This window comes from Cetorhinus maximus, chromosome 15 (genome assembly GCF_964194155.1).
Source record: "Cetorhinus maximus chromosome 15, sCetMax3.hap1.1, whole genome shotgun sequence".
In the NCBI taxonomy this organism is placed as follows: Eukaryota; Metazoa; Chordata; class Chondrichthyes; order Lamniformes; family Cetorhinidae; genus Cetorhinus; species Cetorhinus maximus.
The window spans coordinates 93,431,139-93,685,562 of record NC_135893.1 but is presented as its reverse complement, the minus strand read 5'-3'; the positions used below and the strand labels follow the sequence as shown (position 1 = coordinate 93,685,562).

The window sequence follows — 254,424 nt, the reverse complement described above, 5'->3', positions numbered from 1 at the left end:
ACCGATACACTCATATACACACTCACACACACACACACCGATACACTCATATACACACTCACACACACACACACCCATACACTCATATACACACTCACACACACCGATACACTCATATACACACTCATATACACACCCATACACTCATATACACACTCACACACACCGATACACTCATATACACACTCATATACACACCCATACACTCATATACACACTCATATACACACTCACACACACCGATACACTCATATACACACTCACACACACCCATACACTCATATACACACTCACACACACCCATACACTCATATACACACTCACACACACCGATACACTCATATACACACTCATATACACACCCATACACTCATATACACACTCACACACACCGATACACTCATATACACACTCACACACACCGATACACTCATATACACACTCATATACACACTCACACTCACCGACACACTCATATACACACTCACACACACCGATACACTCATATACACACTCACACACACCGATACACTCATATACACACTCATATACACCGATACACTCATATACACACTCACACACACCGATACACTCATATACACACTCACACACACCGATACACTCATATACACACTCACACACACACTCACATACACCGATACACTCATATACACACTCACACACACCGATACACTCATATACACACTCACACACACCGATACACTCATATACACACTCACACACACCGATACACTCATATACACACTCACACACACCGATACACTCATATACACACTCACACACACCGATACACTCATATACACACTCACACACACCGATACACTCATATACACACTCATATACACACTCACACACACCGATACACTCATATACACACTCACACACACCGATACACTCATATACACACTCATATACACACTCACACACACCGATACACTCATATACACACTCATATACACACTCACACACACCGATACACTCATATACACACTCATATACACACTCACACACACCGATACACTCATATACACACTCATACACACTCACACACACCGATACACTCATATACACACTCATATACACACTCACACACACCGATACACTCATATACACACTCATATACACACTCACACACACCGATACACTCATATACACACACACACACCCATACACTCATATACACACTCACACACACCCATACACTCATATACACACTCATATACACACTCACACACACCGATACACTCAGATACACACTCATATACACACTCACACACACCGATACACTCATATACACACTCACACACACCGATACACTCATATACACACTCATATACACACTCACACACACCGATACACTCATATACACACTCACACACACCCATACACTCATATACACACTCATATACAAACTCACACACACCGATACACTCATATACACACTCATATACACACTCACACACACCGATACACTCATATACACACTCACACACACCCATACACTCATATACACACTCACACACACCCATACACTCATATACACACTCATATACACACACACACACCGATACACTCATATACACACTCATATACACACTCACACACACCGATACACTCATATACACACTCACACACACCGATACACTCATATACACACTCATATACACACTCACACACACCGATACACTCATATACACACTCACACACACCGATACACTAATATACACACTCACACACACCGATACACTCATATACACACTCACACACACCGATACACTCATATACACACTCACACACACCGATACACTCATATACACACTCACACACACCGATACACTCATATACACACACACACACCGATACACTCATATACACACTCACACACACCGATACACTCATATACACACTCACACACACCGATACACTCATATACACACTCACACACACCGATACACTCATATACACACTCACACACACCGACACACTCATATACACACTCACACACACCGACACACTCATATACACACTCACACACACCGATACACTCATATACACACTCACACACACCGACACACTCATATACACACTCACACTCACCGACACACTCATATACACACTCACACACACCGATACACTCATATACACACTCACACACACCGATACACTCATATACACACTCACACACACCGACACACTCATATACACACTCACACTCACCGATACACTCATATACACACACACACACACCGATACACTCATATACACACTCACACTCACCCATATACACACACACCGATACACTCATATACACACTCACACACACCCATACACTCATATACACACTCACACACACCGATACACTCATATACACACACACACACCGACACACTCATATACACACTCATATACACACTCACACACACCGATACACTCATATACACACTCACACACACCGATACACTCATATACACACTCACACACACCGACACACTCATATACACACTCACACACACCGATACACTCATATACACACTCACACTCACCGACACACTCATATACACACTCACACACACCGATACACTCATATACACACACACACACACCGATACACTCATATACACACACACACACCGACACACTCATATACACACTCATATACACACTCACACACACCGATACACTCATATACACACTCACACACACCGATACACTCATATACACACTCACACACACCGATACACTCATATACACACTCACACTCACCGATACACTCATATACACACTCACACACACCGATACACTCATATACACACTCACACACACCGATACACTCATATACACACTCACACACACCGATACACTCATACACACACTCACACACACCGATACACTCATATACACACTCACACACACCGATACACTCATACACACACTCACACACACCGATACACTCATATACACACTCACACACACCGATACACTCATACACACACTCACACACACCGATACACTCATACACACACTCACACACACCGATACACTCATATACACACTCACACACACCGATACACTCATACACACACTCACACACACCGATACACTCATACACACACTCACACACACCGATACACTCATATACACACTCACACACACCGATACACTCATATACACACTCACACACACCGATACACTCATACACACACTCACACACACCGATACACTCATACACACACTCACACACACCGATACACTCATACACACACTCACACACACCGATACACTCATATACACACTCACACACACCGATACACTCATATACACACTCACACACCGATACACTCATATACACACTCACACACCGATACACTCATATACACACTCACACACACCGATACACTCATATACACACTCACACACACCGATACACTCATATACACACTCACACACACCGATACTCATATACACACTCACACACACCCATACACTCATATACACTCATATACACACTCACACACACCGATACACTCATATACACACTCACACTCACCGATACACTCATATACACACTCACACACACCGATACACTCATATACACACTCACACTCACCCATACACTCATATACACACTCATATACACACTCACACACACCGATACACTCATATACACACTCATATACACACTCACACTCACCCACACACTCACACACACCGACACACTCACTCACACACACCGATACACTCATATACACACTCATATACACACTCACACACACCGATACACTCATATACACACTCACACACACCGATACACTCATATACACACTCACACACACACTCACACTCACCCACACACTCACACACACCGACACACACACTCACACACACCGATACACTCATATACATACTCACACACACCGATACACTCATATACACACTCACACACACCGATACACTCATATACACACTCACACACACCGATACACTCATATACACACTCACACACACCGATACACTCATATACACACTCACACACACCGATACACTCATATACACACTCACACACACCGACACACACTCACACTCACCCATACACACTCACACACACCGATACACTCATATACACACTCACACACACCGATACACTCATATACACACTCACACACACCCATACACTCATATACACACACACACACACACACACCGATACACTCACCGTCACACTCACTCACACCGATACACTCATATACACACACACTCACCGATACACTCACCGTCACACTCACTCACACCGATACACTCATATACACACTCACACTCACCCATACACTCATATACACACTCACACTCACCCATACACTCATACACACACTCACACACACCGATACACTCATATACACACTCACACACACCGATACACTCATACACACACTCACACACACACACACACCGATACACTCATACACACACTCATATACACACTCACACACACCGATACACTCATATACACACTCACACACACCGATACACTCATATACACACTCACACACACCGATACACTCATATACACACTCACACACACCGATACACTCATATACACACTCACCGACACACACATATACACACTCACACACACCGATACACTCATATACACACTCACACACACCGATACACTCATATACACACTCACACACACCGATACACTCATATACACACTCACACTCACCGATACACTCATATACACACTCACACACACCGATACACTCATATACACACTCACACTCACACACCGATACACTCATATACACACTCACACACACCAATACACTCATATACACACTCACACACACCGATACACTCATATACACACTCACACACACCGATACACTCATATACACACTCACACACACCGATACACTCATATACACACTCACACACACCGATACACTCATATACACACTCACACACACCGATACACTCATATACACACTCACACTCACACACACTCACACACACCGATACACTCATATACACACTCACACACACCGATACACTCATATACACACTCACACACCGATACACTCATATACACACTCACACACACCGATACACTCATATACACACTCACACACACCGATACACTCATACACACTCACACACACCGATACACTCATATACACACTCACACACACCGATACACTCATATACACACTCACACACACCGATACACTCATATACACACACACACCGATACACTCATACACACTCACACACACCGATACACTCATATACACACTCACACACACCCACACACACCGATACACTCATATACACACTCACACACACCCACACACTCATATACACACTCACACACACCGATACACTCATATACACACTCACACACACCCACACACTCATATACACACTCACACACACCGATACACTCATATACACACTCACACACACCGATACACTCATATACACACTCACACACACCGATACACTCATATACACACTCACACACACCGATACACTCATATACACACTCACACACACCGATACACTCATATACACACTCATATACACACTCACACACACCGATACACTCATATACACACTCACCGACACACACACTCACACTCACCCACACACACACACACACACCGATACACTCATACACACTCACCGACACACACACTCACACTCACCCACACACACCGATACACTCATATACACACTCACACACACCGATACACACACTCACACACACCGATACACTCATATACACACTCACACACACCGATACACTCATATACACACTCACACACACCGATACACACACTCACACACACCGATACACTCATATACACACTCACACACACCGATACACTCATATACACACTCACACACCGATACACTCATACAGACACTCACACACACCGATACACTCATACACACCGATACACTCATACACACACTCACACTCACCGATACACTCACACACACCGATACACTCATACACACACTCACACACACCGATACACTCATATACACACTCACACACACCGACACATTCATATACACACTCACACACACACTCACACTCACCCATACACACTCACACACACCGATACACTCATATACACACTCACACACACCGATACACTCATATACACACTCACACTCACCGATACACTCATATACACACTCACACACACCGATACACACACACCGATACACTCATATACACACTCACACACACCGATACACACACACCGATACACTCATATACACACTCACACACACCGATACACTCATATACACACTCACACACACCGATACACTCATATACACACTCACACACACCGATACACACACACCGATACACTCATATACACACTCACACACACCGATACACACACACCGATACACTCATATACACACTCACACACACCGATACACTCATATACACACTCACACACACCGATACACACACACCGATACACTCATATACACACTCACACACACCGATACACTCATATACACACTCACACACACCGATACACTCATATACACACTCACACACACCGATACACTCATATACACACTCACACACACCGATACACTCATATACACACTCACACACACCGATACACTCACCCATACACACTCACACACACCGATACACTCATATACACACTCACACACACCGATACACTCATATACACACACTCACACTCACCGACACACACACTCACACACACCGATACACTCATACACACACTCACACTCACCGTCACACACACTCACACACACCGATACACTCATACACACACTCACACTCACCGTCACACACACTCACACACACCGATACACTCATACACACACTCACACACACCGATACACTCATATACACACTCACACACACCGATACACTCATATACACACTCACACACACCGATACACTCATATACACACTCACACTCACCGATACACTCATATACACACTCACACACACCGATACACACACACCGATACACTCATATACACACTCACACACACCGATACACACACACCGATACACTCATATACACACTCACACACACCGATACACTCATATACACACTCACACACACCGATACACACACACCGATACACTCATATACACACTCACACACACCGATACACTCATATACACACTCACACACACCGATACACTCATATACACACTCACACACACCGATACACTCATATACACACTCACACACACCGATACACTCACCCATACACACTCACACACACCGATACACTCATATACACACTCACACACACCGATACACTCATATACACACACTCACACTCACCGACACACACACTCACACACACCGATACACTCATACACACACTCACACTCACCGTCACACACACTCACACACACCGATACACTCATACACACACTCACACTCACCGTCACACACACTCACACACACCGATACACTCATACACACACTCACACACACCGATACACTCATATACACACTCACACACACCGATACACTCATATACACACTCACACACACCGATACACTCATATACACACTCACACACACCGATACACTCATATATACACTCACACACACCGATACACTCATATACACACTCACACTCACCGATACACTCATATACACACTCACACTCACCGATACACTCATATACACACTCACACTCACCGATACACTCATATACACACTCACACTCACCGATACACTCATATACACACTCACACACACACTCACACACACCGATACACTCATATACACACTCACACACACCGATACACTCATATACACACTCACACACACCGATACACTCATATACACACTCACACACACCGATACACTCATATACACACTCACACACACCGATACACTCATATACACACTCACACACACCGATACACTCATATACACACTCACACACAGCGATACACTCATATACACACTCACACACAGCGATACACTCATATACACACTCACACTCACCGATACACTCATATACACACTCACACACACCGATACACTCATATACACACTCATACACACCGATACACTCATATACACACTCACACTCACCGACACACACTCACACTCACCCATACACACTCACACACACCGATACACTCATATACACACTCACACTCACCGACACACACTCACACTCACCCATACACACTCACACACACCGATACACTCATATACACACTCACACTCACCGACACACACTCACACTCACCCATACACACTCACACACACCGATACACTCATATACACACTCACACTCACTGACACACACTCACACTCACCCATACACACTCACACACACCGATACACTCATATACACACTCACACTCACCGACACACACTCACACTCACCCATACACACTCACACACACCGATACACTCATATACACACTCACACTCACCGACACACACTCACACTCACCCATACACACTCACACACACCGATACACTCATATACACACTCACACTCACCGACACACACTCACACTCACCCATACACACTCACACACACCGATACACTCATATACACACTCACACACACCGATACACTCATATACACACTCACACTCACCGACACACACTCACACTCACCCATACACACTCACACACACCGATACACTCATATACACACTCACACACACCGATACACTCATATACACTCACACTCACCGTCACACACACTCACACTCACCCACACACTCACCCACACACTCACACTCACCCATACACTCATATACACTCACACTCACCGACACACACACTCACACTCACCCACACACACACTTACACTCACCCACACACACCGTCACACACACTAATTGTGCACACACACCGATACACTCATATACACTCACACTCACCCACACACACCGATACACTCATATACACACTCACGCTCACCCACACACACCGATACACTCATATACACACTCACACTCACCCACACTCACCGTCACACACACTAATTGTGCACACACACCGATACACTCATATACACACTCACACACACCGATACACTCATATACACACTCACACACACCGATACACTCATATACACACTCACACACACCGATACACTCATATACACTCACACTCACCCACACACACACTCACACTCACCGATACACACACTCACACACACCGATACACTCATATACACACGCACACACACCGATACACATACACACACTCACTGACACACACACTCACACACACCGATACACTCATACACACTCACACTCACCGACACACACACTCACACACACCGATACACTCATACACACACTCACCGACACACACACTCACACACACCGATACACTCATACACACTCACACTCACCAACACACACACTCACACACACCGATACACTCATACACACACTCACCGACACACACACTCACACACACCGATACACTCATACACACACACCGATACACTCATACACACACTCACCGACACACACACTCACACACACCGATACACTCATATACACACTCACACACACCGATACACTCATATACACACTCACACACACCGATACACTCATATACACACTCACCGTCACACACACTCACACACACCGATACACTCATATACACACTCACCGTCACACACACTCACACTCACCCACACACTCACCCATACACACTCACACACACTGATACACTCATATACACACTCACCGTCACACACACTCACACACACCGATACACTCATATACACACTCACACTCACCGATACACTCATACACACTCACCGTCACACACACTCACACACACCGATACACTCATATACACACTCACCGTCACACACACTCACACACACCGATACACTCATATACACACTCACACTCACCGATACACTCATATACACACTCACACTCACCGATACACTCATATACACACTCACCGTCACACACACTCACACACACCGATACACACTCACACACACCGATACACTCATATACACACTCACCGTCACACACACTCACACACACCGATACACTCATATACACACTCACACTCACCGATACACTCATATACACACTCACCGTCACACACACTCACACACACCGATACACACTCACACACACCGATACACTCATATACACACTCACCGTCACACACACTCACACACACCGATACACTCATATACACTCACACTCACCGACACACACTCACATACACCGATACACTCATATACACACTCACACTCACCGACACACACACTCACACTCACCCATACACTCATATACACACTCACACTCACCCACACACTCACCCACACCGATACACTCATATACACACTCACACACACCGATACACTCATATACACACTCACACACACCGATACACTCATATACACACTCACCGTCACACACACTCACACACACCGATACACTCATATACACACTCACCGTCACACACACTCACACTCACCCACACACTCACCCATACACACTCACACACACCGATACACTCATATACACACTCACCGTCACACACACTCACACACACCGATACACTCATATACACACTCACACTCACCGATACACTCATACACACTCACCGTCACACACACTCACACACACCGATACACTCATATACACACTCACCGTCACACACACTCACACACACCGATACACTCATATACACACTCACACTCACCGATACACTCATATACACACTCACCGTCACACACACTCACACACACCGATACACACTCACACACACCGATACACTCATATACACACTCACCGTCACACACACTCACACACACCGATACACTCATATACACACTCACACTCACCGATACACTCATATACACACTCACCGTCACACACACTCACACACACCGATACACACTCACACACACCGATACACTCATATACACACTCACCGTCACACACACTCACACACACCGATACACTCATATACACTCACACTCACCGACACACACTCACACACACCGATACACTCATATACACACTCACACTCACCGACACACACACTCACACTCACCCATACACTCATATACACACTCACACTCACACTCACCCACACACACACTCACCCACACACTCACCCACACCGATACACTCATATACACACTCACACTCACTGACACACACTCACACTCACCGATACACTCATATACACACTCACACTCACACTCACCCACACACTCACACTCACCCACACACTCACCCACACCGATACACTCATATACACACTCACACTCACCGACACACACTCACACTCACCGATACACTCATATACACACTCACACTCACCGACACACTCATATACACACTCACACTCACCGACACACACTCACACTCACCCATACACACTCACACACACCCATACACACACTCACACTCACCCATACACACTCACACTCACCGACACACACACTCATACTCACCGACACACACTCACACTCACCCATACACACTCACACACACCGATACACTCATATACACACTTACACTCACCGACACACACTCACACTCACCCATACACACTCACACACACCGATACACTCATATACACACTCACACTCACCGACACACACACACTCACCCATACACCCTCACACTCACCAATACACTCATATACACACTCATACTCACCGACACACACTCACCCATACACACTCACACACACCGATACACTCATATACACACTCACACTCACCGACACACACACTCACACTCACCGACACACACTCACCCATACACACACACACACCGATACACTCATATACACACTCACACTCACCGACACACACACACTCACCCATACACACTCACACTCACCGATACACTCATATACACACTCATACTCACCGACACACACTCACCCATACACACTCACACACACCGATACACTCATATACACACTCACACTCACTGACACACACACTCACACTCACCGACACACACTCACCCATACACACTCACACACACCGATACACTCATATACACACTCACACTCACCGACACACACTCACCCATACACACTCACACACACCGATACACTCATATACACACTCACACTCACCGACACACACACTCACACTCACCGACACACACTCACACTCACCCATACACACTCACACACACCGATACACTCATATACACACTCACACTCACCGACACACACACACTCACCCATACACACTCACACACACCGATACACTCATATACACACTCACACTCACCGACACACACTCACCCATACACACTCACACACACCGATACACTCATATACACACTCACACTCACCGACACACACACTCACACTCACCGACACACACACACTCACCCATACACACTCACACTCACCGATACACTCATATACACACTCACACTCACCGACACACACACTCACACTCACCGACACACACACTCACACTCACCGACACACACACTCACACTCACCGACACACACTCACACTCACCCATACACACTCACACACACCGATACACTCATATACACACTCACACTCACCGACACACACTCACCCATACACACTCATACTCACCGACACACACTCACCCATACACACTCACACACACCGATACACTCATATACACACTCATACTCACCGACACACACTCACCCATACACACTCACACACACCGATACACTCATATACACACTCACACTCACCGACACACACACTCACACTCACCGACACACACACACTCACCCATACACACTCACACTCACCGATACACTCATATACACACTCACACTCACCGACACACACACTCATACTCACCGACACACACTCACACTCACCCATACACACTCACACTCACCCATACACACTCACACTCACCCATACACACTCACACACACCGATACACTCATATACACACTCACACTCACCGACACACACATTCACACTCACCGACACACACTCACACTCACCCATACACACTCACACACACCGATACACTCATATACACACACACACTCACACTCACCCACACACTCACACTTACCCATACACACTCACACTCACCGACACACACACTCACACTCACCGACACACACACTCACACTCACCGACACACACTCACACTTACCCATACACACTCACACTCACCCATACACACTCACACACACCGATACACTCATATACACACACACTCACCGACACACACACTCACACTTACCCATACACACTCACACACACCGATACACTCATATACACAGTCACACTCACCGACACACACACTCATACTCACACTTACCCATATACACACTCACACTTACCCATACACACTCACCGACACACACACTCATATACACACACACTCACCGACACACACACACTCATATACACACACACTCATATACACACACACTCACCCATTCACCCTCACCCTCACACTCATACACACACTCATACACCCATACACACACTCATACACCCATATACACACTCACACACCCATATACACACTCACCCATATACACACTCACACTCACCCATATACACACACTCACACTCACCCATATACACAGACTCAGTCATATACACACACACACACTCACCCATACACACACACACCCATATACACACTCATACACACTCACACATAGACACTCGCACCCATAGACACACTCACACCCATAGACACACTCACTCATATACACACCCATATACACACACACATATACACACTCACACTCATAGACACACTCATATACACACCCATATACACACTCACACCCATAGACACACTCACTCATATACACACCCATATACACACTCACACCCATATACACACTCACACCCATATACACACTCACACCCATATACACACTCACACTCATAGACATACTCACACTCATAGACACACACACTCACACTCATATACACTCACTCATAGACACACTCACACTTATATACACACTCAGTCACACTCAGACACACACACATATATACACTCACTCATAGACACACTCACACTCAGACACACACACATAGACACACTCACACCCATATACACACTCACACATATACACACACACATATACACACACACACTCATATACACACTCACCCATAGACACACACACTCATATACACACTCACACCCATATACACACTCACACCCATATACACACTCACACTCATAGACATACTCACACTCATAGACACACACACTCACACTCATATACACTCACTCATAGACACACTCACACTTATATACACACTCAGTCACACTCAGACACACACACTCATATATACACTCACTCATAGACACACTCACACTCAGACACACACACATAGACACACTCACACCCATATACACACTCACACATATACACACTCACACTCATATACACACTCACCCATAGACACACACACTCATATACACACTCACACTCATATACACACTCATACACACATTCACTCACACACACTCATATACACACTCACTCATGTACACACACACTCATGTACACACTCACTCATGTACACACTCACTCATGTACACACTCACTCATGTACACACTCACTCATGTACACACTCACACTCATACACACACTCACTCATACACACACTCACACTCATAGACACACTCACACTCATATACACACACACTCATATACACACACACACTCATAGACACACTCACTCAGACACACACACACTCATATATGCACACACCCAGACACACTCATAGACACACACCCATATTCACAGTCACACTCATAGACACACTCACACTCAGACACAATTATACACACTCATACACACACTCACTCAGACACACCCATATACACACTCACTCTCATATACACACACCCATAGACACACTCACACCCATAGACACGCTCACATCCATAAACACACTCACATCCATAAACAGACACACTCATAAACAGACACACTCGTATACACACACACACTCACATACACACTCTCACTCATAGATACACACAAAATCATATACACAATTATACACACTCACTCATAAACAGACACACTCACTCACTCATATGCACACATTCACACTCAATCACACTCATTTACACACACTCACTCACTCATATACACACATTCACACTCAAACAGACACACTCATAGACACACGCTCAAATGCACACACTCACTCATACACAAACATATACGCACGAACACTCTTCTACACATGCACAAACACTCATACATATGCAAACACTCATTTACACACTTATACATACACTCATATACACATTTATGCACACGCATATACACACACACATATATACACAAACACTCATATGCACACTTATACACACACACACAAACACTCATATGCATACTTATACACATGCACACTCATGTACATGCAAACACTCATTTACACACTTATACACACACACATTTATGCACACACACACAAACATTCATATACACACTTCTACACACACAAACACCCATATGCATACACTCATACACACACACTCATATACACAATTATATATACACACTCATACACACAATTATACACACACGCTCATATACACAATTATATATACACACTCATACACACAATTATACACACACGCTCATATACACAATTATACACACACGCTCATATACACAATTATACACACACGCTCATATACACAATTATACACACACGCTCATATACACAATTGTGCACACACTTATAAACACACGGTTTGCATATGTCTGTTTGTTTATAAGTGTCTATAAGTGTGTGTGCATATAAGTGTGTATATGAATGTGTGTGTGTAAGTGTGCATATGATCTCTTAAACACACACACTCAAACACATCCACACAATTGTATACACACACATACACTTAAATACAAACACTATACACACTTTTAAACACACACACTTATAAACACACACATACACTTTACACATAAATCACACACACGTGCACACACAAACATATACACACATAAACTTATACACATACACACACACTTACCTGCACACTTATGCACACCAGCAACCAGGTAAAGTGTGGCTTGGTTAATTCATTTCTCCTTAAGGTGCAGTAAAAGCCAATTCCTCATGACTATTATAATCATCACCTCTCTTGTGAAGTAGAGCACCGTTCAAAATTGGCAGCAAACATTCAAAATGGCAGTTGGATAATTGAATTATCAGCATGTCGCACACACAGGACTCAGCGGTTCTAACCTGACCACTGATGCTAGATTCATTGCAAATTTTAAAGCAGTCTTGGATAACACAGTTTAGTTAACATTTTCTATATAATAAAAGGGACTGACAAAATGTAATTCTTACAAAATCTAGGATTGAAAAAGCATGAGCTGGAAATATGCAGCAGATTTGTCCCCAGATAGGAAGTTTCCATTTCCAATCTGCAGCATTTTCAATTTGTCTTCTTTTTATTAAAAAAGGAGTAATCTAGGCAGCTGGACTGGAGTGTTTCACCCAAAGCTTATGAGTATGAAGTAAGTTATCTGGGAAAGTCTTAGAAACAAACTCTCTTTTGCAAATGGCAATTGAATTAATTTTTAATCTGTGATTAATAAAATAATTATCCGAAGGTTTTATGGGATATGGGCCCAAGGCAAACATATGGGTCGCAGCTCTCTCTGATCACCACCACCTCTCTTGACTCAGCTCTGAAGAAGAGTCATATTGGACTCAAAACGTTAACTCTGTTTCTCTCTCCACAGATGCTGCCAGACCTGCTGAGTTTTTCCAGCATTTTCTGTTTTTATTTCAGATCCCCAGAATCTGCAGTATTTTGCTTTTACCTCTCTTGACTCCTTCATTGTTGCTAAATTATCGGACCGCTTATCCGACATTAGCAGAAAGTTGCTCCAATTAAATATTGAGCAGACTGGAGCCATTGTTTTCAGTCCAAAAACAAAAATACCTGGAAAAACTCAGCAGGTCTGACAGCATCTGCGGAGAGAGATACAGTTAACGTTTCGAGTCCGAATGACTCATCAGAACCGATGAAGTTCTGATGAAGAGTCATTCGGACTCGAAACGCTAACTGTATCTCTCTCCGCAGATGCTGTCAGACCTGCTGAGTTTTTCCAGGTATTTTTGTTTTTGTTCTAGATTTCCAGCATCCGCAGTATTTTGCTTTTATCTTATTGTTTTCGGTCCCCTCTCTATTTCCATTTGCTAGCTACCAACTCTATCCCTCCACCTGGCAACCATTTGAGATTTAGCCAGTCTGTTTGCAACAATTGGTGATTTGATCACCAAGATGAAATTTCAACCTCACGTTCGTGCCAACACCAAGACCGCCTTTTTTGTACCTCTGTCACATCATCCAACTTTGCTCCATCTCAGCCCATCCGTTGCTGACATGTTTTCATTACCTTCCGTCTCGATTATTTCAATGCACTCCTGGCTGGTCTCCCACATCCAAACCTCTACTGCTTGTATCTTAACTCACGCCCAGTCTCATTCTGCTATCACCCCTGTGCTCTTTGACCTACATTGGTCAAGAAACGGCTTGATCTTAAAATTGTTTTCAAATCCTTCCATGGACTCATTCCTCCCTATCTCTGTAATCTCCTCCAGCCCCGCAGCCCTCTGAGATATTTACGCTCTTCTAATTCCTATTTCTTGTGCTTCCATGATTTTAATCGCTCTACCAGTGGCCTTCATGTCCGTAGGCCTCAAGCTCTGGAATACTCTCTTTCCACCACACTTTCTTGCTTTAAGACACTCCTTAAAACCTACCTCTTTGAGCAAGACCTTTGGTCATCTGACTAATATCTCCCTGTCTTGGTGTTATTCGTCATTTTATAATGCTCCTGTGAAGCGGCTTGGGACCTTTCATCATGTCAAAGGGTGATATATAAATAAAAGTTGTTGTTGCAGCAGATCAGCCATGATCCCATTGAATGGCAGGAAAATTGAGGGGCCGAAAAGTCTATTCCTACAATCCTAATTCTGGTCTATACTTATTTCAGCCAAGGCATCAATTGATGCTAAAGATAGGGTTACCAACCCTCCAGGATCGCCCAGGAATTAAAAGTTCGTTTCCAAGTCACTGCTGTGTGCAAACCAAAAGAGAAAAAAAAATGTTTAAAAAGAAAATTCTTTAGCGTTTTTGTTTATTAGTTGCAAAAATATCAGACATAGGGGGAAAAGGCTGTTTGCCTGACCTTGAAGAATCATCCAGTTGAGTAATGAAGGGTACATCCACTTTCTGGTTGTGAAGATGGATATCCAGGAACGTGAGATGGTTGGCAGCAGGAGGATCTTGTGATGAAACTTTTAGGAGTATGTCCAACCAGACAGAGGGTTGGAGGAGGTGCCACATTGATCTTAACACCTGGGCTCTGAGCTAAGAGGAGGTACAATCACACAAGGCTCTCACTCTTGATTGCACCGCTGTGGATTTTGCTGCAAGTACATGTGTATGGTTGTCATATTCAAGAACGCCACAATGAGTGCTGGGAGCAATGAAATGGGAATGGTTTAAAAACAGTACTTGCATATTGGGAATGTGACAGCACTGCAGGTTCAGTGGTAAGACAGGATAATTAGTACAAAACATCGTTTATGCTTTTTTAAAAAAAAGTTCACTCTTGGGATGTAGGCAAGGCCAGCACTGATTGCCCATTCGATCTGCACTGATACAGTAGTGGTGGGCCGCGTTCTTGAACTGTTGGTAACTTTGATACAACTGGGTGGCTTGCTTGGCCACTGTAAAAGACAGTTAAAAGTCAACCACTAGGTGGGGCAGGAATCACATACTCATATGCAACAGGATTACTTCATTCGTGAGTCTGTTGAGTTTTTGCAATAATTCGACCACTTCATTGTCACTTTTACTGATACCAGCTTTCCAGATTTATAAATATTGATGATAGGAGGGGACAGAGAAAATAACAGCAATCCAAAAATCTAATGTAGGAATTGATGACTAGGTGAGAAATTCAGCTTTCACGCTGGGAACATACTGGACCTTCATTTAATATGTTTGCTCAACATTTATCACTTTGTGTGTCTATTACAGACAGAGTCAGGAGAGAACGGAAACCCCCACATCCTTCCCCTTACTGTCTGTAATCAGTGCGCTTTTTGTAGAGAAAGATATGTGTTTCTTAGCCTCTGGAGTGCGTGGTAAGTTTAAATAACAGCAGCAAGCTTTTGTCAGTTTAAATAGGATTATCTATTCACACATTCACCTCAAGAATCTAAATACTGCATCACTCACTTGAATGTTTTTATATCAACCATTTTTCCATCAAAAAGTTAACCTCAAACCTCACCACATTGTGGTCGCTGTTGTTCAGGTATATTCAAACTTTACATGCTCCATCATCTCCTTGCGGTTATAAATAAGTAGAGCCCCAAATAAAGTTGCCAAGCCCCCACGATTGCCAGTAGCCTCCAGGAATTAAAGCCTAGCCTTCTGAACACTGCTATGAACAATCCAGCAGAAAAATCATACAGGCGTTAAAAAATACATTTTAAGAACAACTATTCTAACACTTTGGTTATTAGCGACAAAAATGTGAGATGACATAAAAGGACTGTTGACCTACGGCCAAAAACCATTCAATCGGGCAACAAGTTGTCTGCCTGCTTTCCAACTGGCCTGGGAAGGCCATACCCAATGAGCATGGCTAGGTTGTGTGGTCAATGGCAGGAGTGCAGGAGCAAGGCAGTTGGAGGCAGGGGGCCATGTGCTGATACCTTCCAGAATATATCCAACCAGAGTTGGCAACATAGGCCCTTTCACCAACTGTTCTACGTAACAATCAAATAGCACATCCAGGACAATGTTTTCACTCCCATTGCACTCTTTCATTGATTTCTCTTAGAATGAAATCACCTGCATTGTAGTGAATATCACTGAAACTAATTGTACTTCTTATTGCAAAGGATAAAAGATTTAATAGTCAATGTATATTGCAATCGCAACAGAGCAATCATTAACTAAAGTGATTTTTAAAAAAATGTTCGGGGAACTCATTGTTCTGCTTAAAGGAATCATCTGATAAAGGAATCAAGAACCCCCTAACCCCAAAGCAATTCCTTTAAGAGATTACTTCAATGTGTGTCTGGGCATCACCTGAAAATATAGCGACATATAGTGGCAAATATCATGTACTGCAATTAATTGTGGTTCGATTCTCCAACTCCATCGATTTGTTAAACCATTTCAGTCCAGTTTTGGGCATTCAAATAGTTCCCCTTGACTGTCTCTCAGCATTTGGGGTACATTATTACTTCAAAGTAGGTGACTGAAAATCATACTTTTGTCCAGTCATTCCAGACCAGCAATCAATAGAGCAAACAGAATGCCACACTATTCTGTAAAATCAGTTAAAGATATTATTTCTGAAGTTACAAAGTTTTATAATGCACTTGTTAGGCCACACCTTGAATACATATTAGTTCTGGTCAGTGAAGCACAGGAGTAATATCTAAGTTCTAAATGTACTTCTTTCAATTTAGTCTAATGTATTTGCTGCGCACTATGTGGTCTCCTATACATTGGGGAGACAAAACACAAGACTGATCACTTTGCAGAACACCTCCATTCAGTCCACAAGCATGACCCTGACCTTCCCGTCACTTGCCATTTTAATTCACCACATTGCTCTCATGCTCACATTTATGTCCTTGGCCTGCTGCAATGTTCCAGTGAAGCTCAATGCAAGTTTGACAAATAGCATCTCATCTTCCGATTAGGCACTTTACAACCTTCTGGATTCAACATTGGGTTCTACAACTTCAGACCGTGAACTCCATTTTGATTTTTTTTTTGCCAAGTGCCAGTACGTATCTTGTTTTCATGTTTTTGCTTTCAGACAGAGCTGTTCATTCGGGAAAATATTAATAACGCAATATATTTTCCCTTGGAAAATTTCCCTATTTTCCACATGGAGAAGCTCAGCAGGTCTGGCAACATCTGTGGAGGGAGAAACAGAGTTAATGTTTCGAGTCAAATGACTCTTCTTTGGAACTGAAGAGGTGTAGAAATGTGACGGGTTTTATGCTGTTGAAAGGGAAGGGGGGGGAAAGATAGAAAAAAATGTAGAAAAACGGAATCATTAGGAGTACAAGAGCACACAGATTGGTGTAGCTCAGTTATGTGGAAAGGAGGAATGATTTTGAGAGTATGCCTTGATCCACGATGTTTAAATGTAGCTTTGAAACATTGCCCTTACAATTAGAAGAGTTAAATCCAAGATTTGCAGGTGCAAAATTCTTCTCGAAGCCTGGTACCAAGCATGAGTACTGGTCAGTACATCTTGTGGAGTAGTCCCAAGAGCTTACTACATTTTGTACTCCATTTGGACGATACTGTTTTCAACAACTTCTTTTCAGACTTGATGGTCACATTGGATCCACTGAGCCGATTGCTTAACCCAGCAAAAACAGAAGATATATCCTTAGGTCTGCAAGTTGAATTCATTGACATTGAACTTGAAGATGTTCTCCAAATTGATCTGGCACATTTGCGCGACGTGAACACCAGCAGCTGTAAGGAGAAATCGCGAAACATTCTACACTACAGAAACTGTGGAAAACCATCATTGAAGAATGGCCTGATTCAATTCGGCATGTCCACAAACATGAGACACCATTTTGGCCTTATCAGGACAAGCTAGGCATCTCCCAGGAAGTCATTTTTAAAGGCAGGCAGGCCATCATACCAGAACCTGTGCGACCTGATATTCTTCAACAACTTCACTCATGGGCATAGATCGGACAAGACGACTCACAAGAGAGGCTGTCCATTGGCTGGGTATGAACAACGACACTGAAGTTGTCATCAAGAAATGTGAGGCATGTCAAGAGCATATGCCAAATCAGCACAAAACACCAGTGATTCCACATGAAGTTCCTACCCATCCTTGATCCAAAATTGCATCCGATCCCTTTCATGTCTATGGCACTGACTTTTCATTGTCACCTACTTTACAGAATTCCCCATTATTCGACAATTGTACAATATGTCAAGCACAACGGTTGCATACACTCAAGTGCTATTTTCAGTTTATTTGGTGTGCTCGAAAGATGGTTACAGATAACAGTCCACAATTTATTGATAAGTCATTTCAGGATACAAGAGAAAGAGAAATGGAATATTGATCACACTACTTCTTCTCATTCCCCTAGATCCAATGGCCTCACTGAACGAATGATTTGCACAGTGAAATCCCTATTTCTCAAATGTAGGCAAACTAAGCAAGAACTACACATTGCAGTGTTACACCCGAGAGCGACACCTTTAAGTGCAACTATTCCATCACTGGCAGAGGCCATGGTTGGCAGGCCTGTGCATATTAATTTACCTACTCTTACCCATTCTACTCTCTCATAAACTAGAGTGCAACTTTTAAAACTACTAGAGATGACGACCAACTTGCATGATAAAAATGCAGGTACAGAATCGCTATGTTTACAATTGGAATAGCAAATTCGCATCCAGGATCCCACAGAAGGTATGTAGTAATCAGTCGAGGTGACAAGGATTTGTTCAGAACAAAGGTCCTATGAAGTCATTACCACAAAGGCGTAACCGAGGACAAATCAGATCAATTCCAGCTCTTCAACCACCGTACAGTCCTATTGCATCTAGGACAAGATCCCAAATGCAACCAGGAACAACATCCAACAATGACAATCCCAGATCATCGTGAGCTGTTAAAGACACCTCCAGACAAGGTTACCATTACAAGATCTGGGCGTACCAGCAGATTACTTCTATGCTTTAGAGACTCAGGTTCATCAGTTCTATACACTTATGTAATGGTAACTAAACATCAATATGTATTGTGCATAGTTATACTTCTTTGGAAGGAGGGAATTATCTTTAAAAAGAAAGTGTGATGTTGTTATATGCCTTTAAGGGATAGAAGCATGGCATCACTGGAAGGGAAATGTCATGCAATCCAGTCTTAGTTTCACTTTTCCTTTGAGCAGAGCACACAGCACAGCTCTGATGTCTTCAAGCTTTTGACCTATGTATAACTGCTCTCATGTGCCTAGTCTCAATAAATGAATATACATGTTTGCCCAATCCCTTGAGTGATTAGGTATTATATCTTTATATGACACAGCTGGTCATAATTTCATTCTGGACATATTTTTTCTTTACTTGATTCATGACCACTGCCTTTGGCTTTGCACCATCAACTCTTTTGTCATTTATTCTCTCTCGCCTTCCAACCTCACTCGTAGAATCATAGAAAGTTTACAACACAGTGAGAGGCCACTTGGCCCATCATGTCTGCTCCAGCTGAAAAATAAGCCACCTACTTTCCAGCATTTGGTCCATAGACCTTCAGGATATAGCACTTGCTATAACCTTTTAAATGAATTGAGGGTTTCTGCCTCTACTACCCTTTCAGGTAGCCAGTTCCAGATCCTTACAACCCTCTGGGTGAAAAAATTTTCCTCATCTTCCCTCTAATCTTTCTACCAATTACTTTGAATCTATGCCCTCAAGTCACTGACCTCTCTGCTAAAGTAAATCGGCCCTTCCCATCCACTCTATCCAGGCCCCCCACAATTTTGTATATCTCAATCCCTCAGCCTCTGCAGTTCCAAGGAGCACAACCCCAGCCTAGCCAATCTTTCCTCATGGCTGCAATTTTCCAGTCCTAACAGGAGGACTGGAAATCTCCTCTGCACCCTCTCTAATGCAATTACATTCTTTCTGTAACGAGGTGACCAAAACTGATCTTCCCTATGTTTTCTCTCACTGATCATCACCCCACCCTACTTCACTTGCTTAAAACCTATTACACCTCCTAACATTTCTCAGTTTTGATGGAAGGTCAGCAACCTGAAATGTTAACTCACAGATGTTGCCAGGCCCGCTGAATATTTCCAGCATTTCCTGTTTTTTATATGCTGTTTATTGATCCAACTTCATGAATAACACATTGGTCATAGACTAATTTATTGCTGGCATAGCAGTCCTGTTTCCATATTTCAGTGCTTTACTGGGCTACCTTGGAGTCAGTGACTGCAGTTTGTTGGATAAGTGATAAGGTTCATTTTGAAGTATGTTATTCTGTTAAGTAAATTCTGAGGTAACTCAGTCCAAACTTTATATGAAAATATAAGCGGGTTTCTAGGTACGTCCTAACATATTGTCATGGGAAAGGTACACAAAAAAACCCCCACTTCCTTTTCAGAGAAAGTTATAGAATTTAAAAAATATATATATTTAGTTCAGGGCTCAGTCTAGCAATTTCAAAAGTCTATCACTAAACACATTATCAGTTTCCACCCCAAAACCTGTGTCACCCTTTCCAAGATCATAATTACATTGGAACACATTCCGTGTCATAGAAATGAGAAAATTCTGAACGTTGATGATCACTTCCAACATATTAATGCATCCAACAGCATCCATATTCCACCCGCAGTAGTAGGATCCGAATTTCCATTCCCCAGCAATTATACCCCTCATCACAATAAATGCCAGCAACTAAAATAAATCAAGAGATCAATTATAGAAAGCATGCTAAAAATGGAACCGGTGCATTTTGAGAAGCTATAGTGGCAAGTGAATATATAAATTCCAGAACCCATTATTACTTGATTCATCTTTTGCAGTCCATTATGGCATTTTCAGTATTTTATAGGTTTGCTATTGTTAGTGTAGCCACTGGCTTAATGTAATTATATATTAAATTCTGCACCAAGGTAAATGGCAAAACTGGAAAAGTCTTCTACTGGTAAACAATTTGTGCTATTCTAACTTGGTAAGAAGTATCACTCCTTCATTGCAGCAAAAAGGGATCTATTTCACATGTCTATTACATAATTTCTTTACAACACAGAAACAGTACATTTGGCCCAACAGGTCTATGCTGGCAGTTATGCTCCATTTGCATGTCCTCCCTTAATCTCAACAAATACTGTTTAACTATGTTTCGGTCTATTATATTGAGTTCAGTAGGCTCACAGCCAGACATGAATTACATACTGATATCTGGTTTCTCTGAGACATAACATTTAATCAAGAGCTCAATGTATTCAAAATATAAAATAACTACTTTTGTACCATTAAAAAAGTAAGCTTATGGTAACTTTAGACTTGAAAACATGCATGTTTTCTGACATGTGCATTGAGTGACATCAAAACTAGCTAATTACAGTAAGTCCCTGTTTAACCTCGACTCAGTTAACATTGTTTTGCTTTAACACCGTTAACAAAATAGGGTCAATTTATCCGTTTAACATCACGAGGTTCACTATAATGTCATTTGCCACAGATTTCCTGTTCTGTGGCCTGCATGAGGCCATGACATTTTCTCCATTGCTCCGCTCCTGCCCTCCATCCTGAAGTCTCTCTTTTTCCCGGCTCCCATTCCCAACCTCCATTCCTCCTTTTAAGTTCCCGGTGCTCGTTGCCACCAGCAGGGACACCCTTCAACTGCTCCTCTTCCCCCTGCTCCCACCCTTGCCCTTAAATCCCTCTACCCCGGCCACCATTCCTGCCTTATATTCCTGCATTTAAAGTCCCCGGCGTCTGTTGCCACCAATGGGGATTCCTTCAGCTGGCTCCTCTTCCCCTTGATCCCGTTCCTAGCTTGTGTTGAAGTCCTGGGACTTCTTCAGTTATTGCCTGCACTGGCCAACTTCTGCCACTAGATGGAGACTGGTCAATCTGAAACCAGGGCCAGAATTTTCGGCTTGGCGAGTGGGGGGTGGGGCTCGATCGCCGAGGCGTAAAATAACACTGGGTGACATCGGGCGTGTCTCAACGTCACCGCGCATCATTTAGATTTTCAGTTTGACTTGGCTGCATGCCCAAACTGTCAAAGGCCTATACAAGTACAGTATTTCAATCTGTGCATTGGTTTTCCAGACAAGAAAAGCCAACTCCGGCTTTAACATTGATTCCTATGGGAACCCATGATTTACCTACAGTCAAGTCGCAATTTTCAGGAATGCCATTGCAACTTTAAGTGAGGACTTACTGAATTTAATAATTCCCCATATAACAGAACTGGAAAGCAATCACCAGAACAGATTGCATGGAGATTGAATAGCACTAAAGTCAGTTTAAAAAAAAATTCTTATAAAGTTATATAATTTCGTATTAAAAACTAGGTTATTCTTCCAATTACTAGAAAGTGGCTCTTATTGGGAAATGTGTGATCATCAGATGTGGATAGGATCAATTCTGCTGAATGCCCAGCTTCTACACATTTAGGCAGCCGAATGGCAGTAAACAAAACTGTGGGAAGAACAACGCCATCAGAATGGAGGTTGGGTGGGCAATGGGGCAGCGGCATGACAGTTTGATTGTTTACGTTAATAGATTGGGGAGGCGGTGGCATTGTCACTGGGCTAGTGTTCCAGAGACCCAGGGGATGCAGGTTTGAATCCCACCACGGCAGACGGCAATAAAAATCTAGAATTATAAGTCTAATGATGACCACGAAACCATTGCCGATTCACTAGTGTCCTTTAGGGAAGGGAATCTGCCATCCCTACCTGGTCTGGCCTACATGTGACTGTAGACCCACAGCAATGTGGTTGACTTTTAAATACCCTTGGAACAAGGGCAATTAGAGATGGGCAATAAATGCTGGCCTAGCCAGCGACGCTCACAACCCACGAACGAATTTTTTAAAAATGCTAAAGCCCATTGACATTCACCATTAGGATCCCACACTAAGAATGGCTACTTCAGCTAATTACCAAAAAGCTGCTACCTTCTCCAAGAGTTGACATCTTTAGGAAAGCACAAGGGAAACAAAAAAACCATGTGGTATTAAAATTTAACCTGCAGCAAAATTCAGTCCCATAACTGCAGTACGACTTGTTTGTCTAAAATCAGTCATTGGAAAAACCAAATACGACAAAGGGTGAAATCCAAGAAACTGCCCATCAGTCCTGCAGTATTAAATCATATCATACATCATTACAATTTAGAAGCTGCTGAAAAGAATTGTGTTGATTATTCAGGCTCATTTGAACATAAAATGAGTCAAAGTATATAGAGCCATGCAGAATTGATATAAACTTTCAATCTTATAAAGACCGGAAAACTTATAAAGACTGTACATCCAACTAGATGTGGGAAGCTTTCCGCTTTGATTAATTGCTTAGGTATTCTCAGCGCTCAATGATGCACATAATAAACTGATCTACTCACTTCAACTACTCAAATATGTGTTAGAAAAGTTGTCGTTTTGTTGTTTAAAATATCAAAATGAAGGTGCCAATCAACAAACAGAATTGGAGATATGAATGCTCCCAAATATGGTTAAAGTCTAAATAGTATCAATCTAACTTAGAAAAATAAAATTTAGTTCTGTAATGTACTTCAGATACATTATTGTCCTTTAACGGTGGAAGCCATGCTTTCCTGGTCTGACCAATGTGTGATTCCAGTCCCACATCAACTTGATTGACTCAACTGTTCTCTGAAGTAGCCTAGCAAGGTTCAAAAGAAAAGCCCATCGTCACATTATCAGAGAAACTAGATCAGCAATAAATGCAGGCCTTGTCAGTGACACCCACATTTTGAGAATGAGTATTGAAGGGGCCAAAAAAAAACTTCAGATGCAGTGTCTTTTTTTAATTACTTAACCCTGTGCTTTAGTTAACTAGATATATAATCTGTCAGTATACGCAATGAAATCAGCCAGGATGTTTGAACAGAAAGGATGTGTTTTGCTGTATTTACTATATGTCAATTATAGCGCACTATTTCTGTGCAATGTAAAGCTGACATTTTTGCTTTCTTTAAAATGAAGTAGATGGCCCCTGCCATCAATTCCTTCTGTAATTTCTTTACAGGAGTAAAAATATTTTTCTTCCATGTAGCAGGGTAGCAAAAATATATAGAAACATTACCATTCATTGGTGGCATTCCCCAAATGAAAGAAGAAATGTTTCCTCTGTATTTTGTGATAGGAAATGCATATTAGACAAAGTTAATTTCTAACAGCAGAATGATTAAGAACATGAGCTGAACAGATACAGAAGGTATAGCATACACAGAATTCACTTTATTTTTTTTTCTTTATTGTCCAAGTACCTTTTAAAAGATAATTGTACAAGTCAGCACACAAAGATGACTGAAACCAGGTAACTAAATCTTTTGACGTGCTGCTACTTGAAGACATCATCTTTAGAAAATGTACATATTTACAATGGAAACCCTTAGAAAAAAGGGAAATGCAAAACCCGTGAATGCAGGGCCACATAAAAATCCCGCTGGACACCAAATGCAGGAGGAGAAACCATACTGCAGATCCCTGGATGAGGAGAGCTATTCCTCAGTCATGGGGGTCACATAGCGTCGGACAGGTAACAGCATTGAATATAAAAGGCACTCTGTGATGTACTTTTATTTACACAATACCTTTCTGAAACAAATATGTTTTAGGCTGTTCCTTGGACTGCCAGATTTTGGGAAAATTTGTAACTAATTATCCTTTCTGTGTAACAGACTGAAGACCCGTCATTAGTTTTAAACCCAGCTTCTACACATTTAGGCAGCCGAATGGCAGTAAACAGAACTGTGGGAGGAACAATGCCATCAGAATGGAGGTTGGGTGGGCAGCAATGGGACAGCGGCACGATAGTTTGAATGTTCACGTTAATAAATTGGCAGAGCGATGAAAGCCCAACTTGCAGTGTGAAGTTTTAAAACCAGAATCAATGCCCTTTTGACATCAAGGACACCTGTTATAAATAAACCAGCAATGAAATTTGACAGATGAAAATATGGTTTTTCTCTGGCAATTCCCAGACTCAATATCCTGATTAAAATCTTACCAACAGTAACTTTTACTGTATAGGCCTTTTCTCCCCCATGAGAAAGTTTGTTGCAGGAAGTGAATTTACTTATGTAGTTTTTACTTATGCACCATTAAAATTGAAGCTGAATACCAATAACTGTAGCAGATTGATTAATGAAAAAATGCTCAAACACCAAATGTTATAAAATGACAGTGATTACTGAGCATTTAGATTGAATAGTTTGGCCAGCAGAGGATTTGTTTCTGTTACCAAGAGCGGTATCTTAAAATTTGGCTGAGGGCAGGTTCAATCCTGCAGAAGACAGAATATTTTAAGTATGTTGCCAGTTCAAAGACACGGTTATTTATGATTTATTAAACTAGTTGTAAGATGTTGTGTACACCATGAAGAATAAACTGAATGGAGGAGAAACGTGATGAGAATGGCTTCTGGGTCTCCTTGTTAGACCTACACCAAATTTTGACAAATATTCAAATTTATGATTGCTCCAAAACTATTCCGGAGCCAATAAACTGAAGTGAACTTAACCAAAGTTTCAGTTTTCAGGAAATTAGATGTGAATTTGTGTCTAATACAGATCAATGTTAACACTGCATGCACCTGTATATTAGTTTGGCAATAGCAACAGAAGTGCCACATGTCACTTACATTGTAAGCTGTAACCTGCGATAACCTGAATGGAGGTTTCCAAAAAAAAACTCAAGTGCTGTTGGCTGCCATGTTGTGATATCAGCTTCATGCTGGACACAAAGTTTAGGGATTGTTAAGTGTAAAATATTGTAACCAATTTGAGTTTGAATCTGATTCTAGGATGCTGACTGACAAAACTTGCACAAGCTTCGGGAGCTGCTAGAGTTAGCAAACTGCTTCAACAGCACAAGTACAGTATGTACTATTGCAAAGCGGTAATCTAACTCATCCAAGTTTTTCAATGGTTTGGGATTCACTAACTAGGGTTAATCAGTTTTTGTTTTCAAACTGGAGCAGGAACGTGCAGAAACTGAAAAGCAGCATCGGCATTATAAGTGCTAGGTACCAAAAAAATTGGTAGGGGTTGGGGAATAGGGACCAGTCAATCACTCCTCAACATACACATTCCTATAATATTAGATCTTAACAAAACTGTGCAACTTTTTCATATGAAAAGACCTATACAGCAGTATTTGCAAGGGTGGCCTATGTAAACTTTCTTGATGGACATTTTGTCCTGATAAGACAACGGAATCAGTGATAATCATCCAACCTACAAGTGGAGAAACAACTATCAATGGTTTGAAATAGGGACCAAATAGCTATTATTACAGATGGCTGTACACATTTGGTGAGCTCAAGTACCTGTATGTATGTTTAAAATAACATAAGAGCACTGTTACATTAAAAATGCTATTTTCCTCAGATTACATTATATCAAAAATATGCAGCTTTAGTAAACAGTTTCATATTACAATTTCTAATACAATTTTACAATGCTACATTACACTTAGTGTTTGAAGTATACTGATAAAGAGAAGATAATGCTGCAAACATTCCCATCGAAGGACTGCAATGGCAGACCTTGGTGTTGAAAGCACCATTTTTTCTGCTGTAACGAGCAGTTGTAAAATATCCCTGTGGAGAGTTGGAAGCCTTAATATGTCAGCAAGATGCATTTTCCACAGTTCACTACCGTGACCCCCAGTAATGTAGTTTGAAGTACTCCAAGCAGCTGAAACATCTCTTGTACCATTACATACTCCTCTTCATGGCCGTCTTGCATTTAGTCAATTTTTTCCACTTTTCCAATAATTTTCTCCTCAAAAATTGGCAGAATTGCTTCCTCATCACGCACCTCTTCAAATACTACCCCACAGTCAAACTCATCACTTACTTTCTTGAAATAATACCTGCAAAACAAAAAAGTTGTTTTCTCAGTATACCATTAAATGTCACTACTAGCTGTTTAATTTCTGTGCTGACAATTTTAAAATCAAAACCTTTTATACAAAAGACAGCCCTTGAAAGATAATCACAGGGTTCAATAATGTTTTGCAACTATTTCTTAGTTTCTTCCTTTAATTGAAGTATTTCTGTTCCATGCACTGTATCCAGCCAGAAAACAGGTAGACAACTTGCCTTTGCGATTACCCAATAGTAAAGCAGATCTGAAGCCCAACCTTTGGAGATTGCAGACCCTGTAAAACATTGTACTTCTCTCATCCAGTTTATTAAAATTCTGCAGTGATGGAACAGACTTACTTCCAAGTTTCTAACAAATTAAGTCGAATTATAGCAACCAACCAACTCAAGCCAAGCCTCAGATTGATTCATGCACCACTTCTTGGCTGATTTAATCCATCCTGTGAGATTTACCCATGTACACTACGATTCATCTTAGTGAAACCTTTGAATGCTGAAATGAATCAAGTCATCTCCATTTTTCGAGATTCTCTCTCACGCATCACAAACTTTTAATTCTTTTGATGTCACAGAATATTAAAATTTAACAGCCACAAGAACACTAAGATTTGCAGATCCAAATCTGCAGAAATTAATCAGTTGAGTAGGTATAACTGGCTATTTTGTTTGTTAATCCTGTAGTAACTAATTATCTTATACTGTAGTAACGTTAGTTAATCAGGAGTATCCAAACTTTTCATCTTGTAGGGCCACTTGGGCCATAGCTGAGAGCCTCATGGACATATTCAAAGTTAAGTCACTGTTCCCATTAATCAAACTACAGATAAACAGGTTTTAGTGTTCTTATTCAAAGTTTATCTACGATTGAGGCAACTGCATTAAAATCAACCTTCTCAAAATATGTGGGTACATGAAGTTCAAGCACAATAGACCAGCGTGTAAGAAACAGAAGGACGAATATAACTGAGCTGCTGAGTAATTGGGGCTCCTGAGCCCATGGCCCACAAGTTTGGGCAGTCCAGCATTAAATTGTAGTAAGAGTATCATTTCATTTAAATAAAAAATCTATAACATATGCATCGTTCTGAAAAATGCTCTGAAAGGTTGTTTCAAAGCACCCAAGCTCTTTTAGGTATAGGGCTGGATTTTATTTATTTTTTATTCATGGGATGTGGGAATCACTGGCTAGGCCAGTATTTATTGTCCATCCCTAATTGCCCTTGTTCAGGGGGTATTTAAGAGTGGGTCTGGAGTCACATGTGGGCCAGACCAGGCAAGGGCAGCAGATTTCCTTCCCTAAAGGAAAGAAAACCAGATGGGTTTTTACAACAATCAGCAATGGCTTCATGATCATCATCAGACTTTTAGTTCCAGATTTTTACTGAATTCAAATTTCACCATCTGCCGTGGTGGGATTCGAACCTGGCTCCCCACAGCATTACCCTAGGTCTCTGGAATACCAGTCCAGTGACAATAACACTATGCCACCGCCTCCCCATGGCAGGAGCCATGGTAGCCGGGCCCACTTAATCGTGGTGGAGTCCACACATCAGTCTGCCGGCTGCAGGAAAACCTCCCTCAATTAAATCAGAGGGTGTATAGGACTGACACAGGGTTCCTGGCTGACGGTGGTGGCAAGATGTCAATTAGGCTCATTAATGAGCTAATTGATACCCACTATCCTTTGGCCTACCACAATTTGGTGGTGGTTCAGGTCAGAGATAAAATGGAGCAGACTCCCGGGGAGTGAGTCCCTGGTTATCAGGCGCTCAGTACCCAATCGAGGAACCTGAGATCAGACAGAGGGTGGGTGCTGAAAGCCACTCCCCCACCCTTCCCACCGATCCCTCTCACCACCCTACCCCCCATGACCTCTGCCCTGCAACCCCCACCCCACCTTCATTCACCTGTGATCTGGGGTCCCTCTGCAATTCTGGGTCTCAGGTGGGTGCAGTTCCACCAGTAGCCTCCACTCCCGCTGGCGGCAATGACAAGCATTGGCCTCTGAATGGCTGGCAACTCTCGGCAGACAGGACTACCACAGCCGGGATGGGAGGCCAATTAAGTACCTGAAGGGCACTTGATTCCATTGGCCTCCTCCCCCCCACCCCTATCCCCAGAATTAACAGGGGTTCCCCGTCGGTTCCCCAATTGGTAGATAAGACCCCCAACAAAATCCCAGCTATGATGTCTGATGCACTTCTGCATATTGACATTGCTTTTTTAAAAAAAAAATTGGTAATTTAATATCTTCCCCCTTCCCAAGCAGCCATTCATTTTCTAACACCCCTTTCAACTGATATTGGTTTGGACCCTTCCATTGGGGTGATTAGTCATAATTTCTGCTGCAGTGAAGATAAATTTAAGTTTGGACATACATACCTGTAATTCCCTTTCTTAGTCAACAGCTCCTTGAACTGTCCCAATGTGACGACACGCCCTTTAACAGATGTCCTGTATGGAATTGGCTCCCCACAGAAGTAGTAGGCCACCACAATGTTATCACCAGACTGAGACACACCATTTGCTGACTTCTTTTGAGGTTTATGCCTGTAGTGGAAAAAGATCATAGTGAGCTTCCTTTCATTTCATCACACAACTAAAAATTGGTAGAATATCTGCAGAAATAAGACTGAGTTGAGGAAATGAATCATCATATTTTTGCTAGTTTTTACTGAGGAAACAAAAAAGAATGTATAAAGCCAATTAATAAAACTATGACTGACACCCAAACAGTGTTAACAAAAATCACTGGCTGCATCGGACTATCTGGTTTCTAACACCTTTCAAGTTCGCTGTTTCCTTTGGGTTCAAGCGCTAAGCAACTAAGTTGATAGAGACAGTGTCATGCATTTGGGAGTATTTTAACTCAATCATGTCATACACTATTAGATATTGTTTTAAATTTGAATTGCTGCAAAATGATTCCGGGCTGTAAAATAACAGGTTTGTGATTACCAGAGTGTATTTTCACGATTAAACCAGTGTGTGCTCTCAATCGGTAAACTACTTTATGAAGACATCATGTATTAAAAGAAGGCAATTTGAATTTCTTAAAAAGTAATGAAAAGACAGAGGTATTACTATAATGTTTAAACAATTAATGCCCTTTCTCAAAGCTGGATAATCCCCACTAAAAACTTACTGCATTGGAACAGGCACGAGGGGCCAAAAGGCCTCCTTTGGTGCTGTAAGATTTTATGATTCAATGAGGCCCTCGAGCATTAATCCTCACGCAAATTGGCATCTTAATCTTACTTTAGCAATGCTGAAACTTAATCACAGAATCTTTCTGAAGTGCACCATCTTGTTTCATTATCCTTTCGTTCAATGTTGACTTAACGCCCCCTTCCAATATGACTCTTTCCATCAGCCAAGCTGCACTTGACTGCTCCATAACCCCTTAGGTACAGCAATTTGGCATTAAGAAAGCATCTACTACTCCAATGGAACATTAAACTGTACACCAATCAAATGCACTATACACCTGTGAAAGTACGATCAAAGTTATTGGTAACTGAGCTAATGACAACTATCTAATCTTTATTGTTGACATTTCAATTCCACTTGTTTTCAACTGTAATCATTATTTCCAAATGGTAGCTAAACCTTATTAAACCCAATAGCAAGCAGCAGCACATAAGCATAAAAATAAGGGGAATAAATAGTATTCCTCCCAGCAACAGGAGTCCTGTAAGGAGAAAAAATAAGTTTATTTTGCCCTCTTGAGTTTCCCTTGTGGACTGATGCACAGCAGTTTTAAACTAGGTACAAAAATCCACTCCATCCATTGGAATGAAAAATTGATTTGAGGCAGGAAACCTCAATGGAGATGAAAGTGGAGCTTAAATTATCAAATCAAAATATTTTAAATTACTAGAATACCTACATAAACCTTTTCAATGATAAGATATTTTGTGAACATTCAAAAATGTTAACAATTGTCATTATACTTTTAACATGAAATTGAAACTTCTCTAATTAGATCTGAGGGATTATCAAGAAACTGATTGCATTAAGATAACTGTGTGGAAAGCAAGATCTTAAAATTACAACTTCAATCATTTTTAATCTGTCATGTCAATAAAAAAAGTCCAGATCACAAAGAAGTTCCTGACACCAATTATATAACTTTACAACCAACTGACATTAAGATATCGTGCATGTGTTTGTTACTACTTCTAGTAAACAACTGATGTAATAGTTCTGCATTATATGTTTTGGTACACATCTTAGCAGCCATATTAAAAAAGGCCCAGGTATTCTGCCAACAAATGGAAGTATCAAGTGGCAGTGATCGAAAAGCAAAACTGTTAATAGTTTGTTTCATACTTCCAAAATATCTATGAAAATTAGTTTTTGCAAGAGATGGAATCTCCAGCATAGGGAATATCTCAACACTTACCTTCTTTGATCTTATTTAGTTCTTTGATCTTATTTAGTTCCTTTCAAGCAATTATGTAAATGTTGCTAAATGCAGTTTAAAACTCATACTCCTGCTTTTTCTTTAATCATAATCACTAAACTTAACTTTCAAGTGCCTTCCCATTGCCTCAGCAGACTTAATTTACAGGTAAGATGCAGTACTAATCTGTTTTTATAAGATGGGGATACAGGCAAAACAGGTTGTCTAAACTGCACTGAAAGGATACTACACAATGTATCATTCTCATTTAGTTCCCTCATAAGCAGCTACAAGATCCAGAGATAATAGCTCCTGATGACATTTTACAGCAATAAATTCAATGTCAGTCCAATGTGCATGGAGTTAGTACAAAGCATTTATGTTAAAAATATATTGCAATATCAAGAACAAGTTTGTGTTAATATGAAAAATATACTTATATTTAATTAACTAAAATTCAGTGCTATTAAAATGTAGGCCTATGTACAAACTAATATCTAAACCTAGGATGACAGAGAATGCATCAACAGCAGTGGGACGTACTCTGACTCAGAGAGATCCATGTCGGAGACGGCTGGTACCACATTCAGCACTGGAATACATGCAGGCCTGATAGAAGTGCGACCCCGTTGGATAACCTCTTGCACATACCTGCAGTGTCATGGAGAATAATCCTCGGAATTAGAATGCTCTACTCCAGCTACCTGTCTGCTTTCTCCTCTCTCAAAAACAGCCATTACTACAATCATGGCGCATACTTTGCCCATTTGCTGCCTTATTCAGAGGTAGCACCCCTGTTTCATTTTAAGTTATGGATTATCTTCTTGTCTATATGATACTACTTTCTGGCTAAGTGTAGATTCCAAAATTTCTACTTAAAGAACCATCAAACTGGGCACTTGGAGGTGCAAGAGAACAGCAAGGGGCAACGCATTAATCATTTCCATAATCATAACCTTGTGCATGGAAACATCATGCATAATCTCTGTAGATCAATGCAATAATTCTAGATACACTTGAGAAGACACTACACATCCACAGATCTATCATAAATTAGAACTTAAAGTTCTAACCTTAATAACCTAGTAGAATCTAACAGTGTCTAAATACTACATTTAATGGACATGGCCACTAATAATTAAAATTAAACATCTTATTTTGGCCTTAAATTTGGTCCAGTAATAGGTATTAACTTACAAAAAATATATTCTGTTGAACTAAATTTCTAAATTCTGCTGTAACCAACTTCAATCTGTACCTGATGAAAATGACAAATTATGCAAATTCCAATATTTACCTAAAATGAAACAAGTGAGCACAAAAACAATTAGAATTGAAAAAGCTTTGAGTTAGCAGTTGTCTTCTTTAAAAGAATTGATCTAACTGCACATTTTGGCACTTTGGTGAATCAAGAAGTTTGTGCCTTAGGTGATCCACCACATAGCAAGCTTTAAATTTCAGTGATGCCATCAAGGGGAAGAGGGTTAGAGCTGCTCACACAAATCCAATAGAATACCAGGGTTGCAGAGCAACTGACATCAGGGTTTGCTAGGAAATAATGATTGGCATTTAATCGGGGGGAGGTGGTGAGAGAGCGGGGAAGAATAAAACAGCAATTTTATTGCGCTAGATGGCCAATTTAGTCAAAATATTTGTGGTTAAACTTCTGGGCTGCAAATTCACACAGCAGTTTCTAAACTCTGAAAGCAGACACTTAACTCTTACCTTACGATTGAACAATCTGATAATTATCTGCTCTGACCTCTAAAATATAAAACATGCCTCAATACGTCATCAAGTCTGTCACAATGCCAATTTAACAAAATACCTATTTGATCAATATTTTCAATTCTAATTTAGGTGAATTTTCATATTAAAAAGCAAATAGAATTACAAATGTGCATTATTTATGTAGATATTAAGAGGTATTGTGCAGCACCATTATTTTCTAATGCTTTGTTTGAAGGATTAATTGTAATTTGAAGTTCAATTAGCTTGTAAGATACCTTTTTGGTCAGCCTCATCACACTAACAAAATTTGCATTGCCAAATAATTAGATAAAGTATACATTAAACAAGAGGCTGATTACAAAGAAACATGGTTTAGAATTATTCACAGAGGCTAGAAGAACTGAACTGTTCTGATGTGATTGCATATCTAAGGCCATTAAATATTTTGGCAGATCATCACACTTAAAAGTATCTTATCTGACAATCTGAGAGAATATAATTGAAAGATATTAGGACACAAGCTGGGTACAATGGTGCTTAGTCCAAAACAAAGGAAAATGACAAGTTTTGGTAATCAGTTTAAAAAGGTTTTGCAAAACTCATTTTGTGGCTTGCAGCATATTAGAAGTCTCACTTTCAGGATTCTCGTCCATTGGCAAGGAGTCAATGGTAGAACAGAGTGTCGAAAGCTCACAAACCCAATCACCTGAGAAATCTTCAGTGCAAACCTTATCCTAATTTAAGATTTTATGGAGTTTTAGGAAGAATATTTTCCACAAGGCAGGCACGAAGTGCCCAGTAGAGGCCAGGCTCTTCTTAACAAAGGAAACAATATTTGGACTCCACGAGTTGAGTCAGCATGGGCTATTCATGTGACTCTACTGACGACATTGGAAATAACAGCCCCACAAAATTAAGAGGGAATCAAACACTTTTTTTTTACTATAAGATGTAATTTCCTGAATGTAGCCAATAATACTTTTCAGCATTCAATTCAAAACAAATAGTCAGATCAAATGTGTACTTTATGTTTTAACAGTGTAGTATTTGTAAATGCATAGAAAATACCATGTCTCTTTTTAAATGGATGGCAAATAATGTCTAGGTCATTTGTAGACTGCCAACTTTATCATTATCCAGCACATATATTAAACAACATTTATAAAGGTTGAATTTTTGACCTTTTAATTTCAAAGTGCACTACCTCTGACAAAGCAAAAGTGGAATACAGCTGATTCTTCTCACCTTTGCTTGGACTGTAGTTTGCCACTCTTCTTTTCCTCCTCTTCAAGCCGTCTGCGTGCCTCTTCCAATTGAGTCAGAGGGTTGGGTGCTGGGTTGGGTGGCATGGTTGGATCCTGAATGAATGGGTGTGACGGTTGGACAGGATTTCGCAGCTGTGCACTGACCCATGGATGAACAGCTCCTGGCCTCTCAATTGAACTTGGTCTAGAAGTATCATGACTAGGTTGTTTCTTAGCCCCTATCAAGCTGTAACAAAAAGGGTGCGTGTTATTAGTTCATCTTTGCAAAAATCTTTTTATTGACATGAAATCAGAAACTGAACATTACACACTTAGGAGGACACAATGATCATTAACATTGGTTTTGCTGATTTAATAATGCAAGATTGTGGGTTCATTTTTTGTGATGATTGAGCTCCTCTGTTGACCACTAAAGCTTTGGTTAATTAAAATTAAGAAACTTTGAATGGAGTAGGTGTAGTCTTTAAAAAGACCTTCTTAAAAAAGTAAAAAAGTTTAAATTATGATGAATCCAACATGCTTGTCGGTTTTCTTCTTCTGGGCAGGCACAAGTTTGAGGCGTAGCTTACATATGTATATTAAATGTTTTTCAATAGAATGAAGAGTATTGGTCCATTAATAAGTTATTTTATAATAATAAAAGCAAACTATTGTAGATGCTGGAAATCGGAAATAAAAACAGGAAATACTGAAAAAAACTCAGCAGGTCTGGCAACAGCTGTGGAGAAACAGACTTAATATTTCAGGTCCGTATGACTCTTCTTCAGAGCTCTGGGCATATGGATCTGAAACTTTAACACTGTTTCTCTCTCCACAGGTGCTGCCAGACCTGCTGAGTTTTTCCAGCATTTCCTATTTTATAATAATGTCTGGGATTTTTAAACTTGAAATAGTGCTATATATTTGTCAATCAAGTTATAGTGATTGTTACTTCTGTTACAACAATGAGAAAAAAAACTTTCATATCTGTTCTTTTGGGGAATCTCTTTTTCTATGGAAGTTTTGGAAGGACAATTAGGGAAAATGCAAATTTTGAAAAAGGATTCACATGCAGTATTAGGCTGTGACACAATATTAGGTAATGCACAATATTACGGTTTCATATATATATATAAAAAAAGCATGCATAAGAGCAACAGTATATATTCAAATCAAAGGAGGTTCTCTTACTTATGTGGAGCCTTTTTGTGCCTGTGAATTTCCTTCTCTCCTTCAATTATCCATTGCATAATCTTCTGATTCCGCTCCATGTCCTCTGGAGGAGCAGGGTTTTCGTAGCTCCCAGCATCTGTTTTTCCCGGCTCAGTCTTCTTGGTATTTCGTTTCGACAGTGTGTTGACTTTACCACTGCACCATAATATTCAAATCAGTCAGTATTTTAAAAGCTTTATGGTATCACAACTATTCATCTTAGAAAGTTCAAGTCCAAACATCAGGTGATTCTCTACTCAGATTATTACAGCTATTTTATGCCATTTTGACATAAATTCAGTTAACCTTTTCCAATTTTTTTCAAATATTCATCATCAAGTATATCTAGACATTATTCATTGCACTAAGTAGTTCAGTGGTTTAAGACACTACTTGTGTTTCACTCGGTGCCTGGGCTCATCTTGATAAAATGCAAGGAACCAGTATGAGACAAGTTTGGATAGTTTTAATCCAGTAACACAAAATTGTCCTTAATTTAGCATTAATTGGCAATTTCTTTCAGAGAACCCAAGTGGGTGATATGGGATGTCACACTGGTGCAGTAGTGCGTACTCTTTATAGGTTGGGCTGAAGGACCTTTACTGTACCTTAACTGGTTTGAGAGTGCTTATGACCAACGTAAATATGAAATAGGCAGAGTTCCATTTCTTTAACACCCCTCATCAGGTTTTTTGTTACTCAATGTTAAATATTGACAGAATTAGAACACTCGAGTACAAATGCTTACATTTTTTTAAAAATTAAAACTGGCCAGGGATATAGGTGAACGTGACAAGTCTGATATATTTCCCAAACTTAGTTGCCCACAGAAAGTAGATGAGTGCCTTCTCCTTGGAACTGTTGCAGTTGTCCCTCTTCTTCAGTATTGTTCCACTCCTTTTCGAAACTGCCATCAACCCTTGCTCAAAAAACATTTCAGCCCCAGTGCACTTCAAAATTACTGCCCTATTTTGGTCTTCTCCAAAATCCTTAAAATTGTCACTGACTGTTTCTTATTCACCAGATAAATAAATTCTTTAAAGGGATTCCAAAGAATTTCTCAGGTATCTCTACTCATTTACAAAGTCATGCTGTAATATTATTCCCTCCTTCAGGTGTCCAAGTTGTCTTACCATTGCATATACCTGGTTCGCTGAATTCTCAGATCTGTTCATCTTTTCCACAACCCCGTTTGAATCTCTCCAATTAGGTTTCTGCTCCTACCAAAGCATTAAGCAGTCACAGATGACCTCTGCAATTGACTGTGGTCCATGTTCCTTTCTTGGCCTCTCTGGACTTAGCATTCTCCCTTCTTTGGTTCCACTTTTCTCTTTCGTGGAAACCAGATCTCCAGCAATTACCATTCTCACACTTCAGCCTCCTATTAGGGTCAATTAGGGGGCAGACGATCTATGTTCACTCCATCACAAAGACCATCTTCTTCCAACACCGTAATATTGTCCATGTTTGCCCCTACCTCAGGTGATCTACAGTTGAATCCCTCATCTAGGCCCTCCCTCAGCTCCAGATTCAAATATTCCAATGTTGTCCTTGGCAACCTCCCAATTTCCATAAATTTCAAACTCAATCAAACTTTTTAGCCCATATCCTATCTGTCTTTAAATCACTGCATAGCCACGCCTCTCCCTATCTCTTATTTGCTCCAATACTACAACCCTAACCTCCTCCCATCTTTAGCCTGTTCTGTATCCACCCTCTCATCACTGACAGCTGTGACCTCAAATGCCAAAACCTCAATTTCTGTGATTTGATCCTTAAAACCCCTTCTCACTCCATCTTTTTGACAACATTTTTGGACGCCCCCTCCTAACATCACCTCCTTTTGTCCAACATCCATTTTTCTGATTCCATTTCGTGAGTCACCATTTAAACATCATCTATGTTAAAAGCACAATATTTTAAGTGAAAGTTGTTGTTTTCGCGTTGAGGTAGGTAAGAAATTAAGTGTATTATTTTCTGGTAGATAGCTTTAATGACTCATTTGAATCAGAAGGTAAGTATTCTCATTTTTAAAAATTGATGTAAAAAGATAGCCCTTGAAACACACCAGTGAATCACGTGTACATAACATTTTGGCACTCAAGGGAATGTTTGTTAGAATGATTGTTAAAGAAGCTATACCTGAGAAATATATTGGAATTCCTTAAAGACAATGAATCTGCTGAATAAGAAATACTTAGAAACATATAACATACAACAAATCCAGTGAAATTTAAACCGATAAGAAAGTTGGCTGACAAGTGGCAGGTGTTGTTTAATGTGAATAATACAGATTATTCCGATCAGGCATGAGGAAAAAACTGTTAAGTGTAAGCTAAATGTTTGCAGTACATAAGGGATCTTTATGAATAGTTCCTGTAACCATCAGCCAAGGAGCAGCAAACAGAAAACAGATTTTCGGGTGTGTAGCCACAAAAATAAGTTCAAGGAACCGATAACGAACTTCAACAAAACACTGGTGTAGCTCTGAAGAGTCACGTGGACTCAAAATGTTAACATTTGTTTCTCTCTCCATAGACGCTGCCAGACCTGCTGAGATTTTCCAGCATTTTCTGTTCTCATTTATTATACTGGTGTAGCCTTACATGGTGTAATTGTAATATATCATGACATTAGAAAGGGGACAACAAAAGGTAATCAAATTAACACCTTAGAATGAGAAAAGGACACAGAACTGGAATTTTCACACCATGGAAAAGGAGGATTCTGGAAATATTACTGAGATGTTCAAAGGGTACCAATAAATACAAACATTTAGAAGTTCAATTTTTGTTAAACTTTAAAAGATTCAAGCTCAGAACATGAAATGTGAACAAGCAGTTTAGATTTATTATTCTACACAGAGTGTTTTATATGTGGAATATACTACCTGGATAGGCACATCAATTAGCAAATACAAGGAGGAACTGGATAGATATTAGCCAGGGAAAAAGATTGTGACATGAGACACAGATTAATGCAAGGTCTTTTCAAAATTTGTGGTGGGCCAGATGGATTCCAATGGTCTTTTTGAATTATGTAAATCCCCGAGTTCCAAGGGGCAGCCTGAAAATTTTCTTGACATAGATTATTAAAATATTAACAGACCTTTGAAAGTGTGATGCCAACACTAATGCTGGCCATGTAATGTACGTGACCAAAATAAAACAGGATTAAAATTCAGTAAAAAAAAAATTATCAGGATGCTCGAATTTCAATCTTCAATTTACTGAAATCTTTTTACAACCTGAATTTATGCCCCTCTGCGATCGTCCCTCCTGCTTGGTTATGGAAAGCATTCAAAGTCTTTCATATTCTCAGGGCATCCCAAAGCACTTCACAGTCAATGGATTAATTCTGAAGCGTAGTTACTGTCTGGGAAACGTGGCTGTCAATTTCCACACAGCAAGTTTTTTTCAACTATTTATTCTTTCACGGGATGTGGGCGACCCTGGTTAGGCCAGCATTATTGCCCATCCCTAATTGCCCTAGGGAAGATGGCGGTGAGCTGCCTTCTTGAACTGGTGCAGTCCATGTGGGGTAGGTACTTCCATAGTGCTGTTAGAGTGTTCCAGGGTTTTGACACAGCAACAGGGAAGGAATGGCGATATAGTTCCAATTCAGGATGGTGTGTGACTTGGAGGTGAACTTGCAGTTGGTGGTGCTCCCATACATCCGTTACCCTTGTCCTTCTAGACGGCAGTGGTCACTGGTTTGGAAGGTCTGTCAAAGGAGCCTCAGCGAGTTCCTGCAGTGCATCTTGTAGATGGTATTCACTGCTGCCACTGTGCGCTGGTGCTAGAGGGAGTGAATATTTAAGGTGGTGGACGGAGTTCCAATCATGTGGGCTGCTTTGTCCTGGATGGTGTTGAGCTTTGTGTGTTTTTGAAGCTTCACTGATCCAGGCAAGCGGAGGGCATTTTATCATGCCACTGACTTGTGCCTTGTAGATGGTGGACAGGCTGAGGGGATTCAGATGAGTTACTCTGCAGAATTCCCAACCTCTGACCTGCTCTTGTAGCCACAGTACTTACTGGTTAGTTCAGTTCAGTTTCTGGTCAATGGCAACCTTCGGGATATTGATAGCGGGAGATTCAAAGATGGTAATGCCACTGAATGTCAAGGGAAGGCGGTTAGATTCTCTCTTGTTGGAGGTGGCATTGACTGGCTGTTGTGTGCTGTGAATGTTACTTGCCACTTATCCACCCAATTCTCAATGTTGTACAGGTCTGGCTGCATATGGACACAGGCTGCTTCAGTATCTGAGGAATTGCAAATGGTGCTGAACACCGTGCAATTATCAATGAACACCCCCACATCTGACCTTATGATGGAGGGATGGTCATTGACGAAGCAGCTGAAGATGGTTGGGCCTAGGACACTACCCGAAGGAACTCCTGCAGTGATATCCTGGGGCTGAGAGGATTGACCTCCAACAACCACAACCATCTTCCTTTGTGCTAGGTATGACTCCAACCAGCGGGAGAGTTACCCCCCCGATTCCATCGATTCCAGTTTTGCTAGGGCTCCTTGATGCCAAGGGCAGTCACTCCCACTTCATCTCTGGAGTTCAGCTCTTTTGTCCATGTTTGGGCAAAGGCTGTAATGAGGTCAGGAACCCAAACTCAGTGAGCAGGCTATTGCTGAGTAAGTGCCACTTGTAGCACTCTTGACAACCTTCTGTCACTTTGCTGAAGATAGAGAGTAGACTGATAGCACAGTAATTGGCTGGATTTGATTGTCCTGCTTTGTGAGGGCAGGACATACCTTGGCAATTTTTCACACTGCCAGTGTTGTAGCTGTAATGGAAGAGCTTGGCTAGGGGTGCAGCTAGTTCTGGAGCACAAGTCTTCAGTATTGCAGGAATGCTATCAGGACCCATGATCTTTGTAGTATTCAGTGCCTTCAGCAGTTTGAAATCACATGGGGTGAATCAAATTGGCTGAAAACTGGCATCTGTGACAATGGGGGCCTCTGCAGGAGGCCAAGATAGATCATCCACTCGGCACTTCTGACTGAAGATGTTTGCAAATGCTTCATCTTCTGCACTGATGTGCTAGGCTCCTCCATCATTGAGGATGGGGATACTTGTGGAGCCCCCTCCTCCAGTGAGTTGTTTAATTGTTCACCACCATTCACAACTGGATGTGGCATGATTGCAGAGCTTAGATCTGATCTCTTGGTTGTGGGATCACTTAGTTCTGTCTATCGCATGTTGCTTCTGCTGTTTGGGATGTAAGTAGTCTTGAGCTGTAGCTTCACCAGGTTAACACCTCATTTTTAGCTATGTCTAGTATTATTTCTGGCATGCTAGGTATGCTACACTCTTCACTGAACCAGGGTTGATCCCCTGGATAGATGGCAATGGTAGATTGGGGAATATGCCAGGCCATAAGGTTACAGATTGTGGTTGAATACAATTCTGCTGCTGCTGATGGCCCACAGTGCCTCATGGATGCCCAGTTCCAAGTTGTTAGAATCTGTTCGAAATCTATCCCATTTAACACAGTGGTAATGCCACACATCATGATGGAGGGTATCCTCAATGTGAAGGTGGGACTTTGGCCATTTATTCATTTGGTGAGAATTTGTGGAGACAGAGAACCACTTTCTGGTGATACTGGCTGAGGGACGAATATTGACCAGGGTACCATGAGAATTCACAGCTCTTCTTCATATAGCATGAGATCTGCAATGTCCAAACAAGCCGGTAAACAGGGCTTCCTCTGAAAATTGCTGTAGTAATAAAGTTCTACCATTTTGTGATCTATGCAAATAATAGAATTCCCTTGTGAGGCAAAAATGAGTATCAGTTTTACAGTTTACAGATATCACTGACTTCTTCTGCAATTTTTGACTTAAAAGTTGTCCCTGAATTTTAGATGTGAAATTTTCTGCTTGGTTCTCACGTTGAGCTCTTAAAAGCCCAAGTGTAATGTTTTCTAGGAATGCTTGTATCTTCAATTCTGAAGCTGTGGTGGCTGCAAGTGTTTTTGGGGCAGAGCCAGAGACAGACACACACAAATAGAAAAAAATCTTGCTGCCAACAGTCCTAATATTGGGCCTGAACTTCCTCGAGTGGCAGTGTCAGATTGCCACTTCGTGCCCAATTTCTTACTTAATTTTTCTTCGGTCCTATCTCATCCGACCTTTCGACTCAGGCTGGGTGAGATCCAAGTGGTGCAGCGCATCCCTGGGGCCGAAGAGTAGTGGTCCACACCCCTTTTTTTTAAAACAGCACTAGCTGCTGTAAACCAGATAAGTTTAAAGGTCCAGTGAAACTTAAAAAGGTCCTTGACATGTCAGGCAGAAAGCAAGTGTCTAAGTTAAGTGGATAGGATTTGGGGTTTGGGAGGGGAAAGTGGGGGCTGGGGAGGGGAAATCAGAGGAGGTGGCGGGGGGCAGGTCCAGTGGGGGCGTTGGTCTGGGTTTGTACAATTGTTATCCAGAAGTTAGAAGTGGTTTTAATCCTTCTAACTTTTTATGGGTAACTATTGGTGTAACCCAGTTGGAACCATCTAAAATTTGCAGGGCAATTGCCCAGTGGAAGTTTGCACTTCTGGGCAATTGCCATGCAAACCTTACCTGGGAACCTCCGAAGGGAATTTCCCAGCGCATCTTTGGGGTGACCCCCCAAATACGATGTTGGGGAGCTTGGAAGTTACAGCCTACTGTATTTTTTCTGGTTCCAAATTGAACTGTTACATCTTATTTGTATGGTTTGATCTGAAGTAATATGCCATTTCTACCTTTTATTATCTTATAATACTTATGAGGTTCTCCACTCATCCACTTTATTTCAAGTGCAAATAAATTCAAGTTTCTTAATTCAGCCTCACAGTATTAGGGATTAGTGGCACATTGGTTTATAGAGAGAATCACTCGACCAATCCATTCTCCAGGCTTCATTGTTCCCTTGTATTTTGGCAATCCGGTTCTGACAGTACTCACAATCCTATATGACCACAACACTTATAGTTTAACAACTTCTGACTTTTCCTTATTTTGAACATATACAGCAATTTGGCATTGCTTCTCTTGTTGACTGCTGCTGCAATGATTGTATCCATGAAACAAGACTACAAATACTTCTGGATCTCATACAATCTGAACCCTTCAAAATATTTCAGTAGCATTATGTTGTTCAGTTCTTCTTCCCATGGGCAATATTTTGCACTTACCTATTGAAATGTACTTGTCACAGTTATAACACCACATTTTATTAACAAATTTTGTAGACCCATGTCTGCTTCAAATTCAACACTCTCTCTAATTTGGTATAGTCTGTAAAATGTAAACTGTTTGTACTATGCTTCTGAATCCAAACCATTAGTGTAAAGCAAGAACATTATAGGAAAGGGTGTGGTCTCAGCACCAATGCGTGTGTCCCATACTCAGCATTTCACCCTATCCTGACATCACAATCCTAGAATGTAGACATTGTTTCAGGCATCAAAGGACTGTCTTATTTCCAAACCTCTAACATGCATCATTTTGGAGTTATTGTAAATCCAAATGTGCTCCACTTGTCCCTTACCGCACGCCCTCCCTGTCCCTAAGGATGACTAGTACTATTGTTGCACCCATTCTTTGGCCAAAATTGATTGTCACTCTAGTCATCATGGAAACAACTCCGAATTTCTCCTCTGCACCAAAAATCCCTCCTGCTCCAATACCTACATACTCACCTTGAACTCCAACACCATGATAAATACAGTAATTTTTGTGTCCAAATCCGAATAATGCATCGGCTCCTCTGGCTGCCCCTCACCTGCCAACTGTCCAACCAACGGAGCTCTCACCCATTCTGTTCTCTGCTGCTTTACGATTTCCTCCTCACTCCATCTGTAAAATTTACTACCTGCTCCCTCAAACCCAGGATGACAAGCGAAGTTCACCTCTGTGCCATGTCTGCAGTCATCAACTGTCCCTATCACCAACTTGTATCAAGGCCTTCCAAGGAAAACCAATAACCTCTGCAATTACCACCATATCTACAATCCTCTTTTTTTTACACTAATTAAAGTCACAAGCAGCAGTGTTTAACTGCGACTGTGCCTCACTATATCTTGGCCTGCTTGAGCTCTTTGCTGCTTTTGACATCATTGATCATTCTATCACCTCAAAACCTCTCTGTGCTCCACTTTCATGACTCTCTCCTAGGTCCACAGAGTTACTACAGCAGACAATCTTTGGTTCCTCTTCCCTATTCATCATTTACATGGAGATGCCATCCAGAATCTTGGAGCAGCTTTCACCCCAATGCAGGCAGCACCTAGCTCTGTATCATTGTTTTCTATTAGTCCAGTCTATTGGTACACTTTCTTCCCAATCAACGAACACCTCAGCCAAAATTTCTTCCACCTTAAAGTTGGTAAGACCATGACCATAGTTTTAAGCTCTTGTGTATCTCAGTTAGTGACTCCTTCAGTTGTCCCCAGCCATCACTCAGGCTGAGTCAGAAAATGCAGAACCTTGTAATGCTCATGCCTAAGCTTATCCATAATGTATACTTCCACTTCAGGTATTCATAAATGTGCACTTCAACTAGGGTGACTGAATATTTATTGGAAACAAAGTCCTTAGCTGCATTTCCCTACTTGCCTCTAGCCAGATTTGACACTAACTGTAGCACTCCCACTACTTCCCTAATCAAGGTCAGTAAACACAGCTTCGAGCAGGCACCAAACCTGGGCGATCTACATGGCTTCACAATCACATTACATGATGCAATTACATACTGAATCATTAGACGAACTTTCAAAAGAAGTCTTTGTAATATTCATCACAAAATGCCACAGGAAAGCAATGAAACTCTGCTCATGGTTTCACTTACCCATAATTCAAAGACTCCACTGGATTAGGTGCCATACCCATGCTTTCAGCATAATTCCGTGACTTTGATGCATAGTGGTGTGAATCAGCATTCCAGAAGTTACTCTGGACCCTCTGCGTGGCTTCTGCCTCAATTTGTTCTTTTGGTTTCATCCCGTTGTGATGGTGGATGTGATGATAAACATGTTTGTGATGGTACATGTTGGAAGCCTCTACTTTCACACCAGTCTTGGACACATGTTTATGCCCTGAAGGCAGCACCGTTCCCATTAAACTTGATGCCTTCCCACTGGATAAGCCGTCAGGAGACCGTGACTTTGGAGAGTGCCTTCCAGGTCCTGGAGACTGGCAACCAGGAGTCTTCATTACACGCTGGACATGCTCATCAAGAATAGATTCTGGATTCTCCTCATGAGCATCGCGCACTTGTAATCCACCACAGCCCATCTCAGAATAACGAGAGTTAAAATGGTGCATAGCCTGGGCAGGTGGCAGTTTGTGACTAACTGCAGAGGGACCTGATGAAACATCTGCATCATCACCTTCTTCCTCCTGCAAGAGAAATCTGAGGATTAGTTTAAATAATTTAGAAGTCTGCGCACAATTCGTGTTAAATGACTGTTCCAACAGCTGGATCCATCTGTTACGGTTGTCTCCTAATAGAAGTTTAGTATTTTCCAATCATATAATAGTGTAGAACTGGTTTTGATCTATCTTAAGAATCCAAGTTTAATGATGCCAAACTGCCATAAAGAATATGCAATAAAAAAGTGAAAAGTGCTCAACATAACAGCTGTTTTGCTAACTCCTAGCAACAAGTAAAGTCCAAGAGGTTTCTACACAGCATAAAGGTTTAGTAAATGTGGAATACGGATAAATGCTGAACCTAACATGTGCCTAAAATTACAAATTCACCATTCCTGCTCACTGCATTTACATCAGAATCCTGATTCAAATACAAAAAACAAATACAAAATGTTTACCAAAAATAATTGTGGAGCTGGCATTCTAACTTATAATTAGTTTCATTTCTTAGAGTATTTACTGCATATATCTTGAGCTCTTGCACTACAGTTGCCACTTCATATGAATAATATATATTTACTAGCACTGGCCTTCTATATTATCCAGAACACCCATAATTGTAGAAAATTAAATTCTGCTTAAAAAAAATCATGTAGCAATCAATTAAAATATTGCAGAACTAAAAGTGCTACATTCTAATTTGGAATAGGGGTGTTATTTTAACTGTTGGAAGTCATAGTGGCTTTGCAGAATAATATTAATGCCTTTATTCAAGCCTACCCTCTTGGTCTCATTTTTTTATCATCTCTTTGACCTTTGAGAAGCTCTTAACATGATAAGTAACTCATTACTAAAAGTTAAAGCGGCAACATGGTTATAGTCTTCTTTAAGTATGTAACAAACTTCTACAAAATAACCCATAATTCATTTTAATGTTATGATCTAAAAATGATTTAGTTTCAACTAAACCATGTGACGTTGTCTTAATTGAATTTTTTCATTGTTAGGTCCAGATATGTAATCTAATTCTCACCTCAATTGCTGTTCATTTTGAATATTTAGATACTGCAACAGTGATACCACATTTGAAGTCTAAGGTCCTACTCGAAAGTTACTATAATAACTGAGTAATAAACTAATAGCTACGTATGGATCAAGAATGGTAAACCGTGGAAGCAATTGTAAGACTATATGGTTGAGTAAATTGTACTAAATTATGTTATCGGCCTGCAGGTGGCACTATTGAATCAGTTTACAAACAATACACTTTGCATCTTTTCCCCTGTTATTGACTACATATGTTGCCATTTTATAAATAAGTTGTTCTATAAAATAGATGAACATGAACAATTTTAGTTCTTTCCAGATCAAAAAAAACTCAAACCAGTAAAACTGTGTTTTATCTGACACTCTACCAACTGGAATTCTCTAACTGGAATTTCTGTTGGATCTGTTTTTTGACTAGAGATGTCTCTCATCCCTCAGAAGCTGGCTTGAACATCTTGTTCCCCGTCAGCCCCACCTTCACACAACCACTAAAAATTGTCAAACTTACGGATAGTTGTAATCGGTGGCCTGCCCTTGCTCCAGTCTCAACCTTCCACCGTTCTGCAGTACCACTTTCCCTCGGTGTCACTCACTAGATTTGCACACTCTGGCACTTCTTGCGTGACCTCAACACCCGCATCACCAAAAGATCAGTCAGGAGCTTTCAGATTGGTTGGAAACGTAGAACACTTGGGAAACCAACATTTTTGATTAACTGGCACCACCTATTCCACGTGTATGCCAGATAATAGGAATTTGCTATAATAGTGTTTCTCAAATGTGTTGTGCACTACAAAAAACTGTGCAACAGGTTTGTAAGCTTCACAAATGGCTTTAAAAATGCTAATGAAAAATTTCCATTACGCATTTTGCTTCCCATCTTCCTCCTTTCTCCACTCCCATCTCATTGACATTTAATATCTACTTCACAATACAGACTGTTACCACCAATAGCTTCTCACTTCATTATTAGAAATATCAGCATTTGATTCAAAGAATGGTTTCTTGATACTTTAAAATGAGGTTATATTAGTCTTGAAGGCATAAAACATCTGTTGACAACTAAAAAAAAATCTTTAAAAACAAAGTAATTTGATAATGAACACTGCATGTGTTTAGTGATATCACTAGGCTTGCATTTACTGACCATAACATAGGTGCCAGGAACACATTAACCTGCAGCAGTAATTTCAGACCAGTTGTTCAAGAGACAACCTCCTGATCAAGAGAAAACAGACAGGAATCTTGCTCACCCTTATTTTTTCACAAGTATATACACGTCTACCAGCAATATGTGGGGTATAGAGGAGCTTACATGTTAACCTGCCCACTCTACTGCATTCATTATAAGGAGACCAACTATGAAAAGGGAATGAATTAAGGTGGAAAAAAACATCAACTAGGCAAAGAGTAAAGCAACTTTATGGTATAAAATTTCATAATACAAACATAAAACTCTGAAAATTGGATTCTGTAAACTTAGCTTGAATATATAGAATTTAAAAATAAATCCATATATTCATGAGATGGCTGCTGAACTTTCCCAAGAGGGTGATGTTATGCATTGATAAAAGATGCTAAAACCATTTAAACTGCTGAAAGATACATTGCCATTCAATAGCCTGAATTACTTTGTGCAAGACTACTTCATAGAGGTCTCTTGGTTGTACTATTCTTGGTTTTCAGCTGCCTCTGTAGCCGCTTTTCATAAAAAGCAAAAATTAAAAGAATACATTACAACAAATGAGAGGAGAGAAAGAGGAAAAAAATACTGCCTTAAATTTACAGTTAAAGGCACAATTTTGTTCTGATGGGTTAGGATGTATGTTATGGTCTAAATTATCATGAAACCTACCGCTCTCACACGTTTAAGCCTTTCTTCCAACTTCTCCTCTGCCTCTCGTTCTCGCAGCACACTCTCAAGCCGACTAATGAGTTCTGCAGCAAACTTTTCTGGTTCAACGTGGATATCCTTTGGCATCCGATATGTGCGCTAGGTAGAGCAAGAGATCACAAGTCAAAAAAGCACAATCCGTGTCAATGTCAATAAAGATTTCTGGAATAACTGTTTTCTGTTCTCTCAGCAAATCATTACAATATTAAAATAGCCCAATACCACTTCACCCTTATTTTGAAAAAGCATGAAAACGAGGAAAGGTCTAGCATTACAAGAGTTACAAAAGCGACAGTTTATTTTATTGATCCAAAAAATATCACTTGGAGGTTAGTTTAGACCAAAGTGATGCCAAACTGGGAGGATCAGTGGGTCTGGAGGATGTAAATTAGAGATTACAGAATGAGTTAGACACAAAAAAATGGTAAATGAAATTTAATGTAGAACAAATGTAAAGTACTGCACATAAGAAGAAAAGACAAGACATGAAAAGAAAAGCCATGAGCTTCACAACTAATGTTGAACTGAATAATGATGATGATATGCAGAGGTACATCAACAAAACCAACAGAATGTTAATCTACATAGTTAAAGGACTAGAATACAAATCAAAATAAAATTATAATAAAACTGTATCATTGACTGGTCAGATTACACCTTGTGTGCTGCATCCAACTTTAGTTAGTTAGACAATCAAGTGCTGGAGGCAGTGCAAAAAGGAGACATTAGTCTGATTCCCTGGTGTCAGAATTATGCAAAAAGGCAGGAGAAACTTCAGAGTCCATAGGAGAAATTTACCTAATGCCACTCCCCTGTCTTCTCCCCACAGCCCTGCAAATTCTTCCATTTCAGATAACTCCTTCTTGAATGCCTTGATTGAACCTGCCTCCAGCACACACTCAGGCACCACGCTCCAGATCCTAACCACTCGCTGTGAGAATGTTTTTCCTCATGTTGTCATTGCTTCTTATGCCAATTACATTAAATCTGTGCCCTCTTGTTCTCGATTCTTCCACCAATATAAACAGTTTTCCCCAATCTACACTGTCCAGATCCCTCATGATTTTGAATACCTCCATCAGATCTCCTCTCAACTTCTCCAAGGAAAACGGTCCCAACTTCTCCAATCTATCTACATAACTGGAGCTCCTCATCCCTGGGAGCGTTTCTGTGAATCTTTTCTGTATTGTCTCTAATGCTACACATCTTTCCTAAAGTGTGCCGCCCAGAACTCAGCACAATACTCCAGCTGAGACCCGAACCAGTGTTCTACATAAGCTGAACATAGCTTCCTTGCTTTTATGCTCTTATGCTCCTATTAATCAAGTCTAGGGTGTTGTATGCTTTATTGACCACTGTCTCATTCTGTCCTGCCACCTTCAATGATTTATGCACCCATACACCCAGGTTCCTCTATTCCTGCACCCCCTTTAGAATTGTATCTTTTATTTTATATTGTCTCTCTCTGCATTCTTTCTACCAAAATGAATCACTTCACACTTCTCTGTACTAAAGTTCATCTGCCACACATCTGCCCATTCCACCAACCTGTTTACATCCTTTTGAAGTTCTACGTTATCCTCCTCTCAGTTCACAATAATTCCAAGTTTTGCATCATCTGAAATTTTGAACTGTGCCCTGTACACCAAGGTCTAGGTCATTAATACACACCAGGAAGAGCAAGGATCCCATCACCGACCCTTGGGCAACTCCAGTACAAACATTCCTCCAGTCCGAAAAACATCTATTAATCACTACTCTGTTTACTATCACTCAGCCAATTCCGCATCCATATTGCTACTGTCCTTTTTATTCCACGAACTTGGACTCAACCCACAAAGGAAGTGTTCGAGAGCAGATCTTGTTAGGTTTCTAAGGTTGTAAAAGGAATGGAGCAGTTTAACCTGAATCTTACTTGAAATGAAATAGCTGGTGGGACAGAGATATAGATTCAAACTAGTAAATTTAGGACTAACAAAGTGAAATGGAGCAGCCGGAGGATCTGGGGTGGATGAATTAAGATGGATTTCCTCATTTGTAACTATCTTGTGAATTGAATTTCAGAAAACTTTGGTTAATTCAGGGCTTAATGCCAGATTAACAGTCAGAAAAAAAATGTGGCAGCCAGTGGGTCCAAGTTCCACCATGGACAGGAAAATTGGAGCACATTGCTCACTGGTACCTGAATGTCAGTTAAATTCTGATATTAAACATCTTACAGAGCAATTGCTTTTGTTAACAAAATAAAGTTAACAAAATTCCAATGGTTTTTACCAAACTTTGGTTCCTAACTGTTAGATTGAGAGACTATCCTCAAGAGTCTTATTCCTACTGCCTAAATTCTTTTCAAGTAATTTTATATGCCAATTACATCGTATTCGGGTTGGTGCAAAATTCAGATTTCTTTGCATTGACATGAACAGTGGTCTAAAACCAGGTCAATGTACAATGCATTTCTTCTTGGAAAGGGCATCCATGATACATTTTATAAAGATGCCTCAGCTTTATATTTCTGAACTCAGTCTTTCCAACAAAATGATAAAAATGTAGGCTTTGAACCAATATTGTTTAACAATTTACTAAAATTAAGTTTTGTTCCTTTCTTCAAAGGATAAAATATTATTTAAGATCTTTTAACTGAAAGAAAAAGTATCAACTTAGAATAGACATAATGGAAATGTTTTCAAATGTGCAACCTTCCAGACTTCACTTTTTAAATCTAGAACTTACATTTTGATCTTTCAATTGTAATGCCAAGAACCATTACTTGCATTTTCAAACTATCTTTAACTTAGATAATGACAATTTGATTACATTACTCAATGTCTCTCCAGAAAGGTACAGAAAAATGATTTTTAATAGAGGGTAAGTGTGGAGGGAGGGGGTGTGTACACAGAGGGGGAAGCAAAGATGTGCACTTGATAATGCAAAGGACCAGTGCCATGCAGGGTAAACAGTCACGTTGAAGCACTAATGTGTTGTATCACAAGTTTGATCCATCATTTGGCCATAACTCCATACTCAGTGATGCTGCTGTGACAGGTATTAAATGTAAACTTGATGTCTCGCCACAGAGGACAGGACTAGCTATCACTGGGCTGTGGCCAAGGTGGAGCTTGGGAAGCAACTGTTGTAGAAGGTGGGTAGCTTTGTAGGTTGTCTTTGCAACTAGATTGGATTCGTGCCATGCTAAAATGGTTAAAGAGGAATCTTCATTTACATTCCAAAAAGTAACTCAGAACAGCATTAAAAAAATACAATTTCAACTCTGCAGCTAAATGTCTGATTTACCATGAATGCATTTTAACTATGTGCATTTTTATAACTGCACTAATTTAATGTAATTGTTAATAGGCTTTTATGCAAATATTATTTCTGCATATCTGCTATAAATCTGATACCAAGGTGGTTAAGCTTGGAAATATAGTCAGACCAATTTCATCTGCACACAAGAATCTGATTCAATTTGTTTTGTAGCTGTACTGTGGTCACTAAATTGTAACAGGTTTTCACAAGGAAGGACCACAACAGGTCCGTTTTAATGTGTACGAATTGTAATAATTAGACATTTGGAGATAAAGCTTTCTACAGCTGGATGGCAGTTTCAGTTGAATTACAAGAATGAAAGTTAACAAACGGGACTCCAGACGTAGCTGTGAATGAAAAAAAATCAATCCACTCAGCCAGACCAGTTAAAAATATGCTGGAAAAACTACATAAATTTTTCCGGAAAATTAGTTTGCCCAAAAATGGTTAAGATTGTTGCAGCAACTTTAGGTATTGTGAATTTATCCTGTGAAATATGTGCACTGGTTAACAGCTGCATGTGAGACAAATTGAACTGGACAGCAGAATTACTTCTTTCAAAACATATTGGGGTTAATTTTAACCTAATCCATCTGGTAGGAAAATGATAGAATGACTGTCCATTGAATTTGTTGAACACTGAACTCAAAAGTGCACTGCCTAAAGTCAAGGCAAAGTAAAATTAGATGGGGCATAAAGTGGGCATCCAATCCAATCCAGTCAAAGAGTATGACAACAATTACCACTGAGGATGATTTTCTGAGTGTTATGTAACAAAACTGTAATGCTATATTTCATAAATTAAGTTTATTATTTCATTACACATAGTGAAATCTTCTTCTTTCTCCCCTCACACCCTCACCTAGCAATGTTACATCTTACTTTGATGCTGAAAGCATTTTTCGTTACTTGGTGTTTATTCTTCACTTTTATTGAGCCACACTGCCATTTGAAAGGGAGATCTTAATTGTGAGGATAAAAGCCAGGAATTTACTAGTATGTTGTGCTCTTCTTTTCAAAACTGACATTTATTTTTCCCCTGCTCCAAGTTCAGCTTTTATGCCAATGTTTCAAAATATCTCATTGCTACACTTAAAATACCAAATAGATTTGCAGCTCAAATGATTCAGTCCTTTGAAGTTAGATTAAGGACATCACCGATTTGGTGCAAACTGTGACATTTTATTGTTAAACAATAAAAAACCATAAAAAAAACAAGCTAAGGTAACCTGCTCAGATATAACTTTTATTGCAGATCTAACTTGTGGCAAAGCCAACCAATTTTCTCCTATTCAGTTTCATCTTTTTAGAAGAGATGAATAAAGCAGAATCACATCCGGATAAGGCTGATCAGTCAAGGCTTCTCTACAGCAACCACGCAGTGAAAGCAGCAATGTGAATGAACAGAGTGCTGTGCAGCTGGGAATAGCCACTGCCCAATCGTTCAGCTATTCACAACCAAATGATCAAAGCTGAAGACTAGGTCTTCTGCAGCTTAAGGATGAAAATAATTTAATTTAAAGCCGAAGCCAACTGAACTCCCTTAATAAGATTAGTTTGATGGTGGATTTGCTTTTGCCATATTGAATGTGAACAAACAGAATGGAGACTGTGAGAACCCAAGCTGTTTCTGGTGAAGAACCTCGGACTGTACTGATGGAATTAAACCCAATCTGATTACCCCGGTGCAAAGCTATTTTAAGTCAGAACAGTTAGAAACCAACTCTCTATTATGCCATTAGCAGAGATTTCTTCCTTTGGCAAAGAACTGGTGCAGTGACATTTGACAGGTTTAGGAACATAAGAAGCAAGATTTTGGCTATACCTAAACATTACAGCAAATAAAACTGTTACATGCTCCTCAAGTTGTCCTAACAATTGAGCCACAAAGTTGCATGCACTGAATTCAAAGGTGGACTGCATAAGCACCAACCATACACTACAACCAAATTTTTTTTTCCCACTTTGGTTACAGATTCACAATTGTATAGAAATAGTTCTTCATGGTTTAGTCCATTTGCAGCACAGAGCAACAATCTGCATTCCGTGGGATCTGCTCAGAACTTGGCTCCAGAACTGGAACTTCACATAAATAGCTAATGCAAATTGTTTGTAGCTTCTGCAAAACATAAAGACTCAGTGGGATAGTAATGTAGAACTGTTCCGGCTAAACTGAAATGTGACAATTCTAAACTTTCAATTTAATCTACCACAGGAATGTTGCAGAAATGAGCAGAACTTGCCAGTACATCACACCAATGGTTCTTTTAAAAGGTTTTTCCTCAATGCTAACTGAAAAGTTGTACTGTCCATGCAAACTGACAATGATTACTAGGACCATTATGTCCTTAAGTCTTCCTGTTCTTAATTAGAGCACATGGTTCAAATATGCAGATGATGATATGGGAGAACTAGATATGAAATCACACTACTCCAATTTTCAGTACTGAACTGGATGCTAAACTAAAGTAAAATAGAATACCTTGCGCTCTCAATATTTTAATTCTTTGCAAATGGATTTAATTAAACAAATGGGATTTAATAGCTGCTCTGAATAGTTTCTTTGCCTCTACAAGAATAAAAACTGCAATTCTGGTCTGAGCTTAAAGGCACAAATAGCTGTTTTGATCTGAAAGAGATGGCCTCACTGTAGTTCATATTGATTACCAATATACAAAGCAAATAATTGGAATGACTTTCATTAATTGGTAAATAATGCATGCCAGAATTATTTCACGTTCACTGCTCAAAGCATTCCTTTGAATTCTCCTGGCTTTGAGCATCAAATGGAACGGCGATATATTTCCAAGTCAGGATGGTGACTTCCCTTCCAAGTCACTCACCATCCTGATTTGGAAATATATCGCCGTTCCTTCACTGTCCTTCACAATCCTGGAGCTCCTTTTCCAACAGCACCATGGGTGTACCTACACCACATGGACTGCAGCAGCTCAAGGCGGCAGCTCACCACCACCTTCTCAAGGACAACTAGGGATGGGCAATAAATGCTGGCCCAACCAGCGAAGCCACACCCCGTGAGTGAATAACAAAAAAATATTTTAATAAAAAAGTTATTTTCTGGTGAAAGGCCTTCTTCAGCATCTTGCACAAGTTAAATTTTTTTTGTTTGAGTGGAACATTTTAAATTGAAAATATAAATGAGAACAAAGTACAAGCTGGCGAATTCATTGTCTTACTTATGAAGCTGACATACAGCTAACTGTGCACGTGCACAAACACAGGGCTTGGTGTTAACTTCTCACATTAATGGGGCTTTTTGTAAATTAGTCATAATTATATCACAATACAACATTAATTTTTTCCCCCCACAGCATATGCATGCTCAAACAACTTTCTCAGTTGCATAATTGGGCATCACTGTCTATTTTAGAATATTTCCCAAATAAATTTTCAAGTTTAAACATAGCCTGCTATTTAAGGGCTATGTCATATGCATCTATTTCTAGGAGGCTCATAACAAAAGTCAGCATTTGAACTCTGGTAGTTAACTGGGAAACACTAACTATATCAACATTTTTTTTTCTATCTGAGTCCTTTATTCTTTCCACACGCTTAATAAAACCCATGAAATAGTGTTTGTCTCTCTTGCTCCAGGAAGGAAAAACAATTCAGGGAACATTCTCCCAACTTTCCTTGAATTGAAATTGGATTACTTCCTAGCTAAAGGACTTAGGCATTTGAGGAGATTCATTACACCACTAGTTTAAGGGTATACAAGAATGGAATTAATCAAGTTGGCAAAACATGTTAAAAGAATACTGTGCAATAAGTCCTAACCAAAAAAAGGCCTTGAAGATTCCCCATAGGTGTATCTCACTGTACTTAATTAACTTTTTTTTTAGGTCAAGTGTGTTACATTTACCAAACAGTAGCTGGCAGCATTTGGCAGTAGGATACTACTCCTACTGCTGTGTTAAAACCAATAAAAGACAAAGATAATTGTCATAATGGTTTCAGTGGTCAACTCTGAAATGACACAAAGATGGCTCTAAACTGAAGAATCCCCACAGCATGTGGTTTTCTTGCTGCTTTATGTGAGGGAGCCATTGCCCATAAATACTAAAGATGCAAGGGGTCATCCTTATGTTATCATTCAATTTAAAAATGGGTCTTTGACAAACATTTGTCACAACAGAAAGATACATCCAATAGAAACACAATTCACGACAACAGCAAACTCAATAGCCAATCTCCAACTATGGATAATATGCAAGGAACTTTATAGCAACATAGCCCTGAAGCAAAGCAGTTTGACAAAGGATTCCACCTAATACATCAAATCCTTTGTTCTCTTTACTGATGCTGCCTGACCTAGTGAGTGTTTTAGCACTTCTGTGTTTCAGATTTTTCAACATCTGCATTTTTTTTGCTTCTTTTTACTGTTTTACGAATTGCATAGTGCATGGCTGATAAAACAAAATGCAATCTAAATATTTGAACACATTTCATAATGTTAATTGGTGCTCCAAGTCAGCTACTATCTGTACAGCTTTAAAAGATTTTGGTAAAATACTAAGGCAACAAAAGAAACGGTAAAGAACAATGAATAAGGCTTAGCGAAAATCCACCTGTTTAAGCCTTTAAAGTGGCATTGCTGAACATGTCTTTTGCTCACCTGTAGAAAGTAGATTTGCATAAGTAATACTTACAGGAATGTGAGGTAGTGGCACTCGTCCATTCGCTTTGGCACTTTCATGCATCTCCCGCCGATGTTGCTTTCGGATTCTGTATGGTGGAATTCCATCTCTGTCCGGAAAATAAGGCAGTTTCATTAAACCATAGTTGAGTATAGCATTACGAGACTCAATTAGTTATACCATTTTGCAAACCACATCTGAGCCAAGTAGTATTTTACCCAATGTACAGTGTAAACAGAGATAAATATACACTGTACCAAGGCATATGTGGTGAAACTATAGGAGAAAATTTTGGATTTTTAATCAATCTGCATGGCATTATCATACTTTTTTTTTTGTAAAAATATACTTTATTCATAAAATATCTTCAATCACATTCCAAACCATTTCAAAAACAACATTACAAGGGTACAATCCAGGTTAAACTTTTACAAAATGTATCACCAGGTGCATCAGTACAAACAATATTACAATCATTTACAGCCTTTCATTTTGATCTGTACAGCCCGAGGGGCTCTAAACAGTTCCCAGTCTCTCGGTGCGCTGTGGTAGAAAGGTCTTAGACAGCGACCCTTCCCCATTGCGCCTTTGCGGCAGCTGCCCCAAGCTTTAGTGCGTCCCTCAGCACGTAGTCCTGGACTTTGGATTGTGCCAGTCCGCAACAATCGGTCAGGGACAACTCTTTGCGCTGGAAGACCAACAAGTTTCGGGCAGACCAAAGCGCCTCTTTCACCGAGTTGATGATCCTCCAGCTGCAGTCGATGTTTGTCTCGGTGTGTGTCCCTGGGAACAGCCCGTAGAGCACAGAGTCCTGTGTCACAGAACTGCTCGGGATGAACCTCGACAGCAACCACTGCATCTCTCTCCAGACTTTCTTTGCAAAGGCACAATCCACAAGGAGGTGAACAACAGTCTCTTCCCCACCACAGCCACCTCGAGGGCAACGTGCAGAGGGGGTGAGCCTCCTGGCGTGTAGGAAGGATCTGACGGGGAGGGCCTTTCTCACCACCAGCCAAGCTACGTCTTGGTGCTTGTTGGAAAGTTCTGGCGATGAGGCATTCTGCCAAATGACTTTGACAGTCTGCTCGGGGAACCATCCCACAGGGTCCACCCTCTCCTTTTCCCTCAGGGCCTCTAGGACGTTACGTGCTGACCACTGCCTGATGGACTTGTGGTCAAAGGTGTTTTTCTGCATAAATTTTTCCACCAGGGACAGGTGGTACGGCACGGTCCAACTACTTGGAGCGTTCCGCGGCAGCGTGGCCAGACCCATCCTTCGCAACACCGGGGACAGGTAGAACCTCAGCACGTAGTGACACTTGGTGTTTGCGTACTGAGGGTCTACGCACCGCTTGATGCAGCCACACACAAAGGTGGCCATCAGTATGAGGGCGATGTTGGGCACGTTTTTTCCCCCTTTATCTAGAGGCTTGTACATCGCGTCCCTGCGGACACGATCCATTTTCGACCTCCAGATAAAGCGGAAGATGGCTCGAGTGATCGCCGTCGCGCAGGAGTCTGGAATGTGCCAGACCTGCGCCACGTACAGCAACAGCGAGAGTACCTCACACCTGATGACCAGGTTCTTACCCGCAATGGAGAGGGAGCGTCGCTCCCACATGCCCAGTTTCCTTTTCACCATAGCCACTCGCTCCTTCCAGTTTCTAACGCATGCCCCGGTCCCTCCGAACCATATCCCCAGCACCTTCAGGCCGTCAGCCCTGACAGTGAAGGGGACAAAGGATCGGTCAGCCCAGTTCCCAAAGAACATGGCCTCGCTCTTCCCACGATTTACCTTGGCTCCTGAGGCCAGTTCGAACTGGTCGCAGATGTGCATCAGTCTGCGCACCGACAGCGGATCCGAGCAGAAGACGGCGACGTCGTCCATGTACAGGGAGGCTTTTACCCGAGTGCCTCCACTGCCTGGGATCGTCACTCCTCTTATGCCCGGATCCTTCCTGATGGACTCGGCAAAGGGTTCTATGCAACACACGAAAAGGACAGGCGAGAGAGGACAGCCCTGCCTGACTCCAGATTTAATCGGAAAGCTATCTGTTTCCCACCCATTGATTGAGACTGCGCTACTGATGTTAGTGTAGAGCAGTTGGATCCAATTTCGAATTCCCTCCCCAAACCCCATTTTGGAGAGCACATCCCCCATGTAGGTGTGCGATATTCTGTCAAAGGCCTTCTCCTGATCCAAGCTGATGAGGCAGGTATCCACACCCCTGTCTTGTACATAGGCAATCGTATCCCTGAGCAGCGCCAGGCTGTCAGAGCATGGCATTATCATACTTCTCATAATAGTCAACCCAAAGCAAAGTAGCAAGTAAAGGAAAACCAGAAAACTTTAAAAAAAAAATCTATTTGTGGCCCCTACAATAAAGTTACACTTCCCAGAAGCAAACACTGGAGATCTTTTTTTCCAGTGCACAGAGATGTCAACTGCAGCAAAAACAATGACACACTTGTGGAAATAGTATGAAGATTTCACAACTGTATCTAATTTTTCCAGGCTCTGCTATGAACATTCATCTGCATAGTGGTCAGAGAACTTGCACTATTGAGACTGTTCATTTAAATCATCAGGCCTCACAGTAACACACCACAGTCAGAAACAGTTGCCCAAAACTAAATTTATGACAACAACCCTTAAAAATGTTGATCATATGAATAATAGAAACAGTCCAGTTAATAAATTCATGGATGCCTGAGGCACATAAGTTAAATGGCTGTCACTATTCAATGCTTATTTTCTGTAAATCACCCAACCCGAATTATATTTTCTACATGACACTGCCCAAATATTGCAAAAAGAGCACAGGTGGTTGATGTTAAATTTAGAAGAAACGACACAGTTTTGAGCACTAATGAACTTAACTGAATACTTGTTGGCATTACCTATCTGAAAACAATGGTTACTTCCTTCCATTGAAACTCAATAGGGTACTGAAACTGTGGCGCATTCATGTTTTCTCTGTCCCATTTTAGAAGGTAATCACTGTATCTATGCAAAGGGAGGTTTGCATTTTAAATTTGGCCTTCATTAACGTGCACAGCCTGGTAACAGTGACAAAATGTAAAACATTGACAAAATGCAAAGCAGGGTCAATTAAAAGAAAATCCTGCAAGGGATTGACCCACAGAAATAATCAACTTTGACACAGAGCAAAAAACAGTACACAAACTGTGACATTTTGGCAATATTCATCTTGTAGACAGTCACAAATATTCCACAATCATAGATAATTATTTTACAGAATTCATTGTATTCTTTGAAACGCTGTGTTTGTATAGTACACAAACAGCAACTAGCTACAAACTTCAAACACTGGATCAAGCTAAAACAGTGTTTATAGGTCACTGGCAACTTGCCTTATACTTCAAAAAAAATTATTAATCAAAGCCAATTAGAAAGGAAACTAGGACTTAAGAATTGCACTAATAATTCTTTAAAACTCCTTCAGAATTTGTGTCATTGGAAAGAGCATCTCAATCTAAGTATACAGGTATCTTCAATTTAGTGATAAGACAGGTCATTGGCAGCAGAATGATGATCCACATTACCCAGCATGTACAGGTGTATAGAGTTCCGGTTCTCAGATAGGGTGCTGGGAAGTGGCTTTTTACACACTTCACTAACCCCATCCTGAAGGGGAGAACATGCCTTTGTTCACCACATCGTGGCAAACGACTGATAATGGCCTCTAATCTATCCAGTTTCAAACACATGTTCTGTCCTGCTGTGCCGGCTTTGATGTTCTCTTGGTTTGATTCCCTAGTGCCACCTCTGAACTTGAAAGGTTTGACTATTTTAACATTATTTGCCAACTCATCCATTAGCAGCAGGTTCAAACAAAGCCACATTCTGATTCATTAATTTTATCTTGCCCCTCCTCCTTCAATAAAGAACAGCACAATGGATGCAAACATTTCAGTCTTAAAGACTCTGGGGTCGCACCTACGACTCATGAAAGGAGTGTCACATGTGTAGACATTTTGAAAAAATGCACGTACATGTTAATTTTTATGTAGTAGCAAAGTTATGGGGTTTAAAATCATTAGATTTGTAATAATCTTTGAAAATACATTTACTCAATTCTCCTTCAATGAAACAGCATGATTTGTTTTCTATATCATTTTTAAAAAATTGCTCCAGCCAAAATAAAAATCAGCTGACAAAGTAAAAATGTACCAAATTGGATACATATTACATGCATATTTTGAAAATTGAGAAATGTGTACTTTTATACAACTGCAGCAGCTTTCAATAGCTAGTTCCCTCAATACGTTTTGAAGCAGAAAATCAAATTTAAAATATTCTGAAAACAGAATACAGTTAACTCAATTAAATGATTCCTTTATAGGATACGAGCCTCACAGAATGGCTGAAATTAATTGTGTCACTGTGTGTAGTGCAAGCAAGACGATGATAATACAACATTTATCAGGAGGCAGCCATTATGGATTTAGTTTACAGTTTAAACCTTAAATTAGGAAATTTTATCAACATAAAAATAAATCCTCAGTGACTGGTTTCATACCAGATTGCCTAAATTATCAATTATATGTAATTGCAACAATGGAGTGTACCTTAATTCACATTTTATTTCAACTGCTCAGCTTTAGGCGCAGTACAACAAGATGGTGATGCCACATCAGTGTACTGCTCTTCCACCACCTGCATTTGCCTTGGCCATTGTTCTGGCATTGGTTAAAAAAAGCTCAGGTTAAGTGTTAATAAAACCCAGGATTCCCCGAGTCATGATCTCAGGGAGGGGGAGGTGGGGTGCGAGGGAGTGCTACAAATAGCTATGGTTTTCATTCCTGCTTGTTGACCAGTGCTCGAGATTGTGTGCTTTTATTTTTGAAGAGAACCGAATTGTTAACATTTGGGGAATAAAACCATTGCAAAATCCCTTTAGGACTAATCACTGGAATCACTGAACACAGCATTGGTAGTGAGATGTTTCGGCATGCTAGGAAATTAATCTATAGCCACCAGGCGGAGCTGCTGGAAAAGGCTGGGAGAAGGATAAGTAGTAGGAGTGTGATAATTGTATGTTAAAGTATTACCAAGGGGATCACATTCAGTTAGGGGGTGTTAGAAAGCTTTCAGAAAATGGAAAAAATTCAGGGAAGTCACTAGTATTAAAAATGCAACTGAGAGGTTAACAGAAAGCCAAGTCTCCTGAGAGACAGCAGACGATTAGGAGAAAATTATTACAGGTATTTTTAGAATGGCATGGGTAGGTGCAGTAATTAGCTTGCAAATTGTTAAATGTTCTTTTTAAGGTGTTAATGACTTTAGAAATTTTAATTATATTATATAGTGGCATAGGAGGAAAATTACATGGTTGCTGACAAGATTTGAAAATAAGAGTTATGAGCAGAGATGATAATTCAGAAAATCAAGTTATGATACATTCAAGGTCAGTCATTTCTACATGGCAGACTTGTAATTAGACAGATTTATTTGCCCAGTTGCCCAAAATTCACCGATGTAAGTTTACTTCCATTTTTCATATTGAGTTCCTGCAAACCTCCATCTCATTCTAGATAATTTTCCATCAATAATTGAGTATTATACTAACATTCATTATACTATCGCAAACTTCTGAGAGAACACATACATGAACCTTTAAATATAACAGTAACCATAATCTGCAAAATGCGGCTTTCCCAGAATGTCTTTTTTGGATGGAATGTTACATGTAAAACATGCACTGGCATTAATTGAACAGCAGGGCTCCCTCCCAGTGTTCTAGCCAACATTCCTCCTCTAGTCAAAGCCAAAGACAATTAAATTGGTCAATGATCTCATCAGCTGTTTGTGGGACCTTGCTCTGCACACATTGGCTGCCACGTTTTGCTCACCTAACAGTGATTGTACTTTGAAGATAAATCATTGGGTATGAAACATTTTCTGAGACCGAGGATGTAACAGGGTGCTATATAAATGCACATTTGTTCATTCGTTGCTCAAACTATCATAGCCACTCTTGCAACACTAAAGATGGCTGAAAGATTTCACTAGATATTTTAACCTACTTTTCTCTTACAGATGCCCATCAAATAGCTGTGCATTTCCAGCATTTTCTGTATTCATTTCACACATCAACCATGTCTTTTCTTTTTTCCCCATTGACAGAAGGGGAAAATTACTATTTGGAGAATTTCATAAAGAGGGAACGGAAGTCATACAATCAATGTTGCTGTGGTTGTCTTTATTCAGTTTGCATGATTTTCAGCCCCAGTGCCCCCCAAAATCCAAACAACCTCAACTGAATGAATTTCAAAATTTGCACGCTTTTATGTTAACTGTTATTAAATATTTTAAAAGCACCTTCCTATTCAGGGTTTAAATGACTACAGAAAACCCTTTGTAAACAAAGGTTCTTCTATAAATAACTGAGAACATGCTGATTTCACTACATTCAAATTTGTATCATTAGAGAATGGATCATATGATGGGATAAGCACAGGCCACTGGGGAAACGTAAAAATGTTAGAATTTTGATTCACGTCTCCTGCCCTTCTAAATTATCAAAATATATTTTTCCAAAACACTCTTTCTGGAGATCTCTTTGGATAACATAATCCAAGTTTAAGAACCCTATGGACATGGCAGCTTCAAACACAAGCTGCATATCAATTTTTAATTTCCTGCAATAGGATTTTAAGGAACACAATTTCTTTACTGGTAGTAGTTTCTGATGCTAAAGACTTTAGTGCACACATTTTTGCTAAAATGATCATACGAATGGGTTTGCTCTAGTCTGATACCCTGGCATTGAAATCACTTTCATGTCAATGCCTTCCTTGCCAGCCAGCCAGCAACTCTCCCAGGAAACCCTCGAACTACAGATAAGCTTCTTCAAAGTGTTTTACAGTTCACTGAATGAGCACAACGAAGGAACATCAAACTTCCTTTTTTTGGGTGTAAACCTCTACCCAGAATGCTAAGAGCCATGAGTAATGAATCTCTTTCCATCTCTCGCTTTTATCTGCTCATTACATAGGCCCTGTTCCCCTTAATCTCCATATAAAAAAGAACCAAAGCTCCCCGCAGATCCAGACATGCTGAGCCCTGGTCTGTGAAGAATCCAAATCTAATTTTATGCCGAATCCTGCTTGTAATGTTAACCCTACATTGTTAACAGCAAAAATGATTCTACCTCTAAATGTGTCAAAAATGAACCAAATAATATTAATTGAAAAATATGGTTGAGAAATAAAAATAAAATTTTCATACAATTTATAATGTTTATAGTTGTATTAATAAGTAATTCCAGATTTTTTAGCGAAGTAGCAGATTTCTTGTGGCATTGCCGATGATAAATCAGTATTTTTAAATAATAGCTCGGAATTTTGCAATAATAAAGATGAATCTATTAGCTGTGACCATTATGATGATGCAAAGCTGACAGCAATTCCAGCGCTGCACATGTGCAGTAAAACATGGAAATCAGAAAGTTGCTGCCGAGTTAGCGTGTTCCTCCACAACGTTGCTCTAAAAGCATCGCGCCAAGAAATTCAGCATTTAAATACACGTAAGCATGTGAATTTGTGGTTCTTACGCATTAAGCATGCTAGAAAAAAAGCTAGGGCTTGTGTATTCAAAAGAGATTTTTTAAATAAAGTTTTACACCTTAATTACTGCCAAACTCTCTCTCTGGCACTGAAAATTAACTTTTGTATGTGTGGAGTCTCATTCTTTCAGTTTTAATCTGTGATAAAAAAACGTTAAAACAATTTTTAAAAAAAACCTTCCCCCTCTTTTATATCTCTCAATCGCATCCATCTTTCATTTGCCTTTTAAACTGCATTGCGTCACGGCCACTGACAATGTTTGAGGCATTGGGTTTCTGACCCTGGAGTGAAAATTCGTTTCTGTTTGCCTCACCAAAGATTCTTCAATTCGATTAGTGTAAGAGACACGCTGGTACTTATCCTGTTTACACAGGTCCTATATTCCCTGCAGAGGGCAGTGCATGGTATTAGACGCGTGATGACTAAGTTGCTGTTCAAAAATCCACAGGACATTTGTGGGCAAATGTAAGCATAGTGAACGGTGAGCACGTTCCTTCGCTACTGACCACAAAATTCAGGCCATTACACAATTTAATGCACAAGCATTATTCTGCTACCATGGTGTAGCTGTATCTAAGCTCACCTGAGCCTTTAAAACTGGAAACATTAATTGCTAGAAACCTTAATTATTAAGTAAACATTATGTGATTATGCAATTTAACTGTTGCCTGGCTGAGAAGCTATGCAAATTAGAATGTTGTCTCAGATCATTGAGCATAATTGCTGTTTGCTTGTAATAGTGAGTTTTCCACTCCACATGTTGGTAAATGGCATTTTAAGATTGTTTCGCATTCTCAGAGATGTTTGTGCATTCCAATATACTGTTTTTTTAATATATTACAAATGGATCCTCCATGACAGCATTTGTATTAAATCAGCGGGTGTGTGGTTTATGGGGTCAGGAATTTTCCAACTTTACCTGCTGCAGTTGAAATATTGTGGATTTGCTAGTAGAAAACAATAACCGTATACAGTAGTTCTGAGTTTTTCGTGGTATTACTCTGTGTGTGGTACATTTATGTCATCACCATTTCTATCTTCGTCTTTGTGCAAGAGTTTTGACATTTGCATCTGCTGTAATTCATAGGTTTGGATGTTAAAATGTTGATTTCTTCACATTACAAATTTCTATACAAGGTTACCTTGTTTGTTAAATTGAAGGAGATGAAGGATAAAAAGGGTTTCCCAGCTGATAGCTCTAAATAAATGCATATTCTTACCCTGCAACACCCCCACCACAGCTATATCTTGCTCCTTAATCCAACTGAGAGTCTCAAATCCCAAGGACTTTCTCTCCCACTTCCCAGAATTGCAAAAGTTGTAATCCCAGTTACTAGCTTCCAAATGTCTGGAAACACAGCCATTGCCTAACTGGGTTGGGTGGGTGGGCTCAAGCCTTGAGGCTACTAATTCTTTAAGACCAAACATCTAACTTAGTCTGGACATAAAACATTGTATGTGCAAATGATAATCTGTTTCAAAAAATGTAGATAACGTAAATCTCAAATAAAAACATCGGAAATGCAATCGTCAATCTTTTTTCAGATACTGTGTATTTTTAACATTTTGTTTTTATTGGAAAACTTTATACTGCACTCTGAATCTCCATTAACCATGAAATCTTCAGCTAGTCCTTCAGAGGGTAGATATTCAAAATCCTCAAATTTACTCAACTTTCAGAGACAATGGCTAGGGTTTTTCCCTCGGCGATTTGGGGGCGGGGCCCGCTCGCCAAGGGGAAAATGACGTGGGCCATTAAAATCTTAAGGCGGGCAGACAGCAAAATCAGCTGTCCGCCGGCTGACCTGCCAATGGCCAATTAAGGCCATTGACAGGCTCATTAAGATAGTTAAATGCCCTGCCCGGCCAACCTTAAGGCTGGCTGGCAGGCCAGGAGCCCCAGCTGCCTGTAGATTATTAATGAAACTTCATCCACTGGCAGGATGAAGTTTCATTACCGTTTTGTAAAAATTTAATAAATTTTATGAGTTTGTTATCAACATGTCCCATCTCGTGTGAAATTGTCACATGAGGGGAACATGTTAATAATTTTAAAATGATCTATTTTTTGACTTTACTTACCTTTCACTAAACTCCCTGAGACAGGACTTTGCCTCCGGGAGCAGTGTGCTCTTTCGCATGCATGCGTGAAAGAGCGCACTTTGACAGTTGGGGATTCCCCCCCCACCTCACCAACGCACTGGAAGCGCATAGTGCTTCCTGTCGGGCAGGCAGCTTGATGGGCCTTAATTGGCCTGCCCACTCAAAATTGGCGGCGGGCTCCGTTTCGGCTGCCCGCCCACCGCCAAGCCGGTGGGGCCCGCCCGCCAACCAAGGGCTAAATTCTGCCCAATGAAACAGGAAAACGAATCCTGATTTCAAAAGGAGAAATGCCCTGATTCTTTGACTATGGTGAAGAAATTCATTGTTTTGAAGCCTGGAAAGTCTACAGAGTAACCTCCCGTAATAATCTCGCTTAACTGGCCACCTGACATGCTGCAAGACCTTGATATCCAACAATAACCGAGTATCAGCTGAAGGTACTTTTAGGATTCCCGCCAGGTATGTTCAGATAAATACTTTCTCAGGAGCAGCTGGAGGTGATGCTGAGAAATTTCAGGAAACAACAGCATAGTCTCAACATAACTCCAAGCATGAAGCCTTTGATGGCTGGATCCAAATTACATGTGATCCAGCCCTCACCATTTGAGAAAGCCAGAGGCAACCTCATACCCAGATTCAACGAGACTAGATTGAGAACTTCCAGTCCCAGAAAATTAAATGTTTTCGATGACATCAAAATCATAAATTGCACTAATTGAGTCATGGGATAACCCAAAAGACCATCAGTGGCAATATTAGCAGCCTAAAGGGATTTATCAACGTCGATGGGGTTGATAGGCTTTGCCGTTTCTCTGGCTCATGACTAGAGTTTCCAACTCTGGTTGGATGTTTGATCACGAGTCACTTGTCTGCAGTTTACAAATGTTATTGCAGTTACCTTTAAGTGTTGGGTCCTCTGTGGTTCAGTCTCTTTGTTCCCCATAAACATTATAGAAAGTAAAGGAACGCAAAATGCAATCTATGTTTTAAAAACCTTGGTGGAAAGAGCCATTGAAATGCAAATCGACCTCTACCCATGTTTTATTGATTATACTAAAGCATTTGATAAAGTCCAACACTTAATCTGAAGAACATTGCTGTGAGCAACCCAGGAGAAAAATCATAGGGGAATTTTTTTTAAGAAGGTGCATTTCTCATGATAATGCTGCAAGACATCAACATCAACAGGAAAAATCTTCGATTCATTGGGAATATTTACTGGAATCAGGTAGTGATGAACAGATATGAGAACAAAGTCGGTGATTGGAATGCGATCAAAAGAGGGGTTAGACAAGGCTGTGCTCTCTCACTGGGCTGTTTCTTCCTAGACAGTGAGTGTATTCTCAGACAAATTGAAGGGATGGATGGAGGAGGGAAAGTCATCAACATCCACTATGCTGACGATACCGTACTTTTAGCAACAAGTGAAGACAACTTGCAAAATTTAATCGATACAGCCGTAAAGTGGTAGATACGGGCTTACGTTCAACCGTCATTACTGTACTGTACATTTTCTTGCAAAGAAAAAGGACATTCCAGTATGCAACACAGTAAATGTAAGTTAGAACCCATTAATTAATTCAACTATCCAAGAAGCACAGTAACATCTGATGTCAAAAGGAGTCCCAAAAATCAGAACAAGAATTGGACAAGCCACAAGTGTTTTTACAAAATTAAGCAACATTCTAAGAAACGATAGCTTGAATCTTGAACTAAGAATCCGTGAGCTGAAATATTACACCAGGTCGATAACGAATTATGGATGCGGAGCTTGGAGCATTAGGAAAGAAAATCATCAACAGCTTCGAAATGTGGTGCTTAAGGAGGATTGTAAGGGTATGCCAGGCAGAGAAAGAACTGAATGAGGCTGAAGAACAAGAAAAAAACTCTTAAAAAATGTCAAAAGACGACAAATGGAGTTCTTCGGACAGGTTATCCATGCAGGAGGGTTGCAGTGCCTAATTACCACCGGAAGGATTAACGGAAGAAGAGCAAGAGGCTGACAGCGACGGAAGCATCTAGCCAACATTAAAAACTGGCTTAACCATAACTCCAGCAACGAAGTCATCCACTGCTGCTATGACTGGAAAGTTTGGAAGACCAGTGCCTAAGCCAACTGACATGACACTTAAACAATGACAATGAAGGCTACAAAAAAAAGGGAATTAACCAGCAGAGTAATTCTGGGTATCCGGAAGCTTTCCCCCAACACCATGAATGATTCTCTACCACACCCAACAGTTTAATGTTGATGGAAGTTAGCAAAACAAGTGTATTTTTCAAGTTCCAGTACTACGTAGAAGTGGGTAAATTCCACTTCTAGTTCAATATCAATAGACACCAATACAGTGGCTTGGCCAAGTCCCAGAGGACCTCAATGCACCAATCCCTTATCCCTTTGAAAATGTTATTTGATTACTCGGCTTTTGAAAAAAACCAGTTGGGAATCAGCCTCAACTGCTTGGTTAGATGGAGCCTGAAGTTTTTTGCAAATGTTTCTGTTTTGAAGAATTCATTCAGCAAACTTGATATACAAAACAGGCCTTGCAAAAATTGCTGGAAATACTCCACAGATCAAGCAGCATCTTTGGCGAGAAACAGCGTTAACGTTTCAGGTCAATGACCGTTCATCAGAACAGGACAGGCTAAGCATTTCCAACAGTTCTTGTTTTTATTTCAGATTTTCAGCATCTGCAGTATTTTACCCTTGCAGATGAGCTTGGAACACAGGTTCTATACAGAGTTGAAAAATTAGGCTACAGTGCAAGGGAGTAAATGTTGGTCACATGGAAAGATTCAAGATTAGATTTGCAGATCTTGAAAGCATGTGTGGACAATGAAAAGTGACATTTGAATTACAACTGGCCAATGCAGAATGTAGAAACAAAACACGTACCAATCGGAACTCTGTGCCACTGCCTGCGAAGCTGAAACTTTCCCCTACTTTTAAACAATTTAACTTTCAATAAAAGCTTGCAAATAGAGGTTACCAAAGGGCCATGAGGGTTATGTGAACAATAATGAAGCACAAAACAATGAACCACTGAGAAAAAGGAGGTATCTTTCCAAGTGAATGTGGTCTCTATACACATTGCTAGTTGGAGAATAACATCACAAAATACTGTCCAGCAGCATTTTTATGGAGTAGTGAATAGTACGTAATCATAGCAAGTATTCATAAATATATGTAAGCTTGTACCAATAACTTTCCTCCAGCAACAGTCTCCTTAACATACCCTTTCCAAAGTAACTGGTTTGTTATTTTCTTGGGAAAGTAAATAAAACCACAGAATTTCATCCCAAAATACTGATAAGATTTCTCGATTCTCAGGTAATTATAGAATTTAACTTATTTACTCATTTTAAACCAGTAACTTTGGCTATTTTGCCTCCAAAGCAAGAAACAAGCTTGAAATCTGCTGTCTGATCTTTTTACACAATCTAGTCACTAGGTGGTGTCCCAGTGACCAAAGGCAAAAAGAGTCTTGACGATTTCCCGATGGGGACAGCACCCAGTCTTCAACCTGCTTTTAAACAGCACCGTATCCAGCAACCCAGCAAAATCTACAAAAATGACCTCCAATGAGACAAGCCAAATTTTAATAATCACTGATGCTTGAGTTTATTGCCTTTTATTTGGAAGTCAAATCTTCAATCATTTCAGCCAAGTGTCTATTTGCAAGACACTCAGAAAAAAATTGATCAGAAGTTGATAAAAGGAATGGGCAAATGCAGTTTCATGTGGAACTACTTTCATGTGGAACTACTATAAATTTTATATTTTCAGAAATAGAATATATCTTGCAAGAATATTTCTACATTAAGACCATTTCCCATAATTTTGCATTATGTTATGTTAAAGGTGCTTTCTATTTTGACCTTTATTACTTGGAGCCATTTTGCATATCATCATATTGCCTATCATCCCCAGCTTGATTCCAATGCTTGTCTATCAAACGATAGTCGGAGCATCCCCAGCAATATATTCCCTTCTATTCCCTACAATGTTACTTCTGGAGTCCCCAAGGATCTACTCTTGGCCTCTTGCTCATCTAGCTACTACCTCTTAGCAACAGCATCCAAAGATGGTGATCCAGTTTCCACAGGTACGCTGACTGCAGAAGTTCTACCTGCCCACCATACCTCTCAACCTTTCACTGACTGTGCTATCAGACCATTTGTCCGACAACCACTCTTGAATGAGCCATCATTTCCTCCAATTATACACTGGAAATATTGGAGGTGGTCACCTCCAGTTCCCCAGCCACCATAAATGTAATACTGCTGCCATGGATTCCAATCCTCTGCTTGGCCACTATCTCAGGCTATTAACTGAAAATGGCTCTTTATTTGACCTATCAAAACTCAACTGAGGGAGAAATGAAACACGGACTAAAACTTGGAACCTTAAACTCTAAAAGTTGATAGCTACCATGTAAAAAAAAATTTAAAAGGCACACACTAAATAGTAAAGATTATTTGAGCTGGTACACATGTCATATCCCAAAGCTCATTAGTCATAATCACCCACTTTATTATGTGATTTATACACTGTATCTGATGTTGGGTAATCTATGTGCTCCTCAAAGCAGACTTGTAGTAACATTTATCAATTATGATATAATACAACTTTTGGTCTTATGACCAGAGTTACCTACCAACACACAGACACACAAACAACACACATGTCATTATTTCAATATATTTCATAAGCTACTGTATATTTTCAGCGTAAGTCTGTTATCCTCTATGATCACCTTCTGCAAGTATTCAGCAGATGGTCTCTTAAACCACCCCCTGCTATTAGAAGCTTTGTGCCCTACTTCAAAGAAAGCCACAATGCCTTCAAGCTAAGTGGGATGCTGAAATGATTAAACTGTAAGAACGGGGCCCAACTAACTAAATTTGCCAGTGCAATCGAGTGCCACTGTACTTAGCAGATGGGGTGCAATCTGCAGCTCTCTCAATGTGGCAATTCTGATGGCACACTGCCTAAACACATTCTATTATACTCTGCTATTTCTTATCTACAGAAACTGAAATGCACCAGTATTCATGATTAATGCTGCAGAAGAGCAAGAGGTTTTCTATTAAAACCATAATTTTTGGTTTTCACTCCTACCACATTTCTGCTATTAAGTGGAAACGTGGAATAGTCTGTGTAGGAAGAATTTTCCACATACAACTATAAATGATGCTGATCTGAGAAAGAAATGAAATTCATTTATCTATCACCCTGGTCTTCCATGGCAATGCCATTTTTAACACTCAGCTTCTCTTTAGCTAGCTGAAGGGGTGCAGGTTCCCAAGAATAATTCTCAAATACTTTTTATGGAGGCACCCAGTTTCTCCTCTCCTGAAGAGAGAAATTGGAAAACTCACTGAATGAGTGAAAGTGCAGCCAGGAGATATCTGCATTCCATCACTTTAAGGTGTAGCACTTTTAAGAAATTCTCTCAAGCTTGATTGAGCTAAGCTCATATCAGGACACAATCTATAAAAATCAGAAACTTATGACGAAAATCATGAACATCCAAATTATCAAGAATTAGGCTGGGTTATACTGAGCCCAATAATCCATCTAAATTACAATACTGCCTATAGAAACAAAATAAATAAGACAGCATTCATACCTCCGAAGACAGGAAGAACTGCCTTGCAAAGCTGTTTTGATCCCTGCCTCGAAAGATAAAGAGCAATTAGAGGGCATCACTAGCTCTTTTCATCAGGGCCACTTGGATTTTGGATGCCCGTACAGGCCAACATTATTAAAATTAGGGAAGGTCTGTGGCTATAAGCATAAAGTCAGAAATACAACTTTAGGTCAACTGCCTGCGCAGTTCTTCTGATGTGGTTGCTCATCTCTGCAGCATTCATTAGATACATTTAGAAAACACACAGCCACATATTGGGGGGGAAATCAATTCCATCCGAAGCTTTACTGCAATATAAACAAGGTGCAAGACTCTATTTAGCACTTCATTTCCAGAGTCAATATCATCATGTGCTAGAGGTTAATGTGGCAGAATAATATGAAGTGCAATTCAGGATTCACACTATGTTCAACTGCAGCTCTGTCAAGTACTTCAGTACAATTTTCTCAATCCTTAAATTCTTCACTTTATTTTAGGCTCGTAATGGCTACTTTCATGCTTGCTTGGTTATTACTTTAATTCTCTCTCTTGCCTTTCGTAATGTTGCATTTTTTCCTGATTGGAAGTACCTGGCTTCCACTGGACAACTGTCTACACAGGCATGAATGGAATTAGCTGTCAAGAATTGCAAGAGCAGAGTTATAACCACTCTCTGGTGCAGCACATCACTCCTGCAATCTTGTGCATCCACAGATCATGTTGTCAAACTCACCAAACAGTTTATTTTTTGACTGTTTTAACAAATTAATTGGTTAAGCTTTGGGTTACCAAATTATTACATCCGAGTTGTCCAGTCTGCCTTCCAATTCTTTTAAAATTCTGGCATGCTGCACTGGTGCCATAGGTTTCACAATTTTGCAAAATCAAACAGGATTCACTCAAATTTAGGATGAGCATCTCCATACTATTACAAATTTGACAGTTAAATGTTTAGGGTAGATTATAAACTCCACAGCACCAACAACCAACACGTTATTACGTTGTGTATATTGAGGCACTAAACGTAATCTTAAAAAAAAGCGCAATTAAACATTTTATTTGTGTTTAGCTCAATTAAAAGTAACATGAGCATATTAACTGCTCATATTAAGCAACAGTTTTATGGTGCCAGTAGAATAATTGTTGAATTAAGCAAAGGCAAACAGTTACTGCTCCAAGAAAGTACATTAACCAAAGAAAGGGACAACATCTGGTTAAAGAATGCAAATTTGAAACCAGAAACCATCCCTATCAAACAAAGGCTCAATTTATTTATAACCTCCAAAAGGCTTCCTTTATGTATAAGAAATGTGCTCAATTTTAAATGTAAAAATAAATGCCACCGTGTCCTAATTTTTTTTCACATCGAAAAAATCTAACTGCTCATTTTAATGCAACAAAAGGTTACAAACCAAAGTAATTCAGATATATGTAGAAATAATTAGCAAATCCAAATTCGCAATACCATATATCAAGTCACAATAAAACAAAAATATAATTCCTTTTCTAAAAGGCTTCATGCCACATAATATGATGCATGAACCAACACTTATAACAGATCTCTTTAAAATCTCCAGTAGTGTAAAGTTGCAGTAATACTGCCACTTCTGCATCGCTGGCTGCTACAATGTGCAAATGTACAGAACATTCCACTTACATAACAAACTTTAAATCACCCCTTGTGAATAAGAGGAACATTGAACTATGCTCCTTTGTCTGGATTAGTGGGATGATTGATGTTTACTTTTGGTCAGTCTAACACTAACAGAACAAGGCTTGAATGGTTTTGATCAGCACTAATCTTATAATAAAGTAGACCATCCCAATCACCTGACCTTGAACATGGACTTCTCTCTTCATATCTTACCACAGGAAGTGGAGACGTGATTGTTTGATCTTTGCTTTCTTGCCTAATGATTTATCAGTAACTTGTCAAAATCAGCTGCCTTCTTTCTGCCCCCTTGCTAATAGTGGATGTTCTGTAGATATCCCATGCTGCACTCCAATAAACAGGATCATCCCAATGCTGATCGGTTTTGGGAATTGTGAATTCAGATAACTATTGCCCTCAGTTATTTTGAACATATTTCTAGACTCATTAATACATAAACACTTGTTTTAGAAGTTGCAACAACTAGCTGTGAAGAGATTTTTAAACTTGGTGAATCCACTTTAAAATATGCTACTTAAAAGTAGCTCATTTCCAAATCACCACCAACTTCTCAAGGACAACTAGGAATGGGAAAAATGATAGTCTTGACAGCGACACCCATAGGGAAACAAGAACAAAAACCTGGGGCTGTTCAAAAGGCATAGTGGATCCTTGACTTTTTAAATAGAGGCATGGAGAAGCAAAGCAAGGAGCAAGGAAGTTATGTTAAACATATATGAAATGTGGCCAGGCCATAATTGAAATATTGTGGTCAATTCTGGGCACCACACTTTAGGAATGATATCAAGGATGCAGAGGAAATTTATTAGAATTATACCAGGAATGAGACTTCAGTTATGTGGAGAGACTAGAGAAGCTGGAGTTGTTTTCCTTAGAGCAGAGGTGGTAATGGGACATTGAGGTGTCCAAAATCTTGAATGTTTTAGTAACAGTAAATAAGGAGAAATTGTTTCCAGTGGCAGAAGGGTCAGTAATCAAAGGGGGAAAATTTAAGTTAAGTTAATTGGAAAAGAACCAGAGGCTACATGAGAAAAAAAAAGGACACAGCAGGTTCTGATGACTTGGAATGCGCCATCAGAAAGGGTGGAGGAAGCAGATTCATAATTACTTTCAATGGGGAACTGGATAAATACTTGAAAAGGGAAAAAAATGATGGGCCATAGGAAAAAGCAGGGGAGTGGACTAATTTAATAGCCCTTTCAAAAAGCTGGTACAGGCCGATGAGTCATATAGCCTCCGTCTGAGCTGTAAAATTCAAAATATACCGAGAATGAAGTTTAAAAGTCTTTGTGGAACAAATTAAAATGAAACTGTGAGCACAATACTCACTTCTTTCTTGGGTCATCCCAAGCTGAAACGTGACCAGCTCCAGCTCCATCCTAACTTTTAGCCCAGAACAAGGCCAGCATCTCATAGCCAAGTTTAACTGACTAGAAATACTTGGGTCTTCTTTGAGAGATTCTTTTTGTATGGCACATAGGTAGTTTGACCTCTGATTCTGTGTCCAGCAGTTGGTCTGTAGGACTGCCACTTCAAGAGCGATCTTGCTCCTACTAACGGGTTCCAACTGACAGCCCCATACTGTGTACACAAATATAGTTCCTCCCACCATGCGTGAATGTCTACCGAAAATGCTGAAATTAGATTTGGATCTAGATTCCTCTGAGAGACATTGCAAGTTTAAGAAGGGTTGGAGACTTGGGGAATTTTAGAGCCCTGCTTCTTCAATTTTTCTCCTCCATTTCCATCTAAAAAGATCAGGCATACACTGTGGCCAGAATTTTCCAACACTCCTGTGGTGGGTTTGCCAGCAGCAGGGCCGGCGAGGCATTGAAATCTCCATCCACATTGGCGGGACCGGAAGGTCCCGCCGGCATGAGGGGCTAGAAAATTCCAGCCTTTGTGCATGATACCAAATAGGTCGAAGTAAACTGGAACTGAACTTAGACATCCATCTTTCTAAGTCCAAGCAAACAAGGTTTTTCTTGCTGGATGGATGTTCACCAAGTTAGAACCTATATAAATGAAAGTTGTTGTTACTTGTTGTTGGAAAGGATCTATGATATTCAATCTAAATCTTATTCTGTAATTAGGAGCCAGTGTGACCAGAAACATACAGGAGTTACTGGAGATAATCAAAACAAAAGGACTCTCAGTGGTCCAATACAGAGCACTATAGCAAAGGCAGCCAGAAAAAAAGACAACAATCGACTATAAATGATACTGATTTACAATGGAGAAAACAACAATGAATAAAAACATTTATTTTCGTGTGTGCAGACAACAGATAAACTGTTGTCAATGACTGGACAAAAAAGTACTATGAATGTAGTTCAGAATAAGGCTTTAAGCATAACTCAAAAACAAGCATAACAAAAAGGTAATGCACCCTGTAAGCTCTCTTGTGGAGTTACTAATTCCTATTTGTAAATGAAAGATGAATAAGATGATCCTCTTTTAGCTATCACTTCATGTTTCGTTGAAACTTAAAGTATGACATGAAGCTAAAACACATCATATTTAAAGCAGAATAAGTTGAATAAATTACGATGTCATTAACTAAGTCAACTTTGCATTGATGTTTGCAGTATCAACTATATTGCACCTTTTGGTTCAGAAGTAGTCCAGGTTGGATACCCCCACAATATTCAACTTCACGTCTTGAAACAAAGGGGTTTATCCAAATAATTACTCTCAGCAATTCAAGAGCCCTCATAATTCACCTTGCAAAGCCACCCAGTTTTTAAAATATATTCACTCCGCGGTTATTAATTGAAAATAAAGAGAGAGAAAATAATTTGGACCACATTCATTAAAACAATAATCCTCCAGAGAAAGATACAAATAAGCTTGATCACGTTATGTTTTACAAATAGATTACTTTGGCCATTCCACTGTTACAAAATATAACAAATGATTGCTATAAAAATTCTGCCACATGCAGATACTTACACACTACTGTCCGTCAGTGACATGGTATCTGCATCACTTGACATGCTCTGCTGCTCACTGTCATTAGCGCTCGTTGCTGGTGCCAAAGCATACCCTGTGTTAACATAGTAAGGGTTGACAGGTTCCCGCCATGATCCATGTCTGGATAAAAGAGAAAAAACAACATATTATGCAAAATCATGTTAAAATCAGAAACTATGGTTTATTCATCTTGGAAAACTAAGCATCATTGCCTACAGAGAAACTGTCACTCGTTGAATTTAATCAATCCACATGAGTGAATGTGCCATCAAAACATCTGGTTATTTTTCCAGTAAAGAAATGATGACAAACAAGTTCCAAAAAATCTAGCAAAGCAAGTTAACTAGCTTACTCTCCTGATGTAATTGAGTGTTGAACAATCATGATTTTAGATTAACGAGTGATTAAAGTTAAACTAATCTGTCCCACAGGTATCTGATACCCCACAATCATACCAGAATTGCCAAACTCCAGCTTTTAACTATTTATTTCAAACATATTTTCAGTTTTCCTATTCGAAATCGAGACCTGAAGACATGTATACTCTTTCAAATTGCACTGACATGGATTCAGTAGCATTTGTTCTTATCAATCACAAAACCAGAAAGTACTACTGAAGAATCAATGCTACTGGAACCAATGAGATCTCAAAACAAACGCTGTACCAGCAAGTTATATCTTTGAAATAATTCACCTTACTAGCGAATTAAGAAAATTACCCCTTGCAATAAGGGGCCTTGCTTGAAGTGCACAGATGCGCTTAGTAAACCCTGCAACTGTACAGGGAAAAGTATTGAGTGGAAAAAGCAAGCTTTTGAGAGAGAAGTTGCTGCCTTAAAACAAAAACCTTAACTGCACATCTTAAAGTAAAAACCGTAAGATATTAAATATCTATTTTCCATGTTTAATCACATTCTGGCCACCACACTTTAGGGGAAACGTGAAAGTCCTGAGAGAGTGCAGAGAAGTTTTGCCAACATGTTACAAGGTTAGGCTGGAAAGGTAGTAATTGTTCTTCTTGGAACAAAGGAGATTATGGGGGGATTTGATAGAGGTATACAAGATTATGACAGGCTGAAATAAAGCAGACAAGAAAATACTTCTCATTAGCTGATGGTACAAGGACTAGGGGACACAGATTTAAGATTTTGGGCAAAAGATATAGGGGGAATGTCAGGAAGAACTTTCTTGTATGCAGCAAGTGGTAATAACCTGGAACTCGCTTCCCACAAAGGTGGGGGAAACAAAAACAATCATTAATTTCAAACAGAAATTGGATGGGTACTTGAAGGAAATAACCTTGCAGGGCTATCGAGCTGGGGAGTATAACTGGCTGGATTGCTCCACGGGAAGCTGGCATAAACTTGATGGGCTAAATGGCTTCCTTCTGTGCCATAAAATGACTCTCTATGACTTAAGTTAAAATCTTATTGGAAATTTCAGCTAAGAAAGAAATGGCAGATTCTTTTTTAAACTGATTTACTTGGTTTGGTTGGCCCGCCTTCTATAGCATCTACACCTCTGAATTCAAAAAGGTAAACTTGAATGCATCCAATCTATTGGGGGAAATTTGCTTGAGGTGGAATAAATTTGTGCATCATGCAGTCAGCTAAAAGGTAAATTTTTATATCTGACTATGATCAAGTCTGAAACATTGCAGATAATGTGTTACAGGAAGTGTGCAATGGCACAACTGCTTAATTTCACATCAAGAGGTCAGTCATGATGCTGCCTCTTTGCTCTGTATGTCTTCATCTGCCAGGTCAAGGTGCAAGAGGCAAGAGCAGAGTGGTCAGGACATGCCAGGCTTTGTCCAGAGATTTGGTATTGCCATCATCATATTGACAGGCAAAGGCTTATGTCTAGAGAACAATACAAGTGTGAGTGTGTGCACATGAATGAAAAAATGTACACTGTTTTGTGATTGGCTCCTGGTTCACCTGTCTTTTATTCGCATGTTCTCACAGAGCTGTAAGAAAATGTAAACATTCTAATTACTATCATCATAAAGGATAATGAGGGCTTTCAAAATCCAATGCACTTGTTTATTTTAAAAAAATCTAATGATGACTAATGATGATTTCAAAAAGCATGTTAAACTGAGACAGATGTGGCCTTTCCTCATTTCACCAGAGTTCATTTTTTTAAAATGTGAAATTGCAAGCAAGCAGGCTCTAATTATCGCTTGATTATCTGTTTTATGGTCATAGTGAGAAAATTAAAACCCAAAATATAGATTGAAGAAGGAGTAATAACTGCGAGCAGGATCATAAATGAGATATTAATGCTAACTGATTTAATTTCAAAAATTATTGTTCTATTTGATAATTATGGAAAATAGAATTCTTGATGTGAGATGCTGAACACAGAAGCACTAGAAATCTCTGATAATGCATCAAGGCAGGCTCGATGATTGTAGTTTCTAGAGAATGTGCTCGACATATGGATTGTTCAGATGTTAAAATGCTATTTACATGCAACCACCAGCATAACTATAACCTCATAACTACGATCACCTCTTGCATGAAGGCTGCAATTTAAGAGACTTTCTGCAATGTAAACAAAGTTACAATAACCTGAATTCCACACCAGATATTTAAAAGAGGGCCGCATTATTAGTTTTCTTACAACATACTTCATAAACTTTGCATTTATGAAGCAAAAGTGTGGGCTTTGTCAAATGTACTATTTTAGTTAATTTTAAATAAAATTCTGAATTTGCACTGATGTAGTGTTCACAGAGAACATCTCAGCTGTATGCATATTTGATAGCATGAGTAAAATACTGGTTTCAGATTATGCATTAAGTGTTAACATGTTAATGTATTCAGTTGCAAACCAATAACTTTTAAAGGCTAAATACAAACATATGAATACTAAAATGCAAAGTCAAAGTAAATTACAGCTAATTTAGGTTTTGCAACTCTGAAGTATCAGCAATAAGCTCATATACAATGCAATAACTTAAACTGAACTTGATTGGATTCAACTACGAAAAACTTTTTCTTTAATTCAAAAGGGCCATTTAAAAACTACAAACTAAAACATAGTTCAGAAATCCATGTGTTATTTTCATTAACTCAAATGTTGGGAAAGACTGAACACTCATATGATCAAGTTTGCTGCACTCTAACGTAGTAAGAATATGCTTGTTAGATCGAGGGAAGTAAACATGTGGCTAAAGGAGTGGTGCGGGAAAGAGGGGTTCCATTTCGTGGGGCACTGGCATCAGTATTGGAACAGGAGGGATCTGTACCGTTGGGACGGTCTCCACCTGAACCGATCTGGGACCAATGTTCTAGCGAAAAGGATAAATAGGGTGGTCAACAGGACTTTAAACAAGACGGGGGGGGGGGGGGGGGGGAGGAGGGAGAGAGAGGGGAGAGGAGGAGGAGGCGGAGGAGGCGGAGGCGGAGGAGGAGGAGGTAAAACTCCAAGAAGTATGACTAATAGGAAACAAAGCAGCAGGTTAGCGTGTGGGGGGATTCAACTTCATGGAAAATTATGAAAAAACTGAAAAGAAAGGAGAGCCCAGGAGAGGTTATTAAAGTCTCCAGAACACAAAATAGGACAGAGTGTTTGGAAAGGGCTAGGAATCTAACTTCAAGCACATCAGATAGAGGGACAACAATGAGAAAGGGGACGGGAAATATAGGACTGAAGGTGTTGTATCTGAATGCACGCAGTATACGAAATAAGGTAAATGAGCTTGTGGCGCAGATTGAAATTGGCAGGTATGATGTGGTGGGCATTATGGAGACATGGCTGCAAGGGGATCAAGACTGGGAGCTAAATATCCAAGGATATACATCCTATCGAAAAGATAGGCAGGTTGGCATGGGGGTGGGGTTGCTTTGTTAGTAAGAAATGAACTTAAATCGATAGCAAGAAATGAAGTAGGGTCAGATGATGTAGAATCTGTGTGGGTAGAGTTGAGGAACCGCAAAGGTCAAAAAACCATAATGGGAGTTATGTACAGGCCTCCGAACAGTAGTCAGGATGTGGGGCACAAGATACACCAGGAGATAGAAAAGGTGTGTAAGAAAGGCAAGGTTACAGTGATCATGGGGGATTTCAATATGCAGGTAGACTGGGAAAATCAGGTTGGTAGTGGATCCCAAGAAAAGAAATTTGTGGAATGTCTACGAGATGGCTTTTGCTTGTGGTGGAGCCCACTAGGGAACAGGCAATTCTAGATTTAGTGATGTGTAATGAGGCAGATTTGATAAGGGAGCTTAAGGTGAAGGAACCCTTAGGAGGAAGTGACCATAATATGGTGGCCATAATATGATAGAATTTACCCTGCAATTTGAGAGGAAAAAGCTGGAATCAGATGTAACGATATTACAGTTGAATAAAGGCAACTACAGAGGCATGAGGGAGGAGCTGGCCAGAATTGACTGGGAGATGAGCCTAGCAGGAAAGACAGTGGAACAGCAATGGCAGGAGTTTCTGGGAGTAATTTGGGAGACACAGCAAAAATTCATCCCTAGGAAGAAGCAGCATACTAAAGGGAGGACGAGGCAACCATGGCTGACAAGGGAAGTCAGGGACAGCATAAAAGCTAAAGAGAAAGCATACAATGCGGCGAAGAGCAGTGGGAAACCAGGGGATTGGGAAGCCTACAAAGACCAACAGAGGACAACTAAAAAAGAAATAAATGGGAGAAGATTAAATATGAGGGTAAATTAACCAGTAATATAAAAGAAGATTGCAAGAGTTTTTTTTTAGATATATAAAGGGTAAGAGAGAGGCAAAAGTGGACATTGGGCCGCTGGAAAATGACACTGGAGAAGTAGTAGTGGGGATCAAAGAAATGGCGGAGGAACTGAATAGGTACTTTGCGTCAGTCTTCACAGTGGAAGACACGAGTAACATCCCCAAAGTTCAAGAGAGTCGGGGGGCAGAGGTGAGTATGGTGGCCATTACCAAGGTGAAGGTGCTAGGAAAACTGAAAGGTCTGAAGGTAGATAAATCATCTGGGCCAGATGGATTACACCCCAGAGTTCTGAAGGAGATAGCTGAAGAGATAGTGGAGGCATTAGTGGTGATCTTTCAGGAATCACTGGAGTCAGGGAGGGTCCCAGAGGACTGGAAAATCGCTAATGTAACCCCCCTGTTTAAGAAGGGAGTGAGGCAAAAGACAGGAAATTACAGGCCGATTAGCCTGACTTCGGTCGTTGGTAAGATTTTAGAGTCCATTATTAAGGATGAGATTTCAGAATACTTGGAAGTGCATGGTAAAATCGGGCAAAGTCAGCATGGTTTCATCAAGGGGAGGTCATGCCTGACAAATCTGTTAGAATTCTTTGAGAAGGTAACGAGTAGGTTAGACAAAGGGGAGCCAATGGATGTTATCTACTTGGACTTCCAGAAGGCCTTTGACAAGGTGCCGCACAGGAGGCTGCTCAGTAAGATAAGAGTCCATGGTGTTAGAGGCAAGGTACTAGCATGGATAGAAGATTGGCTGTCTGGCAGGAGGCAGAGAGTGGGGATAAGGGGTCCTTCTCAGGATGGCGGCTGGTGACTAGTGGAGTTCCGCAGGGGTCCGTGTTGGGACCACAACTTTTCACTTTATACATTAATGATCTAGATGAAGGAACTGAGGGCACCCTGACTAAGTTTGCAGATGATACAAAGATAGGTGGAGGGACAGGTAGTATTGAGGAGGTGGGGAGGCTGCAGAAGGATTTGGACAGGTTTGGAGAATGGGCAAAGAAGTGGCAGTTGGAATACAACGTGGGGAAGTGTGAGGTCATGCACTTTGGTAGGAAGAATAGAGGCATAGACTATTTTCTAAATGGGGAGAGAATTCAGAAATCTGGAGTGCAAAGGGACTTGGGAGTGCTAGTCCAGGATTCTCTTAAGGTTAACTTGCAGGTTGACGCAGTAGTTAGGAAGGCAAATGCAATGTTGGCATTTATTTCGAGAGGACTAGAATATAAAAGCAGGGATGTGCTGCTGAGACTTTATAAGGCTCTGGTCAGACCACATTTAGAATATTGTGAGCAATTTTGGGCCCCGTATCTCAGGAAGGATGTGCTGGCCCTGGAGGAGGGTCCAGAGGAGGTTCACGAGAATGATCCCAGGAATGAAAGGCTTAACATATGAGGAAAGTTTGAGGACTCTGGGTCTATACTCGATGGAGTTTAGAAGGATATGGGGGGATCTGATTGAAACTTACAGAATACTGAAAGGCCTGGTTAGAGTGGATGTGGGGAAGATGTTTCCATTAGTAGGAGAGACTAGGATCCGAGGGCACAGCCTCAGAGTAAAGGGAAGACCTTTTAGAACAGAGATGAGGAGAAACTTCTTTAGCCAGAGAGTGGTGAATCTATGGAATTCATTGCCACAGAAGGCTGTGGAGGCCAGGTCATTGAGTGTATTTAAGACCGAGATAGATAGGTTCTTGATTGGTAAAGGGATCAAAGGTCACGGGGAGAAGGCGGGAGAATGGGGTTGAGAAACTTATCAGTCATGATTGAATGGTGGAGCAGACTCGATGGGCCGAATGGCCTAATTTCTGCTCCTATGTCTTATGGTCTTTGGAGATTTAAGCGCAAAGCAGAGGTTTTGTTTCCACTCTGCAAGGGTTGGTATGTATAGTCACAATGCATCGAGTACTTTTAATTAGTTTCATTCACTAACAAACATAAAAATTAAGAGATTTCAAGAATGTTACGATCTTAGCATAGGTCAGTAAATTTTTCTAAAAGTAGAAGAAATCTGAAATCCCACTCATTTACCAAAAAAATTAAGCCACAAGATTCCACAGTTTAGAACTGAAGAATTACTACATAAAAGTCAAACAAAGCAAACACTAAATACTATCTTAGAGTATAGGTGATTAACTAAGACCCAAAGTCAACATTAAACATAAATTAACAGGCTAATTGCAGTAGATTATAAACTATAAATTGCACATTAAATGTCAGATACAACTAAGAAAGATCTTACAAATTGATTTAGCAATCCACAGCATATGGGTCATCACTCAGTCAAAAAGTCCTTGAAAACTCTGCCTTGCTTAGAAAGAATTTCAGCTCCTCTCCTTCTAGTAGCTAGTCCAATCCCCAACTGGCAGTGACGCACAACCAACTAGAGTTCCACGAGTACAGTCTTTACCAAAATGGTTTGCAGGACCTCCAGTACTTGATCTGAATGGCATTGATCTACCAATGTTATCTTCAAGTAACAGAAATAGTTGCAACAATCATCCCTTTGCTTATTCTCAGCTTCTGGATCTGGCCTCTTGTCTTCTTCAGCTTGCTTGTGCTGCACCACTGGACTCATGAACTGCCACTACTGAGCTTGGATGGCTGTGTCCTTTTATATAGCCTGAACCAGTTTGTCTGCCCAGTTCTGGTTTCCTTAAAAACTGGGAGGGATTTCTCAATTAGGGTCTGCCTCAAAAGTGGAAGCTTTGAAATCATGGATTCCATCACAAGAAGAATTCACTTAAAGGTATAATTCAAGAAAGAATATTTTGTTGCACTTACAGAAACCTGAAACTTCAGAAAACAAGTGGGAATTCAAAAAATATTGCATATGGATTGCTACAGAATCTGCAACATGGAATACTTTCACAGGTTAGGAGATCCTGCAATTAGTGCAAAATCAGCTTTCCACAAATATGAATAGCACTGAAGTATTTCAGTTAAACTAATTCATTCTGAACACTTTCAACATATTTCGTCCATGCTCTAAGAGATGCTATCAGTTTCAAAATGTCACGTGAAGGTTAGAGTTCTGCAAGTCAATTTTGGTCATCAATTTTTTTTTATATTAGCCACATCCTCAAGATGCGTATGTATTTTTGATGGGTGACATAGCACAGTAGACAAGAATACAAGGTGCCCCAGAATGGTAGGATTCATTTCCTCCCATTCTGCTATGTTCCTGATCATAGCCATGTTGCAATGGAAGGGCATTAAGCTTAAGTTAAGCACTTCTTGACTGGAGGGAAACACTTGAAAATGTGGTATTCATAGATTGCTTTTTCAAATCATTCGGAGCAGGCATGCCTGACTCCTTGAAGCTGGGGACTAGCTGCATGCATTAAAACCAGCAAACTGCCTGCAACTGATTATGCAGTACTGCAAGCCCCTATACACAAAAAATGAATCCCCACAAGGTCCTTACCCTCCTTTCCCCACAGTCCTTTGTCCCCACAACTCCCCTTCTTTGAAACCTAGCTCCCTTGCTGGCCCTTTTTCTACTCCTAACACTTCTCTCTCTCCCTCCATTTTAGGTCACAATATATCTTTAAGAGTCCATTATTTTTAAGAATTTAATCCCTGCTTCAAAAGAAATTTGCGCTGTGAATATGAACAGCAGGAGAGATCTAGCTGGATCCACTAAAGCAGTATGGGGTGAAAGACAGAATGCTTCAGCTCTTAAAAATTGCCATTCCTGGTGACTGAAAAAGGCTGCTCCCTGATGGGTGACTAGAGAACAACCTTTTCCAGTCCTTCAGTCCCAGGAGCTTTACACAGCTTGAAGGTGCCGAATTTGCTTTGTGCACAGAAAGAAGGGAACTGACAGGAGATTTGCAGGTTGAAAAGAAGCTTGCAGGCTGCACATGGCCTGTGGGCCACATCTTGAACATCACTATAGTAGAGGCATCAGAACAAATTTCGTACTGATGCATGAGCAAAGGAGATAGGGAGAGAAAAGCAAAATAATTAGAACACAAAAATATTAAAAATATTCATTAGTGATCATGGAAATGTGTCAGTTATGCAGGACATCTCCAAATTTTCACTCTGTAGATATTGTGCACCAAAATCCAGCATGAAGCGGCCATTGTACTTTTTGGCAGTGCTTGAAAGTATTCACTCTCGGAGCAGGAGCAAATCTTATGAAGAGAAAGTTGATCCCTGTAATTTTTGTTCTGTTATCATAATAAAGTCAGAGTGTACAGATATCTAAATTCTTTGGTTTGAGTACCAGTCAAACTTCAAATTATTAGAAACAATTAAGGTTAGCTGTCAGAGCTATTTATTGAAAACAGATGCCTCGTTTTATATTTATAGCAATACTAATAAATAGTATTAATGAATTAAGAAACAGTCACAACCCTCAAATTACTTTTTGTTACATTTTCAAAAATCCCCCCTACTAGAAATCCCTGAAATAATTTAAACTATAGAGAGATGATTGATCCACTGAAGTCTCAGCAGCCCAATATTGATTCTTCTTATATGGAGATACAGAAATTCTATTACTTCGTTGTGTAGCTTCTCCGGGTATAATCAGATGTTTACAAAGCCTTACTGTCCTTTTGCTTATTGCTCAGCTTTGACTACAAGATTCCAGCCTGCAGTAAATTCACTTTTTCACTATAATAATTACTCTAAGCTTTCATCCTCTACTTTTAGAGCTGCAACAACTCTTTCAAGAGTAGCTTCAGTAAATAGCACAAGCTATTTTCAATAACATCCAACCTCAACTCAGAGCTTGCTGTAACTAGCAATATGTCATTTTAGAGCAGATCACAGAATTGCAGTAAAATTGTGATGGGCATTACCACCATGGCTGCCATGTTTAAAAAGCTGCCAATTAATCACCAATTAACAAGACAACTTTAAAATCATTGTAACCATGTTAGTGGAAATTTGAAAGGGGGAAAGACAACAGGACGATACTGCTGTTGGCAACTATTTTGCTATTTTAAAATCACTCAGTTCATCCATTTAAATACAAGCACAAATATAAATGAATGAACAAAATTGCATTTATATAGCATCTTTCATGTGCTCTAGGCATCCCAAAGTGCTTCAAAGCCAATGAAGCATTTTAAGAGTCGTCACTGCTCTCATGTAGGCAAAAGCATGTGTTAAACTAAATAAATAGAAAACTTTCCACATCAAGGAAGTTACAGCACAATCCATTCCAAAATTAGAGCAGTTATTAGTATTCACAACAGTGGCATCCTATCCTATCCAGGCAGTTTTATATTTAAATAGTCAAATGAGCCCAGATATTTAAGAACATCTAAAATATACTAGAAATAGACTTTTACACCACCATTACTTCCTTAGCTTCCAACCCTAGATGTCACAACTCTCACTTCCAACCCCAGATGTCACAACTCTCACTTCTTTCACAGCCTTTTTAAAAAATATGATCTTTTCAATGGTCTATACTGACAATGTGGGCAATTACCTCCTTGGATCACCTACCATTGTCTCCCACTCCATTCTAACCTGAAAATATCATCTGCTTTTAAATATTTCTGCTACCAATGGATGTAATGTCAAAAATCAGGTGTTAAATAAAGCAAAAACATTTTTAAAAATCCATACTTCAAAACATGATTAACTCTGCCCATAAATTGTCTTGAAATATCTAAATGAAAATGTTTACTCTTCAAGGCCTCAGCCTTTGAAGAGTCTAGGTTACTGTGGTTATTTTCACAACAGTTGAATGGAATTAGAACCACAGCTGTGTATTCTGAGCATGTGCAATCTACAGGCGTTTCCAGAATACATTAGTAGTTTACTCCAAGTTGAATTAGAAGGGTGTATCTCCACATCCTATTTGAATAGAAAGTTTGTTTCCCACACCAACCCCCCCCACAAAAGATTACAAAACAAAGCCGAGATTAACTCTTCAAAACTTTACTTCTGCTAATTTAAGTTTCACACATAAAATGGTTCTTTTTCCTATCATAAACTGCTTAAATTTTATCAAATGGAATACCTGATTAACAAAAAAAAGTTTTGATATTTAAAATACAGAACAAATATTGTTTAAAGATTAGATTTCCTTGCTCCTTGGTGGAAAAGTTAAAAAGGATGTCAGTTTATGTATGCATGTGTTTTAAACATACCTGGAAAATTAATTTGCATTATTTTATTCACCTTGGTTGGCTGCCCATGCAAGGCCTGAACTCTTTTGGCACTAGACTTGCTTTTTATTTCTTTTCTGAGAAAGACAGGAAATAATCTCTATGGTTTAAAAGCAATTTTTTTGTACTACAAACTTGGTAACAGTTATACTACTTGCTGATATAAGAAGAACGGTAGCCAGCAAGAAAAAGCGACTCCGTCAAACATCAGATGAGAGGCACCCTCTACATGGTTATACACCTACACCCAGCTGCCTAAAGTCAAGGAAGAGCTTCATGAACAGTGTTGTTCCATTACAATCAACCCCATCTGAAGCCCGCATCGCCTTGTGGAAAGACCGGCTCGCCAGTCTCGAACAACCCCCAGCGATGGAAATTCTACCGGATGAAAGCCTTCCGCCAGGAGCTAATTGCAACTGGGCACCCTGGAAGTGCCTTAACAGACTTGGGGCTGATGTAGGTTGTTCAAAGGTGTCACTAAGCAAATGGGGATATACAACCAGTCTGACAACTTGTGAACGTGGAACTGAGCCACAAACTTTGCAACATCTCCTGCAATGCCTATCGCTAGAGGATCCCTGCACTGTTGTAGATCTTGCCGAATTCAACAACAAGGCGCAAAAATGTGTCCAGTTCTGGCTGGGCCATGCATAGACTGTCCATGGACACGATAAGAAGAAGGTAACAGTTAAATAAAAAATTAACTGCAGCATGCCATGAAACAATTTTCATTTATAGAAATGTATTATTTATATGATTAGACAAACACACCAACAGTGCATAAGTGCTTTAAGGTAGGAAACAGTTGATAATAAGCAGTGCCCAATGTGCTCCAAAAGTGGCCACGGGCAATTTGGGCTTTGTTGTCCAGAGCCTTGACTAACCTCTCAAACTTTGGGTTTTCCCCATGTATCTTACATTTAACATTTCAAATCCCAAGCTAAAAGTTTAATTTCTAAAGCTTAGAGTAATAAAATTACATATTCATATCAGCTCTTTGTTAAAAATTTTTAATACATTGCGAGGAATATCAGTAAATAGATACGTGACGTCACTCATGTTTTGCATCCTCTTAATCGGTTCTCATAGAACCAACTATGTCACTAAATATGAAAAAAGTAAAGATAGTAAACAGTGTAATCCTTGATAACACTTGACAATGTCTGTAATGATGGGTAATAATTGGAATGCAATCACTCAGATTTACAGATTATCAATCAGCAGCAAGTAATGAGCAAATCTTTTCCTTTGTCCCATTAATATATACGACCAATGCAAATGATAAGTCTTAAAATGCTGATATTATTACAATACTGGACTGATAGGAATGCCTTTGTTACACAGTGGGTAAGAGATTGCAGATCTACTATGGCAATACTAGATCCTAATCAAGTTGAGATGTAATATTATTTAAATAGAGAGAGATTGCAGAACTCTGAAAGAAAGGGATCTGGGCATCCTGGTACATGAATCACAAAGAAGTTTAGCATGCAAGTACAGCAAGTGATTGGGAAGGCAAATGGAACGTTGGCCTCTATTGCAAGGGGAATGGAATATAAAAGTAGGGAAGTTTTGCTACCGCTGTACAGACTCTTAGTGAGATTGCAGCGGCAGTACAGTGTATAACTTTGGTCTCCTTACTTCGGGGGTATAAGTGCATTGAAAACAGTTGAAAGAAGGTTCACTTGGCTGCCTCCTGGGGCTGCTTTATGAGGAAAGGTTGAGTAGGTTAGGCCTATGCTTATTGGAGTTTAAAAGAATGGTAGAGGTTGTTCTTATTGAAACATAAGGGGTCTTGGCAGGGTAGATGCTGGGAGGATGTTTGCCCTTGTAAGGGAGTCTAGAACAAGGGACCACAGTTTAAAAATAAGGGGTCTCCCATTTAAGATGGAGATGAGGAGGAATTTTTTTTTCTAAGGGTCATTAGACTTTGGAATTCTCTTCCCTTGAAGGCTGGGTCATTGACTATATTCAAGGCTGAGTTAGATAAGTTTTTGATCAACAAGGGAGTCAAGTGTAATGGGGGGCAGGCAGGCCATAATCAGATCAGCCAAGATCTTATTGGATGGCAAAGTTGGCTCAAGGTGCCAAATGGCCTACTCCTATTCCTTATGATCTTATGAACTTACATTACCAGGGCAAAGGTATGATAGATGTAAAATCACAATTACCTTTGAGAATTTATCTTCAAGCTTTTATATCTGATTTTGGTAATCGAATGAAGAAAACTATCCCATTGCCTACCCCTAACGTTTTTATCCTGTACCACACTCTACGTCTTTTCTGATTGCATCCCCTCACTTAGAAGTACAAACACACACAGGAACTCTAATGTGTACTTTATGATGCATTTACACTGCAGCTACAGGTCTGAGACCAGTAACTGCAGTTCAAATTCCAGCCATGCAGAACTATGTTTGCATTGCTTGGTTCCCACCAGGCTGGATCTTGAGAGCTATCTTGATTTGTACAGCGCTCTGTGTACAGTTGGATATAATCATACATTAAGAGCTTTCTTCCAACAGTTAGAAATTTAAACATTTAGGGAAGAGTAAAGGGAGAATCCTTCCTCTCTACACATTTAAATAAATGGAATATGGTACAATTAATAAAAATGTCCAGTGGTCCAATGAATTTCATGAGCACTTTTTAAATTGAGTTTGACAATGCACAAGATTTACATTCCATGTCGTGTGAGACCACCTCCTCTAAGGAGACTCATTACACTTCACTGGTCAGACTCAGTCTTCAGATTTATCCTGCAAATTTAGCACTAGTGCTGTTTCACATCAACTTGAAACTTGCAAGGCAAAAGCACTGTATACATTATAGAACATAAGATCATAATTGCAATAAAAACAGGACCCTCACAAAACTTATATGATTGATTTCAGAAGAACCAGCAAGAACACACGCTAAGGAATTGTGTTCCAATGGCAAATTCATAAGCCACAGTCATGGCTCTGCAGTTATGTTTAATATTCCATGTGAAGCTCGAAGCAAAACAATCTAAGACAGAATGCACATACACCATTTGCACCTCACGCTCATGAACAGAAGTCTTATTTAAACATGAGCAATTTTTATGGTGTTCATTTTTAAGTAAAAATGGTATTTGGGGATAAGACCATAAGACATAGGAGCAGAAATTAGGCCAATCGGCCCATCGAGTCTGCTCCGCCATTCAATCATGGCTGATAACTTTCTCAACCCCATTCTCCCGCCTTCTCCCCGTAATCTTTGATCCCCTTACCAATCAAGAACCTATCTATCTCGGTCTTAAATACACGGTCATATAAATACTGCATAGATGATTTATGTAATTTACTACTCTTCTTTTTAAATAGTCCAAGTGCAGTTTTCTTGCAGTGGCAGAAGAAGACAACCAAAGAGAGAGAAAAATGACCAAAAGTTTGGAATTCTTGAGTTTGAATCCTAATGACAAGGTATATTTGCAGCTACATTTCACCATTTATCATGGTCTCATCCTATCCCTGGCTTTTTATGTCAACATATGTTCCTTGCAGCTTGGTGTATTATTAAAAAGTGGAAGGGCTATCTTCGCTGCCAAAGCAAATATTGACCTGAGGGTAAATGGATAGACTGATCCCTCTGAAAAACAAACTCTCCATTGCTTGTTGAGGGCTTCTTTACCAGTATTTCCTTAGGAATAAAAAACTCAGGTCAACTTTTGATTACTTGCTCGCCTCCACAAAAATAGTGCTGTGGATTAAGCATTCTAGATTTCAACTCAAGCTTTCATATGCTGACGCTCCTTTCTATTGATCGTTTACTGTCCACAAGTGCTGAGCAGAACAGCCCACTTAATATCGCTGCTTAAATATAGTTTGCTGTTATTTAAGTTGCTTTAAGTTCCAAAATTTTCAGTGGGAACATTCGGTACTGAACATTTCTTAATTTTTTCTCTTGTTCCCTCTGTTGAGGTGTGTCCTCTACCTTGGACTCTAGGTGTGGGACTTGGTTAGTAGGCAGACTGTAGTCATACTCTGGTTTCTGCTGAACACTTGTTTATTAGTATTGCACCTAAAAAGGTTACAAAGTAGGCACCTTGCTCCTAGACATGATTCCAACCTCTCCCTCCACTGTCTAACACATGACTGACTGATGTCAGTAGTACATCATCTACAGCATTTCTCATCTATTAACCCTTTATACTACACCCTCTTAGCAGAATTTTGCAAATAATCATTAATTTGGCTATGCTGAAAACATTTAGCACCAATAGAGATAACCAAAGGGATAAGGCTGGCTGCAACATCTCCAATGTGTGACCAGGAGAAGGATTGGGAGTAAGTGAGAAGTACTACTTTATGATGGACCATTACATAAAGGGGCAAAGACCCCCTCAATTGTCATTTGTGCTCCCCCTATTGGCCAGGGCCTGTGCTTACTAATCAATGTTATCAAATACGACTGCCATACTAAAGCTCTTTGAAGGGTAAAAACACCACCTTCAGGAAATCCTCAAACATAAGTTTCACAAATGTAGAAAAACAGACATTGATTTTTTTCTGTCCTGCCGAAGGGTCATGAGGACTCGAAATGTCAACTCTTTTCTTCTCCGCCGATGCTGCCAGACCTGCTGAGTTTTTCCAGGTAATTCTGTTTTTGTTAAGAATTCAGGAGATCTCTGTAGTGGATAATGCATCTGGCAAAGTAGGGGATATGGAAGCTCTGCCAATCTTAATAGCATAGTCTCATTTAAATAATCTCCACAGAGTCCCACTTGACAGTCATCTAGATTGACCAAGTGGCCTACAGGCGGTAAAAGGAACCTGGTGCAGGAAGCTGCAGCCAGAGGTCAATGAGAACAGAGACTACATTGTGTATGTGTGTGCTCTTGTTATCATGTTGGATATTTTTCCAATCTCAAGAGCCCTACAGAATGAACATTTCACAATCCCAAGTTTATTGAAATTCTGATGGCAGAGCAGGATTTTACAACAGATTTTTTTTTTAAGAAAGCTCAGCTATATAATGAAAGACTAGTTAACTAAAAGACACATGATCCTAGCTTGATTGATAGAACATTTACTTTTAGAAGGTGGCAGAAACACAAGAGACATTTCATTGTTTTATAGTAGCTCCTTAAGTTCAGAATAGTGCTTCCTTCCTCGAGAGGGATACAGCTGGAGAAAAGTTGTTCTTGCTACTCCCAATTTATTAGCCTTGAAATGATTTCAATCTGTAGACATCAAGGCTAAAGAAATACACAAGATTTCAAAATTCAGGTGAAAGTATTTTAATTTGAAAAATATTTCAATCAGAAAGTTCCTTCAACTGACTTTGAGCTCCTGTCTGTTTTATACATTTACCAGCAAGCACATAAGTGTTAAAATGGTACAAACTTAAATAAGTTTACGTTCACCTATTTGAGTTTAAACTAGTGGTGAGGTGCCAGCGAAAGATTAAATTTAATAGTGATAGTAAGCTATGAAAACTGTACTGCTTTATTAAAGCACTTTGGTCAATACGGAATTCAAACACTAAGCCTTCAATTTAAATTATGTCTTGCTTTTCTTGACAAATCAAGGTGACGTGCCAAGACCTGGAAAATACAACCAAGGCCAAAAAGAACTAAACGAGATGATCAGGTAAATTAAATAGTGGTGATTAGGCAATGAGAAACTTTAGGTTAATTAGAATTTTATAAAAGGAAGGAAAGATTGGGGATGGTGGGTAAGGAGTTTAATACCTTTGTGGCCCTGTGATGAAATAATTTACAGTAGAACACCATACAATGAGTTTATTTCAATGCAGTGTGGGTGCATGAAGGTGGAAAGCATATTTTTGAAGTTCAATAGGATAAAGATAATAAAGTTCAAAAAACAGCCTTGGCCACTGCATAATCAATAAATTAAGGAAATACTAGAAAGGTAGAATGAGGAAAACAAACAAAGCAGCTATCAAACAAACATTTCTTTTGCTTTGAATCTTGTACAGGAATGCAATCCAGGTGCAAGAGAAGGCTCCCTATTTATGGGAATAATATTCAAATCTTGGAAGGTCTTCAACTTCATACAGTGGAAAGTTGTTCAGTGGAAAAATGTTTGACATGCAAGGCGAAACCGAGCTTCTTGAAGGTAGCTTTAACAATAGAATAGATGTGGGATTCTATTGAAATCAAGAGAGCGAAGCCAAGAATGTCAATAAACGAAGGAAGACTAAGGATAAGAGGTAGCATCTGTTGATTTCTGAAAGATAAAAATATGTGCTTTGAAGAATGAAAAAAACAAGGTTTTTAATCAGCATGAAGGAGGAAAAAGCAGCGATCAAGATATTGTGATTCAACTATTGGACTGTGAGAGAACCAGAGATTGAGAGTATCATTTGTGTGCAATCTGAGGAAATATACAGTAGAAGCAGCAGCAAAAAATGGATAGCATTGAATGATGAGTGGAAAATATCATTGATAATGATGAGCAAAATGGAGAGGACAAGACTCTGAAGAATTATTCTGCAATCTGAATATCTGTGAAGATCACATGTTAAAAGTGGACTCATTCATGCTGTACACAAAAACCAGAAAAATTAACATATATGTTGAAAGCAGACAGGTACGACAGAAGCACTAAAACTGTTATTACTCTAATAATCTCCAGAACAGTTTTTCATCATAAGGATTAAAGAATTAGAGAATTAAACTCATGGTTCAAAGATTGGCAAGGGAAGCAGGGGCTTCAATCCACAGGGTTATAGAATTAGTACTCTGGGAAAAGGGAGCTATTCTGTTGAGATGGGCTCCACTTAAACAGGGCTGGGACCATTGTCCTGGCCAAATGTATAACTAGGGCTGTGGACAGGGCTTTAAACTAAGTGGTGGGGGAAGGGAGGGGTGCAGGGAAAGAGGTATCAAAATCTAAAGGGAAAAGTCAAGGCATTAGAATGGTGTAGTGATGTGGGTAAAGCCAAGTAGAGTGAAACAGAAAAAGAAAAAGAGTTTAACAGTAATTGGTAATTGTGCATCTTCAAGTAAAGCCCATATAAGAAATAGTTGGAAAAAAAATTAAAGGCTCCTTATCTGAATATGTGAAGCATCAGCAATCAGATAGGTGAACTAGTAGCACTAATAGAAGTAAAAGGTTTGGATTTAATCGCCATTATAGTGACATGGTTACAAGACGGCCAAGATTAGGAAATAAATATTTCAGGATACACATTTCAGAAGACAGAAGAATGGCAAAAGAGGAGGGATGGCGTGGACAGTAAAGGATGTCATAAGGACATTGTGTTGTGTGGCATCACCACCATGCTAAGTGAGATAGATTTGAACAGATCTAGCAACTCAAGGCTGGTTATCCAGGAGACGCTGTGGGCCATCAGCAGCAGCAGCATTGTACTCTACCACAATCTGTAAGCCAGGGGATCAACCCTGGTTCAAAGAAGAATGCAGGAGAGCATGCCAGGAGCAGCACCAGGAATACCTAAAAATGGGGTGTCAACCTGGTGAAGCTACAACTCTGGACTACTTGTGTGCCAAACAGTGTAAGCAGCATGCAACAGACATCCCACAACCAACGGATCAGATCTAAGCTCTGCAGTCCTACCATGTCCATTCGTGAATGGTGGTGGACAATTAAACAACTCACTGGAGGGGGCGGCTCCACAAATATCCCCATCCTCAATAACGGAGGAGCCCAGCACATCGGTGTAAAAGATAAGGCTGAAGCATTCGCAAGAATCTTTAGCCAGAAATGCACGATCTATCTCAGCCTGCTCTAGAGGTCTCCAGCATCACAGATGCCAGTCTTCAGCCAATTCGATTCACGCCACATGATATCAAGAAAAGGCTGAAGACATTGGATACTGCAAAGGCTATAGGCCCCGACAGTATCTGGCAATAGCACTGAAAACTTGTGCTCCAGAACTTGCCGTGCCCCCAACCAAGCTGTTCCAATACAGCTACAACACTGGCATCTACCCAACAATGTGGAAAATTGCCCAGGTATGTACTGTCCACAAAAAGCAAGACAAATGCAACCTGGCCAATTACCGCCCCATTAGTCTACTCTTGATCATCGGTAAAGTGAAGGAAGGAGTCATCAACAGTGCTATCAAGCGGCACTTGCTTAGCAATAACCTGCTCACAGATGCTCGGTTTGGGTTCCGCCAGGATCACTCAGCTCCTGACCTCATTACAACCTTGGTTCAAACATGGACAAAATAGCTGAATTGCCAAGGTGAAGTGAGAGTGACTGCCCTTGACATCAAGGCAGCATTTGACCGAGCGTGGCATGAAAGTGCCCCAGCAAAACTGGAGTCAACGGGAATCAGGGGGAAAACGCTCCGCTGATTGGAGTTGTACCCAGCACAAAGGAAGATGGTTGTGGCTATTGGAGGTCAGTCATCTCAGTTCCAGAACATCACTGCAGGAGTTCCTCAGGATAGCATCCTTGGCCCAACCATCTTCAGCTGCTTTGTCAATGATGTTCCTTTCATCATGAGGTCAGAAGTGGGGGTGTTCGTTGATGATTGCACAATGTTCAGCACCATTCACGACTCCTCAGATACTGAAGCAGTCAGAGTCCAAGCGCAGCAAGACCTGGACAATATAGAGGCTTGGGCTGACAAGTAGCAAGTAACATTCGCACCACACAAGTGTTAGGCAATGACCATCTCCAACAAGAGAATCTAACCATCACCCCTTGATATTCAATAGCATCACCATCATTGAATCCCCCATTATCAACATCTGGGGGTTACCATTGGCCAGAAACTGAATTGGACTAGCCACATAAATATTGTGGCTACAATAGCAGGTCAGAGGCTAGGAATCCTGCAGTGAGTAACTCACCTCCTGACCCTCTAAAGCCTGACCACCATCTACAAGGCGGTAGTCAGGAGTGTGATGGAATATTCTCCACTTGCCTAGATGAGTGTAGCTTCAACTACACTCAAGAAGCTCAACACTATCCAAAAGAAAGCAACCCTCAATTGGCACCCCATCCACAAATATTCACTCCCTCCAACACCGAAGCACAGTAGCAGCAGTGTGTACCATTTACAAGATGCACTGCAGAAGCTCACAAAGGGTGCTTCGACTGCACCTTCCAAACCCACGACCACTAGCATCTAGAGGACAAGGGCAACAGAAGCAAGGCAACACCTTGACCTGGAAATTCTCCTCTAAGCCACAAACCATCCTGACTTGGAAATATATCGCCATTCCTTCACCGTCACTGGATCAATATCCTGGAACTCTCTCCCGAACAGCACTGTGGGTGTACCTACACCAGATGGACTGCAGCAGTTCAAGAAGGCAGCTCATCTCCATCTTCTCAAAGGCAATTAGGAATGGGTAATAAATGATGGCCTAGCCAGCAACGTCCACATTCCATGGATGAATTAAAAATAGAGAAAGGATCTGGGCTCAGGAGATCATGAAGTAGAATCTGTATAGGTGGAGATTAAGAATAGCAAGAATCACAAAACGCTGGTGGGAGTAGTTTATAGACCCCTTAAAAGGAGCTATACAATTGGGCAGAGCATTAAACAAGATGTTATTGGAGCTTGTAACAAAGGCAATGTAATAATTGTGGAGGGCTTTAATCTTCATATAGACTGGGGCAATCCAAATTGGCATATATAGTCTAGAAGATGAGTTTGTAGAACGTTTTTGTAACAGTTTCATGGAGCAAAACGTTATAAAACCTACTAGGAAAACACCATTTTAGATCTAGTATTGTGTAGTGAGGCAGGGCTAATGAGAAACGTTATAGTAAAAGATCCACTAGGAAGTAGTGATCGTTACGAAACTATAAATTTTCATAATATTATTTGGGTTATTGAAAAGTAGGTTTATAGGGGTGAGTATGGGTGTGATTTAATTAAGTTGGAGTCAGCTAGACTGCAAGCTTGAAATATTCAAAAGGAGTTAGATTTAGGAGGATACTTGAAATGCTAATGAGTAAACATGGATGAGGTCTTAGCATATAAGGTGTGAAGGGAATTTGCAATTTTAGATAAGTGAAGGAGTTGTTTGGATTTCAAAGGGATGGTAGGATGTTCACAACTGGTAAGAATTGCAAAACCGTTGCGATAGCATGACCAAGTTTCCCTTGTGGATTTGGTCTGCCTGGCACACATCACCTGCCACGTCATAACATGATCATAATACAAATTGTTTGACTGGGTAAATATACTAAAATGTATAGTGGTAAATACACAAGTGGGAAACATTTAAAAGGAACAATTTAAAATGTTCAACAAAATACCTTCCACTAACAAAAATTCAGCAAGATCCATCTGTGGCTCACTTAGTAAGTTGAGGGTAGTATTTGCTTAAAAGAGGCATACAATGTTGTCAAGAGCAAGTCTGAGGATTGGGACTGTTTTAGAAAATAGCAAAGGGCCACCAAAAAGTTTTCAAAAAGGGAAAAAAATAAAATGAGAGTAAACCAGCCAGGAATATAAAAACAGGCTAAGAGTTTTTACAAGTACATAAAAAGGAAAAGAGTAGCTAAGCAAATGTTGGTCCCTTAGAAACAGAGGAAGAAGAAATCATAGGGATTGAGGAAATGGCAGAGCGATTGAATAAATATTGTGTCTGTCTTCTACTGTGAAGACACAAGTTGTATACCAGAAATAGAGGGTAACTTTGGGGGCTAAAAATATAAAGGAAACTAATGTAATTAATATCAGCAGAGAAAAAGTACTGGAGAAACTTAAGGAAAAACTCCAACAATTTCCCAGGACCTGATTGGCTATATCCTAGCGTTCTAAAGGGGATAGCTGCAGATATAGTGGATGCACTGGCTATGATTTTCCAAAATTCTTTAGATTTGAAAATAGCTCCATTAGATTGGATGCTGACACATGTAACACCGCTGTCAAGAAAGGAGGGAGAGAGAAAACAGGGAACCACAGGCCAGTTAGCCTGACACCTGACATTGGCAAAATGCTGGAATTAAGGAATTATTAAGGAGGTCTTAACAATGCACTTGAAAAAGCACAGTATGATTAGAACAAGTCAACATGGTTTTGTGAAAGGAAAATTCTGTTTCACAAATTTATTAGTTTTTTCAGGATGTAACTAGTAGGGCAGATGAAGGGAAACCACTAGATATAGCATACCTGGATTTCCAAAAAGCATTCAATAAGGTGCCACACAAAAGGTTAATAGGCAAGCTAAGGGCTCATGGGGTTGGGGGCAATAAATTAGAATGGATGGAGAGTTGGTAAACAGATAGGAAACAAAGAGTAAGCATAAACAGGGCATTTTCAAGTTGGCAGGCTGTGACTAGTGGAGTGCCACAAGGGTCAGTGCTGGGGCCTCAGCTATTTACAATCTATATTAATGATTTAGATGAAGAAACTAAGAGTAATGTATCCAAGTTTGCTGGCGATACAAAGCTAGGTGGAAATATAAGTTGTGAGGAGGACACAGGGGCTGCAAAGCGATACGGGCAAGTTAAGTGAGTGGCCAACAAGATGGCAGATGGAGTATAATGTGCATAACCATGAGGTTATTCACTTCGGTTGTAAGAATAGAAAAGCAGAATATTTTTTGAAAGGCTTGAAACGTGTAAATCTTGATGTTAGAGAGACTTGGGGTATTTCATACAAGAAATGCAGAAAGTTAACATGCAGATACAGCAAGCAATTAGGAAGGCAAATTGCATTTTGGCCTTTATTGCAAGATTTGAGTACAGTAATCAAGAAGCCTTGTTACAATTGTTAAGGGCTTTGATGAGTCACATCTGGAATACTAGATGCCGTTTTGGTCTCCATATTTAAGGAAGAATTATACAATAAGGCCTTGTTTAATGTTGTAGTTGCATTCCTGAAAATTGCAACTTTAAATGAAATGCTAAGCGAATCAGATTTTCCCATTATAACCAATGTGAAAGCTGTAGACAGATTCTGCAGGACCTTTCTCATAAGAAAAAAAAAGCATCAAAACATTATACCCTGTATGTTGAAATACTTTACATTGCTAAATTCCTATATTTGTAAATGAAATTAACTTATAAAATAAAATTTAAGGTATTGAAGAAACACGCTGACTCTTTCTACTTGCCTCTGGCTCGCCACCTCTCCAGCTTTCTTCCACTCCCAGACTTCCTGAACCTCCTGGTCGCCACTGAGTGGGCGCAATGACCCCCTCCTCTCCCAAATTCTCAGTGAGCAGTGAGTCATGGGCTAGGCAGCGACCGAACTGGGTTGGGTGTCATGGTGATGCGGTTTGGCAGCGGTGTCAGAGGGGTGTTCGGCAGCAATCGCTCGGTTGGGGGGCGGGGGCGGGGGGGGGGTGTGTGATTAGGAGGACTGGCGAGAGGGAAAGTCAGCAGCAACTGGAAGATCGAGGATCAGGAGAGGCTGCTCCAAAATGACGCTGATCCACAAAACGACATTGAAACGTAACTCCCTGTATGGGTCCTACTAACTGACCAACATTAAAGCAGAATGACAATTAAAATGGGTAGTTGCATTGAAGGCAGTACAGCGTCGGTTCACTAGATTGGCTCCTGGGATGAGGGGGTTGCCCTATGATGAGAGGCTGAGTAAATTGGGCCTATATTCTCTGGACTTTAGAAGAATGAGAAGCAATTTCACCGAAACATACAAGATTCTGAAGCGGCTTGACAAAGTAGATGCTGAGAGATTATTTGCACTGTTTGGGGAATCTAAAACATGAGGTGGCAGTCTCAGGATAAAGGGCCGGTCATTTAGAACTAAGAGGAGGAGAAATTACTTCAAAGAGTTATCAATCTTTGGCATTCTCTAGCCCACAGGATTGTAGATGTTCCATCATTGAATACATTTAAGGCTGGGATAGGTAGGTTTTAAGTCTTGCAGGGAATCAAGGAATATGGGGAGTAGACAGGAAGGTGCAGCCGAAGCCCAAGATCAGCCATGACTGTATTGAATGGGGGAGCAGGCTCGACCGGCCATATGGTCTACTCCTGCTTCTATTTCTTGTGTTCATGGCTCATGGCCATGGAGTGTCTAGCTGACACAAACAGTATGATTCAGAATTCACTTCTTCAGTTAGCCTTTTCCTAAATTTTATTATAGCACTTCCTTAAGGGGGGCACCTTTGGATGGTGACATTGGGAAACCTTCATTGGTTAATTTAAAATAGGCAGATTTGTTTAGTTAGCAAGCTGTAGCAGTATGTAATTGCAAATTTGAGCAATGGCATATGTGGGGACTCTTTATTCCTACTGTTATGCTATTGGTGCCTTACGGTGCCAATATATTGCAAATATTCCAAGAAAGCTCCCTCAGTAGTTAACAGATTCATGCCAGCTTCCTCTGAAATGTTAAATCATCATTGTGTGTATGCATACATGTCAGTCATTTATTTATTTACTGCAGAGCAATCCAGTCAGTCCCACTAACCCACTCAGTCCCCATGGCACTGCAAATTTATTTCCTTCAAGTGCCCATCCAATTTCCTTTTGAAATCATAGACTGTTTCCGCATCCACCACCCTCATGGGCAGCAAGTTCCAGGTCATTACCACTCACCGAATGAAAAGTTCTTCCTTGCATCACCCTGCATCACTTGCCCCAAGTCATAAACCTTTGTCCCCTAGTACCTTCAGTTAATGGATTTTTTTCTTGTCTACCTTATCTAAGCCTGTCAGTATCTTGCACATCTCTTATCAAATCTTCCCCTCAATCTCCTTTGTTCCCAGGAGAACAAACCCAGCCTTTCCAACCTAACCTTGCAATTAAAGCCCCCCCATCCCTGGAACCATTTTTGGTAAATCTCCTTTGAACCCTCTCAAGGACCTTCATGTCTTTCCTGAAATGTGATGACCAGAACTGGATTCAATAGTTGGGGCCAGACCAGGGCTGTGTGTGGGGATATGTAGAATATTGAAACAAGGAAACAGGACATTCAACTCAAGACTATTTTAGTATTATTCTCCAAAAGCAACCTAGTCTCCTGCTCTTTTCCCAAGCAATTATTCCCAGATTCTCTTTTGAAAAAATTTATGGGCCAATTAGTGACACAGAAGTCCTCATTCTAACCATACTCAGTGTAATTTTTAAATTTTAATCTTCAACTTAATTCTTCATGATTATCTTCAATTTGTATTCTCACATTAGTATCTTTTCTACTAATAGAATCAATTTGTAACTCCCTAACTAAATCATATCCTTCACAGTTTAAGATGACGATCTTGTCACCTTTCAATAATGAGCATGAGTGACAAAAGCTCCAACTCCTCAAGCCACTCATTCCTGACAACAACCTGGTGAATTCATGCTGCGTAGTTTTCATTGCTATATATTCTTCCTACAGGATAATGCCCAAAACTGTGTATCGTATTCCAACTGCAGCCTAATTAAGATTTTGCACAAATTCAACATTATCTCCTTGCTTTTGTATTCTATACTTATAGATACAAAAAAGTTTTTGTCTCTCATCATAGCAACATGCCATCTTTGCTGACCAGTGTATTTTCACATTATATTCCTCCAATGCTCAAAGTACGTTAAAAGTTCACCATTTAAAACGTACTTAATTCTCTTATTCTTGCTTTCAGAATGTATTACTTCACATTTCTGTATAGTGAACTGCAGGCCTATTAGCCAGTGTTCCTTTACTGGCCTTGTCAAAGCTGGTCATTTCCCCCAGTTTGGTGTCATCAATACATTTTGTTGTAGTTCCCCCAATTAAAAACATCCAGATGACTCATTCACATTAACACAAAGCAACCTTACACAGGGTCAGTGCAGAATCACCAGAATGATTAGGGATTAATCAAAGGGGACTGCTTCCTTTATTCCGAGTTTAGACGGTTGACCAGTGTTCTCATCAAGGTGTTTAAATGATAAAGGAATTTGATATGGCTAGATATAAACAATTTCTTCTGGTAGGGGAACCCAGGTCAAGAAGGCACAATCTTGAAATTAGGGATAGGCTATTTGGAAGTGAAATCAGAAAGCATTTCTTAAATAGTATGGAGGAAATTGTGAAATACTCTCCTCAAAAGGCAATGGATGCTGGGTTAATTGAAACTTTCAAGGCTAATGTGTATAGATGTTTGTTAGGCAGGATACCAAGAAACATTGAACAAAGGCAGGAAAAGTGGAGTTGAGGTAGGGCTAGCCATAGTCTAACTGAATACTGAATGGGCTTAAGAAGCTGAATGGCCTACCCCAATTCCCATGTTCCTAGACCCAAGTGTGACACAGCTTCACTCATACTTTCAGTTAGAGCACCTTCCTTTTGCTCTCATCTCTTTTCCCATCATCCCTAACTATATAGCCCCACTCTCCTTTAATTTGGTAAGCCATTATCCTTGTCTTATGGTAACTTGTCAAATGATTGAGATTTTTGTAAGCCACGTCCATTGGAATATCTAGTCATCTATCCTTACACTTATTTGTCTGGAGAATTCTACAAATGGAGAATTCTACAAATGGAGAATTCTACAAATGGAGAATTCTACAAATGGAGAATTCTACAAATGGAGAATTCTACAAATGGAGAATTCTACAAATGGAGAATTCTACAAATGGAGAATTCTACAAATGGAGAATTCTACAAATGGAGAATTCTACAAATGGAGAATTCTGCACCCCGAGCCAAGCTGTTCCAGTACAACCACAACACTAGCATCCACCAAGCAACATGGAAAATTGCCCAGGTACGCCCATCCACAATAAAGGACAAATCCAACCCAGCCAATTACCATCCAGGCGGCCTAACTCTTGATCTTAAAAGTGATGAAAGAGGTCATCAAAAGTGGTATCAAGTGGCACTTGCAAATAAACTGCTCACTAATACTCAGTTTGGGTGCCACTAGGGTCACTCAGTTCCTGACCTCATTACAACCTTGGTTCAAATACGGACAAAAGAGCTGAACTCCTGAGGTGAGGCGAAGGTGACTGCCCTTGGCATCAAGGCAGCATTTGACAGAGGGCAGCATTAAGGAGCCCTAGCAAAACTGAACTCAATGGGAATTGAGGAAAAACTCCCCATGGCTGGAGTCATACCTAGTACAATAGAAGATGGTTGTGGTTGGAGGTCAATCATCTCAGTCCCAGGACATCATTGCAGGAGTTCCTCAGTGTAGCGTGCTTCATCAATGACCTGCCCTCCATCATACAATAAGTGGGATGTTTGCTGACGATTGCACAATGTTCAGTACTATTTGCGACTCCTCAGACATTGAAGCAGTCTATGTCCAAAAGCAGCAAGGCCTGGGAAATATTCAAGCTTGGGCTGGCAAGTGGCTAGTAACACTCGCATCACACAAGTGCCAATGACCATCTCTAACACGAGAGAATCTAACGATTTCAATGACATTACCATTGCTGAATCCCCCACTATCAACATCCTGGGGGTTACCATTGACCAGAAACCGAACTGGACTAGCCATATAAATACTATGACTACAAGAGTAGGTCAGAGGTCGAGAGATCTGTGGCAGGGAACTCAGCCCCTGGCTCCCCAAAGCCTGGTCATCAACAACAAGGCAAAAGTCAGGAGTGTAATGAATACTGTCCAATAACGCTTAAGAAGCTCAACACCATCCAGGACAAAGCAGCCTGCTTGACTGGCACCCCATCCACCCCTTTAAACATTTGCTCTCTCTGCCACTGACACACAGTGGCAGCAGTGTATACCATCAACAAGATCCAGTGCAGTAACTCACCAGAACTTCTTCGACACCACATTTCAAACCGCGACTTCTACCATCTAGAAGGACAAGGGCAGTAGGTGCATGGGAACACCATCACCTGGAAGTTCCCCTCCAAGCCACATAACATCCTGAATTGGAACTATATTGCAGTTCCTTCGCTGTCACTGGTCAAAATTCTGGAACTCTCTTCCTAACAGCACTGTGGATTTCTACACCTCATGGGCTACAGTAGTTCCAGAAGGCAGCTCACCATCACCTTCAAGAGCAATTAGGGATGGGCAATAAATGCTGGCCTAGCCAGCGACACCCATATTCCATGAACGAATATACAAGAAAGTTGCTCAAGTACAATCTGTCCTTTACTGATGTCCTTGACTGGTGAACTTGAATTTCACCAAGTGTTTAGTCATTTCATTCCATTTTATAGACTCCAGTCATTTAGGAACAACTGAAAACTAGATGTCTGAAATTTTCTGCTTAATCCCAGGCTCCTATTTTAAAGACAGTCATTCCATTTGTCACCCTCCAGTCCTCTGCTACAATTTTCCATCCCACAGACACTGAGAAAATTATAATCAGAGTCATTTCCATTTCTTCCCCAGCATTTCTGCATGATTCTCAGATTTATAGCAAGTCCTCTTTTTCAGTGGCCCACTTTAAGCTGTTTCGTTTTAAAGTTGTTTCTCTTTTAGGTCCATTTCCCCCGATTTAAGGCGCGATTTCCACTTTAGGGTCGCTTTGCGTCATTGCTTTCCTCACGTCATTGTTAGTTTTCATTGCCTGTACGTGATCACACGTCATTAGCGCGTGCATTATGTGTCATTGCGCAGCACACATCGGCTCCCTTCATCTAACATCATTGTTAAGGAGGCTGTTTGTACTGTATTTGAGGCAACATGGATTTAAAACACATCCCAGAGGCATCCAAAGGCAGAGTTGTTTCTTTTCCAAGCAAAAAGTTGGATTCAAATCTTGGAGTTTCAGGAGTGCCTCCTGTGGATGAGACTTTTAAATTACTTTAAAACATGAGCCATAAACACCCAGTTAATGCTGGTAATATGCCTACTGCTGCAAAGAAAGCAAGAAAAGCCATCAGCATAGCAGCGAAATTGGATTTTTAAAACGTCTTGAGGTTGGCGAGTGTTCCAATTTGAATTTATACAGGATTTCTTTTAAATTTAGTGATTTGTTTTATTTTGCAAGTTACTTCAGCTAGGAATACACAGGGCAGCACGTGCGTGGTACAGCATTTCAACTTGTACATTGTTTTTTTCCGGACGAGAAAAATCTGACAGAACCTAACTCCAGCTTTAACACTGATACCTTTGGGAACCCATGATTCACAGAAAAGTTGTTTCACTTAAAGTCGCAATTCCCAGGAACGCAATCACTACTTAAAACGAGGATATATCATCAAACTCAGCTGATTGCATACCCATTTATACAGTGATTCAAGATATACGTCAGTTGCCAGGACATGTTGCCAGCTTAATGTTTTAAAACGTAGCAGATAGAATGCAAATATGCAGATTATTTCTTTCCTTGGGTCTTATAACACTGATTACATAGTCATCAATTTGTAATTCAGCAGTGTTTACTACAAGTTTTAGACCAAACGTATCCCAATAATAGCACACATTCAACACCAAATTCATTTGAAAGATAATTTGATGTATTTAATAAAAAACAGGTTTGTAGGATATTTCCTGGGGATGAGGAAAGAGAGTAAAAGCAAGTTACTGGTCCAAGGTGAGGAATTCCATTTGACTGTCTGTCTTTAACTGTTCTATACATCTATTAAGCTCAAAAATCTGCCAAGAGAAAAACATCAACATTAAACTCATGGGGTCAAATTATAGACAACACTTGTTTATTTGGTTAGCATATGGTCTCTAATCTGCAAAGAGTACTGTTCTGTTGCAAGGCACTGATCAGAATACAATTATTGTCCTCCATTATGTTTCCAGGATAAGTATTATCCTACATTTATACTATATCACTATAGACAGATTGCAATGTTAAGCTGCAACAAAATAAAAACAGAAAATGCTGGAAAAAACTCAGCAGATCTGGCATCGTCTGTGGAGAGAGAAATGGAGCTAACATTTTGAGTCCAATATGACTCTTCCTTGGAATTGGCTTTGAAGTTCCAAACAGTAGTCATGTCAGACTTGAAACGTTAACTCTGTTTCTCTCTCCACAGATGCTGCCAGACCTGCTGAGTTTTTCCAGCATTTTGTTTTATTTCAGATTTCCAGCATCCACAGTATTTTGCTTTTATTTTAGGCTGTAACGAGATTGGCAATAAAACTAACCTTAAAATTTTGTTTAAAAGACAGAACTTTGGAAATTTCCTAACTTGCACTCTCTATTCCAAAAGGTTATTCTGATATCAGTTTTCAAAAATAGTAGCCCCAGATTTCAGGAACTATAGAATTTACCCTTAATTTGAACATTTTGCCCAGTCACTGCTTACTTGGTGAAACAAGTCAGTGCAGTTACAGAATTACTCAGGACTGCGTATTTCCTTGGTGACCTATTTAAATAAATTCACTAACTATGTGTGACACTTGTGTTAAAAATATGCACGCAACAGTTCTGAATGAAGTTTAGTTTAATTACGTGACTTTTCCAAAGTTATGCACTGCATGTTAACATGATTCGTAACTGGGAAAATGATAGCACATTTTTCTCAAAAGGAAAAAAACAGCACATTTTTCTCAACAGTAAAATGCTCATCAACAACATTCATTTGGAATACTACATTTCCAAAAATCTCCCATTTTACATACACTTAAAGCAGTGTCAACTTAGTCATATTTCTCTCACATGTAAATACAGGGATAACAAAATAGTTTCTCTTACAGTTACAACTCATCAACATTATATTATTTCTGTACTTGCATGTTTTGGTTTTAATGTGTCCACAGGGAATACAGATGGATTTCACAGCCAATGTCAGGCCATGACCTTAGTTCTGAAGGTAACGGTGAAGAAACAGAAGAATTGTATGTGCACACCAGTGTAAAAGTAGTGCTCCACCCTCTTAACACTTCAGAGCCTCTAGCTTCTACAGGCATTAGACTAGAACCTAGTTGCAATTCACTGTCCTCTGCATTGAATTATTTCCAAATGCTACACTGAGGCACCAGAAGGGGTAAGAGCATTTCTACCTGATCTGCCAAGGGAAAACTATGCATCTAAGCAACAGCATGTGAACAGTCCCATCATCAATCCAGCAGCTATTACAACAGACTTGATTAGAGGCAATCACAATTCAGTTACACAGATCCAAAAGCCAAGATGATGGATAGTTATTGCCCAGACATGAGTATTTTTGGTGGGTGGGGGTGAAGCACACAAGCTGAAAAGTTTATAGTTTAAAAAATGTTTGTTTCATAGGAAAACCAAAGCACTATTTCAAATATATTCTCAGGCTTCAGAAATCATTTTAACTTGGGAATATCAAATGTTTTAACTTCCATCCTTATCTTCACTATGTCAGAAATCAGCATTTTAAATTAATTTATAGTACAGGATTGAATCAAAATGAAGTATAAACTATTATAGAATCAACTTTTGTTAGCAGTGGAGAATGCGAGCTTCAAAACTGCATTTATGACAAACTATATCTGGATTTGTTAGAATTCAACCATACTGAAATCCTTTCTATAAATAAAGCTGCAACGCACGCATGGACACAAAAGCAGGTTTCCTTCCCTGATAGACATTAGTGAAGTAGTAGCGTTTTACGACATGTAATAGCTTCATTGTCACTCTGATCATCTTTTTAGTTGAGATTTTTTGAACAAAATTCAAATTTTCATGCTGTTATTGCAGGGTGTGAACTCATGTTCTCTTGGGTTATTAGTCCAGGCCTCTGGATTATCTGTCCAATGACGAGACTATAATACTACCATACAAGCTGTGTTTGCTTGGTTCCACCATTACCAATCTCATCACAGCCAGCACATCTCCAACAGTGGCTTCACTTCCCAACCTTGCATCATAAACACCTCTCAACTCCTCCATGACCTCTGTATTGTTAGACTGGATGAACCACAATTTTATCCAGCTAAACACTGGAAGATCCAAAAGTTCCAACTACACCATGTTTGACCCCAAGCTGAACTTCTGGCCTCGTATCTTTATTTTTCCATCATAAATATTGCCTTCCTCCACCTTAGTCTACCTGATGCTAAATTCCTCACCATGTATTTGCTGTCTACATATATTTGCCTGTTCAGTTTCGCACCCTCTGCAATCTTCATGTAATGTAAAACTCAGCTGCTTGTATCCTACTCAATGCCTGGTCTTGCTCGTTCCATTGCCCCACTCTCACTGATCCTACCTGGGCTCCCCATCTCCAAAGTCTCGTTTAAAATTCTTCTGCCCAATCTTCTTCATCACTAATTTCTTACACCACTTCCACCCTCCATTCTACATCCCACACACATCCACTGCTTCACCTCTGGCAACTGTGCCTTCTGCCCCTTAGGAAACATGCTTTTTAAAGTCTGGGCACCACCACACTTGAGGACGTCAAAGCCTTAGAGTGGGTGCAGAGGAGATTAAGTAAAATGGTACCCAGGAATGAAACCTTTCAGTGACATGGGGGGACTGGAGAAACAGATTGTAAATAAAGAGAAATTATTTCTAATGGTAGAAGGGTTAGTAACAAAAGGTCACTGATTAAGGTAACTAGCAAAAGTACCAAAGGTAACAGGATGAAGAAATAATTATGCATCAAGTTGTAATCTGGATTGCACTCCCTCAAAGGGTAGTGGAAGCAGGTTCAATACTGTAATAAATTTCAAAATGGAATTGAACAAACACTTGAAATGGAAAGATTTGCAGCAGTGAGGAAAGAGACGAGTGGGATGAATTGGATGGCTCATTCAAAGCACTAGCACAGGCATGATGGGTCAAATTGTCTACTTCTGTGCTGTTTCATTCCGTGTCCATAATTCCCTCTCTTCTCCACCTTTCCTCCTTAAAACTTACTTCTTTGACCCAGCTCATTTGATTCTGAAGACTCAAATTAGTCCCCTTTAAGTAGATGTAAAATTTGGAAGATGCTATCTGAAATGGCGGTGGAATCAGATTTCATAGGAACTTTTAAAAGTCAAACAAACAAGTACTAGAAGAGGACTTTGCAGGGTCATGGGGAAAACACTGCCATGTGATAATAAATTGTACAGCTCTAAGAGTTGACAAAGGCTGAATGGACGACTTATAAGCTGCATGATTCTACTAAAATCTGTTTTCCATTGAGTCTTTTTGAAAGAGATTTCTTCTTGAATGTTAGCAAGAAACTCTGATTTTAATGCAGTGTTCATTATCCAATCATTGCTAAAAAGAAAGTAGACAATGGTGTACCAAAGAAGGTAGAATACGAGCACCATTTAATTGTGCAAGTAATAGTTTTCAGGCGCTTCCTAGTGGAAAATATAGAAAACTTTTATATAACGTGGGAGTGTATGACTCTGCCAAACATTCTGTTTGAAGAAATTTTTTATTTCCCTCTAGTTCTTTTGCTAATTATTTTAATTCTGTGATCTCTGGTTACTGATGCACTTGCAAGAAGAAACAGTTTCTCCCCATTCGTTTTATCAAAATCCCTCAATTTTGAATACCTTTATTTGATCTTCCCTTAGCCTTTTCTCCTCTAAGGAGGACAATCTCAGCTTCTACAATCTCTCCACATAAATGAAGTCGCCCATCCTTGGAATCATCCTGATAAAACACCTCTGTATCTTCTCCAAGGACTGGACATGCTTCCTAAATTATGGTAGCCAGCGAATTGTACACAATACTCCAGCTGAGGCCGAACCAGAGATTGCAAAAAGTTTAGTGTGACTTCCTTGTTCTTTTATTCAATACCCCATTTAGAAAACCAAATATCCCATGGGCTTTCTTATCATATTAACTTACCCTGCCATCTTCAAAGATTTGTGAATACGCACCCACTGGTCCCTCCGCTTTTGCATACCCTCAAAAAGAGTGCCATTTATATTATAATGCCGCTCCATGTTGTTTCTTCCAAAGTGCATCACTTCACACTTACCCGCAAGTTACAATATAACAGTGCCATCGTAAGTCTAGATATGATATAGTCTACTTCTCAATAAACAAGTTCAATTTCAATCCAATAATACAAAAAACAATGGAAGCACTAAATTCCCACTTTGCTGAAAATTTAAGTTACTTAATTCAAAACTTTTAGGATAAACCTAATTCAGAATTAACAGAAGTACAGTACAGTTGAGAACATGCTAGTCAGCACATAGGTAACTGGCAAAATAACTGAAGAGTACTTAATTGAAAATGATCTAGTAAGTGGCAGGTCACACAGTTTGACAATGGGCATATCCTGTCCAACCAACTCCTTGACTTATGAGGGAATAAAAACCCAGGTTGATGTTGGAAAGCTACATGATGTGATGTACCTAGACTTTCAGAGAAATTTCAATAAAGTTCCAAGTGAAACGCTGCTTCAAAGTATTAAAATTGCAGATATCACCGGTAAAACGTGGAAGTGGACAAGGATTTGTTTGGAAGAGATAAAACAAATGCCCGGAGTTGACTGCCATATGAATCAATGGTGTGGTCCTTATCATTTCTAAACTACATGAATAACCTGCATTCAGAAATTCAATGCAAGTTCATCTAATTTACAGCCGATACTAAACCAAAGGGAAGAGAGTCTGATGAAGCAGGCAATGAATTTCTAAAAGACTCACCCAACAAAATCTGCAAGGAGACTGAACAATGGCAGGTAACAGCAAGGGTTGGGTGGGAATAGATGGTGCTGAATTGTCTTGGAGGGTTAGAAATATATCAGGAACTGAAAGTAAACTCAAAAACCAGTAATTGCAGAGTATCAATTAACAATACAAACAGAACCTTTCATTTGGAATTAAAGCGTTTAAGTGAGAAATAAAATGATAGTAAAAACAAAATCACATTGTGCCTCTGATGCTGAGTTTCCTCATACTGAATGCTCTTTCTTGGGCAGCCCTGGAAGAGGACAGTTAAACTGGCTGTACTGTTAATGTATAGTTTATAACTGTTTATAGTTAGGAAAGTTCATAATACCAAAGTTCCAAAACTTCCATCAGATCAAAATCAGCTTGAAAGGGTAAGCCAGGATTGATAACACCTGTAGTATTTTCTGACTTTATGCAAAGGGGCCTTGGCGTGTGTGTCCATAGATCTCTGAAGGCGGAGAGGCATGTTAGTGGGGTGGTGAAAAAGTCATATGGGACACTTGCCTTTACCAATCAAGGCATAGATTACAAAAGTAGGGAGATCATGTTGGAGTATAGAACCTTGGTGAGGCCACAGCTGGAGTACTGTGTGCAGTTCTGGTCGCCGTTCTGATCGCCACATTATAGGAAGGATTTGATTGCACTGGAGAGGGTGCAGAGGAGATTCACCAGGATGTTGCCTGGGATGAAACATTTAAGTTATGAAGAGAGGTTGGATAGACTAGGGTTATTTTCGTTGAAGCAGAGAAGACTGAGGGCCGACCTGATCGCGGTGTACTCGATTATGAGGGGCATGGACAGGGTGGATAGGGAGTAGCTGTTCCCCTTAGTTGAAGGGTCAGTCACGAGGGGAGGTTTAGCGGGGATGTGAGGAAAACCTTTTTTACCCAGAGGGTGGTGACGGTCTGGAATGCGCTGCCTGGGAGGGTGGTGGATGCTGGTTGCCTCACATCCTTTAAAAAGTACCTGGATGAGCACTTGGCATGTCATAACATTCAAGGCTATGGGCCAAATGCTGATAAATGGGATTAGGTAGGTAGGTCAGGTGTTTCTCACGTGTTGGTGCAGACTTGATGGGCCAAAGGGCCTCTTCTGCACAGAGATTCTGTGAATATCAACATTGGTGAAGATTTTCAGCAGGAGCAACATCGAGATGTCTGGTCACGGTAAAACCCAAAGTAAAGGGTGCACCAAGGCCAAGACTCGCTCCTCCAGAGCCAATCGCCAGTTCCTTATCAGCCGCATCCACTGACTGCTATGCTAAGCGTGTCAGGGTTGGAGCCCCTGTCTGCTTGGCCGCCATATTCGAATAAGGCCAAGATCCTCGAGCTGGCTGGCAACGTGGCCCGGGACAACAAGGCGACCCGCATCATCCCTTGCCACCTGCAGCTCGCCATCCGCAATGACGAGGAGCTCAACAAGCTGCTGGGAGGGGTCACCATAGCCCAGGGTGGGGTCCTGCCCAACATCCAGACTGTGCAGCTGCCGCCCAAGAAAATTGGACACCCCAGCAAGGTTTATGCTTGAAGGGGTGAGATCAGAAAAAGATCAACAGACTACCTAAGGTTCACAACAGGCACTGTGCAAAATGTTCTGGCCATTAACTTAAAATTCAGCAAAACATGTGCAATGCCGGAACCTCCTATGAATTCACTGGAGAGGCAATGAAGCTTTGAAAACCTTTCAAATGCATCAGTGACGAGTCAGAATTAGCTCCTTGGCAAGATACATGAAGTTTTTTTTAAAATGAATGCAATAATTTCCTGCCTCAATACGATTTCAAGTTATCATAATAGTATGGGAACCAGCAGAGCAGTATAAAGAAAATGACCACCTTAACAAAGAACATACTTAATGCTGCAAGCTCTGAAATTCCCTCCCTAAATCTTGCCGCATCTCTTTCCTCCTTTAAGACTCATCTCAAAACCTACCTCTTTAACTAAGCTTTGGTCACCTGCCCTAACAGCGTAGCCCAGTATCAAATGTTGCTTTTAATATTGCCCCTGGGAAGCACCTTGAGATACTTTTATTACATAAAATCCGCTAAATAAAATATTGTTCAGTATGTTTACTCAAGGGTTTGGAGAAAACACTTTCTGCACTGTGCCAGAAAATGCACCAAAAAAAACCATACATACAAATGAATGAGAAAGCTTACATGACACTTATAAACAAATCTTCTGCCATTAACAAGTTGCCATTTTATACTTCACTGAAGTTAATTCTAGTAGTACGTCAGTGCAGGCATTGTGGAAATGCTAGCAATATTACTGTTCGTATCCCAAAACCTCAATGTGGTAAATTTAAGCATCCTATAATTAGATGAAAATTATCCTATAACTATATATTTTATAAATTCATCAAATTTACTCTGTTCAACTCTCAAATCCTTTGATGTAACCATTTGGTAAGACCTTCTGCCACCACACACAAAAAAATGAACAGTTGCAAAACAGGCCATGTGCAGGCTAGACTCCTGGATAATAACTTTAAAGTGGTGAAATCTCAATGTGGGTACTGTGTTACATAATATACGTTTGACTCCACTATTATGGGTCAGCATTTGGTGTCAAAATACTGGTGAGCCTCATGGCATCATTATTTATGTGCAAATGCTACAGCAACTTCAGGCAAGGGCAAATGTGTGGATATCCTAAAAAAAATTGCTGCTCTAGATGTGTAACTCTGGCATTATCTTTATGAAAACAGTATCTTATTGTCTGACTCACCATTTAACAGTGTGAAGTTGTTACATTTTCACACTATCATAGGTTCAGTCATGCCCATTTTCAGTCCAAGTGCCCTTTTAACATATTAGGTGATAATTAATGCTAGTCAATCTGACATTGATAATTACAATGGTGATGTCTCATTTCTTCAGTTTTTAATTGCTGTTAGAGATTTTAAACACAAAACTTGGATTTTGTTTCGCTTTTTCTTATTCCAATCTTTGTCACTCTCCCTTTCTTTCTGTATCGGATTTGGCATTGAATTCACCCAATCTAATTTACACGTTCTATCTGTGGTGTTAATTTTACAATCCATCAATCTGATTGGTTAAGTGGATACACAGTTGCTTGCCCTATTCGCTTAGCTCCTAGATGCGCAGATTCCCTCATTGTAGTTAGCAGTTCGCATTTTTAGGAACTTGCCACACAAAAATTGTGTGAATTGGTTGTGGGAATGAATAGGCATTACATAAAGTAATTTTAAAAATATACCATGGCAGCCTTCCGCCTGGTAAGACAATGGTTTGCGCCATGGTCTACATTAAGCATTGCCATGTGTGGCTCAGGGCCCTGCAGAGGAAGACAGTGGGCTGAAATGGTGCACAATTCACTGGCCTCTGTTTTCTCTGGGCATTCTTCTCAGCCAGCTGAACTTTTCATTTCTGCTCACCTCTTCTAAACAATTTTGAATATACAGGTTGTGGAAAAGAAATAAAGTAACAATGAAACTAAAATAAGAATGATTTGACAATGAAATAGAAAACAAGTAGTGTGTATTCTCATTGAAGGTTAGTTGTATAAGAATATATACTAAAAAGGCTACAAGTAACATTTAATAGATTTATCAATGTAACCTTAAGGTTTATTTAAATGTCACAGTGTGAGCTCAAACCCATTTTTACACAGTGGCAGGCCCAGGGAGAGTTGAATTTCCTTAGACCTTCTTGCAGGGTTAATGTTGCTAAACCATATAAAACAAGCATCATAAACACACAAGAATCATGCTGCCAATCTAAACACAGAACAGCATTCCTGAAGCATTCCATTTAATACCTCTTCAAAGTTACAAAGACCAAGATTTTGAAATCCCCCAAGACCATCATACATCCAATTAGAGGTTTTCTCAAGCCGCTAAAGGTACACATTAGTCTGAACAATACAAATTAAACTCAGTGCAAATAATACAACTGAAAGCAGCCTTTCATACTCTTCTGATCTGAACACATGTCTTATGTTGGCAGAAGCTCACATGAAGCTGTGTAGTTACAGACATGTCTACAGAAAACCCTACACATTAGGGTCAAATTTCACTGAGCTGTATCAGGAGAAAGATCAATGCTTTCAGATCTATCTATCAGGAGGTAGTTGCTACAGGCTACTTTGCAAAGTGACTTCTAAAGCATAGAAATCTTCTGTGATGTTGCTCACCACAGAATTTATTTGTGAAAACAACATTTTGGCTTTTAAAAAAAAATTGCTCTTGGGATGTGTGCACCGCTGGCAATACTAGCATTTATTGTCCATCCTAAATTGCCTTCAAGTGGCAAGGGGCATTCAGGTCATCCGTCAGGCCAGGCCTGAATGTTGTCCAGGTCTTGCTGCATGTGGACACAGGCTGCTTCTGTATCTGAGGAGTTGAAAATGGTCCTGAACATTGTGCAATCAGCAGCAAACATCCTCACTTCTAACCTTATGATGCAGGATAGGTCTTTAATGAAGCTGAAGGTGGTTGGGCCTCTGAGGAACCTCTGCAGTGATGTCTTGGAGCTGCAATGATTAGCTTCCCACTAACACAACTAAAATTCCTTTAAGCTTGGTATGACGCCAATCAATGGAGTTTTCAGATTAACTTCAATTTTGCTAGGGCTCCTTGATGCCACAATTGGCCTTATGTCAAGGGTAGTTGCTCTCACCTCTGAAATTCAGTTTTTTTTGTCCATGTTTGGACCAAGGCTGTATTGAGGTCTGGAGCAGAATGGCCATGGCAAAACTGAAACTGAGCACTAGTGAGCAGGTTGCTGCTGAGTAAGTGCCACATAACAGCACTGTTGATGACACCTTTCATCACTCTGCTGATGGGGCAGTAATCGGCCAGATCAGACTTGCTCTGCTTTTTGTGAACAGGGCATATAGGAAACTTTCCACATTGTAGGGTTAATGCCTATATTGTAGCTGTCCTAGCTAAGGGTGTGGACAGTTCTGCAAAACACACACACACATACACAACACTGTGGCACTGACTATCTTTTTAAATATAGTTTTTTCAATATTCCATTGAATCTAGTTCATCATGTCAGCATTTGAATGCATGGGTGTTAAGTTTTCTTCTACTTCCAAAACTATAGGTTTCTTAAACTCCCACTAATATTCCATTAATCCTGATTCCAAGTTTTTCTAGACACATTGTCTTTTGAAACCAGAGCTCCATTTTGAATTTATTGCTTGCCACGAGTCATTTACCTGATAAGCATTGCTAACCAGGCAGGTGTATTCGCCCACCGGTTCAAAATCGTTGCTCCAAGGGCCTACATATCTTTCAATTCTTCTGGCGCTTCAAAGCATCTCCAGATCACAAGAGAAAAACAGACTCCATGTTGTCCTCAAATCATAGTGTTGCTGTAATGGTGGATGATAGCTGCTTGTGCTTTCCATGCAATGTAGGTTAGACAATTCTGATGAAAGGGGTTTGTGGTAATGGACTCTCCATCTGGGCAAGTCCTGATGGTTCTTTTATAAAATCCCACTCGACAGAACAAGGCTCATCAGGAGCAAAAGGAAATGTGTGAAGGCAGAACTGGAAGCGAAGGTCACGGAAGCAGCCAGGAAGAAAAAAAAATAAATGGTCAAGTTACAGAGAAGTCTGTGCAGCTTCATCAAGAAAATGTTGGGTGCACATTCAGCAACAGGGCTGCAATGAAAGGGGAAAAAATGGCCTATGCGGCTGAAAAGAGCAAAATATGTCTCGCTTTAGGGAGGAAATGGTGGGGTGAGCATGCAGGTTTGATACAAAGTGGAACAGGCTCAACACCCAAGTTGCAACAAGATGAATAAGTAGAAGTGAGGGGGTATGGTGTTGAGAAATGGATGCTGGTGAATGCTCTGAGGATTTTTTCCCAAAATTTGGAAATGTGATAACAAGCAGCCAGTGATTGAGGCAAATGTTGAAAGTAATAAAATAGCAGGTAAAGCTGGGCAATCATACCACCAGTGGTGAGAGGACTGATTTACATTGGTTAGTATTGCTTAACAGAAAAACAAAAGCAAGTGTTTTGGTTAGGGGTTACCCATAGTGATTAGTAAACATTACTAAATCATGAAAAGAAAAGGTCATCAAAGGAGGGGAAAACTCAATAACTTTAACACCATCTGAGAAACCTCTACTGAGTAGAGAGTACTAAAAGCTGAAGAAAAATAACCCATCAGTGGAGTTTACTGAACACAATCAAACCACATAATCCAAATTCAGCTCACAAGTACAACAGCTCTGCGCAAAAATAGCAGTCCAAGCCTGATATTTGGAAGAGCAAAAGTCTTCAAGCAAGAACTTTAATGAAGGCATTAGGAGGCAATACATTGGACAAATTTGATCATATTGTGAAATATATATTTAAACCCTTGCTTTGAACGCTGGAAACTTTAGTTGTCAAGAAAAAATTGAATGAAAAATTTGCAAAGCATTTGAGTGTTTTGTAGAAAGCCAGTGACACTCACTTTGAAATAGCTATTGTATATCACACAGAATGACACTCAACAATGAAGATGCCCATCAGTGCCACCTACAGGAGTAACAGGTACTTTCAATGAGTTTTTAATGAAACAAGGCCCCATGAACCGAATTCAATACACAACTGATTTATAGATTGGTCTCTTACAATCAGGATAAAAAACAACATGCTATTGCAATGAATTAGAAGTTATATTTGTTTAGCATTTTATATACCTTGAAAATGCCCCAAAGTATCACACATACAATTAGTTACCTTCGAGTAGTATGGACAAATATAGTATGTGTTTTACTCACAGCAAGGTCCCAAAAAGAATAACCAGTTACTCGGTTTTGTTTTCATGATGTTGGTTAATGGAGAAATCACCCATGGGCCAGAGAGACCTTTCTGCTCTCCCTCTCTTTGGATAGTGACATGGATTTTACAAAGATTCTATCTGGACCACCGGAACACCAGCTCACCCAAAACACAGCAACTCTGACAACTAAGCTAAGCTTTCAGTACTGCCATTGTGAGAGTCTGGATTGTGTGTTTAAGTTTGGAGTTGGGCTTAAACACAGGCTTCCAAGTCAAAAAAGCGAGGGGGCTATTACCTAAGCCAGACTGACATGCTATGCATGGATAGGACCAATCATTCACCCAAATGTGCAAGCTCCATGTTTAATAGAAATTATGCTTTTGGACACCGGCAATATCGGACTAACTGTATATTTGTACTAATCAACTTTGAACCTTGGAAATAGTGGATAATTGTCAACATTTTATTAACAGTTTATCAATTAAGATCACAAACTACAGTACAATATTAGTTTTGAAAGAATTATGCATTATTAAACACATTTTCCTCTATACTATAAAGGCAGCTCTTGTCAAACAGTTTTACTATACCAAATAAGAACGTATACTTCCCTTCAAAAGTAATTCCCTCATCCCTCAGTTTTTCCCTCAATGTTCTTGTGCCAGAATAATTCTCAAATTCAGAATCAGCTCCAAAATTCTCCCTTGTCTTGTACCTATGGATTTTTCTTTTTTTATTATAACTAATCACCATACACTTCAAGTTTGAAGAAACATTACTTTGGGTCAGCTTTCTGAATTATGAATGGCATTTTCAGCTGAGAGGTTTATACTTATATCCTTTAAAGATAAGGTATCTGCAAGCAGCAGGCCATATTTCCCTCTGATGGAATATTAATGCATGTAGTACAATGTACAATTGCAATAATACTGACCTAACAAAACACAAGGATTGCTTAGCTAATTAAAGAAATGTAACATGATAATTGCAAGAAATTTTCATTGTGCTCCAATGATTTCTGACTGTCCTGGGCCCCAATAAAACGTCAAATACAGACACAAAATAACTTCACAATCAACTGAACAACTGCCTTTTCAAGTAATTAGGCACCCCAATCTTCATATTCAAACACATTCGACAGAAAACTGTTAAAATGAGCAAAACAAGCCTGAGATGCTTACCATATTGACTAGATACTTTAGTTTGTCATTTTTTTTTCAGTTCCTGACAGGTGAAAGGGCAATTTTTGTCCTCATTACAAGCTAAAAAAACTCTTCTGTTTAAGGTTAACACTCCATTCCAATTTTTCAATATTATATTGTAATCAGCATACTTGGTACAGATTTACAAGGTATAAACCATTGAGTTAACATTTCAAATGCCAAAATAACCAAAATGTTCTGTGACCCTACATTTCCCTCACTGCTGCATTTAATTATTTTCAACAATCTCAGATTTTCTACTTCCAATACTCCATCTGGAAGTCCATTCTATACAGTGATCACTCTTTAGGTGAAAAGCTTCCTCATTTACCTTTTACCAGTTTGAACTCATGTCCCCTTATCCTATTCCAGCAATTTAAAGTTCACATTTACCACTTTCCAACACCTCCATTCCTGTATGAAAAGCCCACGTTTCTCCAATCTCAGTTCATAATTCAGACATTTTACATTAGAGACCAGCTGCATGCTACTTCTTTGTACTGCTTCAATTTTTTTCTCAAGAGGTCACAGGTTCAAGCCCCACTCCAGAGACTATAGGACATAATCTAGGTTAACACTCCAGGGCAGTACTGAGGGAGTACTGTCAGAGATGTTATCTTTACTTCCAAAAGGTTTCTAATACAGTGCTGCACAGCAGACTTGTGAGCAAAGCTATAGCTCACAGAATGGTACAGCAACAACTTGGATATGGAATTGGCTGAGTGGCAGGAAACAAGGAGTAGTAGTTCATGGATGCTTTTCCAGGCTGGAGGTGGTTTATAGTGGAGTTCCCCAGGGGTCAATGTTGAGACCCTTGGTCTTCCTGATATATATTAATGACCTAGGTCTTTGCGTACAAGGCACAATTTCAAAGTTGACAGATAATAGTAAACTTGGAAGCATTGTAAGCTGTTGGGAGGATAGTGTAGAATTTCAAAAGGACATAGACAAGTTGGTGGAATGGACGGACAGGTGGCAGATGAAGTTCAATGCAGAGAAATGAAAAGTGATTCATTTTGGTAGAAAGAACATGCAGAGACAGTTTAAAATAGCGGTACAACTCTAAAGGAGGTGCAGTAGCAGAGGGACCTGGGTGTATGCGTGCATGAGTTATTGAAGATGGCAGGACAGGTTGAGAGAGTAGGAAATAAAGCATACAATATCCTGGATTTTATTTATTTTTTATTCATTTATGGGATATGGGCATCACTGGCTAGGCCAGCATTTATTGCCCATCCCCAATTGCCCTTCAGAAGGTGGTGGTGAGCTGCCTTCTTGGACCGCTGCAGTACCTGTGGTGTAGGTACACCTACAGTGCTGTTAGGGAGGGAGTTCCAGGATTTTGACCCAGCAACAGTGAAGGAATGGTGATATACTTCCAAGTCAGGATGATGAGTGGCTTGGAGGGGAACTTCCAGGTGGTAGCAGTCGTGGGTTTGGAAGGTGCTGCCTAAGTAGTCTTGGTGGGTTTCTGTAGTGCATCTTGTAGATTGCACACACTGCTGCCACTGTTCATCGGAGGTGGAGGGAGTGAATGTTTGTGGAACGGCTGCCAATCAAACAGGCTGCTTTGTCTTGAGACATAGAGTACAAGAGCAAGGAGGTTATGTTGAACCTGTATAAGGAGAGTTGTATGAAAGAGTTCAGCCTCAGCTGGAGTACTGCATCTGGTTCTGGGCACTGCACTTTAGGAAGGATGCGAAGGAATTAGAGGGAGAGCGCGCGAGAGAGAGAGCGAAGAATGGTTCCAGGGATGGGGAACTTCAGTAATGAAAACAGATTGCAGAAGTTAGGACTGTTTCCCTTAGAGAAAAGGCAACTGAGAGGAGATTGATAGAGATATTCAAAATCATGAGGGGTCTGGACAGAGCAGATAGGGAAAAATTGTGAAAGGATCGAGAACGAGGGGGCACAGATTTAAAGTAATTAGTAAAAGAGACAATAGCAATATGAGGAAAAACTTTTTCACACAGCGAGTGGTCAGGATCTGGAATGCTCTGCCTGAGAGTGTGGTGGAGGCAGGTTCAATTGAAGCATTCAAAAGGGAATCAGACTGTTATCTGAAAAGGAAGAACATGCAGGGTTACGGGGAAAAGGCAGGAAAATGGAACTAGGTGAGTTGCTCATTCGGAGAGCCGTTGCAGACACAATGAGCCAAATGGCCTCCTTCTGCACTGTACGGTACTGTGATTCTGTAACTAGAACAGGACACAGTGCTCAGAACACTCTAATCAGAACATTGTAGTTTGATCACTACTTACCCTGACATATTCCACTCTTTCAGCTATATAGTTTAACATTCTAGAAGCAACACAATGCATTGGTTTAATATGCCATGTTGAGTCGAAGACACCAAGGTCTTTCAATTTATCTTTAGCCACTTCAATTTCATTTACTTGCATTATCCATATGTCCTTGCCATGCACAGTACTTTACACATGTCTGCATTAAATTTCATCTATTTTCTGCCCACACACATTTTCCGCCCATTCTGTAGTCCCTTAAAGGCCCCCTTTGCTTCCACTACCCATTGAAAACCTAGCATTCACAGGCAGTCTGGCAGCTTATTTCATCAGAAAATTAACAGGCCGCAGCTTCCAATGCCTCTGGTGTCACCAGATGCATTGAATTTCTAGTATGGAAAAAAAAATCCAAAGTGGTATCTTTCTGCCACTACTTAATTATATTAGAGCTGAAGTTGGGACAGGCTCCACTGGCAGCAATGGAATATAAATGCAGCATCAATTTCTCAAGCAGTGCAATAGAAAGCCTTGTATAATACCTACAGGGATCAGACGCATTTTGTTTTCCTTTCTTAAAGAAAGGAAAGTGCACTTGAAGCAAATAATCTTAATATTACAAAAGGATACTATAATCACATCAGTTTCTCAGTGGGCCCTTATTCCAGATTCGTCATGAAAATGTATGTGATTACACCCCCCCCACCCCTCCAGTTTGCCTGTGTTTGTCTACCATGTCTTCATTTGTCTACCATGTATTAGCACACACAAGATTTTAGTTCAGTAACTCTGCAAGACAAAATTGAGACCACTTAATGCAACGAGTTTAAATGGTGGATGTGAGGAACAACAAAATTTAATTGGGGACTAGTGATCTGGATACAATTTACAACAAGTAGCATGCATAAAGCAAGGTGCCTTTGAGCATGATTAGATAGCTTGAGACAAATATACTAGGCAGTGATGTTTATTTGTGTACCAATTGTGCATTTTGCAGTTTTTAAAGCCTTTAGAACTAAATGGTGTAATGTACTGTCTCAACTGTAGAGATTGCAGTGTGCTTAATGTAGGCAGTATATTGCCTAGACCAGAACTAGTAGACATCAGCCCAGCTAGGGCGCATACTCAGTGGCTAGCACAGAATTCCAATTCAGTGCCTCAGCTTCATACCGACAATCTAGATAGCATGTGGTTGGTTACCAGTTGTTACCATATGTCTGAAAAGAATACTATTTGTCACAAGTCTGTAGACAAGCTAATAGATTTGATTTTTCAATGCTTTATTCATAAACATGTCTTAAGGACAGCAATGCTTTCGTTGCTGTTCGTTCTGAAGGTTAATTGGCTTGTGCCAATACCCAAGTACTTCAGTGCCTTTGGTAGAGCATGATCACTCAGAATAATAAGCTATTTAATTCATTATTCATTGTTTAGAAAAAAAATTAAAAATCTAACTTTAGCAGCATCTCTCTAACATAATGTTGATGAAAGAATTTGTGACTTCACATGTATTCTGCTATTTATCTAGCCCCAATTACTTTTGCCAATGGCTCAAGATAAGAAGGAAAAGATTACATTTTATCCAGGCATCCGATACCCAGCAGGAGGGTAGATGAAAGAGCTTTTTTTAAAATTTAAAATAGTTCCTATTGGGAGAGATGTTGCTACAGACATTTATACTTCCCTCTCTCAAAAGATAGGTAGTCTTTCTTTTAGCACCATAGTCTGTAACTGGCAAATTTCCTTGTAATTTTCAATGCAGGCAACCACATTGTCAAAAAACATGACCAAATCCCAGTAATTGAACACAACAGTAAACTATGTTTTAAAATGTTGCTAGAACTTGAAAGGATGATCAGCAATATCAAAAAAATCCAGCTTCTTTATTCATTTGTCTACCATGTACAGTATAATAAGTTGCTTCTCAACTTCTTTGTGTCAAAAATACCTTATTTCAAGTTAATGTTAAGCGTATCTAATCCTGGTTGCTCTTTCATTTATATGATGTATATTTCAAAACATTTTAAGGGTAGTTAAATTTTTATCCATTTGTTGAATCAATTTGACATCTACTTATAAAACAGTAATTTTGAAATATCTAAAACTGTCCCACATATACCTTAGTGTACCTGTATTTCAGCTAAGTTCTAGAACTCCCACCAATTAATGCACTGCTTTACACTCTGACTACATTAAAATTGTGTTTTCCTTCATTTTGAGACAGTACATGCTACTGAAAAATCAGTCTAGTGATGTTTGTCTCAATTGAAAGCTGAAAATGTTTAGAGGCAGGCAAGTGCTGATGACTGATCAAGGAAATCCTGCCCCTTCATTCCACGGTCATTGTTAGAAACAGTTACATAATTCTGCACTGTTGATTAGAAATTTTTTTAAACTTCAGAAATGAAGTGAGGATGTGTCTTAAAAAGGGGAGAAGGCCTCATTACATCTCAAGAATCTCCTTAACTCCCAAATTCATGGGACTGTGCCATGTACAAGCAGTCTGGTCATTATTACAAGATGGTGTATTGATTGGAAACCATCATAAAGAGAGTTTACCCTTTCTATTTTAGGGAGAAATCCTCGCTTGACGAGAGTTCATTCTAATTCATTGTTAGTTTTTCTGTACAATACAAAAATATAGGGATGAGAAAAGAGCTTTCAGCCCGTCTCAACACAAACCATTCCAGGCTGATCTAACCATCTTTATTTCCGTAGAAATACTCTCCAATGCCTGTACTAATTATAAACTAGATTACACTGAGCAGTGCTTTCATTGAGAGCTGCAGGAACTGATCAGAACATGTTAATTATGGCAACATTGTGAATAAGAGAAAAACAAATTACAAATAATATTGATAGATAAACATTTAACTGTAACTGATACAAAAAGCAAAATGTTCATACATGGATCATTCTGACCACATATGAACCATCAAATACAGGCTTTATACACTATGTATACTTTGACTAACACATAATGAAACCATTATCAGCAACAGCACTGTATAAATTTACTTCAAGCTTGGTCAGTCGAAAAGTGACTAGTAACAAAATAAATCCTTCTTTCTTTTCCATTAAAGCAATTACAATCAAAGATTCTGCGCAACATTTCAGCAAATAAAAACGTAAAAAGTATTTTTCTTCTTCAAAACCTCTTAAAATAGCAGCCTACATTTAATAACAGGGAGACATTCTTCCAAGTAACAGTTGTATAGCGTAAACTCTTAGCCACAAAATATTTTATCATACACATGGCCCATCCAATGTAGTCACCATCGTTCTAAGTGCAAGCATTTGAATTTGTTTTTCTCTGTTGCACTGTAGAACTAAAATTGTGTTCCAGTAAAACATGGTGAGCACTGCAGTTTGCATACTACATTAACTTAAATTGTGCAGTAGCATTAGATTGTTGGCTTCGTCTTTTGAATCTTGGATTTTGCCAGAGACTATTTTAAGATGTGGTGATACTTACGAGCATACGAAATAGGAGCAGAAGTAAGCCATTCGGCCCCTTGAGCCTGCTCTGTCATTCAATAAGATCATGGCTGATCTGTTTGTGCTTCAAATTCCACATTCCTATCTAACCAGATAACCTTCGATTTCCTTGCCTAACAAGAATCTACCTACCTCCACCTTAAAAATATTCAATGGCCCTGCTTCCACCGCCTCGTGAGGCAGAGTTCCAAAGTCGCACAACACTCAAAAAAATTCTCATCTCTCTCCTAGAAGGGCGGCCCCTAATTTTAAAACAGTGCTCCCTAGTTCTAGGCTTACCCACAAGAGGAAACATCTTTTTCTACATCCACCTTGCCAATACTGTCAGGATCTTATATACTTCAGTCAAGTCACCCCTCACTCTTCTAAACTCCAGTAGAAACAAGCCCAGTCTGTCTAACCTTTCCCCACATGACAACCCGCTCATTCCTCTGAACCGCCTCCAACACATTTACATCCTTTGTTAAATATGGAGACCAAAATTGCACACAGTATTCAAGATGCAGTCTCACCAATGTCCTGTATAACTGAAGCATTGCATCCTTAATTCTATGGTCAATTCCTCTCGTAATAAAGGCTAGCATTCCATTAGCCTTCATAATTACTTGCTGTACCTGCATACTAACTTTTTGTGACTCATGCACTAGACCACCTAGATCCCTCTGCACCTTGGAATTCTGCAGCCATTCTCCGTTTAAGTAATATTCTGCTTTTTTGTTCTTCCTGCCAAGTGAACAACTTCACATTTTCCCACATTTTATCCATCTGCCGTATTATTGCCCACTCACTCAACCTGTCTACATCCGACTGCAAACTCCTTATGTCCTCTTCACAACATGTCCTCTTTCCCACCTATCTTTGTGTCATTTGAAACTTTAGCTACCATGCCTTTGCTCCCCTCAACTAAGTCATTGATGTAAATTGCAAAATGTTGATGCCCCAGCATAGACCCTTGCGGAACTTCACTTGTTGCATCCTGCCAATCAAAGACCCAATTGTGCATTATCTGTTTTCTGCCAGCCAGCCAATCTTCTATCCAGGCTAATATGTTACCCCGCTACACCATGGGCTTTTATTTTCCTCAATAATCTTTCATGTGGCACCTTATCAAATGCCTTCTGGAAGTCCAAGTACAGCACGTCTAGAGGCTCGCCTTTATCCACAGTGCATGTTACTCCTTTGAAGAACTCCAAAAGATTGGATAAACATGATTTCCCTTTCTCAAAACCATGCTGACTCTTCCCAATTACCTTGTTTTTCTTTAAGTGCCCAGTTATAACCTCCTTAATGATTGACTCTAACACCTTCCCCACAACAGATGCCAAGCTAACTGGCCTATCATTTCCTGTTTTCTGCCTCCCTCCCTTCTTGAATGGAGGGGCTTTATTTGCTACTTTTCAGTCTGATGGAACCTTTCCAGAATCTAGCAAATTTTGGAAAATTAACAGCAACGCATCTACTACCTTATTAGACACCCCTTTTAAGACCCTAGGATGAAGTCCACCTGGACCCGAAGAATTGGCAGCCCGCAGCTCCATCAGTTTGCTCAGTACCGTTTCCCTAGTCATTGTAATTTCACCAAGTTCATTTCTCCCTTCCACCTCCTGATTTACAACTATTACTGGAATGTTTTTTTGTATCCTCCAAAGTGAAGACAGAAGCAAAATATTTGTTCATTTCATCCATCATTTCCTTATCAACTATTAACTCTGCACCAATATTCACTCTTTTCCTTTTTTAAATACCTGTAGAAACTCTTGCTGTTTACACATTTCTGGCTAGCTTCCTCTTATATTCTAATTTCTTTCTCCTGATTAACCTTCTGTCATTCTCTGCTGTTCTTTATATTCTGACCAAGCATCTGACCTGCCACTCATCTTTGCATAGTTATATGCTTTTTCCTCAAGTTTGATGCTTTCCCTTAACTTCTTCAGTTAACCACAGATGGTAGGTCCTCCCCTTAGAATTTGTCTTTATAGTAGGAATGTACTTATCCTGAGTATTCTGGAATATCCTCTAAAATGTCTGCCACAGCTTCTCTATTGATCTATCTCCTAGCCTAGTATCCTAGTTCACTTCAATTAGCTCAACTTTCATGCCTGCATAGTTGTCCTTATTTAAGTTTAAAATACTAGCCTTAGATCCACTCTTCTCCCTTTCAAACTGGATGTAAAATTCAATAATATTGTGATTGCTGCTACCTTGGGGTGCCTTCACTCGGAGGTCATTAATTAATCCTGTAACATTACACAATACCAAGTCTAATATTACCTGCTCTCTGGTTGGTTCCATAACGTGCTGCTCTAAAAAATTCTCTCGAAAGCATCCTATGAACTCCTCATCCAGGCTACTACTGTCAATCTGATTTTTCCAGTTTATATATATATATAGATTGAAATCAGCAATGATTATTGCCACCCCTTTGTCACAGCACCCAATATTTCTTCATGTATAATATAGAAGCAAAATGCAGATGCTGGAAATCTGAAATAAAAACATAAAATGCTTGAAAAACTCAGCAGGTCTGGCAGTATCTGCGGAGAGAGAAACAGAGTTAACATTTCGAGTCCGTATGACTCTTTTTCAGCTCTGGAGAGGAGTCATAAACACTCGATATGTTAACTCTGTTTCTCCCTCCACAGATGCTGCCAGGCCTGCTGAGTTTTTCAAGCATTTTCTGTTTTTATTTCTTGTATACTTTGCCCTACATTGTGGTCACTGTTAGGGGGCCTGTAGGCCACTCCCACAAATGACTTCATCCCCCTACTATTCCTCACCTCCACCCAAACCAATTCTACATCCTGATCTCCTGAACCAAGGTCATCTCTAACTATTGCACCAATGCCATCCTTGATCAACAATGCTACCCCTCCACTCTTACCTGGCTTCCTATTCTTCTTGAATGTCATATAACCCTCAATATTCAGGCCCCAAACTTTGTCATTAAAAAGATTAAATGCTTTAGCATAATTGGAACTTTCCCACAAAATATATGGTTACCAACACACTAAACAAGCAAGGTGACAACACTGATTTTTAACACTATGAACAGTTCAAGAATCTGACCCTTACTCAATACCACTAAGCCATTACCTGTACTCCCGACCTTCATCGAATCTCCTGGTTGGACCAGCACGTTGTGGCGCTGTTTCCATAAGCAGTTTCTGTGTAAGCCTGTTAACAGTGGCCAAATCTCTCCCTTTTTGTTCATCTGTGTCTTGGTCACATTTCCATTCCTCATCCTCATTCAAAGTAGGCAAATATCCTAATAATGCCTTTCCTGTCCCAGACCCTGAGCTCTGATCACTGTACAACTTTGGACTTTCTCCACCTGTCCTTGTATATTCCAAATAAATATCAGACTTCAGGAATACAGGGTAGGTGTTCTCCTCCATCATTACCTGAATTTCAGTTTGGGCCTGGTCAAACATGGCAGGGTCTATCTGTTGCTTCATAACACAATCCTTTATGAAGCTTTTAGTGGCTGGTTTGATCTGCCTGGACACAATACCATTATTATCCAGAACGTATTTCTTATATATGGCTTTTGCCAATTTAAGCCTCTTTTCTTCATTAGAATCATTAGGTTCCAGTTTTCTAAATCCACTGCATGCAAACCAAAAATCCAACAGGTCCGCACAGTCTTCTTGTTTTAAGAAAGTCCTGAATAAATTTATTCCATCCTGATCATCCAGTAAGGAGTGTAAGGATTCTGCCCATCTCAAGTATGGGGGTGTTGGTGAAGCACTACCCTCTGGTTCATAACCCAAATCCAAATCTGGCCGCCGTGGAGTTGCTGTGGATGCCTCACTTTTAAGCCCTTCGGTTTTTATAGGGTAGAAATTGTGATTCAATTGCCTACTGTCTGTAGACGCCAGCTCACCTTCCTCACCTGGGACTGGTGGCCTTGGTGCATCTTCAGTAAAGCTTCCCCCTAGGTCCATCAAATATGCCTTTCCTCTCGCACTCATTTTTGTAGCAACCACATGCACAGCACCAAATCCAGTACAGTCCCAATTCCTCCTATTGTCAAGTATTCAAGCAGAGACCAAATGTTGCTGGGATTATATTCTTCCTGTAATTAAAAAAAAAGTTAACCATTTTTCTGCAATATTTTAACAGCAAACATCATAATTGAGCTTAGTGTAGTCCACATATGAATTATATGACTTTTAAGTTACAAATTGCAGACATCAGGTCATCACAAACATCTTTTTCCAATAGTTCTCCTAAATCCAAAACATTATGTACAAAAATAAAAACAAAATACTCAGACTAGCTTATAGCGTATCACTTCATTCTTTAGCATACATAACCTATAATCCTACTACAAACAAGGACATACACATAACTTGAAAATGTGAAACCCCAAACGTGCAACTCTATAAATGAAGATACAGGGATCAAGATCAATTCTTAGCAATTCTATAAAAGGTCTTTACTTGACTTTCGCTTAACCTATTCTCCCAAAGGAAGGACACTGGGCTTTCTCAATTGCTTCAAATCAAGCCCGTCAACATATTGGCCACAGTTCATAAATAACATTAGCAAAGAAACAAGATGCCTTGGTTGTCTTATATTAGAACTTTTTGTGTTGAAATGCTAAAGGTGCTAGTAAGATGACAGTCAATAAACTGCACATTGAGTTAAAAAATAATCCAGTGTTGATTTCTAATGCCCATGCTAGATCAGATCACATATATAACAAGTACTATGTCTGCAGTTAATTCATCTGGGCAGGCTACCACATGTTAACAATCAATGCTCCCAATATATTGTCAGTTTTCTTTTTTGTGGATGGAACATGGAAAAAGGAGAATAATGATGGGATTACTAGCAGTAACCCCATTCTACACCCAAAAGCCCCTTACATAACAAAACACTAGCACCAAATTTTATGTTTAGAAATGTAACTACAGCAGTTTATTTTATCAAAACAAAAATCATAAAACAGCAATAAATTCTTTACAGAGTTCATTCCTTTGTAATAGTAGCATTATCACCCGGGTCAGAAAATTGCAGGTTCAAGCCTCTCCAGAATTCGAGCACATAATCTGGATTAAACTTTCAGCAGAATGCAGAGGGAGTGTTGCACTGTCAAAGATGCAATTAAAAGCACGGCCCCATCTGCCCTCTCACATGGTTATATAAGATCCCACAGCATTAAGATCAAGGGAGATGTCCTGGTGACCAGGCAGCATTTACCTCTCAACCAAGATCACTACAACAGATTATCTGATCGTTTCTTTCATTGCTGTTTGTGGGACCTTGCTTAATGCAAATTGGCTGGTATGTTCACTTGCATTAAAACAATAACTCACTTCAAAAGTAATTAATTGGCTCTGAAGTACTTTGGGATCACCTTAGGTTGGAAAAGATGCATTATAAGTGCAGGTTTGTTTATTTTTTCCATTTTTAAATTATACTTTTTTCCAAACAAAAGACAATGCTTCAATACAATTTTCTGAAATCCATGTCTTACAATCACAATTAAAAATTCCAATGATACTAAAAATGAAAATAATTTCAAAAAATTGTTCTAACCTTTTCTAAGTGCCTTGTCACCTACCACAATTCATACTCATCATTTATTTGCAACACTGAACATTTTAATATTACCATACTCTTAATGCATCTTTTCATACTAGGCATTGCATCAAATAGTAAAAGAAAATACTAATGCCAGATAACTGCAGTTTCAGTAACTAAAAAAAAATCTTATTTTTGATCATTTATGTAAAATTTCTACCATTGCTTGCTTTGTTGAATAGAATATTTTCAGACTTTCAATTTTCTATTGAAAATTTTAAAAATCCCAAAAGTATAAATCAACAAAAACCACTTGCTGCTTTACACCAAAAAAAATGGAAATCCAAGCTAACAGTTAATATCATCTCTTTACACCAATTCAGACTATTTTTGACAGTACATATAATTGCATTGCTTTTGCAAGTATACAATGCTTCTTGCAAAGCTCAACAATATATTTGTTTACACTGCATCAGGCTACATTTAAAGAATCATATTTCAACTCCAACAATAAATTTTGCTATGCATGACTAGGAATGAGGCACAATCTAGCAGATTGGTAAATTATAAAACTTTCCTACACTGTTTGATGAGCTTGTCAACCAATGACATTTGCTCAACCAATGACATTTCAACTTAACCAAATTATAGCCACATCTTGTGTGTTCGAAGGATCATACTGCCATGCCCCAAGTTGGGCTTCTGACTAAAGTCAGATTTGCTTCCTATTTTGGGGTGAGAAGCATAAAGACTTAAATTAACTAATATGGCATATTTTATTTAAAGCTTCAGACACTCTCACAATGTATAACATTAATGAATGCCCTCTGACATGCAACACTTTGAAAGTTAAACTATCTGGGGTATGTGGAGGGATAGAAAACAGCATCACATTAAAAAAGGGAGAATTGAAGGATGAAAGAGCCACTGCTGCCATGCCTCTGACTGGTTGAGAACAACATAGATGGAAGCCCCAACCATTTTGCTGGAGAAAGAGAAGTATGAACTGCATTTAAATCCCAAGAATTGTTTAACATACCCATCACAAGAGTAAGCAGTCTGCGCAAGTTCATTTGTTAAAGTAATTATTTAATGGCAATCAAATGACACAACCAATACTCAGAACATCCATTGCTTCTTGAAGTGTGGTGTCAACCCTGATAATTTCTCAAGTTATAACCATATGTACAAACATAAGTTATCATGGATTTCTAACAAGTTTAAAATCACCCTGTATATTTAAATAGATAATCAAGAAATTCTAATTTGCATTTTGAGTAAAATCCATTTCTCCGATTTTAAAGATTTTGAAACATAGTAACTAGGGAGAATGGAGTAACAATGTTTTAACAATCTATTTGCTGGATCTAGAGTGGCCTAGTTTCCAATGATCCACTCCACAGGGGAACCATCTACTGAAATACATTTTCTTTAAAAAAAACCTGCTTGAAAACGTATCTGGTATTCGGTCGTGCAGCATAAAAGCTTGAACAAATGTAACAGCTGTCAATTGTACTAAGAATTTCAACATACTTAGCAAATAATATTTAAAATTAAATCTGAGAGCAATTAAAATCAATTAAACACCTTTCAACTCCATTCCAATGGCATCTACTGAATATAAAAATTAATCAAACGGTACTACTGTATACTCACACGCATCGACCTGCATTTAAAAGCAGTCTGCCCGTTTGATGTGTTAAAACCACCTACAATCGCTGTTTAATCTGCTGCAGTGCATAAGCTATTATTCATCAGATACTTTTCCTTCTGAATCCTTTGCTGAGGGGTTATTTTTAATCGTCCACCTTCAGACTATGGTTAAATAGATATGTCTAAACAGGCTAGTTACAGAGAACGCTAGATCGAGTTGGTAGTGAATCGCTGTATCTTAGACTTGCGAGATGTTTGTGCATCAGTCCCCTTGATCTGACTGATGCATCTGCAGCCCGCATCGCATTCATTTCTTGGCCTCTCCGGCACAGTGGGGGATGGGAAAGAGCAAACGAGACCCTTTTTAGCTACTTGCAGTTCTCGTTTTGTTTCTAATAAAAACGGCCCAGGCCCCTTGTTTTTTTTAAACACTGCAGCTTATACAACTTTCTAACATCAAATGTCGCAACAGTAAATCAAATTAATTCAAGATTCGGTTGAAAATAAATCTCATCTAAACTTGATCTACAAATGATTGGCATACAACCCCAGCACGATTCAAACCCCCCAATGCACATTTTCAGGAACCTCTCCCCCTCACATTGCAATTAAGCCCGCTCCTAGCTTCACGACCGACCTGTAAAAATCTATGTTCTGCTTCCGCGTGCATCTGAAATCCTTAAAGCCCAAACACCAAAAAGGATATTAACAACAGGAAAATACTTAAACACTTTCTTTGTTATTTTCAATCTCTCGCACACACTCAGGCAACCATACACATTCCCTGGTCCTTCTTGAAAGAGCTAAACAGCGCCCCCTGTCTTAGTACTTGCATTGCAAGGAGTTCATCTACACATCATAGAAATTGAAAATCCTTTGGCCTAAACTCTTTCTCTAATTCTACTCAATAACAAAATGACTTGTAAATTTATAAAATTCAGAAAATCAATATTACTTTTGCTAATCGTGATTTGTGCTAAGCGCATTAAAAGGTCTCAGATGTCCCCTATGTGTATTTATTTCTATTATACTGCCTTTGTATGTTTCACGCAATGTCATTCTCAATAATCAAGCACATTCGAGCAGACGTCTAACTCTATTAGGTATGTATCAAAATAGTAGGCAATAACGAAGCGTGACAATGTAAATCATGTTTACATTGCTGCAAACCTTCATGAACTTTTGCTACTTTGTGTGTCATTTCATTTCACCACAATAAATATCTCATTGTATAAATTGCATTCACGTTATCAGGGCCAAATTACAAAAGGTGACAACTTTTAGGCCAATAATACTTGTATACCGAGGGCGGAACTTCTGAGAAAAATGCGAAGAAACTGCATGTGTCCACATTGTTGCAATTGTTATTTATTTTGGCACAGGTCACATAATATCATTTATATAAGGGCTTACAAGAACAAACAGGTCACTCATACCCTGGAGTGGAAAAGACACAAGATGCAAAAAAAAACCTACTCTGTTTAATTATATCCGGTCAGAAATGCCTAATCGTGTTACAATCTCTTGTTTAACCACCAAGTTATAACGCTAACAATGAAAAATAGTTACTCCAGACACTATGACCTGTGCCTTAGACTTTACACCTAGTTTATATCACTGGAACACGTCTTATCCTAGTACCTATTTGTTATCTTTTGAAACAATCATAAAAGTACCCCCAAAATGAAGTGCAGTAACACATGCAACAAAATATACTTTACATTTTTTATTCATTTAACCCGATACTGGCACCCATTCTTAAAATTCAAGGTAACCACAATCTCTTAAATTGCAAGCGTGTTCCCTCAGTTACAATTATGCATTCAAACCGCTACTCTGAATACGACAAACAATTCTAGATATTGTGATTTTCCCATCTCGTAAGCCCCTTCAGCCCAAACTCTCCTGTAAACACGGACTTTGAAGTAATTAATTTTTTTTTTAAAACTCAAAAGGATACTTATGGAATCTCGACTACATCACATTAACTTGTCTGTTTTGAGTTTAAATTCTGGATAGATGTGTGTTAGGCAAAGGAATAAACTATATTCGAAGTTCAGAGGTCAGCCAAGGTCAAACTTCTCACCAATGCCTTCATCATTAAAATAGTTCAAACCGCAATTCTACTTTTCTCAAAAGGCCCGATCCCCAATAACTCAGAAGTACCCAAAAGAGTCAGTTAGATGATTGTATTAAACCACTATACTGTGATTATTTTCCATTTCGCGCGTTTTCTAACTTATTGATCATGCCTTCCAAGATCATTAAATATCGTCAACCCCCATATGGCCTAAGCAAAACAGCAGATGAAAAGTGAACGTCGCGCACTTGCAAGCCTTTCAGAAAGTGCAGTTTAAAATTAGTTTTGCTAAAGCGGAGTTAGCCATTGTAAAGGCAGCTACAGTGGTAAACGAGACACTATCATACACTGTGTGAATGTGATCAGAGCAACAAAAAAAAGAGATGGAAAAAACCTGTCAAAGGGAAAAGGTGTTGGTTGAATAGCGAAAGGGTACAGGTCAATGCTGTTACTGTTGTCATCTAAACGTAACATTAAAGGCCAATAAACAAATGTTAGAGCACGACTTTGGTGTCCAGCTATTTTTTTTTTGTTGTTTGAAATGCAGCGCAACAGCTAATTCAGCTCAGGAACGCGAACAGATGTCACTACTATTTGGACCAGCAACTGTGAAGTTGGGCAAAGTTTCCAGTTATTAAATGACTGAATTCTTTGCGAGCTCGCCTTCCAGAGGCAACGTTTCCTCTGCAGGGGAATCGCAGCTTCCCCCTTCGCTGTGATAAAGCAGGAGAGCTGGCAGAGCACAACAGAGCAGGGTGGACATTGGCAACCAGACCCGTGTGGGGGGGGGGGGGGGGGGGTGGAAAGAGAGAGAGGGAGAAGGAAATGGAGAAGAACAGGTTCTTATAAACATTGGATGGGGTCCCACCAAGAAATCAAACGCGATGGTGCAAAAAAAAGAGGGAAAAAAATGCATTTCAAATCGGATCTGCAGATTCGTGCAAGTTTTATTTTTAACCCCTTTTATTTTTTTTTCGCTTCATCATCATCATCGAGAGAGAGAGAGAGAGAGAGAGAGAAAATAAAGTTGCAACGTGCCAGTTGGAGAGGAGAGTCTGCGGATTTGCAGCCACAACGTTTCTCTCCTCCTTTAAACTTTGCAATGAATTCCTTGGAACCAAAAAAAAAACCCCCCTACCCCAAAAAAAATAATAATAATAAACCCCCCCCCCACCACCACCACCATCACACACACACTTTGCTGGAAGTGACTTTTAAAAGAAAAAGCTGCTGGAGCCGAGCTCTTGTGTATGTGTCTATATCTCTCTCTCTCTCTCTCTCTCTAATATATATACAGACATAGACCAGAGAGACATTTACAAACAAACCCCCCACCCTCTCCTCTCCTTCCTCCCCCACCCCCAAAACACGCCAGGCGAGAGACGAAGAGACTGGATGTATTTACCTGGACACACAAAACTTCCCCGCGTCCTACACAACATGCACCGTGGCGGGTAACTCCTTTCCCCAGGCGAATCTGTGAGAAAGTTTCTTCCATGAGGAGGATCCGCGGTTACGGCCGGGTAGAAACGGCGGCGACGACGGCCGCCTCCGCCCCGGCTCTTCCATGATTTAAAGAATATAAAATATATAATAAATAAATATTTATATATATATATATATTATTTTTTTTTCCTCTCCTTTTTTTTAAAAAAAAAAATAACCCTCCCCTCTTCCTTCCTTCCTTCCCTTTCCCAGCTCAGGTCGGTCGGTTGTTGTTGTTGTTGTTGCTTATGCAGGAATTAAATATAAATCACATTTAAACAAAGACGAAACCGGAATTTTTTTTTAAAAAATATATATATATATATAAATTTTTTTTTTAAAAAAAAACACCCTCCCGGGAAGCGGCGAGTTTTAAAATTTCTCTTCTGAAAGAGAGAGGGGGGTAAAAAAAAAATGATTTCTCTCTCTCTCGCTCTCTCTCTGCGCTGTGGAGAGATCACGACGCCCTTTTTCTTTCTGTTCGGCCGTTGCTCGCGCTCCCTCTCGCTCTCCCCCTCTCGCTCTTCCCCCCCACCACCTCTCGCTCGCTCTGTCGCTCGCGACTAAACCGCCTCTCAACGATGAACTCGGAGCCCCTGCACCGCCGGCCCCGACATCAAAGCGCAGCCGCCGCCGCCGCCAGGAGCAGCAGCAGCAGCAGCACCAGGTCCTAGCAGCTCACCGCGCAACAAAACTCTCTCTCCACCTCTTCACTCACTTTTTAACCCCTTCCCGACCCTCACCACCCCCACCCGCCGGACGACTCTCTTAAAAGAGGAGGAGGAGGAAGAGGGGGGGGGGGAAATTAAAAAAAAAACAAATGGGATTCTTGTCGAACGAGTAAGATAAGAAAGGACGGGGCGTAAGTTTTTTTTTATATATACATTTTTCACCCCCCCCCCCCGCCCCCTTTCATCTATTCATCAGGTAGGACCTCATCAAAGCATTCCCCTCTTGACTGAAAAGCAAAGCGCTCGGTGATCCATTACCTCATCGACGCCCCTGCGGTTCCCAGGTTATTGATTGGTCGAGCGGGCGCCCTCTCCACACCCCCTCCCCCCCCTCCCCTTTTTCCTCCACACGAAAGGCCTGTCGGGGGATGTAGTCCAGGCCGCACTGTTTCTTTACGACAAGTGGGGAAAGGGGGGGGCTCCCCCCCCCCCCTCCCGGGGTCGGGGCCTGGGCCTACAACTCCCAGAGGGCATCGCGCGGATTGAGCGCAGGCGCGGTTGGTCGCACCGAGGGTGGACATGCTCCTTCGGCGAGTTCAGGCAGCAACGGTTTGCCTTGTATGTCGTGCAAGTAGTCGCCGTGTTTTTTCCTATGGAGCCAAAGCGCAGCTTATTTCCAGTTTTGCTGCCATTCTTGTTTTCTTTAAACAATGATTTAAGGTTTAATTCATTGGAAATCCTGCAACATATACTATCCACTGTCAAATAGGGAGCGAAATTGTGCCCATTGAGCGACCCAGGCCAAATTGTATAGTAAACATTTGGGAACAGGATAATGTTTCTCTTGGTACTATATTAGGCATTAGCAACGGGCTGAACATGGGAAGGAGTGGACACTTTAGCCCCTCCAGGCTGATTTCCCCATTCAGCTAAATCATGGCACCTTGGCTCTATATTCCTTCCTTGATACCCTGACTAAGCAAAATAATCTATTAATCTCAGTCTTAAATTTCAAATGGCACAACATCTACAGCACTTTGAGGGACAAAGTTCCAGGTTTCTAGTACACTTTTTGTGTGCAAAAAAATAGCATTCTGATTTCACAATTTCTAATTTTGCTGAGTTCTAATTTTAATATTGTTGCCATTGTTCTGGAATTCCTCGTTAAAGGAAACAGTTTCCCTGTATCTACTCATCAAATCCTTTTATCATTTTCAATACCTTAACTAGATCACAGTGGTACCTTCTAAACCCAGAGGAATAAAAACTAAAAAATTTATGCAACCTCAATAATTCAGTGTTTATAGGATTAAACTATATTGCAAAATTTAATTGGTAATTTAACATTTAATTTTAATATTTGTTTTAGCCAAAATAAGTTTGTACGCTATGCTAAATTTATTAAAATAAATTAAGAACTGAATTGTTTAAAGAACTTTGGAAATGCACATCATGACTCTTTCACTAATTTACAGTATTACTCTCACACTTTGATTAAAATACTTTATATCATTTGGCCTACCCCCATGGTTCAGTATGTTTATCCAATGAACTGGTGACTGATGCATATTAACATTATGGGAACAGTAAATCCAGAAAAATACTTCACACTAAATTAAGAGCTGTTCAAGGAAATGCAGGTGCTAACTAATAAAAGACAAATTTAAGACCAAGATCGATACATGGAATGGACTTGCAGGTGGATTGGAGAAGGCAAAAGCCTGTTAATTGCTTAAAAAAACAATTGAATGCTACCAAGGGAGTCTAAGGTCTCCCCAGCCAGATGAGCTATGAACAAATTTACAACTTTTTTGCCACCTATTATGAATTACATAAAGCAGGAATGTTCCAGACTTGATTCTCAATCTCTTGAGTTATCCGATTTCATTCTTGTGGCAATAGAGGTGCTATTGCTGGGCTAATTTCTTCTTGGTTAAGGGGTTTTCCTGTCCTCCACCTGGAAAAGAGTTGCCAAGTCTGGTTGGAGGCATTCTTGGAAATTTCATCATGTTCAAACTGCATGACATGACCATGTGACTTCTGATCATGCCACTCCTTCAAATGTGTGTGACCCTAACTTAATGGATTTGAGTTAGGTATAAAGACTATGACTCTGAATTGGGAGTCTCAGTCAGGGCTATTCTGTATTTGAACTTCACATGCCAAAACTGGCTAGTACAAGCCCTCTTGAATCAAACTGAGATTGCAAAAAGGACAATGGGCTCAGTGTCTGGGATATCTCTCACAGAGCACATGGTCTTAAAGTCAGTTTAGCACCACGTTTCTGAAACTACTCACCAGACTCAGGCTCGGACTCTAAGTGGTTTTCACCAACCCCTCCCCACCTCACACCTGCCATCTCCTCCCACCCTTCAACTCTTATGTCTCAGCCCAATTCCCAAGCCAACCTGACTCAAGCTCCCTCGACTCCTAAGCTCCCCCACCAATTCCATTTTTCCTGGAATTCCTGGCTCTTTGCAATGTTGATCTGCGGTGTTACAGAGAGGGTGAGGATGAGGGTGGGGGTGGGCACTACTGTGGCAAGAAATTTAAAGCGTGAAGGGTTGCTGGGCTAACAGCACGCTTGGGTCACGTTCAAGCAGACGCCTAGGCAATCCGGGATGATTGACAACCTGAACTTGTAAGTGCATGTGTTCAGATAACAGGTAAAGGCAGAGTGAGGCTGAATTACCTGTAAGCGCACAGTCAAAGTTACCCATGCAGAATGACCACTTGGGAGAGGTACTGGAAGGTGACTGGTGCCTGCAGAGACATGCTGCAGCACACTGTCAACATCTTTAAAGAAAAGACCTGCATTTATATAGCATTGTTCATGACCACTGGGCATCTCAAAGCAATTTACTGTCAATGAAGTACTTTTGAAGTGTAGCCAGTGTTGTAATGTGAGAAGGTGAATGTTGGCAGAAAAGGGAGGGGGGAATTGCTTTTTATATTTTGAATTTTAAAAGTAAAATATGGGTTGCAGTAGTGCTACCCTGACTGCACACTAGTTAGAACGGAAGCTGGAAATTTCCCACCCTTGGCTCCGTGAGAATTTGAAATGTCAATTAATTTCTGGTGGGCTGGAGAAGCTTCTAGCATCACTTCAGCTTTGTTGATGTGTTCTTTTTTTTAACCGCTCAATGTTCATCTCCACTGTTACATATTAATTATTTTCTATCCAATATAAAGTTAACTTCTTGCTGATGCAGATTACCTAAGGAATTTTTCTTTTTGGTGCTTTATGTTCCTCCCTTCTTGCCGACATTGAATTGCTCTTTTTACATTGGTGCTTCTCAATTCGAAGCCTAATACTTCACTTGGGATGTAAAATAAGTTTACTTCTTCAGTTCCTGTTTAGGCATTAGTGTTTGCGTAGGCTGAAAACATATTAAATTGGTTAGGCCAGAAAAACTATCACTTTGCAACTGCCAGTGGTCTGAGTCTTAAAGATTGGCCTAAACACAACGTCCTGCTTTATAAATGGGAACAGTATGCAGATGGCGTAGTAATGCTGAAATTGCAATATTTCCACTAATGAAACTTATCAAGACTGTAGACAAACATCTCCCAAGAGAAGTGAGAAGCAATTTATGACATTCTGCATAATATTGAAGAACCAGCCACTTTCATCATAACCACATTAAAACTCACATTTCATTTTAAAACATAAGTCTGCAATCTAAATTACGTAATTTAAAAAGTATGTTTAGTTCTTGATTACAAATAGAGATTATGCTTTTGCTCATCAATGCCGATTGATGAGGCAATTTATGAAAATAATTTTCATTTTATTTTACCCACCCTGATATAGTTATCCTGTATAATCCATTTGATAATCCTTTTGCAATTTTAACAGAGGCTATTTGTTCATGAACCATGGTTATGTTTAAAGTTTCAGGTGAAATCTTCTGGGGACCGAAGTCAAGAACGTTAATTTTTCCAACCTCCCCAGTGACAGGATAAATGCATATCCTTTTCAAAATCACATAAGGTTCAACTCAGGACATAAGACACAAATGATGATTATGTAATGATCCTAGAATTACAGGATAGGTGGTCGCAATATGCCACTGTTGCTGGTCCTACTAGCTAACATGCTGTATCCCCTACGTTGCTATTTTAACGTTTCCCAAGACTAAATTTTGGAGACTGGTTTAGGAACACTGTAACTTGCAGGGCTATTGGTAAGATGCTAAACTCAATGCTACTAATGCCCTGGGCCAGTAGCAAATAGAGGTTAACCAATTTGGATACAATAAAATTATATTTTCTGTAATGGGGTAGAGCTTACAATTCCAAAGTAAGTTATCTTCTTCTGATTGTAAATAAATATTGTGTCACTTCCTTTCATGGTATATGCTATTTCTGGTACTCCAACAGTTTTCAAATTGTTTCTACCATGTTAACTTAGGTTGACTTTTTCATTACATTTAGACTAGGCCTTCATTTCATTAGTGGAAATTTTATCATTTTAGTGCTACTACTCCATCTGCATTCTGTTCCTATTTATAAGCATTGTGGGCTGCTTCTACACCTCTCCATGTTTAAGTGCATACCATTTTAAAATTCCATAAGGAAGGATTAAATGTTAAGTTGGTAAGACCATCTCGGACCAGGTACCAGTCATTTCGCCAGGTAGAGATGGAGCTGTTATGATTAGAGTCAATGCAAAATTTTAAAAAATCATCTTCCATATGGAAAATATTCATGCAAATTGGTTCTGTTTTACAAAGCAGCATCTTAAGTGTTACACAAAAGCCATAATGTCTAAAGCTTGTGAAGATTTTGCACTGCATTGATAGTCGCCTATTAGGTAAGTTCAAAGTGCTTGAATACAAATTTGTCAGTTCAGAGAATCTAAGAAATTGGCAGAAGAGTGAGTGCATCTGCACATTTCTGTTTGGACATAAATATATAATATTTTAGGTAAATTAAACATCAGGTCTGTTTAAAAGTTAGATTGTTAAAATTGTCCAGAAATGCATTAATTGTTTTTAAAAAAAAGCAATTTTTGTCACCACCTCTGCCAATCTAAATTGACTGCCATTTATGCACAGAAGTGAATAATGACTGCCCATTTATAAAAAAAGGCACAAGTCATACTATCTATGGCCTGTAAGACAAAACAGTATCATATTTGTCAACATCCCAATAGGATGAGATCCTTCCTGACTGTCAGCGTCATTGCATCATCCCGTTTACATGTAAAGCTGGCCAAAGTGTATTCAGCTGCCGCAGTAGATGATGTCATGAAGAGGCCTTCATGATGGAAACTGCCTCAGCTGTTCCAAGCTGGCTCCAAAATCTCAAGTAGGATGGCACATGCCTTTCTGTCATTTCCCAACTAGTTATTTATTTGTATGGAGAGGAGGGGTGTCCAGGTCTGTAATTTGTATTAATAATATACTGAGTGCATTATAGGATGTAGAACCCACAATCAAGCTTTTAGATTGATCCTAGTGAGTTCCAGAGTTAACACATGGCATCCAGCATTGAAGGAGGTTTTATACATTTTGCTGAAATTCAGTGCTGTAATGTAGCTTGAATGTTTGAATATGCATATGCCTATTTGGCGAGGTCTTGTTTATGCAGCCGGCTAAATTATTGTACTCTATCTTTAAAAATGAGGTGTGCAGGGGTGCTCACGTACATTTAAAAAAAAAAAAAATCTTTGTAGCAATGGATGGGTGAGCAAAAATAACAGGCCTTCATTTTTTGTTCATTCTTTAATCCAAAATGTCTGTTGTTCCGAATTCCATCTGCATAAACAGCTCTAACTATCATGTGAAGAGAGTCCGGTGTCAAGAGTTCTGAATATGAAAAGCTTTAGAGTTAAGAGAGGTTATTAAAAAGTACTCTCTACCACATACCAGATACTGTTTAATAACTTATTAATATTTTATGGTCACATCAAAGGTAGTTTGAAGACGCAATGTCCTACTTCCAGGCTTTTAAAATTATTCCATTTTTCCCCATTAAATGTACCATTCAAAGGCCAAAAATGACTTTAGTTGCCTAACAGGAGTGTCATGTGTCTGATTTAGACTAGGAGCTCAATTATCATTAGTTCCTTCGAATTGTACACCATATATACAATATTTGTGCTGCTTGTTTTTCTGTATACCTGCAGTAATGCTGGCAGAACATTTTCAATATCCTTCCCTGCACATCACACCGCTCTGCTTTCAGCTGTCAGTTTACTACAGAAAGCCACACAGAATGAAAACAGCAGCATCTCAGAAACTGTCAGAAAGTAAAATGCTCAGGATCTATCAACCCTCTTTTTACCAATGAGTGGAGAGTCATTTCTATCCAACAATACAGGGGCCGTAACATACTGTGATTTAAAAAAAAAAATCTGTTAACTGCTGACAGGAAACATGTCCACAGTTTCCAGACACGGGACCACAGCCATAAACAATAAAACCAAAAGTACTGACAAAAACAGAAAATGGTCTGACAGCTATTAGAAAGAATAGTTTGAAGGGAGTGATGCAAGAAACGCAGAGAATTATTCCGTCAAGGTTTATGTTGTCATGTAAATGTCCTCAATTACATTTCAGCTGTGTAATTATTTATACATTGTTTTAGATGTGTGTTGCATGCAATCTCAAAATTTTGTACGTGCACTCTAATTTGAGACCAGAACCATAAAATGATGCAGCACAGAGGGTGGCCTTTCAGCCCATCATGCCAGTTCTGGTTCTGTGAAGAGCTATCCTATCAGTCCCACATCACTGCTCCCTTTCCCCATAGCCCTGCAAGTTTTTCCTTATCAACTATATATTCCATTCCCTTTTGAATTGGGTAGGCTAAATATTTATTGTCATTTGCAGTAGATAAAGGAGAATGGAAAAGCTGTGTTTTCTGTCTGTGCTGCTTCACAGTTTGCGAGGTGCTAAGCCAATGTAGGCTACGATGTGTGCTGTGTTGGAAGTTTTTGTGTTTTATGCTTCAATATTTCTGCACTGAAGTAGCAGGACACGGATTTATGTGCGCAGTTTCCTACATTTCGAGATTTTGACTTTTGAAAATACCTATGGTCCGTGCCACACATACTTCCACACTGGGATCAAGGGGAAATTGCAGGGTGTCAATTCAGGTTGTAGTTGCACATCTTGAAGCTGATAGTTACAAAGTGACACACAGCCTGGGGAAGGTCATTTTCTCACTTTAGCGATGGCTTGGACAGTGCAGAAGAAAATAAAATAAATGCCAAATGAATTCTTTTGAAGTTTGAAGTCATCCACAAAGAAATACACTTTGATATATTTTCCCTAATAAAAAAAGCAAAGCACTTCCATACAGCAAAGACTATGGGCCATGACAACATCCCAGCCATAGTACTGAAGATTTTGTTCTCCAGAACTAGCCACGCCTAGAGCTAGGCTGCTGTCCAGCTACAGCACAAGCATCTACTCAACAATGTGGAAATGATCTAGGTATGTATTGCCACAAAAAACAGATAAATCCAATTCAGTCAATTGAAGTCGGGTTGCGGAATTCCAATATTTTAAACACCATCAGTTTACCACCCATCAGTTTACTCTCACACAGCAGCAAAGTGATGGAAGGTGTTGTCAACAGTGCTATCAAGCTGCGCTTACACAGCAATAACTTCTTCTCTACTGCTCAGTTTGGGTTCCGCCAGGGCACTCAATATTTGGTGATATTTTCCATGGGTGCATGTGATGCCTTTCCATTAAGTGGTACTCAAAACAAGATTAATGGCAATGGGAGTGCATCTGAATTAAATGTATTGCTCTACACAGTGTAAACTAGTTGCTTTTTGCTTGCAGAATGAGTTTTTCAACATGCCCATTGTTTTCCTCTCACAACATCAACTTAGAACAGCTCTTTTTGGCATTATGAACCAGTTGCTAGTAATACACAGTAATGACAGTAATATTCTACCATTCTCCTTTATGCTTTTAATGCTAATTGAAACTGATGTCCCCTTAATACCTGTTCACTGACAAGGACACATTGGCCTCAAACTTAACCTTCTTATGACAGGTGAGGGAAAGTCAGGAAGCATTGGTGTTTAAAATATTGGAATTGCACAACCCGACCTCATTCCCGGCCACTGTAATATTAACGTTGGCAATTCAATCCCGGAATGAGGTACCCACTAAAATCAGGCAGGGGCCGACTGAATGTGCAAAAACTGTGGCTACAATTTATTTGTAACCTCACCAAGGTGGGAGACCCACTTATAAAAAATTTGTTCATGGAATCTGGGTATTGCTGGCAAGGCCAACATTTATTCTCCCTCTGTCTGCCCTTGAGAAGGTAGTGATGAACTGTCTTCTCAAACCCTTAACAGTCAATGTGGTGTAGATACACCCGCAGTGTTATTAGGAAGGGAGTTCCAGGATTTCAACCCAGTGACAGTGAAGGAACCGTGATATAATTCCAAGGGCAGAATTTCACCCATGTTGGGCAGGCTTGGCTGGGGAGGTCGGAAAGCAGACCGCCACCTGTGATTGGCACCGGACCACGATTTCACGCTGACGGGCCAATTAAGTCCTGCCCAGCGTGAAATACGAGCGGCAGTGCTCAGCGCTGTGTGCGGCAGGCGGGAGGGAGTGAGTGCAAGCCGGGCGAGCGCGATCTTTGCGCATGTGTGCGAGTACGCGCTGCATAATCTCCCTGAGGCACAGAGCTACCTCAGGGAAATGAAGAGATATGAAAAAAAAAATGTAATGAAACATGACCCCTCATGTAACTCTGTCACCTGAGCAGGGACATGTTATTAATGAAAAATTAAAGTTTTTACTTTATTTTTGTTTGCTTTTGGAAACCTCATCCCACCCGTGGATGAGGTTTCCAAAAAAAAGTGCAAAGGCCGCTTGGCCTTTTCGTTTGCCTGCCAACCGCAAGGTTGGATGGGCAGCAAAAAATTTCCTTTAATTAACTTTTTAATGACCTTAATAGGCCTTTTAATTGTCGGCGGGTGTGCTGCCGCCTCCGGCATGCACCCAACAACCAAAATATCAGGCAATGAAGTCGGAACACTCGCCTGACGTCATTGCGCGTCATCTTACACTCGATCAGGTCGGGCGCGTGCCCACCGAGTGAAAAATTTTTCCCCAAGTCAGCATGGTGAATGACTTGGAGAGGAAATTGCAGCTCACAGTGCTCCCATGTGCTTACTGCACCTAGTCCTTCTCAGCAGTAGAGCTCACTGGTTTGGAAGGTGCTGCCAAAGAGGCCTTGATAACTTACTGCAGTGCACCTGGTAGATGGTATCCACTGCAACCATGTGCACAGGTGGTAGGGGAAGTGAATGTTTAGGGTAGTGGATGGGATGCCAATCAAGTGGGCTGTTTTGGCCTAGATGGTGTTGAGCTTCTCGAGTGTTTATGGAAACACATATGAGCGTACAAACATACAAATTAGGAGCAGGAGTAGGCCACTCAGCCCCTCGAGCCTGCTCCGCCATTCAATAAGATCATGGCTGATCTGATTGCAACCTCAACCCCACATTCCTGTCTATCCCCGATAACCTTTCACCCCCTTGTTAATCAAGAATCTATCTAGCTCTGCTTTAAAAATATTCAAAGACTCTGTTTCCATCACCTTTTGAGGAAGAGAGTTCCAAAGACTCACTACCCTCTGAGAGAAAAAATTCTCCTCATCTCTGTCTTAATTGAGTGATTCCTTATTTTTAAACAGTTACCCCTAGTTCTAGATTCTCCCACAAGAGGAAACATCCTCTCCACATCCACCCTGTCAAGGCTCCTCTTTCAATCAAGTCACCTCTTATTCTTCTAAATTCCAGTGGATACAAGCCTAACCTGTCCAACCTTTCCTCACAAGACAGCCCACCATTCCTGGTATTAACTTTCTCTGAAATGCTTGTAACGAATTTACATTTTTCCTTAAACAAGGAGACCAGTGCTGTACGCAATACTGCAGATGTGGTCTCAACTGCACTCACCCAGACAAACAGAGGGTATCCCTGACTTGTGCCTACTAGATGGTATAAAGGCTTTGGAGAGTCAGGAGGTCAATTACTTGCCACAGAATACCCAGCCCCTGACTTGCTCTTGCAGCTACAGTATTTATGTGGTTGGTCCAGTTAAGTTTCTGGTCAATGGTGAGTGACCCCACACCCCTACCCCGCCCCCCAGGGATGTTGATGGTGGAAGATTCAGTGATAATGGTGCCATCAAATGTTAAAGGGTGCTAGTTAGATTGTTTGTTGGAGATGGTCATTGCCTGCCATTTGTGTGCTGTGAACGATACTTGCCACTTATTATGCCCAAGCCTGAATGTTGCTAAGGTCTTGCTGCATGCAGGTACTATCTGCTTCATTATCTGAGGAATTGTAAATGGAACTCAACACTGTACAATCATCAGTGAGCATACCCATTTCTGACCTTATGATGGAGGGAGGATCATTGATGAAGCAGCTGAAGATGGTTGGGCTAAGACACTGCCCTCAGGGACTCCTACAACAATTTCCTGGGGCTGAGAAGTTTGGCCTCCAACAGTCATAACCATCTTCCATTGTGCTGGCTATGACTCCAGTCAGTGATTCCCACTGGCCTCAATTTTACCAGGGCTCCTTGAAGCCACATGGTCAAATGCTGCCTTGATGCCAAAGCAGTCTCCTAGCTCTTTGTCCATGTTTGGACCAAGTCTGTAATGAGGTCTGGAGCTGAGTGGTCCTGCAAGAATCCAAGCTGAGCATCAGCAAGCAGCTTACTGGTGACTAAGTGCCGCTTGATAGCACTATGGATGACATCTTCCATCTCGTAGACTGATGAGATGGTAATTTGTTGGATTGGATTTATCCTGCTTTTTGTGGATAGGATACATCTGGACAATTTTCCACTTTGTCAGGTAGATGCCGGTATTGTATCTGTACTAGACAGCTGGGTGGATGGGGGGGGTGGGGGGGCTAGTTCTGCAACACAAGTCTTCAGCGCCACAGCCGAAATGTTGCGGCTCATAGCTTTTGTTGCATTCATTGTCTTCAGCTGTTTCTTGATACTGCATGGAGCCAATCGAATTGGCTGAAGATCTGTGACGCTGGGAATCTCAGGAGGAGACCGAGATGGATTATCCACCCGGCACTTCTGGCTGAAGCTGGTTGCAAATACTTCGGCCATGTTGTTTCCACAGATTTTCTGGGTTCTGCCATCATTGAGAATGAGGATCATCCTGAAACCACCACCTCCTGTTGCTTAATTCACAACCGTATGTTGCGGGACTACAGAGTTTCTCCAGATCCGTTAGTTGTGCAGTCATTTAGCCCTGTCTGTAGCATGTTAATTCCACTGTTTAGCACGCATGTCATCCTATATTGCAGCCTCAACAGGTTAGCTGATGTCTGCTTGGTGCTTGTCTGGCAGCAGCAACAGGGTGGGAGGAGCTGACCATCCAGAAGAGGCTCTGGTAAGCTTTAGGACTTTGGCTGGTTTCAAGCTCCTTGTGGACCTGGAGGAGTAGCTGCCTGCCCGCCACAAGAAAACCTTTAATGTTTCAGTCTGAACCTCCTCCCATCCCAATCACTGTCATTAGCAGGCTATCCATCGATTGTTAAAATCTGCTGTTATTACTGCCCTATTATTTTTGCAAACCTCATGGAATTGCCTACTTTTCTCTTTCTATTTCTTTCTGGCTATTTGGCAATCCACGATCAAAGCACTATGTTGCTGCCGAGCCTTTATTATTTCTCAATGTAATCCAGAGAGACTCAGTTTGAACGGCATCCTTGACATTCTTCCTAATGGTGTAATTGTCTGCTTAGTCATGCAGCCCTCCGCCCTTTTTGCTTTCTTTATCTCGTCTGCAAATTTTATAGCCAGCAATATTTAGCTCCTAGTACTGCCCCAATGGAAGCCAAGTTTCTGTCAAACCTATAACATTGTAGTAATTATATGGTAATTAGTGCTTCTAGCTTCCTGAGTTTTATCCCTAATGCTTTACATATTTATACATAGGCACTTCAGTCCTGTTCCATTGTTATCCCTTTGACACCTTCTCACCTTATTTACTGAACTTTACCTATACTCTCCCATCTGCTATGCATTCTACCCCACTAAGTTTACTGATTTAGACAGTCACCAGCAGCTTTGTGCTTGATGCCAGGACTTTGGTGCCTGTCTGGTTTAGGTTGAGTCCATCATTCCTACACAGCCATCTCTTGTTCTAAAACTGGTCTCAATGCTCTGCAAACTTCAAACCCTCCCTTGTACACACCCCTTTCTGACCATGCATGCAATTGTCTTAATGGCTCAGTACCAGGTTACACCCACTGAGCCATCAGGGAAACTTATATTTTTAAAAGACATACTGTCTGTGAGATGCCCTTTTCAAGACATTTGATGGAGAACGACAATACAAAGAGGGGGAATGAACAGCAAAATAGAGGGAATGAAGAATCATCAATTAATTAAAATGTGCCCAGTTGCACTTAACTAGATAATTTTGATGAGAAACCTTACAAAAAGAAACATTTCACTCGTTGCATTGCCTAGCAGGAATCAGAAATCTTTAGAAACCTATTTTGGGAACATCTTCCCAATGATAGGACCAATAGATTCCTCACTCTTCAAAATGTTTATGGTATTATGTCTATTGAGTCAGATTTATGTAAAATTTGCATTATATTGCAAATTGATTGTCACATCGCCACAAGAAACAAATTTTTCATGAATTTGGAACTCTGCATAATGTAATTTGCAGATATTCGTTTTTGCTGGTTGCACACTGCTGCTTTACATAGACTGAAATGAAATGATAACATCTTTCTAAAGCCCAGGGTCCATGGGAGACCTCATTCCACAAGCTGAAATAAAACAAACTGAGTGGCCAAGGGCAAAACTTGGTTTGAGTTGGAAAAAAGATCCAGTTGAAATGCGAACTGAAGCTGAAGGCGTGTGGTTGGTGGAGTGACTTCATGAGCTCACCTGTTTGATATGAACACAGTGCCCATATAGGCGACTGCACAGAAAACTTCTGTCCCGTAACTTGGCGAAAGCACACATCTAAGTACAGTCGACTGATGTTTACAAACAGTTTAAGGCAAAAAAACACAATTAGTGAGGAAGTAAACAGCTAGTTAAAGTTCTTACTCCCAGCCCTCACACTCCAGAAGCTTTCAAAGCCAGTATCGCAATTGTGTCATTGCATTTGCCATCTTCCACTGTTTTTAAAAAAAAAACAAGATATAGAACTCTGATAAACAGTTATAGATATCAGACCTTCACTAATGCAAATGTATTGCTACATTTATCAATATTAAACTTGTACTGGTGTTGCAGGAGTAATGAGCATATGTTCTACGTTAGACTCTGCTAACCATGACTGCAGTAAAGTAATAGTGCTCCTATATCATTTTTGTGCTAGCCTTACATAATTGGGCAAGAAATAAATTGTATTGGAATGTACTGCCACAGTACATTTTCATGGTCAGTTAGTATAAAGCAGTTTGTGCACAGCACTAGATATAAGCTTGCTAAACCATAGTTCTTCATTGGATTACAGCGCACCAACAAATTGTAACTCCCAACAATTCCTAGCTTGACTGAGCAGATGCTTGAATTTGAGGATTTAAATTGTACATCACCCAACATTTTCCCTTGCGTAATTATAAAGAACATCAAAAAAAAAAGTTGAAAAGAGTCGGCTTATGGATATTTTTGGGACAAGTTTGAGTTATATTGAGAAACAATTTAAAGTCTGTGCCTTAAAAATAAAACAATTGTCACTTTTTTGTTGAAATCAACAGTCCTCATGAGGTGGAAAGTCACTTAGATTTTGAAAGGTTAAAGTGGAAATTTTGCTGGATTTTGTTCATTTTCATACTTTTCACTACTTACCTGCTCTCCTATTATCTACAGTGTATTGTAGTATGTTGGAAAACATCATATTTTAATTAAATTCAATGCAGCTCAAGAAACAATATCACATCTTTCTAGTAGGCATGTTCCCATCTTCTGTTCTTAACATAAGCCTGAATTTTTCACTTATATATTATGCAGCCATTTCCATTTGGATACATAGGGTGGTTTGATGTACTTATTTAGTTTAATGGAATGATGCCTTCACCATATCCCATGGTTACCAAAGTTCTGCTTTCGGAGCCCTTTGGTCGAAAATAAAATTATACGAAAGAGGGGGTACAACTTTATAATCAAGAGAGGCTATTGTTCCACTTTATGGCCAGAATTTTACGCGCGATCAGCGGGCCCAGTAGTGGATGGCCCCCGACCATGATCGGTCCCCGATCGCGATTTCACGCTGGCTGGCCAAATAACGGTCAGCCAGCATGAAATGCACTCTGAGAAAGGCTCAGCGTTGCCGGTGGGGGTGGGAAGAGAGCGGGCGCCGAAGTCATCGCGGGTGATGCTGAACACTTCCAGTGAGCTCCCTGAAGGCAGACAGCTGCGTCAGGGAGCTGCAGACCTCTACAGAATAAACGAAACAGCAAAAATGCTGCAAAATATGTCCATGCAGCACAATCAAGCATCTGAAAATCATACCTCATAAAAAAAAACAGTCCCTAGGTATCTCTTTTTATTTTATTTCCCCGCGGAGATTTCATTCTGTATTGAGGTTTGAGCAAAAATGTAAAAGCCGCCTGGCCGATTGACCCGTCTGCCAACCGTAAATGTGGATGGACCACGAGAAGTTGCTTTCAATTGCCTCCTTAATGGGCTTAATTGCCCGTGGGCGCACTTCTGACTGCTGCACGCGCCCGCTGACCTGAAGGTTGCTCACATGTGGGATGACGTCAGGATGCTCGCCCGACGTCATCTCGTGCTATTTCACATCCGTTCGGGTCGGGCACATGCCTGCCTGCAAGGCGTAAAAGTTTGCCCTAATAGAGTTTAACAACTTTAGACCATACCCACTGTTATCAATTTCCCTCAGACAGCAGGTACTGACGGTCAAAGGATGGCAACATCAGAGCTATTGGATGTGGAGGAGGTGTGTATTGGCACTTGGGATGGAGATCCTCTAATGGCATGCAGCCACCAGCCTGGTTTCTAGCTCTGAGATCTGCCTGCCTTTCTTCCAATGTAGTCCCAGGGTCGAGTTTTCACCTCTGCCAGATTTCCTACGCTTCCCTTCCCCTCTGCTATTCTGCTTTAACAATTTACAACTCCTCTGGACCAATCTTTTATTTCTGTACTTGTCTCATTACCAGCTCCTTTTGCCTTACACCACCATCCTCTTTGTTGGGGACACCTGTCCTGAATCCTATCGCAGAATTTATTTTCTTACCTGCCTTTTTTTCTGGCTCTGTACTTGCTTGAAAACTGTTCATCTCCAACATCATCTAGTACTGATGAAACATCAACTCAATATCTCTCCTTGCAGAATTTCTCTCCAGCAAATTCTCTCTCCAGCAATTTGGTTTTATATCAAATTTTGGAGGATGCTTCAGCGGTGCAGCAGGATTCTGCATTGCTGGTAGTGATTGGTATGTGTGAATACAGCAAATCTTTCAGTGGGCAATATATGTATAAATGCACACTTGACAGTAATGTTGCTTTCATGCATTGACAAAGTATATGCCAATCCGCTAAAACAATTTTTCCATAATCCAAAGATTTTATACAAAGAAATTTGCTCTTTTTTGGGTCTGCATTAAACATTTCTTGAAATTGTTTATTAAGTTTCAAAGTGGGATTTTATATTTCATATTTTGTATATGTATATGTCATTTCAACATTAAGAAGCCAATAGTGTGCAATAATTGAGATGGGTAATTCACTTAGTGCTTAATTTCTTGATTTTTGATGTATTCTTTGGAAATTATTGTATCAATTAGGCTTACATGGTTTCGGTTTCTGTTAATACGTATTTAAGTGTCGCTGACATCAGCAGTGATTTCTTCCCTTTACTTCAGTGCATTCCACCAGCAGTACAGCAAAGTTTCAACTGGGACATATCTTTCATTTAAATACTTTCTATGTTCACAAATTTTATGAGATTTTGGAAGAATCTGGCACATGCAGGGATATTTCAATTAAAATCTTGGTTCTGTGTAAACAGGGGGGGGAAAAGGACAACACAGAATAATTGAGTTATCAAATATGTTGATGTTTACCTGATCAGCAAGTGACACCTCATCTAATAAAGCATACCTGGTGGGGGAACCACAAAATGCAGAAAATGTTTCCAAGTGAACATTTTATGGTCTGCCCATGTTTTATATTGTTGATGAAAGCGTTTTAAAACTGGAACATTTACTGTTTTTTTGATGGTTTGACTTATTGTTTTCATTACTTTCCTAGGTTTACAGAGTTGAAGTAAAATCAGGCAGCAGCATAGGCTGCACATGCATAGTCAATATGATGCACCACTAGGTCAGCCCCTGAGTAGCCTCAGGTCAGAAGCCTACTTTTTTTTTTGAAAAATATACTTTATTCATAAAATATCTGGAAGAACATTCCAAACCATTTCAAAATCACCATCACATAAGTACAATCAGATTCAACTTTTACACATGTATCACAAGGTGCATCAATACAATCAATGAATATTACAATCATTTCAATATGGTCAATGCAGACAATCAGACAATGGTATTGGAGTTATCAACATACATCATGTTGCACTCTGAGGTGCTTCAATACAATTATACTACAATTAGTATTCACTGCATACATTCATTTTGAGCTGTACAACCCGAGGGGCTCTCAACAGTTCCCAGCCCCTCGGTGCACTGTGGCAGAAAGGTCTTAGTCAGCGACCTTTCCCCATTGCGCCTTTGCGGCGGCTGCCCCAAGCTTTAGTGCGTCCCTCAGCACGTAGTCCTGGACTTTGGAATGTGCCAGTCTGCAACACTTGGTCGGGGACAACTCTTTGCACTGGAAGACCCCGGTGTTGCAAAAGATGGGTCTGGCCACGCGGAACGCTCCAAGTAGTTGGACCGTGCCGTACCACCTGTCCCTCGTGGAAAAATTTATGCAGAGAAACACCTTTGACCACAAGTCCATCAGGCAGTGGTCAGCACGTAACGTCTTAGAGGCCCTGCGGGAAAAGGAGAGGGTGGATCCTGTGGGATGGTTCCCCGAGCAGACTGTCAAAGTCATTTGGCAGAATGCCTCATTGCCAGAACTTTCCAACAAGCACCAAGACGTAGCTTGGCTGGTGGTGAGAAAGGCCCTCCCCGTCAAATCCTTCCTACACGCCAGGAGTCTCACCCCCTCTGCACATTGCCCTCGAGGTGGCTGTGGTGGGGACGAGACCGTTGTTCACCTCCTTGTGGATTGTGCCTTTGCAAAGAAGGTCTGGAGAGAGATGCAGTGGTTTCTGTCGAGGTTCATCCCGAGCAGTTCTGTGACACAGGTCTCTGTGTTCTCTGGGCTGTTCCCAGGGACACACACCGAGACAAACATCAACTGCAGCTGGAGGATCATCAACTCGGTGAAAGACGCTCAGGTCAGAAGCCTATTGCTGCTATGCAATATTGCTGGATGCCAAGTAACCTACTCACTAGTGTGTGGAGAGGAAGCATTGAATAGCTCATGAAGTCACTTTAATGCTTTTAATGGTTGATGTTTACTGGATATATTGCTTAGAATATGCTATCACTAGCCATAAAACATGCCATTTTAAAACACTGGCCTGTTATCGGAAATTCATGAATCATGTTTATTTCCTAGCAATGGTGTTGTGAATTCAAAGTAGCTCATTACAAATTAGTTGAAGATTGGTGCAGCAGTAAGAACAGTAAATTTCTCCTATTGTCTGCAGCCTTTAAGCTTGGCATCCCATAAACATTACTCTTTTATGGTTCTAAACTTCGGTGTTGCAATATGGGCCTTGGCCTTTCTTCTTGTTTTATCAACATAAAAACACACTACCTGGGAAAATCAGCTTTATGTGGTGGGGTCTGTTTCTTTAGTTAATTATGAATGGGGCGGAACTTGTACAAAGACACTTCTGATATTTTGAGATATGTGGAAACATATATACATATACATTATGCAGCCATCTCCATTTGGATACATAGGGTGGTTTGACGTACTTATTTAGTTTAAATGGAATGGTGCCTTCACCATATTCGACGGTTACCAAAGTTGTGCTTTCAGAGCTCCCTTTGGTCGAAAATAAAATTATATGAAAGAGGGGGTACAACTTTATAATCAAGAGAGGCTATTGTTCCACTTTATGGCCAGAATTTTACGTTCAGCGTGCCCGACACGCCCGAGCATAATATGATGCGCGATGACGTCGGGCATGCGTCCTGACAGCATTGCACACTCGCGATATTTTGTTCGGCAGGCGCGCGCCTTAGTTGGCTGCGCGTCCGCCGATAATTGAAAGGCTTACTAAGGCCATTGACAAGCTAATTAGAATCAAATTGATGCTGCCCGTCCAACCTTACAGTTGGCGGGCAGGCGAAAAGGCCTAGCGGCCTTCACATTTTTTAGGAAACCTCATCCATGAGCGGGGTGAGGTTTCCTATAGCAAATAAACATTAACTGAAAACTTTATTTTTGAATCAAAAACATGTCCCAGCTCACATGAGGGGACATGTTTTTAAAAATTTTTATTGTCTCTAACAATTTTTTAAAAAAGCGCTTCAATGCAGTTCCGTGCCTCAGGGAGATTGTAGCGCTCTTTCATGTGCATGCATAAACTGCGCGCCAGGCCCGCTCTCCCTCCTCCCCCTGCCCACACAGGTAGCGCTGAGCGCTGCCACTTGCGATCCACGCTGGCCTGGCCTCAATTGACCTGCCCGCATGAAATCGAGTCTTCCTGACCGCCCCTGCCCGCTCCCGCTGAGCCTGCCTGACAAGGGAAAAATTCTGGCCTATGATATAAATTAACAGATGGAAACCATTGCCAAACTTGACTAGCAGTGGGAAGCCCTGCCCCCTGGCTGTGTACATCAGAGAGTTGCAACCTTTCCAATAAATTTGCAGTGAAATCTGTAAGTGCACAATGCAATGCATGATCATGCAATGAGAGTACTTTTAGTTTAGCATGAATTTTCCTGTTGCATGAACCCGTGTGAAATAAGTGAAATATGAACATACCAACAAGGAGCAGGAGTAGGCTATTTGGCTCCTTGAGCCTGCTCCACAATTTAATAAGATCATGGCTGATCTGATAGTAACCTGAAATCTGCATCCCACCTACCCTGATAACCCATCACCCTCTTGCTTACCAAGAGTCTATCCACCTCTGCCTTAAAAATATCCAAAGACTCTGCTTCCACTGCCTTTTCAAGAAGAGTTCCAAAGCTTCACAACCCTCTGAGAGAAAAAATTTCACCTCAACTCTGTTCCAAATGAGCGACCCCTTATTTTTAAACAGTGGCCTCTGGTTCTAGATTCTCCCACATGAGGAAACATCCTATCCATATCCATATTGCCAAATGTAAAGCATGAGGTTAAATCTGTCAGTAGTTTGAATCTTCCTATCCCATTGAAACTTTTGGTGATCCAAGTAAAAGGGGCTAGTGTCAGTGGAGATCTGGATTTGAACCCAGGCCCATCAGTTGTACAGATTCGTCACAGATTTACAGCTCCGTCATGATTTACAGGCTATGCCATTATCCAGTTTTTGCACCCACTCTTCCTGAGTGAAGGAACCTATTGAGGCCCACTGTGGAGTTATACTTGAATATAATTGTTTCAAATGAGGTAACCATTTAGAATGTCGGACTGAAGGTGAATGAAGTATGGTCAAAATTTGAATCACTAAGACAAGACGTAGGTCTGCACTAAAGAAAAATTACCTAATTTTTACACTCTGATTTTCTCAAAAACCCAAACTCAATAAATTTGGTGAATAAATGCTTGATTGGCACATTGAAGGATTCAATTTGAATTTTATCTTTTCCAAGTGAATTTGTAACAGTCGTAAATATTGGACTTGAGGTGGGGAACTATGAAACAAACCCAATAAGTCTTCAGGTAAGGCTGTGATGATGGATAAAAATAAGAGACTTGCATTCATATGATGTCTTATCCTCTCTCTCAAACACCTCAGCATGCATTATCTATAATGAATTACTTTGAAATGTGGTGTATTTTATGTTGAATCATGGTGGCCATTTTGCACATAACATGTTCCAAACAGCAAAGAGAACCGTCACTAGTTAATCTTTTTTTAATGGTATTGATTCAGGGAAAAACGTTGGTCATGCAAACACGAGCTTTAATGTCCACTGGAACAAGCAGAAGAAGCCTCAAATGACCAACCATGCTGCATTTCCTCAATACTGCAGTGGAGTGCCAGCCTACATAACAAAAAATCTTGCATTTATATCACACCTTTTAAAATAGAAAAATGTTCCAAGGCACTTCACAGTTTTGCAAACAGACAAAAATAGATGCTGAGAATACGGAGATGTTAGGAGAGTTGATCCAAAGCCTGGTCAAAGAAATGGGTTTTAATGAGTGGCTTAGAGGCGTGGGGGTGGATGGGGTAATGTTAGAGGGGTTTAGGGAGGGAAACATGGTACCTGGACAGTTACCACTGGTCAGTCAAAATCAAGTGGGAGATGCACAACAGGCTTAGAGTACAGAGTTACGGAGTGAGCAGTGTTGAACTATTGACATATCGATGTTGGGGATAGGGCTCTGATAAGGAGAATTTTATCAAATTTACCATGTAACAAGGTTGGTAAGGTTGTGTATGTATGATACTACACGCTTCAACTTTACCATTAACTTCATGTGTGACTCTCATCATGTAATTTCACTATACAAAAAATCCTTGTGTGCTGGAGTGGAAAAAAGAGGAGAGAGCAACGCATTAATGAGTAGTGGTGTCGGGTCTTATAATGGTGCAAAGTCAAGTGCCTATCTCTTTTGTTGGAGAGAAAGAGAGTCTATTTCATTTATAGGGGGTGATCTTCCCTAAATACTTTAGGCACTAACAAGTCTCCAAGTTGGCCAAATGGGATCTTAAACTAAAATGCCAGTTTAGTCCTCATTTAGCACAAGTTGCCATCTTGGTAAAGAAATTGAAGCTTGCACTGGGAACAACTGCTTGGAGGATCATTAAGCTGATTGCCACTTAATTTGCCGGCTAGTGCTCATTCAAGAGGCTGCACAGCATTTTAGTGTTTGCCTAACAGCCTCTTCCAACAGTGACCTGCTAATTGGCAGTAACCTAGTCTTCTCAGAGATTCAAAGCATTAATTAAACACACATCACCTTTTATTGTTCACTTGATGCTGGAGGTGTGAAGAAGACTTTTGTAACACACTGGGTGACTTTCTGGGACACTTTGTCAAGACTTCAACAATCCATCAACATTTATTTTGGAAATTATCAAAAGTAAGTTCTTTTCTCCTCGACTTTATTGGACACTTTATAGAAGTCACCAGGAGAAAGGAAGTGCTTGATCATGGGCATCTTGCTCGGGGTCCCCATTGGTGCGCGGGAGGAATGGAAAGAGTTTATAAGACCAGGAAGGGCAGCACCAGCTGCTGTATGAAAGAGCAGGAGTGCGAGATGGATTCTATCCCCACTGTGGATACAGGACATGCCCCTTCCTCTGGACCTCCTCCACCAGGACCTCCAGTGCTGTGCCCAAGAACCTGAGTGCCCTCTCCCTTGTTCCCTGAGCCATCTTGAAACCTACTGCTACATGTCAGCCAAACCTTTCCACACCTTCAATCAAAGTGGATGAATGAAGCTCTATGAAAATTGTGTCTAATCAGCAAAACTTGCAGGTGTCTCTGTTTTAGCACCTTCGGGCAAGTTCAATTTATAGTAATCAGCATCAACAATTAGGACTAAAATAACATGCTAAAACTAGACTTTCAAACAGATGTGTCTTATGAGCACAGCACAGCATTTAGTGTCTGTTTTCACCTCCACGAAAATAACCTTCATAATCTCTGACTTTTTTGCGGGTAGGAAGAAAGGTCCAAACACTGCACCGACAAAAATGCTCTTCAAGTGACAATGAAAGCAAAGCTTCTGGCATATATTGTACTGGCACATTTTCAGCATACTGTGTCATTTGCATGTCTCATATTGTGACTACCTTTTTGAATTATTTCCACAATGTGCTCTATCAATGATCTTTGCAATGAGATTCTTTGAGGCAGTCAGTTTTCTGGTCATATCTGTCTCATTGTTTATGATCATAAAATCTCACTCTGTTAATGCACTAAGATTGGCAGCAATGCACTGAGCAAGGGCAAAAAAAATGTAAGAATTTGTTTACCAGAAGTTACTGGCATGGAAACGTTACTTCTGCCAGCTTCCATTCTTTTAACTTTTACTATTCATTTCTCAAAGAATAAATTCTATTGAAGTGCCAAAAAAAAACTTTTCACTTGACAGAGAGAATTCAATTGTAATATCTACAGATGGAAGCCTGCTGTCATGAGTTCTGCTCTAAGATTTCTGTGATTCTCCGTGTGGAAGATGCTACATGAGCTCAGTTCAACAGTGGCTGAAGTTGATTAATGTCCTTATTAAAAAATCACAACATCTTGAACAATAAATGTAATATAAACAACATTAGTAGGAGAAGTGATATAATCCATTTGTGGTGTCAGTGTATTAGAGGATCTTGCACAACACTTGTTACAATTATGAGGTTTATAAGGTTGTTATGTTTTGGGGCTGTATCTTTAAATTTAAGGCAATGAAAGAGATCATGTGGCCTGTTCTGAAGTCTGCCTGACAGTGAGCCTGGATGGTTTGATTGTTAGATATCAAAGGAAGCTTAGATTGTTTTACTAGGAATAAGGAGCAAGGTATTTATACTTGGAGACAATGGCAGCAGCCTATGTGCGGACAGTGGAGACTGTGAATCTCCAAAGTCACAGAAAAGTGTTGAGAATGTTGGTCTGTAAACAGTTGGTACTTTAAACTGTTCATTTAGTTCGAAAATGAAAGAGAGTTAGGCTCTCAGGCATAGCTAATTAACATTTCTGCCTAGATACAAGGCCTACATGATTCACATTGCAATGGGGAAGGATGCAGAGGAAGCCATTGTAAAGATCCGGTTACATGCTTTCCTAGAATGTCACTGAATATCGCAGGCAGTGTTTTGAGTCTGCCTGGATCCAGGAGAGAGGGAGTAGCTAGACAAAAGTCTCTGTGATTCACCACACAGGAATATGGGTAGAAGCTTGTGCTCGGATTGAAAACACCAAATTCATTGGAAGTTAAAACAAGGCTGGAAGAGTCCTATAGTTTTCAATAGAGGGAGAGTCTTTAAGAAAAGAAAACCTCACTTTGAAGGACAATTCTAAGATTGCAACTTACCAGGCTGAGAAAAGAAAATAACAGGAATAAAGCTTTCAGGAGCTAAGAATCACCTTGGATTTATTCTAAGAAAATTGAATAGCCATGTAAAGGATAGTGTTAAGTATACCTCTTAATTGTGTTTTTTCAGTTGGGCTAGGAATAAGAAGAGGGGTATTCCATTCTGTAGTTTAAAGTTTTAAAATGTGAAATCTTGTGTCATTCTTTCAGCTGTCAATGGGAGGTTCAAATATTTTTCTAAAAGTTATAGGTCGCTATGGAGATCATAACAACTACAACACAATTATTATGTGATTGACCATGTCAAAATGGGATCTGGAGAGACGTGAGTGCACTGATGTTAGAAAAAGATTCTTTTACTCAACTTCAACATAATTGGTTTCCAGAACAGGCTGGGTCATAATTGTGAGACTCTTTCTGTAAAGCTATTTCTGAAGACAGCACAGATGCTTGGTGGTATACATCAAGAAAATAGAAGAAAAGCTGACCAGTGTTTTGTGCTATGAAATTGTAGGACATAGATTTTGAGCTTAAAGCGGTCAACTTTCAGTCTTGGTTGGAATGTTGAATGGAAAAATCCAAGGTGAAACTAGGTTGATTTTCCACTTGATCTCCTAGTAGCTGGAAAAGGAACAGGAGAAGTGGGAACAATGCTTTTACAACAACAACTGGGGGTATATAGCACCTTTACTGTAGTTAAATGTCCCCATGCACTTCACAGGAGAATTATCAAAGAAAACATGACACTGAGCCACATTGGGAAATATTAGGATTTTGTTCAAAGATGCAGGCTTTAAGGAGTGTCTCAAAGGAGCAAGAGAGGCAGGGAGATTTAGGGAGGGAATTACGAAGTTTAGGGACCAAACAACTGAAGTTTCATTTTAGCAATGGAATGTTTTTGAAGAGCAGGAGATTATTCACACTTTACAAGAATGTAGAACTACAGTTATAATGCACAGATGTGACTAGTTAAAAGAAAGAAAGAGTTGCATTTATATATTCACTATCTCAAAGTACCAAAGTGAATTACAACTGATGAAGTACTTTTGAAGTGTAGTCATTGTTGTGATGTAGTAAGCAAATGCATGACCAGTAACACTCGTACTCATTAAGGTGTGAAGCCAGTTTCAAATTTACATTGGTTCCCACATCTTCCTACAATTATTCTAGCATTAAAATTGCTTGTGGAGTTTCATTGTTGAGTGCATGGAATTTCACATGGAACATGATTACAAGACTTCAGAAGTTCTTGTTATTCAATAATGCACAGCCCTCCCTTATCCATGATCTATCAGAGTCAGATAACTTTGTTCCATCTGTGTCATCATCACTGGCAATTGGGCAGGAGGAATTTGGTAACTATGCAGTCTGGAATTCTTACCACTTTATAGGGCAAGTCCTTTAATGTGGTTTCCTTTGATCTTTCCCTTGCTTTAAAAATGGAAATCATGCTTTCACTAAAACTGTGCTGCTTCTCAGTATTTTCATTTATGTGCACATAAAGACAACCATCTTCAAAGAAAATAACATAACTGTTACAAAAAGACTTATTAAATGGTACCCTTGTAGCAAAAAGATTGATCTACTGATTTTCGAGGGAAAAGCAAGTACAGCAAAAACCACTTTGAAAGAGAGGTTCAAATTCAGACAGTTTTTTCCTAATACTGTTCATTTCTTCAGAGTGAAATACTCTCCAAATAGATTGTTAGGAAACAAACTAGATTAATCAGATGGTAGTGGCTTGAAGTGTTGGGCATCAGGAAAGCAGCCCACTTGATTGGCACCCCACACATCACCTGAAACATTCACTCCCTCCTCCACTGACGCACAGTGGCCGCAATGTGTACCATATAAAAAATGCACTGCAGCAACTCGTCACAGCTCCTTCAGCACCACTTTCCAAATCCACGACCTCTACCACTTAGAAGGACAAGGGCCGTAGATTCATGGGAACGCCACCGCCTGCAAGTTCTCCTCCAAACCACACACAAACCTGACTTGGTACTATATCACCATTCCTTCACTGTCACTGCTCGATCAAAATCCTGGAGCTCCCTTCCTAATAACACTGTGGGTGAACCTACACCACGTGGACTGCAGCAGTTCAAGAAGGCAGCCCACCACCACCTCGAGGGCAAATAGGGATGGGCAATAAACGCTGGCCTAGCCAGCGATGCCCACATCCCATGAAACAATAAATAAAAGGAGGATTGAAGCACTTGCCTCTTACAAGTAGTGCCACTTGTTCCCTGTACTTCTATTAGTATTTACTCAAAGCAAATTATCGTAGTTATGGCAGGACCATTTTAAATAGTGATAAAAAGAAAAAAAAACACTGGGAATATGAAATAAAAGCAAAGTGCTGGAAATACACAGCAACTGTGTTAGTTTCTGAAAAGTAAAAAATATAATGGGCCAGATGTGCTGAATTGGGGCACCTCACAACATACTCAGTTAGACATATACCTGCACCTTTCAGTTCAAAATATTTTTCCCCTGTAAGTTGCTGCAAGTGGGATCTGGGATGTTGGTGAACAATGGGATCAACAGTGTATTTCTTTAATAATGAGATTTAAAGGTTGTGAAATAAACAGGAAGAACTGAGGGAATGAATTAGAGTGGGTGTATTTAGTGTCAAATCAGGCACAGAAAATCGTGCAAAAAGGAAGAAATGATTAAGGGAGGGAGATCATCATTCAAATGCTGCTATTTTTTTAATCAAATTCTGGGCTTTAATATTTTGGGTATAAATTTAGGAATAAGTCCTTTCCATTCTGACAAAGGGTCTGCACCTGAAAGACTAATTTACCTATTTTTTCAGATTTGAGCAGATCTGCTGTGTTTTTGCAGCATTTTCTGTTTTTATTCAATTTAATAATTACACCAGCTTTTCCTCAAATGCTGTGTTTATGAATTTTAAAATATGTTGAAAAAGGCATATTCTGTGATTTAATCTAGCACATTTGATAAACACATTTTGAAGGAAAAGAGGTATCAACTGTTTAACCTAGGTACTTTGATTAAGTTATGACCATAGAGAGGAGCCATTTGACCTGTAACCTGTAGGCTTCAAGTTCAAGTCTTGCAGCTGCCTGTCACTCAAACTTGCTTGCCTCAGGCTAGTTACATGAGTTCTTGGCCAAGCAGGAGCAAAGTATTTCTTATTGGGCTAGAAGTTGATATATTTCAGCTCACAGTACTTAAACTGTGGCTCTTACTGAGATGGATGGCAGCAGTACTAATGACTTGCCATGGCAAGGGAAAAAGGTTAATGCAGGAAAAAAAAAAGTAAACTTTGAAATAATTCATGCCAAATTTGAAAGAAGCTTGTGCAAATAGTATTAGCCACAATTTCTGGTACCTGGAACGGCCTTGTCGTGTAGATATAAACAGCATCTAACCAACACGATGGCTGGAACTGAGAATTCATTTCAATGGAAAGAAACACTTCAAATTCATCATTAATGATTCCATTAAAATTGCTCTGACTACATTAACAAGCGATCAATGAATGGCATTGGAGCCCCTTTTTATATGCAGTTCGGCTTACTCCAAAAGTGAAGGAACAGCTGGGGCTGAGGTGCTGAAAGTAATGAGAAAATTAGACAGCACTGGCTGCCTCACTGTTTCGATGAAGTAAGTGTGGCATTGGGGAGACAGTTTAAAATTTTTTTTAAAAACTCCAAAATTCCACCCACAGGAACCTGGGAACACTGAAGGTTGGAAGTTAATTTCTGTTGGATCCTGTGCATGCTTGTTGTAAGTGGTGGCCAAGTTGGTACTATAGATAGAGTTGATCAGCAGACACTTCTTCGGTGGAAAACATTATGTTTATTTACAAAGGTACTCAGCAGTAACTACTTCAAACCCTACCTCCATACCACTGACTACTGACTAAAGAGGTCAGAGGTAGCCCACGCTACTCTCCTATTGGTTACTAAAGTTCATGTGATCTTCCTTTATAACATTCTTCTTAAAGGTATATTACACATTAGATAAAACCACAATTACCACACTTTATTTATTGCATTTCAGTTATCGCATTCTCAGTGACACACAGGGTTAACCACAGTGCAGCCTGGGAGACATTGGGATGCAACCACCTCCAAGTCCTGCACTGTCTTGACTTGGAACTGTATCACTGTTCCTTCATCACTGTTGGGTCAAAATCCTTGACCTGCCACCCCAACAGCACTGAGTGTACCTACCCCACATGGACTGTAGTGGTTCACAAAGACCCTCACCACCACCTTCTCAAGACCAATTATGGATCAACAATGAATGTTGGTCTTGCCAGTGATGCCCACATCTCTTGAATGAATAAAAACATTGGTTACAACTAAAAATTTATTTTGATATCTAGTTTAAAACAATTGCTGCCAAATCAACCATTAACTCCCCGTAAAGACACACAAGTGAGTCAATCCAACCTGGAGTGGACAAAATAGAGGCCATGATTTGGTTAAGCCTCTGTGTAGCAATGTGGGATGTTTCTCGAAAGATGCTTTATAAGGGCAAGTTATTGCTGTCACAACAGACTGTTCTGCCTCTGTGTAACAGAGAAAGATCATTGTGGCTTTCCATACACACAGATAACATTTACTACACTTTTGTATCTGCTGTCAGCAATTTTATGTTTCATTCTACCAGACCTGATAACACATACATATCCTTTGCTTCCCTCTGCAGAATGATGTCTCATTCAAACTAATGCTTTGTGCTGCACTGTGTAGAACATAGCATGAATAACCATTACAGCAATATATGTGGCAATGCCCATGTACTTATTCTGTGGCTCCTTTGAAGAAGCACTGGCTGTTGCTGTGCTGGCCACAGCACGGCCATGAGCCCTGCTGAGTTGCTTTGTAATTCTGACCTCTCAAAAACGCCAATGAAACATGAACCTTCGCAAGCATTAACTAAAGAGCAATTCAGTTTCTCATTCCATGAGAGAATGAACGCAAGCTTATCTGGATAGAATTACAGATCCTCACAACTAATTGGACAATTTCATGTCGCAGGTACAGTCTGCTCTTTAGACTGATATTGAGCAGCATACCGCATCAGTAGCATATCAGGCTCCTATAGCTTGAGCACATACTCCCTCTGATAATAGACATTGTGGTCCACAGTCCCATGCAGGCTTTTAATGTACATGGAAAAGCACAAAAAATAACCGTGAAGGAGATATTCGGAAACCTTCCAGGTAACAGGGGCAGCATACAAAGCATAGGGTCCCCCTTCCTACCCCATCTCTCCACAGTCAGAATTGCACAAAATATTCCTGGTACCTAGTCTATCTCTTCAATATGTAGAAGCTGTCAGCCAGGAAAATCACAAGTAGGTCCTCAAAGGCACTTTCAGGAATCTTCCAGATCTATCCTTTCCAATGGGGACATCACTTATGCATAAAGAACATGGCAACCTGGTACACTATGCATAAGAAGTCTGCATAGTGGCATGTCATGTTAATGAATTACAAATAAACATTAATAATGTGTCTTATTGGCTCGTTCTGTAAATTCTGGGGATATCACAGAAGTGTCATCAACTACATTTGGACCCATATCTCAAAATGAATATTCAATATTTTGTCTTCCCCTGTGAAACTGTAGTGTATTATGAATACTTCTAGCTACAGACTCCATGGGAGGTCCATAGGAACATAGGAGGACTTAGGAGCAGGAATAGGCCATTCAGTAAGATCATGGCTGATCTGGTTGTGGTCTCAACTCCACTTTACCATCTACCCCTATTACCCGTGACTCCCTTGTCTATCAAAAATCTGTCCAGCTCTGCCTTGAATAAATTCAATGACCCAGCCTCCACTGCTCTCTGGGGAAGAGAATTCCACATACTGATGACCCTTTGTGAGAAAAAATTCTCCTCATCTCAGTCTTAAATGGCGGATCTCTTATTCTTAAATGGTGTCCCCTGGTTCTATACTCTTCCACAAGTGGAAACATCTTCTCAGTATCCACCCTATCAAATCCCCTCAGGACTTTACTTGTTTCAATAAGATCACCACTCATTCTTCTAAACTCCAATGGGTGTAGGTCCAACCTGTTCATCCTTTCGTCATAAGAAAAGCCCCTCATCCCAGGAATGAGACAAGTGAACCTTCTCTGAACTTCTTCTAAAACAATTATATCTTTTTTCAAATAAGGAGACTAAAACTGTACACAGTACTACAGATGTGGTCTCACCACAGCCCTGTATAGCTGCAGTAAAGCTTCCCTGCTTTTACATTCCATTCTCCTTGCAATAAAGGCCAACATTTTGTTTCCCTTCCTAATCACTTGCTGTACCTGTGTACTGACTTTTTGTCATTCATGTACCAGGATGCCCAGATCTCTCTGTGCCACGGAGTTCTGCAACCTCCCTCCGTTTAAATAATTTACTACATTTCTATTTTTCCTGCCAAACTGGACTGGTTCACATTTTTCCACATTATGCTCCATCTGCCAAATTTTTGCCCACTCACTTAACCTGTCTACATCCCTTTGCAGACTCCCTACCTTCTCTTGACAACTTACTTTCCTATCTATCATGGTGTCATCAGCAAATTTAGCTACTATAAATTTGGTCCCTTCATCCAAATCATTGATCTTGATTTTAAATAGTTGAGGCCCCAGCACTGATCCCTGTGGCACTCCATTTGTTACAGCTGTCCAGTTGGAGGTTATTTACACTGCATGCAAACTCTTTGTGAGCTCTAATGCAGGGAACAAATTTGACAATAATTTTCCACCTTGCCTCTGTTTTAAGTCCTGCTGAACTTAGCTCCACTTCCTGCCTAAAGAGATCTACTCCCAGGCCTATGCCAATCATTTACTTTTCATTATTTACCATTTACGTCTTCTGGTCTTATGTTTATAGTTTACTTTGAAGTAATAATCTGGGTTTACTTTATCCATCTATAATATTGAATACTTTATGTTCTTCAATGCGTGTCTCTTAATGACTTTCTTTAAAGACTGTAAAACTTAATCTTCTGTAATCTTTCCTTAAAGCTCACTCACTTTACAATTTTATCATTCTATTCTGTACCCTTTCTGTTTGCAAGTATGGGCCGGAAAATCAGTGAGGGTTGTTCTGGTCTTCCACTATAATTCAGGCAGGGGACTGATGAAACCCATTGAATTGGCGTATATGCCATTTATACCATTTCCCAGGAGATCCACCAGTCTCTTGACAGCATTACAACAGGGATCTGGGTGAATCTCCCCAGAATTTCAGGCTTTACCTATTCTGCATTGCGATGACCATAATTTAACCAAGTGCACAGCATCATACAACCTGTGAAGTGCAAAATCGTATGAATTCTGTTGACTTAAATACCCTATCCTTGTCAACTGCTTTACATCAAAAGTAAGGTATGATCAATCCCAGACCATTTTCAGCCTTCTTTCCATATACATGTCTCGCAAGATGTGCCTGTGCAATGCATTGCAGGTCAAACACGGGAGACTGAAGTAAACCACAGTTTTCCCTCCCTATAATTGGGAATGGGACTCACCTGGATTAACTGCATGCCTCTGAGATCAAGAAACTGCTGCATCTTATTGTTCCATGCCATAGTACTATGGGACATTGACCTGAGGCACTACCATTCACAGTCACCAAATCAGTTAACTTATTCGAACTATTTTTCATGCAGTTCAGACTTACACTAAGAATATATCCATAGCCAAAAAAACAATTTACATTGGACTCTGCTTAACCTAATTACTCTTCAGGCAAATGAAATCTCCCAAAAGAAGAAGGGAATCTGTGAATTTCTCTTGACTTCTAAGTGCCATTGAGCAATGATGAGTATCTCACAGACTACAGCCCTTTTAGATTTAAAATGTCATTAATATTTCATGAATGAATTGGATCATATGTAGCTATACTTGAGTCTGTAACGCTTAATGCTTTTCATAACCAGGTAAATGTTTATCTCTGATGTAGAAGATAATCATGCAGCTTGAACTTCTGATGATATTAATCAATTCCACATGTCTACCATTCTGTCTGTGAGAGGGAGGAACTAAATAATTAGAACTACAAAGATTGAGGCAGTTGCAGATTCAACAATGACACTGGGTCAGTATAAAATGACTGTCCCTCAAGGTAAGCTAATTGCTGGTATGATGGAGCAAATATAGGTAGAAACAAAAGAATATACTAATCATAATTATTTGTTATTTACCAGAGCACTGGTAATGACAATTTGCTGGACTGATGATATTTTTCATAACAAAATGTTTTTGGCTAACATAACATTTAGCCTTTACCCATCAGTAAGTATGTTATTGTAATGTAGCCTTTAGAGCTAAGACTGGATGCATTTAAGTGGACAAAGCAGAATTCCCAGCAGTCACAACAGCGTTAACTTTAGCTCTTAGATCATAGGGTCACAGAAATGGTTAACTATAGTTGTAAACATCCTGTAAACATGAGAACATATTTCAGATAAACGTTTTACATCCTTTTTCCTGTTATTTTGATATGAGAATTATATGTAGAGTAATGGATGGCTGTTAGAAAATTGCAAAGGCAGTTACTCTGTTTCTTGGAAAAGTCATTTGGAGAGTGTCATTAACCACAGCAGCACAGATTAAGTGATTTACAGTGCCACCAAAACCTAGAAGATCAAACAACGGCCCTGGACTTGATCTCTCCACCTTTCTACCTCTCTCTCCAGCTTTAAAATGCTCTTCAAAATCTACCATTTTATCCAAGCTTTTGGTTATCTATTTTAATATTTCTTTATGTGCCCAGCAGTCAAAATTTGACTGACAATATCTCCTGTGAAGACGGAAGGGCCTTGTTTTTGGACAATGTTAAAGGCTCTGTGTTGTTGTTGTTAGTTATAAATGGAGGAATAAACAATAAGTTCATACAAATCCCTGGTCATTTATTTGATAGCATTCGCTTTCATAGCTTTAGTGCTTACTGAGACAGAAATGAACAAATACAAGTTATCAGTCAGGAAATGTTCCACTCACATTCTTCATCGTGTTAGTGGCAAAAGAGCTGATTTTACAAGTTGTTTACTGGGCTTTAATTTTTCATGTCTACACACATAATGCTGTAGTATGTTGTAGCTTGTGTGACATTTTGTTTTGAGTTGTTATGAATAACCATTTCTAAGAAGAAATCCAATTTCCACAAATGACTGTGTAAAACAGTGGACGCTGGAGGAAAACAATATGTAAATTGGAAGGAGACATTTTCTATGCTGTTGCTTTCTAAAAACAAACATTTATAAAGAAAGACTTGCATTTAGATAGCACTTCTCACAACCACCAGACATCTCAAAGCACTTTACAGCCAATGAAGTACTTTTTGAAGTGTAGTGTGAGATTTAATCAACCCAATGGGGATCTTGCCCACCAGCTGGGAACCTCCTTCAATCCTGTGGGGGAGGCCCAACAGTATTAAGTGCCAATCAGGCACTTAAGTGGCTACCGTCAGGTCTTCCCCGGGATTCAGGACACTGGTAGTGGAAGACCCACACACCGAGAGCAGCCATCCAATCAGAGGCTCAGATCGTTGAGGAACCCCAGGTCACAGGTGAGTGAGGGCAGGATGTGGATTGTGGTGAGGGGGAGGTGGTGGGGAGCGGTGGTTTGGAGGCAAGGGAGTGGCTTTCAGAATCGCCCCTCCGGAGGCTGGGTCCTTCAATTAGGCTTCCCATTTTTGTGTGGCTGCCTTTTGAGTGCTGTCTAGCTTCAATTTAGAAGACTTTTGATTGAGTGCTGCTTAGAATGTCTCAGGAGAACCAGAGGCCTGGAACCCGGGACAGGGCAGACCCTCTATTCTCTGATGTAAACCTCTAGGTCCTCCTTTAAGCCATAAAGAAAATGGGGAGGGGAGTGCAGGGCCTCTTCCTGTTAGTTGGCAGGAGGAGGCCACCAACCCAGATTAAGCAGGCATTGTTGGACATCACAACACTGTCAGAAGTGATGTTTGCAGAAGTTGGATTTGGTGCCAGAAGAGGCTGTCAAGATAACAAGAGATTATAATAATTTCCTTCTGGTAATAGCCCTGGCACATTTTCTTATGTACTGGAAGTCAGGCTGTTGGAGTCATACATATGGTTATTAGATTAAGAGTGACTGCAAGGGTCTAAAGCCAACAGTGGTTTTGATATGTTAATAAACCAAGAGGAACTTCAATCAGAGTTTTAAATAAAGCAATAACAGGAATAGTTTTGAATTGAGTTGTTTTAGTTCAAAGGGGGTAAATATAGGTTGTAAAAAGGTGTAAGGAAATAAGGTAAAGATAGGGTAAGTTTCTTTTTACAAGTCTAAGGGCTAAAGTAAAGAACAATTTAATCAACTCTGGGAAGAAAGCATTGCTGAAGAGACTGGTTGAGATAATAGAGAGATCAAAGGGAAGGAACGCATTTAAGGAAATACTGAAGCCTATGTGAGGGGGGTAGCTGCTTAGGTCTCCCAGAAGACAGCAGGGTAGATGGTCAGAACTCCCAGAAGATAGTGTGAACAAAGCCAGGCTGAAATAACCAGTTGCTGCCAGCCTCAGAGGACAACCCAAAGAAAAAGCACTGTGTGGTAAAAATTACTGAACTTATATTCTAAAATCTTTAAGGATAGTTGCTGAACAGAAAAGGGGAAGGTTACCTCTGAGGGTAGTTTAAGTTAAGATTTGTGGAACTGTTTTAAAGTACTGTTTAATGTGTGAAGCCATCCCTGTGCTTGAGTGTAATTGTGTTTTATATGTTTTTGCTTTAGTCTTTTAATAAATGTTTGCTTTACTATAAAATCATCATGAGCAGTCGGAGACATAATTTCTTGATTTCAGATCCACTCCTCATACGATACAAATTGCATAAACTGTTTTGGCAGCTGTTTCAAGTTTCCCTCTGGGATTTGAACAGCTTGGCGTTTGTCATCCGCCGTGCCAAACAAGGTTCAATGCCCTGATATGCTTTGGCAAGGTGCTACCTCTAAACCTCAGAACTGACCTCTGGGTATTCACGCTCCAGCAGACATACTAGCTGTGGAGTCTCATGGCACATGCCACCAGAACATGGGAGGAGCATATGCCCAGGCCACCTACTGACCCCTCAGGATGGCTCAGAGCCATAGTGCCACTGAGGACCTGTCACCACTGATACATGCAGCTTCGAATGAACAGGAGCAGCTGGCATTTTTCACAGAGGGCAGCAGTGCCTTATCATGCTGTCTTTTGCCCTTGCAGAAGAAACAGGCCCTTAATGCCCAGAAGAGGGCCAGGCTGGTGAAGGGGCTCTCCTACCTTCATGTGATCACAGCCATTGAAGAGGGAAACATGGAAATTGAAAGGATGGAAGACTACGAAGAAGTCAACCATGGCGAGATGGGCATTCATGGTGGAGATGGCAATTAGAGAGGCCAATTACTCATTAAGGGGGTGCATTGCACTCCATCCCTTCCGACAGCATACCAACCACTGAGTTGCACTGGGGAGCCTCAGCACTGCAGAGTTTTCTGCTCTCCAAGGCTAGCTCTCATGATATAAATGGTGTTTGGTAGAACAGAACTTGAGTACTGCTGAGAAAAGAGACATGTTGAGCTTTTCGCCCTGCACTCATCAAGAATACCAATATAAGGGAAAAAAACAATTTATACTGGATGTGAAGAGAGTGCTGATTGGTTGACAAGTGGACTATGATTGTTAGAGGCATTTCCATGGAGAATGCACCAGTAATGGTGACTGACAGTTAACTGCCAAGCATTGCTTGAAATTTAAACCAGGCAGCTTGACCCTGATTGGTCAGGGCAATGCCCTAGTAGAATAGGTAAGCATGATTGGCCGAGTAGAGGATAGCCATAATCTCCAAAACGATATAGATGGGTTGGTGGAGTGGACGGTAAAGTGGTAGATGGATTTTAACATAAGGAAGTGTGAGGTAATACATTTAGGGAGGTCAAACAGTTACAGGGATTGAACAATAAATGGGAATATACTAAGAGGGGTAGATGAAGTGAGAGATCTTGGCATGCAAGTACACAGGTCCCTGAAGGCAGCAGTTCAAGTAGACAAGGTTATAAAGAAGGCATATGGAATGCTGTCCTTCATTGGCAAAGGTATAGAATATAAAAGTAAGGATATAATGTTAGATTTGTATAAAACACTGGTGGGGCCACAACTGGAGTATTGTGTGCAGTTCTGGTCACCACATTACAGGAAGGACATAATAGCCCTGGAGAGAGTGCAGAGGAGGTTTACAAGAATGTTGCCAGGGTTAGAAAAGTGTAGCTACGAGGAGAGATTGGATAGGTTGGGGTTATTTTCCTTAGAACAAAGAAGGCTGTGAGGTGACTTGATTGAGGTGTACAAAATTATGAGGGGAATAGATAGAGTGGGACAGGATAAAATTGTTTCCCCTGGTGGAGAATTCTCGAACCAGGGGATATAGATTCAAGATAAGTGGCAGAAGGTGTAGGGGGACATGAGGAAGAACTTTTTTACACAGAGGGTAGTGGGTGTCTGGAATTCACTGCCCAAGTTGGTGGTAGAGGCAGAAACTCTAAACTCTTTTAAAAAGTACCTGGATCGGCACCTTAAGTGCTGTAAGCTGCAGGGCTATGGGCCTGGTGCAGGAAGGTGGGATTAGAAAGGGCACCTGGGTGCCCTCAGGCTGGCATGGACAAGATGAGCCGAATGGCCTTTTTCTGTGCTGTAACTTTTCTATGGTTCTATGAACATTGAATGCTGAGATGAGTAATGAGACAAGTGCATTTTAAAGAAAAAGATGTATTGAATAAAATAAACAAACTCAAAGAGGGTAAAACCTCTGGTCCAGGTGAACTGCATCCACAAATTTTAAAAGAATCAAAGGAAGAGATAACAGAGACATTAATAATTTATTAGAAAATGATGTAGTGCCAGAAGACTGGCAGATAGCTAATGTAATTCTTATATTCAGCTTAACGTCAGTGGTAGTAAAAATAATAGAATCCTTACTAAAGAAGAGATTAGAAGAACATCCCGAAATGAGAAATATAATAATGAATAGTCAGCATGAAGTTCTAAAGGAAAAATCTTGCCTGACCAAACTTATTGAATCTTTTGAGGAGATAACCCAGAGAATAGGCAATGGTATGTGATAGATGTAATTTATCTGGATTTTCAAAAGGCCTTCAATAAGGCGCCTCACAATAGACCCTTGAGTAAGGTCAGGGGATGTGGAGTTAGGGGACAAGTGACAGAATGGATTGCTAGCTGGTTTAAAGGCAGAAAGCAGACAGTGGGGGTAAAGGGTAGTTATTCAGGGTGGCAAAAGGTGGGAAGTGGTGTTCCACAAAGATCAGGGCTGGGACCACTGCTTTCACAATATATATTAACAATTTTCACTTTGAAATCGAAAGCACAATTTCTAAATTTGAAAATGACTCTGAACTGTGGTGGCGGGGGGTGGGAACTAGTCAACAGTGAGGAGGACTGCAACAATTTACATGAGGACATTAATAAACTTGCAGAATGGCCAAATAAATGGGAAATGAAGTTCAACTCCGATAAATGTGAGGTTGTATATTTCAGTGGGAGGAATAGGGAGGTCACTTATTACTGGGAAGTCTAGAGAAATCTAGATGGAAGGGGGGAGAGGAATAAAGGGATCTCGGAGCACAAATATATCAATTACTAAAAGTTGTGCCACATGTTAGCAAGGCCATTAATAATAAGGTAAACCAAGCACTGGGTTTTATTTCTTAGAGAGATAGAATTGTCACGACTCACTGGGGATAGTGCGCTGTAATATCAGCCCCACTGTTCCCCGAGCCACGACAAATGTGAAAAGTTTGACCAAACCACCAGATTGCCCCAATTCTACCTAACTGTTTAATTTAGGTTAACAGAATACGAGCACAGGTTCATAAGCTTAATAAGTAAATAACTGTTTATTGAACAAACTGTTGTTAACCAATGGCAAAAGAAAGAAATATGAGCTGCTAATTTCTAACTCTATAACCTAAACTCTACCCCTTTTTAAATCCCTATACACACATATACAAGACACATAATACACACAAAAACATGGATTTTAAGGGTGGGATAAAACAGTTCAATAGCACCAGTTCCGGGGTACAGGATTCGATGGGTTGAATTTGATTCATGTCTTCCAAATTCCTTTCAGCTCTTGTCGATGACACGAGGTGATCTTCTAGCACTCTCAGTATTTAGTTCACTAGTTGAGCACTTGCCTTTCAATGTCCCTGACAGTGATTTTTCCCTTTGCCTCTTGACAGGGGTTTTCCGAGAGAGAGCAGGTTATAGAGATATGAGAAGAAAAAGCCAGCTAGCTTAATCTTGTGGGATTACTGAAATCCTCCACACATAAGCAAGATTTTTTAGGTCTTTTGCCTTTCAGGCTAGGAGCTATTCAGCTGCACTGCTTCTCACACAAAACCTGGTCACCTGGTCAGCAGCCAATTAAAATGTTGTTGCCATGCAGCTCCCTTGGTTCAGGACTCCTTTCTGGCACCATCCTGTCTTTCATGGCATACTCTGTTCCAGGACTGCAACATTATATATATCTCTCAACCTGTTCCAGTGGACATGTCTTTCAAGTGCAGCCACTGTAATTTTAGTCCACAGTCCAATAGAAATACAAAGATATGTTCTTTACATGCCTCCAACCTTAAAGGAGATGAAACATCATTTCAAAAATGCTTTTCATCATAAGGTATTTGACGCATGGTCAACAAAACACGAGACTTACTTTCATTCATCCTTCCTCCCCCTTATACAATCTTCAGTATTTCTTACCCATTTAACTTATTTTTAGTATTTTACACCTGGAGCAATGCATCCATGATCACATTATCTTGCCGGCGGGCGGCAATTGGCTGTGCGCCTGCCTGCACACGCTTCCGCTCAGCCTCCCTTGACGGGGAGAAAATTCTCCCCTTGCTTTTGCAAATTTGCTTTTGGCCAGATTTATGACTAAGCCAGCTAACTGCTTAAACAGGTCCTCTAATTGCTTTACATATTCTTCCCAAGTGTTACTATAGATTATGATATTGTCTAGATAAACCACAGCTATGACTTGATTCACCAGTCTCTTGAAAGTAACTGCGGCGTTTTTCAACCCAAATGGTAAAACTAGGCATTGATACAACCCACTTGGTGTAACAAAGGCGGGTATTTCTTTAGCCCTTGATGTTAATGGCACTTGCCAGTACCCCTTCAACAGACCAATTTTAGAAAAAAATGAAGCACTGCCAACCCTATCGATGCAATCTTCTAATCGGTCCTCGTTTCTGCATTCACTTTCCTGTAGTTTATACTAAATCTAGTGGATCCATCCAGCTTAGGATCTAATACTGCTGGTGACCTCCAGCACTTTAGCTAGGCTCAATCAATTGACTGTCCAGCATATATTGGATCTCTGTTTCTAAATGAGCTTGTTTTTCTGGGCTTAACTGATAATTACTTTATCAGCCCTGAGTCTCCTGGTCACCACACAAGATGGAAAAATACCAGTAACTTGTTCTTGTAACTGCTCCATCTCTTTAGCCTCTCTTGGACTTTCCGTAATTATGGGCGAGGCTATAACCTTCAATCCTGCCAAATCATTCCCCAGGAGTAAATCAACTCCATCCTCGGGTAATTTTTTAACCACTCCTACAACCACCAATCCAGACAACAAATCACACTCCAATTACACTTTGTACAATGGAACCGGGATTTAAAAGAGCCTGAGTAGCTCCTGTCCCTTAATGTAGTTATGGGTTTAGCTGCATCATTTGATGAAAAAGGGGCTATCTTTCCTTTAGACAAAAACCCTTTATATCTCTCACCTACCATATTCACTTCACCTACAATCGCAGCAGTGTTTACCTCCAGACCCTTATTTGTAGTTAAAGTTACAGTTTGATCCATGGAATTTTCTTTCTGAGTTCCCTTTTTGAACTCACTCTTACGAACTCCAATAAGTCCCATAGGCTTCCCTCGCAACTTCCAGCATTCTGAATGAATGTGCCCCACTTCATTACAATGGAAACACTTAGGCCTTTGAGTTTCACCTCCACCCTCAGTACCTTCCTTCCTGATCTGGGGAGGAGATCTCAAGGTATTCCTAGCTATCCATTCTTTACCCTGGCTCCTTGCCTTCCTTTCACTCTCCCACTTTCTAATCTTTTCAAATTTATGGGGGTGATGGAAAAAAGGTATAGTTTTATGGATCAGCTCATAATCATCAGCCATTACTGCTGTCTGTCCACCAGTTGCAGCCCTTTGGTCTTCAACATGGGTTCTTATTACAGGAGGTCGGGAGTTTTTAAATTCCTCCAAGAGATTGGTCTCTTTCAGAACTTCATAGGTAGTTTCAACTCCTAATGCTCGTATCCATCTGTCAAAACTCCTTTGCTTAATCCTTTCAAATTCAACGTGAGTTTGCCCAGGCTGTTTCTTTAAATTTTGAATTATTTGTCTGTATGCTTCAGGGACCAACTCACATGCACTCAAAATGGCCTTTTTCATCACATCACAATCCCTAGAAACCTCCTCTGACAGTAAAGCATAAATTTCTTGTGCTCTCCCTATCAATTTGGTCTGCATGGGCAATGTCCAGATTTCCTTTGGCCACTTCATCTGTTTAGCTATCTTCTGAAATGAAACAAAGGGTAGAATTTTGCCCTTGGCAGGCAGGCTCGGCGGGGGCGGTTGGGAAGCTGACCACCACCTGCGATCAGGGCCGGAAAGCGACTTCACACTGGCAGGGGGGGTGGGGGCCTGTTGTCTGCCGGGTCCAATGACGACCCGGCGTCCGACTCAATAGTAGCGCAGGCAGCCCCGGGGAGGTTGCCTGTGTTTGAGCTGCAGCAGCGACATAGCTGCGGTCCAGGAAGGAGAATCCATGTGGGAGGTGAGGTCGGTGGGGTAGTTGGCCCCGCGTTTCTCCAACGAGTGCCTCGCTGCCCTCCTGGAAGAGATGGCTGCTAGAAAGGACACCCTTGTCCCTAGAGACAGGAGGATATGGCCACCGCACCTCACCAAGAAGGCATAGGAGGAGGTGGCATCCCAGGTGAGCAGCCACGACGTGCTGAGGCACAAATGGGTGCAGTGCTGGGTGAGCTTATGCCCCATGATGCCTCAGCACTTACTGCCCACTCTCTCCACCACTTGCACTGACTTGATGGCATTTATTTCCTATTGGCCATGCCCCACTCTGCATCGTTTGCCCTTTCATGGGGCCCAGCTAATATCCTGCGCAGCTATGTCTGGCTCCCCACTTTGTGTCCTCCTCCATTTCGCTGGTCTACACCAGACAGCACACGCAGCCCTTGCGCCCCTTTGAAAATCAGAACACGTGCCTTGACGACCTCTCAGTGAGTTTTTTTAACAATGTTAATTGGTTGTCTTCATGGATTGGATGGGATCTCATGGCTGCTATCCCCCCTACCCAAGTGAAAAATCGCTGGGGCCGGGAACACTGTCAGGAAACCAGCATGCAGGCTGGCACTGATATTTTCCCACTATGCCATCCCCCATTTCTGTACCTGCCCTGAAAATTCAGCTCCAAGTGTTTGTGAAGGAGGTGATTGTGACTGTACATTAGCTGAGAGAGAGTCACACAAGGGGAAGTGTATATAACATGCTGGAGTTTTGACCCGTTTAATAAGAATTTGTACATTTTTGTTTCTTTGTGGAATGGTCTGTTGGGGTCACAGAATTGTTATCACTGGAAATTGGTTGCTCTTGCCAGGAACAGGTTGCTATGATGGAAAACACACACACTAGGACTTCAACATTAATGGATCATAACTATTTAAATAGTGTGATTTTGAATTACTTTTCTTCTGCGATATCTAATTATAATTGAGGAAATGTGCAAGACTGAGGAACCTCCCCATAGGGAATGGATGGACTCTTGTCATTTTGTTCGACAGAGTAAGAAAAGGCTCATGGCCCGCCCAGCTGATAGAAACCATTAATGCGGATCACTGGCTGTGATCTGTTCATATTTACAGTCCATTTCATTTCCTATTATACAAGGCCTTTGAAGATACTGGAGCTGAGTTCTCTATTAACTGGGGTCGCGTTTACCCATCTCACAGCACTGCTTCATCTTGGAAGTGGATGAAGGGCCAGAGACAGACTTCGGCAGAGCAGCAGGAGTCTATTTTGATTGGCAATTCTGAAAATGTAAAAGTGCAACATGCTTTTGCGAGTTCACCAGCTCTCTGCTCCCTCTACTCCTGTATGGGAAGAAGCCAAGAGCTGAGAGTTGTCTTTCTCACATAGAAGTGTTTCATCAAGGACACGGGTTGTTTACTGGAGAAAGTGGTTAAAGGTTTCTTGACTAATAGTGCTTGGAAAGGGGCACCGTGAGGGTCATTTGGTTTTGGCCTGGATTTTGTGGTCAGCAAAGGAGCAAGGGTGCTTGCTGTTGGCCTTGAAGAAAATTTCCCACAAGTATCTGGCGATCTGTGTGGCGTGATTTTCCCCTTTGCCAACTGCAGTTTAAACCTGTCACCAAGTCAAGGGGATGGCTTGGCGTGCAGCAGTAGTCATGTTAGCAAGCTGATAGGGAATCAATCACATTGACATGTTCACACACAGCAAACCGGGAAGTTAAAAGCACTGAATATCCTTCACTTTTAATTTAAATGTTCAGATAGTAAAATAAATGATTATGATTAGATTAAGATAAAAGTGAAAATAAAGGTGAACAAGCTTAAAAATTATAAATTATTTTTGAATAATGTGAACTTTATTATCATTATGGAGAAATTTGACAATCCACAAATGTGAAGTCACATTTTCTAGATGAGTGAGGGTGTTTAGCAGTAACATTAAAGTTAATAAGTCATTAAAACCCAGTTATTGTTCATTTAACAAAGTGTAACTTTTTCAAAGACGTTTTACAGTGAAAGTAACAGTGTAAAACTAGAAGTTTTCACCACTTCGTGATTGGAATAGAGGTTGTAGTCTGTGGGAACCTCTGCAATGTACTTTCTGGAGAAGCATAGAATCACTGACAGCACCTTCCGGATCTCGGTGTTATTCTGCATAAGTGCGGACTCCTTAAGTTTCAGTGGAGTCATGACAGTGAAGGCTGACAGTTTTGCCATCATGACCGCAATTAAATTCCATTATAACCTAGCTAAAATCTGCTGCTCTGTTACATCTTATTTTCATTTAATTAACTTGATTCATGACTGTAGGGCTTAGATATGTGATCTATTAGATTGTTATTTGTCCATCAGCCAGAGAGATCAGGAGCATGAAGTGAGATCCCAAAGTATTTCTAATGCATGCTTCAATAGCAAAAGAGTTAATTGTTCTTGTAGCCTACTTTCCCTGATTACCTCATGCATGTCACCGAGCTTTAGTTGATAGGCAGCGAGGACTGGCCGACAGAGCAGAAGTCAGCATTGGGTATGAGAAAGGGTGAATCATGACAATCTGGTGTGCGTGAGAAAGAGTGAAGTAGAGTTTTATATGTAAGAGAGGATGAAAACCATTTCCACTGTTATATCTTAATTTGATGTGGTATGTGGAAATGATTATTGATGAAATTGATGATATCATGTGGTACAAAGTCACTGGCATCCATAAACATTAATTTTCCAAACTCTGTACCAACGAAATGTTCAGCATCTTCAACACCATCTTCTTTTAAATTCAACACTTGCAATATACATTATAAAATTGCTGCTATTGTTTTGAGGCTGCCTAGGTTCAAAGCTCTGGAATTCCTTCCCTAGACCTCTCCGCTTCTCTGTCTATCTTTCCTCATTTAGGATACTCATTGAAACCTGCCTCTTTGATCAAGCTTTTGGTCATCTGCCCCAATATCCCTTTATGTGCTTTGGTATCAAATTTTGTCCAGTAATGCTTCTATGAAATCCCTTGGGACATTTTACTGCATTAAAGATGCTATATAAATACAATTTGTTGTTGTAATTTCTTTTCTTCATATTTTCTCCTCTGTGAAACTCTTCATGCAGGCTATTGGCCCTTGGCTAACAGGACAGGCTGCTGACAGGATAGGCTGGTGATCATCTCTTAAGCCTGTGCTGGTACTCCTGTGTTACCAACCGCAGATGAGGGAGAGTGGCTCAATGTAAATAGAAGGAACCATCATTAACATCATCCCAACTTGCAAAGTTATTAAAAGAAGTAAACTCACAATTCCTCACAAATAATATCCTAACTTCAGTCATGCTGATCACAGCTACAGAGCTCATGTGTGCTAGTTCAGGTATACAAATTATCCTGCTGTGTGGATTGTAGTTGCACTGTATTTGAGCATAAATTATTGAACCTAAAGACTATTTCACGGTATCCATTTTCTCACTGGCACTACCTGCTATAATAGGCCAGTGGCACTGCAGTGATCTTTGTTGTAGGGCGTTGGATACCATTTGTTATGAAGTCTTTGTAATCTTAAGTAGGTTAACTATGGCCAAGATTTTCCGTGCCCCCACCCCTGACCCCGGCGCCGGACGTGTTGGGTGGCGTGAGCAGACATATAGCGAGAAGGCCAAAAATCGGTTTCACAACGTCGTGAAGCCAGTTTGCGATCGTCCACTCAGCCTGCCACTGGTGGGCCGCGTTCCCCGCCATCGGACGTCAGGAACCTCACTGTAATACATCAGCATATCATTATAAGGCCAGCCCGCCGGACTCATCCCCCACGCTGGATTGTCCACCCATGTCAGAGGGAAAACACGCCGACGTGTTTCACAACAGCCTATATAAGGTGTGCACTTGGTGGACTGCACTTCACTCGGGACTTCAAGGTTTGTTTGCCTATCTTCCTTCGGTCAGCACTCGCAGTCATCAGTGCCAGGCTTCACAGACAGCACTGCATCACCTTTAGGGGGGCTCATGGCAGGTCTCTACCTACCAGATCAGCCACATGTGGGTGGCTTTTCAATGGCTGCAGGGCAAGGCCTTGCTTGGGGAAGGGAGAAAAGTGGCCTCAGGCAAGGGAAGAGAGGGTACAAGGTGCTCAGAAAAGATGGGGAAGGGTGGCAATACTGACGAGAGAAGAGAGTGGTACCATATTAAATAGGAGTAGACTAAGGGGGATTATGGGGAATGCAAAGACAGGTTTACAAAGCATGTATATAAATGCACAAAGTGTGGTGAATAAGGTTGCTAAGCCTGAAGCACAAATTGCCTTCTGGCAGTGTTATGTAGCGGCAATAACTGAAACAAGATATAAAAATGGTGAGGACTGGCTGCCTAATATTCAAGGATACAGGGTGAACAGAAAAGATGGGGAAGGGTAGCAACACTGACTAGGGAAGAGGTTGTAATGTCAAAAAGAGAGGATGGGAGGGGGAGAGAGAGAGCGAGAGAGAAGCAAATCTGCAGGGATATCACAAAGCTGTTCAAGAGCTATTGAGCGGTGGTATTACGGGAATTTAATTACCCAAATATCAACTGGGATAATGTTAAAGTAAAGGGAAAGATGGGAGGAATTTCTGAAATGTGTTCAGAAGAATTTCCTTGATCAGCATGTTCTCGGCCCAACTAGAGAGGAGACATTGTTGGATCTGGTGCTGGGAAATGGTCTGGGCCAAGTAGATACAAGGATGGGAGCTGTACTGAGGAAGGAGGATATTCTAGGGTGTGTTTGGGGACATATGTTGATCTGTACCAGTGGCCTCAAGTTGGTGAGGCTGAGGAGGCAATCTCCAGAGGAGATAAGGCCAGATGGAGATGTGAGGGTGTGTGTGGGAGAGTGAGTGGTGATGTCCCTTGAGCTGGCAGTGAGTGAGATGCCAGTGAATGTGTGATGGGCTTGAGTGTTTGAGTTTAAAGTGATGAGATGGTTGCAATACCCTGGCTGCATGGATGAGATCATTCATCCTCTATCTGCATTGGATGGCCAACCTCTTCTGTGCAACATTGGCACTGATCATCACTTCCATCACCTACCAAGCCAATGTGGTAATGTAGCTGCCCCTCCTGTGGCTAGAGCGGGGATAGAGAACATCACAGCAGGCCTCCACAGTGTCCAAAAAGCACTCATGGGCTGCAGTCTTCTTGCCTTTCAGGGCCATGTCTTTCTGGGTTGGAAGCACTGAGAGTGGCTAGTACTTTAAATGTGGTGCCTGGCATGAGGAAGCGGCGAGGTGATGGTGTGGCAGGCGAATCAGAGCCCGCCCGCCATCAAAATGGCGTGTATCCAGGGAAGCCGCCACTGCGACTGGTGGGTAAAATAACGTTTTACCCGCCCACTATCACACTTGTTGCAAATCTGGGATGACTCCACCCTATATGTATTTATTAACTACGAGAATTATGTACATATATACACTAAAGGGTTCAAACTCGGAGCTGTCTCTATACTTGTTTGTGCACACGACTCTGTCCCACACTAGACTGACCCCGAAGTGTGGGTCATGTGTTCTTTTATATCAGTGTGTGGCCGGTACTGTATTCAGTCCCACATTAGCCCTAAACGTGCCAATGCCTTATACTACAATCTTTAATGTACAGTAATATTTCTCTTCACACAACCCTCCCAGCACTAAACATAAAATTTATTTTCAGAACTGTTTCATACAACTTGGATCATGTGCTTGGCAATAATTACAGAATATAGGCTGCAGTACTGTGCCAGATTTTGCCTTATGGTCAATCAATATTTATAGTTAAAAAAAGGCTTAGCGAGGGCAAATTTCACAAATAGCACTATATATGCTCTTCCATGGTGTAACTAAGAAGGATATTGCAAGTTGAATGGAAGGACCTCACTACTGATCCTAGCCAGTTGGTAAGGTTCACAGTAAGCTAGGAAGCAGCGTCATATGACATGGCAGGGGCGGGGGTGGTGGTTGGGAGCATTTTGCAATTAGAAAGTCCCATTGGTTGATGTGAACTAGAAATCTGCCCTAAGGCAGTTGTGGAAAAGATGAATTCCAGTCAGTTTTGCCACAGTGATCTCAGTGAATCTGCAATAATACTTGAAACCAATTAAACAAACCTATCCTTAGCTTCTGGCAAGAGTTAAGTCCATTTAAGATGAGCTTTCATCTACTATGTTATCCATTTGTCTTTTTCTTTAACTGTTCAAAAAGGATTGAAACCAGGCAAGTGTTCAAATTACAGAATTTGGGATCAGTGGCTTGTTCAGCTGCATTAATTGTAGGCTATGAGAGTAGTTCTAAGGCACTGGGCTTCCCATTATTAGGAGACTAACTACCAAAAAAAAATTACTGCTCTGTGGAAGTCAGATCATCCTAACTATAAGAATAACTACATAATGTCCTAGCAAACAGACTTTCAATTACTAGTGACCATCTCTGACAGGCCACTACCTTACAGAATGACAAGATTACCTCATGAATGAACGCTCAAACAGAAGGAGTCACCAATAACCAAAGGGCTAATTTGGGGTGACACAGAAACCTTTCAAACATCTAGTTGCTTAGACAAACTTGCATTTATATAATGCCTTATATCCCTTGGAAGCTGCCCAAAGTGTTCTACATTGAATGTTACATAGGGCAGAATTTTTTGCTCGGTGTGCAGGCAGGCGCCCAACCCACTCAAGCGTGAAATAGCATGTGATGACGTCGGACGAGCATCCCCATGTCATCGTGCACTCGTGTGATATTTCGGTTGGCGAGTGCGCGTGAGAGTCAGAAGTGCGCCCACCAACAATTAAGAGATTAAGTGACCTATTAAGGCTTTTAAAGTTGCGATTAACGGAGATTTTTCGTTGCCCAGCCAACGTTACAGTTGGCGGGCGGGCGAATCGGCCAGGCGGCCTTTGCATTTTTCAGGAAACCTCACCCATGGGCTGGGATGAGGTTTCCGTTATTAAATAAAAAAAAATAAAAATGTATGGACAGAATTTTCATCTTGTATATGTTCGGGTGAGTGATGCGTGGGCATTTTTTTCCTGGATTTTAAAATCTGTTTTTATCGCATTTAATTTCTTCACCTCCCTGAGGCAGCTCTCTGCCTTCAGGGAGCTTTCATTCCGTGCTCCCTTGCGCCTGCACTGACTTCAGCCGTTAATTGGCCAGCCAGCGTGAAATCGCGGGCAGCGGTCCACTCCCCGGACTCTCCCTGGCCCGCCGATCGCGCCCGCACGTTGACCTAAAAATCCTGCCCACAGTGAAGCAATTGTTGGCATGTGAGTAAATGCGGCAGTCATTTTACAATGGGCAGGGCCTCACAAATAGCAGTGAGATGAATTAAAAATTAATCTGCTTTTGGTAATTTTGGTGGAGGGAGAACTGTTAGCCAGGGCACTAGTAGAACTTGCTGCTGTTCTCTGAATAATGCACAAGTCTTCTTGTGTCCAGCTGAACCGCTGACGCAAGCAGTCAAGCTTTGGATTAATGTTTCATCTGAAGGATAACACTTCTGACTGCGCAACATTCACTCAGTACTGCACTGGCTTATATACTGCAACCTTCTGCAGCGGGAGTATTACCAGCTAAATCAAACTGACACTTCATGCCCATTCCTATTTCCACTATATTAACAAAATGTCAGCTCTTTGCTCAAAATAAACTCTAGCTACCTGAGACAGATCAAAAGGTCAAATATTTGGGGAAAGTATAAATTGGATTTGAGTCAGAAGAATTTAATTCAGCATGAATATAAGAGCAGAGATAGCTGGAGCAGTTTAACATCAGGAAGAAATGCAATTGTCCTACTTACACAAGAAAAGATCAATTAGGAACGAGTTTCATAGCATGAAGCTCCAATTCAGACTCAACCAAATAGTAACAGTGTATTTGACAAATTAAAATAGTAAAATCAGGAAATTACTTTCTGTTGTATTGCAAAGGCAAGTGGTTAAAGAGGGCACTAAGTAATTACTTGAACAAAATGTACAATTTAGATCTTTTCAAATACACCAGCAATTTTGTTTTGGATGCCAAATAATTAGACTTTGATGTCTCTAAGATCTGAAATTGAAAGAGATTTAAAAAAAAACATGAAATTTTAGCTCTTTTGTATTCTTGCTTAATTTTGTACTGCAGAAGCTCATTGCTAAAGCTTCTCAGCTTTAGTGAAGCTACCATATCACAAGCTTCAGCGATAACATCAAAGGAATAAAATTTGCTCTCAATTCTTAATTATTGCTCGTGATCTATTACAAACTAATCTGGATGATCAGGAATATGCAGCTTCAAAAATGGTGCTGGTTAAAAGGAAAGGTCTGGAAATTCGTTTTCCTTTTATCCATTCAAAATGGGACTTTATTAGCAGCCAAGTACATGATTACATTCAGTTCAGCCCCTCACAGGCCGGAAAATGAGAACGAGAACCTCTTGTCATCTTTTATTCTGCAGAAGGCTTTTGAAAAGGGGAGCTCTCATCCTGAAAGCAAAGTAGTTTACTTTGTGTCATCAGGATACTGCAGCTTTGTAAAGACCTAGCTGACTGCAGATGAAGGCCACCTCTTTCTCTCTTGACTATGTCTTGCTAAATCAAAAAAATCCGACAAATTACTGTAGTCTAGTTTCATTACATGTTATCAAAGCAGCATTTTATTTCAATTAGGATTCATTTGTTTTCAGTGTTCAGGCAAACATTTAACTACAAGAATGGCAGCATGCAGCACAGAAGGCGGCCATTCAGTCCATCATACCTATGCAGGCTCTCTGAAAGAGCAATCCAATTAGTGCCACTACCCAACTCTTTCCCCGTGGCCCTACAAGCTTTTCCTTTATAAGTATTTATCCGGTTCCTTTTTGCAAGTTACTACTGCATCTGCTATTTTTACCCCAAATAAAATGTGAAATGTTACTGAGCTATTCCATTATTAAGTTAAATTTTGTGCTCTGCTATGAATTCTATGCCTTCATAACGATGTGCATTCTAGTAGTTGCATGCACCTTGGTCAAACAACATGGGATCCATAAACCTTCTTGCTGACCTTCAAAATGTTTCTTTTATGGCATATTAATTTTGTTTGGAGTTAAAACCGTTGTAGTGGGTTGGTAATTTGACCATGGCTCTTGGGGCACTGTTCCAAAAGCTGTTCCCCAGTCTCACCTGGATCGTGAGGAGTGGGGACCTTCCTCAGAGAATGAGGAAAGCTCTTTACTTGGACTCAACGTGGCTGCTTCCTGGGGCTTAATTTCACGATAGCGTTGGCTGAAATCTGGGAGCAGAACATTTGTTGTACTGTCTCAGTCAGGGAACACTGCATGACACGAAGGAAACTGAGAAAAAAAATTTCATACAAAATAATCCCCCTGAAAAGGAGGGAAAATCATTTAGATGCTTAGGGTGATTTGGGTTGTTATCTTCAAAACTGTGAAAATTCATTGAGTCTTTCAGGGCTTCTAACTGGGTGACATTCTTCCATTTTGAAGAATGGCTGTGAATGGGATTTAATATTGTCTTAAGTGTTCCCTTTGTCTTCACCGTGTGCCTTTCCATTTATGATATGGGCTGGTTGCTCTAAGTACGTCTTTTTCATTGTGTGCTAAATCTCCATGGCATAGAGTCTAAATTGTTTTATCAAATGCAGTTTTTTTATACATAGAATGTTGATATAACTTGTGTCTTTTCTTTATTCCTTGTTTTGAGATTTTCTTTCTTCTCCCATCTCCTATCTTGGGTATTCCTATGGCAATTACCATTCCCAGCCAAGTGGAGGGGCAAATGGTTGCTATCTCCCAGTACTAACCTACTGAAACAAGCCTCCAGAATGGCCCAGCTTGACTCTTCCACCAATTTGCCTTCCCTCTTGGAAGACGGGAGAGAGAGATGCACCTAAGCTCCGGTTGTTAAGTCTCCATGGTAACAGTTTGATGTCAGTAGCTCCGCATATAGATGATCACGGCACAAAACTGGGTCACACCACTCCATGACGCAGCTTGTCAGGGCATAGAACATTACTTAACTGTAATGTGGCTAGTTACACTGCCAGCCCTTCTATCAGTTCTAATGAAAGGTCATCAAAATGAAATGTTAATTCCATTTCTGTCCCACAGATGCTGCCCACCCAGCCAAATGGCATCTTCTGTTTTTTATTTCAGATTTCTGGAATCCACAGCATTTTTCTTTTGTCATCTTAAGTGTCCTTTGATTCCAGTGAAACTTAAAAAGATGGTCAGAATGTTTCCTCACCTGACTTGGGTTGTAATTTACTTAAATAATATATTTAGCAAAATAAGCACGTGGCCATTCTCTTTTGAAATGTTGTGCCTGGGCTGAGGTACTGGGATGGACTGTGTCACAACAGCCTCCAATTTGTGTTGCAGCATAAACAGTCCTCCTGTTCTGGAACTTAACAAGACACAATCGGAGGTGGGGGAATGTCAATCGCTGGACTTGCCAGGGAAATTTATTAACGGTTGGTAGTACAGAATTGAGCGTTGCTGAAAAAAAGAGACATGCTGTTGAAGCTTTTCGTCTTGTACTCATCGGACAGACACAAGAATACCGAATTCCAAAGGGAACAACAATTTGTACTGCATGAGATGAAGGGTGCTGATTGGTTGGCAAGTGGACTGTGATTGGTCAAGGCATTGCCATGGAGAATGCACCAGGGAACAGTTATCCCCCAAGCTTTTGTTTAAATTCAAAAAAGGCAAGTTGATTCTGGTCAAGGCATTGCCATGAGGAATGCACCAGGGAGCTGTTGTTCCCCCATGCTTTTGTTTAATTGAAAAAGGTGCGATGCCTGAACATGTTCTTTATGCTTGCATAGGACAGGACCCTGCATTTGAATATATGCTCCCTGGTGCATTCCCCATGGCAATGTCTCAACCAATCCGAGACCACTTGCCTACCAAGTTGTCACTCCTTTTGAAATTTGGTATTCTTGCATCTATCCTGACGAGTGCAAGACGAAAAGCTTTGGCAGCAAGTCTCTATTTTCAGTGATATATATAAATTTATATATATATGTATATATAATAATTTAATTTTTTATTTTGTTCATTCTTTCATGGGATGTGAATGTTGTTGGCAAAGCCAGAATTTGTTACTCATCCCTAATTGCCCTCAAGAAGATAGTGGTGAACCACTGCAGTCCATCTAGAATATATTTGGAGAGAGTACGTAATGTTTGACCAAACAACAGTGAAAGAACAACAATATTGTTTCAAGTCAGGATGGCGTGTGACTTGGAGCTTGCAGGTGGTGGTGGTTTACTATTAATATGGGCCAGGTCATACTGAAACTCTTGGTGTGTAGGACTGGGAGACACTATCTTATCCCACTGTACACAGGAACAGAAACCATAACATAAAGACAAAGAATGTACATGACAGAAACAGGCCATTCAGCCCAACTGTCCCATGCCAGTACTTGCGCTCCACATGAGCTCCTCCCGCCCTTCTTCTTTTAACCCAATCAGCATAACCCAATCTTTCCCATGTGCTCATCTGCCTTCCTCTTGGATGCTTAAATTGTGATTATTTTTCCCACAGTTTGTTTACAATGATTTTGTTTCGTGATTATACAGAAATGTTAGAAAGGAATGGTGCTAGGGCAATTAAGAACCCCTTTGGGGTTCAAAGTTAAGATAAAGTGTTTTCATTTACCAATATTTCAAGAAGGCTGACATAAAATGTTTTTAAAGAATAGCAAGGCTCTAAGTTGGAAAAAATGGAAACTTGCCTTCACATTATTGCTTTATTTTTTTTAAATAATCCAATAAATTGCCCACTAATGGCACCTGCAAATATGGTCCCACCGTGGTGCTTATTTTCAGAATGCTGTGGGACTCCAGAACCAAACAGGCATTCCAGACATGGAACCAATGAGATCCCAGCTCCAGCACTGAGCCGTCCACTGAGCGACATTAACATTTCATTACAAGAGTGCAGTGCCCTCCCAGCAGGCAGTCCTTTTCATCTCTGAAAAAAGCCTAAAAGGATTTCCTGCTGTGAAGGCACTGTACTCTCACAATAAATGTTAATGTCACTTGATGGTAAAAGTAGGGAGTTCAGGGTTTGGCAGATAGCATACTCCCATCAAGTGTGTAGTCAAGTTCTGATGTCCAGCACACAGGATATCAAAGGGCAAGTTTTTGTTTCATAATTTAATCTTCCTTTCTCTCTTAAAGCTGGTGACTTGTGCTGGCAGGTGGTTCAGTGGGCAGTTGCAGCTCTCTGGCAGTCATGGGATCTTTTAAGCCCACCTTAGAGGATTGACAGGGCCCTCCTAAAGAATGAGATTTAATGTCTCAGCCGAACGATGGCATCTCCGATAGTGCCACTGGCTGCGTCAGCCTAAATTTTGCACTTGCGTCTTTGAAGTGCAGCTTCAACCCACGACCTTCTGACTCCGGGGCGAGAGTACAACTCTGAGCCAAGTCTATAATACGCAGTGAGTATTGGCAGGCAGTCTGTCTGTGGAGGAGGGGTTTAATGTCACAGCCAGGTTTAAACATGTCCTTTTCTGATGTGCCCATAAACAAACATACGCACATGCACACATTTCCAGAAGGAGTCAGTGGATAGTGGTCAGAAGCAGACTGATTTTCTTTTCCCCTCCCTAGCCCGGGGACACTGACGCCAATTATCCGAACTGCATCACCTTAAATTCTAATCTATTGCGGGGTGGGGAAGAGCCTCTTAATTTGTAATCTAATACCTCCCTGTGCTTATGTGAGACTCTCAAGTAGGCCACCTGAGCCTTTTATTGGAGCAATTAAAAAAAAGTGAATAGGGCCACTTTCTACCAATGTCGCCCCAAAAATAAATACAAATTTGGGTAGCTCCATTGCAGATATTATAGGTATCACTGACTCCTCACCCTAAACATAGGTTGAAAAACTACCTTTGATTCTTGGTTTGTACTGAGTTAATTGATCACAACCAGAGCTATAATTGTGGCTTTTCAATTGGCCTCAGCTCCTGTGGGCTAGTGGGTGAAAAAGAAATCACACAGGTTTTCCACTTCTGATCATTATTCAGTGATCACACTGAAAGGTGCCGGTGGGCGACAGACCAGGAGAGGACTGAGTCTGGCTGGGACGTCCCTGACTCTCGAACGGCTTGCCAATGTTTATTGTCCACGCACATGCAGTGGCTGGGGTACCAGAGGGTATCCAGCGCTGCAGAATGTACCAAACGGAACCATTGACCCTGAAATTCTGCAGGCCTTCTCCCAGTGTCTTACCTTGACGCTGATGGGAACCAGGCAAATCCCTCAGGGCCACAGTGTAAAAGAATGAATGGCTGTTAGCAGTGACACAACGTAGATTTTATGGTAATTAATAAACTTGATTGTCCTCTCAAATAGGTAGAAAATTTCAGTGATTGCTAATTCTTATGTAGTGGTTATTTTCCTCAAAATCCAAGGAAGCTATCTCACTCAGCTGTCACTCTCTGCAGGCTTTAGGCAGAGATTTCAATTTGACTTCGTTAGACAGAGAGATACTCTTGCATAAATTGGCAGGAGCAAACCAATTTACATATCTGCCTACTAAATTTATTTAAAAAGCTGTCAATTAAACATATTTTCAACAGATCTTACAAGATGTTAGTATTTGAATTGACTAGCTTGGCCTTTCCCCTCCCTTGGGCATCTCCCTTGAATATCTAGTTGTGACCAAAATCTGTAATATCCATATTAAAATAAAACTGCAGTATGTTTTTACAGTGTGTAAAGCTGCTTTTTAAAAAAAAAAATCCAATGTATCAAAACACAATTAAAAATGCCATTAGAATGCTAAACCAGAGATAAAACCCTTTGTTTGTGTGTCATAAGTCAAAAGGATCATGAGGTGTAAGAGAGCAATTTGTTTGCTGTTTAATCATTAAAATGGGAATTTGTCAACAAACTTGGAGAGCAATTTGTCAACCATGTGTATGGATCTATCAAGAGAACTAGCTGATTATGGTACAATGATCAATTAATTGCAGAAACTAGTTACTCAACTCAACAGCATCTTTCATATGTCCTTCTGTTTTAATATAGCAGTTGAAAGAAAATAATCAAATTATTTGACATGTCAACATTTGCTGATAACTTTTGTCAACTCCAATTTGGTGTAAAACATCAACTGTAAGAAAATTGTTAGAATTACATTTCTTTCTTTAATATCAACTAAAGTCAATTCCATTGACTAAGAGACTGATGTTGACTTCATCTAAGTTGGGTCAATATGACTGCCATAAAATGTGTATAGCTAGTATTGACAGTGAAGGGAACTAATCAATGCCATTTTGAAATATTTAATGTAACAATGGGGAATGAACAATAGTGCAGAGAAAGCAGTTCAGAGATGATTCTGGGACCAAGCATGCAATGTGTGCATCAAGTCAGTTCAAATTTCAAATTAAAATTAACTTTTAAGTTGTATCATTTTAATTACTTGCTCTAGTTAAGGTATAAACAGAATATATAATGAACTGTGGGAAGCATTCGCATTCCACTTCTTGATGCTGATTATAATTCATTCATAATTTTGTCCCACATGAATTAGTAGGTTTTCCTATTCATGGGATATCATTGGCTCTACACTCTGAATCCTCCATGTAGCTATGTCAAAACAATTAGAGTGACATTTGTAATACTGTAGATGTTTTTTTTTTCCATGCTAGACATTACACAATTAATTCCAATATATCTCAAGATTAGGGGTAGTTTTGTGTTCCAGGCCAACACCAGTAGAAACTGGGTTTATAACTGTTCAAACTGCTTTGCGTTGGGCCATGACCATGAGCGCACAGATGAAAACTTTTACCCGTGAGCCTGGGCTGGATTTCCAAACATGATTCAGAGATGAAAGGTTAGTCCTCCACTCCACATTAAAATTAAATATTGCTGAAAAGAGAGGCGTGCTGCTGAAGCTTTTTGTCTTGTACGCATCAGGGCAAATGCAAGAATGTTACTGTGCAGTGGCTATGTGAGTGGTATTTTCCACTAACAGGGCGCTGCCGTCAGTCAAAATAGATATTTTGCTTACCACGCAATTGAGTAATTTTGTGTATGAATTTCAGTGCCGGTACAATGCCAGGTATGTAGGCCGTACATCCCAGTGGCTGACTGATCAAATCAAACACCATGTTCCTTCAGTTGTTCACAGTAGGCAGAGTACAGACTATACTCAACCAGCCCGCGTTTGTGAAAAACCCAAAACAAAACGTCCACTGTTAGATGCGATTCCGTGATTGGACAGCACTTGCTGAACAATCCTGAGGGTGCTAATAGCTACACCAACAACCAATTTAAGACAATAAGTCTACCGTAATGTAGCTTATTTATTTTTGCTAGAAGCAACATACATTCATGCGCAGGGGCCCATTCTTTGCAAACAAAAAGCTTTGTGCCTTTTTTGAATTTCCCAGGAGTGTGGGGAGCCTATAGTTCTCTGTTGCCTTCTCCTAGGCAATGCCTAGGCCAATCAGAGTCAATTTGTCAACCAATCAGCATCCTTTTCTCCTGTAGTATGAAGTGTTGGATTCGTTTGAAATTTGGCATTCTTGCGTTTGTCCTGATGAATGCAAGATGAAAGGCTTTGGAACATGTCTCTCTTTTTAGTGATATTCAAATTTTGTACTCCAAGTGACTGACAGTAAAATACCCCAAGTCAATGGTTTTGAAATTATTGTGCATGTGGAGAAATACCTGTACATTGTCAGTTGGTATTATACTTGCCTCTGAGCCAGATCATGGATTCAAGTCCCACTTCAGGATTTGAACACATAGGCCCAGATTTTTACCATGTCGGAGTGGCTCTCCAACGTGGCGAAAATAGTAGATGAGCCCTGAAATCCTAAGTCCCACCCCTGAACACAGCACTTCATATTTTCATGGGGGTGGAAATGGAGTCGGACCACAATTCGCACATGCACAGTTTTTGGAGGCAGCTAGCAAGTTAAATCAATAGCTGCCTCCTCTGAAGGGGGATTTTGGTAGGCCAGGTGTGTGAAACCCGACATGTATAGATTAGACCAGGTAAGAGCTGGCGTGAACTTGGTGGATCGCCAGGGCACCCCCTTGGGGAGGTAAGGAACCCATTTGGGGTAGGTAAGGCACACTCTGGGATTGTTAAAAGTAAACAGTGCATGAACTCATTGGAACTGTCAAGCTATCAAAGAACTTTAAAAGCTGTCAAAGAACTGTCAAAACTCACCTGGCAGGATTTTCGGTTGCCGGGCAGGTGTGGCGGGCAGGCCCAGGAGCGGCCGGGAAGTGGCCCACCAACCACAATGGCCAACTAACGGCCAGCCGGCGTGAAACATGTGCTGAAAGGCTCAGCGCTGCTGGGGTGGGGGCCGGGAGGAGAGCGAGTACTGAAGTCTGCGCAGGCACAAGGGAGCGTGCAGTGAAAGCTCCCTGAAGGCGAAGAGCTGCCTCAGAGAGTGGAAGAACTTTCACGATAAAAATAAAGATTTTAAAATTCCAGAAAAAAATTCCACACACAGGGCTCACTCACCTGAACATATAGATAATAAAATTGCTGTCGAAACATTTTTTAAAAAAAATCTTGGAAACCTCATCCCGCCCGTGGATGAGGTTTCCTCAAAAATCCAAAGGCCGCTTGGCCGATTTGTCTGCAGTGAAATCGCTCTTAATTAATCCATGAATGGCCTTAATAGGCCTCTTAATTGTTGGCAGGTGCGCATGAGAGTCGGCAGCGCGCCCACCAACCAAAATATCGCACGAGTGCGCGTTGATGTCAGGACATTTGCCTGATGTCATCGTGTGCTATTTTACGCCCGATCAGGTCGGGCACTCGCCCGCCTGTGGGACGTAAAATTTTGCCCATTGGAGCTGTCAAAACTCATCGGAACTATCAAAGCTATCAATGGATTTAACTCTACTGGGCTATAAGTTAAAAGTACAGGCTGAATTTTAAAAAAAAATCAGTGCTTGATACTTCATTCTGTTTGTTGACATAAGCCTGAGGATTATCATTATAGGATTTGTGCTGCAATAACTGATTTTACAAATTGACATGATCACAGTGGGGTGCCTGTTAGGTGAGCAGTTTGATTGACAGTTCCAAGTGGTTATAGAATAGAAATCACAGAATCACAGTGCAGAAGAGGCCCTTTGGCCCAAATAAAGGAAAGCATACACACTGTCAAACATTTCTTATGAAAGCCAGGAGATACCTAGATATGAACCAAGGACCTCTTGATCTGCAGTCAAATGCTCTACCACTGAGCTACATCCCCTGACATGTTTGTCATAAGAGATTAGTTGAAGGAATTTCTACGTGTTGAACGTTTTTTTTATCAGAGTGTTTTTTTTAAAATAGTGACATTATCAATAGACACAAATTTATTTTATGTCAGTGTGGTTCCTGAGGTTTTCCCACGGTGGATACTGGGTGAGTTGACGTGGAAGGGTTGAGGGAAAAGGGTGGTGGGTGGGGGCATGGGTTGGCATGAGTTGGCACTAAATTGGCATAGGGGCTATGAGGGGCCATGGTGGTGGGTAGAGGGCATGGGTTGGCATAGGGGTAGAGGGCCATAGGTGTGGATGGGCCCATGTGGTATAGGTTGATATGGATGGCTCATGGGCAGTCTATGGGGGATGAGGGGTGAGGGCTGGATGGCTGATTTTTTGCTTTAATCGTTTTTTATATTTAATTTAACAAAGTGCCAGAGCACAGCGGCAGTCACCCAGCCCGCCTCTGCATCCAGCAGCCTCCACACTCATTACGGGCAGGTGGGTCTGACTTATAATCCAGCCCGCACCCCCTCGCCGCCACCAGAATGAAAATCAGACCTGCGGGCGGCCGCTTTTAAAGGTCGGGTTTGCAGAGCCGGGAATTCTCCCGACCCTGTGCACCGGACCCGGGAGCAAAAATATGGGCCATGATCTTCAGTCCTGCACGGAGGGAATGCTGCCTTGCAGGACATCCCATCTTTCAGATGAAATGTTGGTGCCATAATGAAGACAACACGCTTTACAAAGCTCCCCTCACTCAGACTTGGGCTGAGAATCAGAATACTAGACTTTGTTTGGCCCCCCCTAACCCTATGCCAACACATGCCCTCTACCCCCCACCATGGCCCCTCATAGCCCCTATGCCAATTTAGTGCCAACTCATGCCAACCCATGCCCCCACCCACCACCCTTTTCCCTTAACCCCTCCATGTCAACTCACCTAGTATCCACCGTGGGAAAACCTCAGGAACCACACTGACATAAAATAAATTTGTGTCTATTGATAATGTCACTATTTTTAAAAATAACACTGATAAAAAAAACGTTCAATACGTAGAAACTCCTTCAACTAATCTTCCTGTTCATTTCCACCGTCTGATATGCCATTTGTGAATAGCAGAAACTGCTAAAATAACATTGACCCAGAATTTCCGTTCCCCTGAGCTATCCCATGGAAGTGCCCAGGCAAGGACTGCGTGACAATGGCCCTGGAAGTTTAAACTTCGAATGGGCAATTACCCTGCACCTGGAACCATCCAATATTCCGATTTAACTCAGAGACTTGGCATGGTTCTGACTCTTTTAGCAGAAATAGTTACCCAGGAAAACTTAAAAGGATTAAAACCACTTCTAACGCCTGGGTAACTATGGTATTTACACCTCCCCGGCCCCTCACAGGGGCCCCTGACTACCCTCCCAACCACACCTCTATGCCCGGCCCCTCCCAACCCACAACTATCCCCCGACCCCACCCAAATACCCCCCACCCCACCGACTACCCACTTGGTGCCCCCTCCCCACAACCACAACAGTTAATGCTGTAAAAAAGAGGCACTTCACTTCCCCCAGTGCTGCTGCCCTGCACTGGAAGGGCTCTGGAACTGCTGCGCTGCACATTCCTCACCAGGCCCGGGACGTAAGTCCGGGTGAGAAATGTGCAGCTCCTGACCTGGGTAAATAAAAAGGAGCAGAGTGGCAATCGCACGGTGAGTACCACTCGATGGAAGCTCTGGCCAATTATTTTCATGGAACTGTCTTTCTCATTGTTCCTTGGCCTGCAGTTCCAAATATTGTGATGTGACATTCCAGGGAGGTTCAACTGATGCTAAATTGATAAGACCATATGATGAGCAAAGCAGGAGACAATCAGCAATTATAGTTTTGGACAACACAAGCCGATGGAGCCTTAATGAGTTTCCATGACTTGCTTTCATTTCCTTTACATACCAACACAGGAGCAGAAGTAGGCCATTCAGCCCCTCGAGCCTGCTCCGCCATTCAATAAGATCAAGGCTGATCTGCTTGTGTTTCAAATGCTACATTCCCATCTATCCCTGATAACCTTTGATTCCCTTGAAGAATCCAAGATCCAAGAATCTATCTACCTCTGCCTTAAAAATATTCAGTGAGCCCGCTTCCACTGCCTACTGAGGCAGAGAGTTCCAAAGTCACACAACCCTCTGAGAGAAAAAAATTCTCCTCATCTCCATCCTAAAAAGGCAACTCCTAATTTTATAACAGTGCCCTCTAGTTCTTGACTCACCCACAGAAGGAAATATCCTTTCCATGTCCACCTTGTCAATAGTGTTGAGGATCTCACATACTTCAATCAAGTTACTCTTCATTTTTCTAAACTCCAGTGGAAACAAGCCTAGTCTGTCCAACCTTTCCTCATAAGACAACCCACTCATTCCAGGTATCAATCTAACAAACCTCCTCTGAACTGCCTCCAACACATTTACATCCTTAAATAAGGAGACCAAACCTGCACACGGTATTTGAGATTTGGTCTCACCAATGCCCTGTATAACTGAAGCATAACATACTTACTTCCATGTTCAATTCCTCTCGTAATAAAGGCTGGCATTCCATTAGCTTTCTTAATTACTTGTTGTACCTGCATACTAACTTTTTGTGACTCATGCACTAGAACACCTAGATCCCTCTGCACCTCGGAATTCAGCAGCCATTCTCCATTCAAGTAATGTTCTGCTTTTTTATTCTTCCTGCCAAGTGAACAACTTCACATTTTCCCACATTATATCCATCTGCCATATTTTTGCCCATTCATTCAACCTATCTACATACGACTGCAAACTCCTTATGCCCTCTTCATAACATACTTTCTTACCTATCTTTGTGTCACCCGGAAATTTAGCTACCATGCCTTTGCTCCCCTCATCTAAATCACTGATGTAAATTGTAAAAAGTTGAGTTCCCAGCACAGTCCCCTGTAGGACCACACTAGTCACATCCTGCCAATCAGAAATAGACCCATTTATGCATACTCTCTGTTTTCTGCCAGGCAGCCAATCCTCTATCCAGGCTAATATGTTACCCCCTTATACCATGGGCTTTTATTTTCCATAATGACCTTTGATGTGGCACCTTATCTAATACCTTCTGGAAATCCAAGTACAGCACGTCTACAGGCTCCCCTTTATCCACAGCACATATTATGCCTTCAAAGAACGTTAATAAATTGGTTAAACATGACTTTCCTTTCACAAAACCATGCTGACTCTTCCTGATTATCTTGTGTTTTTCTAAGTGCCCAGCTATAACCTCTTTAATGATCAACTTAACACCTTCCCCATGACAGACGCCAAGCTAACCGGCCTATAGTTTCCTGTTTTCTGCCTCCCTCCCTCGTTGAACAGAAGGGTTATATTTGTTACTTTCCAGTCTGATGGAACCCCTCCAGAATCTAGGGAATTTTGGACAATAACAGCAACACATCTACTACCTCATTAGCCACCTCTTTTAAGACCCTAGGATGAAGTCCATCAGGACCCGGAGACTTGTCAGCCCACGGCTCCATCAGTTTAGTCAATCCCGCTTCCCTAGTGATTGTAATTTCACCAAGTTCCCCTCTTTCTTCCACCTCCTGATTTGCAGCTATTAATGGAATGTGTTTTGAATTGTCTATAGTGAAGACAGAAGCAAAATATTTGTTCATTTCATCCGCCATTTCCTTATTATCAACTATTAACCCTGCATTGCCTCTCTAGAGGACCAACACTCTCTACTTATTATTTTCCTTTTTAAATATCTGTAGATACTCTTGCTATCTGTTTTTACATTTCTAGCTAGCTTCCTCTCATACTCTAATTTCTTCCTCCTGTTTAAGCTTTTAGTCATTCTCTGCTGTTCTTTATATTCTAACCACTCAGCTTTGCACAGTTATGTTTGTTCCTTAAGTTTGATGCTATCCTTAACTTCTTTACTTAACCACGAATGGTGGGTCCTCCCCTTAGAATTTGTCTTTATATAGGGATATACTCATTCTGAGTATTCTGGAATAACATCTTAAACATCTGCCACAGCTGCTCCATCGACCTATCTCCTAGCCTAGTATCCCCTCCACTTCCTGATTTATAGCTACCTATTTTAGGTGGATTGGTGCCTCTGTGAAAATGTTGATAAACAGCAATGAATGCTGTTCTAGCCAGTGTTGCCCATGTCCCATGAACGAATTAAGAAGGAAAAATGTCATAGGATTGTATTAAAATCAGCAACGGTAATATCTATTGTGTTTACATACTAAGGTTAGAAAGGAGAAGAAAGATCTTCAGAGTGTCTCAAGATGCTTTCCATCCAGTTAATTAATTTTGAAGTATAGTTATTGGACAGAATTCTACCGCCCTGTTGTGGCCGTAAAATGCGGCCAATCGTTCAAAACTCCAATGACTTCGGTGAGAACGGAAAATCCTGCTGGCGGGAGGGGCTGCAAAATTTTTCCCATTGTTGTTTTGAATGATATCTTTGGAAGCAGTAACAAATGGCATATGAGGCTTCATATAATTATAATGTTGCATCACCTGTTTTCCACTAATCCTAAAAATTATCAGGATTTAATACTCAGTGAAAAGTGTTGGAACATTTTATTTGATAAGGCGGTCAATACACGTCAGCAAGAAAGTCAAGCATAAGTTCACCTACTGTACAGCATCATGGGTTAGTGACTGGTCAGATGGGCAATAAATGCCAGGGATGCCCACAACCCATAAATAACAAAATGCATGTGCACGCAGTTTGTGACAAGGATCATCAATAGTGCAATCCAATCACTAATAATAAAAATTATATTTGATAAGAACTTAAGGGATCGTAGGAGTAGGCCATTTGGCCTCTTGAGTCAGCTCCTCCATTCAGTACAAGTGTGGCTGATCTTTTTCCTCAGCTACATTTTCCCTCATTATCTGCACATTCCTTGAGCATTCACAGCTCCCCAGCATTGAGAATTTCAAAAGTTCACAACATTGAGTGAAGAAACTTCTCCTCCAAATCCTGAGTGGCTGACCCCTTATTCTGAGTTTGTGACCCATTGCCCCAGACTCCCCAGACATGGAAACCATCCTCCCAACTTCGACCCTGTAAAGCCCCTTAAGAATTTTCTGTTTCAATGTGATAACCTGTCAATCTTCTAAACTCTAAGGAATAAACGCCTAGTCTACTCAATCTCTCCCAAGCCCCTCCTCCTAGGAATTAGTCTAGTGAACCTTTGTTGCACTCCCTCTGTGACAAGTATATCCTTTCAAGACTGTACACTCTACTCAGGCGTGGTCTCACCAAAGCCTTATACAATTACAGTCAGTCTTCATTGTATCCTGTTGAATCTTGGAGCTCTCTGCCTCCGGTCTTCTCTGGCAATAGGAAATGATATGTAGTGATTCCTCAGAGCATAAAGAATTCAATTTTTAAGGGATGGGAATGTAGATTGGTTCTGTATGTTCAGGGAACAATGTTTGGCTATGATAATACTCATGGCAAAGTTAAATTACCCTTTAAAGTTGCACTGCGATAGGAACTTGTTTGGGGCAGCAGGGAAACATTGGATGTGAGCATGAAGCCCACTAGAGGAAGTCAGTAAAATGGCAATGGCTGTCCCTTGTAATTTTGCCACTAGCTTTTTCTTTGAGGGATTCCAAAGGCCACATATAGATTCTGTCCAACATTATCATCGTAAGAGGGATAATGGAGTTCATTTCCACCAACATTTTGGATAAATCAAGATTGGTGCCGTATTTACATTCAGGAGTTCCTTTTTTGCATAGCATGCTTTCAATATGTTTAATACAAAGCAAGTATTGTTTCAGAAGATGCTTAATCTAAATGCAGTAATTAGAGGTTCTGGTGACATTACCATCCAAGTATCCATTTAATCCTTTTGGTTTTGCCTTGGGGGATGCTGAAGCATTAATCATATGATGAAGTAGTGCACACACTGTTGTCCATTAAAGTGACTGTAAGACGGTAATTCAATGCTATAGAATGTCAAATGTATATAATATAGTTAGAAATGCTCAGGCTTTTCAATTAGTTTATGCACTCAACTTTGTTAAAAATGCCATTCAATTCTTTGCAGACCAACATTTCTGTCTAAATCTAGTGCCTCCTTGACAATATAAAATTAAACGTTGGTCATTATTGTCTTTCTTTAAGATTTGTGCACACTTTTGAGCATGCTTATCAATGTTTAAAGTATACGCTGGAGAACTGAGACGGTTGGACATATTCCAAGCAGAAGATAAGAAAGTTGGAGCAGCGTTAACAGGTTCATCAGTCATCAGATATCAACAGTTTTCTCTTTTTATATCCTGTTTATGCCTCATCTGTCGGTGTCACCTACCAATCCAGACGTTTGGCAATCGATTGACGCCTGGTCTCTGCCAGTGCCGTTCTTCATCAGGCTACTACAAAAGGTGTACAAAAAAAATGCTGAGTGAAGGTTTCTTGCCACCATCCTTCTGGGAGGGCAACAAGCTTCTTTTGACACACTCGCTGTGATGCTGTGACTGTGATTGAGGAATCAGTCCATGGATACATCATTTATTTCTCTTAGTGGATCACATTGAATGTCAGGTGTCCACTTTCGAGGCAGTTTTAGTTTCTTTTTTAAAGTTTTATATTTTGCTCTCCTTTTCAAACCCCCCTCTTCCTTTTACACCATTCTGATAGGGCCTCCTTAACTGCAGAGCCTGGGCCCTGGCTGGGAGCTTTCCCGAGCCTTAAGCACTGCCATTCGCTGACTCACCAAAATGGACTCCATGCTTGGTAACTGAAAGGCTCTGTCAATGTCACCAAGTGACCAGCCAGTTGGGGTCGGGCTGGTGTATCGTGAGAAGCTTTTCAGCAATCTTTCCTCCCCCTCACAAGCTGCAGGCTCTTAAAACCCAAGCTTGGCATCACTTAATCAGCACTTCCTGATTTATCTCTTCTGCAACTTTGTTTCTTAACCTGGACCCTGGATTCTTCTGAAGCAGAACCCTTCTAAGTTCTGCTCCCTTCAGTCAACGCCACTCAGACCAGCTCGAGGGTCAGAACCCTTCTCTGAAGTGAAGCTGAAGTTGGACAAAGCTGGCATTTGAACCTGGCACTCTCAAACTGTGGTACTAATATTGTACCATGGAGCTACCCGCCTTTTAAATACAGGCCCTGGAATTAATTGGGATGTGGGTGGGCTTCGGGGTCATTCTCTTGGTCTCCCATTATTTTCAGCCGTGGATACCATTTCGGTTGGGATTCTGTCAGTTTCTCAGCATAGCTAAAGCAGGAGACTGGAATCACCCTAATGGAAATTCAGGGCCTATACATCTAGGGGAAAGATAAGACTGAGAAAAAAATACACACGTACTGCATGTTTAAAAATATATTTTGCAAAATATTTGTTTTTTTTCTCATTGGTTTCCCTACACTATGTATTATTTTAGATTGAAGGGTGGGCAATTCATTGGCCTATTCCTATTTTCTGCTTGCTGGTCTTTGTTCAGGCAGGGAGTATGGGTTACTCGGACTGGCTTCCTATTGTTGACATTCTACATCCCAACACCTATGGAGATACGCTGGGCCTTCTGCTTCAGAAGAATCCAGGGTCCAATTAAGAGACAAAGTTGCAGAAGAGATAAATCAGGAAGTAGTGATTAAGTGATGCCAAGCTTGAGTTTTAAGAGCCTGCAGCTTGTGAGGGGGAGGAAAGATTGCTGAAAAGCTACAGTCTTTTCCTTCCTCCAACAATCTGCAAATCCGTATCCCACTGTTCTGCGGCACAGCGTGTTCGAACTCCCAAAACCACCTGCTGCACTGCATTTCATAAAGCATTAAAAATTCTCTAAAACCACAAGGGTTGCAAATCAGAAAGCAGGTTGGAGGCGTTTTGATTCAGCACTCTTGCTCCATGCTGAGCTATAGCCACGATGCACTCATATCTTAAACAAAATTCATGAAAAATGGTTTCAGAATTACCAGTCAATCAAATAAATATTTCAGAAGCAAGTAGCATTTGCTTTAATGGACTGTATTGTCTGGGATTGATGTCTTAGAAGATAAAACAACTTCGAAAATTTCACTGAAGGCATCAGTCTGGGGTCTTTCAGATGGTTCAGCCAACCTATGTCTGGTGCAATGGCTCATGGGACAGCATGGTCCTTTTAATATAGGAAGCTGAAATAGAAGCTTTGTTCCTCTTTCAGCTTTTCTGTGCTAACATTGATCCTTGGTGTTTGCAAGTGACTAAGAGCGCAAGTATTACTTCACATTTCAGTAAAAATAATAACGCCTTTATAAAACATGTTTCATATTCTCAGGATGTTCTAAGGCTCTTTATACCAATGGATTACTTTTGAAGTGCAACCAATGATATGCTATCAAACACCAACACTAATTTTACATACAACCAGCTGCTGCAATGACTTGCTCTGGGTGGTGTTGGATGAGGGAGGAATGTTCATCTCACACTGGAGGAACTCTTTGCTTCACTTCCAATGACACTGTGAGATCTTTTGTATACCCACAAGCAGGTAGAGTGGGAGATATGCTGGGCCCATGATTGTGGTTGAATCCAATCCTGCTGCTGCTGATGGCCCACATCACCTCATGGACACCCAGTTTTGAACTGCTAGATCTGTCCTGAGTCTATCCTGTTTAACGCCATGGAGGGCCTTCACCTCCACAAGGATTGTACAGTGGTCACTTCTACCAATGCTGTCATGGGCAGATGCATCTGTGACAGGAAGGTCAGTGAGAATGAGATCAAGTAGGTTTTTCCCTCTTGTTGGCTTTCTCACCACCTGTTGCAGGCCCAGTACTGGTGCTACCAAGACACTCTTGGTAATAGACATTGAAGTGCCCCCAAACTGCGCCCCCCCCCACCCCCCCTCCCCCCACCAACACCCCCTACCCAGAGCACATTCTATGCCCTTGATATCCTCAGTGTTTCTTTCAAGTGGTGTTCAACATGGAGGAGCATTGATTCATCAGCTGAGGGAGAGTGGTAGATGGTATTCAGCATAATCAATCCTTGTGCATATTTGGCCTGATATCATGAGACGTCATGGGGTCAGGGACTCTGGAGTCAATGTTGAGGACTCCCAGGGCCACTTGTTCCTGACTGAATACCACTTTGAAATGTTGTCACTTTTGTAATGTGGGCTAATTTGTGCACAGCAAGTTCTCACAAACAGTAATGTGACTTTGTTTTTATGATGTTGGTTAAGAGATAAATATTGGCCAGGACACTGGGGAATAACTCCCTTTCTCTTTTTTGAAATAATGTCATGAGATCCTTTACATCCACCTGAAAGAGCAGACGATTAAAGGTTTCATCGAAAAGATGGTGCCTCCAACAGTGCAGCACTCCTTTAGTACTGCATTGGAGCGTCAGCCTAGATTTTTATGCTCAAGTCTCCGGAGCAGGATTTGAAGCCACAACCTTCTGACTCAGGTGAGAGTGCTGTTTTTAGAATGCAGTTCCAGCAATGTTTCTGATGCTGCATGACATTTACTATGCTGCTTGATTCTTTATGGCTGTGTATTTGCCAAACAATTAAACTCTGATGTTGAGTGCAGTTGAGAATTCTCTGTAGGTTTGAAAATTTCTTATTCACTACCCATGTAAGGCTAAAGGACTGAATGCAGGAACACACAATGTCATTTAAAGCCCCAAAATCCTGTAAAAATACAAAGGTCAACAACTGAACTACTGTACTTACTCAGTACAAATGAGGTATACTTTGAGTCAATAACAATCACACAAACACTTTGTGACAATGGCAAATACAGCATGTCTTTGTGTATTAAATAACCCTTTCCTCCATAGATAACCCTTCAACTCTGTTAAAAGCAAAAAACTACGGATGCTGGAAATCCAAAACAAAAATTAAAATACTTGGAAAAACTCATCAGGTCTGACAGCATCTGTGGAGAGGAACACAGTTAACATTTCGAGTCCGTATGACTCTTCAAAAGAACTAAGGTAAAATAGAAAAGAGGTGAAATATAAGCTGGTTTGGGAGGGCGGGGTGGGACAAGTTCTGTTCTTCAACTCTGTGGTTTGTGACTTTAGATTATGATGTGTAAGGTTGTTTGATTTACATTAGCAGGTAAATATATTTTAGTAAGTGATCCTATTTGCAAACTGAGAAGGACAATGTGTGCTAAAGGATTTCGTTCTCAGAAGCAACTTTGCACAGCAACAGAACTGGAGTATTATGCCACCCCTGCCCTTTTTAAAAATTAAAAGGCTAAAACAAACTATCAGCTTTTAAATTTTATTTCTGTAGATCTCTGATCAGTCTGTGCTGAAGCTGTCTCACTCTGGCTTAAAGGGTTTATTAAGCCAAACACTACAACAGAGTTGAACTCAAGCTCAAAAGAAGCTTGTTCTTTACAAATGAATTTAAGCAAAAGTATTTTTGAATCAGGCAGACTCTAAACATAATAGATAATAAATGCTAAATAGAAATAAATTGCATAATAATTTATTGTCTCATCCATGTATCAGCGTAACAGGTTCAAGGGGCTGGATGGCCTACAGTTCCTATGTATACACACAAATATTTCTGAGTACCTTACTTAGAGAGACATATTTACATGAGGAGGTGAGCTGCATCAAGGCCCTTAACAGCCTTGGTTGGCCATTTCTTTATTTGTTCATGGGATGTGGGCATCTTTAACAAGGCCAGCATTTGTTGCCTACCCATAATTGCTCTTAAGAGTCAGCCACATTGCTGTGGGTCTGCAGTCACATGTAGGCCAGACCAGGGAAGGTTGTCAGATTTCCTTCCCCAAAGCACATTAGTGAGCAAGATGGGTTTTTACAGCAATCGATGATCGTTTCAAGGTCAACATTACTGAGACTAGCTTTCAATTTGAATTTTTAAAAAATTAATCAATTGAATTTATTAATGGTATGTAAATTCCACCAGCTGCCATGGTGAGATTTGAACCCATGTCCCCAGAGAATTAGCTCAGCCCTCTGGATTATGAGTCCAGTGACATTACCACTATGCCTTCATCTCCCCATGTAAAATTCCAGCGGGGGTGGGTAAAGCAACAGGGCACAGCGCACTTCCATGGCACCCAATCTTATGCACCCCCTGCCTGCCAGCCTGTTCCCAGGGTGGGTGGCGTGAAATTCCACCTAATGACTCTGCGCCAGAGAGATTCAAGATGGAGACATCAACTGAAGATGCGTTCACTGTGGACAGTCTCGCTGTCCACAAACTCGCATGTACTGCAGCTCAGATACAAAAGCTGCACTACATCTCTTACTCTAGATTATTTATATCTGCTTTTCAATCTGTTTTTTAAGTTTTTTTCTTTTTCTGCACACTAACGTACACTAAGCACTAAAACACTGGGCAAAAGTTACAAATTCTTATTCCATCAAGCTTAGAGAAACCACAGCAATTATTGGAGGCAAAAAACAGACCTCCTTCCCCCCGAGCCAAATTCCCAATCTCACCAAGTTCCCAACTTTTGCACTCTAATTACAAAGTACTTCATTATGACCACTCTGTGTGTCAGCAGATACTGTTTACTTATATAAACTTGTTTGAACCACACCAAGTTACATGCTCACTCAGATTCCTACAAATAGGGCTGGATTTTACACTCTGTTGCCAGCTCGTTTGAAGACGAGAGGACATGTAAAATCAAACAGCTATCCTTCCTGCTGCCTATCCGCCCGCCCCAGATCTGTCTGAAATTTTTACAGTGGCAGTGGAGGTATCGGGCGACCGGCATGCCCTGAGGTCTATTGAGGCCTTCAAGTGTCCAATCAATGGCCACCTAAGGGCCTCATCTGGCCCCTGCCAGTATTTCACTCACGACAGGGAGAGGCCCATGCCATGCAGGAAGCCGGCAGCTTTAGCCTCACAGGCTGGTGTCAGGCAATGAGGTATCCCCTTTGCAGGTCCCCTGGGCCCATTGGAGACATTCTCCCCCAAAGTTGACCCCCCCTTTAACCCCCCCCCTCTCTGGCCTCTTGACCTCAGCCCACTCGGCAAGGACCTCGACTCTGGGCTTACCTGGGCTCCTCAGCGAGGTGGGAGTGCCTGTAGTCCCAGCAGTGGCCACCTGTCCAGGCTGGCACTTCTGGGACTACGGAGCTGCCAGACATCCGATGGGCCGATAGGTCTCTAAGGCTGTACCTCCTCCTGAGAAAGGGGAGGAAGTCTTGCCTTAATGCAATTAACGATGCCCCCAGTGTTAAATTGCTGTGGTGTAGCCATTGGGATCATGGGCAGGCTCCCCCATGACTTTTTAGCCAGGGTGGCGTGGGGACCATGGCACCCTGTAAAAGCCAGTCCCATTGTGATTATCATTTATTCAGGGCATTATTTACAGCTGGTTGACAGTTAATTAATAGGCAACTTCTGTTAACTAACTTGGCGTTTCTTTTACAGTTTTAAAATTTCCAAGTTAAATCTAAAATGTAAAAATAAATTTTGGTTTGAGAGATACTCACCAATACTTGGCATAGAGTTCCCACTTTCATCAAATTCCCAACTTTGTCAAATTCCCAACCAGTCAATTCAGCTCAATCCACCAACATAAGTCCACAAAATGCATTTGCTTTTTGTTTTTACTGCTGTTAAAGAATAGGCACATAACTGGCAGTTTGAAACTTGTACAAACCTCCCACTTTCGCCCACCTTCCCCTAACCCTCCGAAGTCCCTAGTACTGGAGCCCGGATGTCAACCTTCACAGACACCAGGCTGCATTACTACTTGCTATCCAATTGCAAGTGCATATTAAAGCAAAATGCCATCACCAGCATAAGAATGACCGACTCTCTGAATTGTCTTGTTAATTTTCCAACTGCTACCAAGATGATGCTGAAGTAAATTTGCACACCAATGTATATGTCGTGTAAGTCTTTCTATGCCCATGTCATAGAATGTACCAGTTTCTACAACACTAGTGCCCTATTGAGGACTCCTTCTACCCTCTGGCCAGGGTTTTCAGCTTGCTGTGTGGGCGTGCGCCTGACACACACAAGCGTCAAATAGCGCGTGATGACAATGGGCGAGCGTCCCGACGTCATCGCGCACTCACGCGATATTTTGGTCGGCAGGCACGTGCCGGAGTCAGCAGCGCGCCCGCCGACAATTAAGAGGGCTGTTAATTAAGGTGAGATTTTTCCTGCCCGTCCCAACCTTACGGTTGGCGAGCAGGCGAATAGGACAAGCGGCCTTTGCGTTTTTGCAAAGCCTGATCCACAGGCAGGATAAGGCTTCGAACAGTGACCAAAAACAGAAATAAAAATTTTAAAAACTCATTTTTAACATGTCCCTGCTCATGTGACAGAGTGAAGGAGACCTCAATAGGACGCCAGTGCTGTACAAACTGGTACATTCTACGACGTGGGCATGGAAAGACATACACGACATATACATTGGTGTGCAAATTTACTTCAGGATCATCTTGGTAGCAGTTGGAAAATTAACGAGCCAATTCAGAGAGTCGGTTATTCTTATACTGGTGATGCCATTTGGTTTTAATATGCATTTGCAACAGAGTCACATGGGGGAACATGTTTTCCTTATGTTTGAATTCTTTATTTTTAACGTTAGAAATCTTCAGCTCCCTGAGGCAGCTCGGAGCCTTCAGGAAGCTTTCAGTGAGCGCACCCGCTGCACATGTGCAAACTTCAGTGCTCACGCTCCTCCCGCCCCCACCGGCAGCGCTGAGGTTATCAGCGCCCGTTTCACGCTGGCTGGCCGTTATTTGGCCAGCCAGCGTGAAATCACGGTCAGGGCCTGATCGCAGGCAGCAGTCCACCACTCCTGGCCCTGCCCGCCCGATGAGGTAAAATTTCTGCTCTCTGTAAACTTGAGATCGTCCAAAATTCTGCTGGCTATACCTTAAATCGCATCAAGTCCCATTCACCTATCTCCCATGTGCTCGCTAACCTACACTGGCTCCCAGTCATGCAACATCTTGATTTTAAAATTCTAATCCCTGTTTTCAAATTGAACCATGTCCTTGCCCCTCCCATCTCTGTAACCTCCTCCAGCCCCACAACCCTCCAAGGTATCTGCGTTCCTCTAATTCTGGCCTCTTGTGCATCCCCGATTTTGATTGCTCCACCATTGGTGGCCGCACCTTCATGTCCAAGCTCCAGAATTCCACCCTAAACCTCTGCCTCACTTTTCTTCTTTAGGATATTCCTTAAAACCTACCTCTCTGGCCAAGCTTTTGGTCATCTGACCTAATAGCTCCTTGTATGGCTCGGTGTCTCACTATTGCTCCTGTTAAGCGTGTTGGGATGTTTCATTATATTACAGGTGCTATATAAATATAGGTTGTTGTTGCTGCTGCTTCTTGAAATGACACAAATGCGCTATAAAGTCCATGTTCAGGTGGGTGAGACGACACCACCTATCCAGCAATAACTGAATTCCCTGCAGTTTAATCCTCGTTGTTATTATCTATCTCATGTCAATTCAACTCGTATACTCTGTTAGACCCTGTAATTCCTCCAAGTCAGGTCCCCTCGTTAATGAACACTCATTATTTAAAGAGAAAACAAATTCAAAGTAACAACATAAATAAGTGGCCAAATGAGGGGGAAAAAAAAACAAATGAAGGTTCACATTAAGATAATCTTCACAATGGTTTGCTATTGTTTTAAAAGGGGGTCATGTGGTTTCTCCAATAAAACACAAGAATTCCTAATGATTTGAAATCACTGGAATAATGATCATTTAGCAGAGAAGTGGGAATTTCCTCAGTGGTCTTTAACACAAGAAACCCCTCTCTTAATGGCAGGAACAACTCTTGCATCAGAATTAAACTTAAAAAGAATTTTCCAATTATCTTAGTCGATCCCAGGAATATGTCCCATACGTTCATAAAGTACCAACGTTTTCAATTTTTGGTGTGAGAATATCATGGAAAATAATTTCTGCAAGTATTACAAGAGGAAAAAGAAATACACGCTTGCAATTCTGAGAACGTGAGTCAGTGCACAGGATAATTTTGAAGGTGGAGATGGCATGATAAAATGGCACCTGTTCAGTCCTACAGGTTATAGCTTTGCTGTGTGATCTGCCTTTTTTGTACAATGGCAGGTGATTGTGAGTTGAATACAACATGCCATTGACGCAAAATTTCATCAGCGATTCATCTAACCAAAAGGAGAAAGGCTGCTCATATAACGTGGGTAGACAGGAGGAATTCACATTCTAACAAAGCGACATTCTGACACAAATGACCTTGCAAAGCTGAAAGTGTGTCATCAACAGTGGTCCTGTCAAGACTGAACTGTGGAGGTATGGCTTGGAGTAAAATCAACACAGGGCCCAGTGTAGTTGAGGCCTAGTGAAGTGAAAGATGACATCTATCATCAAGGAATATGGTTTTGATAAAACTTTTAAAAATGTGGCAGTTACTGGGAACATCACTCAAAGGGAACATTTACTCAGGCACTGATTTATTCACCACTCGTTCTGATGGAAATCTACTGGCTTATAGGGATGCAACGCCCATCTTTTGATCTCATCCTGTTTTTTTTTAATTATTAATTTAGGGGATGTGTGCATTGCTGGCTAGGCCAGCATTTATTGCCCATCCCTAACTGAAGTTCTTGAAACCCTTGATTGCTCAGTTTGGTGCTTGATCCCAAAGAATGAGCCAAATATTTACAAATGCAGAAGCTCCGGGTCATGCATAATGGGAAACACAGTGGGCTAATTTTAACCTAACTTGCCGGTGGGGTCGTCCCTGGTAGTCAAACACTCTGCCCCCGACTGAGGGACCCGGCATGGGGAAGTGGGGGGAGGTGGCTGCTGAAAGTCACCCCACTGCTCCCCTTGTGCTGGTGGCATTGAGGAGGCCGGCAGCTCTCAGCACTCAGGGCTTCCGCCTCCGGGGACCTTCATGCTGGGGAAGGCCCGACAGTGGCCACTTAAGTGCCTGAAGGGCATGAGATTCTGTCAGGGCTTCCCCACGGAACAGGCGGGGGTTCCCTGCTGGTTCTCCGGCTGGTGGGTGAAATCCCCATCGGCCTGGCAGAATCCTGGCTGTTGACTTCAATGAGGAGTAAAATCGAGTGGGGCGTGAAATCTGTGTTGCTCCTGATCCCATCAGTCAAAACTGTCCCCATGGACCTTTGCTGTTGGCAGACAGCACTATTTGCTGGAATTTGATACTTAGATCCTACGTTTGAATCGTGCCACCTGGGAATTTAATTTCGTTGATAATAATGCAAAGAGAGATTGTTGTATAGCAGAGTTTAAAAGCGCAATATAGTACTGTTTGCCCAAGCTCAACAAATGCAAATTCCATCAAAATGGTTGCAGAAAATAAGAAGCCCAGATGCCAGGTTGTGATAACCCCCTGGAGGAGTAAGAGGCTCTGCTACAAGTTCAAGAAGATCCATAGGCCTTAGCAAGTCCATTGCTTGGGTGGCGTGCTGGTAGCGGAAATGAAACATCAAGGATTCTGGAGTACTCTGATCAAAATAATTACAGTCATCGTTTGAGAAATCTTCCTCAGCAGCAGCAAATCAGACACAATTATCATCCAATGCTCCGACTGATTAGTTCTGAATAAGCTAATTAAAACACTTCAGATATAACTCATTATTAAAGTTAGGTTAACCATATACAAATGAGTCCTTTGTGCTGGGAGCAATTGGGGCTTTTCATTAATAAGTGAAGTATAGCTTGTAATAGAGTAGATTGTGGATAATTTTTTCTTTGCTTCACAATAAATCCGGATCAAAGTGTCCCGATGTTCCCAATTGGGAATAAAAACCTATAAAATAACATAGTAAATATGAACACTCGGTTAAAAAAGATTTGTCTTATTGGTTGTTCCTCTGACTGTTGTAATTATACAGGATCCAATAGGTTTTCTGTGTTCATTGGCACTAACACTAGCTCCTTCGACAGCACCTTCCAAACGCGGGACCTCCACCACCTAGAAAGACAAGGGCAGCAGATGCATGGGAACACCGCGAGCTGCAAGTTCCACCCCAAGCCACTCACCATCCTGACTTGGAACTATATCACAATTCCTTCACTGTCGCTAGGTCAAAATCCTGGAACTCCCTTCCCAACAGCACTGTGGGTGTGCCCCCACCACATGGACTGCAGCAGTTCAAGAAGGCAGCTCACCACCCCCTTCTCAAGGGCAATTAAGGATGGGCAATAAATGCTGGCCTAAGACAGCAACACCCACATCCCTTGAATGAATTAAAAAAAATGCAAGTGTGTTAAAGATGCCTATTGTATTACTTCTGGGGAACAATTGCCTTATCTCAAAGCTATGCTGTACTCAGCATTAGAAGAAACATCATTTTTTAGAATGCAAAGCTAAACAGAAACATCTGAATATATGTGTTTCATTAAAAAAAATATAAGGGGGAGAAATGAATGGGATTCCTTAAGGCTGGCAGTAGAAGCCCATACTCTTAAAGATTTATTTAATGTGGCCATTATGTTGCTGTAATACATGGCTTCAGATCACTGCAGCAAAGCAAGTAAAGGAAATCAAAGAAACCCAGTGCAAATTAGGGCCTTTCCCAAATGACCCAACTTCCTCAGTCGTTCTCACTATTTCTACAGGGCTGTAAAGAGGGATATCGCTCTGCTGGACTGGAGCCATCCCTCCCTTACTTGACCTGAAAATATGTCAACATTGCTATAGGTAAAAGCTGTTCGTGATAGCTTATCCAAAAGCTTAGACATAAATTACCATTAAGATATAAAGTCATAGCAAATGAAATACCTCCTTAACCTTTAGGAAACATTATTATTTGACATAAGTTATCAGGTGTGTCTGTCATTGTTAGCATTTTAAGTATTTATATTAATGAGATGTTTAATAAATATACTTTGTTTTAAGATGTCTTTCACTTAAATAGTCAGTTTTCATACTGAACAAGCTTGAGAAGATGATGGAGGGAAAAGTGGAGTGATCTTTTCTCAATATTTTAGAAATTAATTTTCTTAAACTTCTCTCCAATCCAGCTTCTTTCTGAAAGACCCTGTCACTTTGCATTTAGGCCTGGGACTTTTCCCAGTTTTCTAAGAATCGGGTACACATTGCATAATCTCCTTCGACAGCACCTTCCAAACCCACAACTTCTACCAACTGGAAAAAACAGGGCAGCACGAACATGGGAACACCACCACCGACAAGTTCCCTTCAAAGTCACACACCATCCTGCTTATTAGAACTTTATCGCTCTTCCGTCACTGTCACAGAGTCCAACTCCTGGCACTCCCTCCCTAACAGCACTGTGGGTGTACCGACACTACATCGACTGCAGCGGTTCAAGAACATGGCTCACTACCACCTGCTCCGGAGATGGGCAATAAGTGTTGGCCTTGCCAGTGATGCTCACATCCCATGAATGAATAAAAAAGATCATCCATCACGGGGTTGCACAAATCTTGGATCTGATGCCAAGTCTGATACACATTGAGTATGAATCTGTATCAGAAGGTGAATGGGCCACTGAAGCAACAATATTGTTTATTCACAAATATAAACTTCCAAGCTTTGACAAGAATCAGTCATTTAAATTTATTGCAATAGATTGGGAAATAAGTTACCTTTCTTGCAATGTATATTTTTGCTGCATCTTAGTTTTAAAAGGTAAATGAAATTCAAATAGCGATGAAAGCCACATGGGTTGCTAAGTGTACGCATTAAGTGTCGGACCTGAAATGCAGAAGATTCTTCCAGCCTTGCATCACCACATGGGGGCAGCTGATCAGGATTTGCACTTGTTGGGGAGCCTTAGATCCCGGCTCCGTGCGTTTTTCCCGTGAAACGTTGTTATGGCTCGTTCAGTTATGCACTCCTTTTGTGCTCTGGTTCGATTCAACTCAATTTTACTTGAGTCTTCTGAAGGATTAGAGCCCACTGTGGTCATTCTAACTTTAATCAAGAGGCAGGCAACTGAGCGGAGAGAACTGCTTAGCCGGGGGTCCCTCTTTGTAGTGGTTTCGTACACTTTGTGGAAAGTGTACAGTAGCTACTGGAAGTACAGTGTTCCCTATTAAGTTGACTAGTCCATGATTCTTTGATTTGGACTAAACAGCAAGAAGTGAGGGAAATTTAATTCTTTGTTTAACCCTTTCGCTGCTGAACATTATCATTAAAACGGAGAGGGGGGTGACCCAGTGTTATTGATTTCTCTCACTTAGATAGTCGTTGGGCAAAGGGTAAACCTCCTGTTCTCCTCACTTAATTGGATGCCGACAGAAATACCCATGAAGAACAAGCAGATTACTCCTGGACTGTTCTTGCCGCACATTAAGAAAGCAAATAATGCAATATAGAACTATGAGGCAGCCTGCACAATCATTTGACACAGTAAGAATGGAGATTCTAACTGTGACCAGATTTTGTGCTATTCAATCAAGTTTAATTAATGTGATTATGTATCCACAGGCAAACTGGACTGCGAATTAAAAGAGATAGGTTATGGGGATCATTAACTGTGTAGGGCAGACTGTGTTCTCAACTCATGACACTTGCCTCATGCTCCAAAGACTCAAACAATAAATGCGAGACCCAGTAGCACATACTGAGAATAAGTCTGCTTTACATGGTTGCCAATCACTGTGCTCTACGTGTAATCAAAAGGTTTCACCTCTGGTTGCGTCTCCTACATATTTCACACAGTAAATATGGAACGGACACAAAGGGAGACCTCCAGCAAGGGGATTCCATTCTCACACTCAACCGCTTCTTGATTAAAAGTAGAATGACTACCGTGGCTTCTAATCCTCAGGAAGATTCGAGTAATTGAGTCAAATCAAATCCAAGCACAAAGGCCCTGTATAACCGAACAAGCCTTAACAGCGCTTTAGGAAGGATACATGGAGTCAGCCACTAAGCCTTCCCGACAAGTGCAAATCCCAGCCAACTGCCCCCATGTGGTGACACAAGGCTGTGGGAATCTGCAAATTTTCACTGGTCTTAAACCTGAAACTTAACAGCTTGTGGCCCAGTGGCTCTGCCACTGTTGCGGTTTCATATCTGTTGAAGCCACAACGAAACAAACACTATCCTTTTATATAAGCAGCCCAGGCCATGGAGAGACAGGCACGGAGCTTGATAGCTATGTAGAGCATGTTCTGTAGTTGATACCAGTAGCCTTGTGCTCGATTATTGTGAATGACAGACCTTTCTCAATAGAAAATGGCACCAGTAGCGCAGGAACAGGGGTAGGCCATTCAGCCTCTTGAGCCGGTTCTCCTATTCAATTAGATCATGGCTGATCTGTATTGTAACTCCATTTATACCACATTTATATATGGTTCCGAAATCATTAATGCCCTTTACTAACACAAATCTTATCTACTGCCTGTTCCACAAGGGTGCTGATTATAAAAATGTAGTAGGGGAATGATGAAGATGTTAAAATATAAGTATATCAAAGAACTGAATGCTACGAGTAGACAAAGATTTGATTTTCTGTATATGCCAACAATGAGCTTCAGCTGGCCCATGGTACATTATTCTAGCTTTATGAACAGAAGAACATAAGAAATAGGAGCAGCAGTAGGCCATTCAGCCCTTCAAGCCCACTCCACCATTTAATGAGATCATGGCTAATCTTCTACTTCAACGCCATTTTCCTGCACTATCCCTGCATCCCTTGATGTTTTTTATATGTGGAAATCTATCAATCTCAGTCTTGAACATACTCAACAGCTGAGCCTCCACAGCCCTCTGAGGCAGAGAGTTCCACATGTTCACCACCCTCTGAGTGAAGAAATTCCTCCTCATCTCAGTCTGCCCCTTATTCTGAGACTATATCCCCTGGTACTAGACTCCCCAGCCAGGGGAGAAATCCTTCCTGCATCTACCCTATCGAGCCCTGTAAGAATTTTGTATATTTGAAAGAGATCACCTCTCATTCTTCTAAACTGAAGAGAATAAAGGCCCCATCTATCTAATCCTTCCTCATAGCACAATCCCTCCATCCCAGGAATTAGTTTGGTGAACCTTCATTGCACTCCCTCTATGGCAAGTATATCTTTCCCTAGGTAAGGAGATCATAACTGGACACAATAGTCTAGGTGTGGTCTCACCAAGACTCTATATAGTTGCAGCAAGCTTGCTTTAAGCTGCCCACTTGAACAGATCAGACCCCTGGATCACGATGCTACCAGTTTATGTAGTAATGAAATGCATGTTGTGAGCAGGACCATCACTTACGTCAGGAGAATTGATGATAGGCACAATTTAAATAATAATTCAATTTTTAAAAAAAGCCAGCTCATGCCGATGGTGCAGTTTCATTTTCTCCCCCTTCAAATTGCTGTCGACCATTAAGTCTGCTGCATATTGGTTGCGTGAGCTTCAGTGCTGGTTTTCTGTCTCCTCCCCACCCCACGCTAACCAACTCAAATGTTCCTGCACTCTGGACTTCTCTTCCTAAATACTTTCGCCAGGCCCCTATCTCACTTTTGAAAGCCTCCTCATCTATCTTCACTAACTCGTGAACTCCGGCCACATGCCTCCCCCTCCGCTGTCCATTCTGTAAGGTACCATAGGATAGGTTTCCTATGTTTTGGGGATTAGAGGGGCAGAATGTCCGCTCAGTAAAGCCAGTGGTGCAAAAAGTATAACAGGTGCTGTGAACTGGAAATCCTGGCTTAGGTCCAGATCTGAGGCTGTTCGAGGTGAGTGCAATTTTCTGGCAGGTTTTTTAAAAAAAAAGCTATAGCTTTATTTAATAATAGGTTTAAAAATGGATGAGCATGATTTTTCTATCCAATTAGGATAGGATTGGACTCCTTTTACTCATTTTGAGTGAGCCTCAGGGAAGCTCCAAGGAAACAGCTGCAGTTATTAATAAAGGATCTTGTTAATTTTTGCTGGCCACAGATGTTGTTATAGTAATGGCTTCAGCAAGGGCCAGGTAAAGTTATTTAGGAGAATAAGAAGAGAAGTAGGCCATTCAGCACCTCCCCCTTGCCACTACCCCGAGCCTCTTCCACTGGGTGATCTGAAACAGAGCTGGAGGTCCCTTTCACACTGGAGTGTTGTGTGTGGCCATCCTACTTTGTGAAAATGATGTGTATGTTGTTTGACTGTACGTGGCTAACAGAGGGAAATACTGTCTGCAGTGGATAAGGGAGCTGAAGGCAGACAAGTTGAGGTTCAAGAAGCCATTCAAGGTGAGATTTAAAGATATGAGGGTGCCAAGGGCAGCTTAAATGTGCTCTTCAGAATGGACATGCAAAATAAGCAGCAGGGTAGCTCTAAGAGGACTTGGAATAAACCAGCAGCAAGTATGTAACAGGTTAATAGGCAACGCTTAGTGGTACACATACTTCAGGCAGCTACCTGGTGAATGGCATTATTGGGTGGTCTTACTCAGGCAACCCTCTTGAAGCATGCAATCTCCTTCCACACCTATTCCTAACCTGCAGGTGCAGTGTTAACCCTGTCTTCCATATGGAGCAACGTATCAGCCATCAAATATAACTTGTAAGCATTTTTAAAAGATATATATTTGCATCCTTTATAAAAGCTGTAACAACTCCCCCCACCCAACCTACCCCCACCCAACCAATGGCCCCACCATTGCCTCTTATGTTTCAAGACTCCTTTAACTTTTTGCAGCAGTACTTTAAGGGAGGCAGATCATTTCATTTCCTGAACCACCACCCTCCCAATGAGCTCCCAGCACCAGATGGAAAAAGCTCTGGGAGCTCGCCATGAATTACACAATAGAGCTGACCTAGCAAATCCCAGGAGATTAGTCTGGTGGGAAGTTATCAAGCATTACAAACCGTCTATAACTTACTATTATTATTCTTACTATTGAATACATGGACAAGAACAGTGCAAGCACACTACGAATTAGGTGTCTTCCTTGTGAATTGTGCATCCAGTTTAAACAATAGAAGAGACATTATGGAACAAATTTCAGTTATGTTTTATTTAACTAAGCAAGAACTACTTAAGCATAAAGGTTGCACCTGCACTTCCTATACCATTTTATGGCACACCCTATCTCTCCTCAAACATAAGCAATAGCATATTTTCATAAAAACACAAGAAAACAAGAAACAAGACCCCATTTGACCCATCGAGACAAACAACAACTGGCATTTATATGGCGCCTTTAATATAGTTAAACACCCCAAGGGGCTTCACAGGCGTGTTATGAAACAAAATTTGATACAGAGCCACATAGAGATATTTTGGCAAGTGCCAAAAGCTTGGTCAAGAGGCAAGTTTTGATGAATTAGGTGTCTTCCTTGTGAATTGTGCATCCAGTTTAAACAACAGAAGAGACATTATGGAACACATTTCAGTTATGTTTTATTTAACTAAGCAAGAACTACTTACGCATAAAAGTGTTTTAAAGTGTTTTAAAAGGGGAAAGCGAGATACAGAGGCAAAAACATTTAGGGAGGGAATTCCAGAGCTTAGGCCTAGGCAGCTGAAGGCACAGCCACCAATGCTGGAACGATGAAAGTCAATGATGCCCAAGAGGTCAGAATTGGAGAGATGCAGAGATCTCAGAGGGTTGTAGGGCTGGAGGAGATTACATAAATAGGGAGTGGGGGGTGGGGGGGGGTGGGGCGGTGCGAGGACATGAATTGAATCGAAAACAAAGATAAGAATTTTAAAACTGAGGCGTTGCTGGGCCAGGAGACAAGGTGTTGCTGGGCCAGGAGACAATGCAGATCAGTAGGCATAGGAAAAGCCACCAGAAAACACTGACATTTCCCCTTTACAAGACAACCCAGTGATATCTCCAAAAGCTAATCTGATAGTAGAATTCACAATAGTTATTTGGGATCTAAAACGTACATGTGGTTCTGACACAAATGCAATGAACATTAATGCACTCTCAAATGCACCATCAGCAGTTGTATGCAAAGAGAAGTCATTTTAGTTCTATAGTGACCTATAAGTGTAGTTCTACTAATGAAAGAACTCAGATACGTTTGAATTGTTGAACGTGGAGGAGGGAAGGTAGTCATTTAGGTTATGTAATCCTTGTTACCCTCATGACTGATAAATTCAGTTTCTCAGAAAAGTAAAAGCATGACTGTCAGCTGGAAAACAAAAACAAAATAAAGACCAATATTACATGAATACCTTGAAAAATATTATTTTCCCAAACCATGTCTGCACAATATGACAAGGCTGCTTATGCTCTGCGACTCAGTATTCAAACGAACAACATAGGTTTGAAAACCTGATGGGCTTAGGCACCTCGTAATTACAGGGAGAACATCTCAAGCATTTATGAAGATATCGTAGCATAACGTGTGCCAACAGATCAAAGCAATCCTGGCAACATCCTACCAAGAATAGCAATCTCTGTGTTGGATTCATTCCAATTTCTATCAAGATATGAAAAGAAACACATTCCTATGTTACTTAGGCACATTTTACTGCTAGAGCAATTGTACTTTAAACTATGATCAGGTTTCCTCGTTTACATATTACATGGAACACCTAAGCATTAAAAATTACTTAAAGATACTGGAAATATTAAAGGCAGCCCACATTAATAGACCAGGTGAGTTTTTTTAAGATTCACCCTTTAAGCCCCTTGGTCATTCTGAGAACCTTCAGTGCATTTAAGGGGCAGCTAGATAAACTGATGAGAGAGAAAGGAATAGAAAGACTTACTGATAGGATCTGATGAAGTAGAGGGTGGGAGAGGCTCAAGTGGAATAATTGGGCCGAAATGGTCTGTTTCCCTTTTGCACATTCTATGTGCTTCCATGCAATTCTGTGCAACTGTCAGCCTTTGGTACACCAATACAGTAAGCAAAAGACTTCAACTGCTTCAGTAAAAAAGATTGAAGTTCAGAGTACATCAAATGTTTCAAGATATAATGTGAAAGGAACAGACTCAAGCAAACCACATTGAAAGTACAAAAGGCCCTAGTTTCAAAGTAACATTCAAGAGTTATGTTGAAAACAGTACCATATTTCAACTTGAATTCAAATGAAAGTCAGATGTTGTGAATCCCAATCCAATATTTGGATTTCCGAACACAAACTTCACCTTCTGAGACTCACATAAATCTCAAGTTTGGAAGCAGATCCAAGGTTCAGATTCCTTAAAGAACAAATTCATCCATCATGGGATGGGCAAGTAGAGCAAAATCCCTAACACAACATGGACTGCAGTGGTTCAAGAAGGTGGCTCACCACCACCTTCTCAAGGGCAATTAGGGATGGGCAATAAATGCTGGCCTCGCCGGCATCACCCAGACCCTATGAAAGAATTTTTTTTAAAATCCTAACCTTCTGATTCCAGGTTTGTCTCATTTGAATCCAAAGATTATTTTTAGAGTATTTTGACATGGCTTACTTCAGTTTTCGAGGTTACTGATATGTTATTTGTGTTTTGTCCCTGTCTTCTGATTATTTCGTACACAGGTCCCACTAACTCCTTTGCTCGCTGACGTATATTGTGTCTTGGTCTGACAACACCTCAATTTTAAAATTGTTTTCAAATCCCTCCATGGCCTTGCCCTCCCTAGCTCTGTAACCTCCTGGAGCCCTACAACCCTCTGCAATCTATCTGCTCCTCCAATTCTGGCTTCTTGTGTATCCCATATTTTAATCTCTGCACCAATGGCAACCATGCCTTCACCGGCTCAGGCAGTAAACTCTAATTTCTTCCGTAAACCTCCAGCCCTCTTTACCTTTCTCCTAAAAACCTACCCCTTTGAGAAAGCTTTTGGCTACCTGCTTATGTGGCCCAGTGTCAAATTTTGTTTGATACTGCTCCTATGAAGCATCATGGGACATTTTACATTAAAGGCGCTATACAAATGCAAGTTATGTAAGAGACGTATATGAGTCAGACTCTCTGCGCGTCTACATTAAACAACTGAATAACAGCTTGTAGTATCCTTGAATGAGTCACATGTCAGATGAATAAGAGGTAGTAGGCAATCTATTCCCACTGTATCACACCTAAGCTGTGTTGGTATTTGTTCCATCAGACAGCTCTTGCTGACTGATGAACTCACTGCACAGATTTTTCATCACCATGACCACAATAAATGGCGTTCTGAAGAGTCGTAGAAGAAAATTGCCTCGGCATGTTTATTTTAAGTTCTTTTCTCTCTTGTGGTTTATGGCACCAGTGAACAGTGAATAAATTTGCAGCGTGTTCCCAGTCATCTCTATAATATATGTGTGATATAGAAACACATTGGGCCAGAGCATTCTGAGTAATTCATGAGCACAGGAATTCAGCAGCTTATTAAAAAAGTGCACAGCCCGAAGCTCTGTGCTCATGTACAGCACAGAAAGGGTAAATTGGAATTGTTATATCACCACCAACAGGCTTCAAAGAGGGAAGTGTCACCAGGAATTCCTGGCGCACAAGGCAGAAATTCCTGAATGTAACAGAGGTCAATTCGAAGACATTGAAAATGATGGTAGGCTTATGAGCTGAGCCACAATTTTCCAAAATAATAATGTTTCAGAATAATTCCAAAGACACGTAACAACCTGCCCCATCCCTCCCAATTTCCCTGAAGATCTATTTGGGACGGAGCAGTCAGAATAGAGACTGAAATGAAAGGACAATTCTCTGGTGAATTATAAACATGCAATACTGTTAAACGATCCTATCAAAGGGGATCCCAACGTGGTTTTAAAACACAAAGCGGCCCACACATATTGTTTTGGACAGTGAGCCACTAATTACCCAGTGTTTAAAAAGCTGACAGCAAACCATGTACATTGTGTATGTCTCATAATGGGAGATCAATTCTCCGATTGTGCATTATAACAAAATGGAGGAGAAACTGCAGGCAATGAACAACATACCTAAGATGATCACTTGTTTTTTTTTCCTTCTAAATAACCAATTTAGTTGGTCCAAAAAGAATGGTGGGACAAAATACCTAATCCTGATATTGAGGAGGAAGGTTGCAGTGTAATTAGGCAGGGGCAGATTACATGGTCCGAATAAAATAATTCAATATGTTTTTCCAGCTTGCTTTTTAAATTCACTAATAGCTCTGCCTTGCCCATCAGTGTGGAAGTCCAATAACATGGTCAAATTCATCAGTCAGGATAAATGGATTGAGAAATCCAGCTCCACACGAGCATACGAATCAGAAGCAGGAGTAGGCCACTCAGTCCCCTTGAGCCTGCTCTGCCATTCAATAAGATCATGGCTGATCCTGATTGTGTCCTCAGCTCCGCTTTCGCGCCTGCTCCAAACACGTGTCCCCCAAGAATCCACCTAAAAGCAAAATACTGCAGATGCTGGAGATCTGAAATAAAAACAGGGGAAAAGCTCAGCAGGTCAGGCAGCATCTGTTGGGAGAGAAATAGAGTTAATGTTTGGAGTCCATATGACCTTTCGTTGGATGAAGAGTCATATTGGAGTCTAAACATTAATTGTCCTTCTCTCTCCACAGATGCTGCCTGACCTGCTGAGTTTTTCCAGCACCGTCTGCGTTTATTTAAGAATCTATCTAACTCAGCTGAATATATTCAATGACCCCAGCCCCCACTGCCCTCAGAGGAGGTGAATTCCACAGACTAAGGAGCGAGAGAGAGAAAACAAAATCTCACCTCCATCCTAAACCTCTTATTTTTAAACGTTAAAATTCCAACACTCCCGTCTGTCCCGGAAGCATAACCTGTCTCACTAATAATTCATAGAGAACGGGGTAGGTCTGGTAAAACATGTAAATCATCCAGATTGTGTAAATCAGATACTATAGTTTTTACTCGGCCTTTTAACTTGTCAATTCCAACCACATTTAAAATACTTAGAGCTTTGTTAGTGCGACGGGCCAGAGAAATGATAAACCATCACAGGCGCATTCAAATCTTCAATTCTGTCGGAGTAATAAATTACGATGTTCCCTCCCGTGTTCCCTTGTCTATTGTCTCTGCCTTGCTGCCTCATTACTGCTATTCTGTGCAAGGTAAGGTTATTACCAGAGGTGCACGCCCGGTGTCTGACACGTTTGGTTTCACCACTCGCCGCTTTGACGTGACCCCCCGGGTCCGACGGTAGCGAGTTTAATGTCGATAATTTAGCAGCTACAGCCATGAGGTGCGGAATGTGACATTTCTTGACTTTCAATACTAACCGCAGCTTGAAAGAGGAAGTTGAGAGAGAAAGAGAGAGAGAGAGAGAAAGAAAATGCTTTGTTCTATCTAAATTCGTGCCCACTCTCGATGACTCTCAGTCACTCCAGTCACTGTATGAGGTTAGATTCTAACACGTGTGTTTCTGGAGAGAAGCTGGTGAACAGCATCCTGCATTACTGAAATACCTTTCCTGTAACAAGAAACGAAGCACCGCTGTTCACACCGCATGTTCATTTTAACAAGTAGCCCCGTCACAAGATTCTTCTCCCCTCTACTGTTTAAAAAAAAAAATCCACTTTGAAGAAAAAAATCTTTTTTCCCCAAAAGGTTGACCCCAAAAATCATTTGGAGTTTGTATGTGTGTGTGTGTGTGAGAGAGAGAGAGCACACGACCGTGTAAGACAACGCGTCGTTGTCATCATAAACTCTATCCATAAACGAGCAGGGCATTTTATATAGAAAACAGCAAAATCTCCATCAAATGATCCTATTTAATAATGTCACTGCCCCGTGAGGATAAACAGCCCGTTTCTCAAATTCCCGGGAAACCCGCGTTGAAGGGCATTTCAGATTTATCAAAAGGTACAATTATTTTTAGAAGGAAAATTCTTTTTGATCAAATCTTATCACAAAAATGACAACAGTGCAATTGAAAAGGATTAAACAAAAGGTGACGATTCTAATGGCATATCTTTACTGTGCTGCACTCAGTCTCAATTACAAACTGCAAACCTTTCTCCACCACCACCAATTAGACAATATTTAATAGGAGATCTTACAAGACACAACTGGGTTAATTCCGCGCCCCCCTCCCCCGTTGTTAAACTGCAGAAAAAATATCCGATTCTATTATTAATAATGTGGTGACCTAGAGTACATGGACGCCCATATTCTGCAATCTGGAAATTTAACTGGAAAAAGGTAGGATAACATTGTTCTGGAAATATTATTTATAAACCATTGCAATATGTAATGCTCAAAGAACATGCCAATCTAACAAGAAATGTTCATTCACTCTGTTTAGTTCGTTCTGTTATAAATCTTGAGGTGGTAGCGCAGTGGTATAGAGTCGGGAGGGAGTAGCCCTGGGAGTCCTCAACATTGACTCCAGGTCCCAGGAGGTCTCATGGCTTCAGGTCAAACATGGGCAAGGAAACCTCCTGCTGGTTACCTCCTACCATCATCCCCTCCACCTCACCCTCAGCTGATAAATCAATTTTCCTCCATGTTGAACACCACTTGGAAGGGTGGGAGACTTCAATGTCCATTGCTAAGAGTGGCTCAGTAGCATCACTACTGACTGAGCTGCCTGAGACCTGAAAGACATAGATGCTAGATTAGGTCTGCGGCAGATGGTGAGGGAGCTAATCAGAGGGAAATACTTACATGACCTCGTCCTCACCAATCTACCTGTCACAGGTGCACCTGTCCATGACAGATTGGTAGGAGCAACCACTGTGCAGTCCTTGTGGAGACAAAGTCCCGTCTTCACATTCAGGATACCTTCCATCATATTATGTGGCACTACCATCGTGCTAAATGGGATAGATTTCGAACAGATCTAGCAACTCAAAACTAGGCATCCATGATCCAATGCAAGCCATCAGCAACTGCAGAATTGTCTACAGCCACAATCTGTAACCTCATGGCCTGGCATATCCCTCACTCTACCATTACCAACAAGCCAGAGCACAAACCCTGGTTCAATGAAGAGTGCAGGAGGGCATGCCAGGAGCAGCACCAGGCATACCGAAAAATGAGGTGACAACTTGGTGAAGCTACAACACAGGACTACTTGCTTACCAAACAGTGTAAGCAGCAAGTGTTAGACAGAGCTAAGTGATCCCACAACCAATGGCTCAGATCTAAGCTCTACAGTCCTGCCACATCCAGTCATGAATGATGATGGATAACTAAACAACTAACTGGAGGAGGAGGGTCCACAAATATCCTGATCCTCAATGATGGAGCCCCAGCAGTTCAGTGCTAAAGACAACACTGAAGCATTTGCCACTTTCAGCCAGAAGTGTGAGTGAATGATCCATATTGACCTCCTCCTGAGGTCCCCAGCATCACTGATGCCAGTCATCAGCCAATTCGATTCGCTCTATGTGATATCAGGAAATGGCTGAAGCCACTGGCTACTGCAAAGGTTATGGGCCCTGACAATATTTCAACAATAGTACTGAAGACCTATGCTCCAAAACTAGCTGTGCCCCTAGCCAAGCTGTCCTAGTACAGCTATAACATTTGCATCTACCTGGCAATGAGGAAAACTGTCCAGGTGTGTCCTGCACACAAAAAACCAGGACAAATCCAACCCGGCCAAATACCACCCCATCAGTCTACTCTCGATCTTCAGCAAAGTGATGCAAAGAGTCATCCACAGTACTATCAAGTGACACTTACTCAGAAATAACCTGCTCACTGACACTCAGTTTGGGTTCTGCAGGGCCATTCAATTTCTGACCTTATTACAGCCTTGGTCCAAACATGGACAAAAGAACTGAACTCAAGAGGCGAGGTGAGAGTGACTGCCCTTGACATCAAGGCAGCATTTAACTGTGTGTGACATCAAAGAATGCTAGCAAAACTGGAGTTAATGGGAATCAGGTGGAAAACCTTCTCTGGTTGCAGTCGTACCTAACACAAAGGAAGATGGTTGCGGTTGTTGGAGGTCAATCATCTTAGTCCTGAAACATCACTGCAGGAGTTCCTCAGGGTAGTGTCCTGGCCCAACATTTTCAGCTGCTTCATCAATGACCTTTCCTCCATCACAAGGTCAGAAATGGGGATTTTTGCTGATGATTGCACAATGTTCAGCACTATTCGTGACTCCTCAGATACTGAAGCAGTCCGAGTCCAAATGCAGCAAGACCTGGATGATATCCAGGCTTGGGCTGACAAGTGGTAAGTAACATTCACACCACACAAGTGCCAGGCAAGGACCATCTTCAACAAGAGAGAATGTAACCACTGACCCTTGACATTCAATGGCATTAGCATTGCTGTATCCCCACTATCAACATGCTGGGGCTTACCATTGATCAGAAACTGTACTGGACTAGCCATATAAATACTATGGCTACAAGACCAGGTCAGAGGCTAGGAATCCTGCAGTGAGCAACTCACCTCCTGACTCTCCAAAGCCTGTCCACCATCTACAAGGCACAAGTCAGAAATGTGATGAAATACTGTCCAATTGCCTGGATAAGTGCAGGTCCAATAACACTCAAGACGCTTGACACCATCCAGGACAAAGCAAGCCGCTTGATTGGCATCCTATCCACAAACATTCACTCCCTTGACCACCGACGCACAGTGGCAGCAGTGTGTACCCTCTACAAGATGCACTGCAGCAGCTCACCAAGTTCCTTAGGCAGCACTTTCCAGGCCCATATAAAAGCAAAATACTGTAGATGCTGGAAATCTGAAACAAAAACAAAAATTGCCGGAAACACTCAGCTGGTCTGACAGCATCTGTGGAGAGGAAGACAGAGTTAACATTTCGAGTCCGTGTGACTCTTCATCACCAATTTTTGTTCTTTGTTCCTTCCAAACCCATGATTACTACCACCTAGAAGGACAAGGGCAGCAGATGCATGGGAACATCACCACCTGGAAATTCCCCTTTAAGATGCAACACCATCTTGACTTGGAAATATATCACCATTCTTTCACTGTCACTGGGTCAAAATCCTGGAACTCCCTCCCTAACAGCACTGTAGGTGTACCTACACCACATGGACTGCAGAGGTTCAAGAAGGCAACTCATCTCTACCTTTTCAAGGTCAATCAGGGATGGGCAATAAATGCTGACCTAGCCAGTGATATCCACATTCCATGAATGAATTAAAAAAAATATCCCATTCCCTTAGTACTGCACTGTTGAAGGTGTTATTTTTTGGATGAGATGTTAAGCCAAGATCCAGTCTGTCCTCTCAAGTGGAGGTGGAAGGTCCCATGGCACTATTTCAAAGAAGAGTAGGGATGTTCTCCCTGGTGTCCATTCCAATATTTATCCCTCAACCAACATCACTAAACTAGATAATCTGGCGAATACCTGCTTGATGCTCAAGGGAGCTTGCTGTGCACAAATTGGTTGCTACATTTCCCTTAACACTGACCACACTTCATTGGCTGTAAAATACTTTGGGAAGTCAAGAAAAGGGGCTATATAAATGTAAGTAAGCTTTTCTTTCATTTAGTGCAGCGACATATTCTCCAAAGTGTTCTTTGGGTGACACCTGCCCTAGGACTGACATAATGTAATGCTACGAACAGAGTGACACACCTCACATATGCGTGTTTCTCAATAGCCATCTCTTTTTCTGAGGCTGAGCAGTGAACTCCCTTGCTGTTGCCCAAGAACGGTAGAATCCATGTTTGTTTCTTGTTCACTGCAGCAGCATCGAAAAAAATATTCATGCCACACATGGTGCCACAAACTCTACTTAGTAGCAGTGCAGATTGAATAGAATTTTGCCCTCAGGGGCTGCAGTTTCACTTAATGCAAACTAGAAATGTTCCAACAGAACTAAGCTCTTTATGCAGATTCCTGCGAAATGAATGTTAAGTGAAATTTTGCAGGCAGCTGAACTGTTTAATTTTACAGTGCATTGTTCCTGCACATAATTAGGTAAAAGAAAATGTGGCGTTTGCAAATGAAATTCATTAACTGAAAGATTTAAAGTCCCCAGTTCTACCTTTTTTCACGTGCATTACAACCATCACCTGGACCTGAAACTGAGGTGCATGGAGAGGTCAGGATGAAAAACAGGGTCAGCTGAAAAATGAGACAGTCAAACCTGTGCATGTAGACAGTCAAACTAAACTGCTGGACTAAATCATTTCATTTTGTTTTGTTGAATGATGTTGGCATGCTGACTGATGTTCATTGTCAGAGTCCATTTTTGTTAACCTAGTTAAAGCATGTGAGGTGATTTGGAGGAGTAGGAGTAATTGGTGCATGAACCTGCCGGTGAAAATTAAAAAGCTTATTGAGAACCACCTCCAGTATCATCAGGGATGTGCATATTGAAATCCGCTAACTCCATGTGTGAAATCATGGGTGGAGTGCTTCATAAACAGACTGGGATTCTGTGTCTTTGAAAGCAACGTAATTGCGACACAACTATATGGCCTGCTAGCCCACCTATGTGAAAGATTTCAGCATCTCAGTGTTTAAGAAAGGCAAATGATATTAGAGAGAAAGGTACCATCTACAAGATACACTACAGCAACTTGCCAAGGCTCTTTTGACAGCCTCTTCAAATCTCTACTAGAAGAATAAGTGAAGCAGGCATATAGGAACCCCCACCAGCTGCAAGCTCCTTCCAAGCCACACACCATCCTGATTTGAAAATATATCACCCATTCCTTCACTGTCACTGGTTCAAAATCCTGGAAATGCCTTCCCAACAGCACTGTGGGTGCCCTACATCGCACGACTGGAACGGTTGAAGAAGGTGGCTCGCCATCACCTCCTCGAGGGCAATTAGGGCTGGGCAATAAATGCTGGTCTTAAGCGATGTTTACAGAGGCCATTTCCATTCTAAGTGTGGACGTAGAAATTTACAATGAATACCAGGACAGAATGTATATTGTCAAGTTGGGGAGTGAAAGACTGGTGCAATCATCCCATTCTTTGCAACCCATTTTACCTGAGGACTTTATATGGTTTTGAATCCCTGTTTGCAACTCTGTCGGAGATTAACAAAAAATAAATAAAAATCTTATTCTACAAGCACTTCCTATCTGAAAGACGTTAAGTTCTGTTGTCAATTTTTTACATGATAGATTCTATGCCCACATTTATAATGACATCTACTCTTTGAAACTTTAAATAGACCCATTATAGCATTCCAGCTGTTTTGGTGCTGGAGTCCCTCAGTTTTACTGGTCTGCCACATTCTTCCCATTGCCAACTCCAAGTCAAAACTTTGCTGCCTGTGTCTTACCTCGTACCAATTCCCTTTCACCCATCACCCCCATCCTCACTGACTTACAATGGCTCCCAGTCAAGGATTTTACAATTCTCCTCCTTGTTTTCACATCCCTCCATGGCCTCACCTTTCCCTATCCTTGGGGAGGAGGTGGCACAGTGGTTATATCACTAAACTAGCAATCCAATAGGCCTAGGCTAATGTTTTGGAGACATGGGTTCAAATCCCACCATGGTAGCTGATGGAATTTAAATTCAATTAATAAATCTGGAATATAAAGCTAGTCTTGGTATTGACCATGAACCCATTGCTGTTTTAAGACCCAATCTGGTTCCTCTTCTTTAGGGAAGAAAATCTGCCACCCTTACCTGATTACATGTGACTCATATCCACAGCAATGTGGTGGTGACTTCAGTTGCATCAAACCACTACGAAGCCTAAAAGGAATGAAACCAGACTGACCACCCAGCATCGACCTAGGCACTGGAAACCACAATAGCAAACCCAGAACTGTTGACCCTGCAAGTTACTAACATCTGGGGGCTTGTGCCAAAAGTGGGAGAGCTGTCTCACAGACTAGTCAAGCAACAGCCTGACATAGTCATACTCACGGAATCATACCTTACAGATAATGTCCCAGACACCCCCATCACCATCCCTGGGTACGTTCTGTTCCACTGGCAGCACAGACACAACAGAGGCGGTGGCACAGTGGTATACAGTCAGGAGGGAGTTGCCTTGGGCATCCTCAACATTGACTGTGGACCCTATGAGGTCTAATGTCATCATTTCAATTATGGGCGAGGAAATGTCCTGCTGATCACCACCTACTGCAGCTGATGAATCAGTGCTCTCCCATGTTGAACAGCACTTGGAAGAAGCACTGAGGGTGGTAAGGGCATAGAATGTACTCTGGGTGGTAGACTTCAATATCCATTACCAAAAGTGGCTTGGTAGGACCAGAACTGACCAAACTGGCTGAGTCCTAAAGGAATAATTGTTAGATTGGGTCTGCAGCAGGTGGTAAGGGAACCAACAAGAGGGAAAAAGATACAGGACCTCATCTTCACCAATGTACCTGTTGCAGATGCATCTGTCCATGACAGTATGGGTAGGAGTGACCACTGCACAGTCCTTGACATTGAGGATACCCTCCATCGTGTTGTGTGGCACTATCACCGTGCTAAATGGGATAGATTTCAAACAGATCAGGCAACTAAGACTGGGCATCCATGAGGTGCTGTGGACCATCAGCAGCAGCAGAATTGTACTCAACCACAATCTATGACCTCATTGCTCGGCATATCCCACACTCCACCATTACCATCAAACTGGAGCCTCTTTCCTGCTTCAATGAAGAGTGCAGGAGGGCATGCCAAGAGCAGCATCAGGCATATCTAAAAATGAGGTGTTAATCTGGTGAAGCTACAACACAGGATGACTTGCATGTCAAACAGTGGAAGCAGCAAGTGATAGACGGAGCTAAGCGTCCCACAGCCAATGGATCAGATCTATGCTCTGCAGTCCTGCCACATCCAGTCGTGAATGATGGTGGACAGTTAACTAACTAACAGGAGGAGGAGGCTTCACAAATATCCCCATCCTCAACAATGAGGGAGTCCAGCACATCAGTGCAAAAGACAAGGCTGAAGCATTTGCAACCATCTTCAACCAGCAGTACCAGGTGGATGATCCATCTCAGCCTTCGCCTGAGGTCCCCAGCATCACAGATGCCTGTCTTCAGCCAATTCGATTCACTCCACATGATATCAAGTAATAGTTGAAGGCACTGGATAGTGCAAAGGCTATGGGCCCTGACATTATTCCCGCAACAGTACTGAAGATTAGTGCTCCAAAACCAGATCCATTCCTAGCCAAGCTGTTCCAGTACAACTACAACACTGGCATCTACCCGCAATGTGGAAACTTGCCCTGTTATGTCCTGTCCACAAAAAGGAGGACAAATCCATCCCGGCCAATTACTGCACCATCAGTCTATTCTCAATCATCAGCAAAATGAGGGAAGGTGTTGTCGACAGTGCTATCAAGAGGCACTTACTCAACAATAACCTGCTCAGTGACATTCCTCAAGCCCCACAGGCCTCTGAGTTCCTCAGACCCCAGACTCTTCAGCATCCTCAATTGTAATCATTCCACCATTGTTGGTAGTGCTTTTAGTTGCCTAGGCCCTAAGAATACCCTCCGGAATACCCTCCCTACATCTCTTCACCTCTCCCTCTCATTTTTCTCCATTAAGGCACTCCTTAAATGTCTTTGGCCAAGCTTTTGGTCATCTAACCTAATATCTCCTTATGTGGCTGCGTGCCATATTTTGTTTTACAATGTTCCTGTGAAGTATCTTGGGACATTTCATTTCGTTAAAGGTGCTATATAAATATAAGTTGTTATTGTTACCTCCCGGTTTTGTAAGCAGGAAGTGTATATGGACATAAAACTTTTATTGTATTTCTGTTCAATCTCCTGTGGACAGAGTCAAGCTGGGATGTAACCTTCACACAAAGCTCAGGGCTGGATGTGGAGGCCTCGTCCACCATCCCCTGTACAACATGTCCTTCATGCACACTCAAAAGAAACAAGAAGGGAAATTGCCAACAGTTATGTTAACGCTATTAGTTTCGTCCCTTGCTCCTCAGGGTCTGTCCAAAGCTGGAAAAGAATCAGGCAGTCTGCATGGTCTATTCTTTTAAACTACTTGGCCAAACAACACAGCCTATACAGTAGCGAGAGAGAGTGAGAGACACAGTCTGAGGTGAGAAGCAACCTCCTCTTATCTCAGGTGCTACAAGAACAACCCAACTCCACTTCAGGAAAAGACCACAATCTGTGTGTATCCACCCTGAACGACCTTGCTGGTCCTCAATTGTACAGCACCCTCCGATTTGCCACCGTTGAAACAATGTAAATTCCCACAGGTACTGTGGGAACACATTACTCAACTAATCTCCAAATTGATGTAAATTAAAAACTATAGATGAAAATGAACTAGAGCAAGCAATGCAAAAATCCTGAGAGCAGCAACGCAGGTCACAATGCAGGAGAAAACAGAAGAAAAAACTGAAAGAAATGAATAAAGCAAAAAGACTTCATTGTCTGTAAAGCACTTTGAGGCATCCTGAGGCCATGAAAGGTGCCACATAAATGCAAGTGTTCTTTCAAAGAAAGGTAATAAAGCAACAAGGATGAAAACTTGTGAAATACCAGAGACAACAAAGAAAGCATAACTACTACTGGTTGTGTGAAAGATAAATTGTATTTACTTTTTAACTATGCAGTTTGAAAGTTGTCCAATGTTTATACATATTTCAGCATCCTTTAATTGGAATAAGCCCTGAGCCCTCTATGTACCCCATACATCACGCAAGCATATTGCTCATTAGTTGGAACAGCTGACTCTGTAAACCATGAATTCAAACAATTCCCAGTTCCCCACTTATCAATTACAACCGAGGAACTACCATCAAAATAGACTAGCTAGAGATTCTAAAACATCTAATTTTCTTCTTACTAATTAGACCTAATGGAACCAGTGCTTACCACATATTTAACTACTACTTATGGTGGAGCACACTAATGGATTAGAATTAGAATCATGACAGCTAATTAGAAAATAATAAAAGATTGGATTCCGAAATGAAATTACAACAACAAAAGGTAGCAAAAACACACATAATTAATGAAGTTAAAGTAAATCTCCCTTGACACACACACACACACACACACACACACATATGTACATCTGGTAAATAGGATAGCGCGGTTGAAGACAAACTCATTGGTATTTGGATGCAATGAAACCATAAAGGCTTTTCTTTAAAGGTCCATGGATAGGGAGGGGGTTTACCAATCTTGTGTTGAAATGAAATAGGACAAACCGTTGACTGGGAGGGTGCCAGAAATGGAACTCCCACAGAGATTGCTCCTGAAGAAAGCAATGGAAAGGTCTATGATAATGACTGTTCAAATTCCTGAGCACAACTTCTTGGATGTAATGAAAGGAAAAAGTGGCAACACCGAGATCAATGAGGATGAATAGAAGGTCCACAGTGTTCACCATCAACGAAAAGGCTTGTGGGAGTGCAGTGTTACCACATCTCCATCTTCTTTCATTTATTTACTCATGTTTCACTTGGTTGTCACATCTTTGTGTTGCTACTTGCTTTTTTTTAAAGTATTTGCTCTGTATGTTTATTTTCTTTTCTTACCTAGATCCCTATTCTATGTTTCAACTGCTGATAGGTGGTGCACACTTGAGATCTTGCAAATATTCCAATAAACCTATACTGTATTCACGCCATCCTTTTAAATCACCCTTTCTTTGATTTCCATCTCTTTCCTGTTTTACTAAATTTCCACCTGATTTCATGACAATGACAATCCACAAATATTTTACCCAATTAAACAATTTTTCATATGGGAACTTAGACTATGACCGTAGCCAGGCTATTTTACCCCGGCAATCTTTAGACAATTATTCCAATCCTTGACAAAGAGTCATAACACCCAAACTTTCCAGCAGAGTCCTCTTGGTAACAGTGAGAAGCAGGAGCCCCAGCTGATTTCCATCCCTTTGTGAGGCCAGTTATAGGTACTTTACCACTGGAATCAGTTAACAACAGTTCAGACTGGGATCGAATGGCAGAGCCTCCTGATCCAGCTGGTTTAGTTTCAGACTGGGCTGTCCAGTCACCCTCCAAGATCTGAGGAATTCAAATAATTGTTTGGTGGGACGAAACTTGAGTATTGTTAGAAAAAGAGACATGCCATCAAAGCTTTTTGTCTTGCACACATCAGGATAGCTCACAAGAAATTACCAATGGGTGAGCAACAATTTATATTGCATGAGAAGAGAGTGCTGATTGGTTGGCAAGTGGACTCTGATTAAACAAAGCTGGGCAGTTAACTGTTCCATACTGCATGGCAACGCCTCCACCAATCAGAGTCCACTTGCCAACCAATCAGCATTCTCTTCTCATGCAGTATAAATTGTTGTTCTCCCGTTATTGTTGGTAATTTCTTGTGAGCTACCCTGATGCGTACAAGATGAAAAACTTTGATAGTTTGTCTCTTTTTTCAGTGATACATGAGGAGTTGTTCACTTTAAAAGCACTAGTACTTTGCAACTTTGTGCAATGTGCACTGGGTGGGGCAGGGGTGTTTTACTATGTTTTTATATCTCAGCTGATGCCAGCAATGAAGATAACTGTTCACGACAGGGCTCGAAACCAGAAATAGCTTATTTCATCAGAAGGTCAATGCACACAGGTGTCCTTAACAAATAATTAATGCCATTGACATCAGAATAACTACTCCAGGAAAACAGATTAGTCACTGAATGTAGGTAAACTTTTCATTGCTAATAATCTGTTCCCTGCAGCAACAACAAAAGATTAATGCACTCCAGAGGGAAAAGAAGTGGCAGGTCTATTATTCTGCAGAATGCTGATAATAAATACTCACTGGGGCGTGAAGATCTTTTACTTCCACAATATACCCTCATGAATGGGGGCCTGTTAATACGAGTACATGCTCAAAGCATTCTGTGCACTCCATACATTCTATCGTATTTGCCCAACAACAGGATGAAAGGTATGTTTTCTCACCCACACAGGCATTCCTATTAAGAATTCTGTTAAGGCTCCTGAGTTTTCGTTCAGTCGTCAGAGATGGACAATTGGGAGTCAAATGCACCCAATATGTACGTTCAAAAATACAATTTAGGTCTTGTTATTACGTGACCATTCACTTCCACTGCCCACTCAGTCAAACAGCCTTCTCACCACCACAACCTCCCAACCCCCAACTCCCCCACCATCTACAACTAATAAGCCAAAGTGTTCAAAGAAATTGCAGCAGTGCCCAAGAGATGAATCTTTAGTTCCTGGAGACTTCAGTACAACACTGAAAGGTTGGCAACCCTATGTGGGCCTCATATACTATCAAATCATCCAATTTGTTTCTTTAAGGCTATCAAGTTCTTGTTCCTGTGTGGTATTGTGATATACACAAACATTGGCCAAGAGTCTAATCAATTAAATAGATCATTAAATATGAAAAGCTACCAAATATGAATCACAAAAAGGTAGCATGCAGATACACTAAGTAATTGGAACTCAGTTGGCTAGAATGCTGCCAACAGTGCGGCTTCAATCCCTGTACCTGCTGTGGTAGTTTATGGAGGCTTGCCTCTTTGCCTTACCGCACACTTGATGCAGAATGGTGCTCCTCAAGCCACACAATCAACTGTCTCATTGTAATAGTGAAAAATGCCTATGACCCTTTCTGGACTTTGGCTAATTACCTACCTACCTACAGCAAGTAATTAGGAAAGCAGGTGGAATGTTGGTCTTTACTGCAAGGGGATTGCGTAGAGAAGTCTTGCTCCATCTGTACCCTAAGGGTACTGTGTACAGTTTTGGTCTCCTTACTTAAGAAGTCTCAAATAGTAGAAGTAGTTCAGGAAAGGTTCACTAGGCTGATTTTTGAGATGAAGGAAATATCTTATGAGGAAAGGTTGAGCAGGTTGGGCCTATAGTCATTGGATTTTAGAAGAATGAGAGATGATCTTTTTGAAACATGCAAGATTCTAAGGGGCCTTGACAGGGTGGATTCTGAGAAGATGTTTCCCCCTAGAACTAGAGGGCAGTTTCAAAATAAGGAACCTCCCATTTAAGATGGAGATGAGGAGGAATTTCTTCTTTCAGGCAGCAGATAATCTTTGGGATTCCCCTTCCCCAGAGAGCAATGGAGGCTGGCGCACTGAATATATCCAAAACTGAGTTAGACAAATTTTTTATCAACGAGGGAGTCAAGGGGCAAGAAAGTGGATTTATGGCTACAATTGGATCAACAATGAAATTAATAAACGATGGAGCAAGCTCAATGGGCCAAATGGCCTTCTCCTGCTTCTATTTCTTATGACAGCATACAGTTTAGAATTAAGCACATTCAGACGTAAGTGTTACTCTTCTGATTACTGTAATTGGGGTGAAGAAACTGTGCTCCATTTGAGACTTCCATTGTCTGTGAGTACTAGTGTACCATAGTTTATTGAAAAAATAAATTCCAACAAAAGCCATCCCTTTAATAGTTCAGGGCAAAAGATCAAGATGCACAAAGGCAAAATGTGAAAATTCCTGTATGCAATCTCAAAGCTTTCTGAAATAACCTGAAATATCCTCATTTAATTCTTTAATGAAAAGGCTTGCGTTTATATAATGACTTTAACAACCTCAGGATGTCCCAAAACACTTGACAACTGATGAAGAATTTTTGAAGCACATTCTGTTGTAATGTATACAAAGTAATAAAGTGCTGTTGATTTCGAATGTGAGCTATTTTTAGAAAAAGGACATTAAATTGCTTTTAAACACTTCAAAATGCCCACGGAGCTCAACAGATACTCTGATTAAAATCTGATTCATAAATTATGATATTTTAAAATATAATTCCATTCATTATTTGGAATATTCCTAATTTTGCCTTTATTTTTTCAAATAATATTTTAAGAACTTCGCTGTTTTACAATTATTATTAAATAAAGGAGCAATCTGCCCTTGTGCGCCTTCAATCCTTTTTGGAATCTATGGATTGTCACATGAAGCAAAATAATATGTGAATTCCTTTTCACATCTCAGCCAGATTGCACTTTTATTTGGAGATGACAGCCACTTGCTTCTCTTCCGCAGATGTCAGTCCCTCGAACAAGCCTCATTATCCAAATGCACATGGGCTGCCTGTTGATTTAAAAGCAGTGTTTTTGCAGCATTCCACAGTGAAATGAATGAAGAGTGTCAGTTGCTATGTGTAGATGACTCGATGCCATTGCCAGCATGCAAAGACATATGCTTTAAAGCGGCAGGCATCACTACTTGTGTGTTATGTGCACATTCATTCGTGCTGTCGCCAGATAAGCTGCTTCCACAGTTTAATGACATTGTCTACATAGGTAGAAACTCAATTATTCTTAACCCTTTCAGGATCATAGTGGCACTTGTGCCCTGATATAATATTAATATATAATGAATTAAACTTGATAAGCTAGCACAGGTGTCTTCAAAACGACCTTCTACTGAGGGCCCCCCCAACTCTTTCTCCTCCTGTGCACAGCTTTCCCTCACTGGTGCCTGTGCTCCATGTCCTTGTTGTGTTGCAGCCCATGAGGGGCTTCAACATTTACTGAAAGCAGGCTTTCTTCTGACAGGCCTTCCAACTCCTTGGCACCTTTTTGTCAAAGTCCAGCACGAGTCCCTTGTGAATCCCAAAACTTTTCCAGACTCCTTCAGTGACGCTCCCTGGACTTCCACTTACTCTACTGAAAGTCAAAAGGACCTCACCTAGAAATCTCAGGGTGATCCCTTTGAATAGTGCTAGTTGGGAGGGGCGGGGGGTGGGGGGTGATCCCTGGTGCAACTGAACATGTGTTTGGCTTGAAGTGTTTAAGAGAAGGCATTAACAGGACCCGCAAAGTCTAAAATGGCATATTGGTCACCAAATCAGTGTTAGACATACTGTTTGACATCATGATCTTCCACTCAACATACTTCTGGTACACATGTTACCCCCACACTATCCCCCATACAGTCATGACATGCAGGTTGTGCCAGAAGAGGTCGGATGTGGCCTGGCCAACATTTTTGAATTTCCAGGCTTCTGCAGTGCTGGCACCAGTATGGTGCATGGAACCAAATTTAGCATCTGGAATGCTTTTAGTTTTCTCATAATTATATGATGAATGTGCTAACCAGGGCAGAAGAGGCATAATGCAAAGAGGGGCAAAGGGAGATGTGCAATGGACTGACCATGATCTAATTGAATGGTGGAACAGGCAAGAGGGGCTGAAAGGACCTTGGGAACTAGTGTATGTCAATGTGAAAAGGTAAGGAAGGCATTGGGGATCAGATGCTATACAGCATCACCTGACAAAAGATACCATGTTTCTTATTTTTTGAAATGATAGCGTCTGCTATGGCTCAGTGTGTATTACTCTTGCCTATGAGTCAGAAGGTTGTGGTTTCAACTCTTATTCCAGCCACATGAGCACAAAATTGAGGCTGATACTCAGTGCAGTACTGAAGGGGTGTTGCTCTGTTAGAGGGTGTAGCCCTTCAGATAAATAGTTAAACAGAGACCCTACCCCAGGCCCATGGAAAAAGATCCCACAGCACTATGTCAAAGAGAAGGGCAGCTCTCCTTGGTGTCCTCAACCAACATCTTTAAAACAGAATATCTGGTCATTACCTCATCACTGTTTGTGGGATCTTGCTGTGCACAAATTAACATCCTATTCCAATGGTAACTTTCAAAATTTGTTGCACTGTACGTTAAAATGTTTTGAGGTCATGGGTAAAGGTGTAAATTCAAGTTTTTGCTTCTTTGAAATGCAGATTTCTGACTCTTCCTGTCACTCTCCCTCTGACTTTAGATTCAGTTGGACACAGCTTCTGCTGGGCTCCAATGCATGGAGCAGAGAGCCAATTGACTAATTATGTGTAAACATAGAGACCAGTTCACCATACCAAAATAAGCTTTCTTAATCTCATAGAACTATTCCCTCCTGTTTATTTTCATTGGTTCCCTGGAAGATGGGGCATTTTTACTGAGGGGTGCTACCAACTGAGGGGGACTTGTACGCTTCCCATGGGCTGCCTTCCCATATTGTAAAAACATCTTCAATGAGTTGACTTCTGGAAATAAACTAGGGAACATGTCACTTCATTTTGGTTTATTCCAAAAGTAATATGAATTCAAAAATTCCCTACAATTTAAAGCCCAGAAATAGGCCCAACAGGTTGGTGACAATGGTTAGGCCGAATATGATCCTCTTCCCACCCTACTTTCAAGTCCATCTTTGAACTCCGTAAGGGAAAATCTTGAGGGGCTGAGTGGCCTTTTCTCGATTTATGTTTTTATCTTACGTGCAAAGACAAAGGGCCAGATTTCTCTCTCCTCATGGAGGCGGGAATCGGCGGGAAAACCTGATGGAAGGAAATACATGAAGTGACAACATTTGAGGGAACATAGTCTACTTTTTTGCAGGAGAAACAATTTTCCTCTGCTTTCCCGATCCAGTGCCATTTTTGTGTGACCTTTTCTGTGTTTACGGTCCCCATTGTGATGACTACAAGAAAATTGTATTTCCTCCTGCATACCATTTTTGTGTGCTAGCCCGGGATTTGGAAGACCTAAAAAACATGCCTTCTTGGAGAGCCCGTGGCTACTGAGGGAAGCCTACTGAGGAGTCAGGAACATTCTGACAGGAAAGTGTAAAATGTCACCTTCAAATGTCACTATTAGATGCTGTATTGTAAAGTAGATGTGTTTTTAATGCAGTGGTTCAGCATAGGGCTCTGTCTTGCAAAGGTAAGTTGATCATTACATTGACCAGCATTGTGTAAGTGTTACATGCATTATAGTACTTCTTTCTACTAGAGAAAGTGCCATACTGCATTCAAAAGTGTAGAAAAATGTGTTGGCAAACACACCTTGTTGTGTTTGGTATGGAACTTAAATGTACAGACAGGTTCAGCTTTGAGAAAAACATCCCCTGCTTTTGAAAGGTTAAAAAAAAATCTAAGTCCCTGTTCCCCTCCATTAATTTAGAGGGGACAATCTGCTTTGAAATGATGAAGGCACCACCTGTTCTTTCAATTTCAGGCTCTTTGAGTTGTGTCAAGAAGATATAATAATGTTATTGGAAATCATTTTAAAATAGAGGTCTAGTGGAGTCTGTGTCTACATGTATGTCTATGTGTGTCTTAATTGGATTAAAGGCAGCTAGTCTGGGGGCTTTGATGTATAGTACTTTTGAGATGTTAATTGGATAAACGTTAGGAGGTAAAGTGTAAATTTGCATTTGTTAAAAGAAACCATTCAAGACTGCGGGTGAAACCTTACACCTAGCTAGAAGATGCCAAGCAATGCGTTTTTTTTCAGCTTACTAATAAAATTGGTGGGATGAAAGGGTGTTATTGTTAGAAGAGGTAAAGTTAAAAGCCTAGTGATACAATTGAAAATTTATATTCAAAGAGAAAGATATGTATAAAAGAGAAAAGAGATTGTGTACAAGGTAGGGGCATTTTAAGATCCAACAAGTGTGAGAAGCTTCCAGCCCATAAGCCTCAAGTCTGTCTGCAAGGACCCAGAGCTGAAAGAAACTCATTTTGAATGTGACTGTGTGCTTTGCCAAAGGTTTGTTAAATCTATGAGTTTTACTGTTGCCTTAATGCAGGTGTAACTGAGAGTCAAATTAATTAGGGGATTTTTGTAGTTCTTATAGTAGTAATTTTGTAGACATATGTATGTGTTTACAATCTTTCTTGTATTAATAAATGTTTAATTTAGTTTTATTAAAAAAAACCTCTTGAGACTCGGCGGTCTTATTACTACTAAATTCAAAGCCTGCATCTCGAAACATATAAATTGCAAAAATGGGTTATGACAGTTGTTTTAAGTTTCCCCTCTGAGATTTGAACAACTCAGCCTTTACCACCGGCTATGTCATAATAACTGGGGGCTCGTCTGGGATATATTTGTAATTCCTTGATTTTTTTTTGAATTGGTAAATGTTAAGGTTATGAGTATGGGAAGCACTTTGAATTCAGGAGTGGGTGTGAGGTATTTTTGAAGTGGTGAGACAGCAAGGTGGATTTGGTAATTGTTAAGATTTGTCTGGGAGTAGAAGATATAACTTCGATTGGGTTACAAAAAGCATCGAAGAGTAAGTTAACAGAATTGGTGCATAAATTACAATTGGGGTTACCTGCAGGGGCAAGAAAATCAGACATATTTGAAGTGATAGCACAGCATTTGAAATTGGAAGGAATACCTGAGAAACAGAGTTCTCCAAGGGATGGTTCATTGGAATGGGTTCAAATTCAGTTGCAAATGAAAACAATTGAATTGGATGAAAGGGAAAGAGTAAGGGCATTCAAAAGAGAACAGGCAGAAAGGCAGGAGAGAGAAAGAAAACGAGAAAGGGAGTTAGAAATTGTGAATATAAAGAAGGAGGACAGAGAAAAAGAGAGAATTCCAACTGAAAATGTTGGCAGTTAAAAAAAAAAGATGCCAGGAGGTGAGGAAGGACTTAGCTCCAGAGTAGAACCCAGTGGGGAGATGTTTAAATTTGTACAAGCTCTTCCAAAGTTTGAGGAAAGGGATGGTGGAGCGTTCTTTATTTTATTTGAGAAGATAGCTAAACAGATGAAATGTCCACAGGAGAACTGGACATTATTGTTACAATCCAGGTTGGTGGGTAGAGTGCATGAGGTATATGCTTTCTTGTCTGAATAAGTATTGGTGAATTATGATATGGTGAAGAAGGCTGTTTTGAGTGCATATGAGTTGGTTCCTGAGGCATACAAGCAGAGATTTAGGAATATGAGAAAACAGCCTGAGCAAACTTATATTGAATTTGAGAGAGTAAAACAAAATAATTTTGACGGGTGGATACAGCATTAAAAATAGAGACAACTTTTGCAGCTCTTAGAAGTAATTCTTTTGGAAGAATTTAAAGATTTAATTCCTTCGGTAGTGAGAACTCGTGTGGAGGAACAGATGGTTGATTCTGTAAGACAAGCAGCAGAGATAGCTGATGATTATGCTGATGATGATTTAGCATAGAGCTAAACCCTTTCTTCGTCACCCTTTTAAATTTGAAAAGGATGGAAAGTGGGAGGTGAAAGGAAGGTGGGTAGTTAGGGAAGAGAAAGAGTAGCTCAAAATTCCCAGGAAGTTTTTTCTCTGGATAAAAAAGAAGGTGCTGAGGGTAGAAGTGACATTTGAAAGTTGAGGTGCTCTCAATGTAATAAAGTAGGACACACAAAGTCAGTGTGTTGGAAATTGCAGGGAAAATCTGTTGGAATTATTGTGGTGCAGAAAATTCTGGAAGTAAAACTACTGTGGGTTCTGAGGTTCAGACATAGGAAAAACCAGTGGTTTGTGTACAAGTCAAACAGGGAGAATCAGTGATAGGCAAAGAAGTGGGAATGCGTTCTGTTTACTCAAGAGAATTCTGAGGAGCAGGTTGCAGAAGTGTTTAAAGATTTTGTGTGTGAGGGAAAAGTCTTTCCATGTGTACAGGCTAGAGTTGGTAAAGATGTTAAAATTTTAAGAGACACAGGGGCTAGTCAATCCTTAATGTTGTGCGATAGTGATATTTGTTGTTCAGAGGGAGTATTGCAGGAACAGGTGATAATAAGGTAGGTTCATGGAGATGCTAAACCTATTCTCTTATGGAAGGTAAATTTAAAGTGTAATTGGAAAACTGGCAAAGTGACTGTTGGGGTGGTGGAAAAATTGCCCATTGCAGGCGTTCAATATATTATGGGTAACGGTATAGCTGGATCACAAATGTGGGTGATGCCTATGGTAGTTGCACAGCATATAGAAGTATTTTCAGCAGAAGTGTTACAAGAGGAGCATCCAGGATTGTTTCCAGATTGTGTGATAATGAGATCACAGGCACACAGGTTGAATCAAGAAAAACAAGAAGGACAAGCAGTTCAAAGGCAGGAAGAAGGTATTAAAACCCAATTAGCAGGCACTGTGTTAGATAACATTGCTCAGAAAGACACAGGAGAGGACCATTCAGCTGAAGTGTTTAACTGAAGGCAGTTAATTGAGTTGCAGTGAAAGGATTTGCAATTAAAAATTATATCAGACAGCCTACTCAGAAACAGAGGCGAAATATATTTCAGAATGTTTATTACCTTAAGGGTGATATTTAAATGAGAAAATAGGCCGGATCATATTTCAGCAAATGAAAGATGGAGGGAGGTACATCAGATAGTTATCCCATTAGGGTATAGAAATGAGATTCTGAGGATTGCTCATGAAATTCCAATGTTGGGGGGGGTGGGGGGGGCGGACATTTAGGAATTAGAAAGACACAGGCAAAAGTGCAGAAACATTTTTATTGGCCAGGATTGCATAGGGATGTAATCAACTTCTGTAGAACATTTTACACATGTCAGGTGATAGGGAAACCACAATCAGTGATTAAGCCAGCACCTTTAATCCAAATACCAGCATTTGAAGAACCTTTTACTAGAGTAATGATTGATTGCATAGGAATGGAGGTGTCAGCTGTGGCTCAGTTCATAGCACCCTCGCCTTTGAATCAGAGGGTTGTGGGTTCATGTCCCACTCCCGGAAACCAAGAACTGTGATTGTACTCGAAAGAGTTGCAATCTGTTACTGTTGATAACTCGAAAGAGTTTCACTCTGTCATGGGGGGCAAGCGAGCGCCTCATGAATATTATCCAAAGAGTTGATTGCATAGGACCCCTCCCTACGACTAAAAGTGGAAATCAGTACTTACTGACAATAATGGATGTGTCTACCAGGTTTCCTGAAGCAATACCTTTAAGAAATATTACAACTAAGAAGATTGTGGAAGAGTTAACTAAGTTTTTTTTACAAGATATGGTTTACCTAAAGAAATGCAATCAGATCAGGGTTCAAATTTTATGTCACAGCTGTTTAAGGAAGTAATAAACATGTTGGGGATAAAACAATTTAAGTCAATAGCTTATTATCCAGAGTCACAAGGGGCTTTGGAAAGATGGTATCAAACTTTAAAAACCATGATGAGAGTGTGCTGTCAGGATTATCCACAGGATTGGATAGGGGAGTTCCATTCTTGTTATTTGCTATTAAGGATGCTCCTAATGCATTGACTTGTTTTAGTCCCTTTGAACTAGCTTATGGCCATGAGGTAAAGGGACCACTGAAATTGATTTATGAGTAATTGGTGGGTCAAAATCCAGAAACTACTCTCCTGGATTATGTATCAAATTTCAGACAGAGATTAGGCAGAGGATGTGAGTTGGCTAGGGAACATTTAAAGATATCACAGCCGGTGATGAAAGTGAAGGCAGATAAGAAAGCTAAAGCTCGCAGTTTTATTGCTGGAGAGAAAGTGCTTATTCTGTTACCAGTACTGAGTGACTCATTAAAGGCAAGGTTCAGTGGGTCTTACAGGATTGAAAAAAGAAGCAGAGTGGGTGTCATGTAAATATGCTTGAAAAATACTTTGACAGAGAAGAGGAACAAAACGAGGTATTAGTGGTGGTAGATAATGAGAAAAAGGTAGAAATGCAGGACTCTGAAATTGATTTTCCTCTAATCAAATTGGATAATGAGGGGGTACTTGAAAACTTAAATGTAATATTAAGTTACCTTCCAGGCAAGTGTCAAAGTGATTTGAAAAAGCTAATGAAGTCACACAAAGCTATTTGTAGACAGATTTAGTTATACATGATGTTTCTGTAGAAGTTTCATCTTCGATAAGGCAACATCCTTATAGATTAAATCCAGCAAAGTTATCACAAGTACAGAAAGAAATTGATTTCATGTTTTAAATGATATTGAGTCTAGTTGCAGTAACTGGAGTTTGCCTACTGTATTGGTACCAAAACCGGATGGAACACAAAGATTGTGTGTGGACTATCGAAAGGTGAAAGCGGTGACAAAAGTGGATTCATATCCTATACCTCAGTTGGATGATTGCATTGATAAAATGGGATGATCAAAATTTATCACAAAAACTGGGACAGGATATTGAGTTTGGTGAGCAGGGGACGGGGCCTGCTCGCCAATGTGTAAAATGACGTGGGCTGACATCGGGTGAAACTCCCAATGTCATCCCGTGTCATTTAAATTTTCAGGTCGGTGGGGGCGCAGCCGAATCAGCTGTGTGCCCGCCAACCTGTCAACGGCCAATTGAGGCCATTTAAAATCTAATTGAAGTAGTTAAAGGACCTGCCCGTCCAACATTAAGGTTGGCGGGCAGGCCAGGAGCACTGGCAAGCTTCAGAAAAAGCATGAAACCTCATCCACGGGCGGGATGAGGTTTCAGGTAGGTTTTTAAAAATTTAATAAAAGTTGAATTAAAAGCGATGGACATGTGACACTGCCACATGAGTTGGGACATGAGGGGACATGTCAGAGAAATTTTATTTGTCTATATTTCACATTTTTAAATTTGGTGTCGATCTCCCTGAGGCAGCACTTAGCCTCAGGGAGATGAATGTGCTCTTTCGCGCACATGCGTGAAAGAGCGCATTCTCAGTTTAGGGAATCCCCCCCAACCTCCGCACGCACAGGGACTGCATAGCACTTCCTGGCAGACGTAATGCTGGGTGGGCGTTAATTGGCCCGCCCACTTAAAATGGCGGCATGCCCCCGATTGGGGGCACCGATTGGAGGCGCGCCTGCACTCGCCCGCTCCTGAACTTCCCCCGGAAGGGGGGAAAATTCTTCCCCTGGTTGCTAAAAGGATATTGGCAAATACCGTTATCAGAGAGGGCAAAGGAGATATCAGCTTTCGTAATGCCAAGTGGACTATATCAGTTTATAATCATGCTGTTTGGTATGAAGAATGCACCTGCAACATTTCAAAGACTGACAAACAAATAATTGCAGGTCTAAGCAATTGTGCCATTTATATTGATGACTTAATAGTTTTCAGTTAGATGTGGGAGGAGCATTTACAGCATCTGGAAGAATTATTTACTTGGTTACAAGGAGCTAATTTGGTGATGAATTTGGCTAAAAGTGAATTTGTAAAAGCACAAGTTACGTATCTAGGCCATACCATTGGACATAGTAAGGTGGCTCCAAGAGATGTGAATATCCAAGCTATCATGGATTTCCCAGTGCCTACAACAAAAGGAGAAGTTTTGAGATTTGTGGGCATGAGTGGGTTTTACCAGAAATTTGCACCAAATTTTAGCAGTGTGGTTGTTCCACTGACTGAACTATTGAAAAAGAATAAGGGGCAGCATTTTCCCCCCATTGGGGGAGTTGTGCAGGAGCGGGAGTGGGCGGGCCCCCGATTGGCACCCCTGGTCTCAGGGAGATTGGCTGAAGTTATAAAAATTTTTTCAAGGTTAGAAAAAATTTTCCTGACATGTCGTCCCATGTGACACTGTCACATGGGGCTGAATTTTCTCCCCATTGGGGGGGAAGCTCAGGAGCGGGCGGGCTCCCAATCGGAGGCGCGGCGCCATTTTACGTGGGCGGGCCAATTAACGCCCGCCCAGCGTCACGTCCGCACGGAGGCGCTTTGCGCACCCTGTGCGGGTGGGGAGGGATTCCTAAAATCGAGAGTGCGCTCTTTCACACGTGCGCATGAAAGAGCGCACTCATCTCCCTGAGGCTAAGTGCAGCCTCAGGGAGATCGGCTCTAAATGTGAAAAAGCTCAAAATAGAAAAATAAAATTTCCCTAACATGTCCCCTCATGTGATAATGTCACATGAGTTGGGACATGTTCATAACTTTCAAAAAAAACTTTATTAAAATTTTTAAAACCCTACATGAAACCTCATTCCGCCCGTGGATGAGGCTTCATGTTTTTTCTAGTTCCTGCCAGGGCTCCTGGCCTACCCGCCAACCTTAAGGTTGGACGGGCAGGTCCACTAATTACTTTAATTGATCTGTGAATGGCCTCAATTGGCCATTGACAGGTCGGAGGGCCCACAGCTGATTTTGCTGCGCCCCCGCCTTCCTGAAAATTTAAATGGGGCGCGGTGACGTCGGGAGTTCCGCCTGACGTCACCGCGCGTCATTTTACGCATCGGCGGCGGGCCCGGCCCCCGCTCACTGACGAGCTGGGACATGTCCATTACTTTTATTTAAAAATATTCTGAAAATTTTAAATCCCTCATGAAACCTCATCCTGCCCGTGGATGAGGTTTCATGCTTTTTCGGAAGGCCGCCTGGGCTTTTCGCCTGCCCGCCAACCTTTAAGGTTCCTTAGCCATTTCAATTACTTTTTTAATGGCCTCAATAGGCCCATTGACAGCCGACTTGGCTGCGCGCCCGCCGAACTGAAAATCTAAACGATGCGGGGAGACGGCGGGACGCACACCTGACGTCACCCCACATCTCTTTACGTGTCGGCGAGTGGGCCCCACCCCCGCTCGCCAACCAGAAAAAGCTGCCCAAGAAGTGTCAATGGACTCTGGAGTGTCAGAAGACATTTGATAGTTTGAAAACTGTATTAACTATGACACCAGTTTTGGCAGTACCCAATTACACCAAGTAATTTAAGTTTGCCATTGACACAAGCGTTATAGGCATTGGGGCCGTAATGTTACAAGAAGATGATACTGGAATTGAAAAACCGATAGGGTATTTTTCACAGAAGTTGAATGCACAACAGAGAAGATATTCAACTATTGAAAAGGAGACACTAGGTTTGGTGTTAGCATTACAGCATTTTGAAATCTATGTGGCAAACAATTTGTCAGAAGCAATTATTTATACAGCCCACAATTGTTTAAGGTTTCTGGGCAAATTTCAAGACAAAAGTGCAAGGCTATTCAGGTGGAGTTTATTAATGCAACCATTTAATCTAAGGTTATATATGTTGCTGGTCGAGAAAATCTGTTTGCAGATGCGTTATCAAGAGTTTGAAGCTTAAAAGCAAAATTGACATTTTAAAACCTCGACACGGAACTGGAATGATTACTGCTGATAGCAAGGATTTGTATATATATTGTTATGTTAATGCATGCATCTGGTAATGTAATAGTGTAATAAATATAGGAGATAGTGTAAGATGGGTTATTAAAAGTTAAGCCGTCTTTTAAAATTATGACGGTTAATTTTTCGAAAAGGAGGCAGATGTGAAGACAATGTAATAATGTTATTGGTAATCATTTTAAAATAGAGTTCTCATGGGGTCTGTGTCTATGTATGTGTCTGTGTGTGTCTTAATTGGATTAAAGCCAGCTAGTGTGGGGGGCTTTGATGTATAGTGGTTTTGAGATGTTAACTTGGTTAGGAGAGTTTTGGGTTATCTTAAGGAGGTTAGAAGGTAAAGTGTAAATATGCATTTGTTAAAAGAAACCATTCAAGATTGCGGGTGAATTCTTACACCTAGTTTGAAGACACCAAGCAATGTGTTTTTTTTTCAGCTTATTAATAAAATTGGTGGGATGAAAGGATGTTATTGTTAGAAGAGGTAAAGTTAAAAGCCTAGTGATACAATGGAAAATTTACATTCAGAGAGAAAGATATGCACAAAGGAGAAAGGAGAGGCATTTTAAGATCCAACAAGTGTGAGAAGCCTCCAGCCTGTAAGCCTCAAGTCTGTCTGCAAGGACCCAGAGCTGAAAGAAACTCATTTTGAATGTGACTGTCCAGGATGTGCTTTGCCAGAGGCCTGTTAAATCTATGAGTTTTACCGTTGCCTTAACAGGGGTGTAGCTGAGAGTCAGATTAATTAGGGAATTTTTATAGTTATCATAGTAGTAATTTTGTAGACATATGTATGTGTTTACAATCTTTCTTGTATTAATAAATGTTTGATTTAGTTTTATAAAAAAACAACTTGAGACTTGGTGGGCTTATTACTACTGAATTCAAAGCCTGCATTTCAAAACATACAAATTGAAAAAATGGGTTATGACAGTTGTTCCAAGTTTCCCTCTGAGATTTGAACAACTCAACCTTTACCATTGGCTGTGTCATATTAGTTGCAATAATGATTTGATAGCTTATGGTCAATATGAATGCTTATCCGAGTTCCAGAAACTGCTGGAGTACTCACCTCAGTCTGTTGACACTGCTGTAGAGGGGTATGATTGATAATTTTATGAGGCTATAATAATATGCTCTGCATTTGGTGTGGTTTCAGAGTACATGGTTGTTTGCTTGTACAATCTAATGGCCACTTCAAGAATTATATTTTTTTCTATGGAGAACAGTTTTTCCTGTAGTATCAATGACAGATTTTGCACAAGAGTTTTATTAGGTTGTCACAGGTTTAATTTTTTACACTTGCATTTAAAATAACTCCCATTGCCATTGCATGGCTCCTGAAGACTGTACACAGTGGATACTGGATAAGTTGCTATGGAGGATATATGGGGGTATGGAGGGAGTATGGAGGTGGCATGAGTGATCTGAGGGGGCATGTGGTGTCATGGAAATCTGGGAGGGCATGGAGGTGGAATGGTGGTTTGTGGGGAGGGGGGTGGGTAAAGGGTGAGGTTTAGATGGCCTTTAAACGATGCTGGGAGCTGGGCTTTTGTCTCCGATAACTGAGGCGGGCCTTCTAACCAGCCCGCACCTGCACCCTCACCCCTCAGACACTCCAACGCAGCTCGCCAACTGCACCAGAAACGTGAACACCGTGTGACAAAGAATGAACATCCCGGGAAAAATCACATGAGTTGGGAGTGTGTTTTGAAAGCTGTAACAGTGCACAACTCACATTTTCCCATCCCTACAGGAATATCTGGGCCAAAGAGTACGTCACAATTTCACACAGGAATGTTTATTTACCAATTTTAACAGACACAGGGGCTACAATTAAGCTAGAAACAAGAAACCAATATTTAATTGAGAAATTGTAACAAACAATTTGCATTTACGCCCCAAGGCATTTACTGAAGACATATTACTTAGAATTGACAGCACAGAAACAAGCCTAGCCATTATATGCTGGTGTTTATGCTCCAAATGAGCCTTCCCCCATCCTCTTCATCTCACCCTATCAACACATGCTTCTATTCCTTTTTTCCTCATGTACTTATCTGGCTTCCCCTTAAATACATCTATGCTGTTCCCCCCAACGACTCCATTTGGTAGCAAATGACACATTTTAATCACCCTCTGGGTAAATAAGTTTCTGTTTGTGTGGCACAGATACTGCAGATGTGGTCTAACCAAATTTTTATACAATTGTATACAACTTCCAATCCCTTGTATTCCAGAGGGGGCATAAGATCCTTAGTTTAATATTAAGCCTGAAAGATTGATTTTGACATAACGTTTTCCTGCTAGTAAACCATTTGAGGCAGATGTTGCACCTTGATCAGACTTATGAATTCATGAAGGTCAATCCAAAGCTTTTGCATCACTTAAAAGCAGAATACAAAAGTGTAGTTGTGCTTTTATTACATGTGCTTTGAGCTGCTCCTCAAATGATAATAAATCCCACCTGGGAAAGACAACATAGAATCATAGAATGATGAACATATCTGCCAAGGAGGCCATTTGGCCCATTGTCCCTGGGCTTTATTAATAAGGGCATTGAGTACAAGAGCAGGGAGGTTATGCTGAATTTATATGACACTCATTAGACCTCAGCTGGAATATTGTGTACAGTTCTAGACATCATATTATAGGAAGGATGTGAACACATTGGAGAGAGTGCAGAAGAGGTTTACAAGAATAGTTCCAGCGATGAGAAACTTCAGCCAAGAGGAAAGATTGGAAAGGTTGGGACTGTTCTTCTTGGAAAGAAGGCGGCTGAGAGGAGATTTGATAGGGATGTTCAAAATCATGAGGGAACTGGACAGAGTAGATAGGGAGAAGCTGATCCCACTTGTAAAAGAATCAAGAACGAGAGGGCACAGATTTAAAGTGATTTGCAAAAGAAGCAAGTGTGACATGAGAAAAAACTCTTTTGCACAACAAGTGGTTTGGGTCTGGAATGCACTGCCTGGAACTGTGGTGGAGGCAGGTTCAATCGAGGCATTCAAGAGGACATTAGTTGATTATTTGACTAGAAACAATGTGCAAGGGCATGAGGAAAAGGCAGAGCAATGGCACTAAGTCATAATGCTCATTTGGAGAGCCAATGCAGACATGATGGGCCGAATGGCCTCCTTCTGTGCGTTAAGATTCCGTGGTTCTGTGAACAATGCAGCCTTATGAATATCAATTTGATGCACCCAATCTTATTAGAAAAACTTGCATTTATATTGTGCATCTCCCATCCTCATGCTTTTGGAATAGTTCAATCTTGCATTGTCAACAAGGACAATAATCAACTTGCACACAGCAAGGTCCCATTATCAACAGTGAGATAAATGACCAGATAATCTATTTTTGGTGCAGTTGCTTGAGGAACAAAAGTTGACCAGAACATGCCATCTCCTCTTGAATAAAGTTATGGAATCTTTTACATTCACCTGTGAGGAAGATAAGAACAGGATTAGGAGCCATTCATCCCCTCGAGCCTGTTCTGGAAATCAGTTAGATCATGGCTGATCTCGAACTCAACTCCATTTACCTGCCCTGTTACCACATCTATTATTACCTTTAGTTGTTTAAAGTCTACCAATCTCAGTTTTGAAATTTTCAAATGGCCCATCTGCATCAGCTTTTTGTGGGAGAGAGTTCCAGATTTCCCAAAAAATGCTTCTTGACATTGTCCTGAATAGCCTAGCTCTAATTTTAACATTATGCCCCTTGCTCTGGACCCTCCCGCCAGTTCCTCTATCAAATCATTTAACCACCTTAAACACCTGAATTAGATCCCTCCCTTAATCATCTTTTCTGAAGGGAATACAAGCCTGGTCTATGTAATCTATCCCCATAATGGAACCCTTTTAACCCTGATGTCATTGTGGTGAATCTGCACTGCCCACCTCCAAGGTCCAGATACCCTTCTGCAGAGCACAGAACTGAACGCAGTACGTCAGATGTGGTCTAACCAGAGTTTTGAACAACTGCAGCATAACTTTCACAGCCTTGTGTTCCAGAAGGGTCAGACAAGTCTTTAGTTTAATATTATATCTGAAATATGACATTTTCAAAGGTGCAGCAGTTCCTCAGTACTGCATTTAAATGCCAGCCTAAATTAAGTGCTCAGGTCTCTGGGGTGGAACTGTTAATTGACAACCTTCTGACTCAGAGGTAAGTGCGTTACTCCTGCAGGGTAGGGCTTCAACTCACAACCTTCTGACTCAGAGGCATGAATGTTACCATTGATCCAAGGTTGACACCCACAAGCTTAATTGGAACATCAAAGGGTCTCGACTTTGAATCAAACAAATACAAGCCAAACAGGTCCAGCAAAGGGATTGTGATCAAACAATTTTAGTGTAACTTGATAGGAAACCTCTGATCTTTGCATGTGGGATGAGTTGTGAGTTGTTTGCGAATTTCTCAGATATGGGAGGGATATATCTCAAAGTGTGTGGACATTTAGAGGCCCTTATTCCTATAGTCCTCTCATCTGTTGACTTATTGATGGGTAGCATTCGGTTGGTCAGAAGGACTGGTAAATAAATTCTGGGAGATCAAAGACTTTTTTAAACAAAGCACTGTTTCCTTTCGAGTTTGTGGTTTGGATATGATTGTTGATGCTCTGTTGTTAAGTGTTTTGCTTTATGTGGTTTTATTCCATTGGTGAAATTATTGCTTTTTGGATTATGCAACAGCTTTACTGTTGCACAATCTAGAATGGCGGCACTTAAAGAGAAGTGACAAACTCGGAAGCAATTACGTGTTTCAGTAGATGGGAAAAAAAGATATTTTTATTATGCTTGGTTGGGAAAGGCTGATAGGAAAATAACACTGTTAGACTTTGGGAAAGGAGTCCAAGGAGCAAATGGTAGCAGAGTATGTGATGTAACCATGGAGACATCTGCAGCTTACCAACATGCCATGTCAGTTTGAAGGAGGTTGTGTGGAGGGATCAGCATAAGGAGAAAAAATACTATTCAACAACAAAAATATGTTAATGGCATATTAACTGCATGTGAGCCAATGATTTATGAATTAAAATGTTCTTTCATAGACAGCCTTTGGGCTCTCATGGATTTGAACTGCACAAAGATTAAAACAGGAACATAAGAACATAAGAAATAGGAGCAGGAGTAGACTATATGGCCTGTTGAACCTGCTCTGCCATTCAATATGTTCATGGCTGATCTTGGGCTACAACTCAATTTTCCCACCCGCTCCGCATATCCCTTAATTCCCTGAGAACAAAAACCTGACTATCTCAATCTTAAATATATTCAATGATGGCACATTCACAACCCTCTGGGGTAGATAATTCCATAGATTCATAATCCTTTGAGTGAACCAATTTCTCCTCATCTCAGTTTAGGACAATCAATCCCTTATCCTGAAGATGTGCCCTCTTGTTCTAGATTCCCCAGCCAGGGGAAACAGCCCTTCAGTATTCACCCTGTCAAGAATCTTCATAATCTTGAATCTTTCAATGAGATCACCTCTCATTCTTCTAAACTCCAGGGGATATAGACCCAATTTACTCAGCCACTCATCATAGGACAACCCTTTCATCCCAGGGATCAAACTAGTGAACCTTCACTGTACTGTCTCCAATGAAAGTATACCCTTCCTTAAATATGATTGCTACAATTGCACACAGTATTCCAG

General features: G+C 40.9%; 1 protein-coding gene and 1 non-coding gene across 3 annotated transcripts; both read right to left on the bottom strand.

Moving 5' to 3' along the window:
• Positions 1-28,070: 28,070 nt before the first annotated feature.
• axin1 (axin 1) lies at positions 28,071-138,343 on the bottom strand. 2 transcript variants are annotated; one of them, XM_078558970.1, is made up of 11 exons: positions 138,183-138,343; positions 130,609-131,590; positions 79,554-79,694; positions 59,613-59,709; positions 51,598-51,735; positions 48,172-48,722; positions 39,315-39,491; positions 38,125-38,370; positions 35,692-35,799; positions 33,126-33,293; positions 28,071-30,730 (listed from the first exon to the last, which is right to left on the bottom strand). In XM_078558970.1, exons 2-11 carry the CDS (start codon positions 131,484-131,486, stop codon positions 30,604-30,606), a joined length of 2,631 nt encoding a protein of 876 aa, XP_078415096.1. In that variant the 5' UTR covers positions 131,487-131,590; positions 138,183-138,343; the 3' UTR covers positions 28,071-30,603. The 2 variants fall into 2 exon arrangements, with proteins under 2 accessions (XP_078415096.1, XP_078415097.1); XM_078558971.1 differs by lacking the exon at positions 35,692-35,799.
• A 57,813-nt stretch (positions 138,344-196,156) lies between these two features.
• trnac-gca (transfer RNA cysteine (anticodon GCA)) lies at positions 196,157-196,228 on the bottom strand. The gene has a single exon. It is a non-coding gene; the product is annotated as a tRNA-Cys (tRNA).
• Between the last annotated feature and the right edge of the window lie 58,196 nt (positions 196,229-254,424).

Coding starts and splice junctions, on each gene's coding strand:
- axin1 (XM_078558970.1), bottom strand. CDS start 131,486: ATGAGTGCGAGAGGAAAGGCATATTTGATGGACCTAGGGGGAAGCTTT. Junction 59,710..79,553: donor TCACTGACGGACAGTAGTGT/GTAAGTATCTGC, acceptor TTTTCCGGACAG/AGATGGAATTCCACCATACA. Junction 51,736..59,612: donor TGCCACTACCTCACATTCCT/GTAAGTATTACT, acceptor TGCTCTACCTAG/CGCACATATCGGATGCCAAA.